This window comes from Microcebus murinus, chromosome 26 (genome assembly GCF_040939455.1).
Source record: "Microcebus murinus isolate Inina chromosome 26, M.murinus_Inina_mat1.0, whole genome shotgun sequence".
NCBI classification, from domain to species: Eukaryota; Metazoa; Chordata; class Mammalia; order Primates; family Cheirogaleidae; genus Microcebus; species Microcebus murinus.
In genome coordinates this window covers 3,449,816-3,693,608 of record NC_134129.1, presented here as the reverse complement: position 1 = coordinate 3,693,608, position 243,793 = coordinate 3,449,816, and the positions used below count along the sequence as shown (strand labels likewise).

Here is a 243,793-nt window from a genome sequence, read left to right as displayed (position 1 = left end):
GCCTAATGTCAAATTCATTTTCATTTATGAATATATATAAACTTCTGTCCAATCGGTTAACGGGGTGTGCAGGAAAGAGTTAGCAAGAAAACCTAAGATTGCTATCCTTATAAAAGCCTGCTTGCCAGGTGGCCCGTGGTTGGAGTCTGGGAACTCAAATGGTAAACAGTTCCCTGCACTGATACACAGGTCTCCTTAGATGATAAGAGTGACTCATACCCCTAGACTGTTTGTACAAGTAATATGTTAATAGTTTATGTTGAACACCTACTTTGTATCTGGAGTCTGGAATTTTGATACATGCTTGAAAGAAGGTCCCCGTTTGAACATTCTCTAATAAAAACCCTGGGTGCTGAGTCTGTGATGAACATCCCTGTAGATTTATGACAACACTTTACACATGTTGTCATAAATTGCTGCTGGAAGGATTAACCATGTCCCGTGTGACTCCACTGAAAGAGGCTCGTGGATCTTGTGCCTGGTTTCTTGCAGACTTCACTCTGGGTGCCTTTCATTGCTGGTTTCGGGTTGCATCCTTTGCTGTAATAACTGCGGCCTGTGCATGCCCTATATTCTGGGTCCTGGGAGGCTTTCTGGGGAATCGCCAAACCTGGGAGGAGTTGTGGGGACATCCCTGGGACACACAGGATTGACTGAGATGTCCACACAAAGACATATAGATTCTAAACAACTTATTGGCACATTTTATGTGAATAGAATTATGCTACGTGAAATCAAGACAAGGAGGCTAGTCCTATTTTAAGAGACTCACAATATGGTGGCTATTAATTACATATGAAGGAGTGTAAATGGAATATTCAATTAACTGACTTGAAGCAGAGTAAGGCAAATCCAAGCAGCTTATTTCTATGGGAGCTTTGAAGATGTGGACACCTCATCTTGATCAGATTATCGGGAAAGCCAGCGGCATATAAATTAGCCTTAAAATAATAAGTGGCTCTTGACAGATTATGATGCCTGAAGGCAGAGGAAGAAGAGTTTTGGAAGGCAGGGGAAATGTTGCAAACAGATGGAGAGTATGCCCAAAGAAGTGAAACATTGAGTGCATTAGGACATAAAACATAATAATTGTTACTTATGGCACAAAGTGGCATTCACGTACCTTATTCATAACTCGGTTCCGTGCAAAACTTATGGATGATTATAGAAGGCCCATTACAATTCCGTGACATTTTTAAGTGTCCCTCTTAAACTCAGACACAGAACTTATGTTCTACTGGTTTCTAATTGTGTTTCTCTTTTCTGTCTCTCCTTTGTCAAGGTCCATCATGAATGAGAAATGGGACTCGAACTCTTCAGAAAACTGGCTTCCCATCTGGAGTGTCAATGACACAAAGTATCATCTGTACTCAGAAATTAATGTCACCTACGTGAACTACTACCTGCACCAGCCCCAAGTGGCAGCAATCTTCATTGTTTCCTACTTACTGATCTTCTTCTTGTGCATAGTGGGCAATACCTTGGTTTGCTTTATTGTAATGAAGAACAAACATATGCACACAGTCACGAATCTCTTCATTTTAAACCTGGCCATCAGTGACTTACTAGTTGGCATATTCTGCATGCCCATAACACTGCTGGACAACATCATAGCAGGTACGTTGGCCGTGTGCAGTGCAAAGATGCTATGAAAAGTGTTGATCTCCTATCTCTGCAGTCATGGTAGGGTCGTCCATTCATTCATTTATTCATTCATAAACATTTATGGAGTTCCAGGCACCTGCCCTCCTGGGGTCTACACTCTGAAGGAAGAGGGAGAGAATAAGCAAATAGGTATATTCGTCAAAGAATGAGAATAATTATGGAGAAAAGTGAAAGTGACAGAGATGGAGCATGGAGGCTTTATGTAGAATGTTCACTAAAGGTCATCAGAGAATGAGATGGAGCACTTCTTACCTCAATCCTTTGCATTTGCTTCATAAAGTTCAGGGCACATATAATAGAGTGGAAATAGTAATATTACTCTGGACTATGCACTTCAAGGAACTGATAGATCTGTTTCAATTGATGTGATATCTTCAATCTAACATAAGTAAAAATTTAGACCTTTCTGTGGCTAGCTAGAGAGATTTATAATAGTTTTTGAGGGAAGATAAAACAATCCTAATGACTTTTCAAAAACTTGTCATTTACATGGGCAACATACGTAAGCTCACATGGTAAGGGTTAGGGTATCACCCTACAGTACTTACGGGCCACCGTACTTCTTTAGCACTGCCTTATATGGTCCAGAAGAGCAGGAAAAATACATCTCCAGCTCCCAGTACTATTTTGGTACATAGTAAATATTCACATTCCAAATCTGTATACGAAAAAATGAAATAGCAGCATATCAAATAATTTTTGAGCAGCATGAGCCATATCATAGCCCTTAAACTTTCAGAGCATTCAACATCACTTTCCTGAAAAATAGGAAAAAAACGATTTCTGTGGAGTTTTTCACTGTTTCTGCCCTTTCTCTGGACTAGGAGCCAAGGAGAGTTCAGAGTGCCCATTCTATTAGTCATGCTGTGCACAGAGTCTCAGTTTTTGTGATGTTTACCATTAAAAAAATATTCATCAAGGATGTAACATTCTCAAGATACTGTGTTAGACAAAAAGAGGGTATAAGATATGCCAAAAAAAATTATTGTTTTTGCTCTCAGGCAAGTTATTTTGCCAATAAAAAATGCTCTCAATATTTTCCCCCCTAAACATTTGAAATTAAAATGTGATTTAAAATTTTTGCACATAAGTTACCTACCCCTCCTAACTTCTTCATTTCCATTCTCAGGAGGCAGCCACTTTAACATCTTTACTTTTATTTTTGGAAATTACTACCATATTTCTAAGTAACTATCATTATATTTCTAATAATTTTCTATATATTATCTTCAAACTGTAGACTTAAGTTTAGTTTTTATAATCTTTTTACCACATAATCACAAACACACGTTCACAAACATACCTTCTCTCATTATCCCAATATAATTATATCATAATTGTTGTTTAAATCCATATCCAGAGTATACATTCCTGTTTTATATGTATCTTATCCCTGCTGAGCCTTGGAAAGTACTATGATATCAATTTCTTTCTTATAAAATGTTATTCATTTTCCTGGATTTACTAAGGCTGTATTTTGATTTGCTTCATTTTGGGTGTGTACCTATCAGTACTGTATCCTCAAATTCTCTTCCTGGAGTATTATTCTCTTGTCAATACCTTTAAACATATCAGGTAGCCTATGAATTGCGTCTTTTTCCTGGAGGAAAAGATGCCCCTGGTGCCCCTTGTTCTTAGCAGGACATGTTGCTCTCCAGGTGTGGAGCTCAGTTACTGTTCTCGGATGTCACCTCACTGACACTCTGACAATTCTCTTCACTTCTCTTTGTGCTCAACCCTCTGCTTTCTGGACGCCGTGTTTTCTTCTTTCTTGGTTTATTCCTTCCTTACAAATGGTGCATTGAGACAAAACATGTCTGAGATCTTGTATGTCTGCAAGTATCTTTATTCTGTCCTCACACTTGATTGTCTGCATGAAGAATTCTAGGTTGGAAATTTTCTTCCCTCTTAATTTCAAAGGGATCGCTCTGCTCTATTGTTACTGCTGTAAATTGTGGTGTTATTGCTAAAAACTCTGATGCCATTTAATTCCCACTTCTTTTGCTCATGATTTGCATTTTGTTTTTCTTACTAAAAGCTTTTAGAACTTCCCCTCATCCCTAATTTCTCAATTTCATGAGATTATGCCTTGGAGTAAGTCTTTTTGTTTTTCATTTGTTGTCTGAGCACAAATTAGTCCCTTTCAATCAGAGAATGAATGCTTTTCAAAGCTGGGGAATTTTTTGTAGAGTTCCTTCTCATTTTCCTTTCTTCTGTTCATATTAATCAGATCTTGGAGATTCCAGCTTGACCTTTCATTTGCCTTTTCTCTTCCATTTTTGGCCCTTATTATTCTATTTTCGAAGATTTCCTCAACTTTCTCTTTCAATCTTTATGTTGAGTTCCTTATTTCTGTGTTCATATCTTAAATTCCTTGAGCTATTTTTATTTTCTGCGTGGTTCTTATATTACCATGCACATATTTCATGGATAAAACGTGTGTCATGTCTTTGAGTTAATCAGTAACATTTTTGTTTGTTTTCCATTTTTCATATATCTGACTCAGATTTGTTTTCCCATAAATGTCTTTCTGCATATTTGTTTCAGTCTCTTTCCTCTGTGTCTGAGGTTTCCCTGGTGTTGAGTGTTGCTTAGCTGCTGTGTGCTCAGACTGAGGCACTACGGGCTGCCTGGGGTCCTGCCTGCCTGGACGCCACAGCTGGGACCGCAGCCCACTCCCGTAGTCGGGCCATTTGCTGGGAAATGCACAACTGTCCACATCTGCGCAGCAGGCTTCTTGAACAGGCCGCTTTCCCCAGAAGGAAATGTCCTGCTGGCTGCTGCTGCCTTCCAGGGCTGAGTGGGTCTCTGGGCCAGCGGGGTTGCCATGCCGTGGGGCGCTGTCACGTAGTCCTTCCGTGCCACCGGGCACCCATGACCCAGCATCTGCGGGCTGATGTTCTCGGAGGCCGGAGTACCTTGTGGTTCTGCCTCAGAGAGCAGAGCCCCATTCCTCTGTCAGCCTGGAGGAAATGCCAGCGGCGTCTCGTTGGTTTATACCCGATTCCCACCCATCGTGTTGTTTTCCCAACTTGACATTCAGTATTACCTGTCACCTCCACTTCTATGGATCTCTGCTCTTTTGTCCCAGAGCTGTCATTTCACTGGAGCTGGGTGAGTGGGATAAGATGAAACATAGGCTTATTCTTCCGTGCTTCACCCAGGGCTACCCACACTCTTGCATTTTGGTTGAAAATAATACTATCCCAACCTAGTATAATAAATTGTAGGACTGGGGAGGCATTTTCTCTTTTGGTTTTCATTGAGTAGAGTCACCCAAGCACTTATTTTAAGATGGTTTAGTTAGGTAAATTTATTTATTTGTTTATTCATATTGATTGATTGATTGATTGAGACAGAGTCTCCCTCTGTTGCCCAGGCTAGAGTGAGTGCTGTGGCATCAGCCTAGCTCACAGCAACCTCCAACTCCTGGGCTCAAGCAATCCTCCTCCCTCAGCCTCCTGAATAGCTGGGACTACAGGCATGCGCCACCATGTCTGGCTAATTTTCTCTATATATTTTCAGTTGGCCAATTAATTTCTTTCTATTTTTAGTAGAGATGGGGTCTCACTCTTGCTCAGGCTGGTCTCGAACTCCTGACCTTGAGCGATCTGCCCACCTTGGCCTCCCAAAGTGCTAGCGTGAACCAACACGCCCAGCTGGTAAATTTTTTTAGATATACGTGGATTATTTAGTTTATCTGAAGTATTTTAAATTACCAAGAATATTTTGTTTGGAGAAAATAAATTGCAGGATTTTTTTTAAAAGATAAATTTTAAAAGTCTGAGAAGTATGTAGTATTCATCTTTTGGAAACTAGAATGTTGGCTAGAAAAAGAATATGATTACTTTCCTGTAACAGCAGATAAAGGTTTAGAATATTGAGCTGCCATAATAATTTTACTAATTTCTTTTATAAATTTCTAGCAGCTGAGCTTCAGCTAGGAAATAATTCAAAATTTGTCTATTTGACTACCTTTTGGAAATTATAATATGAAATGAATGTACTCCATTTGACAATTTACCTCAAAGAAGCTTTTGTTCATGAAAAGTATTCTTTATTCTGGAAGCACCTCTGAGGTAAACTGTCTCATTACATTGTGTATTAATAAATATAATTTATTTATTCTTTATGTATCTCTTAATTCCTCGTAATTTATGGAGTACTTTTTCAAATTAAAAAACATTGTTCTATGGCTATCATTCAGAAAACAGTTGCATTGGTTTTGATTTTGCACCTTTCTGTTTATATGTTTAGTGAGATTAAAATAAGAACTTGCTCTTTTAAAAGACTGTTCATTTCCCTTTCAGGATGGCCATTTGGAAACACGATGTGCAAGACCAGTGGGCTGGTCCAGGGCATATCAGTCGCAGCCTCAGTCTTTACTTTAGTTGCAATAGCTGTGGACAGGTAAGTCAGCACCAAACTCGGAATCCAGAAAAATGCGTGTGTCTGCAACTAATCCACCAGAGAAATCTATAATCTACTAAAATTAGGCATATCTTCCCCAAATTAATATTAATAATTTCTATTAATATTATATTATTAATTAATAATAATATATCTTTAAGAGCAAAGTGTATACCTACTAAAGGTTAAATAAGCAAATAAAAAATAAGCAAATAAACTTTTGAATTTTCCATATTTTAAAATTAAATAATGATGGATGACACAATTTTACTATTTTTCATACTAGAATCTAGAATTTTCTAATGATGGAAATACAAATGTGCTGAAATAAATCTTAAATTTTATTCAGATTTTGTGATAGCAAATCATTCATCGATTCATTTGTTTACACATTTTTTTGAGAGTTTACAATGTGCCAGGTACTAGGCTGGGTTGTGTAGCATCTAAAACAAATTAGACAAAGTGCTGCCTTAGAAAGTCTACAGTCTGGTGGAGCAGACAGTCTCATTAACAAATATCTACAGATAATTCTTTCTACTAGGGATCCAATGTATAATAGCTATGCAAAGGAGGGAATCAATTCTACCTGTCAGGACAGGGAGTGGGAGGTTCACAGAAGAGGTGAGACTTGTCTAAGTCTTGAGGGGATCAGAAATTTACTTTGGGAAGAAACTGGGGAAAGGTGATCCTTTAAGACAAGCACATGCCCAGGGCACTGGAAACAGCAGGTGTTTGTCGGGAGCAATACAGAGAGGCAGGTCAGCTGGAACAGGGAAGGCAGGGTAGCACACTGAGTCACTAAGGGAGGCAAGGGGTGGATTTGCAATGGGCTTACCTCCCATTTTAAGGAGCGTAAACTTTATTTTGAAGACAGCAGGAAGCTATTGAACTCTTTTCAACAGGGGAATCATGACTAGATTTTCATTTTAGAAAAACTAGCAACAAATGAAATGGATTGGAGTAATGTGAGGTTAGCAGAAAGGAGGGCAGTTGAGAAACTCTTCTAACCAGACAGATGCAAGAGGATGCATCCTCTACTAAGGCTGAGACAAAGAAAATGACGAGATATTTGAAAGGTAAACTGAGCAATGAGTGGAAGATAAGATATCTCCCTAAGTAAATCTGATCTGATAAAGGAAACAATCAACCAACAAAATTATTTGTGTGTAAAGAGAGAGAGAGAGAACAAAGTTACAAATTATAAAATGCAATGGAATTGTTGACATCAAAAGAACAACTTAGGCCTTTCGTTTTAATTCAACTGCTGGTATAAATGGTTGATCATGGAAATTTTAAAGGAAGTAAACAAGTTTGCTTTTCTTTGTGGTTAAAATATTTTAAAAAGAAAGATCAGTAAATAAATGTAAGAATTATTTCTTTCCTTGCATAACAATCAGTCTTGCACTATTAAATTTAAATCTTATAATCAAGTGTATGAGTTTCACAACTATATATTTCAGTGTTTGTTTAGTTTTATGAGTTTTACTGAAGTAAGGAGAGCTCTGGGTCTTTTTCTATTATAACTCCACATTAATGAGGAAGATTCTGTACTAAGCAATTGTTTGGAACTGGATATGTACAGATATTTTAATGCTGCTCTGTGCAAATGAAATATCTTTGAATATACCATGGAAGTCTTGGAGTCTTAATCTTAGGAGGGAAAGGTGAAAAATCATTAACTTGCCTGAGAGCATTTGTAAAGAATAATCAATCTTAAAATAGTATAGTACAGGCAATACTATAATTCAAAAGGTTTGAAATACCATCTACATGCCAAGGACTCCTTGTATTAGTCAATGTTCTCCAGAGAAATAGAATCAATGGCAATAGGATACAATTATAGATATAAAGATATATACAAAAAGAGAGATAAATGTTTATTTTGAGAAATTGGCTCACATTTTAAAGGCTGAGAAGTGCCATGATGTGCTGTCTGCAAATTGGAGACCCAGAAAAGCCTGTGTTATAATTCAGTCCAAGTCTAGAAGCTGAGACCTAGTGGAGCCAATGGTGTAAACATCAGTCCAAAGGTAGAAGAAAATGAAATTAAATGTACCAGATCAAGCAGTGAGTTAGAAAAAAAAAAAAAAAAAGAGGGAAAATTTCTTATTCCTCTACCTCTTGTTCTATTTAGGTGCTCAAAAAATGGGATGATGCCCACCACCGTGGGGAGGACAATCTACTTTATTTAGTCCACTTATTCAAATGCTAACCTCATTCAGAAACACCTTCCTAGGGACACCCAGAGATAACACTGAATCTGGGCAGCCCTTAGCCAATTCAAGTTGACACATAAAATTGACCACCACACTCCCATAGCAGGTGCTCCTGGTGCCCTGCACGTATCTCCTGCCTCACATCTGTCTGTTGGTATCTTTATCTCTGTCTCTTCCATTCAAATTGTGGAAAGCCTCTCTGTTCTTGAGCAGGATAGGCCACAAGTACCACAGAAGTAATGCCTATAGGAGCAGGTGTCTTTTATTTTAAATATGTATATATATATATATATATATATATATATATATATATATATATATATATATATAAGACACCTACACTGAATGTTCATAGCAGCACTATTCGCAATTGCAAAGATGTTGAAAAAACCCAAGTGCCCATCAATACATGAGTGGATTAATGAAATGTGGTATATATGTACCATGGAGTATTACTCAATTATAAAAATTGGTGAACTAATGCCTCTTGTATTAACATGGATGGAACTAGAGACCATTCTTCTAAGTATCACAAGAATGGATAAACAAAAAACACATGTACTCACCATTAAGTTGGAACTAAGCGATCAACACTCATGCACATATGGAAGTAATACTCATCTGAAATCAAGCAGGTGGGAGGGGGGAGGAGGGGATGGGTAAATTGACACCTAACAGGTATAATAACTTTGAATCAAGCTGTACAAGAGCAAGTTATGTAACCAAAACATTTGTGCCCCATAATATTCTGAAATTAAATTGAAAAATTGAAAAATAAAAGTAAATAAAACTCGAGAACTCTCATAAGCAAGAAAAATAAATAAATCCAAGCCATTCCCCTCATTTATTTTTTAAAAAGTCTTAAAAATGGTGCATGTAGCTATAGGTGGTCATTTTCTGTGCTCAATTACTTATCTCCCAATTTTCTTTGTGAAAGAGAAATTAGATATTTGGGTCAATGATGAGCATTGAAGCTATCCTAAATGTGTGTGCAATGTAATAAGATGTATTTTTATTTATCACTGGGAAAAGGTTATAATTTTGTCTTAAAGCAGAGTCTATTTGTCCAGAAAGTTAAAGAGGGTAGTGAAAGAAAAATTTGTATGGACAGATAAAGTTTAGAAGATTTGTATAAAATAATTCAAACTTCTTGGAACCTGGAAATGTCTCCCAGGAGGAAGCATTCCAAAAAGACAAGTCCCCATGTATGTCATGCTGCCTAATGTCCTGTTGACCAAAGCAAGTCACATGGCAAGCACACAGATAATGAGTGGGGATTGCACAACAGCCAGGGAGAAATGGTTCATTGATTGCTCTTACCCATCTACCACAGCCAAATAGCGCCAGCACCAGTCTACGGAGCACGCTGTAGAGATTAAAAGCACGAGGTCTGGAGCCAAACTACTTGTGTTAAAATCCTATATAATTATGGGCAAGTTGTTTTTTTTTTTTACCTTTTCTAAGTCTGTTTTCCCATATACTTTTTTATTTTAGCGTATTATCGGGGTACAAGTGTTAAGGTTACATATATTGCCCATGTCACTCTCCCCCCCTCGAGTAAGAGCTTCAAGTGGTCCATCCCCCAAATGTTGCACATCTTACTCGTTGTGGTTGTATATACCCATCCCCTCCTCCCCCCCCCCACCTGCCCGACACCTGATATATGTTACTCCTGTATGTCCACTTAGGTGTTGATCCGTTAATACCAATTTGCTGGTGACTACATGCGGTGCTTGTTTTTCCATTCTTGAGATACTTCACTTAGTAGAATGGGTTCCAGCTGTATCCAGGAATATATAAGCGGTGCTATATCACTGTTGTTTCTTAAAGCTGAGTAGTATTCCATGGTATACATATACCATATTTTATTAATCCACTCATGAATTGATGGGCACTTGGGTTGTTTCCACAGCTTTGCAGTTGTGAATTGTGCTGCTATAAACATTCGAGTGCAGGTGCCTTTTTCATAAAGTGACTTTTGATCTTTTGGGTAGATGCCCAGTAGTGGAATTGCTGGATTAGAAGAAAAAAAAAAATCGCTGTGAGCCCAGTCAGAGGGTCCCTTCTTATCTGGCTGACACTGGCACCAGTACTTAGGTGTCACCTAGTGGCCACTTTGATCAGACATGGGGATGGGTAAAGTCAGGCCATGTTGGGAGCTTAAGAGTGGATCCCACCCCCACCCCAGGTGTGGAGGTCGGCTTTCAAATCTGCTACAGTGTAGAACAGGTTCTTCCTGTGCCCGCCAGCCCCCAGGCGCCTCTAGCCTCCAGAGGGTCTCTACTTGTATCTCTTTGAGGTATCTCCATATTGCTTTCCACAGAGGTTGAACTAGTTTGCAGTCCCACCAGCAGTGTAGCAGTGTTCCTATCTCTCCGCATCCACGCCAGCATTTGTTGTTTGGGGACTTTTTGATAAAGGCCATTCTCACTGGAGTTAAGTGATATCTCATTGTGGTTTTGATTTGCATTTCCCTGATGATTAGAGATGTTGAGCATTTTTTCATATGTTTGTTGGCCATTATTCTGTCTTCTTTTGAGAAGTTTCTGTTTATGTCCTTTGCCCACTTTTTGATAGGGTTGTTTGATTTTTTCTTGCTGATTTTCCTGAGTTCTAAATAAATTCTAGTTGTAAGCCCTTTATCAGATGTGTAGCTTGCAAAAATTTTCTCCCATTCTGTGGGTTGTCTGTTTGCTCTCTTAACAGTTTCTTTGGCTGTGCAGCAGCTTTTTAATTTGATCAGGTCCCATTTGTTTATTTTTGTTGCTGTTGTGATTGCCTTTGGGGTCTTCTTCATAAATTCTTTGCCTCGGCCAATGGCTAGAAGAGTATTTCCAACTTTTCCCTCTAGAATTCTAATAGTTTCACACCTAAGGTTCAAGTCTGTTACCCAGCCCAGCGTGAGTTGATTTTTGTGAGAGGTGAAAGGTGTGGGTCTTGTTTCAGTCTTCTACATGTGGCTGTCCAGTTTTCCCAGCACTATTTATTGAATAAGGATTCTTTTCCCCAGTGTATGTTTTTGTCTGCTTTGTCGAAGATTAGTTGGCTATAGGAGGATGGTTTTATATCTGGGTTCTCTGTTCTGTTCCACTGGTCAATGTTCCTGTTCTTGTGCCAGTAAATGGCTGTTTTAATGACTATAGCCTTGTAGTATAGTTTGAAGTCTGGTAAATTGATACCTCCTATTTTATTTTTATCACCTAGGATTGATTTTGCTATACGGGGTCTTCTCTGGTTCCATAGGAAGCATAACATTATTTTTTCTATACCTGTGAAAAATTATGATGGTATTTTGATAGGGATTGCGTTGACTCTGTAGGTCACTTTGGGTAGTATAGACATTTTAACAATGTTGATTCTGCCGACCCATGAGCATGGTATATTCTTCCATCTGTTTATGTCCTCTGCTATTTTCTTCTTCAGTGTTTCATAGTTCTCCCTGTAGAGGTCTTTTATCTCCTTAGTTAAATATATTCCAAGGTACTTTATTTTCTTTGTTGCTATTTTGAAGGGAATTGAGTCTTTGATTTGGTTCTCACTTGTACTGTTGTTGGTGTATATGAATGCCTCCAATTTCTGTGTATTGATTTTGTATCCTGAGACTTTACCAAATTCATTTATCAGATCAAAGAGTCTCATGGTTGAATCCTTGGGGTTTTCTAGGTATAATATCATGTCAATCAGCAAAGAGTGAGAGTTTGATCTCTTCTGTTCCCATTTGGACACCCTTAATTCCGCTCTCTTGTCTGATTGCTATAGCGAGGACTTCCAGCACTATGTTGAACAGAAGTGGAGATAGTGGGCAACCTTGTCTTGTTCCAGTTCTAAGTGGGAATGCTTTCAACTTTTCCCCATTCAGTATGATATTGGCTGTGGGTTTGTCATATATGGCTTGTATCACTTTTAGATAAGCCCCATCTATGCCTATTTTGTTGAGTGTTCTTATCATAAAAAGGTGTTGAATTTTGTCAAATGCTTTCTCTGCATCTATTGAGAGGATCATATGGTCTTTGTTTTTGCTTCTGTTTATATGGTGAGTTACATTTATAGATTTGTGTACGTTGAACTATCCCTGCATCCCTGGGATGAAGCCCACTTGGTTGTGATGAATTATTTTCTTGACAAGCACCTGGATTTGATTGGCTAGGATTTTGTTGAAAATTTTTGCATCTATATTCATTAGGAATATGGGTCTGTAGTTTTCTTTTTTTGTTGCATCCATTCCTTGTTTTGGTATCAGGGTTATGTTTGCTTCATAAAATGTGTTGGGGAAGATTCCATCCTTCTCGATGTTGTGGAATAATTTCTGCAGGATAGGCACCAGTTCTTCTATGTAGGTGTGGTAAAATTCAGGTGTGAAACCATCTGGTTCCAGGACTTTTCTTTTCAGGAAGGATTTTTATTGCTGTTTCAATTTCAGTACTTGATATTGGTCTGTTCAGGAATTCTATTTCTTCCTGGTTGAGCCTAGGGAGGCTGTGTGTTTCTAAGAAATTGCCCATTTCCTCCACATTTTCCAGTTTGTGTGCATAGAGGTTTTTGTAGTATTCATAAATTATATCTTGTATCTCCTTGGCATCAGTTGTAATTTCTCCTTTATTGTTCCTGATGGAGCTTATTAGAGATTTTTCTTTTCTGCTTTTCATTAGTCTAGCCAATGGTGTGTCAATTTTGTTTATTTTTTCAAAGAACCAGCTTTTTGTTTTATTCATCTTCCATATAGTTTCCCTGTTGTCAATTTCATTTAGTTCTGATTGGATCTTAATGATTTCACTTCTTCTGGTGGGTTTGGGGTTGGTCTGTTCTTCTTTTTCCAGCTCTATGAGACGATTCATTAGGTTGTCTATTTGTGATCTTTTTGACTTTGGGATATAGGCATTTATGGAAATAAACTTTCCTCTCAGGACTGCTTTAGCTGTGTCCCACAGGTTTTGGTAACTTGTGTCACCTTTGTCATTTAGTTCAAAGAATTTTTTGATTTCCATCTTGATTTCCTCATTTATGAAGTGATCATTCAGCAAAAGGTTGTTTGGTTTCCATTACTTTGTGTAGAAATGAGAACTCCTGTTAGGATTGATTTCTACATTTATTCCATTGTGGTCTGAAAAGATACATGATATAATTTCTATTTTTTTAAATTGTTTGAGATGTGCTTTGTGTCCTAGGATATGGTCAATCTTAGAGAATGGCCCATGAGCTGATGAGAAGAACGTATATTCAGTGGTTTGGGGGTAGAATGTCCTATAAATGTCAGTCAGGCCCATTTGTTCTAGGATTCTGTTTAAGTTCACTATTTCTTTGTTGATTTTCTGTTTGGAAGATCTTTCCTGTGCTGTCAGTGGGGTGTTAAAGTCTCCAACTATTATGATGTTGTTGTTTTTTATCCATTTGTTTAGATCCAGTAGAGTTTGATTTATGAATTTGGGTGCACCAAGTTGGGTGCATATATATTTAGAATTGTTATGTCCTCTTGTTGAACTGTACCTTTCACCATTATATAGTGACCTTTTTGTCTTTTATTACTTTTATTGACTTAAAAACTAAATTATCTGTAATCAGCACTGCCATGCCAACTTTCTTTTGGCTTCCGTTTGCTTGAAATATTGTTCTTCACCCCTTTACCTTTAGTCTATATGCATCCTTGCAGGTTAGATGTGTTTCCTGAAGGCAGCAGATACTTGGCTTGTGTTTTTTATCCATTTGGCCAGCCTATGTCTCTTCAGTGGGGAGTTCAAGCCATTCACATTTATTGAGATAACTAATAGGTGGGGCAGCTTTCTGTTCATTATGTTGAGTTGAACTTTGTTGTTTTGTTTTCTCTCTTGAGCCATTGTGGTATCTGGGCTTTGATCTTTAGCTTTGAGTAGATTTACATTCGTGAGTCTTTATTGTGCTGATCCATGGGTCACACTGTTTTGAATACTTCTTGAAGGGCTGGTCTTGTCTTGGTGAATTCCCTCAGTCTTTGCTTATCTTAGAATGTCTTGATTTCTCCTTCATATAAAAAACTTAGTTTTGCAGGGAATAAGATTCTAGGCTGGGCATTGTTCTGTTTCAGAAGAGTGAGAATGGGGCCCCAGTCTCTCCTTGCTTGTGAAGTCTCAGTAGAGAAGGCTGGTGTTGTCGAATTGGCTTTCCCTTGTGTGTTACTTGTTTCTTTCATCTTACAGCTCTTAGAAGGGCCTCTTTAGTTGATATTTTGGTCAGTCTGATGACTGCATGTCTTGATGTCTTCCTGTTTGCATTGAAATTCCCAGGGGTCCTCTGAGCTTCTTGAACTTGTATATAGAGATTTTTAGCAAGGCCTGGGAAATTTTCCTCTATTATATCTTCTAATAGAGCTTGTCCAACCCTTGAATGTTTTCTTCTTCCCTTTCTAGTAACCCTATGACCCTCATATTAGGTTTCTTCACATAATCCCACATCTCTTGTAGGCTTTGCTCTTTTCTCTTGTTTCTCTGCTCTATCTCTGTGACTGCTTTATTTAATTGGAAGGTGTTATCTTCAATCTCTGAGATTCTTTCTTCTGTTTGATCTACCCTGTTCTTGAGGCTTTCCACTGTATTTTATAGTTCCCTGAATTGATTCTTCATTTTCAGGATTTCGGTTAAACTTTTCTTCATTGTATCAATTTCTTTAGTGAATTTTTGTTCCAGGTCCTGGAGGCTTTTTGTGGTTTCTTTGTGTTGGTTATGGAGTTGTTCTTGCACGTTGTTGAATTTTCTTATGATCCACATTTGAAATTCCTCTTCTGTCATTTTGGTTGCCTGATTTTGGTTGGTGTCCGTTTCTAAGGGGCTGGTGCTTCTCTTTGGGGGTGTGGTTTCCGTTTGGTTCTTCATATTTCCAGAGTTCCTTCGCTGATTTCTTCTCATGTTGATCAGTTGTTGCTTCTTTCCTTTAGGTTTTCGTTTGGTTATTCACATGCCTTGTTTAGTTTCTCAGCCAGTAGGTGGTGTCTGTGGGTGAGATTCGACCACTCTCTGTATAGTGAGTCAGTAGGTGCCGTGAAAATGCTGTGCAGGATGTCCTCCCTGTCAGTAGGTGGCCCTTGCTTGTTGGAACAGGATATGCTGTTGTTTTTGTGTCCTGTTATCAGCTCTTGTTCCTGTAGGGAGGCACTCTAGTGCCTCAGGTGGTGGGTGGGGCCCTGGGACTTCCAGGTGTGTCCTTTTCTCCCCCTCAGTGAGGGCTGGTCTAGGAGAGAGTCTTGGCGGAGCTGGGTTGGGTGAGCCTGCCCTCAGGCACCACCAATGCCGTTAGCAGGGGTCAAAGTTCTGTTCTCTGCTTCCAGGAAAAGCTGTCAGGGAGGGGCTGGAATGGCCCCGCTCAGCCAGAGAGTCTGTGGGAGTGGGGCTGTCTGAGACCCGCAGTCTGGAGTGGGCCTCACTTCTTTCCACCCTCCCCAACTCCATAGCTACTCCTGGGCCTCTGCCAGCAGGCCAGACCACACGCCACCAGGCCTCCCTGGACTGTGATGGCGGCGGGGAGGGTCCCTGCGCAGGAACGCCACCTGGTCTGGGCACATGGACCCCCTGTTGGAGGAGGGTTGCCCTCTAGGATGCTGATCTGCCCCTGAAGGCACACTCACCTCAGTAGGCTGTTCCCGTATATCCCTTCTGTGCCCCGGGCAATACGTGGGTGCAGGGGATCTGGTCTGCAGGTCTGACCTCTGGGTCCCAGAGTTCAAACTATATCCCCACCAGGGAGAGGAGTTCCCGTCCCAATTCACCCATGGGGAGCCCAAGCTGGGTCTATGTCTCTCAGCCTCAGGGTCTGCCCCGTTCTCCTGGGATCACCGTGCCAGCAGCACCTGGGAGGGCTGGCGGGTGGGGAGCTTACTGTTTGAGTTCCCCTTAGTCAGCTGTAGGGCCCCAAAAGGGAAGGTCCCGGTACCTGGAGGTAGCTCCAGCTGGTGGCTGTATTGTACTTCTCGGCAGCCGTGGGTAGGGCCGGGGGAGGGGAGGAGGAGGCAATATGGTGCCTGCCACGCGGCTCCGGTCTGTGCACACGGAGGTGCCGAGGGATTTGGGAGCCTGGTGCCCGTCTGCTACAGGCTCACCGCTGGTTGGCGGCAGCCGTCTCTGGGCTGGTGTCTGCAGGTCTCTCCACCCGCTGGGGCGCCACCGGCAGTCCCAAATGCAGGGGAGGAGAGAGTTAACCGCTCTACCTACCCTTGCCGCTGGTCTCCGGGCTGCTCCGGGGGTCTCACCTTCCAGTTCTCCTCCGCAGCCTCCTCCCGTGGAGTCTCCCAGGGTCTCAGGTACCCCTCCTTCCAGCCCGCATGTGATGTATGCTCGTCTTCTTGCTTCTTTCTTCTAATTTCTGCTAGAATCTGTCTTTTCTGCAGAGACCCTCTGTCTGTGGTGTTTCTCGTCCCCCATCCTGATTCTGTCCCATTTTCCCATCTTTTAAATAGGGAGGCTTGCACTGACAGTCCATGCAAACCAATGAACAGACTGTGGGGCAGAGTTTTAAATGTTTATGTTTAAATATATGCAGTGACTATCATTACTTTTTTATTATTACTAGTGTCTGATATACTCCCTTTATTCGAATTTTTAGTTAAAATTTATGTCATATATCAATTACAGAAAATGACAGCGCGCACCTGTCTCCTGCACATGGTGACTTTGTGTACTTCTGGGGGAATGGGGAGGGAGGCTTGCACCGGCTTCAGTCACCGCTGCGACACTCGTGTGACCGTTAACGTCTGCCTTTCGCTGCAGGTTCCGGTGTGTCGTCCACCCTTTTAAATCGAAGCTCACTGTCAAGACGGCCCTGGTGGTCATCGCGACCATCTGGGGCCTGGCCGTGGCCGTCATGGCTCCGTCCGCAGTCATGCTGCACGTGCAGGAAGAGAAGCACTACCGAGTGAGGCTCGGCCCCCCGAACAAAAGCAGCCCAGTCTACTGGTGTCGCGAGGACTGGCCGACCCTGGGGATGAGGAAGGTCTACACCACCGTGCTGTTCGCCAGCGTCTACCTGGCGCCCCTGGCCCTCATCGTCGCCCTGTACGGGAGGGTCGGGGTCTCGCTGTTGAGGACCGCCGCGCCCAAGCGGCGGCAGAGGGCGGCGAGGATGCTCCTGGCCGTGGCCCTGCTCTTCGCGCTGTCCTGGCTGCCCCTGTGGACGCTGCTGCTGCTGTCGGAGCACGCGCGCCTCCCCGCGCACCTGCTGCGCGCGCTCAACACCTACGCCTACCCGCTGGCGCACTGGCTGGCCTTCGGGAACAGCAGCGTCAACCCCGTGGTCTACGGGCTCTTCAACGAGAACTTCCGCCGCGGCTTCCGGGAAGCCTTCCAGCTCCGGCTCTGCAAAAGGCAAAGGCAAAAGGCAAAGCCCCCGGAAGCCTATGTCTTAAAAGCTAAAAACAAAGCGGTCATAAGCTCATCGGCTCAGCACGCCCAGGAGCCTGCATTCCAGAACCCACAGGGGGAAAATTTGCTTTACAGGAAAAGCATTGAAAAACCCAGCCAGGAATTAGTAATGGAAGAATCGAGAGAGGCTACCAACAACAGTGGGATTTAGCAAAAGCTAGTGGGATAGTCCTGATTCTACTGTGGGTTATGTATTTAAATACTGAGGCTTTGTCTTTTAATTATTTCTGAAAATGTTCCAAAGAAAACATTTATAGAAAGCTCTCTCCGACCAAAAAAACAGTAAACTAAAATGATCTTATGATCATAACCAATCTTATGGTTTATATAGAATATGTACAGTGACTCACACATATTTGCCTGAATAAATACATCTCTGGGGAACAGTTTTCAAAGCCTGACCTTTCCCAATGTAAACATTTGTGTAGGAGTCGAATCAAGAACGTGTGAATGTGTGTGTATGTTTTCCCCCTACAAATGGTGATAGATTAGTACTACGTTTTATCAATTCTCCCTATTATTCTGGATTTGAAATTTTAGACAACAGAGTCATTCATCTGCTTGTGTTTTTAAAATGTGCTTAGTTTTTATAGAAATGTACTGGATCACATGAAGTTCTCTGCTACTGCCTTTCTCACCCCCAATGATGTATTTGGGTTCATCTAGAAGCAGCAAGATATTTATTGTAGGCCCATGGGCATTTATGTTACAGGTGGCCCCAGCTTCTGTGTGTTGGCACTGTAGTAGCAAAAAAAGGGACACATTTCTTTGTATTTAAAAGTTGATTTTTAAAAGATTATCGAGTTGGGAACATCATATATCATTCCATAGGAGATACTGTTGGCTTTTTAGTATTTTCATAAATGAAGTTTATGCCCTGGTTGAACCCACATTTGTTACAGGGCTGATTTAGGATCCCAATTTGACTCCTTTTCTAACAGAATCTGAGAGAGAGAAGCAAATCCTTTAATAATACAGCAATTAGCAGAGGAAGGGCACCTTTTATTTGAAGTGCTTAATCAAAGTTGTTTAACAATCATCGTAAGACTCCCACAAAGTATATAGAGAGTAAGAGCAATTATTCCAAATTTCCTACTGGGGCCAACATTGAAGTCTAGCACCCTGAGTTTAGTGAATTAGTACTATTTTTAAAAAAAGAATTGACAGCCCCTGGATTCAGCTATGTTAAAAATTATGTCATGATAAAGTTTGTAAATGCTAGCTTTTACCCTAGGGTGAAAATTGGGAATTATAACAAAATAGTTTGGCAAATAAATATAAATTTCTGGGTGTGAAACTGTCATATTTTTCCAGTTATTTATGTGGTTTCAGGTAAAAGCTTTTGCTATTGTTTAGATGTGCTTTGTCCCTGTTCTGGAAATTGAAACAGGTAAAAGATGAAGAAAATATTTGCAAATCATACATCAGATAAGGGCCTCATATCCAAAATATATGAAAAACTCAAACTGTTCAATAACAAGAAATTAAATAACCCTATTAAAAAATGGACAAAGGGCCTGAACAGACATTTCTCAAAACAAGACATACAAATAGCCAACAGCAATATGAAAAAATGCTCAACATCACTAATCTTCAGGAAAATGTAAATGACAACCCCAATGAGATATCACTTCATACCTGTTAGAATGGTTATCCTCAAAAAGATGAAAGGTAAGTGTTGGTTAGGATGTGGAGAAAAGGGAACCATTGTACACTGTTGGTGGTAATGTAAATCGTATAGTAGAACCATTTTTGAAACCTATATGGAGGTTCCTCAAAAAAACTAAAAATAGAATTATCTTATGATCCAACAATCTTACTTCTGGGTATATATCCAAAGAATATCAAATCAATATGCCAAAGAGATACCTCATTCCCATGTTCATTGCTGTATTATTCACAATATAGTCAAGATATGGAAACAAAATAAGTGTCCATCAATAATGAATGGATTTAAAAAATTTGATATATATACATAATGGAATACTATTCAGCCTTAAAAAAAGAACGGACTTCTGTCATTCATGACAACATGCGTGAATCGAGAGGACACTATGCTGAGTGAAATAAGGTACAGAAAGGCAAATGTTGTGTGATCTCACTTACCTGGGGAATCTAAAAGAGAAACTCACAGAAGTAGGGAGTAGAATGGGAGTTACCAGAGGCTGAGGGGGGCGGGGGAGGGTGGGCAGGGAAGGGGGAATGTTGATCAAAGGATACAAAGTTTCAGTTACCCAGAGCAATAACTTCCAGTGATCTATTGTACAGCAAGGTGACTACAGTTAATAATAGTTTACTGTGTATTCCAAAATTACTAAAAAAGTAGATTTTACATGTTTTTGCCACAAAGAAATGAGGTGATAGGAATGTTAATTAGCCTGATTTGCTCTTTCCACAATGTATATATGTATTGAAACATCCCATTGCACCCTATAAATATATACAATTGTCATTTGTCAATTAAATTTCTTTTTTTTTTAAAGACCCATGATCATCCACTGGCCGGCTGTGCATTGGCCCTTGTCCTGCGGAGAATGTGCTCCGTCTCCATTTTCAAGCAATTTCCTCTACTCCACACCGGGAGCCGTTCTTATCACATTAGTCCCTTCCCAGGAGCAAAAGCAGCTGCTGCCTCGCTGCCCGGCGGAGCGGCCGGGCTCACGCGTCCTCGGGTGTCCGGCCAGTGCGGGCAGCGGGCAGCGCATCCGCTGACGTTCCGTCTCCTTCTGAGCCGGGACCTCCTGGCCACCGCGATCGGCGCCGTCTCCACGGGGACCTCCTGCCAGGACGCAGCGCGCACGCGCAGGAAGCAGGAATGACTCGGACGGGCTCTAGACCCAGCCACCTGCCTGCAAGCGGGGCCGCGGCCGAGCCTCCGTGCATATCCGGTCGCTGTCCGGCGCGGGCCGCGGGGCCTCGGATGCCTGTGTCCCAGCAGCAACGTGACCCGCACCCGAGAGCCCCGCCGGTGACCGAGCCTGCCCTGGTCGGCCGCGAGGGCGTGCGGGCGGCCACGGAGCAGCAGCTGGGGCTGGAAACGGGAGCTGCTATTTCAGCCCCAGGCAGGAGAGCACCTGGCTATGTTTGCGGGGGACTCACTCGTATGTCTGGGGACTCGTCCCCGCCTGAGCCTTCCCGCGCGCGCGCCCTGCAGTGCCCCGCTCGCATGCCTCCCACACGCCCCCCCGCGGGCAGCACTTCGGGCCTCAGGTTCTCTGCCATCCTTAGCAGTGCAGAGTGTTTCCACAAAGGTCCGAGAACCAGGCTAGAAACTCTTTCAAATGAGCCGCAGGGACCAGATGCCGCAGGCGCCCGAGTGGAAGCCCGTGGCCTCCACGGCAGTCCTTCTCCACTTCTGCCCACGACTCGAGTCCGTTGCTGCTGGCTGCGAACATCACCTGGCTGAGCTCCAATATTGGGATTAAAAAAAGGCCTTAGTTAAGTCTGGCAGGACAGCCAGGTCTGCTGTAAATTTGTTTAATATAGTTGCTGCCTCAGCATCCATTCTTAAGCCTGGCGTAAGTTGTCTGAAATGGATATCCAACCTAACCTCTGGCCCAGATAGAACTGCACGTTCCCGTGTGATGGTTTATGATATGGCCCTCTGGCTGACCCCAAACTCAGCACAGCCCACAGCTGCTAAACACAACAAACCCTGATGACTCACCAGAGACACGCAAATAAGTTCCCCACTTTGGGCCCCGCGTGGTGGCTCACGCCTGTAATCCTAGCACTCTGGGAGGCCCAGGCGGGAGGATTGCTCAAGGTCAGGAGTTTGAAACCAGCCTCAGCAAGAGTGAGACCCCGTCTCTACTAAAAATAGAAAGAAATTAATTGGCCAACTAAAAATATACAGAAAAAATTAGCTGGGCATGGTGGTGCAAGCCTGTAGTCCCAGCTACTCAGGAGGCTGAGGCAGGAGGGTCACTTGAGCCCAGGAGTCTGAGGTTGCTGTGAGCGAGGCTGACATCACGGCTGACCGCACGGCACTCTAGCAGGGGCAACAAAGCGAGACTCTGTCTCAAAAAAAAAAAAAAATCCCCACTCACTTTGTGCATATTTTCTTTAAACTTCTCTCTCTCCCTCCCTCCCTCCCTTGTACTCAGCTTTAAGTCTATTTCCTCCAAATGCCTTAGGTGAGGTCTGTCCCCAGGAACCTGCCTCGAGGCTTTTCCCTCCCCGTTCCAAAGCTCGGCAGGCAACCGTCCTGGCATCAAGTTTCATCATAGCCTTTTCCCACCCTTTTTTCTTACCAAAAATTGTGTTAGCCATTATGATCTGTGGGTCTCAGAGACAATCCTGCCCACTGCCAATCTGATCTAACTGCAAGGATTGGGTCATCATATGCCAAAAGTCAGAAATCCCACCCCAAATCAAGAATTACTAATTATTTCAGGGATATAATAATTAAGAAGCACAAAGCAGAGCAAGGAGAAACCCAGGATCTCTGATGGAGTTCCCCCGTCCTTTCTTGCCACATTGCTCCATTGTATCTACCCTAAGTGTTCAATTTAATGAACAAATTCAAAGAAAACACAGGCATGTAACCATCACTGATGGAAAGAATAGAACATTACCAGAACCCCAGAACCCTCCCTTGTGTCTTCTCAATCATCCCCTTCCTCCCCAGAGGTAACCATGATGCTGGCTTCCAACACTTAATTTTGACAGTTTTTGGACTTCATATAATTGCATATGGAATATATTCTTTTATGTGTGACTTCTTTACTGAATGCATTACTTTTGAGCTGTATCCATGTTGTGTGTAGCACGTGTCGTTCATTCACTTTTATCACTGTACAGTTATTTTATTCTCTGAATATATCACAGTTTATGTGTCTTTTTTGCTGTGGATGATCATTAGAGTTGTTTCAAATATTTGGATATTATTAAAAAAGCACTCTTGTAATTGTCTTTTGGTGTATGTGTATATGTTTTTTTATTGAGTATATATAATTTGGAGAGATATTCTAGTTCATATGATATACATAGGGTCAAATTTAGTTCACGCTAAGAAATGTTCCAAAGTTCTTGTTCCACTTTGCTCTTTCACCACCTAGGTCTGAGAGTTTAGGTGCTCTGCATTCTTGCCAACAATGGGCATTTGATTTTCTTCATTGTTTTACATAAATGAGTAATGCTTTTTACTAATTTATTTTCTCTCTCCCTTCACTGAAGTGGGAGAAATTTTAAGGAAGAATCTCTGACAAGATCATAGAGAATGGGAAAAAGTTGAAAACATTCCCTCTAAGAACTGGAACAGGATAAGGATGCCCACTGTCACCACTTCTATTCAACACAGTGTTGGAAGTCCTCGCCAGAGAAATCAAGCACGAGAAAGAAAAAAGGGCCATCCAAGTCAGGAAATAGGAAGTCAAACTATCCTTATTTGCTGATGATATCATCTTGTGTCTAGAAAACCCTAAAACTCCACCAAAAGACTCCTGGAATTGATAAATAAATTCAGCAAAGTCTCAGGTTACAAAATCAATGTATACACTTAACCAAAGAAGCAAAAGATCTCTGCAGGAGTACAAAACACTGATGAAAGAAATCGCAGACGACACACAGAAACAGACACTCCTTGCTCATGGACTGGTAGAATCAACGTTGTTGAAATGCTCATACCGATTGTTAAAATGGCAGATTAGCAGTGACCTCCTGGCCCGGTGCTCCCAGAGTGGGAGGTGAAGAACGTGGACAGCTACACATGGGGGATCGCTGTCCAGCGACCGCCACACCCACGCAGGCAGGGAGGGCAGCGTGGAGAAGAGTCGAAGTCCGGGACATTTTGAACTCTCCAGTATGCCGTGCTCGGTCTGTGTTGGTCAGAAGCCAAAGCCAAAATGCATTACTACGTATTTCCCAAATTTTTGGTGAGATGCTACTGCAAATAAAATCATGTGCTCGACAACTGGCAGTGGTACAAGTGTAGCACGTGTCTCTTAGACTTATGGGATGGATAATGGGCTCTGCTTTTTATTTCTCCTGACTACTCTGAATAACTTCATAACAGAATTTTGGGAATTCCATTTGTGGAATATTGTGTTTATTATATATGTGAGTATATTAATGATCCCTTAATAACTTAGATTAACTCTGTTTTGAATGTTGTGTAAATAAATTCATAAATATGGTTAGAAATCTCTAAAGTGTTACCTTTATCACCTGGTTAGAAAGAGGACTAAATGAGATTGTGCTGGACAGAGCATTTTACAAACTCTCCTGGACAATTCAACCTGGGCTTTCGTAACTGTTATTGTCATCATGTGACACCTACATGCTGCAATGAAAATATGTGTGTGTGTGTGTGTGTGTGTGTGTGTGTATGTGTATGTGTATGTGTGTGCGCAGTTTCTCTTTTTTTGTTTGTTTTTGAGACAGAATCTCACTCTGTTGCTCGGGCTAGAGTGCTGTGGCATCAGCCTTAGCTCACAGCAACCTAAATTTCTGAGCTCAAGGGATCCTCCTGCCTCAGCCTCCCTAGTAGCTGGGACTACAGGCATGCACCACCATGCCCGGCTAATTTTTTCTATATATTTTTAGTTGGCAAATTAATTTCTTTCTATTTTTAGTAGAGGATGGGGTCTCGCTCTTGCTCAGGCTGGTTTCAAACTCCTGAGTTTGAGCGATCCTCCCGCCTCAGCCTCCCAGAGTGCCAGGATTACAGGCGTGAGCCACCGCACATGGCCTCTCTTTCTTAAACTTGTTCTCTCTGGTGTAAACGATGAACATCAGAAACTGTAAGGCAAGCCATAACTCACATTCAAAAGAACTGCCGGTAGCTCTGTGTTCAACCTTCAAATTTAAAGCAATCTTACATTTGATCAGAGAGGAGATATGTGGTTGTGTATTACTCATCTCACCTTTCAAAAGCCAACTTCTTGCTGGAGAAAAGTTGCTGCTGAAGATAAAGTATATCTGAAATCAAATGAGAACCAGACTTCTGAGGCCTTGGAAAGAGAGAACGCAAGTCATGTGTATTTAAACTAATTTCTCCCAGTGGCAAGATTGAGGATGTAAAATTGCCCAAAGTACATAGCTAGTAAGCTGTAGGGCAAGATCCCAAACCAGGCCACCTGGCTCTAACAGTCGTTTCTGCACCTCTCTGCTGTGCCATTGTAGGTCAAGATGAATGCTGCAAGCTAAATTCCCACTGACCGTCTCTTGCTTGATAGACATTTTTAATCATCTCCTGCACTCACAATTGATTTTTTTATTTTTTTGCAGAAGATGCACATACTGGAAGACTTGCTTTTTTATTTTTTTTAATGTGTTCTGTCCTTCGTGGAAACATTCCTTTTTTATAAATCTCAGATGTGCCAATGTTTGCCATCCTGGGTATGCCTTTTTCTGTCTCGCTGAATGAATTTCAGCTTCTCCTCTTTTTCATTCTACACCATAGGCGGGTGGTTTAAGACTGGAGGCTCTGATTTGTTTGTGTTTACCTTTCTCAAAACTTCACTGTGAAATTTTAATATAATCATAACAATACAGAAGTCAATTCATATATAATGAGCTTTTGTAAGTAAAACTTGGAGTTAGGAAAGCATTTTGCAGAACATACGTTTTATTTTTTGAGATCTTTATTTCTTTGTATATTGCATTCTGTTAAAAAAAATGACAGAGGTCCCCTAAAGCCTTTCCTAGTCCTCATTAACCTTTTGTCCTCTAGGAGCCCCGTCTTTTCTAAACCAGAGCCAGGGGTCTACTTAGAAGCACTTAAGACCATTTTGTGATCCACATTCATTTGGTTCATGTCCTAGAATATTCTCATTTAAACTTGCAACAATTTATAAAGAGTATCAGAAATGGTATTTATTCTGACAACTATCAACCTAAAATACAAGTACACAGTGAATAATATCAATACTTTAACATAAGGAACTGCACATATATGTATATTCTGAGTGTGCTCACTTGTCATATAAGAAATCAATGCAGAAGCCAGAAAAGTATCTTTTAGCTAAATGAGCTCTTGGTGATTTTTTATTAAATCTTTCCACTTTAAGGGTTCACTCACCACCCAAAGTCTTAATATAACAATAGTACCAACACCATCTAATACCTAACAAATGTCATAAGATCAGGTATCAGAATAAATCTTGACCTAGACATATACTCTGTACACACCTATCTAATATTATTGGGCAGCAACATGAATTTTGCAGTTGGATGAATTTACCCCATTACCAATAAACTTATCATTCATTTAAAAATCATTTTTATTGAAATTCTTTTATAATATAACTGCTTCTCCCTTCTTTAAATTGAAAAGATAGATAATTTAAATCATAATATGACTTTTATTAAGAACATTCACCATTTTACTGTGCGGAACTTAAACCCTTTATCTGTTAGTCTATTCCTTTAATGTTAAACTCTCAATAATAACTTAGAGTATGCTTTAAAATAACTAGAATATAACAAAAGAGAATTAAAGTTGTAAATGGATTTAAAGTTGCTACTGGATCATCCTGGACGGTACAACCTAATCACATGAGTTCTTAAGAGTGGAGAAACTTTTCCCATTTTGGTGAGACAAGGACGAGACGACAGAAGAGAGATGACATAGGAAAAGTTCTGACCTACCGCTGCTGGCTTTGAAGAAGGAAGAAGGGGCCACGGGCGGAGGACTGTGGGCAGCTGCCAGAACCTGGAAGAGGCAAGGGAAGGGATTCTCCACTCCAGCTTCCAGACGAGAACACAGCCCTGCCCACACCTCGGTAATCGGCCCATGGGGACCTGCGTCAGCCCTGCCAAACTGCAAGATAATATTTGTATTGTTTAAGCCACTAAGTTTGTGGTAGTTTGTTATGGCAGCAACATAAAACTAATATAAGGATTCATGGGAAACCCTATGGCTTGGTCCTGAGACACTGGAAGGAATGAAAATTCTAGATGAAACAGGTTGGGGGCCAGTAAGATGGGAAAACAGGAGTTCAATTTTGGACTTGTTAGTTTATAAATTTCTACTAGTCATCCAAGTGGAAATGTCAAGTAGTTATAAATTGAATCTGGAGTTCGGGAGACCATATGGACTAGAGAAATAAATTCGGGAGTTTCTAGCCAATAGATGGTATTTAAAGACATGAGACTAGGCAAGATCACCACACTTTCTCACTGCATTTAGAAATCTCTTCCAGGCTATAATTTAAACTCTAAATTGTTTTTATTCCAACCACCCTGACTCTAGCCTCATCTAAATGAATTTAGCAGTTATATATATATATATATTTTTTTTTTTTTTTCTAGTGGTTTAAAAAGGCTAATAGCATGATCAAATTAAGGGTTGTAAATTTACATTTAATAGGGCCACCAAAGTTTCTTGACTATTTTAACTTACGCGTTGGAAATAATAATCTTCACCGGAATTAACAAACTAGTAATCCCTGATCAAGTATATCCATTGAGGGAAGAACTGCAAGGAGAAGTAAAAACGAGATGAAAGGAAATCGCGCCTATTGTGAGGAATGGTTAGGCAGGTATTTGCTCACTTATCCAAAAAACATCTACTAGGGGTGCAAGACTCTGGTATACAACGGTTGAGAAATGGTCCTTTACTTCTCTAAAATCAAATCCACAAGATAGTAGACAGGGGGAGAAAGGAGCTCATTTTATGGGGGCTTCAACATCTATGGTTAACAACATGAATGGAAAAATAGAAAGGGCTGAGATGGGATTTTGTGAGTTAGAAGCATAAAAAAAAAATCAATAAGGACCCCAAGACATGAAAGAGGAAAGAGCATGGATGTACTCTGATTTGGCATGGCATGGCTTCGACAGGGCGGTGATACACACAACAGAATACTGATGGCAGGGTGAGTAGAAAGTGGGAGAAGGATGAGATCCCACAGAGAGGGAGGCAATTGTGACAGTTATGGTTGGAGCCTGCTGGACAGAGACACGAGGACAAAAAGGAGGGCACAGATGCAGGAGAGATTTTAGAAGCGAAATTAGCAGAACAAGGGGTCTGATTGAGTATGGAGAGTAAGAGACAAAGAAAAGGATGATAGTGGGAAAGTATGGTTGGTATTTCTTGATGATGAGTCTAGCGAGGAACACAGAACAGAGTACTTAGATAAAAGAAGTGAGGCTTAGGTACATTAAGTAACTCCTCCAAGTCATGATTAGTTGACTTTAGAACCAGATGTAAACCAGCCATGTGGCTTGAGAGTAATGAGGGCACCATGACCTCTTGTGACGTTTAAGACTCTTACCACTTTGTCGCAGGAATAGAAAGCAGACCTACTGTCCTCAGATCTTCCACCATGGAGAAATTTGCCTTCACCCTTGAACTACTAGTGGGAGTTTCTCCTTGTAAAGTCTCCAAATAACTCATCCGAAATTAGTTGTTCTTTGTGTGGATGTATTTGTAATTTTAGCACCATTTATTTATTGAATAGCAGATTGTAGAAAAGCTTCATTATTTTGGTTTCAACTTCTAGAGAGATCCTACGTGGGAGGATAGTAAGATTGACAATATATGTAAGAGTAATACTTGGCTGTGAATAATCATTCTCTCCCTGACATCAGAAAACTTTGGGGTTTTGGCAGATTAAAAAAAAATCAACAAAAGCCAACACTACTCAGTCCCAGGTAAATTGTTAACAATCCAATGGGCGAAAGCTACTTTTGTCATCAATTTAGTTGAAACTATGAATTAGCTGAAAAATAAGCCTTTCTAAGCAATAGTTCTAATGTAGGAAGTTTGCTGAGCAACTTTTTACACACCTGCCATTTAGCACGATGGGGTGAGAGTTTAAGTAGTAATTCTAATTCTTAGGTAAACTCTGTGATGATTTTTCAGAATTCATAGTTCCTTGTTTTCTTTCATAATTTGTGTTTCTGATGTCAAATCCATTTTAGTACATTATGCTTTCTGTGCTGGGTAGGCAGTATTTTAATGAACTTTTAAATTTTGTCTCTGGCTCTAAGTGAATTGTCCAAAAGTATCTGGGCCCAAAGTGAATGTTTCTAATATGGGTTGATGTATTGATATTGATATGTTGATATATTGCCTGTGCCCGCTAGGGCAGTTTTTATATTTTACTGCATTTTAAATAGTTTTAACAGTCTTCTTTGTTTAATACTTCTTTGGCTTAGTCATGTTTTCATCACTTTTCAATTGTTTTTTTCTTTTACATCATATATTTATGTAGCTTCTTCATGAAGAAAGGTAAGGTATGTATGGGGGAATGGTTTTGTTGTTGATATTTCTGCAAAGTGTATAAATGTAACTATATGAGCAACACATTTGTTAATTGGGGCATTACTGTACCATGGACCACCTTTGCAGAAATACATAATTAATACCCAGTCCCTTAGTTTGACTATTATTGCTTGCAAAGGGAGAGTGAGCATTAATGAGCTAAAATTCTTCAACATCAATGACTGGAGATCATTTTTAATGAGTTTATCCCACACATTTTTAAAGCTAAATTGTTTGTCTTCAAATTCTTGAAATCATGTTGTTGACCACCCTCCGTGAGACACAGTGACCATGAATCAAACTAGCTTGTGGACCCTAGAGGAAAGCTATGGTTCAGTTACGTAATGAAGATGACGATGATGAGCACAAGGACAATGACTTAATATTAATAGTTAACATTTACCGTGAGCTATTGCGCGTCGGGCCCTGTGCTCACAGCTTGACTTAATCATCTCATTTTTGGTAGCAATCACATAATAACATGAGACAGTTTTGACTCCCATTTGCAGATGAGGAAACTGAAATTTGAGGTTTCATTAATTCTGAGACTAGAAGGCAATCAGTAAGCTGAGATCTGTATATCTGCAGGGTCTCTGTGTTCTTCTTCTTCTATAATTTAGGTATCACATGAGCAAGGTGACCCAAGGCCACCTGGGTGTGAAGTGGTAGGCGGAGTGCAAACCTGCGATGTCCGCCCCTGCAGTTCCAGCCGGAAGCCACTGCGCTATAGCATGTCCCTGGGACATAAAAACGACCTTCCACTGTGATGTTCCCTTCCTCCCCATGCTCTGAGTCTTCAGTGATGAGCTTCCACCAATCCTCAGGTAATCAAGGTCCAAAACTGGTGGGCAGCTTTTATTTAAAATCATTCAGAGACTGCACATTTTAAAAATAAAAGTCCCCCTTGTCCTTCTCAGAAATACTGGCTTTATCACCATCTTCTCTCATCCTCTTCATACTTCAAGTCAGGACAGATTTAAGCAGAAAGCCACCTCCCATGACCTCTTATTTTGTCTTTGTTTTCTAAAAATTACTACAGTGCACCCTTGTGTGAAAACAGACGACACTGTCTCTTTATTTAAGTCTTTCGAGAAAGTACAAGGAGCAAATGGATTTGATGCCATTTCATTCTGCAGGAGGAAAGGACTGTTGCCATTACTCTGTGATGACGCTGATGATAAAATCTAGATAGAGCCGGATCTATATTCCGTTAACATTTTTATTGCTACGCGCTCCCAATACAACAAACAGCATCAGTAGTGTACACTTTGATAAAAGGAAATTTTTAGCTTAGTAGAAAAGAAAGCTCAAAGGTGACAAGTATAACAAACATGTACATCTTTATGGGAGGTGTATGTGTGTGACCATCTTTCTCTATATTTCCCTGTGGACCAGACGTATGCACACGTGAGTAAACTAGAGAGAATTTTATTCTAGGGCAATTTTTAGGAAAAAAAAAAAAAGACTTCTAACTTAAGGCTCAGGGATTGTTTTACTATCTGGAATTAATCTAATTCATTTCATTTGACCTTCATAATTCTTGCACAAAGTAGCAGCAATTCTTAGAGGTATAGAGTCAATAGATTAAAAGCTGTAAGTTTCTGATGGTTAAAATGCAAACGTTCTTGTATATTCTGTGCTTTGAGAGGTTAACATATCTACATTTTAGTTTGCATAGTATATCTTTAGACAGCTCAGGTACTGACCTCAAAAACATTATGCTGATAGCATTTATCTTTCTTTTCCCTTTTACGTATAATTCACGAAAGATTTATCTCTTTCACAAACTTTTAAAAATGTTTCTAATTCACTACTTCATTAAATAGCTAGCTGAGTCCATACAATTTTATATTTCCTTGAAGGGGAACAAACTATCAACCTAATTTCAACTACTTTAAAAATGCAAAATGTTTTAATAACATCAAATTTGTTCAATTTTAGCTCTTTGAGTCGGGTACGGTATAGTTTGTTTAAATTTCTCCTCTATGCACAGAACAAAGCATGCATCTATAATTAAGTCTCTCTAGTTTACCAAAATATGTCATTGATATTAGTGTAAATATTTAGGACATAAAAATACTATCAAGGAAAAAAAATCAACTTTTAATAAATATCTTCGGTTCTGAATTCTATATACAAGTACTTTACACTACTCCCTGGAGACAGCATTTCTGGCTTTGCTGTGAGCAAGGTGATCACTGATATAAATTACTAGCACGTTATTGCAGTCAGATGCATTGTGGTTGTGAACATTTGAATATGAACCATGTAGAAAATAAATATCTCAACCATTGACAAATGCTTTCTTGATCCTGCCTCCAAAGCCCCAAAGCCCTATTATACTCGAATTTCAATTCTAGATTGATATTTTTCTCAGCTACCAACATACAAACAAGTCATCCCCAAACATTTTTCTTTGTGATTATTACAGTACATTCGGCATAACTGTTTGTATATATCAACAATGATAAAATAAAAAAAAATTACAACACAAGAACATAGAGCACCTCACTGGCACCTATTGAGGTTCTGGCAAAAGGGTTTCAGTTTAATCTTGCATGGGTTCATTAACTGTTCTTTGTTCCCCATGACCACAAGTATACTAAGATATTAATCCTCTTCTTTTTAATTATAAGACCAGAAGGCAATAGGTAAGCTGAAATCTGTATGTCTGCAGCTTCTCTGTTTTTTTTCTTTATCTATAATTTGGGTATCAGATTGTTGATTCAATAAAACTACATAAAAAAAAAACCTTTTGTATTGTCAGTAGCTGTGATTCTAACTTCTCGTTTGTAATATTCTGCTTTGAAAGTCAACTATGACATGTCAAATAAGGCAATACTCAATGACAGGCACCTAGAACATCCAGAAATGTAATATAGTAAACAATCATTTGAGAACACCTCTCTTAAAATAATACTGATTTCTGCAATATACAGTATTTACACGACAGCTGCAAATTTGCTCATACAATATTTCTAATATAGATAAATAGGAATACAAGTCTAAGAATTCTTTGCTCCATTTCCAAAATTTCTTGTTAAAGTGTAAACCATTGGTATCTCTTTATTTTTACTGTAACTTTTTAAAAACAAACAAACAAAAAATCAGCTGATATGCACAATTGGTTCCAGTCCCTTTTCTGCTTCAGAGAGTGACCGACGCACTTGGTAACGTAATTTTTCTCCTGGTGATAATCTTTGGTGCTTTCTTCCGATGAATTCTGGTAAACGAGTCAATGCAGAACAGTGGGAGGATGAAAGCAACTAGAAAGTGAACCAGCACTTTTGTTCTTCCACTGACAGATGAAACGAGTCGATGACTGCGCAGATTTCCACTTGCAACAAGCGCATGCACCGCGGGGAGAGGGAGCTGGCAGGTTCCCCCCTGATTTCCAGCTTTTTGGGTTCACTTTCTCATCTTTCCAAAGCAGATGATCTTATCGGATGTCTCTTGTCAAGAATCTGTTCGTCTCCCTTTGAGGTTCTTGCCTGAGAAGAAGCACCTATTGAATCCCTGACTGCCAGGAAGGAGGCGGCAGCCGTCTGGGGAGCTGGGTCGCGGTGGCCGCGCTGGGCGGGTGGGGAGGACGGCGCCCAGGCCAGCCCCCCAGTCCTGCTTCCTGCTGGCTGGGCTCGCCTCTGGGGTGAGCTAGCACCGTCGGGTCTACTGTCTGGCCTGAGAGCGGCGAATGCGTCTGGACCTCCCACGGAAGAGACGCTACTCAGAGATCTCCTCTCCGCACGGCCCTCTGGAGGAGGAGGAACCAAAGATGTTGGCATCACGAGAGACCCAGGGAGGTCACTAGGGTTGAAGATGACATCGTCGTGCATTTCCGCAGCTTCTAGGAGGTACGGCGGTGGCAGGGTGCCACTGCGCTTGCTGCACGACTCACAGCACAGCTTGTTATAGCCCGGGATGGAGCAGTACCGGGCCAGCACCTCCATCTGACAGAATATGGACTTGTCTCCCAAACATGGTTCATCTGCGAACATTAAAGGAAAACAAAGTAATCTGCACAAACATTACGTGGGAAGAAATAAGTGAAATCTGACATTGATGGGAGTTGTCCAGATGAGCCTTTGCATTAAAAACATGAACATTAGGATGAATTCACTGAAATAAGTAATTCTTTATCTACCACATCCTTGGGATGACCTCCATTTTATTATTACAACCAAGAGTCTCCAGATCTCCAAGGGTATTTTTCTTCCAAGTAGGAACATATATCTGATTTTAGAATGGGAAAATAGGATTTATTTAACCTTGTGGTTAAATTTTAGGACATGAAGGTTCATCTGTTTTGTTCTTTTATTGTATTATATTTCTGGCTTTCTCATAGAGTAATCATTTATTAAATTTAAATTTGAAATCAAAATAAATACCAAAGACCTATTAGAATAAAATAAACCTTAAAAATGTATTATCCAAAGAAAAATGAGAATATCATTTTGATCAAAAGAATAAACTCCAGCTTGAATATATTATAATAGCTTCATGTTTACCGTTGAATATTCTCATGTTATTTGTTATTTGAAGGTACAGATTTGTGTGAAGTGTGTCAATTTCTAAGAATTCATAGTTCTTAAATTTAATTTCATTGAATTGACAGCATTTCAAGTTTAAGGGCACTAAACACTCATAAAACACTTGATGCATGTATGTATACATATTATTTTTATTATTTTAAAATTTTATTGACTTCAGGGTGTAAGAACTAGATTTCAAATAATCCAAAAATTGAGCTCATAAAAATGTTAATTTTTACTTATTTTCAGTCATTCTGGGGCATATCGTATGGAATTGAGCAGAGACAGTGCGTATAATAGCATTCCTGGAGATGTACTAAACAGAAACACCCCGTCTCCAATTAATAAATGCAAAGAATCATAAATTGTGGCATTTATGTAATAGAATCACTTAAAATTACAATATATTATTGGATAATACTATATTGCTAGGTAAGAAACCTACTATATATCTTGCCAAAGAAGTTGAAAAATTATTTTTCTAAAGATTGAAAAAAGAAGGGAAAAGGAGAATCAGTTGGCAAAGCCAAAAGAAGGCTTTTTAAAACTACCAGCTTGTTAGAGTCGGTAACACCGTGGTTGGTAACACTGTGTTGGCCGGGCACGGTGGCTCACGCCTGTCATCCTAGCACTCTGGGAGGCTGAGGCGGGCGGATTGCTAGAGGTCAGGAGTTCGAAACCAGCCTGAGCAAGAGCGAGACCCCGTCTCTACTATAAATAGAAAGAAATTAATTGGCCAACCAATATATATAGAAAAAATTAGCCAGGCACAGTGGCGCATGCCTGTAGCCCCAGCTACTCGAGAGACTGAGGCAGGAGGATTGCTTGAGCCCAGGAGTTTGAGGTTGCTGTGAGCTAGGCTGATGCCACGGCACTCACTCTAGCCTGAGCAACAAAGCGAGACTCTGTCTCAAAAAAAAAAAAAAAACTGTGTCCACATCCGAAATTGTGCTATGTCTCGTACCTGCCTGAAATTGACAGGTCTCGGACATATTAATAGGATGTGTCTAAATATTTCATATTAGCTAAGGTCATCATCTAATTATATTGTGAATACCTGAGAATGTCATTAATGGAATTTACCTCAAATCTTAATTCCTCATCATTTGTGAATTACATTTTCTATGCCTATATGTTAAAATAAAAAAATTTTGTCAGGCATGATGGCTCATGCCTCACTCCTGTAGTCCGGGCAACTCGGGAGGCTGAAGTGGGAGGCCTGCTTGAACCCAGGAGTTTGAGGCTGTAGTGAGTTATGATCACGCCACTGGGAAGGAAAAGGAAAGGAAGGGACGGGAAGGGAAAGGGAAAGGGAAAAAGGGAAAGGGAAAGGGAAAAAGAAAGGAAAAGGGAAAGGGAAAAAGGGAAAGGGAAAGGGAAAGGAGAAGGGAAGGGAAGGGAAGGGAGAAAAAAGAGAAGAGGAGAGGGAGGGAGGGAGGGAGGGAGGGAGGGAGGGAGGGAGGGAGGAAGGAAGGAAGGAAGGAAGGAAGGGAGGGAGGGAGGGAGGGAGGGAGGAAGGAAGGAAGGAAGGAAAAAAAATGTCTTCTTCCTATATGTTAAAGGTTCTCAGCCCTAGAATGAGAGGACCTTATTTGACCCTGTAGCCTCTTTTTCCTCTGACTCCTGTTCGGAGGCCCCTCTCAGAGAGTGGCCTGTTCACTCTGAGTTAGAGGAGTCCACATGAGACTGTCCCATCCGTATCTAAGTGTGAACACTTAGGCACTGCAGAGTCCTGTTCATAGCCTGGGTCGCATTAGGGCCAGAATATACTTCAGTGTGGAGGAGGAAAAGGAAGAGATATTCTGAGAAAAAAAAAATTACAAGAGGAATACATCAACTTTATAGTAATTTGCCTAGGGATAGATGGGAAGAGCATAAAGGCAAAAAATTAAATAGTACATAAAAATGGGTCCAATGCCAGGCATGGTCGCACTCGCCTATAATCTGAGCTACTCAAGAGGCTAGGACAGGAAGACTGCTTAAGCCCAGGAGTTCAAGGCCAGCAAGGACAACATAGTGAGACCCCATCTCAAAAAAAAAAAAAAAATGGGGTCAATGAGATGAAGTCACATGACAAAATCAGTATTTAAAATTATGAAAATCTTCAGTCTTTTTGCTCCACTCCCAAATCATTATAAGAAGTTCAGAAAAAAGAGTTTTACACCTGGTCTGAAAAAGCCATTGGATTCTAATAGCAGTTAAGACTGATGGAAAGTACTTCTTATTTTATTGAAATACGGTAGAAATATGTGAGCTTTCAGAACTCTTAAAATTGGCCTTTGGGCCTAGATTTCAGAGCAATACAGCAGCTAAAATGAATGCTGAATCCCTACTGTAGTCATGCCGTGTTATTAGCTCCTTGGTTTTTACAATAAAAACATTTTCTTCTAGGTAAAAGAGGAGAATCAAGTTAATTCTCGTTGACCATGGCACATTTGCAGAAATAATTAGCTGTCCCAGCTCTTAAGATCAATAAAACTTATTCCTAAAACTAGCGACTAGATAAGAATAAAATATTATGGTGATAGTAAACTTTAAAGTTTCTAACTGGGTATAGTTTTTGTTTGTTTGTTTATTTTCCCTTTAGGCTTTGACTTGTGTTTAGAGCTTTTAAATGTACTTTCCAAAGTAAAATGAGTAACTATGTAAGTCCTATGTCTCCCTCGCATGGTCATACTTCTCGCACCGCACAATTCAAATGAAAATTTACAATGAAATACTCTATAAGACTTAAAAAGACATAAATCCCAAATTTCTTCCAAAAATAAAGTATTTGATAAGATAGCACCTTACCAATTTTGACCAAAACAACAACAAAAGTACCATTTGGCAGATATCAATATTTAATCAAGGGCTAATTTATGGTGTTGGAGGCCAAGGAAAAAGCGACTTCTCTGATCTTGAGTCTCGCTAGTGTGTCAAATCAATGTCCACAGTGGTCATGGCATGGATTTGGGGGAGCCGCATTTTAGGAGGAGGTTGCGGTGGGGGGATGGGTGGGCCAGGAAAAGAGGGAAGGCAGAGAGAGTGTGAGACAGGGAAGAGAGACTGAGACAGACAGATGGGGGGCAGGGAGACAGACAGACAGACAGAATGACTTGGGGGGAGAGAGTAAGACAGGGATAGGAAAAGGCAGGGCAGCGGAGAGGACAGGAAGAAAGACAGAGATGGGGGAGAAAGAGTCAGACTCCCAGGGAATAAAACAGAGGCGGAGGGGTAGAAACCAGGGGGCTGGGATGGAAGGAAGGGGGTGCTGTGGTCTGGATATTTGTGTCCCCTCAAACTCATACGCTGAAACTTAACCCGCTAGGTGACGGTATGAAGGGGCGAGGCTTTGGGAGGTGACTAGATCGTGAGGGTGGGGCCTTGTGGATGGGTCAGCACCTTATCAAAGGGGCCTGAGGGACCCTCCAGCCCTTTCCACCTGTAAGGACAAAGCCACAGGGAGCCGTCTGGGAAGCCTGCACCGGACAACAAGTCTGCTGCCACCTTGACCTTGCATTTTCCAGCCTTCAGAACCGTGAGCAATACATTTCTCTGTGTGTGTGGTTTTTTTTAGTAAGTTACTCAGGCTAAGAGTTTTTGTTATAGCAGCTGGAATGAACCACAACAGTGGGGAGGGTGAGAGACAGGGAGAGATGGAGGTAGGAGAGATGGAGAGACAGAGACACAAACAGAAGGGGAGAGATATGGAGAGGGAGGAGGAGGGTGGAGGGACAGAAAGAGAAAGAGGGAGGGCGAGGGTGGGGAGGCCTGGAGCAACAGAAAAGTGGGAGAGAAAGGGAGACAGACAGACCCACAGGGTAGAGAAGGATGAAGAGGAGGGAGAGAAAAGGAGGAGGGAGGAGAGCCGGGGAGCTGGGAGGGGCGGAGGGGCGGGGCAAGGAGGAGACAGGCCCAGGAAGCACGTGGGACAGACGCGGGAAAGGGAGCGACATACGGGCGAGTGACAGTGCATCAAGCCAGGGGCGAGTCAGACACTGAAATGAGAGAGAGACGGAGGCTGAGGCAGAGAAGGACAGAGACGACGTGAACACGGAGCAGCAGGAAGGGAGGAAGGAGACAAAGTGGGAGGACTGAAACCATTCAGTATTAATTTGCTTCTTTTAAAAGAGCAACTGGCTTTATATTTTAAAACAAAGACTACATTCTGTTTCTGCGACACAGCAAGGCGGTGGCCAGGCAGATGATGCATGTGGGCATCTGCGTAAGGTGGCTACTTTGAAACCACCCGGTGTGTGGACAGACAGACACTGGACATGGCTTTCGGGCCGGGTGACGTTTACCATCACGTGTCTAAAGTGAATAACTTCAGAAAAATGTTGCAAAACCTTCTGCAAGTTTATGCCTTTCAATAGTGATGTCAAGTCACAGTTAAGGAATGTAACAGGGAAAGAGGAAGTAGCCCCGCTGGAAGCACAGATGCTCGGGAGCTGCGGACACAGCACGGCCCGGCCCGCTGCCCTGGGGGAAGGCAGGGCCACAGAGCTGTGAGGTCAAAGCGCGGACGTCGATGCTGATCAGACCCTGATCCTACAGAACCACACGAGGCTGCGACTGCCCGGCTGCCCTTCTTTGGTGATTTCTCAACAAGCGAATGTGAACGCCACAGGTGACCCTACAAGGAAATTCTGCTTTTTGAGGTTTACGAGCAGCGTCAGGGCGGGAGGCCAGTGAGTGTGACACGTACCGTTGCAGGGAGGCAGCCGACAGGCCCTGACGGCCTCGGGCCTCTCTCCGTCGCAGTGGTCCCCGGCCCTGCACAGGACCTGCCTCACCTCCGTGCCCTCCCCGCAGGTGACGGAGCACTGCAGAGACAAGGGCTTGGTTACGGGCGTCCGCCAAGATCGCAGACACGCACACGCACACGCACGCAGAACTCTGGCGTTCCTCCTCTACTGACGGTGTCCCACAGCGGCTTTGCACACAGATGGTCCTGAGTTTACACCCTGGTTCCATTACTTACCAGCCTGGACACAGTTTTTTCTCTATGAACCTCAGCTTCCCTAGCTGGTAGGAAGCTGGAATAATAACACCTGCCTTCTATGCTTGTTGGCAGACTAAATGAAGGTAAAAGAAACAACATAAGCACAACAGTAGCAAAATGCGTGGCTCCAGTAAGCATTCCAGGTGAGAGGAGCCATTATTGTGATGAGGTTAGTAGCTGCTGCAGTTCCTAGAAAGACTGGCGATGTCTGTTTTCAGGGAGCCGATCATGGTATTGAGCTCCCCACTTCATCTCTCTTACAGATGGTAGAATTTACTGCCATGCTACTTATTTAATTTAACCTCCAAACTACTATAATTTATTGAAGGGGCCTACTGTTCTAATACCAAGCCCATAAATGTCCATTCTATTGTCCTAAGTAGGCACTCTGGGGGAAGAACTTCTCTTCTGGGACTTTGATAGGAGTTATCTTTATGGTCCTGTGTAGGTGACCTTTACTTGTGCTATGGTTTGACTGTCCCCTCCAAAACTCATGTTGAAATTTAATTGCCATGGTAACAGTGTTGAGAGGGACCTTTCAGAGGTGGATGTTTAAGAGGTGACTAATGGCATGGACGAGTGCTGTTATCTCTTGAGTGCTTAGTGATTGCAGGAGTTAGCTCCTGGGAAAAGAATTTTCTATCTGTCTTTGCCATGTGATGCCTCCTGCCATAGGATGACCCTGGTTAGACACTGGTGTCATGCTCTTGGACTTCCCATCCTCCAGAACCATGAGCTGGATAAACTTCTATTTTTGTAAATTACCCAGTCTGTGGTATTCTGTTAATTTAGCAGGAAACAGACTAAGACAACCTGCCTGCTCCTTCCTTTCTGAGCCTATTCTCCACTTACTCATTCTCTCTCTGCTTTCTGATGCCTTTTCCTCCTATAAACTCTTCTCCTACGGCCACATGACTCCTTAGTTTGAGTCTTTAAAAATACTAATGGTAGGTTGTAATGAGTCAGCCCGTCACCAAACACACACATCAGGAACATCGTCTGGGTGGGTGCCCCATGCCAGGAACCAGCTGGGTGCTAGGGAAGCAGGACACACTATTTCTGAAAGATGTATGTACTAGTGGCAATCTTACACTCCAAGACTGGAGTTATAATACGCTTCCGCCAACGTCATGCTGAGGGCAAGCTGCACTGCCTTGCAGATGCAGAGGAGGGAAGTCCAGGAAAGGCACAAGCTGAAGTTGGGCATGTGGACTGTGGAGATGCACTGGGGTGGATGTGGGGGAGATTATTCGCTAGGAGGAGAGGAGAGGAGCTGAAAGACAGGAGGCCGAACATGCCGAACAGTTTTCCTAACACCTTCAGGTTACTACAAAGCATGCAATAATTCTCAATCCACACAAAGCCTATTAATGTTTAAGTAAAATGAAAATAAGCTACGCATGCTTACACGCACACCTTATGTATACGCGTACAGAGCCCACACACGCACCTCGTTCCAGGGCCCCGTCTTCCACTGTGCTGGGCAGGGCACTCTGCTGCAGGGCCGGCGGCTCTCGGGGCGGTCCCCCGCGCAGTGCTTGCTGTGCACGGAGCGGGCCGTGCCGTTGTGCAGGGGCTGCAGGCAGCGCACGGTGCGAAGCTGGTAGCCGGAAGTGCCGCAGGTTTTGGTGCAGTGTTCCCACTCTTCTGCCACCCAGCTGCGGGCGCAAGGGGTTGAAAGTGAACACTGGCACTGTAGTGCAGTCAGACTTCTGCACTGCAAAGCCTGGACTTTTCTGCTCTCTGAGTGACTTGCAACCTATCGGGGCACACTGCAGTTCAGGAAATAGTTCCAGAAAGGTCGATGCGCATTAGACAACTTTCAAATAGGCCTGACACTTCTATTTTTAACGACCTACTATTGTTTTCACTCTCAGTGACTCTGAGACCTTCTCTTTCCCGACAGGATGATCTACAGAGGGCTCAAATCTCATCTTAAGGTTGCCCTGTTAGGTTCAGACATGAAGTTTTCAAGGATAGCACCAACTCACTCTCAGCCACATTGCCTGGTGGTGTTAAAGACCTGAAAGTAAAGTAAGAAAAGAACGCCCATGCTGCTCAGTAAGACTAACTGATCTGGCTGCTGCTGCCTTTGCATGAAATCTGTAGAATCTACTCACGTCTTAATATGCCAACCAAGATGACCATTTTATTTCTACAGCTGTTGCTGTGAAGGCTACCAGACATTTCTATAATGTTTAGATGTCTCAGTTCTTCTTGGCCCTAATTATTGGGCCTGACAAAGTAAAGGTATTGTGCATCGGCGCTGGGGAAAAACTACTCCCATGAATCACCTGATATAAATATTTCCAAGGAGACATTTTCAAAAATGTTTCCTGTGGGGACATTCCCAAAGTCTAGTGGCAATGTCAGTGCCCCAAGAACTGTCCAAATCAGCTGTGCATACAACATTACAGACACTTCTCAATTACATGTGGTCACCACGTCCCAAGGGGCTGTCACCACTGACTCCATCTGGTTTGTTAATCTGTCAGAATGTAGTTGAGGCACGCTATTTATTTTTTCTAAAGTTCCTTTTCCTCTGCAATTTTTTTTTTCTTTCCATACATCTGAGGCACCTAATTATAACCCCGATAAAACACTGGCATCCTTTAGTATTCACAGTTTAAGACTGTGTTAGCCTGTTAAACCGGTCATAAAATGTATGGTGGCAACTGAATAGAGGAATTTTGCTCAATTTTGAAGATCTCAGTAGTGACTCTCATTTGAAGACAAAGTTTATGTAAAAAGTACACTTCATAGATATAGACACTTCTGATTACCTTTATTCCTTCCTGAAATCCCCAGAATGATAATAAATGACAAAAATGTTTAAACCCACAAAGGCAAAGGAAATTGAGAGGAAGCCACAGTGACATGATTTTGGGACCTAGATGGACATGTGGCAACCAACTCAGCCAGTCTAAGAAGGATGAAGTCTAAGTCCCCAGTATAAGCTCAGAAACAAACTGACTTGCACTGCAGAACTTTAGAAGTGTAAAGGGGTTAGTGGCCTTGGGTAGAGTGTGGGCTGTGACAGCAGGTGACGTCAGGGCTGAAAGCAGGAGAACTTATGAAAAGTCTGTTTGGAAGCAGTTAGACATCCTGATTTTTAACCCCAGAGGGTAATTACCCCATCCCACCTTAGAAGAAGACCATACTTTTAACTGGGTACAATAGACATAATCAAGAAAGAAGGAAACCATAGTAAAAACAAAGGGTTATGTAAAAATCCATATGTGAAATGGTAACCTATACACACAAAATACTCTAGACACCAGACTCTGTACACATAAAATTCTAGACACTTATAAGCATAAAATTTATACAACAGCTATTTAAGAGGCCTATATACTCCCTAGGCAAGAGGTTGACTCAGCTCTGTGGAATCTGATCATTTCATAAGAAATGCCCTACATATATAATTAATTGAAGGTCTTTCGATGGAATGGATAAGCCCATCACCCTATAGTTAAGCTCGCCAACTAACAAGTCTCAACTATAAAGCAAACTGTCAATCAGCCTTTTAAACATGGCATTCTTATATATGAATGAAGAGCCGCAAATCACCAGACACAGAAATCCTCTAAAACAAGTGAGGAAGGGGGGAAGTGTGGGGAGAGGAGGGAGAAACAGAAGAAAAGAACTTGAAAGAAATAATGTGGGAAAAGAAAATAATTTTTGATATCCTAAAAGAGATAAAAAATATATTGCATCTGTGAAATAAGAAACAAATGTCTTGAGAAAGGAATACTTGATGAACAAAACATAGCTCTTGAATAGTAATGATATGATAGTAAAAATGAAAGATTCAGCAAATGGAACAATGTACAACAGGAGAGAAAAGTTGAACTACAAATGTCCTAGAAAAAAAGAATGGTGAAAAATAGAGGAAATTTTTCATAGAAAAAATACAATAAGATCTCCCAGAGAAAAAGGATATCAGTTTCATATTTTAACAAGTCTACAAGCGTCATTTGTGACAACATAGATGAACCTGGAGGACATTATGCTAAGTGAAATGAGCCAGACACAGAAAGATATTTAATTAAAATATTTAAATATTTGAAATATTTAAGTAAATGTTTAAAGATATTTAATTTAAATATTTAATACCACATGATCTCACTTACACGTGGAATCTAAAAAAGTGGAACTCACGGACATAGATTTGAAGGTGTAAGGGGGAATGGGGAGATGTTGGTCAAAGCACAAAGAAGGAACACATTTTTGAGATCTATTGCACAGCCTGGTGATTATAGTTGATGATAATGTAATATATGTTTCAAAATTGCTCAGAGAAAAGATTTTAAGTGTTTGTACCACAATAAAAACTATAAACATGTGATGTGATGGATAGGTTAATTGGCTTGATTTAATCATTCCATAGTGTATATATGCATTAATATCAAAACATCACATTGTACTAAATGCATACAGTGATTATTTTTTGATTTTAAAGTCTACAAGTACACAGCAGAATGGATGAGAAAAGAGGAGCCCTACGGCAATTTTATCACTGTGAAATTTCAGGACACTAGGAACAAAATGAGGATTCTACAGAGTTTGAAAGACAAACAAAACGAGGTCACATACAAAGAACTCAGAATTGGAATGGCAACTGACTTTTCAACAGCAACACTGGAGTCTAGAAAATAATAGAACAACATTTTTGAGATTCTGAGGGCTATTGTAGCTCGGAAGTGTATATTTAATACATATGTGCGTGTCTGAATGATCAAAAGTGAGAGGAAAGATTTCTTATATGATCTTATGCTTTAACCTCATACACTTTTCTTAGACGTCTAAAAATTTAATTTATATATATGAAAACTTCACTGTTTTGATGAAGCTACTGGAAGGTAAGACGTACCAGAATGAAAGAACGAATGAACGAACCATGGGATAAGAAAGCTAACGCAGGACACAGGAGGCCCCGTGCAAGAGAGAGGCGCGGTCCCCTAGGAGGACGCAGGACTAACACTGGTTGAAGCCCCGGCTGTGGCTGAGCCCAGACAGCTCTGCTCTCCGACGACTCCTGCCTCCGGGAGCACGAAAGTGACAGGATACCCAGACTGTCAGTATTTACAGGGAACTGACACTCTGGAAGAGAGTTTGGGGATGAATTAGTGAAAAATCATAGAAAATCAAACACATAAAAATCAAGACATTTACTGCAGAAGAAAACATCTTATAAGAAAGGAAAACACAACAATCAGAGCACGGCACGTGACTCAGGAATCAAGAAGGACACACATGTCAATATAAACTCTGAATATCAGTATCAGGAAAAGGTAGGTTACGCCAATACTGGAAGTCCTGGGAAGGAGAAGTGAGGCCCGGTGCGTGTGCATTGGGTAGGGGTTATAAAATAATGCTAAGTCTTCACATTTCACGGAGAAAATTCAATATGTAATATCAAAACTCACCCCTTAAAAGAGTCAAAAAATAGAAGCAAAAACATTTTTCTTAGAGAGATGGAAAAAACGAATGATTACCAAATATCAAAAGAAACATAACAGTTCAAAGTGGTTGTTTTTGAGCAGGAAAATGGCAAAAGGTGGGGAAACTACAGCTTTATATGATTCCCATGAAATGGTGTGACTGTTTAAATCAGGTACATGTAGTAGAGCTTTGCCTAAAAATAAAATTAAAACTAAAAAGGGCTAAAGACATTTAAAGCCTTGCTTTGACCTCAGGATACAATAGTTAAGATCAAATGCTTACAGTGGGTGTGTACACTCTTGGATATTGCACATTCGTCTAATGGGTTTCGGCTTTTTATTGGCCTCACAAAAGCTGCGATGAACCATTTTATTATCACTTTTCCTACGGCATCCGTATTTGGTGTACTGCAAACCTGGGAAAGGAAATGCATTGTTTGGGATTTAGTCACTTCTTCATGCTATCATATATCATATATTTGATTACTCATTCAATCATTCATACATTCATTCACTGATTCAACCCATATTTATGGAGCGTATTACAATAAGCCAGGTGCTGGAGGTCCCAAAGGGAATTAAAAAAAAACCCAGAAATCCTTATATTTTCAGAGCCTACATTTAATAAATGTAATAATTTATTCAATACCAACTGTGTACTTGCTAATGAACTGGACTTTAAATATACGTAGCCTAGTGTCAGAGACAGATGTGAGAACCACTGGCAATACCTACCGATGTAGGCTTTTCTAGAGCTATGTAAATAACTTAACTGTAGAGGGCACCAAAGGAACACAGAGAGAAAGATTTCCAGCTTAGCTGGAGGAGGGGTAGGGAAAGCATATAGGATCAGCATTCCTTGAGCAGAATCTTGAAGTTCAAGTAGTGTTAGGTGAGGGAAATGAAGCAGAATTATCCTCCAAGTGAAAGAAATAACCTATATAGAAAACTGCAGGTCCTCAGATGGCTGAAGCATCATGTGTAAAGAGGGCTGGAGACAGGAAAGGATTAGATCTTGAAAGCCTTCACGTGTCAGACACGTGTCTGGACTTTATCCTCAAGTTACAGGGAGTTCCTGATGGAGGTCTCCCAACCATCAGCTTTCACATTTGTAAATGTGTCTATGTGTGTGTGTGTGTGTATAATATACATATGATATACACACACACACACATAAAGTTTTGAAGTTTCAAACCTACAAAATGATTGTAAGAAAAGCACAATGAACATTTGTGTGCCTTGCATCTAGATTAATATTTATTACCATTTCACATTTGCTATATTTCTTTCTTTATATATATATATTATTTTTCTAAACCCTTTGAGAGAAAGTTGTAGCCATCCAGATCCTTTGCTCCTAAATACTTCAGCAAGTATTTCATAACAAGTACATTCTTTTATATAACTACAATATAATTCTTAAAATCAGGGACTTTAACACAGACACGATGCTATTCTCTCACCTACGGACCACAATCAAAATTTTTCAGTTGTCTCTCTAATGCTGTTTATAGCATTGCTTTTCTAATCAAGGATCACGTGTTGCGTTTAACTTGTCTGGTCTCTTTGGCCTCCATCAGTCAGAATAATTTCTAAACCTCTTTTGTCTTTCATGGCATTTACTAGTTTTGAAATGGACAAACAGTAGTTTTGTAAAATGTTCCATAATTTGGCTCTGTTGAATTGTGTCCTAATGATGCGATTCAGGTTATTCACTTTTGGCAAGAATACTACACAAAACGATGTTGCATCTTCAGGATTTTAATTGGGGAAATAATATAATTCTACTCATTCATTCATCCATGCATTCATTTAAGAAGGATTATCCTGGAGATAAAGGAAGAGAAGAAATGGCACCTGGTTCCAAATACACAGCATAGTCAGCCACGCAGTCATATGGAACACACAGCTCCTTTATTCACACTGATGGGAAAGAAATGCATGGATATGGAACGTCCAAGTGGAGAGGAAAATTGAGACCAGAGTACCGTGAATTTGGGAGAGTTTGGAGTTTGGTTAAAGTGATTAAGGGTTCTACTACAGTAAACACAAGACATAAGGAACCCGAGAGAAAAGGGCAAGAGGATTTCACGGTCCACCATGGCGATGAATGAAAGCCTACCCTTTGCTGGTTCTGAGATCTCAGTACAAGTGTTTCGTCTTTATGTTTTGTGGTTATGTCTGGTGTCTCCCCGACTGGGGCCTCAACTGGAGACAGTTCTTAAGGTAGAAGCAAGATTGGCTTTCGTGTGAATTACATTTTAACAGAATAAATGTGTTCTATTGTTACCTCCGCCACAGGGTTTGGAGCACTGAGACCAGCTCTTCAAAGCCCACTCGAAAGTGTCTAGTTCTTCCTGGATGACGTTGTTGCTGTTGATCGTAGGGACAGAGTCTTCGTGGATGATGTACTTGTATGTCAGGCTAGAGCGGGTGTCATTCTCTTGAGGTATGATCTGACACACACATGAAATCAACATGTAAATCACCGCAGAGCTTTCAATTTTGAGTGTGAAATTACAAATATTTCAGAATATTGCTCTTATTAAAACTGGAAAACTGGGCCGGGCGCGGTGGCTCACTCCTGTAATCCTAGCACTTTGGGAGGCCGAGGCGGGCGGATTGCTCAAGGTCAGGAGTTCAAAACCAGCCTGAGCGAGACCCCGTCTCTACCAAAAATAGAAATAAATTAATTGACCAACTAAAAAAATATATATACAAAAAATTAGCCGGGCATGGTGCCGCATGCCTGTAGTCCCAGCTACTCGGGAGGCTGAGGCAGGAGGATCGCTGAGCCCCGGAGATTGAGGTTGCTGTGAGCCAGGCTAATGCCACAGCACTCACTCTAGCCTGGGCAACAAAGTGAGACTCTGTCTCAAAAAAAAAAAAAAAAAAAAAAAAAAAACTGGAAAACTTTCAAGTATTTTCTAAAATTAGAATTTTTTTACTTCCATCAACTAAAGAGCAAGTATGCCCTGTTTAAGAAAAAATTGCAAATACATGTAAGACTTTGTACATAAAAATATTAAAAAGTACATACACCGAGGAGTAAGAGTTTATATAATGAAAACAGTAACTTTATGACATTCACTACAGGTTTCCTTAAATTACACTGTTTTGTTATGATAATAAAGATACTAATATTCCCTCCAGAAAATATATACATTATGGAAAATTACAAAGAAAATAAAAATCATCCATAATTCTACTAACCAGAGAAAGCCAAAATCATTTTTATTATTTTCAGATACTCTCTAAAGATATTTGCATTGTGTGTGTATTTGTGTGTGTGTACATGTATGTAGAGACATACATGCTTTTCTGGCCTTGCTACTTCACTTAATGTGTCATGCACATTTCCCCAGATAGTAAATATTCTTTGAGGACATTTATTTGTTTATTTATTTTTAGAGAGGAAAGAGGGCAGGAGGAGGTGAGGGAATGAGGCAGGAAGGCTGGGGAGGGGAGCAAAATCATGCTTTTAAATGTCAGCATAGTCTTTACTCCTTAAAGTGTGACATACTATTTAACCACTTATTTATTTTTTATTTATTTTTTTAGAGATGGGGTCTTGCTATGTTGGCCAGGCTAGAGTGCAGTGGCTATTCACAGGCATGATCCCACTACTGATCAGCACGGGAGTTTTGACCTGCTCTGTTTCCGACCTGGGCCGGTTCATCCCTCCTTAGGCAACCTGGTGGTCCCCCCACTCCCGGGAGGTTGCCATATTGATGTGGAACTTCGTGGGACGCCCATAGGCATTGCGCACTACAGCCCAGAACTCCCCGACTGAAGTGCTCCTCCTGTCTCAGCGTCCTGTGTGGGACTACAGGAGCACGCCACCCAGTCTGGGTAACCATTTACTTATTAATAAGTACTTGTATTGATTGGAATTTGTCTACACCTTTGTGGGAATTTCTAGTTTTCCTTACAAGGCTAAAGGGTACAAACGTGTTTTATAGTTCATATAACAGATTGTTGAATGGCCCTCTTAAATGAGAATATATAAAAATGTTCATTCAACACTATGGATAATATAATTTTCACTTTTATTAACTGGATGGGAAAAAGATCATTAATTGCTATTTATTTGATAACTAGTAAAGTTTAAATTTCCTGGGTTTATGATCCACTTGTATTTTGTCTGCTGTATATTCTATGATCATCAATGCTGTTTTTTATGGGTACTGTACACATATTTTTTCTTTTCTAAATAATAAGGTATTCATCCATTTTTTGTAATAAGAATTGTGCAAATATTCTCTCAGTTTGTTACCTGCCTTTTAATTTTGTTTAGGGCAGAGTAATCTTTTTGAAAAATGCATTTTAATTGATTTCATGTAGCTTTCATAGGATTGCACCAATTATATACAGGGAGAAATGTGTGATTCATTGGTATTTTCACTATACCTTTAGAAACAGCTTTTGTTTGAAAAATGAAGTGATACCAAACCCACTGGGGTAAAGGATCTGGCTATCTGGGTTCAGTTCTTTTTTTTCTCTGTCTTTGTTTATAAAACAGCATTAAAAATCAGCACCAACCCTTATGCTCTAGTCAGCTGTCTAAATCTCTCAGCCCCAGCTAGCCCAGCCAGCACGCTGCAGGGCTGCAGCCCCGGGCGTTCAGTCCTTAGAGAGGAAAAGAAGGGCCACGATGACAGAGCACTGCTGGCTCACAGCCCCTCTCCTGGTTACAAATCTCCTTCTTGTGCCTCCAGCCCACGCCACTCCACGTGGTCACATTACAACCAGTGGGCAAAACCTCGAGGCCGCTGCTACGGTGGCTCAACATCCGGGCTCTGAAATCAGATATCTGTGTTGCAAAATGTGGATTATATAAGAGTGATCTCCAATCACCCAAACAAAATAATCTGAATAAAATTCTGATGAGTACATATTTTGCTATAAAACTATCTAATGGAACAGAATGAGAGTCCAGAAGTAGACCTACATAACTTCGGACAATTAATTTTTGACATAAATGAAAAGGCAATTTAATAGAGAAAGGATAGTCTTTTCAGCAAACAGTGCTGAAACAACTGGACATCGTGGTGCTTTTAAAAATATGTCCAAGATTGGGTTTAAAAAGACTGACAACTGCCATGGTGGCACTGTCTCACTTTCTCTGTCACTTGAATCACCTGCTCTAGTGGAAGTCAGTGCCATGATGACAGGACACTGAAGCAACCTATGGGGAGACTCCGGCGGCGAGGAACTGAGGACTGTCAGTCACCACCTGGGAGATTGCTGGGAGCAATCTTCGGAGGCCTTCCAACAGCCATGGGACTCAGCCTGGAAGCAGAGTCACCCCCAGTCAAGCCTTGAGGTGACTGTGGCCCAGCCGACAGCAACCTCATGAGATACCCTTTACCAGAGCTAGTCAGTTAAGCTGCTTCCAGACGCATGGCCCACAGAAACTATGAGATGACTGCTGCTTGTGTTTAGCCACTGAATCGGAGGGCACTTTGTTTTGCAGCAATAGATAACTAATATTGACATCCATTTTCAAAAATAAGAAACTAACATTTTATACAAAATTAACTCAGAATGGTTCATAAACCTAAATGTAAAAATTTAACCAAAAAAAAAGAAGAAAATATTTTGATGTTGGATTAGGCAAAATATTCTTTCATAACACCAAAATACCAATCTATGAAAGAAAAATTCATAAACTAGACTTTGGTAAAGCTAAATTATTTTGCTCCATGAAAGAAACTACTAAGAGAAAGAAAAGACAAGCTATAGACTAGAAGAAGAAATTGGGAAATCACGTATTTCAGAGAGGTCTTACATTTAGCATATAAAGAACTCTCAAAACTCAAGAAAAAGAAAAAAAAAACTTACTTTAACAATGGCCAAAAGATTTGAACAGACACTTGAAAAGAGAAAAAAAATTTCAAAGAAAAAAAGACTTATATGAGTGGGAAAATTTGATTTTAGATTAGTATAATTTTTATAGGGAATCCAATAAATATAAATTCTGTATACAAACAGAATCCAACAAGCCAAATCCAGTAGCTGCCCTCTGCTTTCATCCACCAGGGGGTAATGGAGTTACCTTCTTGATATCAAAAATGCAAAAATGATCAAACTGGGTGGAAGATATGAGGGAACTTTTTTTGGCAGCGGATAGCACGGCAAAGGGCAAGGATCCTTGTGAGGAGAGAAACAGGCGGGTCCTAACTTCCTGACGGGGGCCAGGTTCCGGACCCAGCACAGCGAGGAGGAGCTCAGCCCAGCCCAGCAGTCCCAGGGAGCTGCGACACGGAGCGAGAGCCTGCGACTTGCAGGGCGGGCTGCTGCGCAGAGGCGGCCGCGAAGTCTGCACGAGCCCTTCGCTGAGGGCTGGTGTGTGTGCCAGGGCCAGGACATAGGGGCCTAGGAGTGGCCCATGTGGGCCTGGGAGTGGGACAGAGATACTGGAGTTCAGATAGGGCCGAGCTCAACAGGGCAAGAGTGCTAGTTCGTATCCAGCCAGCGTGAAGATGACCCACTAATACTTGAGGTACTCCGTTAAGGCACCAGAAAGTCCACGTCACAGGAATAAGGACAACATAGAAACAGACCAGCCCTCATGAAGAATAAAGCCAGGTCTCAAAGGATGAGGAGCATCTGACAGCAACCTAACTGCCTGCTAGAGCAGAACCCCGCACCTTACAGTCTACCATCCACACTGTCTGCTGTACAAGACAGAAATTGTACGAAGCAGGAAAAATGTGATCCACAATCAAAAAAAAAACAAATCTGGCAATATAAACAGATGACATGGAAACCCAGAACGTAAAGGATAAATCAAGTCCGGGCGTGGTGGCTCACACCTGTCATCCTAGCACTCGGAGAGGCCGAGGCAGGCGGATTGCTCGAGGTCAGGAGTTCAAAACTAGCCTGAGCAAGAGCGAGACCCTGTCTCTACTATAAATAGAAAGAAATTAATTGGCCAACTAATATATATAGAAAAAATTAGCCAGGCATGGTGGCGCATGCCTATAGACCCAGCCACTCGGGAGGCTGAGGCAGGAGGATCGCTTGAGCCCAGGAGTGTGAGGTTGCTGTGAGCTAGGCTGACATCATGGCACTCACTCTAGCCTGGGCAACAAAGCGAGACTCTGTCTCAAAAAAAAAAAAAAAGGATAAGTCAGGCATAATGACTGAACATATATGGAAATGTAGCAGAGAAATGGAAATTAAAAAAAAAAAAAAAAGAACAAAATGGAAATTCTATGAAAAAAAAAGTACACCATCTGACATGAAAAATGTATTGGATAGGCTCAAATTCCCTGGGTAGGTTTGGTGATCACATAAGAGAAACAGTCACTGAACATAAACAGCTCAACAGAAATTACCCAATCTGAAAAACATATTTTTTGAAAAGATTATGAAAAGATGAACAGAGTCTGAGACTTGTAGAACAATTTCAACTGTTTAACATGCGACTAAACGAGTCTCCCAGGGCTGAAGAGGAGAGAGATGGGGAGAAAAAGAAAATATAATGGAAAATTTACCTAAATTGGGTGAAAAGCATCAATCTACAGAGTGAACGTTCCCAGTGGACCCCAAGCATAGCACATACAAACAAACACCACAGACTGAGTGAATCGTAATCAAACTGCTAAACAAACAAAACAAAGAAAAAAAGAGAAAAATCTTTAAAAAGCAGCAGAGACAACTGACACATTCCATGCAGAGCAGCAATTTAAACGAGGCTTCTCGTCATAAATGCTGGATTCTAGGGGACGAGTACTACACGCATGAGTCAAGGACGGCTCCTGTATAATGGCCCCTAAGTTGTTTCTTTGCAGCAGACTGAGACCTCGTAGCTCAAAAGCCCACAGATGCTAAAAGCAAATTTTGACACAGCCAGTTGTTTTTAATGTAGCCCAAATAAGAAGAGTTTTGGCCATTTAGAGCTGGCCTGCTTTGCATACCTCTAGCAAAGTGCATCCAACATCTGCCAAGATCTTGTGGCTGTAAGGATCCAACTACTGCTGTCCTTGGAACTCTGTGACCCACAGACTCCCCGCTATGCTGCGGACAGGACATCACCTATGCCCATAAGCCCCCACTCCATTCCCCTCTTCCTCAGGAGTTCCCTCGGTCTTCTCCCCTTTGGCCCCACTTGCAAACCTGCTAGAGGCTCACCCAAATACCGCTTGTGTGTGTGCTACTGCCACCTTGTGGTCATATCTTTTTCTTCACTCAGCCCCCAAATCCACTGAACTCCCTGCAAGATCGTAACATCTCTATAGTGCTGAAAGAAAAAAAAAATAGAACCCCAAGACTCTAAATCCAGTAAAGACACCCTTCAAAAATGAGGGCGAATTAAAGATACTTTCAGGTAATTAAAAGCCGAGAGATTTATTTGCTAGTAAATGCACAGCACAAGAAGTGCTAAAGGAAATTCTTTATACTGAAGGCGAATGATCCTAGATGGAAAGGCAGGCCTACGAGTTAGAATGAAGAGCATCAGAAATGGTAAATATGTGGGTACATATAAAAATGTACTTTTTATTTTCTTGTTGTCTTTAAAAGATAACTGATCACTTAAGTGAAAAATTGTAATACTGTACCGTTCAGTTCATCGTGTATATATAATAAACTATATGACAATGTTGCACAAAGAATAGAGGGGAGATAAACAGAATTATAAAAGACAGACAACTAAACAGTCAAAGCTCAAGGTACAAGTGTTTTCAGATGAATCAGTTATAAAATTATAAACTACATAATGAGCCTGTAGTGCCACCTACCAACACAATAACAGGATCATGTAAGGGGCCATCGGTATGCAGAGTTTCAATGTCATCTTCGATGTTATAATCCCACTCCACACCAAGGTCTATGAATGTCCGTGACTTGGCCTCCTCCCCTTTGCCATTTAAAATATAGTGGCCTGTAGCCTGGTTCTTAATAGCTAAAGGAAAGAAATGAGTTATCGACATATAATTTATTTTATCATATTACAGTGTTAAAGACTCATAGTAAGCGCACCCCTTTCTATAAACCAATGACCATGTTTCCTTGTTAGTATCAAGCAATCAAAATGAGTGTTAGTTCTGATATTATTCCCATTTTGGTCATTAGGCATTCAAATCTCTCAAGAAGCATTCCTAATTGGTCCAAAACAATGGCAAGATGGTTAAATAGGCAAAAATAATGTTTGCAAATATTCCCATTTGAAAACATTGTCAAAGAGGTGAATGGCTGCTAACCCATTCATCCTATACATTTCCTTGAAAAGCTGGGAACATTTTGAAAATAATGAATACTTCTGCAATAATTAATACAAACAATTTATGCTAGGATAGCATATAGCACAATGGCCTCTTTCCTATGTATTTCTTAATGTTGGTCAAAACATTTATAGCCACCCAACATAGCTGAAGTAATTTAATTTCAGGCCAACAGTTTAGTTCTTATGATTGTAAAATTCCAAATCTACATCACCTCCTTATATAGTTAGAAAAAGCTGTTTAATGCTGATAGGATTCTTAACATATTATAGTTCTACTACATATTATAAAATAAAATAAAATGCTACATTAGTGTTTAAAAGATAAATGGGATTTTACATTTTGGAGGTTCTTATCAGCATATATTGATAAGTGAGAAAACAAAATTTCACAGGTACTACCATTACTGAAAATGTGTAGAAAACATGAGTAATTTTAATTAAATACATTTATTCCTCTTGAGCTTTTAAACAAGTATCATTTTTCCAAGGATAATAATCTGAATTCTAGGATGAAAATAAGGAATTTTAAATACTGGGGGGAGAACTATGGCTGACAGCTACACTGTTATGACATCTAGTAGTGAATATAATTTAAATATTAAAAAATTCTATGAAACAATTCATCTTTTTAAAGTCACACATAAAATTTGCTACAAATCTTTATGGGGTTGATAGGTGATTTCTTAGTTTCAGAAATCTTCTTAGTGCTTTTTATAGGCAAAGAAATATGTCAAGGTTATGTTTACATGTGAACACACATTTTAAATACAAACCCCTTTAAAGTGACATTTTTACATGTCTATATTTCTCATAAAAGAGAAAAAGAACTTCTTTTTGGAAATTATAATCAGTCTTGCAAATAAATCTGCATGTGCTAGTCAAAAACCTGACACATATCAGATGTTAGAACAGTCTAATATTCAACTAATAATAGTAAAATTCACCTGGGGATGCTTTCTAGCCAAAGATCTTAAATAAAATGCATTAAAAATAAGAGGTTGCACACAGTATGGCATCAATCAAAATATCAGAACTCACTTCTCAATATGATAAATTTTTCTATTATTCCTTAATTTAATGCATTTTATTAACAGATTTCTTTTTGTTATCCCCTAACACAGAGCAAAATATGCATAACAAATACAAACTTGTCAAATGATTTTTTTTCCCTCATGTAATTATGAACCAACTCATTGATACAAAAATTAAAGCTCTATTTTTGGACATTTCTTGCTTTAAAATAAGAATAGTTGGGAGAAATGACCAACGAAGACTATATAATATTCAATTAATTCACCTATAATGTTGATTCTTACATGCGCACGTATACACATACACATGCGCACTCATCCGCATGTGCGGTTTCTTTGACAGGGCATGGTTTCAGTGCATGGTGTGGCAGAGCCAGCAGAGAGCAACACTTACCAAGAATATGAGGAGAAGCCTCGTCTTCTTGGATTAACACATGTCTAGCCCCAGGGGGTATATCAAACATCTTAAGGTACCCTTTGCATGTGGAGTAAATATTGTAGGAAGCAAAGGAGAAAACAAAAGCACAACTATGGTTAGCAGAGCGCTACATCCTGCTCCCGCATGCAGAAGACAGCATCCATAAACTCCAACAAGCAGTTGCAGAAAAGAACTTCAAAGCATTGGTAGCTTTTGTGACATCCGGCATGAGATTAGAGGAAATTTTTCTTTATTAAAGGCGGGGGTGAAGTTAATCTTGTTACCAATTTAGTAGTCATTCATCTTGTGTTGACCTACAAATCGTGTCAACAGCAATTCAGGCGAATACTATACTTGCCTGTGTCCCTCTATGCGATTCTGGTTTGCTAAACTACTCTTTTGAAGTGGGGCCAGTTATTAGTAGTGAGAGTTCACTTAGGCGGCGAACATGTTATTTTAGAAGCCTAAGTGGCAAGTATAGATAGTTAAGCTTCTAGTGATTGAAATATTTTCATGTTTAAAAGTCTACTTTAAAGAAATTACAAAAGAAAAATCAGTGCGTAGCTTTCATTTTTCCTGTGCTCAGTATTAATTTTTAAATCTTTAGACAAGTTTTATGATGTGACTATTTAAAAATACATGTTATAGATGTGAGCAAACCCTTTGGTTGTGAAATGTGTGCAAGTTATGGCATTATTTATTGCCTTACCTGCACCCTAACCTCACTCTTCTAAGCCAGAAATAATAAAATCAATATGCTTAATTGGTTGCTTTGGGTTTTAAAATCATATATCATCCCTATCACTGTTAATACCATATATCACAAACCTTTGCAATATAATCATATGCCCCCAAAATTGTCTTCCAATCACTTAGAATTAATATTACAACTCTAAATCAACAATAGTCAGGTCAAATAGAGAGATCAAGATGCTATATTTCATTACCATAAAAAATAAATGAAAATAGAATGATTATGCCACTTATACCTTCAGCACATTATGAAACAACCAATTCATAATCCAGGTATGAGTACTGGCAAAAATTCAGTTATCAATACATAATCATTGATGGAATCAGGAAAAAAAACATGTTTTTTATCATTTATATAGATATAATTAATATGTACCTATCGGTAGATTTGTCCAACTTTCTCACAACATTTACTAGTGTTCTAACTAAATGGAACGGTCATTTGGGTATCCGGGCTTTCAGCACGCTAGCCCGGGCTAAAGTCCAACACGTGAAATGTACCACATTTGCCTGAGTACGCAATGGCTAGAGCAACATGCTTAAGATGCCAAGTACAGCAAAACAGCTTGATGTCATTTATGGATGCTCATCTTTCTGCAGTTTGCTACAACTTACCCAGTACATTTTTAGCTTCTCTTGTCTCAGCAAGAGAAACATCACGAGCTCCTTTGGGTAAAGTGAAAGCACCTCTCGTCTTCCCTTAAATAGAATGTCTTTAATTAGTGGAGGTTTCATGTTTATCAAAGTCTTGCTGTTTCATTGACTATCCTAGAAGCCGTGTATATTTTATTAGGTAAGATATAAAATATGTTTGGCAATTTTATATGTTGAAGTCAAACACATTTATAATAGTTAACACCAATGAACTGTTAATAGTCAATGAAAGTAAGACTAAGCATGAATGCAAAACAATGTAGGTGATTGGAAGTTGAATACTTGCAGATTTCATTTTCCAGCAACTTGAATTCCTTATGGCACCTCTTGCTTAAATGTTTCCCTGTTGGAAAAGGTTAATTAGTCTGTTGAATAACTATGATGACAACATTAGTGCAAAGAAATGGATGTTAGATTATCTTTGAACAGTTTGAATCTGTACGACCGATGAAAATTTTCTCTTGATCTTTTGACTTTGATTTGCAGGTTTAGAATAATGTCTGGGGTATCTGAAAAACAGTATCGCTACCTTATATCACACATAATGTGGAATGAATGATCATGTCATAAACTTTTTTTTTACATTAATTCACTCTGGAAAGAAAACAAAATGCATTATTTTACATCTAAAAGAAAAGAATAATATGTAACTCTAATTAAAAAAACCACAGTACATTATTTCACAGTAAGATGAAGAAAATTACATTTGAGTCCACCAAAACCGCAAATATATGTATATAATTAAAATGCTGACTTATTAAAATAATGCACTCAGCCAGAAATGGCAATATTTGCTTTTTAAAAATTTTCGAAGTGCAAAACATAATTTATCACACAAGAATAGCAAAGACATCGGTAACTAGAGCAGGGAATGTCTGAGAGAAACACATTAGAATATAGTCATTTAGCTTTGCTCTCTTAAAAATATCAAAAAGCAAAGCTGGTATGGATGGAATGAGCCACAGCTGGGTAGCTGGGTGTCTAATGGGAGTAAAAAGGGTTAAAAGAATGAGTCCATTTGGATGAAGACTTTTTTACTCTAAGCTATTGACTAGGTAACAAGCACAAAACTTCACACTCATGAGCACACTCAGGTTATTTTTCAACTGTACCTCAATTTTGTTTAAAATAGATTTGTAAAAATCATGTGAAACATAGATCCTATGTTCACAGATTTATAAACAGGATAAAATTTTTCACTTTTAAAATAAGAGAGGTGAAACTAATGTAAAGTTTTAAAGGTTGTATCTAAAGTTTTGTGATTTTTTTTTAACTCCTGGTCAACAATTTATGTGCAACAGGAATTCAAAACAAACATCAATTTTAGAAATCAGATCTGTATTTGATGCAAAATGAAACAAAACAGATCTTAGCTAACTACTATAATACTTTATTTGTTCCTTATCCAAATTTAGTTGATAATTTTTCCATCATGGGTGCTCTGGAGTGCGAATTCAGTCAAAGGTTTGAAAAGTAATCTGAATAAAAAGAAATCAGCAGTGAATTTTTTGATTATGTTCATAGAGAAAATGCAGCACTTGTAAAAGTCTCAAAAGGCGCAAATCTTAGAGAAGGGTATGAAATGCATGAGAGGCCTCATCTTACCAAGCTTCCTGGGCGTCCTGGTAAATGTCCCCTTCACGGTGCGACAGTGGGAGTTATCACCTCCGCAGACACCACACTTATCCTCCACCTTGTTGGAACCGATTTCTTTATCACAGCCCACTTTCTAGGGAGAGAAGATGTTAAACGTGGCTGATTTCAATGCGCCAAGTAGAGGCTGGTCAACATCCCCGAGAATGACGGACCACGTGTCGAAGCAGTCCACAGTCGGCCAGTCTGCACCAGACTTTCACCGTGGTCATGATTTTTAATACCTCAGTCTTTTAAAGAACTAGTGTGAAATCAAATGCCTTGCACTCTAGGTGATAAAGGATAATTTTTCCCCTGCCTAATGAAGTATTTACCCCATCATAACTTGTCTTTTTTTAAATTATTTGTTTTTATTTTTATCTTTTATACATATATATATATATTTTTCTATATATATTAGTTGGCCAATTAATTTCTTTCTATTTATAGTAAAGATGGGGTCTGGCTCTTGCTCAGGCTGGTTTCGAACTCCTGACCTCGAGCAATCCACCCGCCTAGGCCTCCCAGAGAGGTAGGATTACAGGCGTGAGCCACCATGCCCGGCCCATAACTTGTCTTGATCATCAATTATTGAACACAGATATAGCTGATATTGCCGAGACCAAAAAACAATAACATCGTGCTTTTTCCCTTGTCGCTTTCATATTATAAAGATGAATAATAGTATAGTGAGTCATATATTAGTGCAAACTTTAAAGCTGGCTGGACAGAGCATCATAGAAGTGGTGGAGACTTCTGCAGGGCCCTGAAGGAGCACGGAGAGAATGGAAAGGCGTTTCAGGAATGCGGAGGGGTTATAACAGAGCCATGGAGGTTGTATGTTCATGGAAAATGGGTTCAGCGGTCAATATTTAAACCCATACTTAAACCAATGGAAGGTTAGCGTTGCAATATACAGGAAGAGCAGTCAAAGTTCTGCATGGCTCAGGCTGCAGAAGAGTTTGAACACCAGGAATGGTTTACATTTTCACATTTAACAGGGAGCTATTGAAGGTTTTCTAAGCTAGGGCAGGCCCTTGATGCAACTTGTAGGATAAGGAGACACAAAGCACTGCTGCACTCATGAACTTAGGAATGACAGTTGGGCAGGGAAAATACAAACACCACATACATTTAATAAACTAGATACACTCTGGGAGATGAAGGACGAACAAGACACTGTCAAGGAAATTTGAGTTTGACCATGAGCCATCTAAGCACTTGAGACTCATTAATAGAACGCTTTAGATTTTGCTGAATTGAGATGTAAACAGCCATAAGGGGCAGTGTGTCAGTTAATAAAGATAATTTCTTATCAATTTAACTACGAACATAAGGAAGCAAATGAACTGCATTTTTTAAAAATGATTAAATAGAGCGATGAACATTGTTTTTGATTCTCCAATGCTTTTGTTCTGATGTGGAGTTTAGGCTTTAAACTCAGAATAAACTGGAAGGTGAGAGAGGAAGAAAACGATGCCTCATTATCTTTTAAACAAAAGATATACTTAATAGTGCATTTTTTGAAAAAGACCTTGTGTTTTAACAGTAGTGCTGGTAAAATGCTCAAAGCAAATGCATTGTTCCCAGGTTGTTGTCTTCCCAACCTAGAATTACTTAGAAACTGCTGGAAATTAGGAAAACCAGTTAAACCCTGATTCTGCCAGTGACCAACGTTGGACTTGAGTAAGCACAATTTCTCCCAGATTTGTTTTAGTTACTGAATTATTCATAGATTCCACCATAATGTGATTTCACAGATAAGAAATAGTTTAAAATTTTTTTTAAATATGCAGAAATAGTAAATGAGGACTCGCCCTATGCTGGAGGAAGGCTTTGGGGAAGCGATTTGAACTCACCACACACTCGCCCCGCACGCAGATGCTGTACGGATCTTTGTAAGAGCAGCGAGTCCCGTCCTGTACCAGCTGTTTCATGTAAGCAACATCTCCCGTCTCTTTGGATTGACAGTAAAGGTGGCATCTTTTCTTGGCTGCATGAGATGGAGCATAAAAGAAAACAAAAAACTATTTACATAGAATGGAATGTTTGAACAGCATAGTTTATTTTATTTTTAAATATAAAATTTCAATGTGGCTTTCTGAAAACAAAAGGAATACTGTACAAATAAATAAAATGAGGAGTAGGAGAAAAGTATGCACGTACAGCAGATTGGCTTTAGCTGGGGTGACCATACGATTTGTCATCTAAACTGGAACACTTTTGAAAGATGAAAAGGGGCTGTCTTAATCATTGAGCAGGGAAACAGGTATAAACTGGGACTGCCCCAGGCCAAGCAGGTTGTACAACAATCCTAGATTTCATCACAGCTGTTTAATAAACTTCAATTCAAAACCAGCTTAGTTTCAGTGCTGTTAGAGTACCAAAAGAATGTCTCTTTGGTTTGAGTCCATCACTTAAGCAAAGTTCTTGCTTCTTAAAGGATGCAACTCAGTTCACCAAAATAGATTTAAAAAATGATGCATTTCTTCTTAATGCATTGCAACTTTGAATTCCTATGTGTATCCAACTTTTCTTTAAAACAGCTTTAACCTGAACTCAGTAGTACATTATATCACATGATAATCATGTAACTATTTTCTTTTATTCACCTGAATAAGAAATAATATGCCAAGAAGTTGCCACTTGAACACATTTAACAAAAAATTCAGAAGAAGTAAAAACATTAAAATAGAACTTTAAGTATATTTTAAAAAATTAATTTACAATACAAAAGTAAAAAAGGTTATGAAGTGTCTTTTGTTATTAAATAATGGCCTTTTTCTTGGTACTAACTCAAATGTCAAAGAACTATATTTTTTCTCTAGCTGTTCGGAAAGGAAAGATCGCAATATTCCAGAAGCATTTCCTAGTGGGGGGTTTCCAGCTGAATCAAGAAATCCAGCGTCTCTCCCGGGCGTTACTTTTCCACTGGTCTCTCTGGAGACGGTGATGGGGCCGCGTGCCAGGAACGACTGCGCAGTTCTTGCCTCTCTAGAGAAAGGACACTTTAGCCCTGTTCTTGGAAACCCAGGAGTACTCACCCCTGATAAGCACCAAGCTGCCTAAGTTACCAAGTAGGGATCAAGAGTCCATAGGACTGGTGCTGGCAAAACTTAAACCCTAAGTCCCCGTCCACACAGCAGGGCGAAGGGCCAAGCTGCGGAGCCTGCTCACCGTCAGAGTGCTCGTGCGGCAGCCAGTGGTGCTTGGCGCCCTGGTATTCAAAGTGGGAGTTGCGCTGCTGGCACTGCTGGGCTCTGAAGTCCTCGAAGTGTTTCTGGCATTCTTCCGTGTTACAAAGCTGGTACTCAAAGTTAACACCAGGACAATCCTGACCGCCATTGATGGGCCTGAAGAAAAGGCAACATTTAGAAAGGCCTTTGGCTTCGGGCCAGCCGCTGAAGCCGGGGCACGATGCCCGAGGGCAGAAAGCCACGGCTCCCAGCTGCCAGCGCAAAGCAATGAACTCACACTTCCTAAATTTCAGTCGCTTCCCCAAAGCACCCTTCTCTCCCTGCTGGGAGGGGAAAAATCCCATACTCGACGACTTAAATAAGCTTTTCAAATTATGCATTTTAAATGCATGGCAGAAGTATATAAAGAAATAAAAAAGCATGCATGTGGACTAAAATATATAGATGCGACTCAAAGAAACTTTGATCATAGCTCTATGCCTCAGTTTCCTCATATGTAAGATACAAATACCACTACTATTTTCCTTAAAGAAAAATTGTGAGGATTAAACGAGTTAACATATTGGAAGCCCTCAGAAGGACTCAGGCTCATGGTGAACCTTAGCTGCTATTACCATTATGATTTTTATTGTTTTTCTTACTTCTACTCATACTACCATCATCTCTTCCTGTGGAGACAGGTATGTGGCACCAGAGAGTCTTTATAAAAGACGTGCTCAGAGCCATGCTGCTTGAAACAGAGAGAAAAGGCTACTCATGTATTAAACCCCAGACAAGGAAGAATGTCCTAAATTTAATAATTCGGGGTTTTTTTCCTTCATAAAATACAGTTTGCCTAGCACAACACAGGGATTCAGTATGTGTTCTGAGTGAATGAATGGATAACTTTCCTCCAGTGGTTTCCTGGCCTTCTAGAACAATCTTTCTGCTGCCCCTCCTGGAAGCAGCGCATCCTCCCCGCAGAGAGAGCGTGTGTGGCTGGAACTGCCTGCTGCTCCAAGTGCAGCTCACGGCTCAGGTGCTCAGGCCCTGAGGGCTCAGTCATCTGCCTTCCCTGCTTAGCTCCTAGAGCAGGTGTCTGCAAACTTCGGCCGGTGGGCCACACGCGGCTGTTTTTGCCTGTTTGTTTTTTTACTTCAAAATAAGATACGTGCAGTGTGCATAGGAATTTGTTCATAGTATTTTTAAAACTATAGTCCGGCCTTCCAGGACAGGCCCCCTGTTTAAAACGTTTGAGGACCCCTGTTAAAGGTTCCTAAACAGTAATTTCTTCCAGAATCTGCTATCTTCATTCCAGTTTCTCATCTTCATCCCCGACTGACTACTCTTCACAAGATTAATAAACAGATCTATCCTACTTGGTACCCAAAAGAGGCTCTGGTTTCTGAGCTGTGACCAATTTCTTTGCATGCCCTGTATTTTACATGCACCTCCTGAAACAGAATATTGATAATGTAAAAACTGGAGTTTTTCTGGTCTATCCAAAAATGACAAGAATTACAAGGACTATACTCACGTGGGATTATTGCACTGGCGTGTTCTGAAGCGAACACCAGTCCCACATGTCCGAGAACAGGAGCCGAACTTGGTCCAGGACCCCCAGTTGCCATCCTGCCTTTGCTGGTTAGCGTTCTTCCACATGCAGTGGCCCTTGTAGCACCACTTAAAAAATGGCAAAAGGTAATTACGAAAATCACGCATTTACTAAAGCGAAAGCTGTTATATAAGAACCATCTATGTGCAGGGCTTCATTTCCTCTGCTTTGTATTTTCCAGGTAGAGATGCACTTAAAAGTATCAAAAAGCAATTAAGATGCTCTATTGGAAGGGGAATTTAGACTTGCATTTTTCGAGTAAGAAATTAAAATAAAAAGTAACATTTACTCGCATAAGTTTTGTGATGCATTCACATGTGAGTGTTAAACATCATAATTGATAAGTAAGTACTATTCTACCTGTCATTTCTCAGTACCTACATCATGTTGGGAAAATATGACTGAGGAATTAATGAAACATGGCTCATAAGGTCATTATTCTATTGTATAACCCAATATTACCATATTAAAGACAGAAACAGGAGTTGGCAGGGTTTTGCCCTGAAGGAATGTGTGGACTCAATGGTTCACTTATTAGAGGCTGCTATCATGGGAGAGCTCTCAGATCTCTGGTGGGGATGTTTTCCAGGAAGGCTTCCCCGTATCTCAAAGTCTGTGAGCTTCCCTGTGTCTTGAAAGACAAGACAAGGCAAATATGGCCAACAGGATGGGAGCCGGAAACAATGAGTGCACTTTGCCCAGAGATGTGCCCCGGTGGTTATAAACAACCTGTTTTATAGAGATGGGCTTCCTGCTCTCTCCTGTCTGTCTACCTTTAAGTCCACCATAACTAATCAAAGAAATATTGACTATACCTCTTTTGTTTTACCTTTGTTAATTGACAACTACCTCTTAGAATTTAGAAGGTAGCCCCTGAAAGACTTTGTACCTGTTTGTTCACCAGATAGATTAGAAGCCTCTTGAGACGACTTTTGACCCTAACCCACTACCTGTATCCCCTAGCAACTGCATTCCCTGATATGCAAATATGTTACCCTGACAACTGGTAATTGATGTCTGTGATTATAAAAACCTGTATGAATCTAACCATATTGCTGGCGTTTATGGAGATACGCCAGTCTCCTAGGTACTCCCCGCTGTGTTATATCTGATCTTTATATATATAAAAAACTATAAACTATACCTTAGTCTCTGTGTATTCTTTTATTCTGTTTCCTATCAATTTCCTTATCCTCTGTGGCGACCCCTATCTTAGGGAACTGGCTCTGTGGGGAGAAGCAGCTGATCTCCTCGCGGGCCTGCCTCAACTACTCCCCTGCAATATCATATGAGGATTTCTGAGGGCAATATGTGCCCCTTTAAAATGATAACATGAAAATATATGTCTTTACTTAGAAAATAATTAACATAAATATTCAGCTTTCAAAGCACTTTTACTTACTTTTTAAAATTTTCGTTCGCAACGTTCTGAGAGATAAATAGGTCCAACATAAGATCTTTGCCATTTAGATGAGGAAAACTGGAGCCCAGAAAGGTCGTGAATAGTTGAAGGCCATGTGACCAGGAAGAAATACAGTGGGACTACTAATCCCTGAGACTACAGGGGCACCTAGCTTACGGCACCCAACATATAGCAGGTGCTCAAAAGATGCTAGTTACTTTTCTAACATTTTGACTTGCTTTTTAATACAAAATACAATAAAAGTATTTTTTAAAACTCAACTTTTATAAATTTAAACATAACACAAATATATTTATTTAGGGAGTTGGATATTAAGAGTTGATTATAACATATTTCTTTTTAAAGCAAAAATGAATAAACTCATCATTGCTCTTGTTTTTAGTCAGAAGTTTGTAATACTGAATTTTCCCGGAGCAGGACAGACTTGGCAGAATGCCTAACCCTGCTAACACTTACAACAACAGGTTTTATTATCATCATGCATATAATTCTCATCACAAGTACAGTTTATCCACATTTGAAATCAAGCTTTAAAGGAACTCAAAGCTATGTAAATCTTCGTGCCAGCTTTTGGTCCTGTCCACAATATCTTATTGCTAAACTAGTCAAGGCTCTTCAACTTGAGTTCTGAGCACGCCTTTGTCTAGGAGCTTTGCCCTTTTGAGTGGCATAGCTTGGCATGCAGCCAGTTTCTGAGTATTCATCCCTGACTACGCGATGTGAGATTTAAAACCTCTGGGCATCTCTCCCCAAGGAGCAAGGCCAAATCTTCTGTGTAAGTTCACATGACTTTTAAGTCTGGGCAGCTTTCACAAGGCCTGGGATGCCGGCAAGCAAATCAGATCCCACCAGCAGGGGCCAGACGGTCTGCTGAGTTGCTTCTTCCTCTTCCATCTGCACTGGGCTGAATGGTGGTCCCAAAGATACCAGGTTCTGATCCCTGGAACCTGTAAGTGTCACTTTATTTGGAAAAAGGGTCTTTGCAGATTAAGGATTTTCAAATGGGGGGATTAAACCAGATGATCCGGGTGGGCCCTAAATGCCATTACCTGTGTATGCTTATACGAGAGCAGAGGCAGATTTGACACACACAGAAAAGCAAGAGGTGATGTGGCCGCGGAGGAGGCAGAGGTTAGAGTGGTCACGAGCGTGGGCAGCTCCCGGAAGCTGCGAGAAGCACGGAACAGGTTCTCCTCGGGAGGGGGCAGGGCCCTGCCTATGCACTGATTTCAACCCAATGAAACTGATTTCAGACTCCTGGTCTCTAGAACCGTAAGAGAATGAACTGTTGTTTAAAGCCACCACGTCTGGGCTAATTTGTTTCGGCAGGCAGGGAGCTAGTGCACTCTCTTAGTGCATTGCCACAAGGAAGCCTCATGGAATGTGGTTTTCATAAAAATGACAGTGCAGCTGTCTTCACCATTTTCTAGGCTTTTTAGGATGATCATCATGCAGCGTATCTTAAACCTTCATTGTGAAAATAGATCTACTCACTTTTCCAGCAGCACATTCAGTTCCATCGAGTGGGGGTCCCTTTTTGGTCTTACAAAAGTAGGGATTATCAGGATGGCTGCACCACAGCTGTTTGCATGGGTCGAAGGTTCGAAACTGGAAGAGAATCAGACTCTGAGTGAACCCTCAGATAGCACGACATGCAACAACAATATGTTCCATGCAGTCTCTGCATGCCATGTTCCATGGATATTTTTATTTCAAGTTAATAGCCAAAGTTGTGACATGTTACGAAAAAAACACTGCATAAGAATTCCAAGTAGAAAATATTTTTATTCTGCTTTCCTAAATTAACAACAATAAGCATTGATTTGTCTGAGATTTCCTGGTTGACTTTTAATGTTCCCACATGCTATTTCTATTTTCAGGTTTTCAAATAGACAGTACTGGAATTTCAAAAAGAGTTTGTAATTATTATGAACATTGTAAATATGAATATATATTATAATGGTTTAGCAGCTCTTAAGCTATCAAAATGTCTTTTCTTTATCTGTGTAGGCATGAACTAGTTACATACAAATAATAAAAATATTCATAATAATTAGTTGGCTAAAAGCAGAAAAATTTTCTCAAATTGTCTGTGTAAGATGAGGCATTCCAGGTATAACAAAGTATCATAACACACTCATATAGTTTACAAAATACTTTCCATATATTCCATCCTCGTACCAATCCATGGCTGAAAGAATATGGATTAGAAGTTAAGGCTATAGTTATGGTTACAAGTAAGACAGTAACAGAGCCAGACTAGAATCTTGGTTTCCACATTCTTGAGAATGTTTTATATTTTCCTAAAACACCACATTATAATATCCAAATGTTTGTGTAAGCACACACACACACATATTTGTGTGTGTTCTTTGTTCATCTGCTCGTTCTCTCAAAATGTAAACATCTTACCATTCTTTACATTTTTGAAAAATATCAAACAACTGCTTGCCTGCATGTCTACTGGCTACACTGCTGATTACCCCTGTAAGCCTTGTGTACACAGATTTTTTTTTTTACCCATTTTTAGACCTGGATTTTTTGTTCTAACCCTATTACTTAATGTGGAAATTGTACTTTGCCTTAACATTGAGCCAAGCTTTAAAACATTAATGTGAGTATTTTAATTACGAGCTCACAGTGTATACCTTATAGACAGACCAAATGGCTGAATATGGAAGATTCCAAACAGCAGATCAATTTGTTTTTGGGACTATGAAATACTTATTTTGTCTTGCTCTAACACACAAAGCTAGCTACAACACATAAAAAGTCTTTCCTTTTAAAAAATGAACTACTAAATGTCAACATGGAAATTTAATGAAACATACATCTAATCTGAAGAGTTATGTGGAAGGCTGGCTTTAATGGGTTCCATTTAGCATTTACTATGTGCCCGTGTTGTGCTAAGCACTTTAATTACATTATCAAATTTCATCCTCACACCAACCCTATGAGATAAATACTATCATTATTCACATTTTACATATAAAGCAACCAAGCCAAGGAGATTCAGTGTCAGATCCAGGACCTGACGCTGCCAGTCTGAGTGTGATGTCCATATTCCTGACTCGCACGCCGTCCATACAATGCTTGTGTGAGCAAACACCAGCACAAACCTTCCCTGTGGGCACACATGCATGGAATCCAGCCCATAGAGCCGAAGCAAAGCAATATAACTAAGGCTTAAGAGTCATCTCTGAAGGTCACAAAAACCAGGGGAGGAATAGAGCATAAAAATTTGAGCCTCTGAGCCTCAACTGCAAATCCAGCTCCACTATTTACCAGCTGTGTGACTTAAGCAAGTTGCTTAATCTCTGTAAGTCTTGAAATTTTTCCCTATACAATAGAAGTACATCAGCCCCCTTCCAGTCTGCCATGAGGATAAGATAGTATATTTAAAGCATTGAGCTTTAGCACATAGCAATATAACAAACAAAATAACTGGTAGATGTTCTTATATTTGCACCTCTGAGTCTCTAAAGCTCACCGAGCAGGAGCTACACAAAGATTTCAAGATGCAAGATCTACATCCACTAAGAGTAACGTACCGCAGTGCACATTTTATAACCAACACCAAAATCAAAACGACATTGCTCATCCATAGAATAATTGATTCCAGGAAGTTCTGGGAGTTTGGGCCAATCATGTTCAAAAGGGTCATCGAGTAGACAGTCATAGGAACTGTAGGAAGGAAAATATTGCATGTAGTTAAATTTTCACTCTGTATAATCATGTCCTTATGGAAAAGTAATCTTAGTTTATATACGCTAGAATTTCATCAGATCATGGAGCAAGTTCACAAAAGCATACGTTTTAAAGTTTTGGTTTCAGTTCCATTTAGAAAAAGCCCCTTCACCCTTATTCATGCCAAGAAAGTAAAACCACGTAAGACTTAAGCAAATAATAAAGCCATGATTATTTGCATCACTAATCAAAACCCCGCGTGGCCCGGCAGGGCATGTCCTGACACGTATACTACAGGGCACGGGCGGTTTAATACACCAGAATCACATGACCATCCTCTGCTCACCTTCAACTCAAGTTTGACCATTAGTCAAAGATTCCATAAAGAATTTACTAAGGGGACCGGGCATGGTGGCCCACGCCTGTCATCCTAGCACTCTGGGAGGCCGAGGCGGGAGGATCGCTCAAACTCAGGACTTCGAAACCAGCCTGAGCAAGAGCGAGACCCGTCTCTACTAAAAATAGAAAGAAATTAATTGGCCAACTGAAAATATATAGAGAAAATTAGCCGGGCATGGTGGCGCATGCCTGTAGTCCCAGCTACTCGGGAGGCTGAGGCAGGAGGATTGCTTGAGCCCAGGAGATTGAGGTTGCTGTGAGCTAGGCTGCTGCCACGGCACTCACTCTAGCCCAGGCAACACACTGAGACTCTGTCTCAAAAAAAAAAAAAAAGAATTTACTAAAGGGAAATTATATTACAGCTAAAAATTAAATTCTAGGCTTATTGCTTAAAATTGGGATGTTATAGAATTGTTGTACCAAATGCTCTGAATCGTATGAAAATATTTATCATTAACAAGAGTTCCCATTTTGTTAGGATTGAGGCCCTAAGAGCTAGTTCTATGTCTGCAGGCTATGAAACAAATGCTGTCACTTCGCGCAGCAGGGGACATACTGGATGTATCTTTTCAGCTCCTGGCCGCTGCACCGGGACCAGTGGTAGCGATGGAAGGCGGCTTGCACCAGGGGAGCCATGACACTCCCCATGGCAGTCTCGTCGCCGCACCTGTTGCCTTGCCCGTCATGCTCCATGCCCAACCTAGAACACAAAGCAGACACCACTAGTGAGACTCGGGGGTCTACAGCTTTTGATTAATTTCTGTTTTCAAAATAAGTACTGGGAAATACGTATTTTAAGGCAACGTGGCCTTCTTAGAGGAGTCCCAGAAGCAGAAATCGAGAGCCATCTGGTAGACAGAAATGCCTTTCTTCTCCTCTGCAAAGCACAGAAGTGCCTCCTGCAAGCCAGGTCACTCATTCGGTTTCAGCGCCTGAGCTCGCTGCAGCGCTCGGCTCCCCACACTTGGCCAGAGAGCGGAGCTGCATCCTGGCATGCACTCTGCCCGGAGCGGGACAATACTGGGAGAAGCAGGAAAGAAAGAGCTTTTTTTTTTTTTTTGCTTTCTAGTTGTCAACAGTGACTTACACATGGCCAGTTTCATGGGCTACTACAAAAGCAGATGAGAAACCATCCTCGTGATTGAGGGTACAACTTCTCACTGGGTGACACATGCCCGTGACTGGAGCATATCCTGTAGAGAATGACAATTACTTTTAGTATTTTCATTTTATGAGAAACCCCACTAAGAATTACTACTGGACGTCTGCCTAGAGTGCAAAGAAAAAAGAAGCTTTTCAGCAAACAGAGCAGTATTCTTTCCCTGCTAGCGTCATGCCACATTCTCTTGGGAAAGTCACAGGTAATGGTGGTCTCTGAAAAGACTCACTGGGGCTGCCTTTTCTTCTCTCCTAAGGGAAGGAACTGCCTGGGGTTACCATTCTCTTCTGCCCCCCAGCCAAACCTTGTGTTTCTGTTTTAGCAAAATGGTCCTTCCTATCGTGGTATTGACGAAGGGAGCCAGAAATTCCATCAACACTGAAAAGAAAATCATCAGTCTGCTTTTTCCAAAGTCCACATCAGAATCGACTGGATAAATGTAAGCTGACTTTGGAAGAAAAGCTCTTTGGCAGCAGTCGTCTCTCATGGCATCTCTCTTCTCATTCCAGACAGTTAGTAGAAATCACACTGCGTTTTACAGCACCCCCTCTGTACCCTAAGCTCACAATCGTTATTTTAAAGGCAAGTATGATTTATTACGGTATTTGAGTGGCATTTAACATTGTGAATTCCACAGAAGTTGCTGGAAGCAATAGAGAGAAAGTGTATGCTTGGCTGGCACATGGTGGGAAGTGGTGGTGAAGATGTGAGTATTCGAACAGACTGCCTGATGCAGGATTACTTTTTAAAAAGTCAAGCCCTGAAGTTTTTCTTCTACATATTGATGACAATACCTTGCATTCCAGCAGGCCCAAAGTCTTGCCTGGTTAAGAAGATTGCGTGATCGTGGTGCTCGGAGTGGTTGAGATCAGATTTTTGTTGTTGGCAAGCCCAGCGACACACATTCTCCAAGCTCCTGGATGGGTTCCCCCTCTCTATGAGGCTGATGGACTAAGAGGAAACAACATGTTAGAGACACACATAATATTTTCCCAAAGACTTCCTTTACTAACTGTTTCTGCAGTTCAAATTTGGTGTTATTGTACTTAAACAGTATTCAGCAATAGTATTTGGGGCTTATTTACACTTGTGGCTTATTTACATTGGTCTGGGAATTCCAAATGCCCATGAGAGACAACATTATGACGATCAATATCACCAGTGTGAAAGTTAACTGACACCACCCATGAGAATGTCTGAAAGTCTGTTGCTAAGTGAGGCAACTTAATATGCATCATTTGAATAAAACTTTGAACAACTGAAATATTTCCTGATTCGGCTTAGATTTGGGTTTCACAGATATAAAGAACAAAAATATCAGGAAAGATTTTGGCTTGAGACTGTTTTCCAGAGATGCAAAAGCAGAAGATCTTATTTAAGATTTTAGTTTATTTATTTAGTCCAGAATTCATCAACATGTGGGATATAAGCTTTTCCATGACCTGGCAAAGCTAGTCAAATCTTAGTACATGGGGAGAAGTCAAATGATAGTAACTTTACACTAAAAACAAGCAAACAAACAAAAACTACCATTTTAAATGTCATGGTAATGAAGAGGGGTGGATGGATTCTTACCTTGTAGTTCCAATAGACGAATTTAAATTCCTTGGAATGTTGCTACTATCACATTATGGTCAGGAGTTAAAAGTTCAGAGGGGGAAGGGCCCATCCTTCAAGAACCCCGGAGCCACTTCCCAGGGTAGTTCTGATGGGATGAGAAATTGAACTTGGAACCCAAAATTAGTCCCTACTTGGCTGACAGGCTGAGATTTCTGTTATATTTCAGCAAATGTTATCATCAGTGTTTACATTCTTAATAAAATGAGCATGTTTGCTATATGGTGGCCACATACTTTTCTAAGCAAATGACTTCACGACCAACTGAAGGCTGTTAACTCCAAGTGGAGTTAACTTGTGCTCGTTGCTGGCAATGCAAAGTAGGTCACGTTTATGGGAGGGATAAACTAAAGATCAATGACACCCTATCATTAGAAAAGGGTAAGTGGATGTCAAATATGTACTGAAAAATGCAAACACATGAATTTTTCCTATATGCACAAATTCATTAGTATTTTGTAATCAGGAGAATTAATTATGAGAGGGGGCATATCATTTTAAATATCAAGAAAAGGAAAAAGTTAGTCATTCTCCCTACATTTACTCCTCAAAGGGAGAAAACCTTTTCACTCATTTCATCATTTCCAAGGAGGACAAATCCAATAGCATTTTAGAGCCAGCTAAAATTAACATTACATGAAATGCCTGTGGTGTGCATTTTGACCCAACTTTTTGTTTTAACCTCTTTTAAGTGAAAAATATTCACATGTACTTCACTTTTCTTACGTGGACAGATATATGTGTAAAATGTTTTTAACAAATATCTTTGTCTTTTCTCTTCACTGCTATATTCCAAGCAGCAAGCATCTGCCACTTAGTAGGCACTCAGTATAAATGTTTTGAATGAATAAACGAATCGAAAACTTGTTGATAATGATAGACCAAGGAAATTCTCTCTTCTCATAATGTTATCTATTTGTTTCCATTCATACTGTCATGCCCAAATCAGGATGACTATCTACACTTCCATGAAACAGAAATAATAATAGGAGCACAAAAATCATTCATTATCTGCTCAGATTTGGAAGTCTCCACTCATTGTGCCAGTGTCTCCTCCTCAATTAACTCAGATCAATTGGGGTCTATCTACACCACAAGTTAGCTACAGCGTTAGCAGTTTAGTCTGTTGTTTGCTAACCCAGTTTCCAATATTTACAGCTCACATATTTTAAGGCATTTTACCTTTGCATAACCCAGCATTATCATGCGCACCAGGACCACATTTATATGCACTCCAAGGGACTCATCGTGGTAAATTTCATTCACCTAAGAAACAGAAAAGATACCTGCTAAAGGAGAGGCAACAGAAAGCGTTTCATGAGATGCACATTTAAGGGATCAGCCGTGGAAAGGTCCTGGAGTCAAATTACTTTCTTTTTAATTGAGTTTAAATTGAACTCTGAAATGAAGTCATTTTAGCTTTGGACCAATCTTTGGATATGTGAATTACCGATCTTATACACTCCACAGTAATAGGAACATAGAAACTATGCTCAAAAAGGGCTTCATTAAACTATTGTAGTGCTGGAAGGAGTATGATGTAACCCACACATAACACTCACCAAAAGCAACTGTGGCAGGGTGACTCTGGCAAACCATCTGCTGTCCTGTGAGTTGGCTGCAACCATGGTGGGGGAATAGACACCAGGCCCACGTGGGTGCCAGGTGGAAGTCCTTCAATATTTGAATTACTAAGGCAACTGTGCAAGTGCACACCAGATGAAGGTCAGTCTTAGATGCAGCTCAGAAGAGCAAAACTAAATACTGCTTTTTTTTAACTGTTAAAGTTAAGCTGAAATTTCTAAAAGTGATTTGGTATACTTTACAATCACAGATATTAGAATTAACACAACCTCAGTGGTTTTAGCCCAACTCCGTTTTTTTTTTTTTTTTTTTACAGATGAGGAAGATAAAGCCTGTAGAAATTAACTGACATATAAAAACACACAGTGAACTACTGGCAGATATAAATCTAAAGTGGACTGTAATTGTATCTTCTTATTAAACTAGTGCAAAATTAGCGCTGGTGAAACATACTTAGCAACTTGGCAAATGCTAGCAGGAATGAGAAAGGTGGAGTTAGGCTAGGATACAACGTTCTTAGCTGTTCCCAAGAACAAGAACTCAACACTTGTCACAATGACTAAGAGACGATGGAAAACTAACTGCAACTCAACTTGAGATCCAGGAGATTTGGACAATAGGCATAGCAAATCTGAAACCTTCAGAGAAAAGATAGGCAAAATCTCATAGGGAGTAGCTTTAAAAATAAATATAACTCAAGAATGAAAGAATGCTCTACAAAAAGAAATTCACAAATCATGCAATTTTGACTTGCCACACTGACCAAAAAACAGACCAAGAAATGAAATGTTTATGTTTCAAGAATCCAATGTGATTGTACAGTATGATATTGGCTGTGGGTTTATCATATATGGCCTTAATAATTTTAAGGTATGTCCCACCTATGCCTATTTTGTGAAGAGTTTTTATCATAAAATTATGCTGGATTTTGTAAAATGCTTTTTCTGCATCTATTAGGAGAATCATATGGTCTTTCTTCTTGCTTTTATTTATTTGGTGAATTGCATTTATAGATTTGCATATGTTGAACCAACCTAGCATCTCTTGGATAAAGCCTGCCTGGTCATGATGAATTATTATTGTTATTATTATTATTTTGATATGCTGTTGGATTCAGCTTGCTAAGATTTGGTTGAGGATTTTTTCATCTATATTCATGAGGGATATTGGTCTGTGGTTGTATTTTTTTGTTGTGTCCTTTCCTGGCTTTGGTGGCAAGGTGATATTGTCTTCATAGAGTGAGTTGGGGAGGATATCATCTTTCTCAATGTTGTGTAATCATTTCTGCAGTATAGGTATGAGCTCTTTGTAGTTTGATAAAATTCAGGTGTGAACCTATCTGGACTGGGATATTTTTTGTTGGAAGATTGGTAATTGCTGCTATAATATCTGTGCTTGATATTGGTTTGTTCAGGAATTCAATTTCTTCCTGATTGAGCCTAGGAATGTTGTGCGTTTTGACGTATTTACCCATTTGCTCCATGTTTTGTAGTTTTGGGGCTATAGATTTTTATAGTATTCAAAGATAATGTTTTGTATTTCTGTGATGTCTGTAGTGACCTTTCCTTTTTCATTTCTAATTGATCTTATTAGAGGCCTTTCCTTTCTAGTTATTGTCAATCTAGCAAGAAGGCTGTCAATTTTATCTTTTCAAAAAACAACTTTTGGCTTTATTAATCTTCTGTATAGTTCTTTTATTCTCAATTTCATTTAGTTCAGCTCTGATCTTAGTTATTTCTTTTCTTCTGCTAGGTTTAGAATTAATTTGCTCTTCCTTCTCCTGTTCCTTGAGATGGTTTATTAGTTTGTTTTGGATGTGAACATTTAATGCCATTATTTTTCCTCTCAGGAATACTTTTGCTATATCCCACAGATTTTGGTAACTTGTGTCCCTGTTATCATTTAATTCAAACAATCATTTGATTTTCATCTGGATCTCCTCCTTGACCCAATAGTCATTCAGCAATAAAGTGTTTAAATTCCATAACTTTGTAAAGCGGTGAATGTTTCCATTGGAATTGATCTCTAATTTTATACCACTGTAGTCTGAGAAAATACACGGTATAATTTCTATTTTTTTAAATTTGTTGAGATCTGATTTGTGGTCTAAGATGTGATCGATTTTAGAGAACGTTCCATGAGCTGATGAGAAGAATGTATAGTCAGCTTTATTTGGGTGAAATGTTCTGTAGATGTCTGTTAGATCTATTTCTTCTAGAGCTCTGTTTAAGTCCATTGTTTCTTTGCTTATTTTCTGCTTAGATGATCTGTCCAGTTCAGTCAGTGGGGTGTTGAAATTCCCCACTACAATGGAATTACTGTTTATCATGTTATTTAGATCAAACAGGGTTTGTTTTATGTATCGGGGTGCTCCTGTGTTGGGTATATAAATATTAAGAATTGTTAAGTCTTCTTGTTGGATTTTTCCTTTCACCATTATATACTAACCATATTTATCTTTCTTTACTTTTGCTATTTTAAAGCTTATGTTATCTGATGTAAGAATAGCTACCCTGCTTTCTTTTGGCTTCCATTTGCCAGGAAGTTAGTCTTCCAACCCTTGACCTTGAGTCTGAAAGTGTCTTTGTGGGTTAGATGCATTTCCTGGAGACAGCGGATACTTGGCTTGTGTTTTTTTATCCACTCAGCCAGTCTATGACTTTTTAGTGGCCATTCATATTTATTGAGAGAATTGATATTTGGGGTAGATTTCTGTTCATACTGTTGGATAAATTCTTATTTTTTTGTTTTACCTCTAGAGCTTTTGTGGAATCTGGGGTCTAGACTTTAACTCTTGAGTGATTTTACTTTGGTGGGTGTCTATTACACTGTTCAGTGTATAATACAGCTCTGAGTAATTCCTGTAGGGCAGGTCTGGTCTTCGCAAATCCCATCAGTGATTGCTTGTCTGGGAAAGTCTTCATCTCTCCCTCATAAATGAAGCTTAGTTTGCTGGGTAAAGAATTCTATGTAGGCCATTATTCTGTTTTAGAAGATTGAGGATCGATTCCTTGTTTCTTCTGGCTTGTAAGATTTCAGTTGAGAAATCTGCAGGTAGTCTGATAGGTTTTCATTGTAGGTTATCTGCTGTTTTTGTCTTAGTGCTAGAAGGATTGCCTCTCTTGTGTTTAGTTTGAACAGCCTAATAACTATGTCACGTGGTGATTGCCTTTTCACATCGAGTCTCATAGGAGTTCTGTGGGCTTCTTGTACCTAGATATCTAGATTTCTGGCCAGGCCAGGCAGGTTTTCCTCCAGTATTCCAAGAAATAGATTTTCCAGCTCGTGTGTATTTTCTTCTTCTCTCTCTGGGATGTCTATAATTCTTATATTTGGTTTCTTCACATAATCCTACATTTCATGTTATTTTTTTCTTGTCTCTTGCTTCTGTGTTCTTTTTCTTCATCTGATTTGTTTAGCACATAGTTATTATCTTGAGACTCTGAGATTCTTTCCTCTGCATGATCCATCCCATTCTTAAGGCTTTCCATTGTGTTTTGTAGTTTCTTGAATGCCTCTTTCATTACCAGTATTTGTGTGGTTCTTTCATAATATTTCAATTTCTTTACAGAATTTTTTCTTCATTTCCTGAATTGTTTTTGTGGCTTCTTTGTGTTGAGTTTTTATTTTCTCTTCAATTCCATTGAATTTTCTTATAATCCATATTCGGAATTCTTCCTCCATCATTTTAATCATTTTGTTTAAGTTGATATCCATTGTTGAGGATCTAATGATTTATTTTAGGGGTGACTTTTCTCTCTGATCTTTCACATTTTCTACATTCTTTTGCTGATTCTTTCTCATCAGGCTACTTGGTTGAGAATTGGGGTTACTGGGATTGGTTTGTGGCTCTACTTCCAAATCCCCACGGGTTCATTCCTTGACAATGTTGGGAAGAAGCTCACTGGTCCTATATTGCCTTAGAAGTATGTTAGCAAGTTGGGTTACCTCTGACCTGTTGTCTTCAACCTTTTGCCAATGGAGATTAGTGAGTTTAGTCCCCAGCTTAAGCTCCCAGGTGGTGGATGGCACTTGTGTGTATGACTCCACTGTCCTCTAATGGCTAGAGATGGAGGGCACATTGGGTTAAGCTATGGGGTTACCCTCTCTGTCATTGATTGTAGTTTGTGTGGAGGAGCCAGTTACTGAGATAATCTGATGTTTCTGTGTTAGGCTCTGGTCCCCCAGATGGAGTACATGAATGCCCCGAGCTTTGGGAAGGGTCTTACCACTCCTGAGGGTTACTTGGGCCCTGTTCCCCATTAAGGTGGGGGTACGGGCAAGATACATCACAGCTGGTGCCTGTAAGCCTGGGCTGTGTGTGCTTCCACGGTTGCTTGATCTGCCACTAGGGGAGCCACTAATGTGTTACTCTGGGCTTTTTTACCACACTTGGGAGGCTGCTCCTGATGGGATGGGTCAATTGGTGCTATCGCTGAGGTCTCTGGGTAGGTTTTTTCCTCCCTGTCCACAAACCCCAATGCAGCTGCCTGGAGCAGAGAAAGCCCTAGAATTATGATTATTGGATGACCTAAGCCGGTCTGGCAGGGTGAATCAACAGGCCACCAATGATTGTTCAGCACCAAGCTCCTGCAGATTCAAGCCAGTCGCATAGAAAAAGTGGCTTTTCTTGCTTCACCCCACTTCTAAGGGTGAAGCCTGCTGCATCATCCCCTATGGAAGTCTCTGGGCTTGGGGAAGGGGTGTCCCCTGAGACTGCTGTGCACCCCAGTGTCTCTGGACTGGGAATCCCACAGATGGTGTCCGCCCACCCCTGGAGAACTAGCACTGGGTAGAAGCACTCAGGATCTGCTGGGACACCACCTGGCTAGCCGAATCAAAGGTCATGGACTACTTTTCAGCACCAAAGTCCTGCAGATTTATGCCAGCTGCACAGAGAAAGCAGCTTTTCTCGCTTCCTTCCACCTCCAAGGGCGGAGCCTGCTGTGCCAGCATGAAAGTCCCCAGGCTGAGGGGAGGGGTGCTGCTTGAAACCCAGCAGCTAGCTGAGGTCAACCACTCAGAATTTGGCAGACGCTGGTTCGGCAGGCTGAATTAACAGGCCACCAGCTGCCCCGTCTGCATCACAGTCCCTCAATCTCATGTCTGCCTAGAAGAGGCTCCTGTTCTTTCTGCCCCATCCTGAGCTGGCCCAGTTGTCAGGATTTTCCAGGGACAGAGTCCCCTTTTCAGCATTCACCCCCTTGGTCTGGTCCCACTGACCACCAGAGGCGAGGTGCCTGCCCCCAAACTCCCTTGCACAGTCCGGTGCTCTATTCCCTATTGTGCATCTTGCGCTCTTTAATCTTTGTGATCCTATCTCCCATTCGCCATTCCCCCATGCTGCATGTCCCACACTGTTTCTCTGCAGATTCACAACGCTCTTGAGGGGCGGGCGATCCGCTCCCGCGTCGCTGTCTGAGTTCTTCACCTCCTTCTCTGGGAGCAGAGAGCCAGGAGGTCTCCACTAATCTGCCTTTTTTCCCCTTAGATATTTAAAGCCCTGGATTCTCGTCCCAGTTTGGCCACTAATAAACCGAGTGAACGTGGTTGCTCACTTAACCTCTCTTGTTGGCAAACTGTAAGCATGCTAGCTCTGCCTGCTTCACAGGCGGTTACTCAAATCATGCGAGATCCCACACAACTCTACTCAGCAGCATACAAAGTACTGCACCACTCGTCCACCTATCCGTGCAAAAAGTTTAAAGATCTGTGGATGTATTTTTATAATCAACCTGAAAAGATCAAGAAAAACTATTATCCCGCATCATAGTTTTCACTCAAAAGGACCCTGAGACTCTTCTAGTTGAAATTTATTAAACTCAATGGAATGAAAGATGTAGTTTAAATCATTAAGAACATTAATTGAAAAAATCATTTGACACTTTAATAATGTCTTTCTCATAAACATTCTGTTGTAGAGAGGCTCCATCCAGCAGATGGCAGTATGTACATTTTTAGAGGGTGGTAAAGGACACGCCACTTAATACACCTGAATGTCCGTATGCACCAGTGTGTCTGCCTTTCCCCATATTACACACAAATAAAATAACTTCTTTAAAATTAAATAAGCATTTTAAAATATAACCTGAGGAAAATGCTACATTTTGAATGTTTACACATTTGACTCTTAAAAGCAAAAAAAAAAAAAAATTGAAAAATAACTTAAAAAAATCTAAATACAGATTTTTTTCATGTCATCTGATTACAACTTTATATAAGAGGCATAAAGAAATCTCTATGATCTGGCTGTTTTTAACACTCAATAAATGATATATAGAAATAGCTAAAAGTATTTCAGACTGAATTAACAATTTAAATCCATCAAGATGGACTAAAATAATATTTGTTAAGAAAGTATTTTTATAACTTTTACAAGTAAAAGCAACATCAACAAGAAACGAAAACAACTAATCTATAGAGAACTTTCCAGGTTCTAGAAACTGGTTAAACACTTTACCCATATTAATTAAAGTAATCCTTGCAACGACTTTGGATATATATCTGCATTTTACATCTAAGGAAATTGAGGCCTGAAGAAATGAAGAAACTTGCTCAAAGTAACACAGTTAGTACACAGACCAAGGACACCCGGGCAGCGTGACTCCAGTCGGTAGTTGTAACATGCAGCCCCCAGCAATCACTACGCACAGAATTTGGTATTAGAATAATCAATAGTGATTCACTACTATTTAAAAATACGGTATAGAAACATATTGAGAAAGGGAACTTAAAATTTTCAACTCCTTTTAATAATCTTTATTCATGTAAATTTTAGAGGAAATGATTTGGACTCTGAATTGAATATAGATAATAAATTCTTGTGGATTAATAACTCTAAAAAATACTGAGGAAAAGTAAAGAGAGCTAGAGCAGATCAGTGGAAAAACTGAATCAGAAAAAAAAAGACAGGGTAAAATGTATAACTAATGTTTTTGGTTTTAAGAAAAGCATTCTAAGAAGTCATGTATTTGATACTACATAATGCAAATCCAAGTACGTCTATGCAAAACTGAGTATCTTTTCATGTGAACGAATCCACTGGACCAGGGGTAGGTTTTCTATGAGGTGTTTAGGGTTGAGCCCAGAGTCTTTATTAAATTACCCGAAAGAAGGGGTAAACAGAACATTAATTCATTTTTCAGATGACCTTAAACCAGAAGAAGTTGCCAATGATGTGGATGGGGGAAAAGGTGAAATCAAGTCAAGTATTTCTTTCCTTGAAAGGAAAATGCCTTCCAAGTTTGTTCCGGGACGGGACAAATTCTCCCAGGACATTTCCCTGGCAGGACAATCTGACCTGCTTTGTCTGACTAGCTGATGAACGGCTTTGTCTGGCTTCGACAAAGCAACATTCATTTTTCCTTCACCTGGGTGGATTAGGTCTTCAGAGGCAGTCTAGCTCAGTGGTTACAAACATGGGCTCTGTGGATGGACCGCCTGGATTTGATCTTAACTATGTGACCTTGGGCATATTATTTGTCCTGTGCCTCAGTTACCTCATCTATAAACTGGGATAATTATAGGATTGGGTTCATAGGATTGTTGAAAGGAATGAGTTAGTTCATATATACACAGAGCTCGAAATGGTGCTTGGCCTTTGCAAACGCAAAACACAATGGTTAGCAATAATTATTGCTATTATTCACATAGAAGCAAATAAATAGTGTGTGTGTCTGTGTGTGTGTGTGTGTGTGTATAATTTAAATTTAAAGAGACTTTTTGTTAACTTAAAGTAAATAAGTAAAGATAAGATAGCCCGGGTAATTCTGGCTGGATATAAAGAATTCTAAAATGGACTGAGAAAAAATATGACTCTGTCCTAAACTCTCTCTTACATAGCTGCAAGTTGCAAACACACACCTATTTGGATTCTCAGCCTCATGCTCTATTCCTTTTACTCAGAGTAGATAGCTGTCTCCCAGTCTGCCAACTCTTCTTCCCTCACCTACTATCACATATTAAAAATAGCTACTATTGATATTCTTATTAAATATTTATTGAACAGTTGCTATGTGTCCAAATGTTCTACAGGTGGGGAATGGACTAGTAAATGAATTTCAGTCTCTGTTCTTATCAAGCATATATTCTACTGAGCAAAATAAGAGATAAGTATGAAATATAAATAAATGCAAAAAGACATGCAGACAAGGTCATTTCAACTGAGAATAGGCATATGAAGAAAATAAATGTGAGTGACGAGATAGAGGAGCAGCAGCAGAGGAAGAGAATGGGGAACTATTATACTTAAGTTTGTAGTCAGGGGCGGGAGACCACGGACAGGAGGGATATGGCTATCTGGCCATTTGGGGAAAGGGCAATCCAGGCAAAGAGGGGAGCAGGTGCGAAAGCTCAACATGTAGTAGGAAGCTCAGAATACAGCAGAGGAGACACCTCCCTATTAATACTCTATACAGAGGCTGAGAGCCAGAGAAGCGATACAATATTCTTCCCAATGATCAACAGAGCCCAAGTTCGAGCAAGCTCATTGATGCTGATGCTGTTCTCTTCTTGTAACTTCCTTGTTTGCCTTCTTCTTTCCCATCACAGAGAAAGCCCCAAATCTCTGCTTTCTTTTAAGGCTCTTTCCCATTTTCTTAAAAATATTTGTTCCATAAAATCAACTCTCCGCATGCCTTATCTAGTCTCTCTCTTTCTGGAGTTATTCTTCTTCTTTTACTATTAATAACATTTTCAACTTTCCTTCATGAATAAAACAAAACATCTGTCTACAATGTTTTTTGGCATTTGGTACCATTTACCACTATGTTCTTGAAAGATATTCTTCTGTTTCTTTAACAATATTAGCTCTGCTTTCTCGGCCTAGCCCATAAATGTCAGTGTTGTTCAAGGTTTTGCTTTTCGTCTCTATTCTTTTCTCACATGCTTTCCCTGTACTATTTTCTTCACTGTTTTTCTCCAACCAATACTATAGGTCTGTGAATTCAAAATGTTCATGCATCTAACCCTGATTCATCCCTCTCATGCCCCAGAATCAGCTGTTCAGCTCTAGTAACAGGCCTATCTATTTAGAAATATTCCTGATACCTCAAAGTACACCCATCTTTTCATGAAAATCTGTTCTCTCCTAAATATTCTGTCACAGCCAAAGACTAAATCATTCTTGATTCCTTCCCCTTCTCCAAGTACTAGAGTCAATCTGTTGCCACGTCCTATAGGCATCTCTGAAATCTGTCCACCTTCACATCCATTCAACTCACTTGGAATGATGCAATAACTTGCTAAAACTCTTGCAGATGTTTGTATTTGGGTGATCTGGGCACATTTCAGTAGATCTCCAGAAAGGAAGACTGTAAAGGTCAGATGGTTGTTTTCAATAAGTACGAGTCTATCCTTTTATGTTAATTATGCTTTTACCTACTCTAAGCATCAAAGAAGCTTTGGGAGGACCAAGGGCAGGCGGTCAGCTATGGGGCCCTACAGACTCTTCTAGCCTTTGTAACAACAGACATGTACCAAAAGCCCAGGTAGAACTGTTTCTCTTCCTTCAAGATTGAAAAAGATGGTTCCCATGGTAAACTAAGAACCTTTTCTATGTTTTAGGGCTCTGGGAAAAATAAAGGCTGGAGCAAACCAGGGAAGGGTAAGGTCAGTCTGATATCTGTAGTAAAAGAGAGAATATATGAATTTCAGGAAGGAAATTGGGGGATTGCAGAACCAAAGAAGAAAGGGAAGAGGAAACTGAGATGCTTCTGCAAAGATCACAGGGACCTCGTAGGCAGCAATGCCATGGATGCCACGCTGTGCTAATGTAGCCTGCATGTGGGGACTCACTTCTAGAATGACAGGTTCAGGATATTCCTAGGAAGATGTGTATGTTTATGTAAGGCAGGGGTCCTCAAACTACAGCCCGTAGGCCACATGCAGCCCGCCGAGGACATTTATCCGGCCCGCTGGGTATTTTCGCCACCACTGCCTGTCCTGCTTAGCAGCCTACTCGTCCCGGGCCCACGGTGCGCATGTGTGGAATGTGCGCTGCACTCTCCAACAGTCCTCCAACGGTCTGAGGGACAGTGAACTGGCCCCGTTTAAAAAAGTTTGAGGACCCCTAAAGCGGTGGCCGAATCAGCTTGTGCTCACTGCCGTCTGTCTCCACAACCTGGTACGTTGAATGCACATTGGGAAAATTAAGACGGTTCATTGAGGTAGGGAAGTATAGTGTACACAACAAGGAGTTTGGACCCAGGTGGACCATGGTTCATCCCCTAATTCTATCACTTATGTGTCTATGTTCAGAGCACAGTGTCTAACAGAGTCTCCTCCAAATCATTCTAATGCATCCAGAATTCTCTTTCTAAAACACAGACTGATCAAGTCACTAATTTTTAAAACCCTCTGTGACTCTTCATTGGCAAGATGAAATTCAAACTACTTAGGAAGGCACATGCAATTTTCTAAAGTTAGCCCTTGCTCTTCTATCCAGTCTTCTTAAATGCCGTCTCCCCTTTATACCTTTCAATTTTACCATGCAGACTGACTTTTGGCGGCCCCAAAGACAACAGGAACTAACACTTCAGCATCCTGTTACAAGCTGTTCCCCATCTTCCAAGACCTATTTTCCCCTTTTCTAACAGAGAAATGCCAATTCATCCTCTAAAGTTCAACTCAAATGACATCTGCTCTCTGAGGACTTCATCAGCCACCAGGAATACTTGCCAAACCACATTCCCTCCTTTTCAATCCACATTTATGTAGTACTCTGTAGCATCTTTTGAAGAAGCTATCATATTTTTTTTATTATTTGTTGATTGGTTCATTTCACCTTCTAGAATCAGCTCCTTTCTACAAGGAGCTAAATTTATCAATTTTATTAAATTTTGCCTCCCAAGAATCTAACAGGACTTGGGAGGCTATGTATGCTAGGTGAATAAATGCCTAGAGGATTGATCTGAATTCAAATTTAAGAAAAGGATTATAGATGATAACCCAATATATGAAACTGCTACATGATTTGCTTTGGTTGCCTAAACACATATACGCACCAGACAAATCAGCCCTGTACTCATACACAATGTTTTCAGAAATGTTAGTCAAGAAATCAAAAGCAGTATATTGATTTAATCATCATTAAGTAACCAGTAACCACACATATTTGCTCACCCTTGAATAATTCCATTAATGCTTTGTAAGGACCAGAGTACTTTTGTGGAGTTTATATTTTCTTTTAAAAATATTAGGCTGGGAAGCCTGCATGTCCAGATAGCACATCTATGTTGCTATTGCTTCACTGTCCATCGTAAGTAGCCAACTTCAATGTACAAAAGAATTAATGAATTCTCTCTTAATTATCTATGATTTATTAGAAGTACAACATTTTCTCTTTTTTTGGCACTGGCAGGTACTCAGTACCTCTTTTCATTTGATAAATCCTGACATTAAGGCACAGACTCATTTCTTTGCAGGGCACTGAAAATTCCAGTGGGCACAAGAGACCCAGAAGATCGCTTCATGGATCTTAGCAAATGACAAAGACACCTGCCACCTGTCACAGTCAGCAGAGTGTTGCTGACAGGGAACATGTTGGCACATGACAAGAAAATAACCTACCCTCTTAACGACAAAAATCTGTCTCCCCAACCTGTTTGAATTTTCAACTAGATTGCCGACTGGTTTGACTCAATCAGGCAAGTAACTGAATTCTTATTTCAATAACTTGAATGCTATAACAAGACACAGAATCAGGTCAAAGAAAGACATCTGAGTTTTATCTGGCAACGTATGTATAAAAGGCTTCCACTCTGTAATGTGGCGGAGAGAGCCGTCTGGGCTCAAGTCCTGACTCTGCCACCTATTAGCTGTCTGAGCCTAGGAAAATCACCTGACTTCTCTAAATCTCAATCTCTTTGTTTGAAAATGAGTACTAAAAGTGAGCACGTTTTAGGATCCGGAAGTATTAAGTAATTTGCATATTTTGCAAAGAACCAGGAACAGAGCAAGGGCTAAAATGTTAGTAGTATAAATTTTCATCGTTAATAACATTAAGTCTTTCTTTTGAATCTAGACCCCAAACTATATGATCAAGCACCTGCAAAGATTTCATCATTAACTTTGAATCCACATAATCTTTTTTTTCATTGACCACCTCATCTACATACATGGCACCATTTTCCAGCAGAATGTTCAAGCCAAAAAAAGTATAAATCATTGTGGATTCCTCTCTTTCCCTCGGCCCACTGATCCAATGGCGAATCTTGTGATTTATGATTCTATCATAAGTCCTCTATTATCACTGCAATCGTCATTGTCCAGCACACCATCATCTCTAGCCTCAGCATCTACTAAGTAGCATTCCAAAGTTACACAGCTAGCAAGTTCCACAAAAGTTAATAGTCAGGAGTTGAGAACATTCATACATCAATGATGATCCTCTATACACATTTGTTGCCAAGGTTAGTAACTTGTTTTCTGTGTGTTGTTCTTCATAATAGGAATTAGTGCCAATGAAAAAGACAAAAGTGTTTGAATTTCTTTTTCTGTTTGTTTTTGTTTTTGAGACAGGGTCTTGCTCTGTACCCAGGCTGTAGTGGCATGGTCACCGCTCACTGCAGCCTTAAACTCCTGGGCTCAAGGGATCCTCCTGCCTCAGCCTTTCGAGTAGGTAGCACTATAGGTACACATTACCACATCTACCTAATTTTTAATTTTTTTGCAGAGACATGGTCTCTCTTTGTTGCCCAGGCTAGTGTTGAACTCCTGACCTCAAGCAATCTTCCTACCTCAGCCTCCCAAAGTGCTAAGATTACAGGTGTGAGCTACCATGCCTGGCCATGTTTGAATTTCTATATTCATTTGCTATTTCACAGAGATAGGGTATATGTATAATTTTATAAATTGACATCTCAGTGGAACAAAATATATTTAACAGATAGACTTAAACATTAGCATAAATAAAATCAGGATTCATGAATTTAAGAGATTTTCTTGTGCAGTATAATTATTTGAAATCTAATCTTAAGCATGGGGGATAAAGGTAAACAACACAGATACTCAAAAAGTTAAATTAAATAGCAAAAGCCAGGAGTAGGGGTATATATATAGAGAAAGACAAGAAAGAATATGCTTTGGTAGTAAATTTGTGAGATCAATTATAATATGTATATTATACTGGCACAAGGTAAAATAGAGTATTACCTTTTAGAAGTAAATGGTTTATATTATTATTATTTCTCTTTAATTGATCTCTGCCAATTCAAAGGAAAAGAAAAAGAACTCCAGTTTGAAGATGTTGACAAATTTCTTCTGCATCTGATTAAAGCTCATTAAGGAGAAACATAGAAACATAGGACCAATTTAAAGAGCCCTTTACTGACTGCTATGCAGGAATATGCTAATAGTTGTGTGCTTTCTAACTAAATTACCTACTATCAGTATTATAACGCTAAAAAACACAGTTGTTGAACAGCTGTTAACAACAAGAATCCACACAGTTATCAAACATAAATCAGTCTATGTCATCCTGAGACAGAGAGTGACGCTGTCTGTCACTCTCTGGGAAGAACCATTTCACCCTTCACAGTCCACATCAAGGCAAGCGACCCAAGTCCTGAGAGTTTTGATCATCCCCAGAACAAAATGAAGTTCATAATTCACATTATAATTCCATACCATCATGGCTTTTTAAATTTATGGTTTCCCCTTGAGGACAATGGAAAACTTGTTCATCAACCCAGAGAACCTTTCGCTTCCTGCCTCCTTTATTTCAGCATTCCTGTATTTTAAACACAGTAGACCGATGCTTCAGTGACATGCAGCTAGCCACATTTTGGGCTTGGGGCACGGGCGTGGAAGATCTCGCATAGGTTTCCAAAGGACACTAACAACAAAAGAAGAAAAGTGAATTAAAAGATCAAAAAGTCTCAAAAAGGAGTCACTACTCACGATGTTCATGAGCGTGAGGAGGTAGTTCTGGACGTGCTCTTTGCCATGGAAGCGGACCACCGAGTCGTCCACCCCCAGCAGCACCTCGATGTTGTAGTCGTCCTCGCCGGCGTGCCTGCGGCGCCGGGCCGCGGCGCTCAGCTGCTGCCCGACGCTGCCGTAGACGGCGCCCAGACCCTCCAGGCCCTCCAGGTCCGGTTCTGCCAAGAAACAAAGGAACCCAGGAATTTCAGTTTCCCCAGTGGCCTTCTATTAACCACTTAGAAAAAAAGAATCTTCCCAAGGGCCTACACTAAAATCCATAAGCACCGAGATGCTACTTCTCAGTTTATTCCTTAAACAACACGCACATGCATCTGACCAGACGGATCTCTTACAAATTCAACACAGAGCAGCAACGCTGAGGGTAGAACCATAATAACGTGCTGGGGACAGTGCCACCACGCAGACTGAACGCTCCAGGAGGATCGGAGTGGCTCAGTCTTTCTCCCAGATGTACCCCACGCACAGGAAAGGCAGCCGGGGAACAGGACACGTGCTAAATAGTTCATTGCATACATTGAGACTGTAAGTAAAACTCACATGTCAGTGTGCTTACAGAGGTTAATTTACATTACTATAACCACGGAGTATAGAATGTGTGTCGTATACATTTAAATTGATCCTCTTTCCAATAGCCTTAACTTAAAAATCAAATTATGTCATGACAACACAACGGCATCTAGTGACATGATTATCAGTCATCATGTGTTACTTTATTTCTTCTGAGTATGGTTTTCTAGTGAATGCTGCTAGGGAAGAAGTAGACAGATGAATCCGCTAAATATCACAGCTCTCCATATTTGTACTGGCCATCGTTTTGACACCTGGGCATTTCGGTTGCTATGTATCTGAATCTGAGATGGCAAAGTAGAAAGTCAGTCCAAAAAATGACCTATATCCAAGGAAAAATGAAAGTATAAACAATTTCCTATTTTATGCAGTTCAAGGAATTTAAATTTTTCATTTTCCAAATAGACATTTCATGCACACACACACGTACACAGCCCACACACAAATATGCACATATATACATAAAACACACATTTATATATGGAGAGAAAGAGTGAGAGAGACATTATTAGGTTTTAATGACCTAGATTATCTGCCTTCAGATGACTACTGAAAGAAAAATTTTGGTGAATTAAAAAACAAAATCTATCATTTTGATACCAAAATTCAAAATTCTGGTACACGAAAACTGAAAATATATTCATAACCATTTGAAGTATATAAAAGTTGAAAAGCAATTTATTTTATAAACTGCCTTGATGTCTAAAACAACCACATACCTAAAAACAAGTTTGACAGAACCAACTCTGACGCACGCTTTATGTGGAGGTTTATTTAATGCTGTACCGAGCCTGTAGCCATCTGAATCGGCATCTGACATTAATAAATAGGTATTTTCCTCTCCACCTTTGTGGTTTTAATAAAGTTGAGGAGGAGGGAAAAAAAAGGTGTCTCTTGGCTAGGAAGATGGATGACCAAGCCCTAACCACACAGGATTAGAAGTAGTGGAAGTATAGATCCCACTCACACTATTTGTACCTTTCAAAAATACATAGAAACACCAACACCCCCCCCCCATCCCAAAACATACACACAAGGAGGGGCATAAGCTCTGAATGTGACTACTCAGGTTTGAAAGCTACACTGTCATTCACTCTGACCCAAGCCCAACTGCTAGCTCATTAGTTGGGAATTTTTTCCTCACCAAGGAATCACGTTGGCTCCACAATACATAAATAACTCCAACCATCACCCACATCAAACAGGAAGCTTTCCTCAAAAGTTGCTTTCAAGAGCTCCAAACCTGCACAGAGGGCAAGAAACGACACCTGCAAACAGCTTCAACCTCAGGTCTTTCCACACACTTGAGAAAGTGGAAGGTTGTGACAGTAAGTGTACAAATAGGAAATTCAGACTTGAGCTCCCAGTTCCAAAAATGGTCCTTTTTGGCAGAACTCTCAGAGACAACGTCCAATGGAAATATACCAGCAATGTCAACGCAGCATGAATCCTGATGCATGAAAAAAGAAGGCTGAATACTTATTTCAGGAAGACAGTTCATTCTGCTCTAACACACCTTTGGTCTGGCCTTTGCATCCCTCCTTAAATAGGTGGCTTTATGGTAAGAGAAGGGATCTCTTTTTTTATTGCATAAAAAACTTGGGAAAGAAAAAGGAAGCCTTGTTGAATCGAAAATACTTTTGTCCCTGTTTTCCCTTGGGCTGTGCAATGTCCTTTCTTTGTTTCCTAAACTGGGCAATATCAAATATTTCAAAGAAAGACATTGAGATAGCTTTTTTACTTATAAAAGCTTAAGCATTTTTTTACTTATATACATCATTTTAGTTGCGGACAGCTCTGAGGCTGTGAATATATGTAAATATCTTCATTCATAATGAATTTGTCCTGGTATTCCCACTTTATAATGATCAAGTGATTAGTCGCACGAGCTTTGTAATCACATATACCTGGCTGGCTTCACATCTTCATAGTTGTACATCATAACAGTGTGATTTTACTGAAATGCCTAATCTCTTTGACGCTCAGTTTCCTCATATACAAAATGGGATAATAATACCTATTTTTGCAGTTACCATAATGATATGAGGTAATAATGCTAAAAAACACTGTGCACCGTGCTTAGAAATAAGTGTTCAGCAAATAGCACTTACTGCTACTAATGATGATGGCTTTCCCATTAAGAGAAGCCTTCAGTTTTTAAAACCCATTTTATTTTAGATACCACAAATTATTTAGTTACAGTTATTTTAAAACAGAGGTGAGAAAAAAATTCTGGAATTAGTGAAGGAAAATCTGAATTGCTATAACCTTAGAAAGAATAAAGTTCACCATATCTACTGAGAGCACAGAGGAGGTACAAGGAGAGAAGAATCGTTGCTTTCAGGTAAAACTAGGATGAATTCCAACCACACGGGCTTGTTTAGTAGTTTGAAAACCTAATACAAAATTGGAGAGAGTGAGCTGACATACAGCACTCGTTTTCACTCAACACATCTTTATTGAATACTCACACAAATACAGAACCTGAGGGGGTAGAAAACCTAAGTTGTTAATCCTTGGAACCACCCAGTTGAGTTAGATTTATCTTCAGAATGGAGCTGGATTTACATCAAGTAGTAACAAGCAAGTCGATAGTCTTGAATCACTTTCACAATTGCTAGGGTAGGCAGACCTAATCGACTACTGGAACATGCCTTTCAGTAATAGTTCACACCTTTATAAAGCTTCCCAGTTTAAAACATGATGATGTACTTTTGGACAAAATCTTAGGTGTCTCTGTACCTAATACTACCATTATCTCTGCCCCCATCAAAAGCATAGGAATAGAAACAACCACTGGGGAAAATCATGATGATCATGTCCAAACACTCTGGCAGATTTGTTTACTGCTTAGAAGGACTGAGAAGGATCACACACAAGGCAAGTTCAATAAGTGGAAGCAGAGTGGCCCTTTGTATTGGGTGTGGAAAATTGTGGCACTTATATAAATGCCAAGGGAACTTGTATGACAGTGGCTGAGTTGGGAAGCAGAAAGTGACTGATGTGTTAACACAGTTAGAAGAAAAACAGAAAAATTCCTGCTAGAAAGTGTCTCCTAACAGGTATGCTCTCAATTGAACATTCAAAAAAAAAAAAAAAAAAAAAAAAAACTAGGTATAGTAATGTTATTATTCTCACGCTTCTTTCCAGAAAAGTGAAGCTCAGAGTACTTTTTAAGCTTCTAAGACATATCAAAGACAATTCCTCTTAGTTCTCAGAATTTTTCTTTTATCAAACTTTTTGGAAAAAAGTGTAAGTTTTTGAAACTTACCTTAGGAGTTACTGATAAGCAATAATTAACATTTGCAGACATTTTGATTGTATCCTTTTGTACACTCCCTAGTTGCCTCATTGCTGTAAATTTGCATAAAAGGGTAATTTTACTGTAAAGCATATTTTATTGAAATGAATTTGGGGGTACACATAGGTGGCCAATCAAATCACCATAAATATAGTTATTTTAGTGTTAAATATAGGATTGCTAGCGTTACATAGGAATTCTGAACTTACTAAACAGGTAAAATAGAATATAACTTGCATTGCCGATTATGGACACTTAGGCTTGAAATATTTTCAGGAATACAGCATGCTCATATACCTAATAATATTTACAGGCAATCAAAGTGCAGAATTGGTGAAATCACTCCCTATCCAAGAAGAAATTCCTATGGTTTGAAAAGGGCAGGAGACAAAGGTAAAATTGGAAAGATACAAGTACTGATCACATTCTGAATCTAGCACCAATACACTGAAGTTGGAATGTAATCTTAAAAGCATACTGTGATAGAGACTGTAATAGAATCATCTACCCAATATCCATTTCCCTCCTTCCTAAGGAGAAGAATGTCAATTTTATTGGAGGTGTTAATAAACCCAGCTAAAGTCATTCCAGTTTCCCTTGTGACTAATGATTACATGTGATTAAGGATAAGCCAATGAGATCAAAGCAGACGTATTGCTTCTATCTTGGTGGCTTATATAGAGGACTTGCATTGGCTAATACAGAAGACTTTCATGAAGGCAATTCATTCCAGGAGGTGTACCCCCTTGGCCTTCCCTCGATATTCCTTCCTGCTGCCTGGTATGTGGACATGTCAGAAGCTCCATGAGGTGACCTTAGGATCAAGGCATGTGCAGAATATGGTCCCTGTGAGCAAGACTGCTTCCACGATGACTGCGGAGCTGCTGCAGCAGCCCTGGAATACCTGGCACCAGACTTCTTCACGTACGAGGGGTGATACTTTGTCATCTTTAGGCCACCAATTCTGATGAGTTTTCTCTTATATGTCACTGAACCTAGTCCTAACACAGATGACACTGACAAATTTTAATTATGGTGACTCGGTCGTCCATGTACTCCTACTCTCTATGGGAATGGAAGTTAATTTTCATGTTAATAAGTGAATGATACAGTAAGATGCACTTTGCCAAAATATGCCATAGCAGCTTTCTTTGTAGTGTATCTACTTCAGAAAATGAAGAAGCATCATACTGTTTTGCAGTAACAATAAATAGAGAATGAGTCTATATGTACAAATTTAGCATTCTTCATGAACAGAATACTGTTATGTTATGAAGTAACTGGAATGCTACATGCTGGATTTTCCAAGAGTAGGTGGAGACCATACAATCAGCTAAAAATAGGTGTGAAGTCCAACAAATGTCATCTATTAATGCCAGAAGCAGAGAGCAGTTAGCGTAAATAATTGTGTTGACCTGTTTGCATCATCCAATAGTGATTTTTTCATTGATATCACTTTTTAAAATTTAAATTAAAGTTATCACTTCCTAAAAGGATAAAGTAAAAGGATCTCCATATATGGGGAGGGGGCACTATTCTACCAAGATATAAAATGTTTCTGGGAAATACAGCTGTATCCTTCACAAAGTGGGAAATTCCATAACGATAGTTCAAAGAACTATATTCAGGCCAATTTATGATGTCAATTCAGAAGTTTCACTAAGTAACTGAATTGAATGAATATTAGTTTCCGTGATTTCTTTTCTCCAAAAGTTCTAATTCTAAAATTCATGTGTTTGCTTTTGTTTTTACTGACTACCGTGAAGATTAACATAGGGCATTTTTAAATGGAAAATTTCTTACTTTTTAAGCAAAAAAAAGTTCTTATACTTCAAGTTTGTGGTCATTAGCAAATAAAACTTTAAGTCACCTAATGTCAAAAATACAAGCTGAGACTTTAAATAAGAATCTTCTATATATCACTTAGAATGTTTTTTGCTATGAATAAACAAAACTTTACTTAAAGTGTTTTAGGCAATAAAGAAACATATTAGTCCACATAACAAGAAACCCAGAGGTAGGGTGATTCCTGGATTTATCCATCGACAGATCATCAAGGACTCAGTTCTGGCTGGGAGTGGTGGCTCACGCCTGTAATCCCAGCACTCTGGGAGGCCGAGGCGGGAGGATCATTTGAGCTCAGGAGTTCAAGACCAGCCTGAGCAAGAGCGAGACCCCATCTCTACTAAAAAAGAAAAAATAGAAATTAGCTGGGCAACTAAAAATATATACAGAAAAAATTAGCTGGGCATGGTGGCATGTGCCTATAGTCCCAGCTACTTGGGAGGCTGAGGCAGGAGGATTGCTTGAGCCCAGGAGTTGGAGGTTGCTGTGAGCCAGGCTGACGCCATGGCACTCTAGCCCAGGCAACAGAGTGAGACTCTGTCTCAAAAAAAAAAAAAAAGACCCAGTTCTTTCCATCTTCCCATATCCTGCCATTCTTGGTATACAAGCTTGGTCTTCAAGTTAACTCCTTTTGATTATTTTGAAATGACTGCACCATTTTAGCATCATAGCCAGGTCCAACAGATTGTGTCTTCCTGCCTGTCTTTCTTAGGAGTAGGTAAAAACCTTTCCTAGAAACCCTCTGGCACATTTAACCACGTTGTTTCAGTGGCTCGAATCGAATCACAAGCCCAAGTAAAAGTCACCCACAGATAAGAATGGAACCCCACGTCTATTTTAGGCAAATCAGAAATCAGCCTCTGCGCTGAGGCCCCTCCTCTGAAGTACATGCACAGGAGAAGCGTGAGTTCATGAATAATATTGAGGCGCTATTAAAACATGAATAAAAAGAAGGGTGGGGGCTTGAAATAAGAGGAGGAAATGAATGTTGTATGAGGGGTAACCCACCTTGCTGAATTCTCCTTTTCAGATCTCCCCCCTCCCTCCTCCCCTAGTAACAGTCTTCCATGGGCCTCTTTTATTGTGTCTTGGTTTGAATTAACGCATTTTGTGCTTAACTTCTATTGTGATCTATTTGTCTGGAGACCACTTCCGCATTCTTTGGCATCTAAATGGGCCAATTCTTTGGCCCTTCTCATAGTAGTGGATTCTCAACAGTGTGGTCCCACCGCAATTATTTCTTGAATAAATCACTGAAATGTTTGAGCATAAGCGAGAAAATTCCCTGTTAAATACAAATTTAAGATAAATGACACTTTTTTAAGTATGTCTCAACTACCGCACAAGACATAATACTAAAAACACACTCATTGTTTAGCTGAGATTCAAATTTAAATGAGAATGCTATATTCTTATTTGCTAAATCCAGCCACCTTAGATTTAGGGGAATTATCTTTCTCCAGGGAGTACACGTGGGTACATGGACTTATACCATCCTCATGTCACTTTCCGACTCCACCCTTCTGCCTCCAGTTCCAGCAGTGGATATCGACCCAGGCATGGCCAAGTAGTATGTACAATTTTCTTGACTCAGGTGGTGGGTTAGTAGATGGACAAATGGCCTAAATCATGCTAATGAAACTATGACCTAGGACGTTTTTATTTGGAGCTAACAGGAGTAAGAAGTTCTTTCTGCTAAGTTTGAAACTGGCAAAATATAACAACGTAGGTTCTTGGGGCTGGCATGGGAATAGTCATTGTTCTAAGCTGAATGCAAGAAGAGGAAAGTGGAGACTACTGATAGAATAGGTGATACTCCAGAGTTGATACTGTGAATGTCTGAATTCAGCCATTCATTTTTGAAACCCTGGTCTTTTCAGTTTCATGAACCAATAAAGTACCACTGCCTCATTTTCTTCTTTTACTGCTTTTTAAAATTCCTTTTGCTTAAGACAGTTTGATGTGAGCTCCTGAGAGCTGAAACTAAACAAAGTCTGACATTATTTAATTATTTTTTATGGCTGAGTAGTACTCTATGGTCTATATGTACCACATTTTTTTTATCTACTCATGAAAATCCACTAAGGTTGATTCTACATCTTTGCAAATGTGAATGTGCTACAATAAACATTTGGGTGCAGGTGTCTTTTTGATAAAACGATTTCATTACCTTTGGCCAGATACCCAGTAGTGGGATTGTTGGATCAAATGGTAGGTCTACATTTATTTCTTTGAGGAATCTCCATACGGTTTTCTGTACAGGTTGTACTGATTTGCAGTCCCACCAACAGTATATAAGCATTCCTTTCTCTCTGCAACCACGCCAGCATCTATTGTTTTTTGGCTTTTTAATAATAGCCATTCTGATAGAGGGAAGGTGGAGTCTCATTGTAGTTTTAATCTGCATTTCCCTGATGATTAGTGGTGTTGAGGATTTTTTTTCATATGTTTGGCCATTTGTCTAGCTTCTATTTTATCTTCTATTTTAATTGAAGGACTTCTTTACTAGTGATTTGCTCCTTAATTTCTTTTCTTTTTCTTACTCAGCTAAATCATAACATTAATTTTAAAGATAGCACAGTTTTTAATTTTTACATTTTACTACTCTAAATATTTAATAGCATTCTAATTAACATTTATCTTCCTCTTGACTAAATTATATTCATTCTTATTTATGGCTTCTGTTGTGGAGCTCTACTAAATCAAGTAGGTAATGGAAGAGTAGAAGTAGTAGTCACTATACTGAATTTACTAGATTATATTCTAGTAATCTTAGAGTGCTAAAAGTCAAGGTTTTCTAAATAAGCTCAACTGCATAGAGAGATAGGATTCCCTTACACGGCTGCCAACTTCAAAGCTCGTGTTATTTCTATCAGTTGCCTCCTAAATGCTATTTTATTAAGAACAGAAAATTTCTTCACCTCAAACTTTCCCAGAAACTCTATATACATATGCCAAATTTTTCTCCAAAAGCATATTGAACAATTAATAAAAATTTAAACAAGTCATTGCAGCCAAACTATTAATATTAACATTTGCCATTTATTCTTCTATATACATATTTAAATAACATATACCCTTTACCTGGCACTGTAGTAGGCACTGAGAGTCCAACAGTGGACAAGGCAAACATGGCACTTGCCCTCGTACAACTTACGTTCCAGTAATAAGAACTATGAAGTCAAGTAAAAAGAATAAAGCAGGACGAGAGAAATAAGACAAGGTGAGGGAGGCACAATTTTAGATAAGGTGCTCAAAAGAAGGCAGCAAATGGGCAGAGATCTTGCAAAGTCCTGGAGTAAGCCACCTGAATACCAAAGCCACATTTCCATGAGATACATGTAAACATTTTATACACAGTGAGTATATTCATATTTACATAATAGATCTTTCCGGAAAAGATCCATATTGTAATAGGAAGAAAATCAGAATGGGTTCAGGAGTGTGGTGAGTACAATTTGTAAAATGGCCTCACAGACATGCCCTAATCCCTAGAACCTGTGAATACAAGAGAGATCACTCCTGTGACTGTATTATGTTATATGATTCAGTTGACCATAGACAGAGGCATCTATCTGGGTGGGTCTCATCTAACTTCATGAGCCACTAAAAGCAGAGAGCATTCTCTGGCTGGCAGAAGAAAAGTTGGAAATATGAACAATGAGGAAGACTCACGTACCATTGCTGGCTCTAAAGATGAAGGCAGACTGTGATGAACCAGAGGGCAGCCCCTAGCTCCTAACAGTGAACCACAGCCAACAGCCAGCAAGGAAATGGGGACCTCAGGCCTACAAGGACAAGGCCCTGAATTCTGCCAGCAACCGGAAGTGGGAATGTCACCCAGAGCCTCTGGAGGAGAGTTCAAACTTGCTTACAGCTTGATTGGGGCCTAAGCATAGAACCAGTCTGGCCAACTATTCTTCTGAACTACAGAACTGTGAGCTAATAAACAAGTATTACTTTAAGCCACTAAGTTTGTGGCAATTTATTATGCAGCAATAGAAAAATAATACAAGGAGAACCGAGCTCTGGTCTCAGCTCTGCTATGATCTAATTGTATGATTTTGAGAAAGATGTTAAACTTCTCTGAGCCTCAGTTTCCTTTCCTGTAAAATAAATGAGCTGTGCTACAGAATTGCTAAAATGTTCCTTCTGGCTAAATTTTAATAATTAATAATTAGGCCACAATTTCCTACTTTAAATTATTACAGAATGTTATTATAACTATGGCTTTTTCGATCATACTTATAATTAATTTGATGCCAAGACCTGGGTCAAGGCTATAATCATAATTAAAACATATTTTTATGTGGGAAAAATGTGCTACACTTTAAGAGAATCTACGTAATGATTTAAAATATTTTGTGACAATGTAAAAGTCTAATAATTTATCACAATAAGAGACAATCTTCTCATTCACCATTTAAAGAAGAGCACAGAATGTCTAAAAGGTCTGTAGACATGAAAATATATATAATTTATCAAGGGCATCTTCATTTTATTTTCTAAAAAGCAAAAATACTATCTATATTTCTAGATTTTATAAACAATCTCAGTTGTCTATAAGGTGATATTTAGATTATTTAAATAATTACATACTCACTGTAGAGACCAGAATTTTATCCTAACTGTTAAAAGTTCACTTTGTCTCTAGGGGGCTGAGGCGGGTGGATTGCTCGAGATCAGGAGTTCAAAACCAGCCTGAGTAAGAGCGAGACCTTGTCTCTACTAAAAATAGAAAAGAAATTAATTAGCCAACTAAAAATATATAGAAAAAATTAGCCGGGCATGGTGGTGCATGCCTGTAATCCCAGCTCCTCGGGAGGCTGAGGCAGGAGGATCACTTGAGCCCAGGAGTTGGAGGTTGCTATGAGCTAGGCTGATACCATAGCACTCTAGCCCGGGCAACAGAGTGAGACTCTGTCTCAAAAAAATAAATAAATAAAAAAAGTTCACTTTGTCTTTTTATCCTGATGCAATAAAATTTTATTAAAATATATATTCTCTTACAATAAAATTTTGCTGAAACAGAGTTCCAAACACATAGAGTTAAAAATGCATATTATTATATAACATTAAACTATTTAAGAAATGGTCATTCTACATTTTTTTTTAAAGTCTAAACTGCTTATGCTCATTTGAGTAACACTGATCAATTTTGACTCATGTTCAGATGAAAGGCCAGTTTTTAAAATTATATCATATATACTTAAACATATTTAGGTTATAATAATTTTCACAAATTTAGGACAAATCTGTAATAGTATTTGGTATCTAATATTATGAATGAAATAATATTATATAATTCCTAATCCATGAATAATATTATTTGTTAAATTTAATAACATAGCATTTTTTTAAATTCATTTAGAATTATTGAACCATTTCTAAAGTGAATTTCCACTAAAGACACTTATTTGCTAAAATAAAACTATTCTCAGTCTAAGAAATAAAATATACCAGAGGAGAGAAACATTGTATTTATATTTTACCCACATAAATGCATGACTCTACATTCTCCCAGATAGTATTGATCATATACATGCAAAAAAAATGGATATTTTCAAATCTTCCACCTTTTCTAAAACATAATATAGCTTTAATAGTTGTTATAATATTTTTATCTGCTAACTCTGACATTTCTGTCAGTCTAGGTTGGTTTGGCCAGATTGATTTTTCTCAATATTATAGGTTGTATTTTCCTATTTGTTTGCATACTTGGTAATTTTTGATCAAAGGCCTGACATTATGAATTTTACCCTATTGGCTGCTGGAGATTCTTGAGCTTTGTTCTGTGCCTAACTCTCTCTTCCCCCATACTGTGTCCTGTGCATTCTGGCCACCTTCATCTCTCCAGACTCCCAGCCCTGGCTTCTTAGCTCTGATCTGTCAGGTCCCAGCTGGGTTCCCCTTGCCCTGAAATCACACTGGAAACTCAAGACGGTGAACTGGAGCAATCCTGAAGCTCATCACTTGTTTCTCATCTCTTAGCATCATTGTCATTCACTGCCTGATACCCAGTGTTTTGCAAACAAAACATTTCTGGTTGTTTAAAGCAAGAGAGTAAATCCAGTCCCTTTTATTTCTGTCTTGGCTGGGAGAAACAGTTCACTTAACTTGGTTTTGCTAAGAACATATGGGGGCTTAGAAGCTTGGATTTATAGGCAGGTTACTCTATAACACGTCTTAAAATTTCAACAGCCATTCAGCTTTCCCTAAATGACTTTCTATACACATTTACTTAGACTTGAGGAAGTTCAGTAGTAGTGAAATATTCAGTGTAACATTGACAATGCCCTTTTAATAAAACATTATACTTTTATGAGACATTAAATCTCCTTGAATATGTTCTTACAACACACAGTATCACATGGAAGGGAGAGCAATTAAGGTGGAGCAGCATCTAGCAAATCTCAAACACAATTATATTCACCTTTCTCATGAAAAATGGGAACTTCTTTGTTCATTAAAAGCTGTATGAATCAAAAGGTACTGTAAATGTGTTTATAGCAAGAAACTGTCTTCCAAGAGTGGCCAAAAGAAAACAAGTTCTTGTTACTTAGCACACACATGGACGGAGTTCAAAAAATTAAAACCTTCGCAAACACAGGAATCACCTTACAGTCTAAAGAACACGATGTTTGAAATATTCACTGAGCGTGTTTTGCTCTGAGTTATTTAGAGAATTACAAACTAAGTTTTTAAAAATCATATTTAGATGATAGAAAATTAGGGTGAACATCAGAAAGTCATGTTACAGAAGGGAAGGCAAGAAATAAATTATTTCCATCAAGGTTCAATGTGGGCTATTTCTTAAAATTGGCAAGATCAACAAGAAGCAGATGAAATGCCTTACTTAAAAAAAGGGCATCTTGTGATAAGCTAAGGAAAGTAGCACAGCGATGATTCATGCTGCAGTAGGTCCTGTTACATCTAGATTCACCTTTCTAGATTTTAAACTTCTTCAAACAGTTTTAGTCTAAGAAACCTAAAAATTTACATATTCAATTCAAATTGAGGAATGGCACATTTGACAGGCTAGTGTGGATATAGTGAATATCTTTTACCACTGAGTGTCATCAAAGTCAAAAAATACTGATGTTTTCTTCAAATGCTAGAAGGGAAGCCCAGACTACAGGTAGCAAGTCTATCTCTAAGTGAGAATGTGATTTCACATCTCCACTCATTTAGTGGTTTTAAATATCTAACTGATTTGGAAATACGAGGAAAATCTTCACAAATGAAAATGTTAGAATTACAAAAAAGGTTCATTACCACCTTCCCTCCCACCCTCTCCTTCTCTTTCTTTCTTCCCTCTCTCCTTCCACTTCTTGTTCCCTTTATCCCCTCCTTTCCTTTTCCTTTCCTATCTCCTTCCATCCATCCATTTCCAATCATTTCTTAAGTACTTTTTCAGCCTAAAACCTCATCCAGTTTCTACAAACAAAACATGAATAAGCCCAGCTGTGCCACTGAGGTGACAGCTGCCACCATAGCTCGCTAGGAGGGAAGGACATGCAAACAGGCACCTGCATACAAGATGTGTGTTTAACTGAGCGAAGCACAGTTTACCTAGAAGAACCTGAGAATGTTTCGACAGAGGTGGTGAAATCTGAGCTGGATTTTAAAAGACACACAGAAATCAGACGTGTAAAATAGGGAAGGCTTTTCTAGGCAATGGGCACGACATGAGCGGAAGACCTGGAAAGTACTGATGTTTTGGGGGGAAAAGAAATTCGAAGAAGATGGAGCAAAAACCAAGTGAAGATCTGTCTTGCGAGATGTGGCTGGTTGCTAAGGGAGGTTGAAGTAAGATCATGAAGAATCTGAGATATTTTATAAATAGCCTTTGGCCAGTTTTTCTGAGGCAGTTCTGTGTCATGCTAGTTATTCTGGCATAAATTTTAGGAATGCTTTTGTTTGTTCTCAAATGTTTCTTAATTTGAACAATAAATTAGTGGTTATCCTCCTCATAGGATCTTTCAGTCTCAGAATGTGATTTTCAGAAGTTAAGACTGAATCCACATAATTCTTTTTTGTGTACTTGTCTTCAATGATAACAAGGAGAACGCAATAACGGGGCTACCATGTTCTTGCTGCAGTGATGCTCTTTCTTTGTGGAGGACCCTAGCATGTTGACTATGGTTACTTGGCAGTCACCATCCATCCCATCCTCCTTGGGGTGTTCTCCTGTAGACACTGGAACTACATTCGCCAATGTACTTGCAGCTAGGATCCCGGATGAGAATCTGATTAAACCAACTGGATGAACTCATGTGCAATCTGGATTCAGAAGTGGCAGTCATGGTCGTGGGGACTGTGAATACGGGGTTTCTGCAGCAAGGCCCCGGATCCAGTTCCTGGCTGTGTGGATGCTGAAAGGAGTCTGGTGCAGCAGCAGCAGCAGCAGCAGCAGCGTGTTAGTCTTGGACGGCGTCTTTGGTGGCAGGCTGCTGAAGTCAGCAGGTCCGGCTGCAGCGACCCCATTCTCCCTTCCCTGACTTTAGCAGAAATTGCAGCTGCCAGGGTGGGCCAGTCTTCTGTACTGTTCTGGGAACCAGTCCTGGAGCTTGAGCCTAGAGGCTTCTCCTCCAATCCTTCCAAAAAATTTAATGTGCACTTAATTCTTTATATTAAATCCTCTCATGCTTAAAATAGCTAGTGTGGTTTCAATTTCCTGGAACTGAACCTTGACATATATATGGCAAGCTATTTAACAAAACTGGGTCTCAAATCCACATCTATGTAATAAGAGCACTGGACTATGCAATGACTTGCAAAATCCCCCCTACCTGTAGAATTCCACTTCTGTGATTTTTCGTTCTTGTGGAGTTTGACTAATACCTCTATTTTCTCTCCTACATTCCTCGGAACTGCTTCCAATCTGGCCTTTAGCTTACTGTTCCATATAATTGTTTCACTCAATCATCTCTTAATATAGTTTTAGTATTCATAAAATGTATCAAAAGGCATAGAATGTGTATAAGGCAGGGATGAGAGTTCACTCATTTAACAAACATTTATTGAGTACCTACTACGTGCCAGGTGCTTTCAAGTATTAATAACATTGTATGAACTCCTTGACTTAGTCCAAGCGTTTGTTTAGATAAAACGTTCCTAGAAGTACATTTATCTTCATTGGGTGTGCAATTTAATAATGGTTCACTCTGCAACCTGTAGATACCCCTGCCTACCCCTCTCCACTCTGGGCTTCAGTCAGTACAGCTGCTTCTTTGTGGATGTTGATCAGGAATTTTTCCCCATATTTCTAGACCACTGTCTCTGTTTCTAGCCCATTTCGCTTTCTTCAACAGAGTGAGTCGTCACACATTCTCTTCCCTGATTCAGTCTTTCAACTCTGTATTTCATCCCATCACTCTCGGTTTCCTAGATGTCTCTCTAGGTGGTCCTCATCAGGATCATGCTCTCCTCACCAATCAGCTGGGAGTAACCCCACGGTCTATGGCTTTTTGCGAGTAGTGCCTTGGACGAGTCATTCAATCCTAAAGTTTTAGTGCATTTTTATCCTAGTTATATATTCTGAGTTATAGGACATTTCTACATCGATGTTCCAATGTCTCATTATTATTCTCAAAGCATTAACTTATCTCAACATAATATATCCTTCAGCAATCTTCTCGTACTACCTGTACAGGCAGTCAAAACCCTGAAGTCATTTCTACTTTGCTCGTCTCATCAGGCCATTATGAATTCTGAAAATTCTTGATGCATAATATTCTTAGATTTGCCATTCTATCTTCATTTCTGTGTCTAGCATCATATTTCAGCTTCTAGATATTAGACTGTATTTTCTCTATCTTGTATACTTATCCTATATTCTGCCACTTAAATTATCTTCTTTAAATGTTACTCCAAGAGCTTTGGACTTTGCAAATCTCCTTCCTTTCTTCATTACATCTAAATCTTTTGGCGTTGGCCAAACATTTAACTACCTAAACTATATATCTCCTATTGTATTGTAGTTTAACTTTTTGGCTAGCATAGTTAAGCTGATTATTTTTCATTATAGTCTACTCATTTGGGGCCAATTTACTTATTTCATAAGCTTAGCAAGTTGTCCACCTGAACAAACCTTTAAAGGAAATGCTCAACGTCTTTCCTGTGCCCAAGGACCAGCTTACATCACCTCATCTAACTCTAATTAATATATTCAGCAGTTCCAAAGCACTGTCTACTAAAGTCTATTAATCTAAAACCTCAAAAAAAGGAGGGTGAGTTGAAAGGTAAATTTGTGTGTCATATTTTTTCCTATTGTTTAATGGACATCAGAGCAAAGAACAGTCACAGATAATAAAACTCACCACGACACATACCTTCATATAGCAATGCTATGGTTTGAATGATGGTGTCAACTCCAAAATTCACATTGAACTTGAAACCGCACTGTGGTGGTATTAACAGCCAACTGAGCCGTGAAGGGATGAGGGCACTTACGAGAAGGCGGCGGGGTGAGTTTGCTCTCTGCCGTGTGAGTGCGTGGCATCCGTCCTCGTTCCCTTCCACCTTCCATCACAAGAAGGGACAGCAGCTAGGCGCCGTCTCCGAGGAGGAGAGCGGTGCTCACCACGCGCCAGGGTTGGTGCCTTGATCTTGCATTTCCCAGCCTCCAGAGCCGTGAGAAATCAAGTTTTGTTCTTCATAGCTTACCCCATCCGTCGTATTTTGTTATGGCAGCACAATGTACTAAGACAAGCAAAAATGCGGAAAGCCAGGTATGTTCTGTACAGCATTTGTATAGCACAGCCGTACTCACGTCAGCGGCCTATGCTATGTGAGCGCTCTCGTGCCTTCATCCTATCTGCTTTGGACTCTTGGTTATATTGACTCCATGGTACCCCAGACACAGGGACATAAATAAATGCTCTTTTTTTTTTTTTTTTTGAGACAGAGTCTCACTTTGTTGCCCAGGCTAGAGTGATGCCGTGGTATCAGCCTAGCTCACAGCAACCTCAAACTCCTGGGCTCAAGCGATCCTCCTGCCTCAGCCTCCCGAGTAGCTGGGACTACAGGCGTGTGCCACCATGCCCAGCTAATTTTTTCTATTTTTGGTAGAGATGGGGTCTCGCTCTTGCTCAGGCTGGTCTCGAACTCCTGAGCTCAGAGGATCCTCCTGCCTCGGCCTCCCAGAGTGCTAGGATTGCAGGTGTGAGCCACTGTGCCCAGCCAAATAAATGTTGTTGACTACAGAATATTTTTGTAATTTAAAAAATCTGGTAATCAGTGATTGAATCCTTTAAAAAAAAAAGGGGGGAGGAAACGTGTTAAAAAAAAAAGTTGTCCAATGAGCCTGAAACACAGTAAGTAATGAAAACATGTTTGTTAAACAAATAAATGAGTGAACAAGTCAGCAGATAAATGGTTTGGCTTTAGGAGAAATGAGATTGTAGATGGATCATAATGTGTAAATGTGCAAATTATGGAAGAATGAATAATGAAAACATAACAAGCTGCCACTGAAGTTTCTAACAATATTCAAAGTGATAATATAAACAAAAACTAGAGATCATTTATACATTCTAAAGTAGGAATATAATTCAATAAACTATGTCTTATCATAACATACAGAGGCATATGGTATTATTATATATTACATGATATATTCTATCTTTTATACACACATCAAAAACAGTCAATCCTCATTATTCATGGATGCTGTATTTGTGAATTTGTCTGTTCACTAAACATTTTTTGTAACTCCCCAAACCCATCCTCACAGTGCCTTCACAGTCATCTCAGACATTCACAAAGTGGTAAAACAAAACAAAATTCAATATGGCAAGAACATAGAAAAAAAAGAATTATTCCCTATAAGGATGAAATAAATGTGATATGGTTTCCAAAGGATATCATTATTTTAATTGTTTTACTTTAATATATAGAAAATCCAAAAGAATCTATAGATTAACTCTTAGAATTAATATATGAATTAATCAAGTCACTGAATATAAAGTTAATATAAAAAAATCTCTTGCATTTTATATATTAGCACCAAACAAGGAGAAAAACAATACTATTTTTAAAAGTATTAAAATTTCTTGGGAAAAATGTAACAAATATGTGCTAGACCTCCGCACTGAAAACTATAAATAAACATTACTTACAGCTAAACGTTACTAAGCCACCAAACTGGAGAAAGTATTGATATTTAGAATATATAAAGTACTCCTACCAAAAAATAAGAACAAGACAGATATCCTAACTTTTAAAAGTATCCTTGAACATGCACTTCACAAAAATAACATTCGAATAGCTAATAGAAATATATATCAAGGTTCTCAACATTGCTAGACATCAGAAAAAAAAAAATTACCACCAGGTAAAACATACCTGCCACAATGGCTAAAAGACAGTATCAAGCATTGAATGAGATTTGGATAAACTGGAACTTACACTGCAAGTAATATGCATATAGGTACAATTCTTTTTAAAACCATTGGCATTATCTACTAAAATTGAATATATGCATGCCCCATGACATGACAATTCTGCTCCTATGTAAAAACCAAACAGAAATGAGTGCACATGTACACCTACCATAATACATGTATAAAAACATTCATGGCTATTTATAATATCTAAACTGGAAAATAGGTTAGATGAATAAATTATGGTAATTTCATACAATAGAATATAGTACAAAGCAATCAAAAGAACAAATTGCCACTACATGCAACAACATGGGTAAGCCTTATAAATATAATGTTAAGTGAAAGCAGTCAGAAGAAAATGAGTAAATACTGTATGATTCAGTTTATAGCATATGTAAATATATATAAATATATTCAATTTATAGCACATATATGAGATACAATTTCATGAAAAGGCCAAACTACACAGTGTGGACAGAATTCAGAATAGCGATTACTTTTAATGGAGTCGATGGTACAATGTAAACATCTGGGAGGCTGGAAAAACTCTATAATTCAATATGCTTGATGGTTACACTGTAAAAATTCACAGAGCTAAAAACTTAAGATCTGTGAACTTTACTGGAGGTATACTACAGATCAAGAAAAATTACAAAAAAATACAAAAAGATTTAAATATAAATCTACTCTATCATATGCCAATGATCTTGTTAGACACATGAACATGGAAATATGAAACTTTGTGGAACATCATAAAAATTTCAGAAAGATACTATGCAGCAATCTAAATGGATGCAAAATGATTTATGCAAAGGGAGCTAATGGCCTCCCACAAAGATTGCTTTCTCTCCTCCAAAAAAAGTGATTTGATAACAAAAACATTGTAAATCAATCCACAGAATTTACTTCCTAGGGAGTGGAATGTCTGGTTAATGTAAGCCTTGCTAGGGTACGCAGGGCATGTGCCAGATTTTTGTCAAAGATGCCTATGAGATCATTCTTCAAAAGGCCTCCCCTCCACACTCCTGACATGACAGAAACTACTTTGATATTTATGTATGCTAGATGCTCCGTTAGTAGACTTTATAGGTCCTTAAATAAAACCAGCTGTCATTCTAGCTAACCTTAAAGGGAAAAAAGAGAAACAGTTTGTTTACAACATTCTTGTGTGCATAAGAAACCTTACTCTTAGGGTCTACACCCAGACATTTTACTGCACTAAGTCTGGAGTCTACATTTCAAGAAGCACTCTAAGGCATCCTAAAACAGTTGGTTGGGGTTGTGCATTTATAATATACTGCCCTAATACTACAGTATGAAGTATCTATTATCAGTTGATCTCCTTGTTTTAAAAATGTGATGGCTTTAGTTTATGTGATCTTAATTAGCTTGGCTCATAAAACCTAACATAATAAGCAATACACTACATGTTCTCATCCTTCAAAAATGTTATAAATCTTTTATCTGATAGTTAGATTTCATTTCTTTCAGTCCTATCAATGTAGCAACATTAACCTATTAAATAATACAAAAAGGACAGTAAATGGAGTGATGACTTTACTTATTAGTTAAGAATTATTCTGCATATAAAATGATTCCTAACCAGGTAAATTCTTCATTTAAGGGAAGTACCTCGCACGTGAATAGAAGACATCTAAGTCAGTTAACAGAGAAATTCAGGGTCAACCTAATTCAACAATATTACTGGCCAATATGCATTATTAAAACATAAGTGAAGGCCGAGGCAGGCAGATTGTTTAAGGTCAGGACTTTGAAACCAGTCTGAGCAAGAACGAGATCCCGTCTCTACTAAAAATAGAAAGAAATTAATTGGCCAACTAAAAATATATAGAAAAAATTAGCCAGGCATGGTAGCACATGCCTGTAGTCCCAGCTACTTGGGAGGCTGAGGCAGGAGGATCACTTGAGCCCAGGAGTTTGAGGTTGCTGTGAGCTAGGCTGACTCCACGGCACTCTAGCCCGGGCAACAGAGTGAGACTCTCTATCAAAATAATAATAATGACAATAATAATAAGTGAAAGATTACAAAGTGATAAAGGGAACTTACCTAGGCTGACTAAAAGGCAGAGAGGTGTGAGACCTTCCAAAAGGAACAAACACAAAGACAAAGAAAACTAGAACAAAGTAAAGAAAAATCTGAGAAAAGACTGAGGAAGAGAATGGAGAGGAATAAATAAATTACAGTTTAAAACTAGATAGCGGCTGGATAAAAATCAGAATATTCTGGTTGTTTTAGGTGGGAGAGCAAGACCTACTAAGAACCCATGGCATAAAATAGAAAATGTAACATTCAACAAATTAATGTTTATAACTGAAAAAATAATTTCTTAAATAAAGAACTAAACAGACTATAGATTATATTATGAGCCTTGGGAAATGTCCTTGATTTACTTGTATAAAAGGTATATAGTAAACCGGTATTAAATGGAGACACCACCCACAAGATCTACCCTAGACCTCAAGGTATTAATTATCAAGAAAATAATGAACTAAAGATAATAAATTATTTTTAGTTCCTCAAAATAATTGTATTATTTATTGTGTAGTAATTCAGACTATTATGCTTTTGATTTATATTAATGGAATTATATTAATATTTTAATAACATTTAGTATGATGAGCATACAAAATTAATGAAATTCTATGGTGGAATAGTAAGGAGAAAAGGCTATGAAATATCTATTTATAGATATCTATAGATATCTACCTATAGATAAATAGATTAAATATATACACACACACACATACATATATACATGCACAATTGCAAAATCTTTCAGTGAAAGAACACAATTACTTTTTTTTCCCTAGATACTGTACTCCATTTGAATTTGAGGGTACTAGAAAACCTAACACCTTGTTTGGTTTAATAATGTTTTTGAGGATAAGATGGCTATGCTGATCAAATGCATATTATCAAGCACTTAAAATATGCATATTAACAAGAACATAAAATGTTAACTGAATGAATACATCCTAATTATTAATTATATCAATCTGATATACATCAGTACATTAATATCCTAAACACATAATGAGTTATCATGGGTAAAACTGAACTAGTCTTTTATTTTTCAGAAGTTGGCAAAATTAGTAAATTATACTCAAAATTATCAGCATTGGAATTAATTTGTATATAACTAATGCGTACTTTTCATTACAGAACATATGACAGAATTATTCTACTGGGAGGAGGCAGAAAGGAGGAGCAAATCGTTTCCCAACTCCTTGTGTGGAAAAGGTGAGTCACCAGGTTGCTGATGTTGGATGATGACAGTTCCCATTTTTCCAATCACTTTTTTGTTAGGATAAAACTGTATAGTTATGGCATCACTCTGACTGCCCTGATATCATTTGCTTTTGTTTCTTTACATGTAGTCCGCACGTGTGCAACAACCCTAGAACAATGGCTTTCACACCATTAGTAGATTTTTCCTTGAATTTCCTATTCCTTGGCAGGGATCTTACAGTGACAACGTACCATGAGAAAGCCTGAATCAAGCAGTGTCGCAGCCCGCTGAAAAGGACATAGACCCTCGACCTGAGCATCCACGGTCTCATAAGGTTCTACAGGAGTTAACAAAAAGTCCAACGGATATTCCTTTTTAAAAGTGACTTTTGTTTTCCTAATTTTGACCGCTGCTTGACATAGCAAAACCTCATATTACGAATACAATTATTTGTTTTCATTTTTGTCATTGAAGTAAGTTTAAATAAAGACTCCTTTCATGAAAGACTAAAGTAATAAATGCTATTTTTTAAATTCACGTTTTTACACAAATGAGCATACATTACCAAAGAGAAGACCAACAGTGATTTTTCTGAATTATGAAAACACACACATACACACTCCCCAAATGAAAATGCACTGCAAAATATTTTGCTTATTGGCATAGACTTTCATACCTAAGGTATTTTTTCTGTTGTTTTTAATATTAATATTTAAGATTTTATAATAAAAAATTTCCAATTAAACTATTCTTTCAAGATATATCTTAAAATATTTATACTAATAAATATCTCTATTTTCTCCCTTTGGTACAAGGCAAGCATGTTCTATATTTAATGCAATAAAATTTTAGGGTTTCTTTTAGTAAATTCTCTTTGCATTTAATATGTGCTATAACTTACAAAAATATTATTTATTTGCCACATCTAAGAAGAGGTGGCAAAAGCATATATACCTCTGTTATCCCCTAAATGGGGTTGGTACTGAAATGTTAACATTTGGCAAAGCTTGTTGGGAAATTTTAGAAATAAGAAGTATGAATTTGATATCCATTAAGGTTTTATTTGAAATATATAAATGTATATATTTTTTATTTTTTCAGATACATACTCTCAGAATATTTGAAATATATTATTTCTAAGACCAAACATACAATAATCTAGGAAGTATAGATTTAATCTCAAGTATATACCTTTCCATAGTCTAAACATGGCTTTCTAACTCCTCTTAATGGCAGGAAGCTTGGAAACAAATATTTTGAAAAATGGAGATATGCTAATAGACTGAAAAAATAAGCTGAATATGACAGTTCTACCAAGGAGCTGATTAGAAAGGTACTACCAAAGGAGAGCAACTAAATTCCTTAAATGACAAAAGTGATCACATAAAAATAGCTTCAGAACAAGCCTAGGAATTCATGTTTTAATTTTGACTTTCTATCTTGAAAAATATTATCAAATTTAGTCACAAATAATCCAGGCAGCAAGACCTATCATTTAAAGTATTTTGAGGTGGATCAAACATTATAAGCAGTTACCATGTGAACTTAAGAACATCACTATGACAAGGTATTGTCTTCCCCATTTTGCAAACTAAATAACTGAAGACAAGAAATTAATTTGATGGCATTTGTCTGACTATAAAATTCATACTGTTTTACTATACTATATTGACTGTAAATAAATAACATTTTACTTTCATGGAACTAGTATTTATTGAATATATTCTGTTTTCCTCACAAGTGGAAAGGACATACTTAGTATAAAATACAGAGAATGCAAAGAATGCTGTGAAAAATAATTAAAAGTAGATCAGAATTCCAATCACAACGGAGAAAAGATTGAATTGTCAAAACCCGAATTTGGTCTCCCAGCCACTGGACTGTAACAGTGGCTGAGGAAGCAATAGCTATTAAGCCAACTACGAATTCTTCCCGTTTTTGTGTCATTCTTATTCCTTTCAATAGTAGTCAACACTGGATGTCATTACAAAAACTGTTAAACGGAAGCTGAAACCTAACTGGCGACCTCCAAAAATTAGAACAACAAATCATCTCTGCTTTTCAAGACAATTTACCAGATTTTAATAATGATGAGTTCTTTTCTGGCCTGGCCAGTGGATTGTCGTAGGCCTACCCTTTGGCTTCATTAAAAACTATGCTTAGTAGTATTAGAAGTAATTTGGGTGTTCTCCTCCCTATATTATATTTTATGCTCTTAATCTACAGGTGCTGGAAAAAAAGGCAAACAACTCAGCAACACCAAAGACAAAACATCATGGCTGTGTTCCAGTGTGTTCGCCTTCAAAATTAAATAAAATAGGGGGAGATGTAGGGGACTGACATATAGTTTAAGAATTAAAGTTAGTGAGTAATGTACATGTTCTGCCCAGAGTGTTTGAATGTAATCTGTTCTGGACAGGCTCCTTGTGATAAACCAGGATGTTGCCTAGAGGCATAACAAAGGACCTGAGCTGTAAGTAGCAAGAGCAGACCTGCCCCATGGCATGGCATTGGGGGTCTGGAGGCCACATGATAAACATATTGTTCCTGTGATTGCTGCGTACACCCCATAAGATGGCTGGTTAGTCAATGACGGGTAAGACCCCTCAAGGGAGGGGCGACCTAAGCCATGCACAGCCGCCAGGGTTCAGCCAAAGATCTTAGGGGGTCACCTTAAGAGAAGCTGGGGATGAGAAATGGCCCCTGTGGCTCACCTTGCCCATCCTTGCTAATTTCGGTCCTTTATCTATGCCTAGTGCCTAAAGCAACCACCTTGAAATTCTGAGTCAGGGGATATCTGCTTCCCTAAGGCTACCAGTTCCAGAATTTATGGCTATCGCTGCCAAGCCTGGGTGGTTACCTACAAGGAACTAACTTTAATCTTTTAGAGTATAAAAATAAAACTGACCCGGTGTATGAGTACCCTAGTCAACCATTAAAAAAAAAAAAGTAGATAAGAACAATTATTGTGTACATATAATACAAACTCTATGCTATGTGTTTTTACTTTGTATAAAATTTAATCCTCATAAAAACCTTATGAAGCTGGTATCAATATCATATTCTTATAAATGAGGATAAGAGAAGTTAAGCCCCTTACCCAAGAACATTCTTCATTAGTAAGTAGCTAAACTGGGATTCAAGTCATCTATAGTCTTTCCACAGCTTTCCACTGCTTTGTCAAAAGTTTACAGAAGATACTACCTGCCAACTATGGTGAAATAATTGGGAGCAAAATAATGCTCCCACAGTAACAACTATAAAAACCAAAAACAAAAAAATTTTTTTTAAAGTTTGAAGGTATTGGAGGGTTGCTGAGATAACCAAAACATAATAGAAAAACAAGAAAGTGTGTAAGTTGACATTCCTGAAACCAGGCTTTCTCCTTCAGTATATGCTGAAGTATATGCTGATTATTGTGAAGGTCAAGGGCAGAGGTCAGGACTATATGAGGGAGGTCATTGCTGAGAGTCAGAGAAGCCATTCAATATTTGGGATGTCTCATGGAGATGGAGGGACAAAAGTTCAAGTTCATGAGCAGGAAGTAAAGACTTCGGAGTCAAAATTCTGGTGAGAAGACAGGTTCACAGAAAAGACCCTAAATTGTGTAGTTTTATCCTTGAGAAATTTGATTTTAAAGAAAACAATATAAACTCTTAAGACATAAGTAAAACATTGTTAAAATGTAGACCAAAGGTTTTGGAATCCACATAACACTGAAGAGACAAACACTAGGGCCAGGCGTGGTGGCTCATGCCTGTAATCCCAACATTCTGGGAGGCCAAGGTGGGAGGATTGCTTGAGGCCAGAGTTTGAGACCAGTCTGGACAACATAGAGAGATCCCGTCTCTATACACACACACACACACACACACACAAAGAGGCCGGGCGCAGTGGCTCATGACTGTAATCTTAGCACTCTGGGAGGCCGAGGCGGGCGGATTGTTCAAGGTCAGGAGTTCAAAACCAGCCTGGGCAAGAGCAAGACCCCGTCTCTACTATAAATAGAAAGAAATTAATTGGCCAACTAATATATATAGAAAAAGTTAGCCGGGCACGGTGGCGCATGCCTATAGTCCCAGCTACTCGGGAGGCTGAGGCATGAGGATTGCTTGAGCCCAGGAGTTTGAGGTTGCTGTGAGCTAGGCTGACATCATGGCACTCACTCTAGCCTGGGCAACAAAGTGAGACTCTGTCTCAAAAAAAGAAAGAAAAAAAAAAAAAAAGTAAGGGCACAGTGGCATGTTCCTGTAGTCCTAGCTACTCAGAAGACTGAGGCAGGAGGATCACTTGAGCCCAGAAGTTCAAGGCTGTAGTGAGCTACCATAGCACCATTACACACCAGCCTGGATGACAGAATTAGGAAAAAGAAAGAAATTTCACTACTAGGTACACACCCAACAGAAATGTATTTGTACGTGCACCAAAAAATATGAACAGGTAGCCTTACTTATAATAGTCAAAATGGAAATAACCCAGTCCATTAACAATAAAATGGGTAAAGAAACTGTAGTATATCCATGCAATGGATCACTGCTCAGCAATAAGGATGAATGGACTATAGCTACACATAGGAATGAATTTCACAAAAATAACTGAGTGAAAAAAGCCAGACACAAAAGACTGAATACTGTATGATTTCATTTATTTAAAGTTTAAAATCAGCCAAAAGTAATTCTAGTGCTATAAGTCAAAATAGTGGTAAGGAAAGTGTGTAGGGCGCTGGTCATGGGTGTTCTAGGTCTTAATCTGGGAGCAGGCACCCTAGGAAAATATAAAGTGATGCGAGGCATTCATCGCAAAGACTGATGGCTCTTTCTCCAGCTTGATAAATAATATGCTAGGATAAGTATATTGACTATTTCTTCATATCCCCAGACAGAATGTTATACAAAGAATCTAAAAAACCAAAAGTTTTCAAAGCTTATGGCTATTGCAGCAATATAAAGAAAAAGTGTACACTGTATAAGTCATTCTGTAACATTTTTTTCATTATGACATCAAAAGCTTGTATTTATTTATTTTTAAACCCAAGTTGCAGCCTATTTGTTCTGCTGCATGTTTGGGAATAGTTCCTTTTTTTGCTGATACAGAATTCTCAATTATTATCTTCTTGCTATGCTTTGAATCATCTAAGCCAAGAGTTGTTTTTAGCATTAAGCAGCTAAAGTAAAGAAAACCAGTCACAAGAGATTATATCCTTCACAACTATACTAGAACCATTACACATGCGAATTATTTAAAAATTGGATAATTTTATGTGGCAAAAGGAAGAAGAAAGTTATGAATAGAAGAAAGGAAAAGATGTCACTCATTATTAACTAGTCAATGTGAAAATAAACCCTTCCATAAATAGATTTTTATATTTTTTCCTTATGCTGAACTTCCTTCGACTTCTGTTTCTTCCATCCTGTCCACACTGGTGTATTATTTATTGCTATTTCAGTTATATATTTCAAGAGAATGAGGTGACTGATTATATTTTTTGCATAGTTTCTTGGTTGAAAATGCTGTGAAAGGAATTTATTTTTAAATGTGGAAACTGTTACTATGACATCAAAAATGACAACAGAAATGAACAGTGAAGACTACTCAACAACGCCTTTAATCCTAGTGATTGTTCAAGTAATTGCTGGTATTAAGAGCAAGAAGGTTTAAATGACTGAAATCCCAAAAGCCACTACCTAAGCTTTATTGTTTTGGTTCTTCACTGTTCTCTTAAGAAACACCTCCCCTATCCCACAGGTTACCAGATGAAAGGAGAACACTTTATAGTCTCTGTTCTGAGCCAACAGCCTTGAAATGGTTCCCCTCGCTGTATTTCCTCTTGATCTCAAACTTCCTGGCTACCTATTTTATGACCCATTCCTCCGTTCCCTTTCTAGCTATCTCACCCTGCAGACTTCATGCTCCCCACAACTATGACTCAGTAAACCAGCCTCTGGCAGCCCTGAGGAAACACTATTTCTTCCCTGTGGGGCAGCAAATTGGCCCAGCGAGCCTGACTTTACCACAAGGAATGGGCCCCGGGCAGCCAACGCGTTTCTGGGAGTTCTGTGCATTCGATTCCGCAAATATTTCCTGAGCACCTACTATGTGCCCAGCACTTTGCCAGGTGCTGAGAAGAAAATGATGAGCAAAACAGAGAGGCTCCTGGTCATTTGCGAGCTTACAATTTAATGGAAAAGACAGAGCTCACACAAGTAACTGCGCAGACATATGATTACAAACGGTGACGGGACAGTGCTTGGCCTGACCCGGTCTACAGAGTCAGGACGACTCAGAAGGAAGTGACATTCGGCCAAGACATGAAAAGTGATCATTAGGCAGGGGCCACCAGGCAGGTAGTGGCATGGTAGAGTATGGATCGGTGTACAGAAACGGGGAGGCCCTTTCTACTGGAAAATAATTAAGTCATTAATCAAAAGGTAAGAGGATGGGGAAACCCTAAACGTTACACAAGAGGGGACAAAATTAAAATTTATTCAAGTACAAAAATTACTTCAATCCAAAAAAGAAAACAATCACCAGTGTCTTGAATTTTGTCAAGAGTCTCTTGTGTATCCAAAAAAGAAATTGAAAAAGGACCCAGAGTATTATGTGGCTTAAAATTCTACAACAGAAAATACAGAAACCATGGAGAAAAGTGGCAAAGCTAAATAACAATTTACATGGAGAAGAAAAAGGGGGCAAAAATTCCATAAACAAGTAGCAGTAAAAATATCAGAGGCATGTTTACGATGAACATCAAAAGAGGGCCATCGGGTAAAATCAATTAGAATTAGAAATTCTCAAATATATATAACAGATTATATGTAAGTGCTACATACTTCTACATGTAAGTAAAACATCAAAGAGTACTGTGTCCGTCTATTTGAGATGCAATAACAAAATACCGTAGATGGGTAATTAATGAACAATGAAAATTTACTGCTCGCAGCTCTCAGGCTGGGAAGTCCCACCATCAGGTGAGCAGATTTGGTGTCTGGTGAGGGCCCGTCCTCACAGGGGCCTTCTCCGTGCCGTCCACGGCAGAAGAGCAGGGCAGGCTCTCTGGGGTCTCTTTCACAGGGCACGAGTCACCTGCATTAACCGCAACACAGTCTACGCACAATTGTTCCAAGTCAGCGCGGGCACTCAATAAATACCCATCAGTGTGGAGGCAGAAAGGGAAGATGGGGAGGGCTTGGGACTTGCATCTGGCTGAGATGCACTGAAGGTCTGAGTCGCTGAACCTCTGAACCAGTGAGTCTCCAACACTGGAATGCATTTGGGGACCTGGGGCGCTTGTTAGAAGCCAGACTGCTTGGTCCTACCTGCCAGTTTCTGGCTGGGACCAGGGAACTGCATTTCTGATCCGTTTCTAGGTGATGACAATGTCGCACATTAGGAACCCATTTTGCAAACCTCTGGCTTAAGGGCATCTTTTCTCCTCTGCAAACTGAGACGTTACTGCCTCCAAGGCCCACTTCCCGAAGTTACTGAAGAAAACCAGTATTCCTATTGAGAATATAAAGCATTTCACATTTTTCTCAGATGGCACTGCCAAGGATGGTACCTTTGAATGATGCCTATATTTTGTTCATTAAAATATATTGTCCGAGTGTGAGATAGCAATGATCAGATATCTAAGAATTCTTCTTAAGTGGCACTTAGCTAAGCGGCATGGATGAACAGGAATTTGAACACTGAGAACAAGAGAGGATTGGCAAGTTGTGTAGCCAGCACTGTTAACACGATCTCACCAGATGTTAAAGTATCGAAATGGTTCCGTGCCAGTCGGCACGTAGCTGCTGTGCAAGCCACAGCCTGAGTGTTGTACACCCATAAATGCGACTAAAAGGAACTACTGCCACCCCGAGTCAGCTCCTAGACCAGTGTCTGCTCTGATTGGTGAGTGCCTTGCATCACTGGTAGTTAAATGTTCTGATTATCACCAGGAGAAAGGAAGGAGAAGAGGGAATCGTTGCTAGCTCTTTGCAGATATCTGCCCCAACGTTTCCGACACAAATCCTGGACTTACCAGCCATGTTGTTCTTCCTCTGTATCTTTATTGCATGCAAATTTATATAAGACATTCCAGGAGAATGGCAGAAAATAGTGGAGAAAGGAGAAACACCAAAGGGGAAAAAAGATTTAGGATTATATGTCATTGCAGAATAACTCCACTTGAGTATTGCTCAGACCTTGCTCAGAAAAGTCAGTTTGAAAAGGCTGCCTAGACTGCTAACCGCGGTCACACAGCATGATCTGGGCTCTGTCTCTGTCTCTCTCTGGTCTAGCATTTTCTAAAGCCATGTAAACTTTCATCCTGCAGATGCTAGAAGTATTCCAAGTTGACACCTGGGGTGACATAGTTCCATTGACACAATTCCACTCTGTGCCACCTTGAGCCACTTAGGTCTATGGTTGAGCAGCCTTAAATGTTGCCAAGCATTGGACAGGAACAAGGAATTCATACTTAGTTGCTGCGTCAGCGTCATCTCTACTCGTGGTTAGACAATGGGCATTTTCTCCATTTTTTAGCTAACATTTATGAGCTCCAAAACTGGAATTTACTAACTAACCACTGAAAATTTAGGAAAATCAGTTACTAACATTTACACCCTGAATCTCCTCAAATGTCTATCCCTGAATAAACTACTTCAAACTGAGCTCACTCTTTCTGCATCCTCTGAGTAACGATCAAGTGAAGAAAGCATGCTTCGAGTCACGAAAAAACATCCTTCTGCAGGGGTCCTCAAACTTTTTAAACAGGGGGCCAGTTCACTGTCCCTCAGACTGTTGGAGGGCCATTGGAGAGTGCGGGCGCACATTCCACACATGCGCACTGTGGGCCCGGGACCAGTCGGCTGCTAAGCAGGACAGGCAGCAGCGGCAAAAACACCCGGTGGGCCGGATAAATGTCCTCGGCGGGCTACATGTGGCCCGAGGGCCTTAGTTTGAGGACCCCTGTAGGAAATATTTTCTGGAAAAATATTAATCCTTACATGTAATTGAAATGCATAATGCATGAATGATCCCACTCAACTTGTAAACCTCTCACCCATATTAAAAGGCTGGTGTTTCTTACTAAAGTTCACTCCTCGGTTTCCATAGAAATGGGGGCAATCCTTGCACCAACCTCAACGGCAACTATAAAACACTGGGAAGGATGAACGAAGCATTCAGTAAATCAAAAACCACTTTAAACTGGATATTTTCAATTCCGCTAAAGAATGAAAATGGTGTTTTTCCCCCCAGCACGGTAGAATGGAGAACTTGTGGGTTCTCTGTTTGAGGTATATTTATGTCTAAAGGTTGATCAGTTAGTTCAAATCAAATAGGCACACAGTATAAAGAGATGCTCTTCTTAAAAAGATATGGAAACTGACTGTAAAAAATGCAAAAAAGTATAGTAAACTAAAAACAAACAAACAGAGAAAACCTTGGGGAAAGCCACAAAGCACTGTAACAGATTGTATGTAATAAAAATTTTGGAGCAAAGAAACACTGCCCTGCCTGGGCTATATGAAAGGGCGTGTCACTCATTGCCTGTGCTCCCGGACACTGCATACAACTTACAGCGTCGTTTCATTGACAGAATCTTATTTTACCTTCTAACACCTTCATAGGTTTTCAGTGGTAATGGAAAATAGAAAAATATATTGCAAAGACAAAAATAGTACCTAAATGTTAGAGAGTTAAATATTTAATAATAAGATGCCGCAGCTAGCATCGCAGAAATAGCACACATCCAGTGTGGGAGAGATGGGGAGGGGGAACAAGTGGGGAAAAGTGGGACAACACAAAATAATGCCCGTGTTGAAATCTGTACAGTTATGCTTCTGTACAGTCAGTGTTTGTTGAACATCCGTAGCTCTTAAAATCACAATATTTTACAAATCTCCAAAGAAGAACAAAAGGAGAAAGAGCAGATATTAATGTTTTAGGGACAGAGAAGGCTCAGTATAACTTAGCAAGCTTTACTACCTAATCAAATAAATGGAGCACTTCTGTTTCAAAAAGAAGGCAATTCAACAAAGCAGGTGGATAGTCAGGGGAGATGTGGAGGCATGGGGGTGAATTTATGGCTATTCTTTTACTTTTATCAGGAAAAAAGGTTAGATTTCCACAAAACACATCTACCTGAATGGAACTGAGCCTTGAGCCAGCTGTATTTAGTGGAATCACCAATATTTGCCTTTTATAAATAAACCGCCGTGTACCTTAACATTGATCAATTACAAGGAATTAAGTCAGTTTTTCTGTAGACTTGCAGTTATAGATGTTTATGACCATGATTTCTTATACAGAGCATTAGGGTTAAAAATAAAATGACATCCAAAATATGGGCCAGGTGCGGGGGCTCACCATGGATAAAAGAAGCTATAAATATAAGTTATGACTTAGAAGCCACCTGAAGACAAAAGCTTGCGATAATATATGTTTGTAACTTTTTCTCACCTCCTTCATTATTTCCCCTATTATTATATATATGGGGAGCAAGGGTGTTTATGTTTACCATTTGGTCTATAGGTTACAGAATATTAAGATACTAACTTAACAAATCTGGAGGAAAAACAGTTGTTACCTAGACCTGAAGAACAACGACCCCTTGACAGATATGGTTTGGGGATCCCGTCCACCAGGGTATAAGAGCACCTGCAGCTGTTCTACATTTATATTAGGTAGGGGGATTTTTGGTAGAAAGAAGGCCCCTATGAGACAAAAGGCTGAGTCTATTGATAGTCTCCTTATTTTTTTCTGCTCAGTATCTCTGAAGGCAACTCTGACAGACCGTCAATCATAGGAACTTTGCTTCCAAACACGGGAGTGGACATACGTCCCATAGTAAACCAATCAGATTCCATCTTTGCAATTTGACTATTTAGAAGAGACATGAAGAAACTGCTGGATGTTGAGCTGAGTCATCCAAGAACAGCACTCAGACAGCATCTCCAGGATTCTCTGCAAATGAAGGTCTCAAAGTTCCCTCATTCTCAGCCATGAACGCTGCTGTGACAAATCCTGCTGCCAGCTTGCCATGTCACAGCCACTCCTCTGAGGCTTGGAGCCAAGCCCACTGACCACACGAGGACGGTGACCCCGGCCTCACATCCCATCTGGCAGTCCGGAGCTAGAGCCAAGGTTCCACTGGGTCCTACCACTGCTGTATTGTGGCCCAGGATCAGGCCAGGGGAGGAACTAGTATTTCCCTAGCCATGCAGTTTAAAAGCACTATGACTGGCCGGGCACCGTGGCTCACGACTGTAATCCTAGCACTCTGGGAGGCCGAGACGGGAGGATTGCCCAAGGTCAGGAGTTCGAAACCAGCCTGAGCAAGAGCGAGATCCCGTCTCTACTAAAAATAGAAAGAAATTAATTGGCCAACTAAAAATATATAGAAAAAAATAGCCAGGCATGGTGGTACATGCCTGTGGTCCCAGCTCCTTGGGAGGCTGAGGCAGGAGGATTGCTTGAGCCCAGGAGATTGAGGTTGCTGTGAGCTAGGCTGATGCCATGGCACTCTAGGCCAGGCAACAAAGTGAGACTCTTGTCTCAAAAAAAAAAAAAAAAAAAGCACCACGACTCAATTATTGAGGCCACTGTCCCAAAATCTGTCATTGAGACCTGCTAGAGTCACTGGTGCTGCCCTAGAAGGCAATGGGCCAACGAGGGCCAATGTCTCTTCCCGTCTCGCTGCTTTCCCCAAGAGGTTTTCCTGGTGCACTCCGGTAGCCTGTGTGTGTGCTCGGTTATTTTGCTTATAATTTATTTCTATTTTCCTAATGGTAAAGGAGAGAGAAGGGAAAGACCAGATGTACACACATTTGTACACATGTGAAGCCCATAAGAATGAGAGAAAAAGGATAAAAGGGGGAAGAGGAGAGGGAAGCAGAACTGGGAGAAAGAGAATGAATATAAACGAGAGAGAAAATATTTCTCATCTCCACCACTAATTCAGGTATTTCCAAATCATAAGCATACTAGAGGTGCAATGTCTGCAATCCTCATACTTTTCCAGGATGTTTGACAAAATTTAACTTATAAAAAGAATCTAAATTAATAATTTTTCCTTAACAGGAAAAATTAAAACCAGATTTAAATGAGTAGGAAACCCTGGAAGATTTACAGAATAATCACAGCTCTATAGCATTAATTTGAGAAGGATGGTGTAAGAATTATGACAGAATATTAACCACATCAAACAACTTTTTTAAAGCCCCGAGGATTCTGCATGACTACTTTTATTTAAAATAATGAGAAGTACATTTATTTATGATGATGGTGGTGATGATGCTATTCCAGGTACTTTATCTCATTTAATTCTCAAAAGAACCAATGAGGAATATAGAGGTTTCCCCCCATTTTACAGAGGTTTGAATTATCTCAGATAGAGCCTGAATTCACCCAGGCAGCCTACATCCAAAGCTTGTATTTTTAACTTTAGTTATTTTGCCCATTTCATTTCCTATTATCTCATACTTTATGAAAACATAATATTCAACTAAAAATAACTACATTTCCTATACCGATTACTCATAGTTTTGGCAAAGCAAATGCTATTACACAGGAAGGAGCAAAAGGGTATATTTCTCCTGTGAATTAAGAGAAGCCTTCAGGAGCATGTGTCCCATATCAATATTCCAAAGCACAGCAGAAACACCTTTCTGGGAAGGCACTTCACTGCCTAAGCTGCTCTATAAATACCTGAAAGCTATTTTTAAAATAAAAATAAAATAAATAAGATAAATTGTTCCTGAACACTTCCATGCCTTCCTAACTTCCCAAGGATGACCCCTTTCTCCTGCGTTCCTAGAAAAAAGAAATTCCGGCTAAACATTTTTTTTAAGCTCCCTTTACGTGTTGGGCATGAGCTTAGTATGCACTGACTGCCTTAAAAAAATAGTGCTGATGGAATTATAAGTCCCCAAACAGGAGAAATCATCTTCCCACTGCAGTCTCTGCTCATCAGACCACACCCGCGGTACTGTGTCCAGTTATGGGTGCCATGATTGAAATGGGACATTTGAAATGCAGGGTCAAGGGTTGCTACAGGGAAGAAAATCCTTCTCTTCATAGCACTTTGCACTTCTAAAATACTGGATGGTCTATTTTTATTTATTAATATTATGTGCATATTGTCTCTTTCCCATTGCTAAAATGGGTGTTGGCCACGCCAGGTTACAGAGTTGAGAGGTGGAGAAGAAGGGAAGAAAGAGGAGAGTGTTTCTCGCAAAGGAAATGGCATTCCCAAAGGCACACTGAAGCTTGGCAGTCCCGGAACTGAAATGTTGGCACCTCTGGAGTGGTGAGAGATTGGTAGCAGAAGAGGCCAGCTGGAAAGCGAGGGTCGGGTCAGGAAAGCCCTTGCAAGTCAGGACAAAGGGTGGCTGGGCAGGGGAGTGATGAGAAGACAATGAAATATTTATAGCAGGGACGGAATCTCCGTGACTACAGTTTGGATAATGAACTTCAGTTGCGCCATTTGCAATTGTCAATATTCAACTATTTTAGACCTACAAAAATACCAAACGGTTTATTTTTATTTATTAATATTATGTGTATATTGTTTCTCTCCCATGGCTAAAATGGGTGTTGGCCAAGCCAGGTTACAGAGTTGACAAAATGGCAGTTTCCTACCATTTAACTTCATTAAAAACTTCCTAAAATAAAGCAAGGCTAGAAAACCAGGAAATTGTACAATAAATAGTTCGGGTAAAAAACTAGAAAACACAATAGAGTCTCAATGAAGATATTATTATTGAAGCAGAGAAACTGAGTGACAAATTATCAAGGCTATTTTAGATGGGATGCTTGCATAGGAAAAAAAGAAATGAAGAAGATGACCTAAAATCTTCTTTAGGAGCTTTAGGAGCTTGGGAAAAAAAAAAAAAAAAAACACCTTAGAAAACATAACCACCAACTCTAACCGCTCTTCCCTATTTTTACAATCAGAAAATTGCTGTATTTTCACTCTTTCACTCAAGAACTATATTATGTGTTCCAGGTGTGCCAGGCCCCATGCTGAGCACACCGTGAGCATAAAGAAGCTTCGAGGAGCTTAAAACTCAACATGTCTACCCGGACACTGTCTGCAAACACGAGAGAGAAGGAGCCCCTTAATCTCACTGCTAATGGCGGAACGAGAACCAGGAGTCATACTCCCTGACTCCTAGAGACCAGGGCCCTCTCCACTGTGCTGTCCTGCTCGGATTTCACGAGTCTCCCTGAGATAGGCAGCTGCCACTGTCTCTTAGACGAGGCACCAGGGTAAGACTTCAGCTAGATTTAAGGAACACCACTGGTTTCTTCAAGACCAGTTCTAAAAAAGAATAGAAGAGAGGCCAAGGAGATAAAGAAGTGTAAATTCTTCCTTTAACCTCTTTGCCTAAAACCAATTTATTTATTCATTCATTTTTTACTTGAAGTCATTTCAAAGACAATTGGAGGCAGCTAACTCCTAGTTCTAACAGGAACTAGGAAGGAAATTTTGATGCACCCTGTGTCTGCAAAAGAGTGTGCCTAATAAACATTCTTCCTCTATCCATCAGGTATTTTGCAACAGAAATATTAATCTCCATTTCCTTACCTACTTCCTTGTGATATGGAGTTTTTAGATTGGAATTGGAACCTGCTATGAGATACTATCTTTATAAACCTGGAACCAGAATAGATAAGTGAACCTGGACCAAAATCCTCACTATTTCTCTTAGAATAATAAATTTCTTCTTTATTATTTGAATTTTTTTTAAATATGCAAATAATACATAAATACATGATTGAATTTTTAAAAATCACACATTAAAAAAACAGCAAAAATCTTCCCTCACCATACTATATCCCAATACTATCCCATTCTCAAAGGAGATCATTATTTGTGCTATCACTGTTATCAATTTTGTCATTAAAAGTCAAGAACTAAATCTTGTTAGCCCCAAACACAATATTTTGCTATATAATGATGACATTCATAATCAATCCTTTCCATATACGGAATATGTAAATAAAGTCAGAACCAGGAAAATGGAAAAGATGTAGAGATCATTCATCTCATTCCAACAATAAAAGAGTGTAGACTTATTTTTAAAAATATATAATACCTGCTGGATTCATGAAATGATAATCCAGGTAGGAATCAACCTACCTGATTAAGAGCCACGACTCTTCAGCCTCTTTATGACTACATGAAATTATCAGCACAAATTGTGTATTGCATTTGTGGATTCTTTTTTTAAGGAACTGAATTTGAAATAAGCTATGTTCATGCGAAGGACAGTAGTAAATTAAAAGCTAACCATCTAAAGAGTCTATATCTTGATGTAAATACCAGCTTACTCTTTTTTTTTCTACGCTGATTTTCCCACAGGAAGGAAGAGATTAAAGGATGGATTACTCCAAGCACTATAGAGGTCTCTAGACTGACCCCACTCTTAGAGGGAACTCTTTCAGAGGAATAATGCTATAAAGAACAGTGAAAGCCCAAGAAAACCCACAACCGAGCCCTTCAGAAGCCCCATTCACAGGCGCCATTGACTGCCCCGGCCTCTCCGAGGGAACTCGGCATAATCCACTGCCCACCAGAATACCGAATTCACAACGGAGAGGAAAGAAAAGGGACGGCGCTGCTTTGCATCTCTTTAATTTTTCGCGGCAATGTTAAGGGGTTAATCTCCTACAAGCCCAGTCATGTGTTTTCACAAAGGCCAAGAAGGGAGTCGCGAAGCCTGCCATGACTCACCGGGAAGCTCTTTGTGTCTTCCTTCCACCCCGTGTCTGACAAAGACGCTGTCTGAGCTCACAGGCTGCTGTCCCCGGCCTGAATTCTGAAGTCAGTGGGGCCACAATGACGCCATTGCTTCTGAGCCCACTGTTGGCTCAAGTAATGAAGATAAGATCTCCTCACCCACAATATTCCCATTTTGGCAGCCCACATTTCCTAAATCTTCAAATACAAAGTATCCTACTCGCTGGAAGTGGTGTATTTCTCTTTATCTTCTGCATCATTCAAAAGAAATCATAATGGGGCATGTTTCCCTTGCCAAAACACATGTGTAACTTCAGCTAGTAAATACTTCTGCACTAGAGTAGTTTACCTATATACTTAAAAGGAGAACAAAACATTATACCTTTTTATCAAATACATGAATGTTATTCAATTAATATGCTGACATTAGAAGTTCAGCAGTTCGGTAGGCAATAAATGGCACGACATGAATAAAAGCCGTTTATCAACCCTTTAGTCCCCAATACATGTGCACATATTGGCTTTAAAAAAAGCAAATTCAATTATCCGAAGAACAGTAAATAGTTTGAAGACAGTTATTCCCCCAAATTTTTTAAATTATAGGCCCCTTTGAAAATCTTTTAAAAGCTATGAAAGCTTTACAAGAGAGAAGAGGCAACTCAAATATCTACACACATAGAAAATTATGTACATAAACTCAAGGAGTTTGCAGACTTCCTGATACCCTTGCAGATGAAGAAATTTTGTTTTACAGACCACAGTTTCACTAGAAAAAAAATCTATCCAGGTTTTTCTGAAAAGTATTTATGTAAAATAATAGTTTTCTTAAGAGACTGGTTTCTCAAAGCACTTTATAATTTTCCCCTCTACCTGTCTTACAGCATGCTCTTCTTCAATTATATAGACTATTACTTATGAACAATAGCTCTCCTTTAAATTATTATAAACAAACAACTTGAAGGGCAATAAATTTTTATTTTTATTCTCAAATGAGAATATTACACAAGGTTAATGTTATACATTATATATATACAATATTATATAATATATTATATATATACTATATATGTATACATATATAGTATGTATACATATGTATACAGATGTATACATATGTATACTATATACATATACAGTATATATACACAATATATATTGTATACAGATATTGTATATACAATATACAATATATAGTATTTATATACAATATTATATAATATATATACAATATTATACAAGGCTAGAAAAAGTGAAGGGTGGATATGATTTAAAATAAGCAAACCATATGTACCATGAATTTAAATGCATGATATCCTTTTGTTCTCAGCTATGAGACAAGTATTACTATCTCCACCTTTCAGGTAGACATTTATTCTCTCTTCAAAAAGATAGTCTAGTGTTTGCCAAGTAAAGTAAAATATAGGAATATATTCCACCATTCTAATAAAAACAGAGCTGCAGTCTAGCATGTATAATGACCAAGGAGGCAAGATGGAAAAAAAATGTGTTCAGGGAATTTAGAGTTCAGTAGAGTCAAACTAAAGATTTTATAGTGGGGAGTGGGAGTCATGAATGAATAATAAGATAAAATAGGGAGGTTCCAGGAAATGGAGGACAATGCTAAAAAAAAAATTTATATTTTATCCAATAGGGAGTGGGGAACCACTGAGAAATTTTAGACGAAAGAATGAGATACAAATATGAGAATAGTCTGAAGGCTGCTGAAGTATTTGAAATAAAAAATTATTAGGCTATGAACAAAAATAGAAACAACAGAGCCTGAGGGGGCTTTTTGAGAGCTATCTGGGTGTAAAATGGGTATGGCCCGCTTACCAACTAGGTAAGGGTTACAAAAGTCAGAGGAGTCAACTGGGCGGATGTTGGTACCATTCACTGACTCCGGGATACAAGAGCGAAAGCAAGGAGCACTTCAGGAATTGGTGGACGGTTAGAGACAAGCTCAGTGTTGGACAGGCTGGGTCAGAGGTCACTCTGGGGACCTTACAGAGAGGTCAGGTAAGGAAAAAGCAAAGTCTATCGGCATTGCTTTCTCATCAGAGTTTTGTTATTTATTTTGCAAATAAATGAGATAGCAGGAGTTGAAAATCAGATTTCAATGAATTAAGGAGCAAAAACATGAAATAACTCATTATAATATGGAATAGGACAAAGTATAAATAAGGACATATAAGAACTATAGGATTTCAAGGGGAAAATACATTTTCAAGGGGAAAAAGAAGTGACATGAGCTAGACAATGAACACTAACTGGAGGTGACAAGAAGAGACTGCAGATGCACAGGACAGTATCGAGTAGGTTTACAGAAGCAATAGCAAGCAGAAGAATCGGGAGAGAATCGGGAGAGTTTAACTACATCCCAAACGTGCATCTAAGCAGGGGTCACCCTCTCTCACTTCCATGAATATGGACACCTGCTATTACTTTTGAAGCACACTGTGTTGGGATGTTTACAATTATGATTTAATGATTCCAAAAATAAATTTTAAAAATTATGCTCTTTGGATTAAAAAAACTACTAATATGTATAATCAAGAACCTTTATCTCTGAATCCTATGCTTAGAGATTGGGTAAGAGACAGGGATGGCCTAAGGAATTCTGTTGTGCTTATTACTTTAAAATTTAAAAGTTAAAAATGTCATAATGACGGTTATAATAATCATAAGCAGCCTCACATCAAAGTGGCCCTATAAAAATGCTCTGCTCTGCTTCTTAAAATGTGCTCAGCCAAACCTACCCCTCTCTTTTCACACTGGAGTTGGCCCAGGGATGACTTAATCACTCCTCACCAGACTGCTGCAGCGCACTCCAAGCTGTGCCCCCGCCCCCACTCCGTCACCCTCTCTATCCTGCACCCAACAGGTGTATTCTACCCCCACGTGGATGGAACACATATCTTTCTAAAATACATTATCAGAGTATATAACTTCTGCGAGTACGTTTTTTTCAAACTTGTAAAGTAACATTCTTCCTAACCTGGCATTCACTGGCTTTTTCGGAGACCATAAGGATATAAACTATAGCTTTGGGAGTGGTGAAACAGGAAAAGGGAAGGAGAAGGTAACAGGAGAGAGCTAACGAGGTGACTGCTCATCTTGTGTAGGGCGCCATGTCATTAACAGCATCTTGAGGTCAGCAGACTTTCAGTTTGATGCGAGGCGGAGTTAGCTGAAGCAGCTTTCCAAAGTGCCTAAGGTGACAGAGCCAGCCAACAGCAGAGCGGTTTATGTGAACCCAGGTCTGTCTGGCTACAAAATCCCTAGCAGAAAAGGCTACGGATACTGAATGAACGTGGCACCTGAAGCCATAAAACTAAGCATCCCTTTTGAAACTATGTAGGATACAACTGAAGCTGAGGAAAACTTTACTACTAAAGGAGACGAAAGGAGACCCCAAACAACTGAGCGAAGAGAGGGAAGGAGAGGGGGGCTTCCTTGAGAGTGGCAGACGACAAAAGGACAAAACACAAAGAAACAATGTGCTATGAAATGTCACCAAGAAGTCCAAGAAAATGGGTTTTGAGAAGAAAACACTGTTAAAATTTTTAAGTCTCTGGGGAGATCTATGTACATCAGGTGCTGAGGATGAGAGCCACACTGAGGGGGGCTGGATAAGAGATGGCGACAAGAAGAAGGGGACAAAAGAAAATATGTTCTTCAGAGAAGTGTGGCAACAGCGGTGAGGAAAAATAAAAGTATCTACAAAGGCAAAAGGGCCCAAATCACAGTCAATTATTTGTGAAGACAGAGAAGTCCTACATCATCCATGAGACTCATGCACATCGTCATGAAGTTCTTAAGATGAAAAATAAACGACTTGAGAATAAAAGAGAGAGAGACTGTGACAGATGCCATAGTGACCAGGAAAGCAAGCCCCAGATCGTGAGCCTGGGGGACCCACAAACAATGTTCTCTGTGCTGTGCGTTCCACGCCTGAGTTCCATTCAGTCACGCCCTCCAACACCACCCCGATCACCACCAGGACGTCCTCACAGTCTAGGTTCGATACCAGACACGACAGGTGATAAGTGCTCTTTCACATTGTCTTCCTTATCTTTGAACCTTTGGGTCTTTCTCTAAGTCACACTGTCCTATTTCCTTTTTGACCTTCCTGAAAATTTTCAGTCGAAAGCTCCTTTGTTCAGTTTTAAATGTACTTGCAAATCTTGTACTTTATCCTCAAATCAAGAGTGTGGGAAAAAATTTTGAATTATTTTCCTTGGGCATGTACTTACCATTTTTGAGTATCAGAATCACTCAATAATTCATTTGTTCAATCAGTATTTATTAAAGACATACTCTGTCCTAGACCCTGTACAAGCAATGTTGAACAAAAAGAAAAATTTTGAATAATCCTACCTATTTTTGTCATATAATGCTTGGGAGACTCAAATGAAATGAGGCTTCTAAAGGAACTTAGCAAACTGTATATACCGTGGTGCAAATCCTACAAGAGCTATTTAAATTGAAATAAATTAAAATTAAATAAAATTAAAAATTCAGTTCTTCGATCTCAATAGCTACACATGACTAGTGGCTACTGGATTTACTGAATAGCATTGATGTAGATCATTTTCATCATCACAGAAAATTCTGTTGAACAGCAATTACCTAAAAGCTGAAAGTAGAAATACACAGAGAACCTCTGTGTGATACAAAGGGTTGAAAAATAAGTGATACTATGATAAAAACATACCATAAACCACATGCTCAAAGAAAGATGGGTGTTGATTATTTATAATATTATAAAGTCATCATATATTTTCTAGATCATCTATTATAATGCTAATTGCACAATGATTTGGTTTTAATTGTATGCTCTTAACCAATCTCTACTTAAGTATACTATACTATTTCATATGAGAGGACATACTAAGCATTCAATAGACGAATGATAATAATAATGTATCTCCATCAATAATACCCTAAGTGTTTGTCTAAAAATTACCATTAGTAATTTAATATGATGTCTTCACAGGTTTTAAAAGCATAAACCATGGATTCCCATCACATCTCTGATAACTGTTTTAGTTTTCTTGTAAATTTGCCAAAACATATAAGCTCTTTTTTTCCTTCTCTGAGAGCTAGGAAATAATAAAGATCACTAAAAAGATATATGTTAGATAGTCTTGTATCAAAAAAAGTCAGTGCTTAGATTTATTATTTCTTTATTGTTATAAAGACCCAAATTGGAGATCTAATTTTAAAACCGGCTCAGGAGATCAAATTCAAATATTTGAGTCTGTTTTTACAAGATATCTTTGGCTAACTTTATTCTAAGAAATTTAACACAGTTGGCCTGTCTTCCTTTGGCTATGAAACACCTTTCACAGGAATGTCCATTATGGTCTGGAGCGGGGTGGGGAGGAAAAGGGGTAAACAGAGAATATATGTGATCTCATCTTGATGCAACATGTTCTTACATTAATCAACATATATTTTCTGAAATAATCGCTTATACCTAAGTCTTATTTTTAGGTCCCTACATCTAGAAATACAACAGATATTCTCAAGGGACTAAGCACTGAGCATTTAGGGTTTCTCATTCCCATTAGTTTATGAGTCTTTTTACTGTATATCACATCCGAACTGTTCTCTAAGCTCTAGTCACTGGATCTGGGTACCTAAGGTAAGGAACTGCCATCATGATTGGTCTTAATTTTTCCTTTTTTATTGCCAAGAATTGAAGAAGACTAAAACAGATGATCTCCCTATTTGTACTAAAGGAGGCCTGGACATGGTACCTCTGTCACTTTTCTATATCTGGAAAAAAAGTTAGAAAATCTGCAAAAGTAAGTAGATGGCTTCAAGGTAACTATATTAATAATATGTATTCTCTGATATGCATAAATATCCTTTGGTAGTTTTAATAATATCATAAATAAAACATCATGTTTCTATATGCACAAAGAAAATGATTTCAATTTCTCCTTTAATCATACTTAAAATTCTGTGAAATTTGGGTCAAAACTCTATATTTGCAAATATTAAATAGAAAAGAAAATAATAGTCAAGTAGTACTAAGGTCCCAAATTTAGACACATAGACATTAGAAAACTCAAAATCCCAAGGTTCTCCTAGATACTCAGATGTCAAAGCTATATTTGTAATGTGCATTAGGTTAAAAATCAGGTGGCAAAGTGTGCTTAAGTTATATAGATGAAAATTTATTTTTTCTAGCATTAATTGCATTCTTAACCATGTTTTATGTTATTTTAAATTTAACAGAGTATCATTCTTCGTCTCAAATTACAGATAAAAAATGCGAAAAGAAAAAGATTCCGATAAGAGCCCTTACAACAATTCTCTGACACATACAGTTTCTACAACTACAATAATATGAAGGTACAACAATGTTGACCACACAAATATGAGAACTTGTATAATGCGGATAATTTCAGAAAATATAATGTTTATGCCTCCCTGACTTTGTATACAGATGACCTGCTTACTAAGCATTTCTAAGAACTGCCTGGGAGGTCTGGAGTAAATGGAGAGGAAAGGGAAGGGAAGAAGACTACTGCACACTAGGATTCTGGCATCAAGAATAAAGAAGACACAAGTAAATAGAAAGACATCCCATCTTCATGCATTAGAAGACTTAATATTGTTAAAATGTCTGTACTACCTACACAAAGCAATCTGCAGATTCTATGCAATCCCTATCAAAATCCCAGTGGCATTTTTTATGGAAATAGAAAAAATAATCATAAAATTCCTGTGAAAACACAAAGGATCCTGAATAGCCATAACAACTTTGACAAAGAAGAACAAAGCTAAAGGAACCACACTATCTGATTTCAGAATCTATGGCAAAGCTATGGTGAGGAAAACAATATAGTACTGGCATAAAAACAGATGTACAGACTAATCGAACAGAACAGACAGCCTGTAAATAAACCCATGCATATATGGTCAACTTGTCTACCACCGGAAGCCAAGAACACATAATGGAGAAAGGATTGTCTCTTCAACAAACCATATTGAGGAAACTGGATATCCACATGCAAAAGAATAAAATTGGACCTTTATTTTATAATCCAAAATGGATTAAAGACTTACATTTAAGAACTTAAACTGTACAACTCCTAAAAGAAAGCATAGGAAAAAGGTTCATGATATTAGTCTTCACAGTGAGTTTTTGGATATAATCCCAAAGCACAGGCAACAAAAGCAAAAATAGACTAGTGGGTCTACATCAAACTAAAAAGCTTCTGTGCAGCAAAGGGAATAATTATTATAACAGAGTGAAGAGGCAACCTATGGAATGGAAGAAAATATTTTCAAAGCATTCATCTGATGTGATGTTAATATCCAAAATACAAAAGGAACTCCTTCAATTCAATAGCAAAAAAGCAAAAGAACACAATTAAAGAATGGGCGAAGAAGTTGAATAGACATTTCTTTAAAGAAAATATATAATTGACGAATAGATACATGAAAAGATACTCAACCTCACTAATCGTCAGGGAAATGCAAATCAAAACCACAGTGAAATATCACATCACACCTGTTAGAATAACTATCATAAGAAAGACTAAAGATAACCAGTATTGGTGAGATGTGGAGAAAAGGGAACCCTTATACACTGCTGATAGGAATGTACAATGGCGCAGATCCTATAGAAAACAGTATGGAGGTTCCTCAAAATATTAAAAATAGAACTACCATATGATTTAGCAATCTCACTTCAGGGTATATATCCAAAAGAATCGCAATCAGGATCTCAAAGAAATATTCGCACTTTGATGTTCACTATTATTCACAATATCTAAGATATGGAAACAACTTAAATGTTCATTGATGGATGAATGGATAAAGAAAACATAGTATGTGCATACAAGGGAATATTATTCAGCCTTACAAAACAGGGAAATCCTGTATTATATGTTAACATGGATGAACCTTAAGGTCATTATTCTAAGTGAAACAAGACAGTCACATATGGAAAAAGACTATAAGAGGTATCTAAAATAGCCAAACATATAGAATCAGAGAATAAAATGCTGATTGCTGGGGACTGGCAGGAAGGGAAAATAAGGAGTTGCTTTTCAACAGACATACAAAAAAAAAAAAAAAACAGACATACAATCTCAGTTATGCAAGATGATAAAGTTCTAGAGATCTTCTGTACAACGCTGTGCTGTAGTTAATATTGAATTATACACTGAAAAAATTATTCAGGGTAGAGCTTACGTTCAAGTCTTCTTAGCACAATAAAAAATAGCATAAAGAGACTCAATCTTCAGTTTCTGGAATTCAATGAACATTTTTCAAAGGAAAATAGATTTGTAAACTAGACTTATGAGGAGAGAAAGGATTTTCTAAATACTCTTAGTTCTCACAAAACATATCATTGGTGGGTCTGGAGACCAGATCACAAAGGTTTTGTTTGTTTTTGTTTTCATTTTGTGTAGAGAAAGTCTTAACCATCATAAACTGGAGTGGTGAAGAAAACACATTTAATTAGAGGAAGGAAAAGATAAACCGAGGCCGTTTGATTTTAGGCTGCTTCTGGGGTGAGGAAACAGACAGGAATGGAGAGACAGTGGTTCTAATTCCTTCCCAGCTTCCTTCAAGGCCAAGTCTCAGGTATGCAGAGATGGGATTAAACATAAAGGATTAAAACATGCAGGACTTTTACACACAGATTAAAGGGCTAGGGATATGTCCTTTAATTTGTGTATAAAAGTCTGGATGCAAGGGGTTAAAACATGCAAATCATTGAGGAACTGTGAGGGCCAAATCCTTTCGTTCTGCTCTATTTTGAAGATCCTGCCTGGGGAACATGTCACACGCTGCTAGGACAGCAATCTGGTCGCAGCCAGAGAGGTGGTGACCCCCTCAGTCGCTGTGCAGCAAAAACAGCAACATCTAGAGCTCCTGGGCAGCCTGCCAGAGAGGGCTGCGACCCAGGGTCAGGGTGGTCCCACGGCAGATGCTGCGAGTGGGCTGTATGGGCTGGATACATTGGAATCCCAGCCAGAACTCGGGGGGCCTGCTGCATTACTGAGAGCAGATTCTAGTCAAGTTGGCAGCAAAGGCCAGCAGCGCCAGCAGAAACCAGGCAGGAAAGGATTATCAGGCCAGGGTGCCTGTTCAACCAGCCAAAGCAGCCCAGACTGTGGCTGACATGGGTGGATTTAACGCACAATAGAAATGTGATGCATTCTAGATTTTAGTACACCTGGGCTTCTTTTTCCCTGTTTGTTTTCTCCATGAACATTTGTAAAGGATTAACACGTACCCCAATGTAACCAACATTATTAATAAGAGAATGTGCATTTCTGTAGTTCCTACTTAAATTCTTGGCTTCCCACTTACTATTAGGAATACAAAACTTGAAGTTAATTCAAACTATCTGAGTTGCTTTATCATAGTTGCTGTGAGGCCATGAAACGAAGAAATGGAGATGGACGATGCCCTCGTGCACACTGCGAGTTAGGCTTAGGAACATCAAGGTCCTGAGTCTCAAAATAATGGGGAACACATAATTAATTAAGAAAGATGACAAATCCAAAGAAGATGAGGCTTTTGCTCAATGATAAAAATCTGGGTGATTTCTGTAATAGTTATTTTGTCTAATGTCCACACTTCAAATTGCAAATCTATAAAAATAACCCCTATGTGTATCATATCCTAAACGTTCATTAATAATTTTTCTAAGTCTGATGACGGCATTTTAGAACATTTCTTCCAAAAATGTAAGAGAAAGAGTGCTGGCGAGTGATGAAAAGATGCCCAGGGGAACTTGGACATAGCAACCCTAGTACACAATACAGATGCTTCTACCGATTTTTTTAAATGCTAGGTCATCACAGAAGAGAAAGGGATGTTGAAGAAGACAAAAGCAATATATTCCAGCCTGAGTAACTTAATTCTACTTCCTTTAAACATAAATAGAGAGGCCCATCTACTACAGCTAGCAATCATTTCCCCAACTGCCCACTAGACTCACAAGCCAAGACCAGGCTCTTGAAATGAGGAAAGATAATATTTATCTGCATCAGATTCCCATATTGGCTTTGCCTATATATCATGCAAAATTGGGAACGAGGAAGTTAAAAGTGGTTCTAATGTCGTAACTTCCATTAGTAGAAGACTGATTAGTGGCGTTTTATTAGTACGAGTATCGCAGCACAGAACACACAGAAAATCTCTGTTCATCACTCACTTGTTTCACCTTTTGGGGAGACAAGGATCTTTGAGGCTGAGATTTGCTTTTATCCCCGTAGCACATGGGTAAAACATACAAAACTTACAAACTGACAACATAACCTGCCAAAGTGCTGACACAGAGGACTGAACTTAGCAAAATGTCTGAGTACCACACAGACTTAACATTTAAAGAAAACAAGGCAATTTGTAAAGCACACTGGAGAGAACCAATGCCTTCCATAGGAAGTGGATGAAAAATACTTAGAACTAAAGACTGTCCTGTGAAAAAGAATATACACAAAGGCTTGGAATGCTTTATATTATCAGTCAGAGATCTGAAATAAGGAACAAATAAATACTTCAGGACAAAAGTATCGAACAAGTTAATGTGGCAGCATATAGGTGGTTATAATCATTCTTTTTTTTTTTTTGTGAGACAGAGTCTCACTCTGTTGCCCAGGCTAGAGTGCCGTGGCATCAGCCTAGCTCACAGCAACCTCAAACTCCTGGGCTCAAGCGATCCTCCTGCCTCAGCCTCCCAAGTAGCTGGGACTACAGGCATGCGCCATCATGCCCGGCTAATTTTTTCTATATATATAGTAGTTGGCCAATTAATTTCTTTCTATTTAGAGTAGATACAGGGTCTCGCTCTTGCTCAGGCTGGTTTTGAACACCTGACCTCGAGCAATCTGCCCGCCTCAGCCTCCCAGAGTGCTAGGATTACAGATGTGAGCCACCACACCCGGCCTGGTTGTGATCATTCTGAAAGATACAAAAAAAATTTTTTCTAATGCTTCATTTAGATCTGTCAAATATTTTTTTCAGATACTTAGTAAGCTGCTGAAAGTGATATAGGAATATGCTGTACATAATCAGTTGTCTACAGTAACCTCTATACAACCTTATTGAGGGAAATTGCTCTAATATTTCCTAAAACAAATCTTTCCAACATGTAGTTCCAAATTCAAGAAATTCCACTACAGATTTTTTAATTTAGATATTTAGATCAGATACATTATAGCTGAAACTTAGAGTAAAATTGCTGGTAGCTACAAAGAACAAAACCAACTATTCCACTCTGCTTATAGAATTATTAATTAAAGCAGCATTTATTTTGGCCTAAGTGTAGTCCTCAGATTTTAATTCACATTTTAGTTCTCATAATGTAAACTCAAGCAATTTTCAATGAAAATATTGTTTCTGGGCCACACCTATTTTTCCCTATTGTTCCATTTCTCTTCAACATATACCATCAGCCTCCCACCCCACATACTCGAAAGCAGCTCAGCAGAGGAGAGGCGGAGGTGGAAGGATCCCACAAAGAGAGAGAGAACTGAGATTAACCTACCGGAGCCCTTCACAGGGACACAAGGGAACCACATGCCAAAAAAACAAACAAAAAAAAAAACTTTGCAAAATACCAAATGAACATGTTCAGAAATGAATAGCCTTGATTCTCATAAATAAATCTTATATTTAAACTTAATGCCTGATGACCCAGGCAAAGGAAAATAAAACAATGACAACAAAATAAGTAACACCTAATTTACAGCAAATAATCTTTTTAAAAAAAAAATCACATAACTTATAAAGAGAAATGATGAAACAAGATTATTAAACCTCCAGAAATACGCAAATTCTTACACAAATGCTTCCCACTTACTAGCATGAAAGCTTATAAATTGCTGTACCTGTAAAAAAAAAAATAAGCACAGGCTAGAAAATGTGTTTAAGTGTGCACACTTGGAATGGAAAAAGTCAAAATATACTAAATACTTTATTAAAAATAAGGTGTATCCCTCCTAAGCAAAAGCAGTTGACACAAAAGAAGCCAAATACTAAAAGTATATTTTGATAATAAGGTATGTTTTATATTCAGAAAGAGAAAATGCATTTTAAATACTAGTAAAGCTTTTTGTTGGTATGAACTTCCCCCTCATGAATCAATAATTGATATAGTTGTTTCTGAGTAGATAATCATTTACGAATCAAGATCTGGCCCAAATTCTCTGAATTAGCTTTCTACCCTAACACATGCTCACTGCCTGCAATTTCACTTCAGTCACTCAAGTACATCTAAAACCTTCCAATTCATTTTCTCCATTAATGCCACGTCAATAACTAAATAGCAATCCCAAGCTCTAAAGTCTCAATACATTCTGTGCCTTTCCATATTCAATTCTTTTTTATTATTATTTTATTTTTTTATTTTTTGAGACAGAGTCTCACTCTGTTGCCCTGGCTAGAGTGCCGTGGCATCAGCCTAGCTCACAGCAACCTCAAACTCCTGGGCTCAAGTGATCCTCCTGCCTCAGCCTCCCGAGTAGCTGGGACTACAGGCATGTCCCACCATGTCCGGCTAATTTTTTCTATATATTTTTAGTTGGCCAATTAATTTCTTTCTATTTTTGGTAGAGACGGGGCCTCACTCTTTCTTGCTCAGGCTGGTCTCAAACTCCTGAGCTCAGACAATCCACCCACCTCAGCCTCCCAGAGCGCTAGTCAATTCTTTATTGAAAAAAAATAGTGAGTTCCATTTGTAATCGTTTAATCCTGGTCTATATATCTCATAAGCTCCTTTCATTGAATTTATTCATAAAGAGACAGAATAGGCCCAGTAAGTTATTTTATTAATAATAAAAGTAAACAGTATTATCCCATATGTTTCACATCTGAAAGCTCTTTAACCCTCACTCTGCTTCCTGATTATTTTATGTAATAATTCATTCTTCATACAGGCTTCATTTTTGTCCATGATTGTTATAAATATCTCAATTGTGAAATACACAAAACCAATCTGAAAGGAAACTTGATAAATATGATTAGTGTTTCCATATGAATCTAATAGTAGTAGCCTTGACAAAATGATGCAGATGTGAAGAATTTATAATTCAACATCTACCTAAAAACTGGATGCTTTGATATATCTTAATATTAATAGTTTAGTAGTATTATATTACACACTTCATTTACTAAGAAAACATCTGCTAAAATTAATTTCTATCATTTGATTTGTGTGTGTGAGTTACAAAGCTCACTAGTGACTCTCCTTGATCGGGGCAGAGGCCGTGAGAACTTCCAAACACAAAGGGTCGCAGAACCTGCTGGTGTGTCTATAGCGTCAGTGAAGGACTCGACCTAGGAAGTTCCTAGCATCAATAAAGTAAGGACTAGTCCTCCCATTTTGCTAGTTCTGGTTTCACAGTCTCATTCCCCAGCAACTAGGAGCGACTCCTAAATCATTTCTGACTTCTACTTGTTTCCCACCTGGGACAAAGACACGCCTCCCAGCACCATGACAACCACACCAGCGGCACAAGCGCTTGGGTTCCTACAGGAAAATGAAAACCCTGAAAGGAAGCCAGGAGATAAAGGCTGACCAGTCCTTGTTTCCCACTGGTAGGAAGTAATTACAAAAATTACTTTAACACAAAGCTTCTGGTGAATGAATAGTTTGCGATTTGAGGGGAGAAGCCCAGGGCTTAGGGATTAAATTAAAAATATAAAAAGCTGAATGACATCATACAAGTACTGCTACCCTCCCTTAAAAAGTAGGCTGCCTAAAGTAAGCTCTTCAATCATAATAATGTAAACATTCTTAATAGATAGGGGTATATTTTGTTTTTCATCTGAACGTAGATAAATGAATGATTTAATAGTGGGCGTGATCCTTTAATATTTTATTAACCATGTTGTTAAAATTTCAAATATAAAATAATCTTATCCAAACTAAAGATGCCAAAAATGGATGTATTTTTAATGCCCTTAAAGCAGAAACCAGAAGAAGCAGCAAATCAAACTAACCCACCGTGATGAAGTAGACTAGTTTCTTAATCATAAGCATGCCAAGTTTATGTTTGTTGTTTAATGAAAAGGATGATATTCCTTTGCCAGAAACTGGCAGCACTACGTGTTATGAGCACCTGCCAGTTCTGCACTAGAAGAGACCGTTATTTATACTGCCAAATGTAAAACTGCTTTAGGTCTTATTCTTAAAAGAGTAATTCTAAAGAGAGCACTGCATCTGTGATTTTACTAGTTAGTTCAACGTAGTTTTAACAGCTCTTCATATTTCTTCCATATTGCAAAAAACAATACAACTTCCCCGTGAAGACTCAAGGAAAGAGAATCTGCTATACGTGGGACTGATTGAGAGGTTTTTGTTGTTGTTGAAATGGTACCATATGATGCATCATCAACAGTTTCAAAGCTGTGACTTTCATTGGAAACTCGAATATTCTTAGGAGATAGGAAATGGAAATAGAGCTTTGCATTTGGTCAAGTGGAACAGCTTAGGGTTCTCAAACGTGGGAGAAGCATAATTTTTGTTTCTGGTTTTAGTTTTGGTTTTTGAGGACATAGTGTCTGCCTCACCCATAGCGAGTATTTTTCATGGGCTCCCACCTCCGTGCAATGTATGTATGTATACCCTCTGATTCTCAACTCCGTGCAATGTATGTATACCCTCTGATTCTCGTGACACGGTTGGGAATGAGAGAGCAGAAGGCAGAGACATTCCAGCCATCCACAAGCCAATACCTCCCACGTGATTCCCACGCTGACTCTACAGCCCTACCGCAGCGTGCCTATGAGGCCACTCACGCACTGACTTGGGCACGATTATGAGAACACACCCTGTATTTTTCATTCACTCAGCATTCCAATAGATTTTCTAACTTGATCTATCCAGAATTGTACTCACTTGTCATCCTTCACCAAGCCTATTTCTGTGTCTCACTTTATATGCCTGAATTCTGGAAAGATAATTCTCTAGTCTTCTAGATTAGAATTCTGAGTCAGCCTTGATCTATCTGTCTCTTTCTCTCCACCCCTGGCATATTCTCCATCACAAAACACTTGTCAGTTTTACTTCAATTTCTATCTAATTTAGCTCCATTTCTCCATCTCACTACTACTCACCTAGCCCAGGTCCTAATCGATTTTTAATGTAGAGCATTTGACTCAAACTACAGAACCTAAAACGAACAGCAATTCTGAGGACCTAACCCTTTGCACTCGGATGTCGAGTGTGACTCGACACAGTTAGCAAAAATTATAGAGATTAAAATTACTCTCTGAATGTATCAATATTTTGAAATATAAAAAAATCCAAATAAATAAATTTGTGTGAAAAGAAACTCCAGTTTTGTATTCTACTGCCGCACTTTGTAAAATCTGGGGCATTTAAAAAATTAAATCCCGAGTAGAATAAAGGAATTGAGGAAAAAAGTAAGCGAATACAAAGGGCTAAACTGCCAAAGCAAGAACTGTGCAGGCAATCACTGTGACAAATAGCAAAACACGGCGGAGTATGTACTGGGGCCATACCGGTGAAACCCTGCTGGGTCAGAAATGGTTTGCTTAGGATCAAAACACCTCCTGATGACTTGCTGTCAGAGAAATTTATGAAGACCACGGTTCTCAGAAGCATTTCTTTCTAAGTATTAGCCTATGCATTTTATTCCTCTGCCTATAACTCATTAAGAAAGACCTCATATGTCTCCTAAAATAACATCTTGAAGTGATCCAGAAAAAGTACTATGTTATATGGTGCTTTAGCTTTCATTTATAAATCAATATATCTTTCTAACCCTAGAATTTGTTCAATTTTACATTTTAGAATGATGAAATACATTATAAAAATACATTCTTAATTTACACTTGGAAAGTTTATTTAGTCTATGAGAAAGTTTGGGTGTGAGTGCTGTGACCAAGAAGTTAAAAGAAGAATTTAAAGGCCACAGTGTGCTACTTAAAAATTCTGAATCTAAATTACTTTTGACCCTAGGGAAGAGAGTTACACTTCTAACATACACGGTTACAATTTAAGATTTTCAAAAGGAGGTAAATTGATGTCGCCCACAACTCAATTTAATCAGAGCTTCATAAATAAGAAAATAAAAATCATTATGCTCATATTAAAGTTTACCATGGAACATTCTAAGAGAACTGAATAGTTTTATTTTGATTCAAGTTTTAAGGTAATTGAGAGTTAAAGGAACTCCTTGTGCTTTGACCTATGATCACTGAAAACTTTCCCAAAATGTATTACCCTAATTTGTGGCCCACTTCTACCATAAGGCAATCTTCTCGTCATGACTGAAAACCCAAATAAACACTCTTCCGTGTCTGCATTCTTCAAAGCAACTCTTATTGTAAACTGAGTGTGTTAATGTTGACGCTACTGGAATTGATATTTTGAATCATTTCCTAAAATAGTAATAATGTTCCAAATGTCCTTAATCCCATCCAATTCATTTAAGTGGATATACCCTGACTACTAAGTTACTTCTCCTATTCTATCACCTAAAAATACAATTGGTATTACTTATAATATTTCAAGAAAAATATAACCTTCTTTCTTTCCTATAAATATCAGACTAATGAAAGATACTAGGGCTAATATTTGTAGAAATAGATGCCTTCAGGGACCAAAGTGTATGGTAGGACTTGATGAAACTATAGCCATAACAGATGAAGCGAATGGGGGGACAGCCACAGTAGCTAACCGGGCTTCCAGCTCCCCTGCACAATTCAATAACATGGGGCCTATGCTCTTCTGAAATATATTTAACCATTTCTTTGAAGGATATTAGAAACCAAGACTTACAGAAAAAGCACTATCCTTACCATCTGACATAACCAGTCTTCTGATTTTAGAATGACACTTTTAGAACATGAAAACACAAACGAGGAATAAGAATAACGTATTCACAACATGAAGGCAAACAACGCCTAATTGTTCAACTTTAACAAAACTCTTAACATGCAAATATCTTTTGCAAAGGTATTTAATATTAATAGTTAATAAAATAACAGCTAGCACTGATTAAGCACTTATTGTTGAATGTTACACCCAGCAATTTGCATATGTCTGATACTGAATATAATTATGCAGTATATTTTAATTCTTTATTCACAGATTAAGAAATCGAGTCTCAAAAAGGTTAAGTGCTAATCTAAGGTAACAGAATAATTTGATGTTACAGAGTTATTATTCAGCCAACTCTAACTGCAAAGCTCATTTCCTTTCTGTTACACTACACTGACTGTAAGCTAGGCACACATTTCATAATGCTGCTTTTATTTATAGTCCTGTTGTCCCAACTCAGAAATTTCTCGAAAAGTTTCAGCTGTGTTAACTTTAAATTTATCTTAAATGATACTATTCAATTAATACAGCATATTAAGGGAAGCTGGCAGCATCTGAAAATCAAACTAGTAACTAGGTAAGAATCTCAAAAGAATTTTGTCTCAAAGGACAAATTATTGCTTTTATAAATTAATTGCTATTATAAATTATTTATATCCCTGGCATTTCCCTCAGAGAAATTTCCTTATTCTTAATTAAGAAAGTTGTCCTGGTAAAAGTAGCATAGACTTTTTTAGATTTGGCAAAAAATAGAGATTCCCAACATTCTTTTCTTCTGTGTGAGGGGAACTTCTGTATCTAATTCATAAGAATATCTCCTTCATACCAAGTTACTTTCAGATTCATTGAAACAAACACTCAAAAATAGAAAATTGTCAGCAGGGCGCAGTGGCTCATGCCTGTAATCCTAGCACTCTGGGAGGCCAAGGTGGGAGGATTGCTTGAGCTCAGGAGTTCGAGACCAGCCTGAGAGAGAGCAAGACCCCATCTCTACAAAAAGAAAAAATTAGCCATTAGCCAGACATGGTGGCACATGCCTGTAGTCCCAGTTACTCAGGAGGCTGAGGCAGGAGGACTGCTTGAGCCCAGGGGTTTGGTTGCTGTGAGCTAGGCTGACACTACTGCACTCTACCTGGGACAAAAGAGCGAGATCTTGTCTCAAAAGAAAAAGAAAAAAAGAAAAACTTTCATGGTCCATACTTGACTCATCTTCTCCACATAGTAAAAAGTTTTGCAAAATAGACTTTAAAGTCAAATAGCATAAATACTTTGAAATATATCTATCACACCAGTCTTATAACAAAATGCAACTCTTTGCCATGCCAATATACCTCATTTTAAAAGTTTTAAAATAACATTAATAATGCGTAAGTTAGATGCTTCTGGAAAGCACAAATATTTTCAAATTTTAACATAAGCTAGAGAAAAGATAGCTTTAATGGAAAACTTGTAAAAGAAAATATAAATAAACATATCTAGGATATAATAATGCACTGGAATAAAATAATACCAATAATACATACCTCTCTGTGCATTTTAAAAAAGGCAAGCCATGTTTTATGATTTATAAATATGCATCCTTTTTGCCATCTCAACATAATACAAGAGTACAAGACAATCACATGCTCTCAACTGATGGGAGAGTTGTTTTCAAAAATCTTAAAATTATATTTAATTATTAAGCTTTGCCAAAGATACCTACCTCTGTAGTGGAAGTCTCTGGACATGTCTATGGGGGCCCGTTCTACTGCTGATCTCTTGTAGACAACATGGATCCTTCCTTTTTCTTCCTCCATCTGTTTACCTCTTTCCAAGGGCTCGATGAAATACTCTTCATTATCACTTTTTATCATTCCAGCCTAGAGAAAGCATAAAATGTATTAATTTAAAATATATATATCTATCACCTTCAGCTCACAAGCACATCTTTTTAAATGGCAAGAATATAATTTGTGAAAACTTATGCTTTTTCTTTCCACATTTGGCTATAAATTTAAAATGGTTAAGCTACTATTATCAATAATTCATAAAAGATAGAAATTCATATATGATAGGAATTTTAAAAATTCATGAGGTAGGATGCAAAATTCACATAGGGTAAGAATAAGGAAATCATACAATGTACACATTTCATCAGACTGAAAAAGAAGTGCATTTATATATTCCACTCAGTATTTTATCTCTAAAAGAAATCTTACAGGACACAGAAACTCAAAAAACATCTCCAATTTCCCATAATAACCCATGATGGAGCTGTTGTCCATGCATCTTAAGTATTTTTTTAACTCATTTATATCTCCCTCCCTAACACTGCGGTATGAGAGGAGGGAGTTCCATGCTATACTCAGTTATCTCTGTCTTTAAATAGCCTCATTATCTTTTCTGGAAACCCTACATTACCAATATTTATTAGTTTGAAGAACTAACTCATATTTGTCCTAGCTTAATCTAACTTCATGATATATATGTTTTTTTCTGCCTCAAGCTGTAACCTTTCACACTAAAAAGCCTATCCTTATATTCAATTCCTCCCATCTCTCTATTTATAGTTTTTTCTGACTCTCTTTCATCTTTTGATTACTCAGAAAACCCCAGGGCTATACCTGGTACCAGAGCTGAAGACAAATGCTGGTTTTTGTCTAAAATGTGTTCTTCCTTAAGTATCAAGTCCACATACAGTCAAGAGGTTGCAGGTCATATTTAAAATGTAAACATTATACAATAATATGCATTATTTATTTAAATGTTAACACATTCATTTGAAAACAAAATTGAATAAATAATAGTGTGGAAATTGTAATTATTTTGAAAACATATGTCGGATTTAGAGATAAGTCTTATCTTTTTTTCTGAAGCCCTTAGCTTATTCTCTATTTTCACACATGAGGTCACTGGCTCTCTTGGAAGATAGGCAAGGGAGGGTTTCTTACCCTTCTATTAACAACTGTCAGTTGAATGTCGCTGCCATTATGGTGTCGAGCAACAGAGAAATGAAAGGGAGGTACCCCTCACCAAAAGGCATATATGCTTTCAGCAAATATGCCTCTGACTGTAGCTTTTCTGTTTCATTCAAATCTTTCCCCTTTCCTATTCTGACTTCTACCACAAGGAATGCTCTTCCCTTCTTCTCCTTGATAATCCTCACAGGGAATTCTTCAAGGCTATGGCATCTCTACGTGCCCCTTCTATGCCCACCTTCATGCTGTGCACATACAAATTACCCTTGGACCTATGGAGGCAAATCTTGCAGGAAAACATCACCAAAGTAATTCCATCATTTTTCTTTGTTCTCACCCTCTGGAACAAATGCCCGCCCTACAGTTAAAAGAACCCCGGGCTAGTGGTCCTTCAGCAGGAATGCTGATCTCCCAGACAGACACTCCAATAATCAGAGTTGTTTTTTTTTTTTCTCATCTTGAGAATTACTTTTTACCCACTCATGTACTGTGAAATACACAGTATTTTTCACAAGTGGCATGATTAATTCTTTCCTCTTCAAAGTTGTTCAATGTCAATGGATTCATCTCCTCTACAAGTACAATTTCCAATATTTTCTGTTTTCCAATTTTCATTTTAATTTCTTCAACATTCTAATCATATTCTTCTATCTCTTATTATCAGTAATTTCAACACTCATGGCTTTTTCCCTTCTTGGGCATGGATAGGTTAAAAATGTCCATAAAAAAACATCCAAACTAGATACAAACACAGTAAACATATAAAAAGTTAATAAAACAGCACCAGGCCCAAGGCTGAAATGTGCAGGCCCATCACAAACACCACCTGTTGGTAGCAGGAGGCATGAACTGATCTTAGAAACACCAGTCTGTTGATATATAAGTTGAACTTCTTCAGTGGGGAGTTTCAATACTCATCTTTATTCCAGTCTTTTCTTTGTGTCAAATCTATTTAGTCACCCTGTTCCATAAAGTCTCTCATCCTCCTTCTTCTCTCATCCTCCTATTTCCACTAACACTTCCTTTTCCTCATACCCCCTCATTGTTGAGTTACCACACACCTCATCATTGTTCATTTGGATCATAGAGATGCTCTATCTTGGCCCTTTCCATAGATCATAATGATTCTCCCAGATGACTTCCTGATTCTGGGTAGAAATAGAGCCACTAACCCAGTCAGTACCTCCGAGCAATGGGGAAGGGGGTTGAAAGTGATTGGGAAGGCAATGAGGATCAGCCCACATGCGGATCAAAAACATCTCCCCATACCTTCTATGGCAAACATTCAAATTCCAGGCCCCACCCTGCTATTTTCCCCCACTAGGCCACAGGTCAAACAAAATTTAACACAATAAAACACCTCATTTAGAAATCAAAGAAAATTTAAGTCAGGGTGAGGCAATATTAGTGACTAGGCAAGAGCTGGGTAACATGACCTCTAATAACTCCATGGATAGAAAATACGAACGTGTGCCCTTTTATTTACTAATGTAAGCAAAGTTTAATGAAAAATGTACCTTATATAAAGCATTGTACTAGACACTGTAGAAAAATAAAAGATTGTCAAAGACATAGTTCATATGCCCTCATTTGATTAAATCTCATCAAATAAATAAAATACATGCCTAAAGGTATTCAATAAGGTATGCTATGGAAAGTCCAGAAAGTAACTGACACCGCAGTTCATGGTCAAACCAGGTAAGAGTCTTTCTTCCTCCACAATCTCACTATACACACCAAACTATCAGTGGGAATGTTGATTATTCACCCAAAATTATCTAACATCTATTTCAATTGAAATGTTTCAAGTCCACATCACAATAAACCTTCCCTTCAGCCACTGCTATTGTCTGTTTACACTGCCTCACATCTTCACATAGCATGGCAGCCAAAATTTCCCTTTCCAATTATCCTATCAATTTGGACAAACTAGAATGTTTGAACCAAATGGATCAAGCTCAAAACATCAGGTGCTTCTTTCTCCCTCACATAAAGGCTCAGGAAGCGTCTAGGTTGGCCGGGAGGGGTTTCTGCTCCACACAGCCATGCAGGGGCCCAGGGAGACAGTGGCTCTATCGTCTCTGCGGGCCTCCAAGTTCACCCAGTCAGGAGGGAAAGTGGCGTGAGGAAGCCCACTTGGGAAGTTTTTAAGAGCTAGTCCTGGTCGTGGTATTCACCGTTCCCACCTACTACCACGGGCAGGATCCAGTTACAGGGCTCACAGCCAACTGCAAAGAGGGCCGGGATACGGAATCTGGGCAAATGCCCAGGGAGAAGAGGCAGAGGGATTTTGATGAACAGATGGAAGTTTCAACCTCAAAGAAGGTCATGCTACTCCTCTGATCAAAACACTGCAATTGCTTCCCATTGCACTTAAAACTACACTCACTGCTATGGCCTGCAAGGCGCTGGGTCATGTGGCCCTGTCCACCAACCTCAAGTAGTGTCACTTTGCTGTACTCACAAAGCCCAGCCTCAAGGGATTTTTGCTCAGTTTTATTTTTCCTGTAATATTCCCAAGCTCCTTATACCCAAGGCCTTTGAAATGCTGTTCATTCTGCTTAGAGAGCCTCCGTTCTACAATGCCCCCCTTTCCTTCGCTGGTCATTTTTCATTCTCCAGGTCTCAGTTTGAATGTTACCTTCTTACAACGACTTTCTCACTCCCTCACCCCACAAAAGTTAGTTAGCCCCATCTGAGCCAATCATTCTGACTCAGAGCAAAATGTTCCTTTCTCTCCTGACCCTTAGCACAAATCTCAGGCTTGCATTTACCTTAAGGTTAAATTTATCATTCTCTGTCCCCGCCACAGGGCTAGCTCCTGAGACAGACACACCTATCTTAACGCACCTCTGAATCCTTAAGCTCCATCACAATTGCTGGCACAAAATTTGTATTCAATGAATTTTTGATGAAAAACTACAGGAATGAGTGGTACAAGTGAGAAGATGAAGGATTTTTAGACACGTTTGGTGGTTTTCCAAAGATGGGAGGATTGCTACACTGGAGCTGGGAGAGAAGGCATTGGAGGTGAGGCGGTCCAGGTGGGAGTGAAGGATCTAAGACACAAACGCTTTTGACAAGCAGGAGGGTGGCTCAGCCCGTCATTCAGAGAAGAGTGCCTGCAGGGAGCTTTGGGAACAAGGCTGTGGAGGAATGGCATTACCTTGAGTCTGAATTTTAACATGTAGTAGTGAAAAACCAAAAAGAAAGAAAGAAAAAGAATGCTGGTCAGATGGACTATAACCAAGGGCTGTTTCAGATTTATCTAATGGCTAAGTTTCAGATGAAAGAAAAGACTAGAAAATAAGCCAGCAAGAAGCTAAAGGAATAGTAGTCCAGGTGGGAAAAGTGCTAATGGGAAGAGAAAAGGGGAATGAGAGAGAAAAAGAGGAATGAATTCAAAAGTGATAACATGAAAAAAATAAATACTTGGTACTTTTTAGAATGTCAGCTCCTCTACCCAAAACTTTCTGAGGTCTCCACTTTGCACTCAGATTAAAATAATGACAGTTCTTGCACGGCCCACCCAGCCCCTCCCGGATCTGAGCACCCCACCTTCAAGACACCGTCACCCTCTCGAACCTCATCTGCTCGCTCTTGCCTTTGCTGGTTCCATTCCAGCCACGACGGCTCCTTGCTGATCCATGAACATCCCAGGTATGTTCCCTCTTTGAGACCTTCGTGCTAACTCTTTCTTCTACTTGGAATCCCTAGGACTCCACGTACCTAAGTCCTTGCTTAAGTGTTACTTCTCAAAGACGCAAACCCTGACTACCTGCTCCTCCCCATCCCGGCACCCAGCCCTCTGCCCCGGCTCCGTAGTTCCCATTGGACCTACTGCCCTTAATGTGCTAGGTCATGTTACTGCCTGTCACATTTATGGCCCACTGTCTGTCTCCCTGCGGGTCAGGATTTACTTTTAGTCTGTTTTGTTCGCTATGTATCCCAAGTGCCTAAAAGAGTGTCTTGCACAAACTAGATACTCCATAAATGCTTGTTAAATGAAAAAAAATGAGAAAGAAGGAAGGAGGAAGGTGCAATCCAAGACCACTCCTTGGTTTTAAGGTTAAGTGATTAGGAAATTAATGCATTCATGCACAGAAACAGAAAGGCCAAAAGGGAAAGATGACGGCAGGAAGAAGTGAATTCATTCTATTTTAACCATGTTCACCTGAAGTTGTGATGGAACTTTCCAACATTCAGTGGGGAGACACAGAATCGTAATTCAGATAAATGGCCAGAGCCACAAATATATTGGGTACGGGAGGCACCTTTTCAGTGGCAACAGCTAAAGCTTTTAAAAGAAATGAATGAGAAAAGTTGATTAAAAGATTTGAGGGAGGGCCTTAGGAAATGCCCACATAACCTTAGGAAATGATCATGAAGGAAATTTCTAAAATTGAATCTTCCAGACAATGGCCTACAAGGCCTTCCGTGGCCTACCCCTGTCTATTTCTCTGGTTTCTTCTAATGCTTTACACCTTTCTGTTCTACTCACGTGGGCCTAGTCGCCCTGGCACTATCCTATCTTACCTAGGTTGGCTTCCCCTTCACTCTCTAGCCTGCCTTTCTCCTTCCTTCAAGGCATCACTAGGTGACTGTCCTCTCTTCGGAACACAAGCTTCATATGGGAAAGGACTTTGTCATATTCGCTGCTATGTCGTATCCCAGAGTCCAGAACACCACCTGCCTCAAGGTAGGTGCCTAACATTTGAGGGAGTATGGGAGAAAAAATTAATATAATCATCTTAATTATTTTAATGTAGTATCATCTGTGGGCAAACCACATATATTTCAGATCCTAGACTACTCAAAGCCATCAGAGTATGTAGATTCTCTGCAGTTCTTTCCTCACACTATATTCATTTTTCTCTCTTGGAAGCTACCAGAAATGGAGTGACTACTTAAAATGTACCTGAGTTTTCAGATAATATTACTATATGCATATGTAAGAGAGGAAAAAAAATCATTGTACTAATAATTAAATCTTCAAGTCTTTTTTATTCACTCAAATACTCATTGAGGTAGTCACATATGCAACAAATGTCTTTTGGAAGTTCAAAGACTATGTACTGCGACATTCTAATATAAATAACTCACACTCCTGCTCTCCAGTCCCTTCAATTTTGTTTCACTGGATACATTTATTACATGTGACAACAGAGTGACTTATAGGAATAAAACCCAATGTGCATAAAACTAAAAAGTCTCAGACCATGGCATTCTAAGTATTGGTATTATTTATAATGTTACCAGAAATTTACAACATGGAAGTTTTTAGAGATGTCACACTGAAAATTATATATGCTCCCAAGGGATTCTGTATGAACAGATACAATAATTTTAAATTCGTCTTTAACATTAATCGACATCTGACAGCAAGATAACATTTTATAAATTTCCCTTTGTAACACAAAGCCCTCCAGATTTACCATTCTAATCCCATGCAACGATTCAGGAAATATTTATTGTATTTCTCAAACTATTTTCCAAAATTTAACGCTGATTTCTAAAAAAAATGCTTGCCATGTTTGGTATAGCACTGAATAGATTATATTAAACGTATTTTATTTTAATTCTGCATGTAGGCTCTTTGACAGCATTTTGGAAGGGATACTGATAAAACAGTATCTATGCTAAAAAGCCAGCTGCAAAATCCGCCTCTCATCTGGTCAGCTCTTCCAGCTACATCACTCAACTCAAACCCTGGCGAGAATGCAGAATTAAGTCAGACAGCCGCCGAGGATGGACACAGCTATCACAGAGGCCACACGCCTCGCTCACTAGGAGGGGTCTCTAAAGCCACATTTGACACCCAATTCTCACGAACTAGGTTCGATGGTTTTCTAATTCTCATCAGAGTGTAAATGGCAAACAAGAGCAAGGAGCACGGGGTGCAGGGAGTTTCAGACGAGACAATGTCTGTGAATGCCCTTTACAAACCGTAAAGCCCCCCAACAAATGCAGAACACTAGCTTTTATATGTCTATAATAAATATCAGTCACCAAGGAAAGACTAACTTGTGTTTAACCTGACTTAAGACAAAAAGAAAAAATCAGTCTGAACGACATTTTGAAGAGTTCCATCAAAAATTACAAGGTTTGGCCGGGCGCTGTGGCTCACGCCTGTAATCCTAGCTCTTGGGAGGCCGAGGCGGGCGGATTGCTCAAGGTCAGGAGTTCAAAACCAGCCTGAGCAAGAGCGAGACCCCGTCTCTACTATAAATAGAAAGAAATTAATTGGCCAACTGATATATATATAAAAAATTAGCCGAGCATGGTGGCGCATGCCTGTAGTCCCAGCTACCCGGGAGGCTGAGGCAGAAGGATCACTCAAGCCCAGGAGTTTGAGGTTGCTGTGAGCTAGGCTGACGCCACGGCACTCACTCTAGCCTGGACAACAAAGTGAGACTCTGTCTCAAAAAAAAAAAAAAAAAAATTACAAGGTTTACTTGGAAATTCTGTGCTGCATATTCTAAAAACCTTATGCCATGGAAACAGTCCACTTTTAATTGTGACGCCCAAATGATGTTTTACTGTGTCTGCTCAAACCTGCTAAGGAAGGAGAGTAGAGCTATGTATCTTCTTTTTGGTACACCTTGAAATAGGTACCAGATATTTAATATGCAGTGACATAACTAAATACTCATCACTTTGTGCTAAATTAATTATAATCTTATAAGTAGGTTACAACATTGAAAAGCAGTAATAAGTTTAAAATGTCTGGAAAAGATGCTGAGAAAATTTTATATTAATGTTATATGTGAGAGAGAGAAAAAATGTAAATATAATATTCAAGAAAGATTCATTATACTCAGTGATATGACAATATCTTGGTTCACTAAGGGCCCATGAAAACGCATTTTGAGACTTACCGTTTCATTTCCTCAAACATCTATTAAGGTACCAAGTAAACACACTGTCTGGTTCCTATTTTATCATTGGAATAGACATATATTACCATATGAAGATGATTCTTAAACATTTCCTGAGTTTCGGGTGGCACTTCCATGGTTTCTCCAGAATTTCTGCGGGGAAGGCCAAATGGTTGAGAAGGGATGGAAAGCACAGTGAGTAGCACTGATGGATGGGAAGCTGTATTTGCAAACCAAAATTGCTATTTCTCTGTTTAAACTAAGGAAGCTACATGACTTAGGATGTATTCAGAAAGAGTTCATGAAATACAAGAGATAGCTAAAATATCCCCCAAGTCGTGGCCTTGATTTCCATAAAGTCTTCCAAAGCTAGAAATAATTTTGACTCCTTTTTTGACTCTCAGCGTTGCATCTATATCTCTATGGTGCTCATCACTGTCATCTTAGCTGTACTGGTGCCTGGAATTTAAGAGATGTTGAATAAGATGTTAACTGAACCCACACATATAAATCTGACTCAATGCCAGATTTATATTTGAATTTGGCTGGCATTTCATTCAACAATAATCCTTCTGGATGCCTTGTGCATCTTGACAGCATCCGACACGATCCCCTGCAAATGGTTGGAGTCCTAAATTTCAAAAAAAAAAAAAAGATTATGCCATCTCAACCTACAATTCAATTAATTGCTAGAGCAAATGGATCTCATTATTTCAGTTCCTTCTGCTGCCTGCTTCTTATCATAATATATATGGCAAGAAATAAATGCTAGAAAGATTTCCTGAAAACTAAAGGATTTTCTATAGCTCTTTCATCTAATTCCCCTAATTTTCCCTAATCTCTGATACCAGCTCCCAATATTAAGCCAGGCCACAGTTATTTGGGTCCAAAATAGGATTGTTTTCATTCAACTATACTACAGTGTTAAAACACAGGGCAGTGATGAAGGTGATTACACAAAAAGAGCCCTAGGAAGCTCATTATTGCAATAACAGTAAATTTGTCTTTAGGAACTTTTCTCATTATCATACTCTGCTATATAAGAATCCAGGAAAAAAATACTCACAGATTTTAGTAATAGGAACAGTTTTGCTTCTCCTAAGAAACTGGCTCATTTTTATTTTATAAGCACTATATATTATGTAACTGATCAGTATCTACAAGAAAACTCAGAGTCAAATCTGTATCCTATCTTTAGGACAATCGTACGCCATGAACTCGTGGAGACTGACTTTTTCTTAGACGTTATTTTCCTTCTCTTATTTTGTCTTCTCACTGACTTATTCTATTTTCAATCTTATTATATGAATGCACATAAACTACTACATATTCTTTGTCATACTGAAGAAGGCAGGTACTTGTGAATAAAGCACAGTCCTATGCTTTAAGCTAAAACCAAAACATTATGGTTTAGTTAATGTGAAACAGAAAGCATATTCTTCTGGAAATGTATAAATTCTACATTTTAGCATATTTGACATTAGCCAATATTTCACAAATAAACAAGTATTCCTGAAAAAGTTGAGGATGCATAAGTCATCATTTTTATCATTCTCAGAAAAATGTGATGGTTCGTAAGCCTAAATCTTGCTTTAATTTCTTAATGATTCACACTACACAGTGGTCACACAAATCGGAAAGATATAAAATGTATTTATTTTTAATGAGGGTGTTTGTTTCTATATCACTAGGAATTCCATCAACATTAATAAATACACCTGAACTATAATCTCACTGATCTTGGCAGAAGGCATATTTGAACCAACCAAATGTTTATTGTTTTTCATTCCTTTTCATTGCTTTGTGAAACATAAAGCAAATCAAATAAACAACAATATCAACAAGAAAACTGAATCAAAGCAGTCATCCACTCTACTTCTTGCTAGTGTGTTTTTTTCTAAAAATTAAGTTAGGTGGCTAGGAAGAGGATTAGCCCTGTATTGTTTTTCTACTACTGCTCTAACAAATTACCACAAATGTAGTGGCTTAAAATAATATAAATTCACCTTTCAGTTCTGTAGATCAGAAGTGTGACTGGGGCAAAGGTGTCAGCAGGGGCGACTTCCAAAGCCCTGCACGCACTGGCACTTCTCCGTTCCACCCTACTCCTAACATGCCACTCCCCGCGCTCTCAACACCCCTTGGGCCCAGCGCTTTCATTAGTCATTCGGGGCCACACGCTCCCTGTTCTCATGTAGCTGAAAACAGGCTATGCGGAAAGTTGCAAGAACTTCCCACTTGAGGGGAGGGGGGGGGGTCCAAGAAATTCATCCACTGCCTTCCCCTCTGGGCGCCAGATGCTTTTATCCCCAGTCTCTGCTGCTAACAATGACCGCAGCCTACTGTGGCACCTTCTTTCATTCGGCTAATTATGTGGGGGCCCCAGGTGAGCTGCTCTGTCCCGCCAGACCAGGTCTTAAGGAACAGAGGGGAGGGACAGAGGCGAGGAACAGAGGGGAGGGACAGAGGGGAGGGACAGAGGGGGGAAAAGAGGGGAGGGACAGAGGGGGGGACAGAGGGGAGGAACAGAGAGAGGGACAGAGGGAGGGACAGAGGGAGGGACCGAGGGGGAAAAAGAGGGGAGGGACGGGGGGGAAAAGAAGGGAGGGACAGAGGGGGGGACAGAGGGGAAGGACAGAGGGGAGGAACAGAGGGGAGGGACAGAGGGGAGGGACAGAGGGAGGGACAGAGGGAGGGACAGAGGGGAGGAACAGAGGGGAGGGACAGAGGGAGGGGCAGAGGGGAGGGACAGAGGGGGGACAGAGGGGAGGGACAGAGGGAGGGACAGAGGGGAAGGACAGAGGGGAGGAACAGAGGGGAGGGACAGAGGGGGAAAAGAGGGGAGGGACAGAGGGGGGACAGAGGGGAGGAACAGAGGGGAGGGACAGAGGGGAGGGACAGAGGGAGGGACAGAGGGGAGGAACAGAGGGGAGGGACAGAGGGGAGGAACAGAGGGGAGGGACAGAGGGGGAAAAGAGGGGAGGGACAGAGGGGGAAAAGAGGGGAGGGACAGAGGGGGGACAGAGGGGAGGGACAGAGGGGAGGGACAGAGGGAGGGACAGAGGGGAGGAACAGAGGGGAGGGACAGAGGGGGGAAAGAGGGGAGGGACAGAGGGAGGGACAGAGGGGAGGAACAGAGGGGAGGGACAGAGGGAGGGACAGAGGGGAGGGACAGAGGGGAGGGACAGAGGGGGAAAAGAGGGGAGGGACAGAGGGGGGACAGAGGGGAGGAACAGAGGGGAGGGACAGAGGGGAGGGACAGAGGGAGGGACAGAGGGGAGGAACAGAGGGGGAAAAGAGGGGAGGGACAGAGGGGGGACAGAGGGGAGGGACAGAGGGGAGGGACAGAGGGAGGGACAGAGGGAGGAACAGAGGGGAGGAACAGAGGGGAGGGACAGAGGGGGGACAGAGGGGAGGGACAGAGGGGAGGGACAGAGGGGAGGGACAGAGGGGAGGGACAGAGGGGGGACAGAGGGGAGGGACAGAGGGGAGGGACAGAGGGGAGGGACAGAGGGGAGGGACAGAGGGGAGGGACAGAGGCAGGCGCACGTTTGCCAGGGCTCTCTGCAGACCTCACCCGAGAGCATTGGGGGGGGGGATGAGGTGAGAGCAAAGAAAACCAATCTGTCACTCACAGCTAGAAGATACGAGAACAACAAACAGGGGAAAGGAGAAAAAGAAAGAAGAAAGGTTAGTCTGATCAATCTCCATGCTACAAATCCAGAGGTGGGGCCACACCCAAGCAAGAAAGAGCCGAGGCAGACATGAACTCCTGAGGACCGTCCCTCCACAGTGGAAGCGCACTCTAGCCGTCCCGCCCCTGGTGTCCCGTGTGCCTAGTACAGACGCCCCTCGACGGACCTAACACATTTCCACAAAGACAGTAAAATATCAAAAAATGTTAAGGCACAGAAAATACAGGCCTTTTTTTCTTTTGTGAAAGGAAATAGCTGAAAAACTGAAATCATGTAACACTTTTAAGTGCCTTTTATTGTTTAAAAGTCAGTTTATTTACTCAAAACCTAAAAAAAAATGACGTGTACTGGGGCTCCCCCCAGCTATTGTGCTTGGACGGCGACGGGGAAAGGACGGGGCCACAGCAGGTGAAGAAGAGGAAGAAAGGTGTGAGGGAGCTGAATTTGGAACGAGCTGGAGGGAGGTTTCACCTACCCTCATGTTCAGAAAGTCCTAACAGTCTGGTAAAATATTTTTCAGAAGTGTTTGATGGTTATGGAACTCACGGCATATAAAATATTTTATCCATTTATAGAAAACCTTGGCTCCTTTGCATAAAGAGCATAAATCGTCACCTAGTGTATCTGGTCTGGTTTTTCTTATTAAGGCGTTTTATCTAGCAGTTTTCCTGAGTCATGATGAGGTTTATAAAGACATGCAAGAAAACCTCAAAGAAAAGATTTAAATTAGATAACTAAAGCCATGATGGGGTCAAAGACTATAAACCTTATTTTTATTAACTTGGTCAATTCAGCAAACTGAGAGAACCCTTCTGCTTAAATGCTCATTATTCTTTTAATGCTCTTTCCATTAAAATACCCAACTGCCAGGCTTAATGATAAGATGAGCCTACCTTGTCTTAGCACAAAGGAGGTATCCTAGCTTGGTTGAAACAGAATTTGGGTTCAGGTCACAGCTTTGCTATTAACTAGTGTTACTTTTAAAAAACCATTTAAACAATCTGGGGCTCAGTTTCATAATCTGAACAATTAAAAGAGTTTGACTAGATAATCTCCAAAATGTCTTCCAATTCAATTATTCTATTATTTAAATTATATTCCCATATTCAAGCTCCCAGCTCCTATGAATTTGAAAAGCTGTTCGCTGACAATATCCTGAGACTCACTTATTCCCATAATAAGTAACTTAAAATACGATTGTAAGACTAATACAGTTAACTCCTTAAGAAAGTAGGTCGCAAACTTTAGCGTGCCAAAGAATTTAGGTCCCAACCTCAGAGACTTTTCCGTGTTCCAGCTCCAGAGAGTCTGATTCAAACAGACTGGGATGGGATCAGGAATCTGCAATTTTAACAAGCGCTTCAGATGCTGCAAATAGTAGCTGCCTGGAAATTATAGTTTGAGAAAAACTGCTTAAAAACAATGTGCCAATCAAAATGAATTTTTGGATGTTTATTCCTTACTTTGTAACAAATTTTAAGATGGCTACTTAAAGGAAACACGAATAAATGGAACCTATGAATTAAACTCTACGTAATACTTAAAATACATTAATAGTCACCCACTAAAGATATAATAAATAAATACCATACACATTTTCACAGGTTTTTAAGAGTTTACAGAATGACTCAAGGTGTCTTAACAGTTATAAAAAAAAATTTTAATTATGTTCTTTCATTCAGTAGAAAACATCTACCAATAGCCGTCGCAGAAGGGAAAAACCTTTAGAAATTTTAACAATTAAAATAGTTTCAGAGAAACGTAAATTTTAAAAAATCTAACTTTTTATTTTAGAAATTATTCAAAACAGCATTATTACACATACCAAAGCACATGGTCATTCCAAACCTCCTTGAGTGAAGGAGATTAGTGACTAATAATTATTAAAACTACAGGGTTGAACATTATGCTACAGTGTGAGGATATATATTAAGATATAGTCACTGCTCCTAAAAAGATAAGCTAGATCACAATCAACATGAATAGAGTTAAAGTTAGTAATGACAGGTATAATTTGTAGGAATTCTGTTTGTAAATAGGAATCCAATCCTGACAGGTTCAACACTCCTTCAGCACTTGCTATTTATTTTCTACTGTAGGACAGATATGGAAAAACCTACATCATGGTCAGTATCTCCCAGGGCTGTGTTCTTCAGACTTTAAAGTATATACATGAATCACCTGGAGATCTTGTCAGAATCCATATTCTAAGTCAGTGATCTAAAATTCAATATTTCTAACAAACTAGATGCTAGTTTATTAGATACTAATACTACTAATACTCCTGATCCCTACACAACCCTTGAGCAGCAAACTCTCAGGGCATTTCAACTCCACTGCGCTGAACAATGGAATTCCCTTGAATTAAATGCAGGCCACGTGGCAGACTGCGATCTCCAAAGGTGCCTGTGTCACAGTTTCCTCCTGTCCCATGTGCTTTTCTCAGTGTGATCTTGCCACTCCCTTGTCAAGAGGTAGGGTTTCATTTCCCTCTCCTCAAATCCAGGCCAGCTTTCTTTTGTGACTCTCTTATAACCAAAAGAAGGTGGCAGAAGTGTCACTGATTGCATGACTTTCTGGACCTGGATGTGGCAGCTTCCGCCTCGGTCTCGTGGAACCCAGCAGCCATGGTGTGAGAAGCCCAAGCTACAGCGAGGGGCTGTGGGGACACCCTGGTGACGGTCGAGGCTCAGCCAGGCACCAGGCATGTGAAGGAGGGGCCCCGGGAGCCCCACATTCAGCCATTCAAGCCACTCCGGCCTTCTGAGATTCCCAGATGAGGACCCGGACAATCCGGATTAAACACAAACCATCCACACTTGCCCTCCCTGAATTCCTACTGCACTAAATCCACCGACATAATCAAATAGCAGTTGTTTTATACCCCAAGTTGAGGTGGTTTGTTACTCAACAATGTAAAACTGAAAGCATGGAATTAGAGTTAAGGCAGAGAAAGGATTTCTTATGAATAAAGGCAAAAACTTGATCTTACATATTATTTTAATAGTTCCGACGCAGTTGTGCAGCTAAGATAAGGAAGGTATGGTGATAGAGACAAAGCATCCAGAATTATTAAAATAACTCATGGGAAAAGTCTAGTTGGAACAGAAGGTGAGTTCTGAGATGAGGCAAGAGAATATAAGAGAAACGTTATAATAATAATAATAATAATAATCTCTTAAATGGAGAGAATAGCGAAGGAACTTTGAAGGCATCAGTGGCGAATAGTAACCAAGCATAGATGGAAATTTGAGAATGGAACATGGACTGTTAGGACTTTGGGATGATTTTTTGGTTGTGTCAGTGAGACTTCTTTCATTACACTAATGAAAGAAGCAAAGTATAAATATACAGAGCAAAATATAAATCAAACTAGAGAAAGCAAAGGAAAAGCTGTAAGGAGAGAAATAGAAGCAAGACAAATAGAACACCCACAAGGCATAAATAGAACTTGGAAGAAAGAATTATGGTAGAATGGCTAAAACAGCTCATGCGATCTGGTGACACTTCCACTAAACAACTATTTTTGAAGCCCTACTATAGGGGGGTTCTCTGTTCAAGGAACTGGGGATACGGCAGGGAACACAATAAAGTCACTGCCCCATTAAGCTTAAAATACTAGTGAGGACAATAAATAAGCAAACAGGAAAATAAAATGATAGGCTGAGCATCCTAACCCTAAAATCCAAAATTTGAAATGCTCCAAAAATCTGAAACTTTTGGACTGCTGACATGAAGCCACAAGCAAAAAGTTCTACATCTGACCTCATGTGACAGGTCAAAGTCAAAATGCAGGCAAAACTTTTGTTTCATGCACAAAATTACTTAAAATATTGTCAAAATTTATTCTCAGGCTGGGTGTGTAAGAAACACAAATGAATTTCATGTTAGACTCGGGTCACCTCCCCAAGATACATCATCATGTATATGCAAGTATTTCAAAATCTGAAAAAGTCCAAGATCCAAAACACTTCTGGTCCCAAGCATTTCAGATAAGGGACACTCAGCCTGTACTTTCACATAGTAATGAGTATTATGAAGAAAATAAAGCAGAATAAAGGGATGGAATTATGCCAGGAAGGGAAAATGGGAGGAGGAGATATATATGTATACATCTGTATATACTAAATATAAACAAGAGAGAGTCTATGAAAAAGTAGTAATAGTAGCAGTAGGAGTAAAATAGTAGCAGTAGTAGTAGTAGTAGTAGTTAGCAGCAGCAGTAGTAGTAAAAGCCCATGAGAAAGTAGTAATGAGAGAAAAAGCCAGGAGTTACTATGGGTGGTAAGGTTACCACCAACAAACAGGAAGGAGGGCCAGGCTAGCTTGCTAACCACCAGGTGTCCCGGTCAGAAAGCTGGGAGTCATCCTTGAGGCTCTGTAGCAGAGGCTGCTGCTACTCCCAATACCTGCGCTTTCCTCCTCTTCCTAGGTGCACAGGAGAATGCCTTTCCCTGTCTTCTCTACAAGGAGGTGTGCCCGGACCCTGGCCAGTGGGATGTGGGTGGAAGTGATATTTGCTACTTCTTAGCCTGGCCCCCAAATCCTCCCACAGCATCTTCCCTGCCACCTACACACCGGGGACCTGGCAGTGGCGGCGTCTGTTTTCCTCAGGTGTGTGCTGGCCCGTGGATCCAGCTTTCGTGCTGTTTCCCTGTGTTTCCCCTGGAGGTCTGGGGACAACAATGCCTGGCTCTTGAAGGGTCTCGGGGCCTCACCAGCCATGCTAGCTCCTTCTCCCTGCCCACACCTCTGTAAGGAGTCATTCATGAAACCCTCTCAGTTAAAGAATGTCACTCACTGCTCCCTGCCAGGACCCTGACAGCCATATCATACTTCCTCATTAAAATATATAAATAAAGATTATAATACATAAAGTGTTGAAGAGAACTAATAAAACTGACAGAACGTTAGTGCTGAGAATGATCTTGAGAATCACCTTGAACCCATTCTCTTCATTTTATACTGATGGTATCAAGGACCAATGATGGAACTGATGACTAAGTTTTTTCCCTTTTACATTTTCTACATACTAATTATATTTAGTTCACACCAAAAGAAAAAATGCATATTCTGTGCCAAACTTTTTGTATATTTCAGGATATTTCTTTATGATATTTTCCAGAAAACAGAAATAACAAGATCCAGTTCTTAAAATTAACACCCAGACACTAGTTCTCCATTGGAACAGCATCCACCTAAGCTGGAAGGCAAAGACATACATTTCCCAATTCTCATTCTTTCAATGAAATCCTACTCTGTTTATAGGGCTGCCAAATGGCTGAACCAGCCCCAAACAGTTTACAGTACTGAAATATGCTAACTTTTTCCTGATGATCCTCTTATGATGGAAAAAACAAGCTTTCACCAAAAGCGAACCTTGATCATGAATGTCAGCTCCTGATCAAGAACCACGCCCAGCCTGCAAGTCACATTAAGATGCTAAAGCAAATCATGGCATTATCCAGTTCCAAGGATGAAGACATCTTCTAGTTTCCTTTGTTTTCCTCTAAATTCACCCCTGCTCTTTTGCAGCACCCATCTCAGATCTTGAGTTTCTTCTAATATTCTTGTTCTGAGATGCAAAATTGTCTAACGTATACCACTCTAAGAAAAGGAGAAGGCACATCTGTCAAAAAAGCTATACCTTGCTTCAAACCGAGCCTTGACCCTGGAACACCAAATAGGAGGCTAAAGCATGCGTTACTTTGAAGAGCTACATGTAGTAGATCATTGCCTTGTTTGACCTTAGCTGGGAACATGCAAATTTAGACAACTCAAATTTTTTACTGCTCTGTACAACCACAAAAGCTCCCTGAGTATTGATTTTGGGGCTACAAATAAATTTTAGTGAGTAAGCAAATCTGTAAATAAAGAATCTATGAGTAATGATCATCAATTCTATATCAAAATGTTAACTGACATTACATTTATTGACTGTATTTCCTGAATTTTTTACAGTGAATGTATATTTAATATTTCCACTTGGAAAAATATATATTTCACAATTCAGACACAACAAACTCTGCACCTTCTGCTGAACTTTTGGATAGTTACCTTAACTCTGTAGTAAGATTGTGTGTTCACTTCTGAATCCTTTAACTGACTTCCAATTCCTTTAAGACAGCACATGGCACTTAGGAAGTGCTGGGCAACTGTCGAATGAACTGATGAATTTCCTCAATTGTTGAGTTTGCTCACACTGTTCACTTTCATGGGACGTTCTTCAACATGACAACAATTAAAATGAGAACCGAAAGTTCTGATGTGGGTATTCTGCAAAACTTCACCAAAATTATCACTAAATCTCATCCAGGAAGGCAAGCTTTGGGGAAAGAAAATGAATATCTTTGAAAAGCAGCAGCATGAAAAGTATCTGCACCACTAGAGCCATCTACATCAAAAGTTTATCAACCAACTTTCTAAAATATTCTCAAGGTAATTGAATGTTGATAAAAGGAGGCTCTGCACCAGTTTACTGTAACATAAAGATTGTCAGAGAGCTAGTATCTTGCCCATGAATCTGTATCTCCCTTAGTTGATACTAAGGATTTTATAGCCATGATCACAGTCCAATTTCTATCACAATTCATCACTATCAAGTAAGTGTTCAGGTTGAAGAATAGAGGCAGGAGATTCTCAGCTACAGCCCTATGGTCAACAACACATACCAGTTTCAAAGCTGCTGGCCAGGCCACCACACTGGTCCACTAGGAACCAATTCTCCAGGGCGTCATGGCAACACAAGCAAAGTCTAGGAGGAATTCAGCTCTTCAGAGCCATTTGGCTTTGACTATTTTCATTCCTGAACAACAATACAGACCTATACAGTGAAGAAAACAGAATTCTTTCTGGTCTCAAAACTGCTAGGTGGAGCCATGGAGTATATCTACATTCATTAATATTAACGATAGGTAATACGCTAATAACAGTAACGGCAAAAATACAAGTGGTCTTGGGGAAACAGTAAAGGTATCTTCACTATTTATTAGATTCTTTCCATTGAATGGGCTGGATATTTTGTTCCACAGAACTGCTTCTGTCCTTTTGAGTTCCCACAAATGTTTTTTGTTGGTGGTGTTCCTTTTGGGTTCTCTTGGCTTTACCTATCGTGATTTAAGGTGACTTTCAGCCAGAGTGAACTGACTCAGCCCTGTCCAATGAATTATATTATTCATAAACAAATTATCTGTTTTCAGGTAGATATAGATTTTCTAAAGCTGTTTTTCTCAAACTTTTTGGTCTTTGGAAATTTTTACATTCTTTAAGATTATTAATAGCCCCCAAAGAGCCTTTATAGGTAGGTTGTATTACCTGATATCTATTCTATTAGGAAAAAAATAGGAAATATTTAATTTAAAAAGCAAAAATAACTACTCCATTACATGGTAAAATAAAGAACCTCTTCATGTCAAATAATTGTTTTTCAAAACAAAATTTTGTGAGGAGAGTGTCACTGTTTTATATTTTTGCAAATCTCTTTCTGCCTGAGTTAAAAGAAGATAGCTGAGTTCTCTCCTACCTGCTTCTGAATTCAATTCATTGTACATAAAATCATATTTATTCTTGTAACATCTGTACACTTGAGTGAGAATGAGAATGAAAAAAACGAGAAATATTATTATGACAATAATTTTGATCTTGTAGACCTCCTGAAAGGGTCTAGAGGACATAAGATGAACAACCTTTCTGGTTTGCCTGGGACGACGACCCTGGTTTTAGCCTAATGTTCCAGGAAACCCTTCTGTCCAGGGCAAACTACACTTTGAGAACCGCAGTGCTAAGACAAAAATCAAAAAGATCAACTTGCTGATGACCATAGCATCCACTAACTACTACTGTCCTTCGAAATCACCAGGTGACCTAACTCACATATGGCCATTATTACAGGCTACATATATATCCACTATTACTTTTATACAGTGTTTAATGGTAACATACTAATTTGAAATCAATGGACTCTTCTCAGTAGCATATGCCTAAAATAAATGTTTGATGTTATATTAGGTAAAGTCAAAATTATGCTATATTTGATTTTGGTGGTTTGGGAACTTGGGATTGAACCAATGTAACTTAATAAGTGGCCATTAAAATATATTTATTTTTAGAAAGAAAAGTAGTGCATGCCATTCCATTAAGTATTTATTCACAAAATGCAATCTGTAGTCTTACTCTTATAGTAACTAATTACCTTGAGCAACAAAAACCAAAAAGCTATTTAGCTTCCTGATAATTAGCTCATTTTCTCAAAAAGCTTTACTGAATACAGTATGTTAACTCTGTTTTACGACCTTCAAGTGCCAAACCACGTTTTCCCTCTGTCACCTTCAGTTCCTCTTAAATGAAATTGCATATGAGTTAGTCCTTTGGTCAAATAATGGCCATCGCTTTTCATAATTTTTTCCTTTTTTTAGATGAAGCATTTCTTAAATGTTATGTATATATCAACTAACAGTGACCAGTATAATATTTTAATAACTTCTAAGGTTCTTTTTTGCTAAAACATAAATGACAAAAATCATATTATTTAGATTAAAATATTATAAAAATCACCATCGTAACCAGGTTTTCCTTCATGTGAGATATTTAACGTTATTGAATTGGCAACAGACATTCATTTCAAGCTCAAGATATTTTTCTTGCCATCTTTTTCACAAAATTAAATGTGTACCTACAGTTGCTATGTTACTGGTAAAAGCCTTACCTTGGCATAGTAATATTGTTTAAATAAATCATTTTCTGAAAAGGTGTTTGCTGAAACTTTAAAGTATATTTCCCAAAGCAATAATTCCCTTAAAAATGTGGCTTCCTTCTCCAATATTATATTTTATTAGATTTTATTTCAGAAGTTCACTAAGAAGGATATGTATCATTTTTAAAAAAAGGAATACATCTAATAATGTCAAGGTAAAATTTCATATAATATGCAAAACATTAGAAAACAAGTTTTCTACTTTAAATAGAAAAAAAGCAAAATACCCTGAAATACCACTAATATTTCAAACTCACAATTTTCATAAAAGTTACTGTTATTGGCTAGGCGCAGTGGCTCACGCCTGTAATCCTAGCACTCTGGGAGGCTGAGGCGGGAGGATTGCTCAAGGTCAGGAGTTTGAAACCAGACTGAGCAAGAGTGAGACCCCATCTCTACTATAAATAGAAAGAAATTAATTGGCCAACTAAAAATATATAGAAAAAATTAGCCGGGCATGGTGGCGCATGCCTGTAGTTCCAGCTACTTGGGAGGCTGAGGCAGGAGGATCCCTTGAGCCCAGGAGTTTGAGGTTGCTATGAGCTGGGCTGACCCCACTGCACTCTTGGGCAACAGAGACTCAAAAAAAAAAAAAAATTACTTTTATTGCTCAAAAGAATGATGATAATTATGTAATACTAATTATACAAAAAGTAACAAAATGGACAAATGAAAAATGAGCTTCACAGTATTTTTCAAACATATTTCTTTTCAATTTTTTTATACATTTTTTTTATTCCAGCATGTTACAAGAAACAAATGTTTCAGTCACAGATATTGCCTTTGCCCCACCTGAGTCTGAGCTTCAAGTGTGTCCATCCCCCAGACGGTACGCACGTTTCAAACGAGACAAAAGTCTGAATTCCATTTTATAACCATGCATCAAAATCTAAAAGGCATTTTTATTGTAGATCAGTTGCTCTATAGCAGAAACATCACATCTGCACACTAATGTCCCTGCCATTCGTTTCTCCATATTGTAGCTTACTCTCTACAAAGCCAGTCAAATTCTTAAAAGAGAAAAAAAAAAAATCACTTCCTTGCTTAAAAATCTTCCATGGATATCTGTTTCCCAAAAGATACAGTCTGAACATTTTAGCACAGCATAAGATGCTCACGCAGTCCCACACCACTCATCTCTTGCCAATTCCTCCTTCAACAAGTAGGCCGGAGTGCCTCTCTGCTCCTGGCCACAGCGGCTGTTCAATGACACCGTTGGCAACAGCAACCTCCTTGAAAGCTCAGATTCCCACCTGCCTTTAAACACACCTACCCTTCTTCAAGTGAAGATACAACGCAGTGTAGGTAAAAGCTTCATACAAGAGGAACAATTCAAGAAAATTAAAATTTTTCACTGTGTGAATTTTGTCTATCCATAAGTAAAATCAAAATAATCTCACTAAGTCCCATGGGAGTGAATGATATCTATTCAATTTGGATTTCCACTTTTTTTACTGGAAGAATTATGAGAAACTTGCTGTTACTTTTGTGTTTGTCATTTTTAACTGAAGTAAAGGTAACCTATGATAGAATGATTCACAGATCTTGGGTATTCAGTGCAATGAGTTTGCAAAATTGCAACTACCTGTGTAGCCAACACTAAAAATATAAGACATATTTATGGGTCTCAAAAAATTCTTCCATACTCCTTTGCAGTCAGTTTCTCTCTTCCTTCCCCAGGAAACCACCTTCTAATTTTTATCATCATAGATTGTTTTGTCTATTTCTGGACTTCATAGAAATCAAATCATAGTCTATGCAGATTTGTACGGCTTCTTTCATTCAGCATCATGTTTCGAAGAAATCTTTATCTACCCCAAAGATTCATTCCATGTTCTAGCATTCTTTGCAGACGAGGAGTGCCCTCTTCCTGTTATGTATATATGGCTTTCTCATCAGACGCTGCATCTTCGTCATGGGGAAAATCTAAACAGAGTTGGTCTTGGTTTATTCATCCATCAACTCGATACTGTAGCTACCAGCTTAAATATTCACAGCCTTTTCCCACACAGAATCATCTTTTGCTGCTCCCCAACCACAGTAAAATGAAATGGAAGCCTTAACAAGAAGTCCCCGGTAAGTGGCTAGAGGTATCGTAACTTAAGGATGTTAAGGCTGACACCTGGGCAATCCTCATGGCCTCTCCTTCATCATCACAAGGTGACTGCTGCAGCTCCAGCCATCACGTTTTGTTTGGATTCTGAGGGTCAGGATTTTGGCCATGGCACGAGGAGGATGGCTTGTCTTTCCTCCACAGTAGCCGGGCAGACTTAAAGTGCTTGGAGGGACTCAAATGGCTGAGGTCTAGAATCACCTAGACTAGGGGGTCTCCCTGCACATGCCTGGCACCTGGGCCAGGATGTCTTAAAGACTTGCCTGTCCACGTGGCGTGGGCCTCTCCCAGTGTGGTGGCAGTGTTCTGGGAGGTCACCGAGATGGGGGCACTGAAGAGGATTGTGTTTCGAATGGGATCATGCAGAGTGCCGAGAACGGGAGTGTCACATGAGAAAGTTCACCAATGTGTTTTAACTAGCAGCAAGAAAGGAGCAGCTTTCTGGTTTTTTCATCCTGAAATAAGCTCTCTGGGAAGTCACTTGTCATTCATGTGGAAAAGGGTGACAGATGCCTTGAATTAAAAAACCTGAGTCGCCAGTGGAAACTCTTTAACCTGGGCTTAGTCACCCAATGTCTTCAAACTTCAATTTTCCCCTTTGTATAATAATAGCAATACTACAACAATAGAAAGATTATTATTATGTTTAAAAATTTACTATACTAATACAAATAATGCGATGGAGTAACAATAGTACCTTGTTTTATTAATGTGTGAAATAACCTGTGTATCATGATGGCTGGAACATAGGAAGTAATTTTCATAATTTACTTCCCTGCCCATATCTGCCTAGTAAAATCCTACTCAATCATCGAAACCTAGTCAAAGACATTTATATGTAAAACTACTCCCTCACCAGGGCAGTCAGTTCCTTACGTGCCCTTCATACTTCAATTTCAGCACTAAAATACCGTGATTATGCACTCATTCGTTCAACAAATATTTGTTGAGGCCTGCCATGTGTCAAGCACCTGCCATATAGCACTGGGAAGTGCTATATAATGTTTAGTAACAACAGTTTGAGCCCCTCCACCACGAAGCTTACCCCCTAGTGTTAAAAATGTCCTTATCTGCACCTAGACAATGACTTGATTAAGAGTCACCTCTGTATCTAATTCGGCGCACTCCTTGGCAATTTCTAGATTCTCTAAAATGTTTAATTAATTTTCCATAAGAGATAGAGTAGCTTTCTCACAGCTAGCTCATTGTTAGGGAATCAAGTACAATCTGTATTAAAATAAATTAATGCGATTTCAACGGGTAATGTTTTCATTTAGAGGAATACATCCCAGAGCCACTAAAATGAAAAAAAAGGAGGTCCAGGAAACCTCTTTCACATTCCCAGCTGAGCCAATCTTTTTTCTCATTTTCACTATCGTTAGGTTAGTTATGCCTCCCCATCCCGGCAATGGACAAGAGTAGCACCGGCCATTTGGTGATCATCCGTGGCCATCCAAGCGTGATCTATGGGCCACCAGCTCCAACTCACACCAGCCTAACGGGCTACAGGGTGACTGCCCACGTCTCCCCGGAGACAAAGTCATATGTTTATGGAGCTGCAATAAACAGATAAGTAGTCACCCCAATGAACCACCCTTGTGTTTGTCATCCTGTGCTGCAGGAAGCTTCTAAACCGCTCCACGCGGGCTGCAAATGGCAGCAGGCAGGAGGCAGCGCCCTGAGCGGCCGCGCGGCCGTGCACACCGGACCCGGGGCCCCTCCCTCCCGGGGGGACAACACAAACACATGAATGCACAGACAGTTCCTTCTCCTGTTCCTGAAAAACAAATAATAAAAGAATTCCCCACTACCCTCACCGAAATCTAATGGGGAGGTAAAAGAGCTACAAAAATCCCTGGGTATGACGCATGATAAAAATTTATTCCTCTCATGTCTTTCCAAGATCGTAAAAAATAAGTTGGTAGCTGTCATCACGGTCTTACCCTGAATATTTAAGGATAAACATTAAACACCTCAGGATATTTTTTTTCCAGTTTAAATCTGAACCCAAGTTTATAGTTACTGTCTGTGTTAAAAATAATGTATTCGCTTGTGAATTTCTCTAACTTTTTAAATCCAGGGCATTTTTGTTTGAGTGTGTGCTGAGTATTCTTCCTCTCTTTCATTCTTTTTCTGTGTGAAGCTACAAATGCATTTTAAGGAATTAAGTGGTCAATAAAGAAAGTCTCACGCGATGAAGTGGTATACCCAAATGCTGGATATAATCAGAGGAAAATAGCACAGTATCTATTTGACATTGCAACTTACAAGGCGAACTGAAACATACTAACGGATGAACGGAGATTACAGCAGCAGGTAATTCCTAAGAGTGAAAAAGCAGAAACAAGCCAAATGTCCCTTGACCGAAGAATGGATAAACAGAATATGGTACAGCCACACAATGGAATATAATTCTGCAATAAAAAGGAATGAAGAACTGATGCTTGCTATGACACAGATGAGCCCTGAAAACATGCTACTTGAACGAAGCCAGTCACAAAAACCATCTATTGTGTGCTTCCATTTATATGAAAGATCTAGAATAGACAAATCCACACAGACATAAAATAGCTTAGTGGTTTCCTGAAACTGAAAGGAGAGAAAGGGAAAGAAATGGAAGGAAATGGAAAGTGACTGTTAACGGGCACGAAGTTTCTTTATGAGATGATGAAAATGTTAAAAAATTGGTTTTGGTGATGGTTGCACACTGAATATACTAGATTCCATTGAATTTTAGGTAGTTGAATTGTACAGTATGTGAATTACATCTTAATAAGAATATATGAAAAACAGATAATACATGATAGCAGTAGCTCAGGCATCTACTTTGTGTATAAAAAGAGCACATGAAAGAAATACACGCTCATGTTTATAAAAATAAATCTGAGAGGAAAAAGAGGGAGGCAAAACTAGGAGAAAGAACTCTTTTCTTGAGTCTAAGCCCAGGAACTGGGCACCCTTTATCTCAGCCAACTAGCATAGCCACGGATATATTCTCAAAACCTGGGGCAAAGTTTCTTAACCTGCTTCAAAACCTAAGTACACTGTCCTCAACAATGAATACTATGGGGAAGACAGTTCTATAAAAGCAAAAGAGAAGGAGTTATTGATGTTTTTATTTTGTAAGACTGAAAGGGAAAACAAAGCCAAAGAACAAAATGTTACTTTTATCAGCAAAACAAAGTTGTGAAAAACATGCTAGCTAAACAAATATGTACATACACAGGAGCTAGGGGAACTTCACATGAAGAATCACGAGCTTAACTCAGTGTTAATCCTCCTGCACAAAAACCCTGCCAAGTGCTGCCACTTTAACCCCAGCATAACATTTTAGAAGATGATTTAATTGTCGTATCAATCATGGCATGTGTTTTTGCTTATGTTTATGAATCATCAAAGACAGACTTCAATTAAATAAAATTCCAATAAGATATCAGGAATGCCAATAAGATATTAGAAACAATGGTAAGGGTAACATTGACTGGCAGAAGTTGCAGGTGAATTAAAATAAACAATACAAGGGATGGAGCATGTAGCAGTCAGAATGCTTTGGACTGCAAGTAACAGAAGAGTAAACTAAAAATGAATGAGAGCTAGAAAGGATTAAGCATGTCCTGTGCAAAAAGTCACATGGAGGCAGTGCTCCCTGGTGGACTTGCCTTCTCAGCGTGACCTGAAGGGCCCCAGGCCTGTCAGCTGGTCTCGCTGGCCCCCCGTACTTCAGCGATGCCCCTCCTCATGCTTTCGAGCCGACTCCAGGAGTTCTAAGGCGTCAACTACTGAAAGTTCCACATCCAGAAAAAGGGAAGAGGCATTTACTCAATGTATCTTTTTATTTGGGGAAAAAACCTTTACAAACATCCTCTGGTCAGGTCCCATGGCCAGGATGGGGTCACACAACCATGCTTAAACCAATCCCTAGCAAGGGGAATGAGACCGCAATGCCTGGCTCATTCTAGTCATGATTTCCCCTTGGGGCTGGGCAGGAGCGGTCATCTCCCCAAATCAGCTGGGAGGCCAGAAGGATGAGCAAATCCAGGAAGGAAGGTGAGCAGCCCTCAACAAAAGAAGGGTGATCAGACAGGTGTGTGGTGCAGACACTGTCTCTCACGCAGACCCAATAAGACACTGAGGATGTGCAACCCACACAGGGGAAGGCTGTGATGAAGTCTTCAGATAATGTGAAAGTTTTCAAATGCCATGTGAAAAAGAAAACCCATGATTAACTTAATATGATGGCTTACAGACTATAGCTTTCCAACAGTATGTTCAGGGTGAACTCAAGGAGACTGTCATTAGTTCACATACGGGCTGAATCACTATTTACAGAGAAGAACATATTCTTTGGATAGAAGGTTGAACTAGCTAATCTAAGATTTCTTGTATCCCTTCTCTAGTTTGGCTGAATCATGCATGTAGGAAACTTGCCCATAACCTCCTCCCTCAACCTTCTTAACCAATCTGCCAACTCAAAGTTAAAACCTAAAATTGATATTTTCACATGGCAAGAAAAGAGAGAACAAAATAATTTTTCATAGGTCAAACAGCCTTTTCTTGAATCACACAACATAGTAAATAGAACACAGAAAATTCACAGAGATCTAAAGCAATTCTAAAGCTCAGCATTGTTTTCTTTTCATTTTCTCATATTCTTCAATCCCACCTCCCTTCCTATCAACAGGCAATTGTTCTTATGGTCGGTCTGAGTAGAAGAGGAGATTGCAAATTATACAAGGGCTCCAGCCTCAGCCAGCATTTACTAAATAAATACCAATATCTGAGAATTCCTTATGCCTTTCTTTGCTGTTATTCTAACAGCTGGCATGAACAAGCAAAAGGAGCAATTACAGAGGCTGACACCAACACCATGGGAGGGTCCCATTATTTCTAATCACATCCCTCTTCTCTTCCAAGCCCTACCTTCCAATTTCCACTCTGACCTATTTTCATGCAGCTAATATTATAATTATTTAGGCAAATAATATGATCTCAACCCAAATTTGTTTGACTTTCTGAACAGAACTTCAGTCAACCGCGAGCAGAGTTATTAGTTTTATATTCGATGACAACAAAATCTGAAGCTGGATTGTCCCCCGACTGCCATATTTGAAAATAAATTTAACAAACCTTATAGGTGAGAACTACTTAGGTTTTTTCCTGTGTTCAAAAACAGATGACGCTTTAAGATGTGAAGATAAAAGGACCTAAATTTAATTGAGAAAAGTCTTTCAGTGCCCCACACTCGATCTTAGTCATCTGCATCTTTTTCATCTATTAATACACATTTCATAGCAGATCATTAAATGTAAAGAAGCACAATTGGCTCTAAAAGGCAAAACCAGTAACCCAAATGCAGCAAACATCCAATAAACTTTGTATTTTTTTAGCCACTGTGCATAAAAACTTGATATGTCCTGAAATCATAAAGCTCATATATGAAAGAAACTTGAATTAAGTTTTTATATTTGGGCAACAATCTTAAAAACTTATATGACATTATCAATAATAGGCTGCAATACTACAAGAAACTTTTCTAAATTTAATAAAAATACAATTTCAACCAGCCATGCCAAACACTACTCTTGTTTCTACAGAAGATACTATAAAAGTGTTGTAATATGAAGTAGCAATCCAAGAATAAACATTTTCTCTCTTCCTTACCCCAAATAAGAAATAAAAAAGTGCCATAGAAGTGCATCAGGTATTGAATTAATACTTTTTTTCTGAATTTTGTGATATCAATTTTCTTTTTTTAGCTTTTTTTTTTTTTTTTTTTGAGACAGAGTCTCACTTTGTTGCCCAGGCTAGAGTGAGTGCCGTGGCGTCAGCCTAGCTCACAGCAACCTCAAACTCCTGGGCTTGAGTGATCCTTCTGCCTCAGCCTCCTGAGTAGCTGGGACTACAGGCATGCGCCACCATGCCCGGCTAATTTTTTATATATATATCAGTTGGCCAATTAATTTCTTTCTATTTATAGTAGAGACGGGGTCTCGCTCTTGCTCAGGCTGGTTTTGAACTCCTGACCTTGAGCAATCCGCCCGCCTCGGCCTCCCAAGAGCTAGGATTACAGGCGTGAGCCACAGCGCCCGGCCTTTTTTTAGCTTTTATAACTTTGAAATTTCTTATGGTTTCTCATTCCAAATTGTCAAATTAATACCTAATTTGATATTAATAATTTTGCATTATTTTTCTTTAAAAAGATTCCCACACTGATTAAGCTTCAGACCCTACAATACCTAGACTCATCTTTGTCTCATTCTTGAAATACTATCTTCCTTTGGCTTCTGGGAAAACATACTCTCCTCATTTCCCCCCAACTTACTGACCACTCCTTCTCTGCCTCATTTACTAGAGCCTTCTCTGCTCATCAGTCATGAGAGCAGGGCTGTGTGAGGACTGTCTCTAGGCTTCCTTCTTTTCCATAACAATGTAATCTTCTTAGATGATCCCACCCAGTCCCACCTTTCCTGAGATCTGAATCTCAGCCCTTCCCTCTCTGTGAGGCTCCGGCCTGGGTCACACAACTGCCCACTCGACGTCTCCCCAGGAAGATCCAAGCAGGTGTCCCCAAGTCTCCACGGCCCAAACAGAACTCCGGGCTTGCCGCACGAGCCTGCTGCTCCCCTAGCGGCCCCCATCTCAGGAAATCACCCACCAGGGCTAGTCTTCACATCTGAACTCCAGCAGGTACCTCTGTCTTCTCTCTTCCTGTCACTCCACACGTGACACTCACCAGTCCCGTCAACCTACGTCCACAGCACGTTCCGAATCCATTCCTTCCTTCCATTTCCCTTACTTCTACCACAGTCCGAGCCGCCATCGCTTCTCACCTAGAAAACGGCAAGATCCTCCTCCGTAGACTCTTCCCCTGCCCCCATGCACTCTCTACACAGCCAGGTGAGTTTTCTTTAAAAAGCAAATTGTACCATATCATCCTTCTGCTTAAAATACTCCACGACCCCCATTACATCTCTAAGTAAGAGTTGTGCTCTGGCGAACAGAGTCGCCCAGGTCTAGCTTCTTTCCATCTTTTTGTTTTCGTCACCTTCTTACTGAGTCCCTCTGCCTGAAATGTTTTGCCCCGATTTTCCCCCATATGGCACTTTGTTTTCAGCTCTCAATCTAAATATTATTTCTTCCTGACCATCCATTCCAAAAATGCCACAGTCACTTCTCATCACATCACCCTATTTTATTTCTCTGCATAACAGTTAGACCTCTGCAATCCTACGGTTTCCTTGTATGTTTACTGGTTTCCACCTACCTCTCCCCAGAAGCCTCACCTGACATCTCCACCGTGGGGCCCCACCCCCCAGAACATGCCAACATGCCTTCTAGGCCCTTGGCACATTTCTTTGAAAAAGGACACTGAAAATATTGATGTCCAAGACTCCCTCGAGGAGTCCCAAAGGTCACGGTATGTTGTTCAGCTTGAAAAGGGCCATAAAAAACTGGTTCCGCACCTTCCTTCACACGACCCCTGCTCGGCAGCACAGTGCTCACGGCACAGAGGCGCTGAGCAGTCCAACCGGTTCCGCGGCCACAGGTGTGCTCCAGGAGCACCGGCCAGTGCCTGCTGCCATGGAAGAGCACGTCTGTTGCCATGGAAGAGCACGCCTGCTGCCATGGAAGAGCACGCCCGGCACTCCTGTGCTAGCAAACAGATATCCCATTTGCCTTTCAGGTAAGACTTGCTTATTGTGACTCTGTAAGAGGCATCAAAATGACAAAAACCTATGTTTAGCCCACCGTGTGACCATTCCCAAATGACTTTGCTATTTCACAGTCTGGCACTTTGCCATGCCTGCGGAGAAGTAGCGATCACTTTATCTTAGAGAATCTTTTCCTAGGATTTCACTGGTGCCAATGCCACCAACAAGCATAAGGCCTGCCGTGTCTACCCCATCTAAGAAAGTCAATGGCAAGCAACAGTCTGTGGCAAAGGTCCTTTTACTGCAAAAGTGTAGACTCCACGAAGCTTCTCTCAGTCAGCACTGCAGGCCCATCGCAGCCGGGTGCCTGGTGCCACCCCAGCCATCCCTCTCATCTGCCTTGCTGGAGGGGCCTTCATGGGAATACCAGCAAGAGGAACCAAACATGCAAATAGCATACCAACGATTCCACCCATCACTACCCCCCAAAAGGGAAGAAATTGGAAGAATAGAAGAATAAGAAGTAGAGCAGGAGGAAGAGGAAATAAAAAGGAAAAAGGGATGGTAGGAAGGAAGGGTGGGGAGAGGGGAGGGGAGGGCAGGGGAGGGGAGGGGAGGGGAGGGGAGTAGAAGGGAGGGGAGAGGAAGGGAGGGGAGAGGAAGGGAGGGGAGGGGAGGGGAGGGGAGGGGAGGGAAGGGGAGGGGAGGGGAGGGGAGGGGAGGGGAGGGGAGGGAGCAGGCAGGGAGGGAGGGAGGGAGGAAAGGAGGCAAGAGGGAGATCTGCATCAGATAAGTTGTTTCAAAAGAAAATCCTTAGCACCAACACACAATTCCCACTATTTTCACCACAGAGACAGACTGCAGACAAGTAAAAGGATAGCATACCCTTTCATGAAATCATCCACAGACTTTAAGGAGTGTCAAAGCCCAGTGCTGGCCAGAGCAGTTGGCCAGGTATCTAAACTGGAGAGGATCAAGTCTGACCCAATCCTGGCTAGATCTACGGATTCTTGAAGGTCAAGTAACATTTCACACAAACTGCCTAGCTGGAGTGGATCTGAGCTACTCAGAACAAATGTCAGCAAAAAAAATTAAAAAAAAAGTTGATAATGGGAAAAGAATGGCACAGATTTCTCAATAATGTCTGAAGTCATTTCTTACTAGCAGATTCAAAATGCAAGCAAACCATGAGTATAATAGATCGACTGGAAATCAAAAGAAAATGTATGAAACCTAAATTTTAAAAGATAGGCATGAAAGCACGAGTGAAAATCTAGCCCTGGTCTAACACCAACATATTTAGAAATAAGGCCAGCTCTATTTCATGATGTAAATTAAAGATTTTTTAGACCCAGAAATGTGTAACTACAGATTCAGAAATGGAATGAGACTAAGGGGAAATAAATTTGTTACACAAACTGGCTCCAAAAATTTTTCAAAATTTCAAAGTCATGAAACCAAAACCAAAACCCAATATATTTTGGACAAGATTTTTCATAAATTACGCATCCTGAAGGAAATACAATCCACCCATTCTGTGCATGCGTAAATGGAGCATTAGAGATTTTAAACAGTTACACCATATATTTAAAGTCTGAGTGTTCCTTTCCCTTTATTTAGAGAGTCACATTTATAAAAACAGAAATTGATTAAAAAATAAAAGCTGTGCTTTACTGAAATCTTAAAAAGTAGTGGCCAGCTCTAATCTTTACAAAATGTGTTATCTATAACAACAGAGCCATGTTATAATATGTATGTATTTATAACATTCTATTTATCAGTATTATAACTAGCATAACATAACATAATATACCAATGTATTATAATAAGTATAGTTATATAATGTACACCAATCAAAGAACATATTTAGGGTATTATTAAACTGATCTTTGCTATAAACAAAATTGTCCCATTACCTCAAGGAAGTGCAAGCTAGAACTCAAGTGACTTACATTTCAAATTACTTCTAAGTATAATTGTTTGCTTGAGCTGCCATCGTCCGGCTGGGAACAGCACGGTTAGCAGGTAAGTCCACCAGCAAGGCAGATCCTCCTTTTGAAATCAGCTCAGCAACCAGCCTCAACCTTCCAATCAAGTTTCTGAGTAAATCAAATTGGGTACCAGTCTGGGTCACTACACTTCTCGTAAAACACATTCGGGCTTGAGCCACGTTCGTGCATCAGATTTGATGGGGTCTCTGCAGTACAGTTGGCCTTGGCCATACAGTCCTACAAAATAGGACAAAGATAGAAACAGTAAACAGTGCCCAGCCTGGAAGTGTATGGGCAGGGGAGGAGAAACGGGCTTTGAGGTGTACGGAACAGAATCTGAGAGGTGGAAAAGTCTTCCAATCATCACTTTAAAATTACAAGTGAAAGAACTGGTTTTCGACAATACCTATTCAAAATGGAAATTCACCCCTGTCAGAAATCTATTTGATAATTCAACATTATTATGAACAAACAACAAATTTAAAACACCCTGTCCTGTCTTTTTCTTTTTTAATGAGAAATATATGAGATCGAATGTACCAGAATTCCTGTTTGTAAGACACAAACTAGTTGTAGTACTGCAAACAAATGAAGATGACTACGTGCATGAGCATGCTAGAAAAAAAACTGACTTAACTGTTGTCTGTACAAAAATTGTACAGAGATATTACGAAATCATTGATAAAGCAGCAATGAAAGTGTGAGAGCCAAAAAAAAGTAGGAAAAAACATGCAGAAATATGGTAGGCAGTTACTTAATGAAAAGATGACATTTCTTCTGGATTTTGTGATGTTAGTGATATTCATCAGCTTTCCCAAATTTATAATTTTTATGATTTTTTTCTTATGCTAAATATTCACTCTTGTACATAATTTTATATATGTAATATATTCATGTTTCTAAAATGTGGTTTGTAAAAGTAGGTAAGTTTGTGGCCCACAAAACCTCATGGTCCATGAAGTTTTGAGGGCCACAAACTTATGAAACCCTTCTTTCATATTCTCTCTGCTTTCCGGTTCATGAAATAAATTCATCATCTCTGTTAGACAATTAGGAGAAGGACAGATTGCTGTGACTCTTCTTTGGCAGAGAGAAAGCCAAGTGAAGAGTATGTGTGGAAGAAGAGAGGGCAGAGAAGCCCTGACACGGATCACTACCTCCTTTTCTACAGCAGTGACTAACGTCTGTTCCACACTGAAACACAGCAGGGTTTTAGTCAGGTGAGTCTAGAGCTGGTCATATTTGGAGGTGGAGGTGGTAGCCCCGGTGGTGATGAAGAACAAAGAAACTGATAAATTAATTCATTTTCTCACTGTCAGGAGGGAAAAGGGACCCCTACGACCGTGTTTAAGATTGTTAAAGTATCGTACTTACCCAACCAACAGGTTTCAAATAACTCACTTTGGCCAATTATCCCAGAGACCTAAACTCTCCATGTTTTAATGTCTCTCTGTCTCTGAAATATGGCCATTTATGCAACTAGAGAATACGTGATCATGATGTTAATTAAAACAAAAACAAACAAAAACCAAATGCCCGTGTCCTCTTTGCTGAATGTATGCTATGTGGGTAAGGGTTTGCTAAAAGCCCTGACTTCACCACTACACTATTCATTCATGTATCTAAACACCACTTGTACCCCCTAAGTCTACTGAAATAAAGAAATGTTCTAAAACAGAAAATAGGAAGCAAAAAATGCTTAAACACAGGAAGTTGATGGAAGAAGAGGAACAGAAAATATGGCCCAAATAAGCATCTTACATGTCTGGTATTTAAATGTAAGTGGTTAAATAAATGCAGGTGACAAGATTTTGAGAACAGGAATATTTTAAAACTTTCTTTAGGTCCAGTTTTCTTTTTAAGAATTTGAATAAATGGTGGCATGAATGATGTAATTCAACAAATAACTGAGTAAATGATGAAACGCAATGACACAATATTTCATATACTACTCCTGACTTTTTTAAGATACACCAAAGCCCTCCTGAGGGTCCCCAGGTGAAAAACTTCTAAAGTAGATCTGCAAAAAATGGTACAATGCACACTGCCCGGGGGATGGGCACACTTGTAGCTCTGACTCGGGCAATGCAAAGGTAATTTATGAAACCAAAGCATTTGCACCTCCAACATACTCTGAAATGAAAAATAAATTAATTTAAAAATTAAAAAAAAATTTTAAAAAATAAATAAGCCAGATGATGGGTATATTAATTAGCTTGATTTAATCATATATATTGTATACATATATCAAAACATAACATTGCAGTCTTTAAATGTATACAACTATAATTTGTCCATAAAAATAAATAAAATAGGTCAAACCATGTCAAAAAATAAACATCATAGACAATATGTAAAAAAAAAAAACCTTCTAAAGTAATGATCATGATTATAAACAGGCGTTTATTTAACACCTCCAGGTACAGACAGGGCTTCTACTGGTCAGCGCCACACCGTTTTCAGTAACAGCAGAGTTGAGTGTAACCTGGACCATGAAAGAACACTTGATATCCTATTAGAAACTGGTGACCACAAATGACCCAATTTTATCAAGCTCACTTTGTTTACTGTGTGAATAGGGCACCAATTGACAGAAATTGGCAAAACACAGGAAATATTAATGGAAAATGCTAATGAAAAACAATTTCGTATACAGAAACATCCTTTTTACTTTTTGAAAGCAATTTACATGCTGTAAACCATTAAATATAAAGCCTACTATTAGGTAATGAAGGCATCAAACATGTTTGGGACCAGAATCAATTCTAAGTTTGGTATGAGGTGAAGGTGCAGATTCTGTTACTCTATTTAAGGAAGAAACCTAAGTAAGGTTGGGAAACAGACTAAAACCAGGTCGTGAGGCTTACAGCAAATGACTAATTTTTTGCTCTGTGCAGAGAGATTAGAAGATGGCTCTCCCAGTATAGATCAATACCTGGTCATCAAGTACACTTTGGATTAAAAAAATGTATCTGCTTAACATTTTGACTCTGAGATGGACATATAAATCCACACAATTAGCAATGAAGAGTCTTTTAAAAAGAAATCCTTAGAAATAAATGCAAATTATCAAAACCAATGTGTTTAGCACAGAATCTGGATTAAGACCATGGGATTTTACAGTTAGACCCAAGTCTGAACATTTTGTCCACTTCTAGGGCTAGTTTTACTTAACTTCCCAAATCCTCAGTCCCACCATCTGTGAAAAAAGGATAATAACAGAATTGAGAAAATACATAAGAAATCCAGTACCTTACACATACAAAAATCTCAAATTATAGCTATTATTACTAATAGTTATCATCCTAATATCAATAAAAACACTATTATCTTTGAGTTAATTAATCAGGGGGATATTTTAGTACAAAGTTAAGTATCTCTTATCTAAAACTCTTGGGACCAGAAGTGTTTTGATTTTTGGATTTTTTTTAGATTTTGGAATTTCTATATGTATGTAATGACGTATCTTGGGAATGGGACCCAAGTCTAACATGCAATCAATTTATGTTTCATATACATCTTCTATTACACATATAGCTTGAAGGTAATTGTATACAATATTTTAAATAATTTTGTGCATGAAACAAAGCTTTGGCTGTGTTTTAACTGCACGTATCACATGAAGCAAGTCAAGTATACAATTTTCCATTTGCAGTGCCATAGCAGCACTCAAAAAGCTCCAGATTTTGGAGCATTTCAAATTTGGGATTTTCAGAGGAGGGATGCTCAATCTATATTCCAAATTTAAAAACATAACCCAGAAACAAAATATCAAATATTAAAAGTATCTTTTTTTTTTCTTACCTGGCTTTTAACTAAAGATTTGGTCATCCTAGTCACAGATTTTTTATTCTGTTTCTTAGAGTTGCTTAAGATGGATTTTACAGTCATTCTTACTCTTCTGAAGGGAGAGTAAGGAAACTGGGGAAGGGACAATAATTATGCACCATGTATCATATGAACATGTGTACTAATCTTAACAATTTGAAAACAACTTCAAAAGCCATTAGTATTTCAAAAATAGAAAGTGAGAGATAGAAGAAAAAAAGGAAAGGGAATCAGAAACGTCAAAGTTATAGATAATCCATCTGAAATAAGAACATTTAAAAATTAAGCTTTCAACAATAATTAAGAAGTGTCCAATGCAAAGACTCTAAAAGATTTCTTGAAAAAAATTAATGAAATGCCAGTAACAAATAACAAAAATAATACATTAATAAAACCCATAAATATGCCAACAATGATACAAAAAAAAGGGCCTCAAATTGAAAGGAAAACTTAAATAGATTGTCGCCTAGATCCAAATTTTAAGAATACTTTTAGGTATGTCAGAAAAAAGAAAATGCCACAGCAAATGCTCAATAATGCTCAAAAATACCCTTATTTGTTTTATGAAATCAGAGGAGCATTCAAATATTGAAAGTCTCATTATAAAATGGTATCACCCATTCACAAATTGAAACATATAATGATGTTCACAGCCTTTGACTGAGAAATCTCTTTTGGGAATTCGCGAGACCCTGGGTCAGAAGAATCATGAGGCTGGAGGCATTCGGATAAGTGGTCACCTCACCATTACCTGTAACTCAGTAAACCAGAAAGAAGCTAAACATCCAATAATGAAACAAAAGTCTAATTTGGAATATTCGATTAAATTCGACAAACATGTATTGAACACGCACCACACACCAAGCACATAGCTAGCTGTAGGCATACAAAAACTACTAAGGTATTAGTAGTCTGCTCTCAATACCATCTCATTCTACCATATCAACTTGATGGATATGATCAAACCATTTAAGAAGAATGTGAAACCAAATAGATAAATCTTTATGGTAACATTTAATATATAAAAATATTAAGTGAAATTATGACATAGTGTGATGTGAACCATAAAAAGCCAACATAGAAGTGGAAAGAAATACAATCATGAGAAGAATAATTGGTAGTTAATTATAGATAACCCATTATCACAGATTTTAATTTGACAGGCTGTTTCTCACGCCATCTGTCATGTGTCGAACATTCTCTTTAAACATTTTTTTCTTGAGTGGACAGGAGATATTCTCTTTAGTCAACTCCATCTGTTAGTGGCAGCATGTGCTACAGCACCAGAAATGCCACTGTACCCAGACAATGGATAGGAGAGACTAACAGAAATTCTGAAATGGACAAACCTACCTCTTCTCAACAAGAGAGTGTAGTGGGCAAAAGAATTTTACATTTGCTCTTACAGACCAGTGGTAAAACTTCCAAACTGATGCTCTTAACACCTTTATTAGAACAAATTTAATTTCTCTGCTCATTCCTTCCACTCAACCACACAATGAAATGTTTCACTCAAAGTTTTATTAAAAATGCTAATAAACATTTCACATGTGCACAACTGGTGGGCTTTCCTGTCCTGCCTCAAGCAGCGTCACACTAAATGACGCCAGCTGGGAACAATGATTATTTCCTTTCTCTACACCAGGGCTCCTCAAACTCTTTAAACAGGGGGCCGGTTCACTGTCCCTCAGACCGTTGGAGGGCCGGACTATAGTTTAAAAAAAACTATGAACAAATTCCTATGCACACTGCACACATCTTATTTTGAAGTAAAAAAACAAATAGGCAAAAACACCCGCATGTGGCCTGCGGGCCTTTATTGTTCCTTTCCCTATTTATTCAGTTATTCAACATATTTATCAAGCATTATATTTTATTTCTTGCTGATTTGTTTGAATTCTTTGTAGATTCTGGATATTAGCCCTTTTGTCAGATGTATAGTTTGTGAATATTTTGCCCCATTCTGTAGGTCGTCTGTGTGTTGATTATTTCCCTTGCTGTACATAAACCTTTTGATTTAATTAAGTCCTATTTATTTATTTTTGTTGTTGCTATATCTGCCTTTGGGGTCTTGGTCATAAATTCTTAGTCTAGACTGATGTCTAGAAGAGTTTTTCCTATGGTTTGTCCCAGAAATGTTATGATTTCAGGTCTTACATTTAGGTCTTCAATCCGTCTTTGGTTAATTAGGTTAATCCCATTTAACCCATTTAATGTCCCATTAAAGAGTGGTCAAAGAACATGAACAGACTCTTCTCAGAAAAAGATACAGAACGGCCCACAGACATGCAAAAATGCTCAGCATCACTGATCATCAGGGAAATGCAAATTAAACCACAGTGAGATACCACCTTACCCCTGGTAGAATGGCTTTTATTAAAAATCCAGAAATAACAGGTACTGGTGTGCACACAGCAAGAAAGGAATGCTTCTACACTGTTGGTGGGACTGCAGATTAGTACAACCTCTATGGAAAACAGTATGGAGACTCCTCAAAGAACAAAAGTAGACCTACCATTCGATCTAGCAATCCCACTACTGGGTATTTACCCAAAAGAAAAGAAGTCATTATATCAAAAAGATACCTGTACCTGAATGTTCACTGCAGCACAATTGTAAAGATATAGAATTAACCAAAGTGCCCATGATTGATGAGTAGATAAAGAAAATGCCACACACACACACACACACACACACACGCACACACGCACACACGCACACACGCACACACGCACACACGCCATGGAACATTACTCAGCCACATAAAGGAATGAAATAATGTCATTTGCAGCAACTTGGATGGAACTAGAGAGCATTAGCCTAAGTGAAGTATCTTAGGGACTGAAAAACAAATACCACACGTTCTCACTAATAAGGTGGAGCTACACGATGTGTACACATGGTCATAAAATGGTATACAGGACATTGGAAACTAAGAAGGAAGGAGAGAAGAAGGGGGTGAGGGACGAAACTTACCTATCAGGTACAACGTGCGCTATTCTGGTGGCAGGCGTACTGAAAGCCCTGACCACGGCATTACCCAATTCATTCATTACAGGAACACTTGCACTTTATTTGGAAATAAAAACTATTTTAATGAATCTAAAAATTAAAAAAAAAAGATTCTTGGAGATCTAGAAGGAAAAAAGTTTCAAAATCAAAAACCTTATAGAATCATAGGATATAAAGGATACATTTTTGTACGGCTATCTGATGTGTTTGTGATTTAAAGTAGGTGTTATTACAAGAGTTAAAAAGTTAAAATGTTTTTTCAGTGTTTATAAAGTAAAAAAGTGACAGTGTTAAGATTATTTATTATTGAAGAAAAAACTTTTTGTTATAAATTTAATGTAGTCTAAGTGTGCAGTGTGCACGTCTACTGTGGCGTATACTGACGTCCTAGCCTTCTCACTTACCACCACTCACTAACTCACCGGGAGCAAATTCCAGTTCTGCAAGTTCCACTCAAAGTAAGTGCCCTACCCAGGTGTACTATTTTTTATCTTTTGTAACATATTTTTATTGTACACTTTCTATATTTAGACATGTTTGTGTTAAGTTGCCTACAGTACCCAGTTCAGTAACATGCTACACAGGTTTGCAGCCTGAAAGCAACAGGCTGTAGAGCACATGGCCTAGGTGTGTAGTAGGCTGTGCCATCTAAGTTTGTGTATGATGCGCCCACGATGACGAAATCACCTAAGGATACATTTCTTAGACGTATCCACCCTTAAACTGTACATGACTGTAAATTGGCACATAGCTTGGAAATGCCCAAACCCCTTCATAATTTTGGCAGGTTAATCTATGTTTTGGTATTCATGCCAAGCAGAAGCCTACACTGTAATCAGCTGAAGAAAAATAATTCTACCTAGACCAGAGAAAGTAAGACAAAAGCCACAATGAAAGCAAGGTTAATTATTCTAAGAAAGAATACCTTTATATCTAATATATCTAATAATATCTTTCCACAGCTCCTCAGATTTCTAACTACATCACAAGAAGATTTATTCTCCATCCCTCCTAACCACTGACTGGCACTGCCCAAAAACAGTGAAGGAATTTAGGTGATTTTTTAAAAATGTTTTTCAGTGTTTTAAAAACTATTTTGGATATTAAACCAGGCAGACAAATAATAAAGCACTGGTTAAGTTTTTCTAAAAAAAAAAAAAAAGAAGAAGAAGAAAAATTTCCTCTTCTACATCTCTGCATCTCCTTTTTTTTTTTTTTTTTTTTTTTAGCTTGGCGGTTACAGGTGGCCAGCGGCAAAGAGCTCTCCCCTGCCATTAGCCAAATAGAAGCCTCACTGAAAAGGATCAAGGGCTCTGTGTTTCACCAGTTAACGTCCCCAGCGTTAGCAGCGGCCAAGCAGACCGGGCCACCCTGCCAAGACAAACAACTGGGTCTTGGCCAAGCCGGCCCTCCGGTCTAGACTGCCTCAGGAGCCCGCATAAACGCGCTTTCATCGGAAGGTGCCGTGCCATCTGACAAGCGCAGATTCAGTGCAGACACTGCCACCGTTCACGGGCCTGTTGGCTTAAGGTGTGTGCGTCACAGCTACCTGCTGCTAGCGCTCTGAATCCCCAAACCCAAACTTTCGGAGCCACACCAAACACTGGATGTTTTATCAGAAAGAAAATCAGAGGGAAGGAGGACCCCCGGCCACAGAACCCTTCCCCTGCCTCCTCCCAACCCATCGAAATGGAGAGCTCTAACTAGGTGAATGGACCATTATAGGTCTCCCCTGTTGCTCCAGCGCGGTGGACAGAATTTAAACTTAGTAAGGGGGTATCACCCCTTCGTTCCTTTCCTAGTTTGTCGGTAACCAGACATTTCTCAAAGGTTAAACGCCTTGGAGATGGGACTGGGAGGGCTGGGTGGGAAGGGCTCAGTTTTGAGATCTGTAAAAACTGAAAGATTTTTCTAGATTTCTCTAAAAATTAGAGAAAATTCTAAATGTCTGAATTGTAGATATATGTTTTTAAATATCCGCTAGCAAACATTTATTGAACATCTACTGTGTGTGGAGCTATGGCCCTCACAATCCTGGAGGAACTGGCCACCCAATTCAGTCAAACACTGCTGGCAACAGGCAAGAACAAAAATGACAACATCCTGCAAGGTGGCGAGATTTGGATTCATAAGAATGTGCAAGAAGAGTCTCTCTAAAGCAATGCACTGGAACTCCATGAGCCAGTTTGGAAAGGTAGTCTCATAATTTCGTTTTCCAACTGCATAACCTTCATCCTAGAAGTTGCAGACGTTTATTTAAATGCTTGTGTCACTACAAGAGTATTCAAGCATTCACAGCAAGTAGCCGCCCTCCCAGGAATGGCAGAAGTCTGTCCTTCATTCATTCACCTTCTAAGTACTGGGCTTCTGAGATGTGTCAAGCACTCCATTCAAGCGCTGGGGATGTGACGGTAAATAAAACAGAAAACTCCCCTGCCTTTACGAAGTTCACAATCCAGTTCAGGAGAGGGAATGTTAATAGGTAAATAAATAAACACGATTGTTTAGCTAGTGACAATTACGATGCTAAAAATTAGCCTGAATCCGGGGAAGATGTGAGGTGGAGGGGCAGGTATTCCAGGAAATGATTTAAGAAAGGGTGGTCTGGGAAGCTTTTCTGAAGAAGCAACACTTGAGCAAAGATCTGCAGGATCGAAAGGAGCCACTCATGTAGGAGTGGCTGGCACAGGGAGCAGGAGGAGGAAGAAATGAGCTTAGCCAGTTCCAGGAAGGACGAGAAGGCCAATGCGGCTGGAATGTTGTCAGCCAGTGGGGAATGGCAAGGCTAGAGGTCAGTCCCAGCCAAGGCCTGGGTCAGGGAATGCCTTACCCGACGACAGTGACGGGTTTGGACTTTATTCTGATGGTGACAGGATGCTGCCGGGACAAGATGGTTAAACATGGGGATGGTATGGCCTGATTTGCTTGTTTATAGTCCGTTCTGACTGTACTCATTCATCTCAACATTAGTTGAGCATTTACTATTTCCTGCACACTGGGGACAAAAGAGTGAACCAAAAAAGGCAAGAACTCTACCCTCATGAAGTTTAGGCACAGGACGGCGGATGTGGGGGCAATTAACAGAAAGCAAACAATTACGTTTAATATTTTAAGTAATCATTTCTATGAAGAAAAAAAAGAGAATGAATGAAAGGGTGGAATAGGATAATGGAAGATGCTTTTTCAGAGAGGTTGGTCGGGTCTCTCTGATAGTGACAATCTGGGTTTTGAAGGCATGTCAGGCTGCAAACACAATGCAAGGGTCCAGAGGGGACCACGCGTGGCTTGTGGCCGGTGTGGTGGCCCGGGGGGGTACGGAGGAGAAGTTGGAGAGGGAGCCTGCGGCAGAGTCCTGTGCTTCCTTCCGGGTCATGGCAGTGAGTGTGGAGGAAGATCGCTGGATAGTTTGGGGCAGAAAAGTGATAATGTGACCACCGTATGGAGAAAGACAGGGTGACAAGGCTAGATGTGGAAAATTCTATTAGAGCTCGAGATTCTAGATATATTCTGAAGGCAGAGTCAGCAGATTTGCTACGGGAAAGGATGTGGGGTGGGGAAGAATGAAAAGCTTCAAAGATGATTCTAATGCTTTTGTCTTGGATGCAATCAATGTTCTTTCTAGTTTCTCTTCTACCTCTCCACCTTCTATATACCGCTGATGGTTCTATTACTCTATTTGCCCAAATTCTATCCTTGGCCACCTTCTCTTCTCTGCTTATATGCCCTCTCTGGACATTTCCATTTATACTCATTGCTTCAACTACAGCTATGTGAGATTATCCCCAGAGTAATACAGTGCAAAAGGTTACAGTTTAGATTCCAAGTTCTACCGCTTCCAGCTTTGTGATTTTAGAGAGGAACTTGATCTCCCTGAATCTGATCTCTCACTGGTCAGTCAGAGATGGTAATATGTCCGGGAGACACTGAGATAATTACATACATCTTGTTTAAATCCTAAGTATATCCCTGGCACACTGAAAGAACTCAAACATTGTTTCAAGGTTTTATTTTATTTTAACCTCTATCTCCAGCTAAAAAGCCCCTCTCTATAAAGCTTGCTCCTCACCTCTATTTTCCATAGTCACCCAAATCTGAAACCTAAGAGTCACCCCCTGGTTCCTCTGGCTTCTTCAGGCCCAAGTTCCAATTGCCAAGTCTGCAGATTCGAAATCGTAAACGCCTCTTGATTTCATTCCCTCCTGCTAATCCCATCAACAGGGGAATGGGATTCCCTGTTAGGGTCCCCTGTCAGGCCCCCCAGAACCTGCCGCCCACCACCTGAGCCTTACTCTGCTGTCTTGTTTCAGCCACCCCACTTTTTACAGTGTCTACTGCAATTCCTTCTGACTATCCCAGGATCCTCCCAAAATGCAAGATCATGTCACTCCAAATGGAAAAGCTGCAAATGGCTCCCTATTATCTAACATCCAAACTTGTTCATATGTATTTAACATACATGTCACTCCCATCACAAATCACCAACTTCCTCTTCTGAGCTACCCGAGCTTTACTCCAAATTCTTACCATTTAAAAATCATACTGTCCTATTCCACCACAATTTGTCCCATGTTATTTTCTCTGACAAAAATGTGTTCCTCCCTCCCAGCGTGCCAAACTCTGCACCTGCTTGCTCTTTAAGTCCAAGTCTCACCTCCTCTGAAGCATCTTCCCTGAATATGTCCCAGACCAAAGGTGGCATCCCTGTAAATGGCACCATAGTAGCAAGTTGGCATCACTTTATCACTGCCCTCACCATAATGCATTGCCATCGTTTGCTAACTTGCATAGCGTCCCCACTAGACTGCCATCCTGACGACAGAACTACTCATGGTTCATCTCCGTATCCTCAATGCCTGCCACCCTACAACAACCCTATAGCACAATTATTCAGAGGAGCCAACTAAGGTTTAAAGAGCGTAAGCTATATTCCAACACGCATGACCTGTACATAGCAGAGAAAGAAGGTTATAAACTGGGTTCATTTTGCCTTCTCAAAATTAGAGTCATATGAAAATACATTATTTTAATAACCTTTCAGAGATTTTCAGCCTGAAAAGAAATCTCTTTCAGAATCTCTCAAGAAAAATCTTCATTGTATCTAAAAATAGTCAAATGATAAACTATTTTAGATCCCTTCACTTATACATTTTAACTCAACAGAAACAAAATTACATGTAGGATATGGAGTAAGAACCTAGTTCACAAACTTTCACAATTACCATGGATATGATGCTAATGGAAGTTATAACTTTTTCACAGTAACTGTCATCCAAAGTTTACTGGAGTCTCAAGAATGATAAATCAGGGCGATATTCAACATTTCTTTCCAAATATAAATACTTTAATGGCAAACAGCATGCAATTATCTCACATTCACAGTTTGGGGGGATTTTTAGAAAATATTTCACAATTTTACCAGAAATTATCCACATGGTAATTACATAAATGAGGAACTAGATATATCAGTTATGTTAAGGGACTCTCTCCCATAACTAGCCATATTTAAATGACAAATCTGGAATGATAAATAATGATTAACAAAAACATTATCCAAACACAAAAAGTTATGTAACATTCTCCCTTAAAGCTTAAATAATGTCTTCAGTAAATCATATCAGTTCTTTCAGACACCACTGCATCAAACAGATCATGACACAAACGACATCTCATTTATCTTTCATATTTAAGGGAGCAAGTACTCTCCTAGGTTTCAATAAGAACGTAAAGCAACATATTTCTTGCCATGAATAATAATTCAATAATTGGTCATAATTTTCCATATATGATTTCCTATAGCATATGCATATAATTATAAATCATACTACAACCCTATAATTTAAACCCTATTCATCAACCATGATTGACTTAACAAGTTAGCACTCGTGTGCCCCCTAGTGGATGAAGGGATGCAAAATGTGTGTTTTCCACAGAAAGTTAAAAATTGACCTGAGTTGTACACATGTATATTCAAAAATATGCTCAGAAGATATAAATAGTAGCCTTTAACTAGTTAACAAGGTAGCCCGAGAGGCTCATGAAGACTGATATCATAAGGAAAAGAGATGGTTTGAATTCAAACTCCAACCCATGGGAGAGATGTCGTCTCAGGCCAGTTGTTGAGCATCAGATGCTTCACTTCTTCATCCCTAAAACGAAGCCGATATGGAGCCTTCGAAGGTTATGGGAACTGAAAGAGGTAACATATGTGAATCACCTTGCACGGCAGCTGGCACTCATTCGGCCATTAATAAATCGGCTTCTTTTCACCCTCACTGCTCTGTAACCCCTAACCTTGCGCAGGTTGGCATACACAGCCTGCTCTGTAAAGGTATGTATGGTTGACTCTTAAAAAACACAGGTTTGAACCGTGCTTTTTAGGGTCCACTTATGTATGGATTTTCTTCTGCCTCTGCCATCCTGAGCCATCCAGATCAACCACTGCTCTTCCTGCTCTTCCTCAGCTATTCAACCTGATGACGACGAAAATGAACACTTCTGTGATGATCCACTTCCACATAATGAATAGGAAATATTTTTTATTCCTTCTGATTTTCTTAATAACATCTTTTCTCTAGATTACTTTATTGTAATAATACAGTATAAAATATATATTAATAACATACAAAATACAATCATCGATTGCTTATAGCGCCGGCATGCCTTCATTAGTCAGGTTTTTGCAGACTCGAAAGTCACACGTGTATTTTTGGCTATGTGTGGGGCTGGTGCCTCTAGCTGTATTGTTCAAGGGTCAACTGTATTGTCCTGATGCGCTGTGTTTTTTGAAAGGGTCTTCTTCAGAGAAGACTTCCAATTTGCATACGAGATGAGAAAAACTAGAAGTTGGGAAAGGCTATGCCCAATGCCATTTTAGTACAATCTGATCCTGGCCCTCCTGTTGGTTTCATTCAGAATTGGCACTCTAGCCCTTTCAGCAATTCCTCTCACTGGTTTTGCCTGAAAATGGCTTAGTAACTGATCTGATTTCTCTATCTTTCAGACAGACGTTATAATCACCACCTACCTCTCAGGAGAACAATGAGGATTACCAGGACTATTTTCAGAAATTCCTTTAAATTTCAAAGAAAAAAAGGAAATATATATATATAAAGCATTTTTAATAATTATATCCATGACTTAGCAGTGGTTCTCAAAGTTTGATCCGGGTGCCCTGCGGACTCCTGAGATTCATTCGCTTAAAGGAGTTCTGCAAGGGCAAAACTATTCTCACCTTAATATAAAGATAATTTTGCCTTTTTCACTAGGGCAATATTTGTGCTGATGGTGAAAAAGCAATGGTGCGTCCAACTGCTGCGCTTTAGCATGAATCAAAGCAGTGGCACCCAATTGTACTAGGAGTCACCATATTCTTCCCTGCCACACACTTAAAATAATAATAATTATTTTAAAAAGCCAGTTGCACTCAACAATGCCCTGATAAAGCAGTGACAATTATTAATTTTATTAAATATTCAGCCTTAAGTACAAAATTTTTAATACCCTATGTGACATAAATGGGAAATGTAAAAACCATATAGCATTTCTATTGCAAACCAGAAAAACAAAAGCTCTCTCAAGGAAGATCACTTGTGCAACTGTTTGAGGTATGAGCTGAATTAGCCATTTTGTCATGGGACACCATTTTTACTTGAAACGACAGCTAACAGATAAATTGCAGTTACTCAAACTTGGGTATTCAGCAAACATCTTCTTGAAAATGAACAAAGTAAGCCTGCCTCTTCAAGGAAAACAACTGATAGGATCTGTTGCCAATGATAAAATGCAAGCTTTCAAGCAAAAATTAAAATTTTAGAGTATTTGTATTTGCCAATGTGAGTTTGACAGCCTCTCAACACTAAAAGACTTGCTCTGATTTCATCTGGGAATATACTTAATATTAACAAATGCCAATCATGTAATACCTCACAACTCAGTGATCCAATATTTTCCAAATGACCAATGCATGAGATTACAAAATCATACATGCATAAATGACCCACTAAAAGTACAACATGGATTTTGATGTAACAAAGTACAAAACATTTGATACAGTTTCAGATTCCACATTGCAACTAGCATTGCTCCCATTTGTTGAGTTTTAGTATAGAATCAAAGAATATTCTTGATCCTATGAAAAGGCTCTTAAAATACTCCTTTCTTTTCCAACTGCATATAAGATTATATTTTCTTCATATACTTCAACCAAAACAACATATAGAAATGCAAAAGCAGATATGAAAACCTAACTAGTACTAAGCCAGACATTAAAGAGGTTGATAAAACATAGCTATTTTTCACAAAAAGTTATTTGTTAACATTTGCTAAGTGTATTATTGCTATGAAATAAATTAATGGATCAATATTTTAAATTTTTTTTCAGCTTCAGGTTTTAATATGATAAATGTAGATAGACATAACCTAGATAAACAAAATTTCTTTGTGGACTTCAATAATTTTTCAGAGCATAAGAGTCCCAAGGTCAAAAGTTTGAGAACTGCTGCCTGAGAGAAACAAAGATCCCAGTGCAGAAGGCTACCAGTAGAGATCACTTCTTCCTCACTTTGAAGCCAGAATGTCAGAAGCTATGCAACATAAAGCAGATACTTAGGATTCCTGAGATAAAGACAAGAAAGACCTAAAAAATGAGAACTGAGTTTCACATCTGGAAATCCCAGTCCAGGCAAAAGGAGACAGGGCTTGAAAATATAAATGACCAAAATAAAGAGCAATCATGTTTTTATAAATATTCTAATATGCATACATTCTCAATTCCACTGCATCTCATTTTTGCTAAGGCCAAAATTTCATGCCCCATAGGAGAAAAGAAGCCTATAAAAAACAAACTACATACTGACCATTTTTCTTCTGAAAATAAAATATCATCTTCTGTTATTGCAGAGTAAATGCCAAATGCAGAAAGATCCCTGGCAAAACCTCTTTTAACAACATGCAAAGTGATTCACTGTAGGTTTGTACAGCATATTAAATACACATAAATAGTGCTTTTATTTTTTTTTATTTTTTGAGACAGAGTCTCTGTTGCCTGGGCTAGAGTGCCATGGCGTCAGCCTCGCTCACAGCAACCTCAAACCCCTGGGCTCAAGCAATCCTCCTGCCTCAGCCTCCTGAGCAGCTGGGACTACAGGCATGCGTGCCACCATGCCCGGCTAATTTTTTTTCTACTTTTTTAGTAGAGATGGGGTCTTGCTCTTGCTCAGGCTGGTTTAAACTCCTGACATCAAGTGATCCTCCCACCTCAGCCTCCCAGAGCGCTAGGATTATAGGCATGAGCCACCGTGCCCAGTCAAACAGTGCTTTGAAACATAAAAGCAATTCGTAAGTTTTGCTTCCATGAAAAGCAGTTTCTTTTGTTTCACCAAAATAGGCTAATTAACCTACTAGTCCATGCTATAAAAGCTTTTAAAAACAATGTGATCTTGTTCCTTCATATATATATATGGCACTAAGGTTGAATTCCATTCAAGAGAAGTATTACCTTGTTCATTCTGCAGTTCTGGTGAATCTCAATACATAACAGAAAAATCAGAGTTGTACTAATGACTGTTCACATGGGAATAATTACTGAAAATGCCACACATAAGGCAGGCAAGATGAAGGGTAAAATTACTTCTTTATTCAGGGATAGCTCATGTTGACAACTAGAATGACTTAAGTGCCTCGGGAACTTTTGCTAATGATTTGTTTCATGTAAGACAGAGGTCAATCTGAGGTGCCTCAAACTTAGTTGTAACATCTGATGATCATAAGTATGCAGGAGCGAGAAATTCATCTAAAAGTCAGAACAAAGTACAGAAATCAAAATCATTAATTTGTAACAAAGGTACTCTATTATAAAACTTCTAAGAAGAATGAAAAAATTAATATTAACAAAACTAATGACAATTAAATTAAACACAGGCTTGCTATCCAGTATGTATACCCAAAGCAGCAGACCCTGAGATCTTGTTAAAATGCAGTCCTAGGCCCGGCGCGGCGGCTCACGCCTGTCACCCCAGCACTCTGGGAGGCCGAGGCGGGAGGATCGTTTGAGCTCAGGAGCTCAAGACCAGCCTGAGCAAGAGTGAGACCCTGTCTCTACTAAAAATAGAAAGAAATTAATTGGCCAACTAACAATATATAGAAAAAATTAGCCAGGCATGGTGGCGCATGCCTGTAGTCCCAGCTACTCGGGAGGCTGAGGCAGGAGGATCGCTTGAGCCCAGGAGTTTGAGGTTGCTGTGAGCTAGGCTGATGCCACGGCACTCTCGCCCAGACAACAGGCAACAGAGTGAGACTGTGTCTCAAAAAAAAAAAAAATGCAGTTATAAACTTCCATACCCAAGAAAATCAGACAGACATACTTCTATTCCACCATGAGATTCTTCCTACTAAACTCTGGACATTATACATACATCAAACATGAGACTCTAAAGGAGTAGAGAAAAAGGCAGACTAGCTAGGACCTCGAGATCCATGATAATATGCTGTTTTTTTGTTTATTTGTTTTTGGCTTTTTTCTCCTTCATATTTCCCAGATCTAGAGTGGGAAAAGCTGGCAATTCAGAAATGCCAGCAAAAGCAGGCACGTACACAAATGTTCTTTCCAGCCAAAGGACCAGGAGAGGGATAATTTGGGAAGACAGAAACTTTGAGACAATGACAGTTCTACCACAGCCAAACACCTGAGAAAAAACTATGGCTCCACCCTCACCAGCACAGGCCACGTGGGGGGCTTCGATCTCTACCTTCTCAAAGTCGTACCAAGTCACCCCAACGCCCTAGTTGGTACGTGAAAGAAAGCCAAGCGGGAGGAGGTCCCCACCTTTTGGTGCCCTGACCTTCCTAGCCCACTGCGCTGCCAGTGGAACCTCATGAAAAACAAAACTCCCGCCCGCTGCCCGTCAGTAATAAGCGCTCCCCTCCCCCCGCCCCCTCCCCCACCCAGGTGCTGCCAGAAAAGGCAGAGTGGCAGCGAGAACTGTCACCACTGCCCGCCAGGTTATCTTTTACTGGAGATCTCCCCAACATGATGTCAGTGGAGTCCGTGTCAATGGCCAAAATTGACACTCTCACCCGGCTATAAAACGATGCCCCTGTCCTCAGGTGTAAGTAGAGTTCAGAGTGGGGAACATGAACTTTTTTTTTTTCCACCAGCATATTACGGGAGTACAAATGTTTAGGTTACGTGCGTTGCCTTTCCCCCTTCTTCCCCCCTGGAATCAGAGCTTCAAGCGTGTCCATCCCCCAGATGGTGCACATCCCACTCATTATGTACATATATACCCATCCCCTCCCCCCCACCTGCCCGACGCCCCATAAGTGTTATTCTGTATGTCCACTTAGGTGTTGATCAGTAAACCAATTTGCTGGTGAGTCCATGTGGTGCTTATTTTTCCATTCTTGGGATACTTCACTTAGCAGAATGGGTTCCAGCTCTAGCCAGGAAAATACAAGAGGTGCTAGATCACCATTGTTTCTTACAGTGAATAGCACTCCATGGTATACATAGACCACATTTTATTAATCCACTCATGTATTGGTGGGCACTTGGGTAGTTCCCACATCTTTGCAATTGTGAATTGTGCTGCTATAAACATTCGAGTGCAGGTGTCTTTTTTATAGAATGTCTTTTGTTCTGTTGGGTAGATGCCCAGTAATGGGACTGCTGGATGAAACGGTAGATCTACTTGTATCTCTTTAAGTTATCTCTATATTGCTTTCCACAGAGGTTGCACTAGTTTGCAGTCCCACCAGAAATGTAGGAGTGTTCCTCTCTCTCCACATCCACACCAACATTTATTGTTTGGGGACTTTTTGATAAAGGCCATTCTCACTGGAAATAAGTGATATCTCATTGTGGTTTTGATTTTCATTTCCCTGATGATTAGAGATGTTGAGCATTTTTTCATGTTTGTTGGCCATTATTCTGTCTTCTTTTGAAAAGTTTCTGTTCGGGTCCTTTGCTCACTTTTTGATAGGATTGTTTGATTTTTTTCTTGCCGGTGTTCCTAGTTCTAAATGGATTATAATTATCAGCCCTTTATCGGATGTATAACTTGTGAAAATTTTCTCCCATTCTGTAAGTTGTCTGTTTGCTCTTGTGGCAGTTTCTTTGGCTGTGCAGAAGCTTTTTAATTTGATCAGGTCCCATTTATTTATTTTTGTTGTTGCTGTGATTGCCTTTGGGGTTTTGTTCATAAATTCTTTGCCTAGGCCAATGTCTAGAAGAGTATTTCCAATGTTTTCCTCTAGATTTATAAGGCTATAGTAATTAAAACAGCTTGTTTTGGACACAAGAACAGGGACATTGACCGTGGAACAGAACAGAGAATCAAGATATAAAACCATCCTCGTATAACCATTTAACCTTTGACAAAGCAGACAAAAAACATACACTGTGGAAAGAATCCTTATTCAATAAATGGTGCTGGGGAAACTGGATTGCCACATGTAGAAGACTGAAACAGGATCCACACCTTTCACCTCAAACAAAAATCAACTTATGCTCAGTAACAGACTTTAAACCTAAGGTGTGAAACTATTAGAATTCTAGAGGTATTTTTAATTTTTTGACAGTTTGTTCTTTATATATAAAAACATAATTTTGTTTTATTGATTGCATATCCTGCAACCTTACTGAAATCATTTGTTATTTTTAACAGATATTTTTATTCATTCTTTATGGTGGGATATGATCATGTTGTCTGCAAACAGACAACTTTACTTCTTCTTTTTGTTTTTTCTTCTCACCTAATTCCTCTGCTAGAACTTCCAATACTATGTTAAAAAGAGTGGACATCTTTGTCTTATTCCATATTTCACAGGAACATTCTTCAGCTTTTCTCTATCATTATTTTAGCTGTGAGCTTTTCATATATGGCGTTTATGATGTCAAGGTAAGATATTTCTGTGTATTTTGTTGAGAATTTTCATCATGAATGGGTATTGAACTTTGTCAGTTGCTCTTTCTGAGTCTACTGAGAAGATTATGTAGTCTTTGTCCTTCATTCTGCTAATGTGACATATCACATTGATTGATTTACAAATGTAGAACCCTCCTTGCATAAGTGGAATAAATCTCACTTGGTCATAGTGGAGGATCATGCTGCTGAATTAGGTTTGCTAGTATTTTATTAAGTATTTTTGTATCTATGTTCATCAGGGAAATAAGCCTACTGTTTTCTTTGGTTGTCGTATCTTTGGTTTTCGTGTCATGGTGATGCTGGCCTCATAAAATGAGTTTAAATGTTCCCTCTTCTGCTTTTTGCAAGAGTTTAAGAAGTATTGGTAATTAATTCTTGGTAGTATTGGTATTAATTCTTCTTTGAATGTCTGGATTAGGTTTTGGGCTTTTCTTTGTTGGGGGACTTTTGATTGCTGAGTCAATCTCTTTACTTGGTACCACTCTTTTCATGTTTTCTTCCTGATTCCATTTTGGCAGTTTGAAAGTCTCTAGAAGTTTACCCATTTCTCTGATGTTATCTAGTTTGTTGGCAAATAATTGTTCATAATAATTCTAATAATTTTTATTTCAGAGATATCCATTCTAATGTATCCTTTTTCATTTCTGTTTTTAAATATTTGAATCTTCTCTCTTTTTTTAGTTAGTTAGTTAAGGGTTTTTAAATTTTATTTATATTTTTAAAAACAACTTTTAGTTTTAGTAATTTATTTTTTTCTCTACTTCTCCTTTAAATTTTATTGTTTCCTTCCTTATGCTAACTTTGGGCTTAGTTTATTCTTTTTCTAGTTCCCTGGGTTGTTTCAGAGCTCTCTTCTTTCCAATATAGGACTGTGCTGTTTAGCACATTTTCATTTCACTATGAACTCCCTTAAGCTTTTCTTGTTAGGCAGGTCTAGTGGTGATTAACTCCTAGTTATTGTTTATCTGGAAAAGTCTTTATCTCTCCTTCATTATTAAAGGATTAATTTTGCAATGTACAGTGTTCTTTGTTGAAAGGTTTTCTTTTTGCTTTTAGCACTTGGAATATATAATCCCACTCTCTCCTAGCCTGCAGGATTTCTGCTTTAAAAAAGAATCCACTGATAGTCTTATGGAGGTTGCCTTGTATGACATGAGTTGCTTTTCTCTTGCTGCTCTCAAAATTCTTTGCCTTTGATGTTTGACAATTTGATTATAATGTGTTTCAGTATAGTACTCTTTGGGTTTATCACATTTGGAGAGTTTTTAGCTTTCGTGAACTGGAATGCCCATTTCCCACCCAAGATTTGGGAGGTTTTCAGCCATTATTTCTTTAAATAAGCTTTTCCCCCTTTCTCTCTCTCTTCTCCTTCTTGAACTTCCATAATCCATATTTTTGTTTTCTTAATGGTGTCCCATAAATTCCATAATTTTTATTCATTACTTTCATTCTCTTTTTACTTGTCTTTGAGTTTTCAGATTCCTTCTTCTGTTTGACTGAGCTGTTGCTCACACTCTGTTGTATTTTTTCTTACATTCACTATATTCTTCATTGCCAGAATCTGTTTGGTTCTTTATTATTATTATTATTTCCATCTCTTTATTGAATTTCTTGTTTCATTTATGTATTATTTACTTGATTTTGTTGAATTTTCTGTATTCTTTTAGCTTGCTTAGTTTCCTTAAAAGAATTATTTTGAACTCTTTGCCAGGCAGTTTGTAGATCTCCATTTCTTCGGGGTCATATATCAGAAAATTATTGTGTTCTTTTGGTGACATCACGTTACTTAATGTTTCGTGTTTCTTGTAGCCTTGTATTGATGTCTGCACATTTGAGGAGGCAGTCTTCTTTTCCAGACTTTATGGACTAGCTTTGCAAAGATCTTCACTTACTAGTGGATATGAGGGGCCAACTAGGTAGGCGTGGCAGCTCTGACAAGGAGGGCTCAGCAGTGATCCTGGCTTCAGGGAAGTGCATCAGTGTAATCTCCATGTTGTAATCTCTCATTAGCTAGGCAAGCATCAGCAAAGACTGTGAGGTTCCTTAGTAGTCAAGGCTACAAGTATATAAGGCAGTGACAATGGCTCTTGGGTGTCATTGACAGAAAAGTTTTCTAGAGTCCTGCTGTTCTCCTTTTCCTTCTGGGGGGAAGCCATGACCAAGGGGATCCCAATAGGCACTAGGTCTGGCATGTGGTCATACATACAATGGCAGCAGTGCCTGGGACTAGGGCACAGGTGCCCTCACTGCAGTGGCAGTGCCAATGTCCAAAGCATGCAGTGTGCTGAGTGGCTGCAGAGCCAGGGTCCAAGACAGGGACATGCACAATGACCACAGCACCCAAACCAAGGTGCAGGCACACTCACTGCAACAGTGGCACCAGCATCCAAGGAGTGAAGTGCATAGAACAGTCACAGGGGCCATAGGTTCTGCACAGTTATGGAAGGAAGGTGGCTGGAAAGGAGGGGCACAGCAGCAGCTGGGCAAGGTGGAGAAGGAAGGGCAGCTGTGGTTTCTCTGACCCAAGGTGGGGTGGGGCTCAATCAGTTTTTTATTACTCAAACTGAAAAGCTAGGTTTACATTATTAATAAGCTTACATTTTAGATACTATTAGCTATGTGTTTTAAAAGAATGCAAGTGACATTCACCATATTTTGTTACAAAAGCAAAAATAGGGAAATTATTTGCCAAACTGCTTTAAAACCTTGCTTTGTATAATAGAAATACACAGCTAAGGCTATAAAGCTTAATTCAACAATAATAGTTATAAAACAAATACCCAGAAAAGCATCCAATCACCATCTACTTGTTTCAGTTCAGTTATTTCTTAATTACCTGCAGAAAAACAAAGACTTTCTCACTACAAGTATATGTTAAATGCATGCCAACCTAGACCTTTAGAACATTACAATGTTGTAAAAAACCTTTTTGCTTGGAATATATATTTAAGCATGGTAAAAAGATGGAAACATAATCCAAACCTACCAAAAGGACTTCTTTGTATGGAGGATAATAAGCACATGATATCCTACCTCAATCTAGCACTATTTACATTCTACATCTTCCTATGTTAAGCAATCTTGTTCAACAACCAACATACTATGCACTTACTGTGTTCCAGTCCCTACGTTAAGTGCTAGGAATCAAAGATGACTATAATGGTAAAATATTTTTTTCATTTATTCCATTTAATTTTTTTAAATGAGTTGCAATTTTTTAAAGAAAATTCATTAGACTTTCCCTAGCTGTATCTCCTGCAAACATGGCATAAGTGCATATTTTATCTTATAAAGCAAATTTTCAATCTATAAGTCGGCAAAATGAGCAGCTAAAATCTGAAATGATTAACAGGTCATTAACGCAGTAGCTCTTGCATGCTTTTCTAGTCATATCTTTGAATATAATAAAGCAAGAGTTCTTACTTTGGGCCCTATCTTGCCTAAAGTGGTATTGTTCACTCCAGTGTTCATTTTGGAGATGTTTTACCAGTGGAAAATAACTCCATCTTGTAGATGTCATGACCGTGGCATTCAGATCTCACCTTTCTTCTTTAATTTCCTAAAGACAACATTGGCATCAACCTGATCCTTTCCAACCTTCACAGTCTACAGAATGCTTGTTTCCCCTTGGATATTAATTCTCACAAGCATCCCTCTGTAGGGCACAGGTATATAAAAGTGCTTGTAACTGACAACTCCTAACACCCCTAAAGAACCTAGATGTTCCAGCCCACCAACGCCAATAAAGCATAGTGTCAAAGGTGGCCCTGTTCATTTTTAATTCTTTTGACATTTCTAAGAAGATAGATATTAAACACAGGACAGTTCTTTGAAAGGCTGGGATATGAAAGAGTAGTGACCCAGGGGCCTCCCCACTTTGTGTGGACTTTTGTCCTTATGTATACCCTTATCCTATTTGAAAATAATAATTCTATATATTTCAACTCAAATACCCCTAAAATAACATATTATAAAAATAAACATTGAGCCACATATCAGGAAAAATCTTACATTTTGATCCCATATTCTGAAAAGTCTAAAGACCCTCTTCCCTTTCATCCACTTTGCACAAATAACAACTTCTAATACCCAAGGTGAGATTCCAGTTCCCACCTTGGCAGCTGCCAAAGCCTTGAATCCAAAGTACACTCTGCTTGTCTAAAAGGATGTTTGCAGGCAGTTAATATGTGCACCAACTAATTGATAATGTCTTCCCTATATAATCCACAAATTTAAAATAGACGGAAGGCAAAGCTGTTAGAAACATTGTATCTTAAGAACAAATGTAAATGTAGTTGTATCCTACCATTCAAGGCTACAGAAACCTTACTCTGGAAATGGGTACACACACTAAGACAAAATTCAGAATATATTTTGTATTGTGATTAAAAACGTAGAATAAGCAAAGCCTCAGTATACAATATAATTAGCAGATTATTTTCTATTTGAATAGGTCACTAATTCTATTCTATAGAATGCACCTATAAACATATTCTTTTGGAGAACGTGTAAAACACTTTCCTATTTCCCACTTTTAGAGCCATCAAGAAGAATCTTTCATGTGGAACAATCCAAGTGCCCATCAATACATGAGTGGATTAATAAAATGTGGTATATGCATACCATGGAGTATTACTCAGCCATAAAAAATGGTGAACTACTACCTTTTGTAACAGCCTGGATGGAACTGGAGACCATCCACCTAAGTGAAGTATCAAAAGAATAGAAAACAACCACCACATGTACTCACTATTAAAATGGAACTAAATGATCAACATTCATGTTTACATATGGTAGTAAAACTCAACAGAAATCAATTGGGAAGGGGGGCTGGGTAAATTCACACCTAAGGGGTACAATGCACACTATCTGGGTGACAGACACACTTATAACTTTGACTCAAACTGTACAAAATAATTCATGGAATAAAAATATTTGTACCCTCATAAGATTCTGAAATAAAAAAGAAGAATCTTTTAATATTAATACATCATATTTAAAATATTTTATCAGAAGATAGCCCATATAATTATTAACCCAGAAAAATATCATAAAATATAAGCTGTGTTTTTTAAGAACAGTATGTTTTTATACTCAAAATATATTATAGGATTTACAAATATTCAAATATTCTGCAACTAAAGCACTAGTGTTTAAAATATAACAAAGTCACCTCCAACTTTTCTTGTTATAGATTAATGGATCATCATCAGAAAAATAGTTTCTATTTACATTAAAACTGGCCAGCTATTTTTAACATTATCCAGAAGTTGGTACCATGATTTGAACAAATAAAATATTAAACACTTACTGCTCAATTTACATCACTAAAAATAAATCAATATTTGTGCTTGGAGAGCCTTTTCTCAGCTCAGTTAAAAGATAAAACCTACTAGATTTGCTTTCCATGCTTGAGACTTTCAAAGGCTATGGCAATTTGTAAAATGTATTAATACTTATCAGGTAAAATTGGCCCTTGGCTATCTAGACTCTCTTTTTGGTACATGCAGATGCCTTTGCAAATGAGTATAACTATGTTCAGGCATAACTAAAAAGACTATTATATAACCAAGTGTTTTCCTTATTATATGTAGTAAAACATTTCTTTTGCCTTATAGAGCTAACCACTGTATATTGAGGCTGGCAATATTTATAATTTTGCTCAAAAGTAAACACTCTGTTTCTGATTTTTGCACTCCACTCTGGTCTAACAGTTCCCTGTAACTTTTTAAGGAACCCACAGTGCCTTTAGGAACTGAAATCGAACTTCCCGGCATCCTTCTCATGTACCACTGAAAGTGTGAGCTCTGCTCATGGTTAATTTATTAAAAAAACAAACACCAACAACAAAAAAACGACATCAGAACTCAAATCATCTTATGTTGAGAGAAATGGAAGTGATAAAAAGATTTTTGCTAGAAAAGCTTGTAAAAACACATTTTTCGGAAGAAAAATGACATGCATGAGAATATAACTTTCATAGGAACATAAAATGAAACTATAGCCTTGTTCCAATGTTCCAATACTTCAAATCCAAACCTCTGAACTAATTATACATAATTATTTCATTTCTGACACTATTCCTAAGCTAATAATGTAAAATCACGTAGACTAGGATTTTCAAAAGTGTGGTCCACAAACTACTTGAATCATGAATCATCTAGAAATTCAAATCTCTGGAAAGCAACCCAGACATCTGTATTTTTAGCAAGTAACCCAGATAAGACTCATGCCAAATGAAGTCTGAGAACCACCAATCTGGAACCTGAATGGTCTGTAAATAACTTCAGAAGATATTTTCTATTCTTTTGTCCAGTCAGTCTATAAATTGCAATGACAAATTTCTTCCCCTTATTAAAGTATAATGAGAATCTATCTAAAACAATCTACTCACAAATGTAATTGCAAGCTTTAGATATTTGTTAACAGCACTATACATGTTTTCAATTATAGTAAACTAAGTTCTAGACCAGAAGTTAAACAGAACATGAGAAGGAAAGCTCATTTCAGCAGGATAATCTCCTACTGGTACATAATATTTATGCAAGTCAATATAAATTCCATTCAAACAAAATGCTGTGAGAACATACTTCTTTAGCCTAAAAAAAAAGCAAACTACTTTTATTAACAATCAAAAAACAACTCTCCATATTAAGCTGGCCTCAGCGCTTGTCAGAGATGACACTCTGTAATAATGTATCTTTAGGGTCTCCAGCATTTCTTTGTATTTTTTCTTTGAGGGGACAAAAGTAGCCTATAGTATGCTACTCGATATGTCAACCACAAGAGCAGCGAATGTAGGAAAAAAGTGGCACAGACCATCTCAAAGCAGTATATAAAATACACTTGAATGTGTATATCTGCGTATGTAAGTGTGTATAAAAACAGATTTAGTTTCAGAGATCATTCAAGCCCCGATTTTTCAATTTTTACAAAAGAACTACAAAGCACCGCTGTCGTCTATGGCAGGCCTCTTGTTCTGCCTGTCTAGCATCCCTTCCCCTTCTTGTGATAGCCACACCTTATGCCTGTTTCAGAGATCAACTCCTCCCCAGGTTCTGTGGCTCTAGCGTGCTGTTAATTACAGTGGCATCTTCCCAAGGGTGACTCGATCTAGGATGGTCCAATCAGAATCTCACTTCTGGGAATTTAAATCTAGAGCAGGACCATACATGACGGTTGGAACCAACCAGTCCAATTTTCCAGGAAATGTGTTTTGATTGGAAGTTCTCTAGTTGTCCCAATTCATGCTTTCTTGAAGCTTGACTATTTTAGCTCTTCTTTCAATTTGTGGTTCACCTAATACGCTTCCACTATACTCTCTTTTTCATCACGTTATTCAGATGCTATTTCTCTTGTCAACAACCAAAAAACTTCAGCTGATAAGAGAGGGATACACTTAGAACATACCTGATTTTGGTACACTATTTGTAGGCCACTGCTTCTCAATGAGCATTTAAACCACTACAAAAACTCTACCACTTCCTCCATAAAACCTTTTCGGATTGGTGGAAATCAAGAGCTACTCTTGCATTTATTGCATTTGTTGCTAGCCTAACAAAACTCTCCATAGGTATTTTTGTCCATTCTCTGCCTAAAGGCTTGACATCTCTTATTATTAATGTCCAGTACAAAGTTAAATGTCCTGTCTCTTTTGACTTATGCATGTTACTTTATTGCCCATCTATATTCTGCTGTAATACATTTATGCTGTTTTATTAAGTCATGTATGCCTCCATTCACATCAAGCATGTCATTTTTGGCTTAGAATATCCACAAATAGCATGCATAATAACATGGACTGTGTACAGTATCATTCCCCTTCACAGTAATATGAACAGTTACATGCACAATTCAAAACCACATCTATGAAGGGCATAAACACATACACATCATAAAATATTCGTAAGTCTTTAAAGTAAAAGATAGAAGTCCTCCTACACAGAAACTCTCACTCCCCCTCCAAATATCTTCTCTACACATAACTATTGCTAGGAGTTTGGGGTGTTAAAATCCATTTTGTGCCTTGACAACGACTCATTCACAGCCATTGTCCTGCCAAGCCTGAAAGCAGGCTGAATGGAAGAGTTAAAATGGGCTAATAAAAATCTCCCACCAATAACTCTTATACTGAAAAATTAAAAGTTAGTTTTACCTTACTTTTCTAAGATATTTTTCAAGGCAACTGCAGAAAATGATGTGTATGTTCATGTTTTACATTGGGAGATGAGTCAACAAGGATTTAAGTAAGTTTCTGTTTCCGAGAAAAAGAAGCGTTAGGGGGAAATATTTTACATTGTTAAGAGAGAATCTTTTCAAAATAGCATCCAGCTGATTCACCCATAAACAAGCATCATTTCATAATACCAACACTTGAGTCACAATCACTCACAGCTATTCATTAGCAGATTCTACAAGAATTTCTTATTAGGAATACTATTCTGGCACAATTTGAACTAACAAAAGAAAAGAACTGTGTGATTTAATGTTTTTAGCCAATTCAAACCTGATTGTAAATTTTAAATTCTTTTGTTTCTATAAACATGCTACTTTTGGAGTTCTGTTTCCTTTGTTCAGCTACTTCTCTCTGTTTCTTCTTCTGGCTTGTCCTCTTGCTCTCTAAAAACAGACAATCTCTTCATCTATAGAGGCAAGGCGTACCTTCCGCTCAGCCTAAAAGTGTTCTAAAATAAATTAAGTTTATGTAAGGGGGAAAAAAAAGGCATTCTCCAAGACTCCATACTTCAGCTGTCCTCTCCTTACATGCTCAACTCCACCCCCTGCCTGTGCCTCAGTTTCCTCCTTCACTCCCCACGTCTTCCAAATACCTGTCCCTGGCCAGAGTCCCTTCAGACTGCCCACAACTCTGATCTCCTCCTGCTAAACATCTCCATCTGTACATCGTGTTGCCATGCACACACAATGTGTCCTAGAGGGAATTTATCAGCCTTTTTACTCTTCTCTTGCTCTGTTTTCCACTTTTCCTTGCCATGCCAGCTCTAAACTTCCAGCTCATCTTTGGTCCCCTACACACACTCTTTTCTTCCCTCTTCATTCACGTCAGCTGCCAAATCTTAGGAATTCTACTAGGTAATGTCATGCAATCTTTCCCTTTTCACTATGCCCACAGTGCCTGCTCTAGTTCCTAATTGTGCTACCTATTGTCTGGCTATTGCAGTAGCCTCCAAACTACTTCCCACGGCTACATGTCCACTTCCGTTTCACTCTCCACAGGATCTACTGAGTAACCTTCTTAAATACAGTTCTGATCAGGACACTCCTGTTCATTGCCACGCTGAAGCTCTTTACATGTTCTATGATGAAGCCAAATTAAAATTTTCACTGTTCTTCTTTCTCCACACTTGTCTTATCCATATCTTTGCTTTTATATTTTCCTTCATACAGACTGGTATTACCTCTTTCCCATCTCTGTGTGTTTAAATATTAAATATTCTTTAGCATCTCCTCTCAGAAGTCTTCCTTGACTCCTAGGAGGGAGTCATCATTCTATTCTGTTCTCTGAATGCCCATCTCTCTCCCTTCCCTTCTCCTGCCCTTCTCTTTTGCTTTCTCTCTCTCTCACCCCCTCTCTTTATCTCCCCTGCCCCCTCATTTTCATTGGTACAATTATTTCCATAACCCAATGTTGCCGGGCCTTACTCACCTATGAGCACTAATGAGTCCCCATTAACCATAATAACTTAAATGTCCCCAACTGTTGGACTTGCTGATACAGCATTTCTAGGCCAAAATAAGTCACAAGCAGGTCTAGGAGACTTCAAGGCGTGTACTCCACATATTGGTGAATAAGGCTTCTTCCTTCACTGTCGTTTTTATTTCAATGCTCCCCTTTGTTTCCACAGGGATCAGACATGAATCTATTGAGAACTGAATTAGTATACGAACATGAGTAGCAAACATCATCCTATGCTCAGAATTGCTTTGTCTTAATGTCCAAGACCAAATCAAGCTCCAATAGGTGGCTCTTCTTCCCTGAGGTAAGTCTCATGGGATTCATCAGATTTTCATCCTACTAGGCTTCCCTGGGCTCTCCCAGTCAGTCTACCAGCTACGCCTCACACTTGCCTATCCTTCTGCTAGACTGAAGATACAGTCACTGTTTCTTATTGGACTATAAACTTTTTAGGAGTCGGGTCCATGTTTAAATAATATATATCCTCACCAAAACATTTAACATAGTTTCTTACACATAGACAGCCCTTAATGGTGAAAATAAAATAAAAAAATTAAAAAAATAGTTCAAATTAATGATTAACAACATTTAAAAATTAATTCAAATACTTAAAATCTTTATGTCAGGTAATCCAAGTCCTAACAATTTAAGATTAGTTCTATGCAGTGATCTACCTCTTTACTCTACTTTTCCAATAATTTACATTCCTTTAAAAACTGCAAGTATCTTTTGAAATCAATTTCAAAGATGTATTAAAAACAGTGAGAACTTGGTACCTGCCTCAGGGGGCTGTTTTTAGGATTAAATCACATAATACACAAAGAACACTTAGCATAGTACCAGGAATACAATTAACACTTGAGAAACATCTGTTTATATTATTTTCATTGTGAGAGCTAGAATTATTTGTAATTGTTCCAAAACTAAACTCTACAAAGAAACATCCTCAAAAGTGACTATTTCTTAAATTATACATAAAAGTACTCCAAATGTTGAACGTTATCTACAGCTTATGTAAAATTCTGTCTTTGCCAATAATCACTTCTAATTTAATTTAAAGTTAATCATCTTTTAGTTGTTTACCTCCAAGACTATAATAAAGAGAAGTTACCAGGAAAATCAAGACATAGTAACAGCATACAAGTGAATATTTTCAGTAAGCAAATAAAATAATTTTAACAAGTTTCCAGGCTATTTAACAATAGTATTGCTGTACCTAGATCTCTGAAATAAAGTCAGAATATCTAGATTTCTATTTAAGATGGCTCCAAAACTACCCATTGAAAACCAAGAGCTATAAATGTCCCCTTAACCAAACAGGCAAGGAGAACTCAAGAATTTTAAGCAAAGACATGGCAGACTTCTATAGAAATGAAGGTTAAGTGAGATGGCAGGATAAATTGCTGGAACTGACACAATGAAAGAAGGTGGATCCCAAGGGAAGGACATTTCACAATCCAATCGGAAACGGTACATCCTTTCTCCTACACACGTCCATAATTGGAAAAAAACACTGAAAACCTTTCCTCCCACCACTGACCTTCTGAGTAGGTGTGGTGGGACAAACTTCATCCTCAACATTCACAACAGACTCTAATCTTTTTAGCACCTGGTCGAGCTTGCAAAGTCACTAAAGAAAACTCAATCCAGTTAGTTTCTCCACTCAACTTGCTTTTCACTTCCACAAAATGTCCTCTCTCTATGGAACAGATGAAATAGCAACTACTACATCACCCTCATTACAACCCTCAGGAGAGCACCGGACCCTTGCTTGTTGAAGACACCTTGCACAGAACAATTAAGGTGAGTAGGAACCTAGAGGCCAGCCACAGAAGGGGAGGTGGGGTCACCTACAACATCTACAAGTTTTATCCTACTGTGGTGAAAAAACCGTGAGCCCCTGAAATTAGACCATCTTCATTACTAACTTTAGATTAAATGCACAGCGATTATACCTCCCAGCAAAAGGGAACTCTTAAGTTTCCCACACATACATTCTGTTCTATTCAACCACTCCACCTTGTGTAACAGCTTTCTTGGAATCTGATATAGAAATGAATCATAACCAGCAAAAAAGAACAATCTTCATTTCTGACAATGTTAAAAATGTTTCAAACATTATAACATTTTTAAAAGGTTAAAGTCATTATAAAAGTTAAAACATTAACTTCAGACAATGTTTTAAGAAAGGAAAGAAATACCTAAGGTTCAGCCAATACCAAAGCAAACTAGATTCCTAACAGCAACTGTTTAATAGAATTATTGTTTTGAGTCATAAAAACATAAAACCCTAACCTTAACGCCACCAGATATTAATAGAAAATAATATTTTCTTACTTTATTTTCAGACTAATCTCTTCTGTCAAAATAAAAAAGAAAAATAATGATGCGTGAATTCAATAACCTAATTTTTTAGAGTCTTGGATATCACCCAATAATCTCTCATATTGCAAAGAGTTAAGAATTTAGTATTCCAAAAGTGAATTTATTATTCCAAATATGAAGGAAAAAGGCAGGCAGAATGCATATTCAATCTGCATTTGACACATGCATTAAAATAAAAACAAAAAAGCTTTTTTTTTCTATTTCTAATAAATTTTGAGGAAATTTCTTTAAATCTTAAGGAAGGTTACACAGGCCCAGAGTAATAACTTTCTTCTCTTTCCTGAAAAGTATGGTTTCTAGAGTTCTTACTTGTTTACACAATTAACTCCAAAAAACAAAATAAAAACCCCGGGGATAATGCTATCCTATCTATTTTACAAACATTTTATTTTCAAGTATTGTGAAAACAAATTAAACCAAACAGCAAAATTGTATGCAAATGTCACTCAAATTAAATGAAATATAAAGAAAACCTATTGTCTACCCTGCATAACATATGAAATAATTCTACACATGACATTAAATTTTAATGAAGATTAAACTGAAAAATCTATATTAAAAGCCTTTAAAGTTGTTTAAATAATTATATGACTCATCTCTATTGCCTCTGTTAGTTCAAAAAGAAAAATCAGTGAACCTACTGATACGCAGCCCACTCAAAAGTGACTCATTTTGACATTTAATTATTTCCATGCACAATGTGAACAATATCTTTAACATATGACCTGACTATAATTAGATCACACTAAAGGATAAAAAGAATATGAAAATGTGATTTATAAATGCAAAGACTGAGTTGTCTACTCATCAAATACAGTTGATTGATCAAGGTTCAATTTATGTCAGTTGGACCTACACAATTGTTATAACTTGAGTTTGACCCTATTGGAAAAATAAATAATTTGCCTCTGAAAACTTAATGTATCTTGTTTTCTATTGTAAGAAAACTAAAACCATGCAGCCTAATATATTTTCCTTTTAAGACTTAACTGCCAAAACCTTTAGAGCAATCTTTATTTCCCCAGTGTTTAATTTTGTTCAGTTTATATGCTTGAAAAGATTCCTTTTAGCTTCCTTCGAATGGTCTTTGTTCTCCTCTCTCCTTAAATGACTTAGCTGGCAGGGTCTGAACATGTGGTCTCCTCACGTCCCTTTGGACATAAGTAGAAAGGACAGCCTTCAACAAAAGGAGAAAGGGAGAGTGATGGGAAGAGAGGAAGACAGTAGGAAGAAAGTAGGGAGGTTTGCAGGCACCAACACACACCTAATACTCAGACCTGTCACACATCTGCTGTTCTGTTTGTGCAAACAACACTAGAATTTTTCTAAATAAGTATATGTTGGCAATGTTCTATGATTTTTAAAGTTGAGGCAATGACAATGCTGTGTAAGTTACAAACTGAGCACATCTAAGGCGAATAATAATAATATACTATTGACTGTTTTTACATCCAAGGCACTGTACTACATGTTTAATTATTTATTGCTCACAGTAACCCACAATGCAGATTTTATTAATTATTAAATTATTATTTATTAGCACCACTTTACTAATGAAGAAACTGAGGCTTAGAACGGTTTCATACCTAGCAAGCAGTAAAGCTGGGATTTAGACTGCTAACTTCTAAGTCTGTGCCCTTAACTAGGATGCTCTCTTCATGGTTATTTGCAATGTTTGTGTGATATATATTTTCTGAAGTATATAGCTGGCATTATGCTTCCTAAGAACTAGGTGCAGGACAGCCAGCTAAATAAAATATTGAAATGAATAATAATTTTATATTGCCAAACCAAGCATTTGAGTCAGCTGAGGGGAAGGAAAAACAGAACTGGACAGAACAGGAAGCTGCCCCAAGATCTCTTTGAAGTACTCTGGATTCGTAACCAGGTGCAAGATGACAAAAATGCTGGATACAGCAGTTGTCATACCTGGGTTCCAGTTCTTTCTCTTCGGCTAATTAAAAATGCTTGACACTGATTTCAACACTCAACTTCTTTGGGAATCAGTTTCCTCATCTATAAGATAATAAGAATGACTATAGAACAGCCAAGAACACTATTGCTCTACTAACAAAACCCAGGTTTTCCCATTCTTCTGCTAAGGCCACTCACAGCTCAAGGATGGTCCACGCATCACTCTGGGAAGGGCATCTGCTACATATCATTGAGGATCAAAACAGGTAGAGTCTCCTATTTAGTCAGGACAGACAAATCCTCCTTCTAGGAGAGAGCTTGCTTCATTGAGCAATATCTTATGCTAGACAACCTCTAAATAAGTATCTGGATCAGATAAAAGACCCAGAAGCAAGTAGTCACCAGATGCTTCTTCTACTAAGAAGTGCTCCCCACACTGACATAACTTATAAAACAAAACACCATCTTCAAATTTCTCCCTAAAATTTCACCAGTTACTAGCATTTGAAGTTAAAAATAAAGTAAAACCACCATTCAAGCAATTAGGATAACTCAGAAAAGAAGCTAGGTATCAGCCATATTTGGGGATGGAATAGCTCAATCACCTTAACAGAAAGTGACACTTAAAAGAACTTTCAGGAAAACATTTGCCCACCACCTTTGGGCCCCGCCCTCCAAAGAGAAATGGGCAAGATCAAGATCAGACTTAAATAAAACCGTAAAGAACACAGAAAATGCACGGTCTTTTTCTTTTGCTCCTCTCCTTCCTTCCTGATGATCTATTTTCCCAGGCGTTGCCAAATTGTTCACACCCTTCCTGACCTATGCCTTTTATATTCACGGCCCCCCTCACCTGGCCTTTCTCCGATCTCCCCAGTGTCCTTCAGCAGCAAGTTTACTCAGTCGCTGGTGTGCTTTGATCTAAGCTAGAAACGTATAATCAGAGAATGAGACCTTTGCATTTTCTAACAATGGAAATTCCAGACAAAATGACTATGAACTGGGGGCGCTGGGGTGGGGTGAGAATCTTTATGATCCCTCAAGTCATCCCCACGTACCTGTGAACAGCACAGATCAAATTCCCCCTTAAGAAAATCACGGGGGTGAGGGAGGAGGGCAGTGAGATATCACAAAAGAATTCAGAAGTCTGGGATTAGCCAGCACTAGCCCTTCTAGGGCTTTACCCAAGGCAGGAAATTGCTGTGCTGCTCCGTGGCTTCCCTGCACCCGAGCCCAGGCAGCCGGCCAAGTCACCAGCCCCTCTCTGGCCCCTTCCCTGGCCTGCACAGACGGCGCAGTCAGTGCTACCTCGGCCCCACCGTAACCCTGCTGGCTGGAGAGAAGCTGGCAGGAGGAGTCCACGTCGTGCTATTTAAAGCTATAAGCAGCCACTGTGGACACAGATGAGCCGCTTTGGGGCAGAGGATAAGGCCGCCGCCTGAGGCTTGCAATTGCCCTGATGAAATTCGCTCACCTGCTGAGGTTAGGCTCCCAAACTTGAGGAAAGCAGCCCAGTTCTAAATATTAACCATGAGTACTCACCTATCTATGCCATCCAGCAATTTTTTTATAGTTAAATTGCTTGATTGCAAATCCTTTTATTCAATTTTCAGCCTCAAAATATACTAATGGATGTAAAAGAAGTCCTGTGTTTCCTACTGAGGTTTCTTCTTTGCTGTCGTTGGTTTTTAGTTTATTTTTTTAGTTCAAAATATTAAAGGGGTACAGATGTTTTTGTTATGTGAAATATATAAATATATATACAGCGCACACCAAACTCCCACACGGACGATTTCACATGACCGTGCACACGCACCTTGGTACGCCCTATGCACACGCATATGGATAGCAAGTGCACACATGGAGACAGAGATCCATGGACGTCTCTATGCTTGCGCTCAGGCCGCCCGCGCCACCTGAAATATTCGGAACACCCGCTGGGAACCAGGGTACACCATGATCAGAGGCGCGGGCTGTCATGCAGGTGTTAGGGTCTTCAGTGAGACGCAGGACAAGATACTCACTTATCTGGATTCCTGCTCTATCTATAAATGGGAACTGTTGATAAGATTAAGATTATTGCTACAAAGGACAGATCTGGGCTGGCTCTTAAATTTCATATTCATTTCAATATTCAGTGCTCTTAAATTTTAACTGGTATTAGCATTATGATAAAATATCTGTGATAGCTCAAGAGGACCATTTTAACAGATCAGTTTTCTTCTAAAAATCAAACGTTATTTCAGCCAACCGTGATAATCTGACCCTAGGGTCTTCTTGCCCTTTTACTTCCTAAAAATGTGCCAGACAGGAACCTTATCTTGGGACCATCTATTCATTCTTAAAAACTCACCTCAACTAACACCTTCCCTGACCCCTAACCTAGGTTAGATGACTTTGTTACTTCTTTCATAAAATGGGGTCCCTTTCCTTCATAGCATTTATGCCGGTTTAATCATTATTTACTCAGTTGGGTGGCTTATTAAAAAGTAACGCCTGCGTTTCCCACTCTCAGCCCCACGGGGCAAACACTGTGCCCGCTCTGGCTCACCGCTGCATCCACAGCACCGAAAGTACCAGGCACACAGTAGGTACTCACTAACTACTGACCGCATCAATCAATGATGCGGCCCAGCTCCACCCAGATGGTAATGAATCTCTTTACATCCTCCCAGGATGCAGAGAGAGAATTCAGTCAGAGGAACACAGAGAATCCTGGGAGATGCCCAGAAAGACAAAAGTTGGAAAAACTGACACTAGTCTGAAGAACTCAAACAATCTAAGAAACTGAAGCCGTCTGGCTTTCTGTACTTTGCTTGAGAACCTTTATAACATTCCATTAAAGAACAATCACACGAGAAATGCAGAGTTCTGGGTACCAAAAGGGAAGGAAGGATTACACATGGAGGAAGCATTTATTCACCTGAGGCTGCCGGAAGCTGGCTTGTGACAGGGAGCAGATTACAGTGCCCTGTCACTCTGTTCTGTGCCTTTCTTCAGTAACCCATCGGGTGTTCACCGTGCACCTACTCCGTGAGACACAGCGCCTGCTTGCAGGAATAAGCTTTAAGACTTCACTCCCATGGAGTCTCCAGTTTAGCGCAGAGAAGGAAAAAAGGCATCAAACATGTAACATCCGTACGCTCAGTGCTCAGAGAGGAGAGCCACAGGTGGCTGCGGTGACAACCGTGACTGGAAAGGCAGCACATAAGCATATTTTAGTTTCTTCCAGGGAATTAGTCCAGAGTATAATATTTTTATAATGTCTTTTTAAAAATTCCATCTTAAAAAAAAAAAAAGTTTGCCATACTGATTTGTGTGTTTCTGTTGCTAAGCAGCAGCAAATTAAGAGACACACTAGACCTCTCCCACCGTGCTTCCCCGAAAATGAGACCTGCCCATAAAACAAGCCCTAGCAGGATTTCTAAGCATTTGCGCAATAGAAGCCCTGCCCCGAAAATAAGCCCTAGTGCTGGGCGTGGCTGTGAAAATCAGCCCTAGTGCTGGGCGTGGCTATGAAAATCAGCCCTAGTGCTGGGCGTGGCTATGAAAATCAGCCCTAGTGCTGGGCGTGGCTATGAAAATCAGCCCTAGTGCTGGGCGTGGCTGCGCAGCACATCTGCACAACCCGTGCGTGTCGTCGCGGAGCGGGAAAGAACACGAGCAGCCCTTCTCATCTGCCCCGTGAGAGCTCTAGTGCTCCACAGGAGAGCTTGGGGCCAGTGGTTCTAAAGGAAACAGAGTCGCAAGACATTCAGGATGGAATTCAGAGTTTGGAGAGTTATGATGATGTTCCAGAAGAAGACGACTTACCTGTATTTGAATAAATGTAGATTGTTGTACCGTACTTAAAAAAAAATAACACATCCCCTGAAACTAAGCCCTAGTGTGTCTTCTTGAGGAAAAATAAATATAAGACCCTGTCTTATTTTCAGGGAAACATGGTATTATGTTGAACTCAGGTGTGGGTTTGGGTCAAGATGATCTCAAAATAGGTAAGCAAAAATTGACAGAATTAAAGGGAAAACAGACAATTTTATAATAATGTTGGAGATTTCAATACCCCACACTCAACAACTGATAGAATAAGACAGAAAATAAGAAAATAGAGGACTTGAACAATGCAAAAAAATCAACTAGACCTAAAAGACATGTACAGAACACTCTACCCAAGATCAACAACAGAATACACATTCTTCCCAAGAATGCCTGGGACATTTTCCAGGACAGACCATATGTCAGGTCAAAAATTAAATCTCAAATTTCAAATAGACTTAAAAAGACAGGTATCATACAAAGTATCTCCTCCAATCAGAACAGGATAAAGTTAGTAACCAATAACAGAAGAAAAAATTTTCATAAGTTTGTGGTTTCATAAATTAAACCACACATTCTTAAACAACCAATGAATCAAAGAAGAAAACACAAGGGAAATTAGTAAATCACACTTAAAGATGAGTAAAAATGAAAATATAATATACAAAAACTTATAGGAAACAGAGAAAGCAGTACTGGAAGAAATTTATAGCTATAAACACATTTAAAAAACGAAGAAGACTCTGTTCGTGTGTTGCTGGTGTCTCTGCCCCTGCATCTGTAACTACAAGCTGCCCCACAGCCGTGGGCCTCAGAAGGGCCAGCGGGGACCAACGATGTGAGCAAGCTGAAGCACAGCCACCACGCAAGCACCCCACAAAGCATTCAGAGTCCATGCAGGGTACAGTCCGAGAGGTGTGCTGGACTTTGCCCCGTATGAGCGGAGTATCATAGAGCTACTCACGGTCTCCAAGGACAGAAACCACCTCAAGCTTATCAGGAAAAGGGTGAGGATACACACCCACACCAAAAGGAGGCAGGAGGAACTCAGCAATGTCCCGACCAAAATAAGGAAAGTGGCTATCAAGGAGGACTGGGTCCCCTTCCCTCCACGTCCTGAATAAAACCTCCAAGAAAAAAAAATGAGAAAGATATTCTTAACACACACACACACACGGCACAGAAAAACTTTTAGAGACAATTAATATGTCTGTTATTAATGCCTTGATTGTGTTGATGATCTCATGGCTGTATGCAGATATTCACAGTCATTAAATTGTAACATTAAATAAGTACAGTTTTTGTATATGAATTATACCTCAATAAAGCTGTTAAAAAAACATGGAAGATCCCAAATCAACAACTTTACACCTCAAGAAATTAGAAAAAGAAGAACAAACTAAACTCAAAGCTAGCAGGAGGAAGGAAATAATTAAAGTTACAGCACAGATAAATGAAATAGAGTATAGAAAACTAACAGGAAAAAAAAAAATCAATGAAACCAAAGATGTTTTTTTCAAAAAGGTCAAAATTTGACAAACTTTTAGCTAGCTAGACTAAGGTAAATAGAGAAAAGACTCAAATTACTAAAATCAGAAATGACAGTGTAGACATTACTAATGATGTACAGAAATAAAAAATAACATATTACTATGAGCAATTACACTATGATAAGTTGCATAGTATAACCTAGATGAAATGGACAAATTTTTAAAAACACAGAACCTACAAAGACTAAATCACTAAAAAATAGAAAACCTGAATCGATGTGTAACTCCTCAAGAAATTAAAGCAGTAATTAAAAATTCCCTGACAAAGAAACCCCTAGACTTGATAGCTTCATTGGTGAATTCTACCAAACATGTAAAGAAGATCTAGTACCAGTCCTTCTCAAACTTTCCAAAAAATTGAAGAGGAGGGAACACTCTAACACATTCTATGAGAGCAGTATTATACCAAAGACAAAGACACTATACGAAAAGAAAACTGTTGGCCCTTATTCCTTATGAATATGGAAGTAAAAATCTTCAACAAAATAGCAGAAAACTAAATTTATTTCTGGGATGAAAGGATGGCTTAACATATGAAAATCAACGTAATGTGCTACAGTAACAGATTGAAAGAAAAAAACAAATGATCATTTCAACTGCTGCAGCAAAAGGATGTGCCAAAATTCAACATGCTTTCATGGTAAAAAAAACATGCTATAAACTAAAAATATAAGGAAACTACCTTAATATAAGTCATATGTAAAAAGCCCACAGGAAACATCTGACTTATGGTGAAATACTGAAAGCTTCTTGTCTAAGATTAGAAACAAGGAGAGGATGCCCAGTTTCACTACTTCTATTCAACAAAGTACTGGAAGTCCTAGCCAGAGCAATTAGGCAAGAAAAAATAAAAGGAATCCAAATCAGAAAGGAAAAAGTAAAATTCTCTGTTCACAGATGACATGATCTTATGCACAGAAAACTCTAAAGATTCCACAAAAAAAATTTTAGAATAAATTTAGTGAAGTGGCAAGATCCAAAGTCAATACACAAAAATCAACTGCATTTCTATACACTAACAATGAACAATCAAAAAGGAATTAAGAAAATCATTCCATTTATATTTATAATAGCATCAAAAAAATGAAAATACCCACAACTAACTTAAAGAAGTGAAAGACCTATACAATGAAAACTATAAAACATTTCTGAAAGTAAACAAAGAAGACATAAATAAATGAAAAGACATCCCATGTTAATGAACTGGAAGATTTACTGTTAAGATGTCAATGCTACCCAAAGCAATCTACAGATTTAATACAAAACCCATCAAAAGCCTAATGAATTTTTTTGCAGAAATAGCAAAATCTATCCTAACTTTCATGTAGAATATCAAGGGAACCCCAACTGCCAAAACAAACCTAAAAAAAACCCAGAAAGATGAAGGACTCACATTTCCAAATATCAAAAGTTATTACAAAAATGTGGTACTGGCATGAATATAGATATATACAAATATATATATAAATAAATATATACAAATGGAATAGAATAGAGAGTCCAGAAATAAACCCTTGCATACAGAGTCAAAATTCTCAACAAGGGTACCAAGACTATTCAATAAACAAAAGGCAGTCTTTTCAACAAATGGTGCTAGGAAAGAATGCCAAAGAATGAAGTTGGACACTTGCATAACACCACATACAAAAATCAACACACAATGGATTAAAGACTTAAATGTAAGACCAAAAACTAAAAATATCTAATATCTTGATATATTTAATAGTCTAGTATTGCTCAAAAATTAATCAATTCCTTTGAAAATATTCAAAAAAAATGCCAGGTGCTTAAAATTCTTTGTTTTAGAGGCAGATAATTCAGTCCATCTACTTTAATAAAAAGCATAATTGATTTGTATATCTTTATGTATAAATATTTATATATATGTATTTGTGTGTATAAATACATATGTATATATGCCTACATATATGTTTTCATATATATACACACAAAGCTATTAAAATATAGCATAGATACTATAAATGACATAAAATTGTTTTGAATATCAACATCAACTTATTTATTGGTGGTGTTATTTTTATTTTGTTTTTGAGAGTTTAGTAACATTATTCACATTATCTTTTATGATTTACTTTTTTACTTCCTATATAAAAATGCAATGCAAACAAAAATCACTAAAAAGACATTAGGAATGCTCCTTGAGGCCTGGAAAAAACTAAAGAACATGAATATGGGGTAAATATAGTGAAAAAGTGAGGCAGACATGCCAGATGGAAGAACTTATAGTCATAGGAGGCTTACTAAATGGGGGCACTTAATTAATGAAACTTAAAAGGTTGAGGAACCTAAGTTATGGGAGAGAAATTGAGATTTGTCGAAACAAATTTCATAACTCAGACAAAATTTTAGAACCAAACTCTAAAATAAACAAACAAACAAACAAACAAAAAACATTATTAGGTATGATGATTTGAATGCTTTTGCCCCTCCAAATTTCATGTTGGAACTTAATCCTCAATGCAACAATATTAGGAGATGGGGCCCTTAGGAAGTGATTAGACCATGACAGCCTCGTGGATGGGACTGATGTCTTATAAAAGAGCTGGGAAAAGCCAGCCAGGCCCTTTTGTTGTCCTTCTGTCCCTTCTGCCACATCAGGACCCATTGTCTGTCCCCTCCAGAAGACATGGAACGAAATGTCTTCTTGGAAGCAGAGACTGGGACTTCACCAGACACCAAACCTACTGGCGCCTTGATCTTGGACTTCCCGACCTCCAAAACTGTGAGAAATAAATTTCTGTTCTTTCTAAATTACTCAGTCTCAGGTGCTTTATGACAGCAGCTGGAATGGACTAAGACACTGGGAAATATTACTTCTCCCCAAAACTCCAGAGAAAAGGCTCATGACTGCAGAGAAATTTTCTAGGAAGAAAAGCAACATAATTAAGGCACAGGAGTCCTTGCCTTGCTCTCATCCTGAGTGTTCATGCAACCCTGACAATAGCAACTCCACACTCACTGATTTGTCTTGAAATCCATCTCTAGAATTAGCCCTCCTCCTTTTTTCTCTTCCTTTTGTATGACATTTGGTCCCATTCTCAGGGAAATGCTGACCAAGACTACTTTGGCTCAGCATGTTCATTGTGTGTTCCATAGTTCAGCTCTACCTGTCCTCTCCCCCTTCTCAGGGCCATCGTGTGCGGACCCCACACAGCCCTCCTACCTTCCTCAGAGGCCTGCAGTCCTTCCACCCACCTCTCCCTGCCATCATCCTTGATTACTTTAACATACATGTTTATCTTTTCAGTTCTTGCTATAGCAAACGTTGCTTCTTCCATAAAGCCTTCTACCATTCTTCCAGGAAGAAATAAACTGTTTATATTCTAAGCTCTCACATTTCCCCTACTCCAGTCTCATTTCATTTAAAACACTTTGTACTTTGGTTACACTTTTGCATATAGTTTTTCTAATACTCTTTGAAGACAAAGGTTAGACCTGCCCTTCCTCAGTATTTACTACAGCAATCTGTGCAGCACCTTACATATACTAGTGTTTTAAAATGGTTTATTAACTAGGATCCATATTCATAGATTATTCAAAGATTATTGAGTCAAATGAATGGCACTGTGCTTGCAGTTGGGAACGCTGAGGCTGAGTTCAGTTTGCGAGAAGTCTGAGACCTCAAACCATGATTATGCACAAAGGCAACATATCAAGTCTGTGCTGTGCTTTTGCTCTTATTTTAATTATACCCAGAAGAAAATATTTAAGATGTCATCAGCAATGTTTTCATAGTTCTTAACGCATTTCTTAAGTACCTTCAAAAATCTGCATTAGTTATAATGATATGGTTTTTACGGCTTTCATATGAAAATTAGATATGAGATGTCAAAATGACCAAGGACTATACCAAACCTTCCCTCTTTATCCTGAATAGGCATAAATTGGCTACCTATTCATTTGAAAAAGGAGGCAAGGTGAATGATGCATCCAACAGCTCAGATCTGGCATAAGCAGGCACATAAAACGAGGTAAATTCTAGCAGGTTCCATGGGGCCACTGCTTGACCAACCTGCAGGAAGGGAGCAATGAAGTCACAGTACTGGTTCTTACAGACTAATTAAACTGGAGAACTCTCATCATTCTTCCTTTTGAAAAGGGCCAATCAATACCTGCTGCTTTTTTCCTTCTACTTCTGGAAATTAAAGGGTATAGGGGCCTTGAGCACCTTCTAATCCTGAGTTGCTAAAATAGCCTGGTGTAGGTGCATGGAAGTGAAACACGGTTTCAGTCCTTCCTTTGTCAGACCTCCTAAGGTCCCTTAAATCAGCATGTAAACCAAGAAGGCACAGATCTCCCCTCTGTCCCATCAATAAAACACATGACACCTTCGATAGATGTCCTCCATAGGAGGCAGGGTTGGGTTCTTCTACATCAGGTTCTTCTCATGAATGCAGACATGCAAATGTCAACATGTCAAGATCGGCCCTCAAAAACTTTCTTCACTAAATCCACTATGAAAAGCTACAAACTTGTACCTATTTTTAGTATCAAACATTTCATTTACCAGATCAAGCTACATCACAGCTCATAATCACAGGTCAAATGTTCTCAATCGCAGGCACACTGGCTCATAATACTTCTTAAAATAGGCTTTTTAAAAAGTGTCTCTGTAGCTAGCCTTACTAAAATAGGCACAGCAAGAACATGTTTTTGAAGGGACCAAATCCCAAAGCAAAAGTCTTAAGGCAGGGAACTCGGGCTGTTTTTCTTATAAGTTTGCAGTTGCCCACAGACACTTCATCTGGTCCTGCCCAAAAAATCTAACAAGAATAAAATGCCTCTGATATTAACCAGATGTGACTATCAGATATTTTAGAAGAGAAGTTCTGTTTATGGTTCCCGAATTATTAACCTCAAGCTTCCAAGAACCCCTTCCCTACCAGCAGAGATCCCTAGTAGATGCCTCAGGTCTGGGCAGTGGGCTGGACAGAGGAATAGGTAGGAGGAAGAAGGGCATTCCCCACCTGTGCTCTGACCAGATCTTTCCTGAATATATCCATTTTACATACTGTTTTATTAGATAACCTCTAGCGATTTCATTTGAAGGAAGAATTACACATGTTAAAAAATGCTGAAAACCTCTGTCCTAAATAAATCTCCTTGATCTTAAAATCAGCCAGCAAGGAAATCGCTGAGCTGGGTAATCCAGGAGATCTACCAGCCAGTCAGTCCTTCCACTCCCGACCAGTTTCCTCTGATGTCAATCCAGGGGAACTGGCAAGGCAAGATTCTCTAGAAAAGTCTAGAAAAATCTAGTTTCTTTATATTATGAAACATACGACATAAAGCCTACTAACCAAACAACCCTTTATTCTGGCAAATGCGTAGACCACAAAAATAAGATTGTGAGCTGCCACTACTCACAGGGGAGATTTTATGGTGTTACTGAGCAGAAGCCAGGACTCTGTGGAAGAAATTTATTTTCATCTGGGATTCTTGGCCAGAAGTGTCTTCCCACCAAGAACTGTGTGAAAAGCCTGCCATTGCCATGATTCCTGACCACTGGGCTCTCATTCCGCAGGTAAAGCAGCACAAAGGTGAGGCACGTCGATGCCCTCCAGCCAAAGCCCAGCAGCAGCACTCTTTCAGTTGACAGCCTGGGTTCATTAACACAGCATGGGGGCGGGAGAACCTTCACCAGAGAGGATCATGAGCATCTCAGTAGCAGAGTGTGAAAACTTCTTAACAGAATTTGAGCTTTGGTTGGGTAATTTTGAGGAGGGTCTAAAGAAGTGGGATACTGTTCTAGATTGGATGCTGTCAGAAAGCAGGGATAATTCTATGACTGAATATCTCAATAATTCTCCCTATAAGTAGGGCAGAATAAAACAAGAAAAAAGCTGTAATTGGTAAAGAAGTGATAATCTTGACAAAGAACAGGCAAGGGCCAATGCTAGCCAGAAACAGATAGTATTCTCGGTCACACCGGGTAAGAATCATGACCAATTCCTTTGTGCAGAAGACCTTGTTGATTTCAGCAACAGACTGAAGAATATCTATGTCTACACCATAGCTCTGCACATGTCACTTAAGGAATTTTTCTGTCCTCTTCAAGAAAGCTTGTGTTAAAGTGCCTTTCCTGTGATCACTTTGGGCAGTTACCTGGCGTAGGTAGACTCTACCTGACGATTTCAATCGCATTTCTGACATCCATAATGGGTTAAACCAGCTAAGTGTCACTACTTGTTTCTCAAACTATCTGTAGTAAAGAAACAGTTTCTCTTCTCCCCACTTTCAAACAGTTATTTTTGTACATATAAATACAATTCAATCCAATAAAAGATACAATAAAATCTAATTACTAGAATAATAAAATGAAAAAACAAGACAACAAATACCAGCCCCACTTATTATAATTAGGCTCACAACACATACAATAACTGTCAAATTGCTATAAAAGTTCCTTAACGCTTGGTCTCACTGTCTGCACGTATCTTGTCACAAACCTGAGTTCGCGTAAAACACTTTGAGTGGCAGTGGGGTTTTGAAAGTTAAATTAAAGGTATTCTGTTTAATATAAATTAATTTTGTCTGGTGTACTGCCCATTTCAAATTCACACCAGGAGGGAAAAAATTTCACTGATGGAGAGGGTCTTGCTACAAACCTCTAACTTAGTGGAGAGTAAACACTGAGGCTAGCTCCTCCCTGAGTGCAACTGGCTTCAAAGACCACATCCGGAAAATCAGACCACTGCAATCCCTTCTACACCAATCCAAAATTAACTAATCAAAAGGATTAACTTTCCAATGCAGGTAGAGCCTCAATGGTATTCTCTTCCATGTCAGGAGATTTTACTATACACTTGCTGGGCAGAGATTTTTCCATTGGTATTTTTAGGCTCAAAGTGGCTGTATTTTCTACTAGGACAACTTGGATTTTATTATAATCCAGAGCCTCCCAGGACAGTGGTTTTCTACCCCATCAGGTTAGTCCTCAGGCATCTATGTTATCTCAGTATCCCTGCTTCCCTCCCTAAGTCAAGAAGAAAGCAATAGCTTTGAATTCCTAAGAAACAGCAGCCTGATCACTATAGGAAGAAAAATGGTTGCTCTTTTGCAACAAGGTCTTAGAATCAAATGTGTATGCAAGAGGCATAAACGTTTACACAATTTTCAAGTGAAAACTAGAAAGACAAAACAAATAAAAATATTTCATATCTACGAGGTATATAAAGATGGGTCAGTTACTATTGCCTTCAACTACAAAATTGGAAATCAATATATAAGTATTTTTATTTGAAACTACAGAATCAAAGCCACCATACAGAGAGAACCACATCTCATGTTCATAAAGTCATGCTATTTGGACAAATTCTGACAGAGGATCTGCTAATTTCCCACTTTAGCATTCTGTGAGGAAGCCCAAAAGACCTTCCTTATGAAGACATTCAAAGTTTCCACTTATTTTAGAGGAATCTGTGTTTCTTTAGAAAGTTTTCAGAAAGTTGTGAAAGAAATAAGGAAATAAAATCCTCCAATGTAACACAAGTACAAAGATAAATTAAAAAATGCTAAACTGGTTTGTCTTTTGTTTCTTGGACTAATGTCTTCATGTCACAGATTAAGCCAAAGCACAACATCTTTGACAGTAAACTGGTTCCTAATGCTTTTTCCTGAACTTAAAATACAACAACGAGGTTTCCTTTCCACCTCTACCTTCCAAACCGCGCGGAGGCCGCACGCACGCCCCACACCTGCGGACACACACGCGGAGGGAGTGAGTCTTACCAGACCGTCGCAGTTGCTAATGGCAACCGAGGTTCCCGGAACGTCCATGATGTCACCCACATAAGCACAGTTGGTCTGCAAAGGCTCTGTTTTCCAGGTTCTTTCTGAAGCAATTTCTGGCTGATGGCCATTAACGGGGTCAGTTATGTTCCCCGGCACCAGGGACGTCTCGCGCCACTCCACAACGGCCCCGGGAGCCACCAGCTGCGTGTTGGGCTTTAGTCGCAGGTGAAAATCTCTTCCGAATGCTGTGATGTTAAAGAACAGCTGCTCAGGGTTGGAAGACACGTCCCTCGCTGACCTCTTTTTGTGATTTGCTGAAAGAATATGGGAGAGATAGTGTCCTTCTAGGTTGGTGCTGACCGGAGTCACCAGCTCATACTCTCCCTGTCGCTTTATTGGTAAATCTGTGGAGTGAAAAATAGAATCGTGTAACTTCATGCAACGGACGAACTCAGGGGGACATAACATAGGCATGAAGGGCCCACCTCACAAGACTATGCCACAATTTGCATAATAAATACATTCCTGAATCAACTCTGTTCAATGAATCAGTTTTTAATTTAAAAAATTACATTGTGAATATTCATTTCTCATTTATATATTTGAGATCATGAACATAAGTTTCCATAAACTGTATCTGGCTTGCTTATTAAATAAGACTTATTCTCAATTAATTACTGAAATAACTGACATCGGTTATAAACTTTTAACAAAGTTGCTATTATGTAGAAGAAAATTTTTTCTTATTATTTTTATTTTTTCCTGTAGTAATCCTAGAATTTAGACTAATTACAACAGCTACCCTATGTTTCATCCACAATGAGCCTGTAATTTAAACTGTAGTTTATGTTGCCATGGTTTATACACCTTCTTTCCATCATCACAACTCTAAAAATCACATCCACAGGTGAGGAAACTGACACGCAGGGGTGGAGGGAGAGGCGTCCAAGCCAAACCACTGGGCAGCTCGGATATAAATGCAAGCTCCCTCCAAAGCCCAGATGCTCATTCTGCTCTACCATGCCTTGCTCCACAAATCCCCACTTTCAAAAATGAGGAAAATGGGTAAAAAAGAAGAAATAATAATCTATAAATTGGGCCAAGCGCGGTGGCTCACGCCTGTAATCCTAGAACTCTGGGAGGCCGAGGTGGGCAGATCATTTGAGCTCAGGAGTTTGATACCAGCCTGAGCAAGAGCAAGACCCTGTCTCTACTAAAAAAATAAGAAGAAATTAGCTGGACAATTAAAAATGTATATATATGAAACAATTAGCCGGGCATGGTGGTGCATGCCCGGGTAGTCCCAGCTACTCGGGAGGCAGGAGGATCGCTTGAGCCCAGGAGTTGGAGGTTGCTGTGAGCTAGGCTGATGCCATGGCACTCTAGCCTGGCCAACAGAGACTCTGTCTCAAAAAAGATAAAAATAAAAAATAATCTATAAATCAAATGTGCAGTGCCAGCTAGTCGAGAGGGAGTGGCATTCTCACACAACGCACAGACACCTGTTTGCACGTGCACGTGTATATGGAGCCCACGTTACAACACGGTGGCCACTTACATGTTAAACTGAATTTCACAATTAGAACTGAATTCCCCTGGCTTGTCCAAATGTCAGCATTGTGTCTATTAAAATATAAACACCCTTGGGAAAAATAAATGACCATTTATCCCTTAGTAGAAATAACTGCAACACCACAAGATAATGGACATTGGAGAACAAAACAAGGAGGGCAACAGGATGAGAAGAGAAAGCATGGAAAGGAAAACCTGAGAACATGAACTAAAAAGTTGCCCATTTTCAAAATTCAAACCCAAGACTAGTCCTGGAGTTAAAGTGCCCTGAAAAAATTATATGATTCACAAATACTGCTCACCTATAGAAATTGCAAATTTTGTCATCCACTAAAATATTCAGAGCATGAGATCTATAAATGAACCTATCACTCAGGCTCTTAAAATGCCCCTATAGATTTATTATGTTTTCATTATTTTTCCTGCTTTTCAAATACCTCAAGCAATGTGTAAAGTACAGCGGGTTTTCTTATCATTGTGCCACTTACAATGACCAACGTATGTAAACAAAATGCCCATCTTTATTAAATGCACAGACCAGTCGACTCTCCTGCACGTCCACTGGGCAGAGGGGAAGGGAGGCCGGTGACGTGACAGAACACAGGAGGCCTGAGCGGGCCCACAGCCCAGCCCCACAGTGGCAGCTCCACGCTGGGCCACACGGGCCACTAGCATGAGCCAGACACCACAATCCGGTCTCCCTTGCAGCCAAACCCCTGGGGAATACTTTTGTAAATTCTTGTTTAAAGAAAAAACTCGAGATTTAAGGGAATGGACGTGAGGGTCCAGGGAGCAGGTGATGGAGCGGAAGTTCCCACAGGAAGAGATGAATCAAGCCCCTGCATGTGGCCCAACAAGGCCCTAGAGACTGCAGACGGACTCCTAAGTCAACTGTAACTGTAAGTTCCTCGAAGACAGGAAACTCCCCACTCAACTCAGCTTGGTATTCCCACTACCATTTGATACAAGATTTCGCATGTGCCAGGGCCTCTTGCAGTTGCATTTGCTTAACGTGCATTAAGCTGGGAACGCAGGTAACCAGAGAACCGCTGCGCCGTCTATGCGGCCACGCACGCCGGCTTCTGACACACACCACCCGAGGCCCACACGCATCTGGCTGCACCAGTCTTCCCAGCTGTGATTCTCTACCTAACCGTCAGTTACTGTTTCAGGGGAAGGAGGAAGCAATGCTTAATTTCAGCGTATGGATTTCCCATCTCCACCAATGGGAACTCGCACAACCAAAGTCTAGACAACCAAAGTCTACACTGATGCCTGGATTAAGTGACTGGAGAAGAAGAAAATTTAGGAAGAACACAGGGAGGCTCCCCCATGCACAAGAGGATACCCAGAGCCTCGCGCCTGCAGTAAACCCTACATCCTGGATTCTCTGGGACAGTTCCATTTTCCACTGTTAGATAATACTTTCTGAATTTTTATTCAAATTAAGGGTGGTCTATTTCTATAAAGTTTTGTTTTCTCTAATGCTAAAAAAACAAACCATTTCCAAACTGCACACATAAGAAATATTGCTGAAATTAAACCCTGAATGAGTCATTTTCCAGTTGGGAATGAAGATAATCAGAGGAAAGATATACTTAGCAACGCTAGCACTACCATCTTCTGGATGGTAGTTAACGGCACTGACAGAGGCATTACCCAGTCACCTGCCATTTATCACCAGAACAAACACTGAGCAGCTCTGTATTTGTGCTTGAGAACATATCATCGCTAATACAACAACCACAGTACGTAAATATTATCGCCCCCTTTTACAAATGAGAAAACAGACCTAGAAGGCCTACACACAGCAAGCAAGGAGCCAGAGAAAATTTTCAATTCTGACCATTTTCACTCTGAAGACCACACTCTTGCACTCATTCACTCCAGTACACATGGGACACTTGCTGTCAATTTATGGTTGAAGATCTATAAAAAAGAATTACCACAATAATAATGTTACACCTACACGCAGCCAGTTGGCCAATTTTTCTTGGAGCGTAGCATCAATAATTTCTCTAAAAGGTTCTTACATTCTGCATCTGTGGGGGGAAAGGGAGGTGGGGGTAGAAGCCCAGAGCTATCAACAGCATTTTAATCGAAGGTTACAATCACATAAGCAAACCAAATTATGTCTGATGTTAATTGACCACATTCAGAAACAACACATTTTACAGGCCCAACTATAATACTCCCACAAAGCAACACAGCCCATGGTGAAAGGATGAACTACAGTGTCAGAAAGCAGCAAGTTGAGTCAACTTATGATCTTGAACAAGTTCTCTATTTTCTCTGCGGCTCAATCTCTTTGATTGTTAACTGGAGATTTGTAATAGTTCCAATTTCACAGATTTGGCGAAAGGTTTAAATGGGATTATGCAGAAGATTCAATAAATATTAACTATTACTAATTTAAATGTAAGTTAGCTACTCAATAAAATAATGTCATGTTCACTTCTAAAGTTAAAACCATAAAACTGTCAGCTGAGATGGCGAGGGCCACAGCAGCAGGTGTGCAGAGGGTCTGTGGGCCGTTAAGTTCCACAGGCACGAGGGCTGCGGCCATCACAAAGCCCTACTGCTTGTCTGTCGCTCACTGTCCCAGCATGGCCCAGAGGCAGTGACCTGTCCCCAGTGCACTGGCGCCCGGGCACGCAGTCCTCTCCCCGTGGTGGTGGGCAGGAACCGGCACCTTCCCCAAGAACAAACCCTCCGCCACGCACACAGCCCTTCTTGCCTTTTCAAGAACAATCTCACACATTGTCCTCTCTCTCTTCCCTCATCAAGTTTTTCCACATTACTAGATCATTCCCAACAGCAGACAAAGAAGCTGCCATCATATCTCCATCTTTAAGAAAAAAAATCTTCCTGGATGCCCCACCCCATAACACCCCAGTGATTCACTCCTCTTAAGAGCAAAACGCTTTAAAAGACAGACTTTGTTTCGTTCTTCCCATTCTCGTTCTTTCTTGAACACATTCCAGTCAGGTTCTTGTGAGCCCCCGGTGATAACAACCACATGTGCCAACGACAGTGGTAAAAAGATGCGACCTTTTTACTTGCTCTAGGGACACCATCTGACCCAGCTTATTTCTCCTTCCTTCTTAACACACTTTATTTAGCTTCCTATACAGCATTCTCTTCTCGTTCTCCCCTCCCTCGCTGGTCTCACCCTCTCATTCTCCCATCCTCGTGTCCCTGTATTTCCATGGTCTGTAAAAACCAAAGTGCCACCAGACGGGGTCTGTGGACTCCCCGGCGAGCTCATCCCATCTTCTGACTCTGGATGTCCTCACAATCCCGAATCTCCGGCCCGGCTTCCCCTGTGAGCTCCCCTTCGTAAACCCAGTTGCCTGCTGAGACTGTCCCAGGTGGGCTGTCACCAGACATCTCAACTCGCCATTTCCAGAAGTGAACTCCGATCCTCCTGCTCCAATCTGCCCCTTTCCATGTCAGTAAATAATAACTCTATTCTTCCAGTTACTCAGGACAAAAACTTAACTAAACCATCCATAACTCCTCAGGTGCTAAAAACCCAATCTTTTACCAAATTCTATTAATCCTACCCTCAAAATATATCCAGACTCTTACCCATTCCCTGCCACTACCCTAGGCCAAGTGACCGTCATCTCGGTTTTGAAAGCATTTCTTAACTGTCCTCTTTGCTTCTGCTCTTCCTCCTTACGCTTACCCTCAAAGCAGAGCCAGAACACTTTTGACGTCAGGTCATGTCATTTGTCCTCAAACCACCCCCCCCAAAGTAAACTGGCTCCCGCAGTCCCGCAGTCTGAAGCCGGGACTTCTCACATCTCGAGGTTTCTGTGCTTGCTGTTTCCTCTGCCAGAGTCTTCCCTCCTCTGTGTGGCTCAATCCCTCAGTTCCTCCACATCTCTGCTTAAATGTGAGCCTCTGAAGGAGGCCTTTCCCAGCCACCAGTAACCATCTCGTCACCTTCTGTCCCTCTTCTGTGTTTTACCTTTCTCCACAAATCTTATCACCATTTGACATCCTACACATTCTGCCTATATGTTCATTATTTCTTCACATAGACTAGCAGATAAGCTTTATGATGGCGGGATTTTGTCTTCACGACAGTTCCCCACTGCCTAAAACAGAATCCTCAGTCACTCAATGAACATCTGTGAATGAAGAACTGAATGAATGAATGAATGGATGAAAGAAAGCAGTTTGAGCCTGAAGGGATATCTAAACTTACCACGCATCATCTTTTCCCTAAATAGTAATTTTACCACCAAGCCATGAATGATGGCAAATGACAAGCTGTCATGTACCTCTAAAGCCAGAATCTTGCTTGCAAAACTTGTGTCTATTTCTCACGGTTCCTGCTGGCCCATAAATCAAACATCGCACAGTATATCCGGGTCTTCCACCGTAAGCTACCAAGGACAGAAATGATCTGATCATTGAAACAGACCTCCTGGAAGGCAGACGCGGGGCCCTCAGTCTGGGGAGCAGGACATTAGCCCCCAGTCTGTGATCCCTCTGGATGTTCATAGAATTGGAACTACACAGCTCAAAAATTTTTAAAAGGCCCTGAAAAATCATCTAATCCCTTCCTCTTTCTTACAACGCAGGCTCCTGAAGTAGAAGAAGGTGCCTTTTCTCGTAAGTTCGTGGTGGAGCGCTTTGAACCTGCTCCTGCGCTATGCAAGTTTTCCTCCGAGCACTCGGCCTCCCCCGGCCCCTCCGCCCACCTTCCCCGGTAAGGAAAGTGACTTATGTGGCTGGGAAGTCTGGGACGCGTAAGAAGTCTGCAAAGCCCAGTCCGCCCTCCTCATTCTTCTCCTGAGAACAAGCCTGGTAAGGTGTGCATGTGTGTCCCGCGACACCGGGGACAGCCCGCCCGGACAGGCGAGGGTCACTCCGTGCCCATCGGAGTGGGAGCCTCATTGGCCACCCCAGCCTGTTCTGTGAAAGCTGTTTTCGTTTTTGCCCATGTCATTAGTTTTTCTATTTCTCACCTTGTCTTCAGAACCGAGGCAGGCAAGAGGGTTATGTTTTATTCAAGATCTCTTCAGAAACTTGAACGACTCCTAAGAAAAAGTTGTCACATGCCTGCTGGCAGTCTAATTATAACATAAAAAGTTTTTCTTGTCAGGGAATTCCCTTCTGTCTAAACTCCTCATTCTAGAGTTGAAGGTGATGCCTTCTTCCTCCTACACGGCATAAAATAGCCACATTATTGTGCACATGTGCACGTGTGTGTGATGTGTGTACAAATCTACAGACCCAGATAATTAGCACACTCGACCTACAAAAAGGACTTGAGGAGGCAGAGGTCCAGTATCTTAATGGTGTTTAAATGGCCCCAGTGTACCTTACTCTTTGGCAAAAAGAAAAGAAAAGGCAGTCTGTCCAACCACTCGACCACTAGCTCTTTCTGGAAGCAGGGCTTCTTGAGAGACTGCCCTGTGCGGGGGCCAGTCACATGCTCGGTGTGACACAGTGGCCCACGCTTTGAGATCCCCTAAGCTCCCTACATGGTCAGCCACATACGCCACGACTGAGGACAGCTTGGTCCCCTCCTAAGTATGTTGTATACACAAACGTCTCCCAGAGGATAACCTATGTCCCCAACACATTGAAAAGATCACACTAGAGAACAGTAAGAGAACAAAAGTCTTCAGTAGTACAGTCAACCCTGCAAGGACCCTGGGTGACTGTGGTATAAATCTCCCAGATGTCATAGAAATCTCTAGGTGATCTAATTGGTACCCAAACTATGCCAGGCACATAGAATATTGCAATACTTGTGACCGATGCAGTGTGGCTTATAATGCCCAGGCCAGGAAGGGAGTAGAGTATGATCGTTGAGCTGGAGTCACAAAGCACTGCATCTGGACTTTGGTTCCTGGCTGGTGAGCTGTTTGGCATCTTGCAGGCAAATTATGAAAATTAAGGCTCAGAGATGTTATCTGTAAAAATGTAGATAATAGTGGGGGGTCAAATGAGGTAAGATATATAAGGGACCTGGCCCATCTAATAACATTTCAATAAATGACAAGTGAGCTGATGTTGTCATTGTCATCATCTCTAACAAGAGCTACAGAAGAAAGTCAGTTTGGATGACCTCCCAGGCCTCACTCTCCTACACTCCCAGCTCAGGATGATGCTTCTGATATGGTCAGAATATCAAAGACCCTAGAGTCTAGGCTGACTCTAACAATCCATACCCCATTACCCAGCCTAGAGGACTGGGATTCTCTCCCAAGAACTGGCTGATTATTACAAAGAGGAAGTTCACACAGACAATTTCCTTTATCAGGAATAAATTCTCAGGATGCAATAATCTGGCTTCAAGAATGAAATCAAATAAGCATTTTCAAGATCAACTCAAGAAGCAGCTCCAATAACAACATTTCCAACTCCCGAGCCGAGGGTAAGAGAATGACTTTCATCAGAAATGACAGGAGCCAGCTGCCGCGGGGAAGATGCAGGCAGGGCGAAGGGTGGGCGTTACAGAGGACGCCAAATGCCACGGGGCTCGGCGAGGCCATAAACTCTCACGAGGAAGGGGACACATCTTTTCGCACAAGCAATTAAAAATTAATTGCAACACACGCTGAAATTCTGAACCCAGACACATTCTTTTTTCCTCACTTCATCTCCTCTCCTAGGCTCGTGTCATCTCAATGCAGATACTCTTCGGGGTGTTTCTTACTTTAGTTGCAAATCTAGTTTCATAGTCAAAGATTTTTTAATGAAGCTATTTGAAAGAAGGTAGTTGTTTTTTGATTCATTATCAAGAAAGAACAAATAGTTGTGAACTTAAATTCTTCTCATTTTTAAAATCTGGCTTCTTAATAAATATTTGCTGCAATTGCACAACTTTTAATGCTTAAGAGAATCACTTAGGGAAAACAGCACATTCTTTAATGTCCTAAAACATGAAGTCAGGTAAGAGAAGACATTTTGAGTAAAGAACAAGTACACTCTGAAGAAAAATATACAAGTATTTTCTTTGCCGTATCTTAAAACAACCAAATAATCAATAACAGGATAAGAGGTAGAGATTTTTTTTAAGTGAGGCCCAAATGCCAAAATGTAAACATTTCTATCTTAGTTTTTAAAGAAGCTCTTCTACTGATCATATTTAACATCATCAGAAATTTTAAAGACTGAAGAGCTATATTAGCCATTCTACAAATTAGCATTTCTCGTATCTCTTAGAATTTTTTAGCGGATAGCACTTTTAAAGATTAATATTGAGTCTAGAGTTTAAAGCCATGAAAACTGGCACTTGTCCCCAGGGGCAAAGACTGGGGAAAATAAAGTAAATAGGAAATATGGATAGCATTGTTAAAGGTTTACACAGAGACTTCACTTGTGGTCATTGCATTTTCCAAATCTAAAACAGCGTGGCTCATGGCTTGACAAAAGTATGAGGAACTAGGACAGCCTACTGGAAATCAGTTTCCTATTGCTTCTGTAACAAATTACCAAAAACTTGGTGACTTACAACACCACGAATTAATTATCCCAGAGTTCTGGAGGTCAAAGTCTGAAATAGATTGCACTGGGCTAAAATCAAGGCATCAGCACGGCTGCAGTTCCTTCCAGAAGTTCCCGGAGATAGTGTGTTTCCTCGCCTTTTCCAGTTGCCACTGGCCACCGGCATTGCCTGGCTTACTCATGGTCCCCTTCCTCTATCTTCATAGCCAGCGACGGCTACCAAGTCCTTCCCCTGCTACCATCTCTCTGGTCTCCCTCTTTCGCCTCCCTCTTTCACTTGTAAAGACTCCCACCTAGACAACCCTGGATAATCTATTTTGAGGTCATTTGATTGGCAACCTTAGTTCTATCTGCAGATTCAATCCCCCTTTGCCAGGTAACATGTTCCCAGGTTCCCAGGACTCAGGCACAGACATCTTGGGGGGGGGGGCATTATTCTACATACCACGGCCGCTGTTCCCCACCCAGGGTGCTGGAAAGCCCTCCCCGTTGTGGCATATATGACTCCCCAGCATCCATCCTCCTTTTTCTTTAACGGCACCCCAATTTCCCTCCAGGTTAACCATCCCAAACTCCACTCAGAGTCCCTGTGATACAATCAGGTGTAAAAAGTTTCAGTCCAGGCCAATCAAATCACTGCAACCCCTGACCATGGTGAATGGTTCGAGGGAAGCTATGACTTAAGCCAGGTAGCCAATAAAATCTCTATCTGGAGCTACCAAAAAAGAGGGGCCTGTCTAGAGGTGTGAAAGGTAGAATGATAGCCTGGAGACACTGGTGACAGTCTCTGCCACAACTTGGAGAGCTACCAGTCTTACCCTGAGAGAGAAATAAGACCAACAGAGAGGAAAAATAAGAGACAGAAAAAGGGGGAAGAAGGTAAAGAGAAAGAGAGAGAGAAAGGAGAGATCCTGACAACATTATTTGAACTCTAGAGACAGCTATACCTGACTTTGATTATCTTACCAATTTTGCTTTCCCTTAATCTATGTGAACAGGGTTCCTGCACTTGCATCCAAAGGAGTTGTGACTAATACAAGACCTCTCTCATAGTGAAATGGAAAAAAAAAAGAGTTACAATAAATAACACGAAAAGAAGTAAAAGAATCCTGTCTGGATAATACAAAATACAGCTGGTGTGGAATCTATATGGAAAGACTGTTTTTGCACCATTCCTTATTCAACTGCCCCGACTGCTCCACTCCCATGAATTAAGCAACAAGCAAGGCGACACTGAGATATCAGCATGAAGATAACACATGAAAACAGAACTCTCCAAGAGCTGTCCCATGGGGAGCTAACAAGTTTACAAGTTCACGACGCAGTTCCCGAAAATTCATGGTGGTAGGCAGACCTCTCTAAAATGCAGAGATTGGAACTAGTATTCTCTTGGAGTAAAAGTGTTTGGTTTTTTTTGGAAAAAAAAGGACAAGTCTAAGACATATTAATACTAATAGCTACCAGTCTAGCCTGCTTAGCACATGCTACACTCAATGAATCCTCATAGGAGCATCACAGCTTTACGAAGTAAACAGTAGCATTATGCCTATGTTACAAGTAAGAAAGCAACACTCTGAGGTTAAGGTCATCAGCTGGAAAGTGGTCTAGTCAGGGTTTTAAACCTGCACTGTGCTCCTGACCACTGGATGGATGAAAGATGATGAGTACCAGGTCCTTAGATTTTAGATCAAGGAGTTGACTTTACATGTAAAGGAGGGAGGCTCTTACATGGAAAGAAAAGAGAACTCAAACTCATAGGAATAATGACTTCAATCATCTTTTTATGTGTATTTGCTTGCACATCTAATATAAAAATATATTTACCAAATATGATGAAGAAAAATTGTAGAAAATATGATTTGATATCTAAGACCACAATATTTGAGGAATCATATATTTGATCCTATTTCACTGTATCTAAGCTTCCTATGAACTATTTTTGTTATTTTAGTCACTTTAAGAACAAGACATACAGCCTCATGTTGCTCACAACTTGTCCTAAATTCCATAAAGATTCATCAGGCTGAATTTGTGGCAATCGTTTTCACAAACAAGAAACTGACATTTTACCACAAAATCTCTCCCAGGGATTTACAGTTAGTCAGCAAAGTGATGTAAACTTATTTGGAAAACTAAGATGGATCGATTACATGTGGGAACAGAGCTGCTTAAGTAGGCGACTTTTCATGGTTTGCTATCCATTTTAAAGACTATACAACTCTCAAATTCTGTTCCACGAGGCAGATGAATCTTCTCACAGTACTAACAAAATTACAAAAACTTTTGCATAATGTAATTATTCATACTTAGTGCATACTTAATAGCCAGAAAAATGATAAATTCATGGCATCTTTCAGGGACTGGATAACCAAAAATATGAAAAAGTTATATTCAAATGTCAGAAAGAACTAAGCCAAAACTAGTTTTACATTAAAAGCTTCAAAATCAATATGTTGCCAGTAGGAGTTTGGGTTACACAAACTTTTTCAAAAGTCGTTGTGAATTTGTTAATTTGTTTTTACTCAGTAACTGACTTCTAGGATTCTCTCCTAGAGAGGAAGTAGTCATTTGAAATGCAGGCAAAGATCTATATACAATACTGCCTGGCAACATCCCTATGGTGGGAAAATGGACACCAATAGGAAAATGATTATAAAAATTAGGGTTTATTAGCATGATGGAGTAAAAATGATATTCACAAAGAGTTTGTAATGATATAGAAAAATTATACTAAAATATTAAAGAACAAAAAAAACAGTCTGTGTATTAAAAAAAGACTGAATAAAAACATGCTAAATTATAACAGCAGTTTGGGATTTACAGTGACTGTCAACAACCTGGAGAATGCAGAAAAACTAAAGAATAAAATTACAGTAAGCCGGGCATGTGGCTCACGCCTGTAATCTCCGCACTCTGGGAGGCCGAGGCGGGAGGATCGCTGAAGGTCAGAAGTTCGAAACCAGCTTGAGCAAGAGCGAGACCCCGTGTCTACTAAAAATAGAAAGAAATTAACTGGATAACTAAAATATATATATAGAAAAAATTAGCTGGGCATGGTGGCGCATGCCTGTAGTCCCAGCTACTTGAGAGGCTGAGGCAGAAGGATTGCTTAAACCCAGGAGTTTGAGGTTGCTGTGAGCGGGGCTGATGCCACGGCACTCTAGTCTGGGCAACAGAGTGAGACTCTGTCTCAAAAAAAAAAAAAAAAGAAAAAAAAAATTACAGTGGACACATGTCAAGCATATATAATCAGGAAAAAACTGATTATTTAAAAAGAAAACTCCAACAACTCAAAGCAACAGAACTAGCATAATTTAGGAATAAAAGTTGATCTCTATCACAGGAACACTAAAGAGAGAGTTCCCAAAATTCTGGTAACTGCAGTCCTCTGTGAGGAAGCATCAGCGTTCCATCTAAGTCATCGCTGTCAACATATCCAGTCCAAGCAGTATAATCTAGCTCTTTGTATCGAAACCACTCATGACTTTACCAGGCAATTAGGAATTGTCCCTAATGGATTTCCAAGGTAATCTGGCTTGGCTACTCACCAGCAAAGAATGCTCAAGGATCATCATTCTGGAAGCAGAGGTGACCTTGAGGCTTTCTTAACATTTCTGAGCAATATTATGATTATTTGGTCCAATGAAAAGGGGAAGCCTTAAAAGTATGGGGAAGAAATATTTTAGCTAAAAAGCAACAATAAATTCCTGGTGATAGATAACATGCTGCACTTAAAATCTCATCTGAGAAGCTTAAAGCAGTTAACACTAACCATAATCATGCTCTAATGAGGGGTGGAAGCTAAATCACTAAAGCCAACTACATGTTCTTTAGTTACAAGGAAGAATAATGGATCGAGTAGCTAAAATTCTAAACTTTACAAAAGATCCCTTTAAACCTCTTTCTCAACCACATTATTTAGTATTATTGCTGGCAAACTGCATCAACAGATTTTAATCTTAGCTTATCTTATTTCCACTGATACCAGCAACAAGGCAAATGATCCTAAGTAGACTGCAGTAAAATATTAGTTGGCATTCCAGAATTGCACATAGAATTCAATTTGCCAAATACTTATTGAGCACAAACAGAATGGCATACAAAAACCAATAGGCCTAAGTCCCCATGCTCTGTGGGGTGAAAACAGGAGTCTCAAGAGGCCATCAATAATTAATTGTATAGCCATTGTCACCATCATTTTCTTGAGGACCAATTAAACCTGGAGAGAGGCAGAAAACAAGAACATTTAAAGAAATTCAGTACACAGGCAAATCCTAATATGATAATACCCTGCTTGCTAGATCTATTAATAACAAATATGTGACGATCCACAAGGTACCAAGCACTGTTTTATGTACTGGGGATACAGCTGTCATTGAGACAAACTCTTTGCTCTCATGAGGGTTACACTAGTGACAATGCTCACCAACAACTAGGTAAGTGACTCACACTAAATCCTAAAAACCAAGTAAATACCTGAAAATGATGAAAAATTATCTCTCAGTAAACTAGTTATCTGAGAGGACAAGAATAGCAACTTTACTTAAGAATGAAATATCATGGAATTTGCCACTGTGGGACAGAAATAGGGCAGAGAAAGATAAAAATGCCCCAGTTCCAAGAGAGGGGCGGGGAAGGGAAGACATCTATCTTAACCCTACAGCCTCACAACAATTTTTCTTCAGATGATACTCGGGCAATCTCGTGGTGGGAGCTTATGAAACAAAGGGACTCACAGATTCTTTTTAAGATTTTCCAATTTCTGCAGGACTGTGATGATTTCCTAAGCCACAGGTGTCCCGGAGCAAGCCTCCTTACCCAATTAGGCCAGGCAGCCAGGTGCCCACAATTACCCCAGGCAACCTTCCAAGGCCATGATCTGAGTCAGAAAGGAAAGAACTAACTGATATGCCACAGAAATATGTCAGTTATCTCATGAAACATGCTTGCGCATATATACACAAACACACAGAAATGTATGCATGTACAGGGGTAGGTGGGTGGGCAGGCAGTCGTCTTTAGTCGACAAAGAGGCACAGAACTAGGTTAGGGTTCCAAACCGACTGACCTGTTTTCTCTAGGGTAAATCATACTCTCCCACATAACCAACAAGCCATTTTCCTCTGGTTGAAGAGAGAAGGAAAGAACCAATATCCCATACTACACACGACAGAGGTGAGGCATCTACACATATTCTAACCTGTCCCCATCTCATACTGCCTTCTCTCTACCTAAATAAAAGCCTTCTGGAAGGGGCTGGGAACCTGTGGCCTGGGGCCACATGTGGCTTTCTGGATCCTTCAGTGCAGCCTTTTGACTGAATCCAAATTTTACAGAGTATTTTTAGTAAAGGGATTTGTTCTGTAAAGTTTGCATTTGGTTGAGGGGCCACACTTGGGGATCCAGAAGGCCACCTGTGGCCTTGAGGCCTCAGGTTCCCAGCCCTGAATGGCAAAATTAATCTATCCTGTTAGAAGTCAGGCAAGGCCAGGCGCATAGTGGCTCATTCACATCTGTAATCCCAGCACTCTGGGAGGCCAAGGCGGGAGGATTGCTTGAGCTTAGGAGTTCGAGACCAACCTGAGAAAGAGCGAGACCCCATCTCTACTAAAAATACAAAAGATTTGCCAGGTGTGGGTGGTGAGCACCCATAGTCCCAGCTACTTGGGAGGCTGAAGCAGGAGGATCGCTTGAGCCCAGGAGTTTGAGGTTGCTGTGAGCGAGGCTGACGCCACGGCACTCTAGCCCGGGTGACAAAGTGAGACTTTGTCTCAACAACAACAACAAAAAGAAGTCAGGAGAGTGGTTCCATTTCACATTTCATTAGGGGATAATGCTAGGCAAGTACTATAAGAAAGGTACAGGGCTGCTAGTAATGTTCTACCTATTGATCCAGGTGCTATTAATAGTTACTAGGAGTATTTGCTTTGTGAAGAATCAGTAAGCTGTATACTTGTATGTGCTATCCTACATGTATATTTCAACAGAAATATTTTTTAAATTTAGCTTAACAATTGTGATTTATTATTAATTTATATTTACTTCTTCCTGAGACATTAAATTATTAGGAAATTATTCAAAGCTGTGGAATTTCTCTAGCTAATTTGTAGAGTAGCCAATCAATCATCAGTAAAATCTACAAACCTTATTAGTGTTTCCTAGTGTGTCATTGATCAAATAGCATCTCCAGGCAGTTATATTAAATACTTTTAAGTCAGTTATTAGGGAAAAAAAATGATATGTACAGGATATGTGCATTTTACCAAACTTCCAGGTTAGCGGTGTCTTTACACATGGGGACAGGGGATTGAAACTCGTTATTATACATGAGATTTTCTTAGATTGATATTTTAAAATCCCTCTTAAGAGTTATCCAAATTACCAAAATCCAAAGCCAAATGGTAGTTACAGTTTTTCTATCACAAGGCTGTGAGCCAAAATCTATCTTTTGACCTTTATTCTTCTCTTCATTCAACTTGAAAATGGTAATAAAAATGATAATGACAAAAGAGAGAAATCCCATAAAGGAGAGGAATATGAGGGCAAGTACATCACCAGCATCTAAGCGTCCCATGCCCTCCTCTCTTCCACACTGCTGCTTGTCTCCCCTCCGCCAAATTTAAGCACACCTGTACCATTTCTTTCCCCTTGAAAACAAGCCTGGACCAAAGGTCAACCCGGCACCTCTTACGCGAGAGTATCCTGAGTCTATCTGAAAATTTAATCAAAGTGATATACTTTACTTTGTGAGTATTCCTTTGGTGGAATGGGTGATCTTAAACATCTTTTTAATTAACACATTGAAAAGTTGGGATGTTGAAGGAATCAAATATTTAAGCAATTAAAAATAAGTTGGCTTTCTTTTCCCTGCTTATTTAGGGGTTGGTTAAAAAATTCCTTCTTTAAAAAGATATACATGGGTGGCTGATTGCCATCCACTACAAATGGCTAATGTTTCTTCACAGACAGTTTCTAGTGCAGTTCTCGATCACTCCTCTCCTCTATTCTGCTCTTTCTATCGAGGTCTAAGCTTGGGGAGTATAGCCAACAATGCTCAGACTGAGCAGGCAGGGGCATTTTGACATATGCACATATAGCACACGACATATGCACACCCCCAGGCCTGGATTTTGGGTGTACCCCATTAGTTAACAACCGTGGATCTCCCCTATGTCCTGCTAAAATACATAGTGGCGCCACCTCCAAGCTTCATTTTCCTCCTCTCTAAAATAGGCACAAGAGTATCCCCACCTCAAAGTGTAGCTGTTGGAATAAGGGGTACAAAGCACACAAAGTGACTGACACTGCGCCTGGCATTTCGATGGCCCGTGACTTGTAGCTACGTTGGCAGTAGCAGGCAGTAAAAACTCCTCTCCTAAAAGATGACTTTACAGTGTCACTTGACAAACACGGAATTTACAGAGACTAATACTCTGCCAAAAAGAAAATTTATCTTTTAAGTAATCCAAGTAAAATGTGGAGTTTAAAAAAAGTCTTTGAATGCACCCTGGCTCCCTGCCAGACGACTTTCCATCTCTGCATTCAGAACAAATGTATCATTCTAAACAGCTTCAAGAAAGACCATGGACGTTAGAGTGACCTGCTGCAAGTCACACTCTCTGAACCTCAGTCTCCTCGCCCATAAAATGGGAATAATCCCCACAGCATTAGGTAATACTGATGTTTTAATTGTTATCTGCAAAAGCCTAAGAGTATTCTGCACATGATAGGTAATTATTTTCAAGCGGATGGAATAAAAGAAGTCATTAGAGGATCTTCCCAAAGCAGGAAAAATCTTAATAGAAAAATTTTCAGCCTCTGTACTCATTTTTCCGCTTCTTTGTAGCACTCTTACAACTTGCCTTCTGTTTTACTCAGATGGGCTCCTCCTACTGCTACAGAAGTTGAGGATCTGATTTTATTCATCTCCACACCTTCTCCCAGCCTCTCCATCACCCTGTGAGTACACCAGTGGCTTGTACAAAGACAGAAATAAATCCATGCTTGAAAAGTCCAACTGCGGGAGAATTTTCACATCACCACAGTTTAGCCTGAGGAAAGTGGGACCCTCCTCCAGAAAGAGAAGAACACAAATGTTTCTGGACTACAAATTATTTTTTTAACCACCAATGGGAAAAATTTCAGAAACAATATTTTGCTTAGCTTACTTCACTCCCTGCTTTCAACTAAGATAAGAGTGACATGTGAGAACAAGGCTTACCTATTTGCACCATTTCTTCATTACCAGCCTGGAAAGGAGGGGGAAAGTAAGAAAAAGAAAGTTACTGGGTTTCATCTTATCACCTCATGCGTTTTATTTCTACCATTAATGCTTTTCAGGAGCTGGCTAATCAGGAGACGCTGGAGACTGGGATTGGTGTACCTTGGTCTGTAGAAGGTTCCGGTGACAGGAGCTTGAGCCAATTCAATAACAATTTGGGGAATTTTGCCCCGTCTTAATTTTAATTTAACTTAATTTTAATTTAACTTTCATGAAGCCAGCAAAAATAAATGCTGACACTCAATAGTCTCTTCTGAAAACTCCCATACTGGGTCTGGATTAGAAAAGAAAGTCTCTGAATTTAAACAGGGGAAAAGAAGTCTAAAAGGTGGGGGCGCTGGGGGGGGGTGCGCCTAATGCATCAGATTTGAGGTCAGGAACCAACTAGCCAGTTCTCTACGTTGTGGCCTATGGTCAGACCAGGCAGACCGGAGAAGCTACAAAACCTCACAGAGCAATTCTGTCCCCAAGTCCCCGGCCCGGTGCCAGGTGGCTCACTGCAGACGGCGGCGAGCCCTGTCCAGGACTCGGCCGAGCGCGGGCTGCACCTGGAGCCTCCCGGGGCGGGGAGGGGGGGCGCGGAGACCCCGGCTGCCCCGACGCGCCTCCGAACAGGAGGAGTTGGGGGGGAGCGGCGCCTCCAGCCCCTGCCGGGAAACGCAGGGCAGGAAACGTCGCCACCGGACACTCCCCAACTGTCAAACCGAGCCGCCTCGGTCCTCCCAGGACACGCGTCTACTGGACCTGCTCCCCGGCCGGCCCGAGGACGCCCCGCCACCCGGCTCCGGCCGCTGCGCGACCCGGCGGCCCGGACCCCACGCCCGCTCCGCCCGCCCTCCAGGAGGGTCGAGCCCACGCCCGCTCCCGCCCGGACCCCACGCCCGCTCCCGCCCGGACCCCACGCCCGCTCCGCCCTCCCGGAGGGTCCCGGCCCGGACCCCACGCCCGCCCGCCCTCCCGGAGGGTCCCGGCCCGGACCCCACGCCTGCCCGCCCGCCCTCGCGGAGGGCCCGGCGCCGCGGGAGCAGCGGCCAGGTGTGGCAGCCGCAGCCGGAGCGGCGCAGCCCGGGACGCGGGGCCACGGGGAGGCGGGGGAGGCGAGAGGGAGGAAGTTGGGGGCGCAGGCTGGGTCCGGGCTCCCCACTGCCACCGGCCCGCGCCTACCTGCCCGTCGGCGGGCGCCCCGGCCTCCACCAGCGCGGCTGCCAGCAACCAGAGCGGCGCGAGACGCATCCCGAGGCGAGCGCGCCCGACCGCGGCGAGGCGAGCGCCGGAGCAAGCCCCAGACAACTTTCTCAGAGCAAGCGCGCAGCGGCCGCGGCCAAGTCTTCCGCGCCTCGCCGGACGGCCCCGCGCCGTGGGCCCCGCGCCGTCCCGCTCCGCCCGCGCCGGCCGAGCCGCGCCGTCCCCGGCGTGCGGGCGCGAGAGGTGCGGCGGCGCGGGGTCGGGCACCGGCTCCGGCTACCTCCGCCCGCAGCGGCGTCCGCGAGGCGTCGCGAGCAGCATCGGCCCCGCGGGCGGGAGGACGCGCGGCTCCCCGGGGCGCGGCGGGGCAGCGAGCGAGCGAGCGGAGAAAGGCAGGAGACGGCGGCTCGCCGCACGCGCAGGGCAGGGGCGGGCGGGGCGGGGAGGGGAGGAGGAGGAGGAGGAGGAGGCAGGCCGGCGGGAGGCGGGAGGAGTGCGCCGCCGCCGGCTCCAGTCGCCCGCGGACCGGCGACTGCTGGCTGCCCGCGACCCGCGCGGCGCTAAGAAGGCGCCCCTCCCCCGCGGGCCCTCCCCCGCGGGCCCCCTCCCCCGCTGTCTCCCTCCCCCGCGGGCCCCCCTCCCCCGCTGTCCCCCTCCCCCGCTGTCCCCCTCCCCCTGCGTCCCCCTCCCCCGCGGGCCCCCCTCCCCCGCTGTCTCCCTCCCCCGCGGTTCCCCTCCCCCTGCGTCCCCCTCCCCCTGCGTCCCCCTCCCCCGCTGTCCCCCTCCCCCGCTGTCCCCCCCCGCGCGCCCACGTCACCCGCGCCCAGTCGCGCTGGAGACCACGCGGGAGCCTGGGTGGCCCGGGCTTGACCCCCGGCCCGGGAGCCTCCCTTCCCCCAGTTAGGGGAGCGGAGGAGGGTCCCGGGCGCCGCCAGTCCTGGCTGGCGGGACGCGCGGAGAGTTAATTATAGGAAGGGGAGGGTCCGCGGGCTGGTCCAGGCTGTCGGAAATTCGTCTCCTGCGACCTCCCCTGCGCCCCAGCCAGCGACAGCCTCCCCCGAGAAAGCCCTGCAGCCTCCAGGTCTCAGTGACGCGACGGGCCCTCCAGACACCCGGCGCCCCCCACGTCTTGGGAGGGAGGGGTCTTCCTCCCGAAGGCTCTTGTTTGCGTGCTCGATTCGCTCACGTTAGCTTTGAAAGGCGCCGCGTCCCTTCTGCGACTCGCCCAGATGCTCCGCTTATCACTGGGCTGCACAGGCCCCGCGCCCGCCCGCTCCAAGATTAAGTTATCAGACGACGTCTGCCCGCTGCTGTGGCCCGAAGCTTCCAGAAAGGAGACGCCACCAACCTGGAGTTTGCTGGCATCCTAGCGCGGGCCCGCCCCCAGCAGAGACACCTGCGGGTGCTGTCCAGGGCGTGGAGAGGAGGGAAAGGAGCCGCTGCCAACTTCTACTGACCAGTCTCTGGCGCGCCCTTCCAAAAACAGACCGAGGGAGAAGAAAGATTAGGCACAAATTTAGATACAATCTTCAAGACTTCAGCTGGAAAGTCTTGAAGGGGCCTGCCTAGAATAAAACATGAAGAAGCTGATGTTTGTTTTGCAAAGAGATGCTTCCATAAGTCATAGTTCCTGTAAAAACGGGATGAGTTGGGAAGGTTTCCTATAACTTTGATTCATTATTTGTTCCTAGAGAAGTCAAGTAACGGTTGAGCCTTTATCTTACTCATGGCAAGATTTGGTGTTCACTGATGTTTTATCTGTTCAGTCATCTCAAAATCGCATATCCGGGACGTTTATATATGCACACCAGAACCTAGGTAACGAAATGGCCCCACCTAGTAACACAGGGTATTAGATTGATTAGTAGGTTAATAGTTGAAATTGAAATGAGACCCCAGCACTAAAGTATCTCTAAATTACTTTTTTCCTTCAACTGAAGCCTGTAGCATTTTTGTAACCTGACATTGACTTGCCATCCAGGAGTGATTTGCTGAACTTTGCACCTAGTTTTCTTATTCATCAAAAAGAAGTAACTGTAAGCATTCCATAAATAAAAATGTTGTCAGCTCACACTGACAGAAGAATATGAGAGCACAAATCAGAGACTCGGGTTCTAGCCCAGCTAACAGCTGTCTGGCCTTGACAAGTCACTAAAACTCTTTTTTGGTTTCTTCCCTATGACGTATTTCAGCTCTAAAATTCTCTGATTTTAAGTAATAACAGATAACATATTTAGCCATAGTGTTACAGTAGCCCCTTTTGTGTTAATTTTACAACATTCGGACATTTTTTCATCACCTAACTCCTGGCAGAACAAGCAATTCATGTGACTTACAGGAAACAGTGGCTTCAGACATTTTTGGCCATGACCACAGAGAGAAACGCACGATACATGGTGGCCCAGTAAACACCGCGTGATCAGTGCTTACCTGTAGTGCGTGTGGCAACCCTGATATTTTCTTCCTATTTTCTTTTTCCTTTTATACAGGTGAGGGCCACTTCATTGATTTCACAACCCAGTGAGTCATGACCCTCGCTCTGACAAGATTGATTTAAGAGCATACAATATGGTTTATATTTCTCCAATTCTAAATAAGAAGAGTTCTAATCAATACTGTTCTCCCAGTAGTCTCTAAGACAGAGTTTGCCAGAGTATTTCTTGGAATGTTAAATGTTTTACCAGAAAAAAAAAAAATCCTCTGACAGTCAGCTACAGCTTGTGAAATAGATAAACAAAATGAAATAGATTTCTTTCTTTTAGAGTTCTCAAGGACTTTAATAACACAAATGCCTGTGAGTCTTCGAGGGAAAGATGTAGTACAGTTTGGTCCCCATACTTATGCGACTATAGAATGCTTTCTTCTCATAATTTCCTCTGTGGAACACTCTTGGGGAAATGCCATTACAAAGCTCAATTATTAAAGTAAAATGAACTTCCATTAGGTTCTATTCACATGCAGATTGAGCCTCAGTTTTCTAAACTCTAAAGTTGGTTTAATAATACTGTTTTTGCACAGTGTTCATGCTATTAGCATGATCTTACATGTAAACTGTCTAGCAAATTGTCTAGAACATAGGGCTTAAATGTACTTGTTTTAGCTGAAACTGATGGCATATTTACAGGTGGCTCACTGGTACTGGCATATGGAAAGTTCTAAAGAAACTAGGAAAATGGAAACAGCTAAAATACGATTGACTTTTTTACTAGAGACAATGTTAGCAGTCAAAGGCAGAGTCATTGAATTCCTTTCAAAAATGACCCCTATCAGCCAGGTGAGCCTCATCCGCCTCCCCTGCTCCCCCTCCCCCCCCCCCCCCCCCCCCGCATTTCTTTGGCTTCAGCTACAGTGTTGTTCCCCACACACTCTCCTGTCTACACACTTGCTCATTGACTTCTCAGTCTACACCACCCTTCCTTTTCCTGTCCACATGACGACAAGTATCACATTACAGAAGATGCTAATATGGGCTCCACGAAAAATCTAAACCAATACTTGTAGTATGTTTTCTTTCAAAATATGTTTTAAGTTCATAATTTTAAAAGTAATCACATGTGTGTAGCCTCCCTAATTGTAAATCATCTCTTTTAAGTCAAGTTTCATAAAATCAGTTGGCGTATAGATGTCAGTTAAGAAAATGCAAATGGGCCCGGCTTCTGCTGTGGTGCAGTGTGGGTCCACGTGTGTCCTGTGCTGGCAGCAGCTAAGGAAGCAGAGAGTTGTGGGTTCTTCCTGTTTGAGGCTGACTGACTGATCAATGTTGTAGATCGTGTCATAAACTGATATTTTGATACCCAACATTTATTGTGTGTTAAACACATGAATAAAATGTTTGTCATTTCATGCAGCAAAGAATTCATTAATAAACTCTTTTTTTAGTTTTTTAGTTAGTTTTTTTTTTATTGGCTGTTTACCTTTCCAACATTTTAATATATCCTACAACCTCCTGGCAGTATTCATTAGATACATTATAATTTTTAATTTCATCCCATGATGAAATAAATTTGAAAATTCTAGACTCAAATTTGTTCAAAGTGTAAGTATAAAACTTTATCACATGGGTAGATTTATATCTTCCTCCTTTTAAACCGGGCGCCTTGACCTCTATTTTATTCTCTTTCCATAACCAATATGTCACACAATTTCCATTGCAGAGTACTTGAACTACTAAAATCATGTCCTTTTCCCCTGCCTTACCATAAACTTTATTCCAGGGCCTGGGATTCCTGACACCTAGAACTAGCACACAGGAACAGTAGAGTAATTACAAGGGACCCGCTGCTATGAAC

At 39.7% G+C, this 243,793-nt stretch overlaps 2 protein-coding genes across 2 annotated transcripts; one reads left to right on the top strand and one right to left on the bottom strand.

The window, feature by feature from the left end:
- The first annotated feature begins 1,289 nt into the window (after positions 1-1,289).
- On the top strand, positions 1,290-17,822 carry NPFFR2 (neuropeptide FF receptor 2). Its single transcript, XM_012745336.2, has 3 exons — positions 1,290-1,617; positions 5,976-6,075; positions 17,021-17,822. The coding sequence occupies exons 1-3, from the start codon at positions 1,290-1,292 to the stop codon at positions 17,820-17,822; spliced, it is 1,230 nt and encodes a 409-aa protein (XP_012600790.2).
- Positions 17,823-28,421: 10,599 nt separating this feature from the next.
- Positions 28,422-239,773, bottom strand: ADAMTS3 (ADAM metallopeptidase with thrombospondin type 1 motif 3). Its single transcript, XM_012745054.3, has 22 exons — positions 239,484-239,773; positions 238,260-238,287; positions 220,991-221,397; positions 141,781-141,937; positions 86,123-86,322; positions 71,822-71,905; positions 69,817-69,973; positions 68,951-69,056; positions 68,420-68,563; positions 67,329-67,461; positions 65,272-65,385; positions 62,277-62,422; positions 60,741-60,916; positions 59,423-59,556; positions 57,537-57,660; positions 54,501-54,581; positions 52,591-52,754; positions 46,134-46,299; positions 44,127-44,259; positions 39,850-40,057; positions 38,103-38,220; positions 28,422-32,868 (listed from the first exon to the last, which is right to left on the bottom strand). The coding sequence occupies exons 1-22, from the start codon at positions 239,550-239,552 to the stop codon at positions 32,300-32,302; spliced, it is 3,618 nt and encodes a 1,205-aa protein (XP_012600508.3). The 5' UTR covers positions 239,553-239,773; the 3' UTR covers positions 28,422-32,299.
- Between the last annotated feature and the right edge of the window lie 4,020 nt (positions 239,774-243,793).

Coding starts and splice junctions, on each gene's coding strand:
- NPFFR2 (XM_012745336.2), top strand. CDS start 1,290: ATGAATGAGAAATGGGACTCGAACTCTTCAGAAAACTGGCTTCCCATC. Junction 1,618..5,975: donor GCTGGACAACATCATAGCAG/GTACGTTGGCCG, acceptor TTTCCCTTTCAG/GATGGCCATTTGGAAACACG. Junction 6,076..17,020: donor GTTGCAATAGCTGTGGACAG/GTAAGTCAGCAC, acceptor CTTTCGCTGCAG/GTTCCGGTGTGTCGTCCACC.
- ADAMTS3 (XM_012745054.3), bottom strand. CDS start 239,552: ATGCGTCTCGCGCCGCTCTGGTTGCTGGCAGCCGCGCTGGTGGAGGCC. Junction 46,300..52,590: donor ATGATCCTGTTATTGTGTTG/GTAGGTGGCACT, acceptor TGTGTGTGTCAG/ATCATACCTCAAGAGAATGA. Junction 38,221..39,849: donor AGACGGGGCCCTGGAACGAG/GTGCGTGTGTGG, acceptor TTGTCTCTGCAG/TGCTCCGTCACCTGCGGGGA.